Source organism: Xenopus laevis, chromosome 4S (assembly GCF_017654675.1).
Source record: "Xenopus laevis strain J_2021 chromosome 4S, Xenopus_laevis_v10.1, whole genome shotgun sequence".
Classification (NCBI taxonomy): Eukaryota; Metazoa; Chordata; class Amphibia; order Anura; family Pipidae; genus Xenopus; species Xenopus laevis.
In genome coordinates, this window is record NC_054378.1 from 11,043,545 (window position 1) to 11,331,902 (window position 288,358).

Sequence of the window (288,358 nt, forward strand, 5' to 3'; positions counted from 1 at the left end):
CCCTAAAAGTGCATATCAATTGATCTATTTTCTGGCATTCTTGGGGGATTTTCAGTCCTGTGATACCTCCTTCGTGGATTTTTAGAAAAGCTTGTAACAGTGGGTTGTTTACTGGTCCATAACTGCATCATCATATAAGAATATATAAGGGGTCTGGCAGTGCTCTGCAACCCTGAAATGGACACAAAGTACCAGCTGGCTGCTGTAATGCAGCAATTGGCTCAATATCAAATAGGAAATAGAAATATAAAGGTCACTACCATATGGAGATCCATATCCATATAAAGTTCGCTTTATGGATGCAGATGTTACATGCATTGATGCCATCCATTAAAGGTACTTGTTTAAAAAGATGCTCCTTGCAATAGTCATGCTCAGCCCCACTGCTTTGATCTGGTTTGAATTCCTAGCAAGTGGGCCTAATGACAAAGGGGTGCCCAGGAGCTACTGCCACCTTCAAGCTGGTGGTAATTCCAGGATTGCCACTGAAGCAATTTAAAGAAAATTTGAAGACATCGTTTTTACCATTATATACAGAGGGCTATGTCACATTTTATACTTCTGATTTTAACCATCTAGCCAAGGGGTCTCCCAATCTTTATTTTTTTTTACCCGTGAGCCACATTCAAAAATAAAAAGAGTTGGAGAGCAACACAGGCATGCAAAAAGGTCCTGGGTGCCAAATAAGGACTGTGATTGACTATTTGGTGGCCCCTATGTGGACTGACAGATTACAGGGGGCTCCATATAGCAGTATACCTGGTTTTTATGCACCTAAAACTTGCCTCCTAGCCTGGAATTCTAAACTGGGCACCTGCTTTGAGGCCACTGGGAGCAACATCCAAGGCATTGGAGAGCAACATGTTGCTCACGAGCTACTGGTTAGGGATCACTGATCTAGCCTATATAAAAAGTGCTAAGTGTAATTTAAAGACAACTGAAGAACTCCCTAGATGTTGGGTAGCAGTTGGCTTCTGTCTTGGCCCATTTCCTAAAATGCAGGAGAAAACTTTTTATATCAACAGATTAACACAATATTAAATAAATGGCAAACCAACAAAACTCTTTCCAACCCAACAACATGGCTGACAGACAAAGTAAAAGAATAATGATATTAAGGTGCGATTCACTAACTTCGAGTGAAGGATTCGAAGGTAAAAACTTTTTGGGCTACTTCGACCATCGAATGGGCTACTTCGATCTTCGACTACGACTTCGAATTGAAGGATTCGTAGTAAAAATCGTTTGAAGTACTGTCTCTTTAAAAAAAATTATGGACTACTGAAGATTGGTCCAAAGCAATGGAATTCTCTCATAAATTTTCTCCCAATGTTGCCATTCGAGAAATGGCTTACAAAGTAATTTCAAGATGGTATTACACGCCAAAACGTAAACACAATTTTTCTCCTTCCTCTTCTCCATTGTGTTTTAGAGGATGTGGGGGACTAGGTGATTATAAACATTCGTGGTGGTCCTGCCCAATAGTAGAGCATTTTTGGAATAAGGTGGTCCAAATTGCATGTGACTTAACTAATTCACCTATTACGCGAACTCCTGAACATCTTTTACTGAATCACCCTAATCCAGATTTTAATAAAATTACCAATGCTTTGCTATTTCAGATATGGGCAGCAGCACGCTGGGTTATTGCACTTAACTGGGTTTCTCCTACACTTTTTGTAACTCAATTTATTTCTAGACTCAATTATATTCAAGAAATGCATTTACTAACAGCCATTGCAGATAACAAAAAAGAACTCTTTGATGACATATGGCAACCTTGGGAGAACTACAAGAAATCCTCTTCCTTTTTTCTTTTGTTTCCTTAACTCAATTTCTCCCCACGAGTACATTTACTTATCAAAGTTAATTGTGAACACAACCCGTCACAACAGGATGGTTTACAAATTATGGAAAACATAGCAGCTCGAGAAATATACGTGAATTCTCTTAGCAATCACATTATTACCTGCTCTATACTATCTACCTAAGTATGTTTATCTATTCCCCTTTTTTTTTTTTTTTTTTTTTTTCTTTTGGTTATTCTTGGTTTATTTTCTTTTTTTTTTTTTCTGTTGTTTAATGGAAGTTGTAATAATTACCATATATTTCCACAAGTTAATACTGTTGAAATACCTTTCAATGTATATTACATATGAAACACGATATTGTGAAAAATGACGCAATGACAAAACTGTACTGTTGACATTTTATTCACGAAATAAAGAAAGATATGTTAAAAAAAACTTCGACCCCCTAGTTCGCCATCTAAAAGCTACCGAAGTCAATGTTAGCCTATGGGGAAGGTCCACATAGGCTTGGCTAACTTTTTTTGATCTAAGGATATTCCTTCGATAGTTGGATTAAAATCCTTCGAATCGTTCGATTCGAAGGATTTTATCGTTCGGTGGAAGGATTTTAATTCCTAGTCGAATTAACCCTCGATATTCGACCCTTAGTGAATCGGCCCCTAAATGTACAAATGAGGTTGCATCTACTGCCGATAGAATTGCGGTATGTTTGGTAACAGTAAAAGAGAAGACAGACAGAAGTAAGAAGGGAAGACAGACAGAAGTAAGAAGGGAAGACAGACAGAAGTAAGAAGGGAAGACAGACAGAAGTAAGAAGGGAAGACAGACAGAAGTAAGAAGGGAAGACAGACAGAAGTAAGAAAGAAGTAAGAAGGGAAGACAGACAGAAGTAAGAAGGGAAGACAGACAGAAGACTTGTTGTTCCAGGTCAAGATTTTTTGTACCATGTTAGCCCATTGAAAAAGTTATAGGGTAAAACTTTTGATATGAAACATAAACATAGATGACTTTATTGGCTAATTAAGATGTCTTCTTTCAGAACATTTCAGTTCCTTGTTCAAAGCTGATGGGATCTCGGGTTATCTGAAGGGCAAGGAAGGCAGCATTTAGTTTTCTTAGGAGAGCCCTTTGTTACGGCTTATTGACTGCAAATGTGCTGTAAAAAATAACTACATAATCCCCAAGCAACATTGACAATCCAAACACACATGGGTAAAACACAAACAGAACTTTGTTTGTTAAAAGGGACACAGAATTTTGGAAGTACTGGGGAAGTACTAGGGTTAGATGTGACGGATGTAAGTTGTAGATACTAAACTGAAGTGGAGCTACTGAACTGAACTGTATTTCAGCAGGAATAACAAATAGCAGAAGTATCTCCACTTTAAAAATGAGAGCGCTGAATATAATTATGATATGACTGCAATTACTAAATGGCAAAGTGGCTAACACTAGTGACAATTTGCTAGCGTTAATGCCCGCAGGCGCCAATTCACCAGCGAAAGATACTGGCAATATCTTCTCAATCTTCTGTCACTTACATTATATTCTGTGAGCCGAAAATGCATCAAAGTCCAAAAAGGCTGGCGTATTTTCATTTTTTTAGCCTGATTGCCAACAAAAGATCTAACTTAAACTTTTTTTGGTTAACCGGTTTTCCCCATACATTTGCAAGACACAAAGAATTGAATGCCAACGCATCTTCACTATCAAATGCTCGCGTTGCCGCGTTCAGTGCCCACACATTTTAGTGAATTAGCATAGTCTGAGTGCCTGACGAAGTGTAGCGATGGGTAGTCGTGGGCGAATTTATTCGCCAGGTGCAAATTCGCTGCGAATTTGCGCGATTCACCGCTGGCGAATAAATTTGCGAAACGCCCGCGAAAATTAGCATAAAAAATGGACGCCGGTGTCAAAAACGAGACCCCAACGCCGTTTCACGAATTTTGCAAATTTTTTGGCGAAGCAAAATAGCGCAAATTTGCCCATCACTAGCGATGGGTGTGAAGCAGTCGCTGGTGACAATTCAGTAGATTTAGTAAATCTGCCCCTTCGTTTTTCATAAAGGTTTGTGGTGCCCTCAGTTGAAATCCTACTGGGGTAATGATCTCCTCTCTGAGCATATACATACACAATAAGAGATGAGTTGCCTACAATAATGGTTCTATGTAGGCGCCAGGATAGAAACCAAGCAAGATGGATATGTTATACCCAAAGCCTAGTAGTATTGTTCTGGCAGGATGAGATTTTCAATCAGTAAAAAAGTGTTCTCTTGTTTTATCTTGACCTGGGACCAAGGCCAGAACTAGAAGTAAGCATCAGAGGCCTAGGATGAAACTGGGAAGAGGGTGTGATTGTGTTAGGGCCTTAGGAATATGTCTCTGGGATTTGGTGGGGAGCGAGCACACAGACTAGTTTTGGTGGTGGGCTGGAGAATGGGTCAGCAGTAGAATGAGTGTCCTTGCCTTGTCCTGACTATAACTGGGACTTATCAGTTATTCATTTCACGTTTATACTATTAGGGAAGGAAAGAGTGCCATTCACACGTTCCTTTTTATTTCTTTATATTTGAAAGTCTTCAAAAACAAAAGAAACAATTCTTCAGTTCAGTAGCAAATTTATATTATAGGGAAGTCACGGAAAAGGAGAATAGTGCAAGGTATCAATTAAAATGTTCAAGAAACAAAAGAACATCTGCTGTAGAACAATCCCGTTAGCTAAATACAATAGAATACACAAATCCAGAATAGAATGTTGTAGGAGAAAGGAACACTTATTTAGGTATAAGAAAAAAAAGGAATGAACCTGTGGCTGTTTCTTCCAAAATCAGGTATGCATACTCTATGGGGTTATTTATCAAAGTCCAAATTTATCTCAATATTTTCTGCTACAAACTCCGATCACATCTGCTCGGGTTTTTTAAACGTATTTATTACATTATTACATTTTCCAGAAAATCCAATTTTCACGTTTTTTTCAGATTCTTCATCCGATTTTCATGATTTTTTCTGATTTTTCACCCGAAAACTCTGATTTTTGCCAGAAAACTTTTGGGGTATTGCCAAAGTCATGGGGACTTCTTCCATATGCAACATTGACAGGTCTGAGATGCCGGATTTTCTGATTCGGACTTTTCCATTTTAATAAATGAAAAAAAATTCGTGATTTTTTAAAAGTCCGATTTTATATTAAAAAATCACGAATTTTTTGTGATTTTTGCATGCGGAGTTTAGTAAATAACCCCCTATGTGTTGGCGTGGGGGAAGGAGAGAGATATGTTCCACCAGTTATCTATGGAACATACCAATAAATAAGCCATTGCTGGCATCAAGCAGCTGAATCATTTAATTGGAAACTCTAATGCTCAGTCCATAGACTGGATTTCATTTCCGAGCTCCTCTTCAAAAATCAGTGGGAATCTCATGAGATAATACAGAACGTGAGATCAGTTTTACTCAGGTAATATAATCAAATCCCTTGTCAATCAATTTCTTGCTTGACACAGAAAATACTGAGCCAAGTTCCTCTCATCTGCCACTTAAATGCAGCCAGGCGGCCGAGTGAGACAATTTAGTATGTGCCGGAACAATACAAAATACTGTATTGTAAGACATTTACTTTCAAAGGGAAGGCTACAGGTCGGAGTTAAATAATGTTTACTTTGATATCTGAAAGTATAAGCAGAATATGTAACTGGAGTATTTCAGAGAATGATCATGGATGATCAAACGTTCTAAACTTGTGAACATGAAAAAGTTGCTCTAGTTTTATAACACACAACAACCAATCAGATGTTTTGTTCTTTCTGCAAGTCCACTAGACTGTCATGCCTGCTAGAAGACCAGAATGTTCTTTTGCCTTTTTGACCCACTGGTTCCCAGGCGTGATACCTCTGGTCACATCATGAAGTCACCATGCATGTTAATAAGCCAAAACATCCTGGAGAAAGTAATGATACTGGTGGTTCTCCGTGCCTTTTTGCATTGGTCCTTGCCAAGGTGGCTTCTGATTATATTTTTTTGCTCAAGCTCTTTACTCTCTGGTTTTTGACCTCAGCCAACTGCCCAAACCATTTACTGTCCTTGACTTATTTTCAGGGTTATTTCCCCAAAGTGAAACATGGCATATTCGCTCATCAGTAGAACTGAGTAATTATCTTCCCTGCAGATTCTATGTGAGATGTAAAAAACATTAAAATACAGCTCCAAACTCACTGCCCACATTAATAGGAACATGCTCCTCAAACAAATGACACTACTGTGGTCAGGTCTCCTCCGGGTGCAATCCAACAAGGTTACTTGAATCACTGTATTGAAGAGAAATGCAGCAACTTCCTGGTCTCCTGGTCCCATGAAAAGTATTATTTACTGATATACATTATAAAAAATGCACCTGCTACTGACATTTTTTGGGCATCCCTACCCTCATCAGTGATCCCTAAGCTTAGCTTCTCAACAGTGACCCAGAGCACACTGAGCATGTGCAGTGCCACTGACACTCAAATGATGGTTTTACAAGACCAGACGATATGGAGCTGCTAATGACAGCTTTGAGGCCATTATTGTTATAGGACTGCTGAATCGCAGGGTTGGTCCATTAAGTTCAGAGTATAAAATACAGCATTTCTAGCCAGATTCCTTTTAAAACTTTAGTTCTTTTTAAAGTGGTGATCATCAGGAGAGAGAAACTGGGTCATGTCACCAATCTGAAGTTAGGAAGGAATATGTTTCTTGCGACTTCAAGCAAAGCTGAGAATTATTTCTTAACGGATTTCACTTTTCTTCAGGATCAACAGAAAGTAGGTCTGGAATGGATCAAAACATCTCGGTACAAAGAATATTGTATTATTTTCAAAAACTGTCATCTAAAATACATGCCTCAAAAGATATATTAAACCCGGAGGGCATCTATGGCTCCGGAACACCCAATAAAATTAATAAATCACATAATGCTTTCACCTTTGGCATGTCCACAATCCACTATTTATGACCAGTGCTCCTCCAGCACAAATGATTCAAGGAGGCTGCAACCAAGATGGTTCATGGAACACGGTCTAAAGAGTCTTTCGAATGGAAGTAATGTGTTAATTTACTTAGGGGTCATTTAAGGCCACAAGTGCAGACTGCAAACTGCAATTTTGGGAACAATTGCCATATTCATATTTTTTACCCATAATTCCAGCATAGTTGCAGTAGCCAGTGGGGGTTGCTCCTGACCCAACTGCAGCAGAAGCATCAAAATTTGTTCAGTTGCACTGAAAGTCCAGCTGGCATCACTTCTGCTGCTCGCCAGCAAAAGAACGTATGTACCCGATTCTTTAGGTGCAAGATCACTACATCTATTGACACAGGCAGCTGTGAAAACCCTGGTAGCTGCCACCATCTTTGAAGTGGCAGTAGCGCTCGGTTTTCACTGATAATTGGTCCACTGCTCTCCATTTGGAGCAGAAGACTGGACAGACAGACTGGTGCCAAACATGACACTACAGAACGGCAAAACACAGCTTTCGATGAAAGAACAATGCATCAAAAAGAACCAAATGGAAGAGATTGTGTATGTAATGATTGTGGGGAAATTTGTGCAACCCTCTTGTGTCCTGATAAATGGTGAGCAACTGCCCCTATTGACTGGGAAACCCTGAAGGTCCTGAAGATCCACGGTTCCCAAAGAGGGTTATAGCAGTGGGCACACCAGACCTGCTGGCAGTGATTTGTATGCAAGCAACATTTTGATTATGTGCTTTGGAAGTGACATAACTTACATATGCTGAATTATTGATAAAAAAACATGGCAATTTTTTTCTTGAAATTGCACACTACACTTGCCTTTGTTAATGACCCCAATGAGTATAAACTTTCCTTAGGCTAGTCAAGGATAAAATGAGCAGTCTGGTTTCATCAAGACATTGTTCTGTGTTAAGGTGGCCATACACGGAGAGAGCCGCTCATTTGGCGATGTCGCCAAACGAGCAGATCTCTCTCCGATATGCCCACCTTGAGGTGGGCAATATCGGGCTGATCCGATCGTGGGCCCTAGGGCCCAACGATCGGATCCTAACGAATGGGAACGGGGGTCGGATTGCGGGACTGCATCAACGATCCGATCAAGATCTGGCCGACTTTCGGGGAAGCCCGTCGGGGGGCCCCATACACGGGCCAATAAGCTGCCGACTTGGTCTGTTGACAGCTTTTATCGGCCCGTGTATGGCCACCATTAGTTAGGGGATAGTCACAGACAAAAAGAACATTATCATATATTAGATTTTCTGATCGATGGACATGACGTGTAAAAGGGCATGGGGAGGAGAGCAGAAAGTTAGTAGCTTAGGAGTAATAGAGTTGACTGTGCCACTGAGTGATGCTCAGGTTTAATCAACATCTATGATATTCGTTTGCACATTAAGCACATTGGTCATTAGCCAGGGACATGGAAGATCAGCTGAGAACATCTTCCACCACCACTTCTGTTGAGTGTCACAAAATTATCAGCAAAATACATTTTTGCATTTGACATCAAAGAGTGATCAGTATCAATGTATTATTAAACTCAACTATATATAAAGTGTCCAAATTAGAACAAACATTAGAGTAAATGTTCTCTATCCATTCACTGTAGTCCTAGGAACATTCTTTTCCCGAAAATGATCTGCCAGTGCCTTCTAGTTCTGCAGACATTGTGTTCCTGTACCTGTTTTTTTGGAACTCAATTTCTCCTCCAGCCAGATCTCACTAGAAATATATTCGCACTCCTACTTCAGTTGCTTATATAGGAATAAGATTAAGGCACATCATATGGTGCAGAAATCAGCGCTCTGTCTATCTGAGGAATGCAAGAATTCTGCTTTGTGTTTGGTTCCTGCTATCAGTTAGTGGGATAGATAATTAAGAAGGGGCCTGGGTTTTACCAAAAGAAAAAAAAAAACTTTGCACGGATAAAATCTAGGATTCTTCCACTTTTATACAGTAAACAGGTCCAATGTTTCTGAGCTAGGACATGTGTCCAATGCTAAGACTGCTCCTAGCCTAACCCTTCCATTCACAGCAAGTGGTTTGCAGAGCCTGATGGCCACATTTCAACCAACACCTGGATGTATTAGTACTATAGTATTAAGCAGGTCAGGCCAACATACCACATTCCCTTCATTGGGCCAACTAGATATTTGGCAGTTATGGGAAAAGTCAGGTTTGGACATTCAGGACCTCGATCATGTGGGCCAACAAATACAGTAGACCACATTTGGTTGGCAGTGCAATCAGGGACATTGGCTGATATGTTCCCTGTCCAGCTGGGTTTTAACACATCTCATTTAATTGAAATACATTTAGAGTATCCTTTAGACTCCATATATGGGCCAGTGGGTTACATGTTTGGGCTACCCATACTGAACACAGCATAATGCTCTATACTGTAACTATAATTCAATGTGAAGAATAACTATAAGTAGTTATGTGGTATAAACAACCCAAAGAATCCGTATAAATATAAATTTTGCTTTGTTCTATTTCTGTGTCAGGTGGACTTGTCCAAGGCAGCCAAGATGCATCTCTCAGAATTAGCATTGATTTCTTGTAACTGAAAACACAGTGTATTCATATGTAAAAAAGTGCATAAAAATATAATGGAAATATAGAATAATAGATAATTGCATTATAAAAACTGACCTCTGAATAGAGAGTGGATGCACAATATTAGGTTGATCTTTCTGATGGATACGTAGAAGAATTTACTATGCATTTGCAATGGAAAAGGATGGAGACACCGTCTGGGTTACACAGAGATCAGATTTTATTCCCAAAATCTCTTTGGCATGGCTGGGGTGGCTTATCTCCTTAGGTCTCACACTGTGCAAAAGCATCTCTCCGATATGAATCAAGTGCCGCACACTGTGCTCTTGAGGACCGGGGAAGCTGACTGCCACCTTGTGGTGGCCTTTTATGTGCATGTTCTCAAACATGACAAGAAATCAAAAAGAATCCCTTCCCTTCAAAATGTCGTATACTCTATACAACCTCTAGACAACCATTGGGAAAGATTCAAATGAAAAAGTGCAATTATATCTTTTTTTATATATCTTTTTAATCACTTCTTGTTCTGCTCCATGGATCAGCAATTATTTGTTTCTTTCTTCCCCCAAGGATTAAAACATTCAAGAAATATTCACCGTGTGCCTTATAAAGGAAAACAATACACTTGCAACATGCCCTCATTGCTCCGCTACAGTATTACATATTTCCTAGATTCCTCCACTTTTTAAAGGAAGACCGCAGATGAAGAAGCTGTTGATGCAACAAGGGTTTTTTGCAAAAGTCATAAACATTTAGATGCACATTTTTATTCCTTCTCAGAAGCGAGTTTGGAATCCGTCTGCTGGTTTTCATTTGCTGCGGGAACAGTCCTTTGTAGAATTGTAAACATCATGATGTCTTCTACTGTGTTATGCACTGCACACTTAGCACCCATGGTCCTTGGTCAATGGGAATTTCCAGACCAGAGAAGGTGACATATACACTGAAGAGGCTATCATTTTGGTGCCATACATGGACCAACTGGACCAACCGATTCTACAGGCAATTGGCCTCAGTGTGGAAAGCTTTGCGGTTGGCAGGTCACCACAGGTGGTCATTATATGTACAGAACTGTACAGAAAGAAAAATAAAATGATCCTAGAACTGAACCTTGGAGAACACCAACTATAAAGTGCATAAGGTTTGATAAGAACAACTAGAAATACATTATAAGATTCATTTGATAGATAGTGGGTGGTTCTTAAAAAAATAAAGTTGAATATAGCATTACGTACTACGGGATCAATAGCTACAGCGTGTTATTAGTGATGGCAGTAGCGTTCATATCCATGCCAATTGAAAATGCTAAAGCAACAAGCATTTCTCTCCAATTGAACCATCTCCATTAATAATTGTAAACAAAGTACTTTCTTCCCAGGCACCAAAATTATTTATTGATGTACACAATTTCTCCCTGTAAATATAAAAACTGTTTCTTTCAAGCAGCCCTTGTATCTATTGCTGCTTGTTCTGCTGTGTTCAGTCATTTATGTGATGGCTAGACAAAGACTTAAAGGCATTGGTGTCAACGAAGTACATCAACCTCTGTAATGTGATCAATAAGGATAAGCGGAATGGAAAAAGAAGGAACCTGAACCTTTCATTAACCTTCATTTACAAACCAACGCAAAGATCAATAACCATTTCTTCTGGCCAGGGAAGACTGTGGCATCAGAGAAGGCTGGGAGAATCTTGAGCAAAAAGTTGAAGACTACTCTTGAAGAGTCCCCTGAACTTCAGAGGTCCAGCTAAAATACTCAAGTCCATAATTCAAAAACTATATTCATTCCGCCTTTGGTGAGTCCTCATTATGGTTCCAGGCTAAACAAGGCCTGTAATAGTTAAGAAATTCAAATAAGTCACACAGAATACGGAAAACCAGAAGCTTGCGTCTTTATTGGACACTGTTTTTATAATTAATATAGAAAATGAAAATTTGACGTATTTATTTTTATATTTATGTAGGTTCTTTTCACTTGGAATTCACTGCATACAGGTTATTATTGTGATTATTAATAAAATATGTGGTTTTGTGTTTATCGTATTGTATGTTTGCACAGGGAATTTCATTCAGTAGTTTCTTCACACAATAACCATAATGAGATGCTGTTTTGCTGTCATAGATAATAGAGCAACCCAAACACTGATGAGCCCCAATAGAGTAAAACAGATACTGGAGGGTGGGTAATTGTGATGCTTGCCAGGGATACACAGCCCAGGGCTCTACAGCTGTTGCTCATCTAAAACTCATCTCATCATATCAGTCAACCACATTGGGAGTAGCACTTGAAGAACACCTGGAGAGATGTGCAATGCCCATCATTAACTAATGCAATTTGCTCATGGCTGTGCTTGTAGAATCCAGGCAAAAAGAAGTCAGCAGGGATCTTTGTGAATAGATGAAAACGAAATAGGTTTATTACAAGCCTTCCCATTTGCATATCTCCACCCACACAAGATATTTGTTGTGAAAGCATAGAGAATTTCTGTATGATATGCGTTTTATGACATTATGATATATAAAGGTTATCAAACATTAATGAACCCAAAAAGACTCTATGCAATGTTATGTTTCATGATTTTCTTTCAACTAAAGTATGACCACCATTCACATATATTTTACCAACATTTTCCCAAAGAAAAATTCCAAAGTGAAAAGTCAATATTTTGAACTTGGAAAAGCAAGTGCTACACAATCCAGTATTTTATGAGTTACAAGGCCAAGGGGAAAGTTTACAATGAGTATGTAGGTACATAAAAGGCAAAGACAACCCTTCTGTATCTTGTGGTGCTCATAGTATGTTGTTGAGTGATGTCCACCTACCCTGCCAAGAATTTAAGTCCCATTTATGAACTCAGGGTGCAAAGTGCAATTTCATACTTAAATTGCAATTTTGTTACCCATAATTGCCTATAACAGTGTGTTGCCCCCCCCCATAATTCCAGAGAAACTATCTGTACTCTGAGTTGCGGCCTACACAAGGGCACCTGATGTGTCAACTGTCAACAAAAATTAGGTCCTAACATTTTCAGGGTGTGCCACTTATTGAACACATGTTCAAAATGTTGTTTCCATCTGATTTACTGGGCATGGGAACTATGGAGGTACCACTAGATCCAGGATGGAGGCAGCGGGTTCCACAGCATAAATGGGAGCATTTGTGTACCATTCATCAGCAGGGAAGATCCTGGCCCCTCCGCCACCTGAGGTAGCTTGCTGTGGCTGCCGCCCCCCTCCCACATGCACTCAGAATGGGTCAGAATGCTAGCGCATAGAGCCGAATTTCCGGTTTTAAAACTGGAAATTTGGTGGAATGGACTGGGTGTAATGGAAATGGGTGGAATGGACTGTAAGGGGCTGATTCACTAAGGGTCGAATATCGAGGGTTAATTAACCCTCGATATTCGACTAGGAATTAAAATCCTTCGACTTCGAATATCGAAGTCGAAGGATTTAGCGCAAATACTGCGATCGTACGATCGAAGGATTATTCCTTCGATCGAACGATTAAATCCTTCGAATTGAACGATTCGAAGGATTTTAATCCAACGATCGAAGGAATATCCTTCGATCAAAAAAACTTAGGAAAGCCTGTGGAGACCTTCCCCATAGGCTAACATTGACTTCGGTAGCTTTTAGCTGCCGAACTAGGGGGTCGAAGTTTTTTTTAAAGAGACAGTACTTCGACTATCGAATGGTCGAATAGTCGAACGATTTTTACTTTGTATCCTTCGATTCAAAGTCGTAGTAGTAGTCGAAGGTCGAAGAAGCCCAAAAAAAACTTCGAAATTTAACGTTTTTTAACTTCGAATCCTTCACTCGAATTTAGTGAATCGGCCCCTAAGGGTGACATGTAAGAACATAACCTGCACCTGTTGACTCTGAGGATCTCTCAAGCTACCACCATACTGAACCTGGCAGTAGTTTCATGGTTTCCAGAGAGAAGCTTGTCAATAGGTACCTTGTAAAGAATGCAAAACAATGTTTTGAATGTGCTCTGGAAGTGATGCAACCTCGACTCTCAACATTCTGGATGCAACTTGCATTTGCTTCAAAATGCAACTGCACATTTCTTTTTATCCTTCTATCATTTTGATACACCAGACTCAAATGCAGTAGATTGGAGCATGGCCACAATAACACTGGAATCATGGGGAAAACCCTGCATTATTGGTAAAAATATTTGGTTAGATTAGATTTTAAAGTACCTGGAGTTATGCAAGGCAGTTGCCCTTTTATTGTACATTGTACATTTTGTACATCTCCCACCCCTTGAAATTCCATCGATAAAGACACAAAACAGAGCAGGTGACTGTAGCGCTATATAACCTCATATTTTATTATCAGGGATATACAGGTTGACACAGCACTTTTAGGACAATTTCCAGCAACCGGAATGATTTGAAATTGTCATCATAGGCTCAAACTCACGATGGGTTGACCTTGCTAAAGGTTTCTCTAATCTTGCTGGATGAACATGTTTATGCTTTGCACAGCTGGTCCCCTGCTCATTAAGTTTCTTCTAATCATATTTTTCTACTTAAATCTAGAGTCAAGCCCCGTATGACAATAAGAAGAATTACATGTCAGAAGTATGAAACGGCTAGATCCATCAGGATATTTTTAGTCGGGGGATGAAACATCCATATACATCTATATCTCTAACCCGGGCCAACAACAAATCAAGCTCAGCAATTATACTGCGTGTGTTCTGTAACCAACCTCTCAACAGAGATGCAGCAATCACTCACAACTCTTGCATCCTCGCTCCTGTTACCATTGTTATGCAACATGGTTGACTGTCACAGAGATATCTAAGTGAGAAGGTTCAGGCTCGGTTTGACAGATTGGGGAGATTTGTTCCAGAAAAAATGCAAATATATCAACTCAAACAGAACGAAGGAATTAAATATAGCAATTGCCTTTCTCTGCGTGCAAGCTGGATGTGCAAGAATTGGTTTCTTAATAGAGTAACCATATACATATAATGTGTACACATGGCCAGTCAATCAGATACTGTGTCTGATTGGCTGAGTTCTGGCCACTTTTAGATGTGGGGTTGAGTTCTTGGTGTTTTGTGTTGAATTGTGTTTGAATTATGCTTTGAATACAAAGCTGGCCATGCATTTGCACATGTTGAGCCAAATCAGACTAATACAATTATTGGCCCAAGATAATGAACAGTCATAATAAAGGAGTCCTCAGCAGATTCATTTTTTCTGACCTGCCATACACTGTCCAATAAGCTGCCTGGAGGGCCAAGTTAGCAGCTTATACTGGCCTGTATACACCCATTGCGCCAATAGCCTTAATGGACTTAATTAACTTTAACCTTAAAGAAGATAAGAGTCTTGGCACTCACCAGTTAACTACCCAGGGTCAGTGCATTTTTTGATGAAGAGGTGCACTTGCACTGGGTACAAGGTAAGCAACTAGACTTATTAGGAGGGGTTGCCTAACAACGTGGCACCCCTCATCAAATTTACCTTTATTTCTCCTTTCCCTTATTTCAATGTACATTGTACTTATCATAGGAAGAGCAGCTGTGCAGATATAGTAACAGCCAACTGCAGTTGCCCTTCCAACAAGATAATTTATGAAAATTTGAAAACGCTTCTTCTCTGAAGAACTTCTCTGACAACTGTCTAATTACTGAGTTCAGATGCTACCGATCTCTAAAGGTTGGGAAATACTGAAATGGGGTCTGGATAATAAGCTTTAGTTTATGTGGGGAAAGTTATTTTCTATTTCTTATACCCCTATATCTTCTTCCTGTCTGCCAGATGTCCCATCTTGCCCTGTGGTTGATCAGAACAACTATACTTTCATAAGTCTGGAGACAAAGTCATTGGGATTCCCAGCATCTTGTGGGGAAAAAAGTAGTGAACAACATGCATTGTGCTGTGCACTTACGGTCAGTAGCACATATTTTCCATTAATTGGAAATTAATGGAGTCACATAAATATATATTCTAGTACCCTTATTCACAGCAGCCAAAGGCTGGTATGAAGAGCATGACCCCTGCTCTTCAGGAGCCATGTTCTTCAAACCTGCACCTTAGCGAAAGTTTTACATGCCCATTAGGTATCTGTGCAATTCTTCTCAAGATATCAGTCTGGCAAGCCATCCAGAAGATGCCATACACTGGCCAATGCAGGCGGTCAAGCAGTTTTATTGGCCCATTTATGGTCATCTCATAAAAGATATCATGCTAGGCTTGCATAGAGTGGCTTATCAGAGCACTATAAGTTTTACTGGTGCACCCAGACCCAACTGAACATGAGCCAAAAAAAAAATCACATTGTGCCTTTTATTACTTCCCAATTAGAATGATCACAATATCATTTCGTTTTTGGGTTTTACTGGTGGACCCAGACCCTACTGAACATGAGTCACGAAAAATTCACATTGTGCTTTTTGTTACTTCCCAATTAGAATAATCACAATATCATTTAGTATTTAATACATCTAATACTGTATAGGAGAAGGTGGCACCTTATTATCATTTTCTTGATGGACTCCTTCTGCACACTAGGCACTGCACAACATTCTATGTTCCAGCACCTGGATCAACTAGCAGTTAGGCAGGTTAAAATAGTTAAAAGGTTGAACTTGATGGGCGTGTGCCTTTTTTCAACCTAACTTACTATGTTACTATGTTACTATGTTACCTCACCATGAATAAATGCCAACTCTGAAGCACCACAGAAGAACTCAAGTAGGCCTTTAGAATTAACAGCCATTCAGAAAGACAAGTGACAGTGCAAAGCTGCACTTGCTAATCTCAATGAACCAGGGCTTTCTACCAACTAATTATGAAGGCCGGCAGGCAAATGTGATTTTAATTGTGCCAACCTCCCTGACATTAGCCAGATCCTCCAAATTGTTTAATTCAGCAAGAAAGGCTGTGATAATCAAGCATTGTATTCTAAACACGTTACTGCCAAAAGGATAATTACATACCCCTTAAAAACAGGGGAAACCTCCTAAGATTTGAGGTTGGACAAAGGAGCAGCCAACAATGGGTCCTCTGTTTGGGATATTAAACTACTGTTGGGGGTCAGTGCTGCACCATACCAGGCTGATGGGATTAAATCCCCTTTCAACTCTCTGTTCGGAATGTAGTCGATATTTCTAGTAGCAAAAACTTCTGCTGAAGTCTAAAGCCCCTTTTGTAGACTCAAGGGGTCATTTAAAGCATTGCGTATATTGTTGGCGCTATATAAATAAATGATGATGATGATGATTTATGAGTTTGGAATTGTAGAGTTTTTAACCCACAATGCAGCATTTCCCCCATATTTGCAGCACCCTTGTGTCCTCAAAAATTCGATGCACCTGATTGTGGGTAGTGCATGCCATTGGATGCAATTTAGCGCCTAATTTATGTGTCTAGTTTTTTTAGGTTAACCAATGGGAGATTTCAAAATACAGGGGGCTGCCTTGTCCTTTATGTCAGCCTTTGTGCAATTCCTTGGTAACATCTCATTTTCAATGTACAGCACATCGAGCATAATCCTCTATATTATCCACCTCCCCCAAAGCAAAGCCAGTTGTTGCATTAGAAAAAACACTCTTCATCCATGCCATCTGCAGGTTATTACATGCTCAGAACATGATTATATATGGGCTACAGATAGTGATGGGCGAATTTGCGTGAATTTGCGCGTAACTGCACCATTTTTTTTACGCTGGTGTCCATTTTTTTACACCGGCGAAATTTCGCCAGTGAATTTTCGCCCATTTAATTGCCTAGTGGCAAATCGTGCAAATTCTCTGCGAATTCGCAGAGCATTTTTAACACCAATATCATGTGAAGTGGTCACATTCGCTACGTCCGCTTATGTTCTTCACTATGTCTGTTCCCTGTGCCGATAAATCATGGTGAACACACACATTAATGGCCAGAACAAATGGCACAAACACAATTGTTTATAAAGCCTACTCTGTTTCCAACACCCCCTGGTGAAAGTGAATTTATTCATTGTAAGAGCGTCTCCTCCATTCATCAGGCTTTCAGCTTGAGAACGGGCTGTCAGGAAACGGTTAAGAGGAAGTAGAGAATCAATTAACTTTTAAATTAATCTTTGGCGTATACAGATCCAAGGCACAGAACTCCGAGGAACTCAAGCGTTTATGTCTAAAGCCTCGCAAGGGAATAGCGGCAAGAATCTCTCTACATACAAAGCTCAGAACAAAGATGAATTGTACCCAAATGTATCCGATAACAAATACTTTTATGGCAGGGACTAGATCTAGTTTAATTCTCTGTGTTTAATACAGAGCCCCACACTTGAATAACAGGCACAACAATAATAAAGCCACCTACGAAATTTCCTTCATGTATTCGTGATCTCTAAGTGTGCTGGGAAATGGCCAAGTCAGTATGGATTTTGTTTTGTTTATACATGAATTGCTTTGCCTGAGGTTGGGTAATTTAGACTGATATGCTAATTCCTTAATCTGAGTACCAGAAACAAATGTAAGTCCCAAAGCAGTATATTTATGCCTTTTAGAATAAAGTGACTTAAAGGGAAACTGCAACCCAAACTTTTTATTGTGCGTAATGAGAGAAACCGTCATTGCAGGAAACTTTCCAATAGACATTCATTAAAAAACGCCAATGGTTTGAAAGTTATTTGTAAATGTAATTGCTATTGAAAGCAGGATCTGTCTGGCTGTTTAATTGTCTGTGCGAGTCGCTCCCGAAACAATGTTGCAAAAGCAGCTGGAGGAGAACTGCCTTCTGTTACATTGTATCAAGTCTCACACGGAGAGCAGAAAGGGACAGACAGATACTGATGTTAATAGTAATTACATTTACAAATCACCTTAAAACCATGGGAAATTTTTAATGAATGTGTATTGGAAAGCTGCTCAGAATGAGATTTTCATTGACTCTACAAGAAAAGATTTTTGGGTTTGCGTCCCCCTTTAAGTCCTGAACAGATGGTAAAAATATACATTTCCTGTTCTGCTTTTCTCTTTTTCTTAATGTCTTAGCGTGCTATCTACTGATCGATCGACTAGATTGTCTGTGTAATGACTATCTCATCTGTTCCCACATTCTTAAAGAGACATACAGTAGATAACACTCTTAAAGAGACATATCCACATGGGTAAGGGTGCAAAAGACAAAGTGAATGAATAACAGCTGCTTTACGCCATGGATAGAAGTAATGTGTTTTAAAGGTCAAAATTGTGTCGCTAATATATTAAAAACATATTTGGCACCATTTTCAATTATTCCTTTTACTAAGGATGAAAATTATCATGGCAACAGAAAAACAAATAATCAGCTTGATTTGGAGATTTGTGATTTTTTTTTAAATGAAAAAAAAAAATAGAAATACAGAGGGCTCCATTGTGATATATAAATAGAATACCTATTACAAAATATAAAGATATTAAAACTCATCTTAGATTTCTATGACCATATAAGGGCAATGACAGATGGTAATTTTGTGCAATTTCCCTTGATTGCTGTTTTGAATGCCTTGGTTTTAATAAGGTGCAAGTATTTTCAGGTGCTTTGTCCTAGATTTCCTACAGGTGACAAAGTGTGATGTCTGGCACAGCCCTATAGTCCTTTAATATGGATCATGGACAGGGTCAGACTGGGCATATGGGGGCCCACCGGTTCCAAACCTCTGGGGCCCCTCTGTGCAGGTGCAAACTCCGTCCCCCGCACGCATGCGCAAATTGTATTTTTGGGTGCCCGACAGATCAGAGGAGGGGATCTGGGCCGGCAGCCAGGGCCCACCGGGTTTTTTCCCGGTATTCCCCTGGCCCAGTCCGACCCTGGTCATGGACCTCCGAGGTCCAAGTCCATGTAATATCTTATATTCTGCAATAGGAGTATTATTCTTTATATAAAACACACATCACTAACCACTGATTAAATCTGATGACATCACTAAGCACTGTTTATAAGGATATCATTTATGGTATAACTATGGATCTTGGATCTATGATATATATATATATATATATATATATATATATATATATATGGATATATATGATATGTGTTGTTGTGTGTGCAATCGATTATCCAGAATACTTAAGACCAGGTTTTTTGTATAAGGTGTTTCTTTTCTTATTTGGATCTTCATACTTTCTATAAAAAAAAACAAAACAAAAAACACGAAAGGAACAGTAACACCAAAAAATAAAAGTGTTTCAAAGGAATGACAATATAGTTTACTGTTGGCCTGCACTGGTAAAACTGGGGTGTTTGCTTTAGAAATAAAACTATAGTTTATATAAACAAGCTGCTGTGTAGCCATGGGGGCAGCCATTCAAGTACAGGATACACAGTAGATAACAGATAAGTTCTACTATAGTTTATATAAACAAGCTGCTGTGTAGCCATGGGGACAGTCATTCAAGCACAGGATACACAGTAGATAACAGATAAGTACTACTATAGTTTATATAAACAAGCTGCTGTGTAGCCATGGGGGCAGCCATTCAAGCACAGGATACACAGTAGATAACAGATAAGTACTACTATAGTTTATATAAACAAGCTGCTGTGTAGCCATGGGGGCAGCCATTCAAGCACAGGATACACAGTAGATAACAGATAAGTACTACTATAGTTTATATAAACAAGCTGCTGTGTAGCCATGGGGGCAGCCATTCAAGCACAGGATACACAGTAGATAACAGATAAGTACTACTATAGTTTATATAAACAAGCTGCTGTGTAGCCATGGGGGCAGCCATTCAAGCACAGTATACACAGTAGCCTATTGGGTTTATTTAATGTTTACAAAAGGTATGAAGATTCAGATAATGGAAAGCCCCAAGAAAATGTAAAATCAGGGAAATGTATGATGCAGAATATATAGGTAGGGCCACAAAACAACAATGTAAAATGAGGGGAAACTTAAAATCAGGGGATGTAAAATGGGGGTTCTACTGTAATATATGTTTAAAATGGACTCTATGGATGCTATCTCACCATTAATATATATATATTGTCCATTTTGAAACCGGCACTCTCGTCAATGATGGTTAAATATGCTTGGTTGCAGTATCAAATATATATATATATACTCGTTTCTTTCAGAAAGATCAGCACTCACAGGTCTTATAAGATTCAAAGACTTTTTTATCGCATGGGGAGCACTGGAAAAAATTAGTATATATATATATATATATATATATATATGGGTTCCCCTTGACAGCTAAGAAAACAGTGTGCAGCATGTATACGCTAATTTCTAATCCACCTTGCAGCATGTTGATGTCATAGGTAGCAGTGTCTGTGCCCTGTTACATCATTATGCCCTGGTGAATAAGGCACATCTCTAAGCCACCCTCACAACCATTGAAATCATCCTAAATAGTTAACATCCCATTCGCTCACTCAGCTTACGTTCGTGTGAATTTAGTCACATCCATTGCCCTGAATGCCTAGAGATAATAATATTCCGCTGGTTAAAACTGCCGAGTATGAAAGTGTCAGTATCAGCCAGAGGGGAATGTTTCCTAACTGTACATATGTGCAGCAACTATAGACTGAGGGAGGAATGCGCATGATTAATTCCTAGTCTGTCAGCCCAGAGCTTTGTTGGATGTCAGGGAGACAGCAGAGTCCTCCCCAGTGCTCTGCTATTTCACCAAACCCTGTGAATTGAACTGGGGAAAGTAAACATTACAGAGCTGCTAATCACAGGCTGGGAAAGAAAACAGCACTTCACTTCAGGATCTGCCCAGGATCAGACCTTCTCTTTCTTTCTTCCCTGCATTCCCAGCAGCTGCTTCCCACTGGATATTCCTTTTCCATTTTATTATATATATATATTTATGTTTGAAAATCCTTTTTCTTAATTGGAAATGGGACTGATTTTCCAGCCTCTGTTCTGGCAGTTTGTGGCAACGACTTACGCTTTAATGGTGCTTGGCTTTCTGGACGAAACAGTAGAAAAAGCTATAAAATCAGAGGGATATTGTAGCCGGATTCTGAGAGCGCAAGGAGGCACAAGGAAAGAAGGTTATCATGAATTTAGCCTGAGAGTGGAAGGGGATCCGGACTTCTACAAACCAGGAAACACTTACAGAGGTGAGTGATACGGGGAGGTAGAGTGACGACTTGAGTTTGTCATCTGCAAATTTTTTTAAAATCATTAAATTTTCTGTAGCCAATCTTAAAGCGTAAGTGTGGTTTAGAGGAACCTTGGGAGACCAGGGATGTGTTAATAAGCTTCCAGCTGCTGCAGAACCTCTTGACCAAGGGATACTTTTAAGCTCATGTGCATAAAAGAAGAGTCAGAAGATCCAGTTTAATTGTGTTAATAGTAATAAGCTACCAACTGCAGCAGAACCTCTTGAGTAAGGGATACTTTTAAGCTGCAAGAAAAGGAGAATGGAGCAATCTGACTTTAAAGAGGTTCCGCAGCACATGCTTACTAATGAGCTTCTAGCTGCTGCAGAACCTCTTTCCTAAGAGATGCTGCTAAGCTCATGTTCAAGAAAAGGAGAGCTGAGAGATATGGGTTTTTAAAGACATTCTGCAGCACTTGCTAGCTAATAAGCTTCGAGCTGCTGCAGAACCTCTTGCCTAAGAGATGCAGCTAAACTCATGTTCAAGAAAAGGAGAGCTGAGAGATCAGGTTTTCAAAAAGGTTCTGCATCGTGTTTGCTAATTGATTAATCAATCCAGTTGCTGCAGAACCTCTTGACTAAGTTGAAAGATCCAGTTTTATTTTGCTAATAAGCTTCCAGCTGCTGCAGAACCTCTTGACTCAGGGATACTTTTATGTTCATGTGCAAGAAAAGAAGAGTTGAAAGATCCAGTTTTATTTTGCTAATAAGCTTCCAGCTGCTGCAGAACCTCTTGACTAAGTTGAAAGATGCCGTTTTATTTTGCTAATAAGCTTACAGCTGCTGCAGAACCTCTTGACTAAGGGAAACTTTATGCTCATGTGCAGGAAAAGGAGAGTTGAAAGATCCTGTTTTATTTTGCTAATAAGCTTCCAGCTGCTGCAGAACCTCTTGGCTAAGGGATACTTTTAAACTCACGTGCAAGAAAAGAAGAGTTGAAAGATCCAGTCTTATTTTGCTAATAAGCTTCCAGCTGCCGCAGAACCTCTTGACTAAGGGATACTTTAAGCTCATGTGCAAGAAAAGGAGAGTTGAAAGATCCTGTTTTATTTTACTGATAAGCTTCCAGCTGCTGCAGAACTTCTTGTCTAAGAAAAGGAGAACTGATAGATTGAGTTTTTGTTTGCTATTAAGGTTCCAGCTGCTGCAGAATCTCTTGCCTAAGAGATACTTCTAAGCTCATGTGCAAAAAATGTACAGTTGAGAGATCTAGTCTCAATAAGGTTCTGCAGCCCATGTTTGCTAATAGGCTTCCAGCTGTTGCAGAATCTCTTGACTAAAAGAAACTACTTAGCTTGTGCAAAAGAAAAGGCAATCTGAGAAACTCTGGTTTCAAAGATGTTCTGCAGAAGGTGGTGTCAGTCCAGTTACACATGGTTATTACATATATATATGTTTAATATACATTTCTTGGTAGCTGTAGACATTTATACAACATAGTTGATTCAAGGCAGAGACAATATAGACCAAATCGGGTTAAATATACTTATTCAATCATTTAGAAATTAACAAGATGTATTCAAAGCCAACCGCCAAGGAAAAAAATGATTCATTTGGGAAGGGAAAGCTTGGCGATGTGCAGGTCAGATTTGGATGATAAGTGCAAGCTAACTGCTTCTTCTGAGCAAACTATATATTTCCATTCTGACAAGTCCAGGCAGAGGATGCTATTGGAGGACAAGTTATACGTGTAGGAAACGTGTTCGTATCTGCTACAGTTTGCATCTGTAGACTGAGTTTTCTCAATAACCTCCAAAGCCAAATGAAGGAGGTGATCCAGATACTGAATTAGTTGTTGGAGCTTATAAGCAGCATTAGTACAATACATATAGCTAGAACTTGCTCTAATTCATTCAGTAAGTGGTGCTCTGTTGGGTACACCTGCTGCATGTAGAAAAGTATCAGTCACTCACACAACAATGCAATGTGCAAAAACTTGTGCCATAATGGTGGCACTGGGGTTATCACTGCTTCCTCCCAACCCTCTTGGGATAAGTTCCAGCCAGATTGCTACATGCATGGAGTCGATATGGTCTTCCATTGTTGATGTGGGTTCCTCAGAGTGCTCTTTCACCCCATTCCAAAAAGCATATTGGTAAGGTACATACCTTCTGACTTACCTTCAATGTGACTATAGTGAGTGTAAACCTCTGCTAAGGACATAGGACTGTACTTTTCACTGGGTGTGGAACTAATGAGGATAATTACATTTTACCAGTGATGTCTCAGCTAGGGATGCACCGAATCCAGGATTCGGATTTGGTCGAATCCTTCTGCCTGGGCAAACCGAATCCTAATTTGCATATGCAAATTAGGTGCAGGGAGGGAAATTGCGCAACTTTTTGTCACAAAACAAGGAAGTAAAAAATGTTTTTCCCTTCCCATCCCTAATTTGCATATGCAAATTAGGATTTGGTATTCAGCCAAATCTTTCGCGAAGGATTCGGGGGTTCAGCCAAATCCAAAATAGTGGATTTGGTGCATCCCTACTCTCAGCAGAATGTGTTGCTACTATAGAAAGGGGGATTTTGACTTAATATGTTCCTTATTTCCCTATACCACACTTAATGGGCTCTGATCTGACCTGAGTAAGTTCTGAGATGCAACCCACCTGCTGATTGAAGTATTACCCTATCAGAGGCCCACTGTAGAATATGAGATCTGCCTAGCCTATAGGAGGCGATATTCAGTGGTTTCACACATGTAATAATTACCCGGGACCCCACGGGTGGCTCTACAATTGGTGCAACTGTGGTCTTCAACCCTCTTTGAGAGCTCATTGATCCCTAAAAACTAGAGATATTATAGTACTTATCTTTTAAATACCCATCATCCCACACCAGCACAGGAATCTTTAGCATCAAACTGTGACGGCTCCTGTAAATGAGGAGTGTGAGTGTGTGTAAATGAGGAAAATGTTTGCAGATGAATAAATGGGTGGGCGACTCGATGTGCTCTTCAAACCTGAAATGACTTGACTGTAGGTTTGGCAACTTTTATCCATGATCTGAGACTAGTGATGGGTAGTGATGGGCGAATAAATTCACAAAACTCCCGTGAAAATTCGATGGTATCAGAAAAGTCGCTCGCATCAAAACCACACACGTCAATACTATTCGGACGCCCATTGACTTTAATGCTGGTGTCAACATTCATCAAAACTGACGCGGGCGTCACAATTCGAGTTTTTCACATTTTTGCTGTTACGGGAATTTTGCAGGAAAGTTACACATTTTTCAGCAAAGCGAAATGGGAGAAATTCACCAGGTGCAAATTCCCGCATTTCACCGCCAGTCAAAAAATTTTGGCTGCGCGTCAGAAAAGTTGCTCTCGTCAAAACCGTTGTGAATCAACACTATTCAGATGCCCATTGACTTTAAGGCCAACAACAAAATTGAAGCAGGTATCAATTTTCGAGTTTTGCAAATTTTTCACCGTATTGTGAATTTAGCGGGAAATTCGCAAATTTTTCAACGAAACGGAAGAAATTTGCCCATCACTATCTGAGACCCATATCTTTCAATTGTTCTTACTTTATATCTTCATATAAAACCCCAACACTTACATTCACTTGCCTTTTCCCTTTCCCCTAGATTCTTTTAGTCTTAGTGCCTTGACAGACACATGTGTAGCCTTGGAAGGAAACTGGGAAATTCACTTGTCAGGCTGGGAGATGTCACTTACACAGAGAAAGGCTGGAGTAGTTACATTGTTGGTTTTGCAGTAACCTCTAAATTCCTCAACCATATAGAGACCTTGTACGGTCAAGAGAAGGTTATTTCAAGAAATCTTATTTCTGCTGGGTGGAGCGATCTCTGGACTTAACATCTGCTTAGATCTTTTCTAAAATAAACATCTGAGAAATGTATATAAAAAAGGCGCTCTTATGTCCATGAAGCCTTATCCTGCTTTACAGATAAAAAAGTCTTATTTTAAAGGGATACTGTCATCGGAAAACATGTTTTTTTCAAAACGCATCAGTTAATAGTGCTACTCCAGCAGAATTCTGCACTGAAATCCATTTCTCAAAAGAGCAAACAGATTTTTTTATATTCAATTTTGAAATCTGACATGGGGCTAGACATTTTGTCAATTTCCCAGCTGCCCCTGGTCATGTGACTTGTGCCTGCACTTTAGGAGAGAAATGCTTTCTGGCAGGCTGCTTTTTTTCCTTCTCAATGTAACTGAATGTGTCTCAGTGGGACCTGGGTTTTTACTATTGAGTGTTGTTCTTAGATCTACCAGGCAGTTGTTATCTTGTGTTAGGGAGCTGCTATCTGGTTACCTTCCCATTGTTCTTTTGTTTGGCTGCTGGGGGGGGAGGCATGGAGGTGATATCACTCCAACTTGCAGTACAGCATTAAAGAGTTATTGAAGTTTATCAGAGCACAAGTCACATGATTTGGGGCAGCCGGGAAATTGACAATATGTCTAGCCCCACGTCAGATTTCAAAATTGAATATAAAAAAATCTGTTTGCTCTTTTGAGAAATGGATTTCAGTGCAGAATTCTGCTGGAGCAGCACTATTAACTGATTCATTTTGAAAAAAAATTTTTCCCATGACAGTATCCCTTTAATGACTTGAAATTCCAAAATACTTTGTTTGATTTCTTTCACCATGTAAGTTCCAGAATGCTTTTGGGGGTTAAGTGCTCTTCTAAACATCACAATGTCATTATGTAACTGCTCAACGAGACAATACGTGTGACTCATAAATAAACAAGGATCCTTATTTATTTTTAATGATGTACACGATTGATTTAAGTCATAATTAATACTCAATAAATCTCAATTATTTTTCTCCTGAATTCTTTATGGCTTTGAGATAAATCTGAACTGCACGCTCCCCAAGGTTTTATCACTTGTTAATGTTTAAAGAATTTATGAGAAGCCAACAGCAGTTGGTGCCAAGAGAATACTCCCCATCTCATTTAAAGAGTTAAACATTGGCCTCAGTCTGCTAAATACCTGAAGGTATACGACAAGGAAGAAATTAATTGGAGAAGCACCCAGGGCTGTCAGTGGATTCATCTACCAGCCTTGGGACTCTGATACTCAACCTCCAGCCTTTAATGCAAGAGAGAGAGATAAGATATAGGATGGCACTTTCAATTTGATTAAAAAAAAAAAAAGATAACTTCTTCTGTCCAGTGTGGTCCATGGAGAAACTTAAAACAGTGGGATGGAAACAGCTGTTGGCCTTTCCTCTCCGGTGGCACAAAACAGTTTTGATGAATTTCACCAATATATTTGTTGAACGGAAAATCATAAAGCAGATGATAATGTCTAGCAGAGGCCAGGAGCAAGATTTCAATTTTCAGCATTAGCACCTCTAGAGCCAGCCTGTGATATATATATATATTAGATCTCCCTCACACTTTCAGTTTTGAGTAGTGTCGGACTGGGATGCCAGGGGCCCACCACAAAGCCTTAGACCTTGGGCCAACCAGAATACCTACAACCTTGAGCCCACCAGAAAACCTTAGACAGTGGACCTTTCCAAACTATTATTCCTCCTCTACTCACTCAACCTCTTTATTCTCATAGTCTTTTATATATATTTACAATATTCTCCCAATATTAAGCATTTTCCCCATAAAGAAATAGGGAATGACCACGTAATAGGCCAAATGTTTAGAAACAAGAGGGCCCACTAACACTTGGGCCCACCAGGAGTTTTCCTGGTATCCCGGTGGGCCAGTCCGACACTGGTTTTGAGGAGCTTGGAACTTCTAGAATAAATGCTACTTAAACCCTTAAAAGGAAAGAAAGATAGTGAAACCTTGGGGTTGAATCGTTAAAAGAGATAGTTTACCTTTGAGTTAACTTTTAATATATTATAGAATACCCTATTCCTAGAAACTTTGCAATTGGTTGTCATTATTTATTTTTTGTTATAGTTTTTATATTATTTGCATTTCTCTTCTGCCTCTTGCCAGCTGCCTCTGACCCCAGCAGCCAAAAACGATTGTTCCGTGAGGCTACAATTTTATTGTTACCTTATATGCATACCTTATATTACTTACTTGCCTATGTAGGCCCTCCACTATTCCTATTCCCATCTCTCATTCAAACAACTGCCTGGTTCCTAGGGCATATACGATCCTAACAACCAGATAGCTGCTAAAATACCAAAATAATAATAATAATAATAATAAATGAAGACCAGTTGCAAATAATCTCAGAATATCAATGTCTACATCATATTACAAGTTTATTTAAAGGTGAATTACCCCTTCAACTTTCCTCCAGAGCATTGACATATTTCCCATGTTCCCAGGAATCCTTTCTGAACCACCCATAGACAGGTGCATGAACATTACAGAGCTGCCCTCTGAGCTTACTGTATTGTGCACATGCCCCTACTAGGAAGTGGGGAAATATGGTGGCATTTCACTGTGAGGGAAAGGACACTGTAGCCACAGAGCCGGGCAACCACACAATGGCGCTCAAGGCAAGCCTGCCTCATTGTCCCCTCCCCCCACTCACTAACTCCTCCATTAGTCTTTCTTCATCTTCAGCCACCTATATGTGCCACCATACCAGCTCCCTGCTTTTTAATCCTGATCCCGGTGTTAGAAGAGATGGCAGAGGTATTTGGTCTTAGCATACCCCACTGTTGCACCAAAGGCATGTACCTCTTCTGCCTGCCCCTAGTACCAGCCTTTTTAAAGAGAAGGTGACATTTTAGTGAAGCTCAGGGAATTGGTCACTTAGATATACCTAACAAACTGCCACCTGCCCCAATATGCCTGGACATTGTAATAATCAACAAGTGTGACATGCTATTGAGTATTGTGCTAGGTGATGCAGGGCATGGCTTGAATACCTGCTTATATAGCCACGTGTCTGTTATTTAAGGAGCAAGGTAAGCTTGCCACCCCATAGATTGCCATTGACTCCTGTAAGTGCTGGCTGCTTCAAGGATCCTGCGTTTGTGCACCTAGTAGGTAATACAGAACTATGAATAGGTTCTCCTTGTTGAGCAGTTTCTGCATGTAAAGTTCACATTGGTGGCAACCTAGTATAGTTTTGGCATAATGATTAGTGATGGGAGAATTTATTCGGCAGGCGCAAATTCACGGCGCATTTGCGCGATTCGCTGACGGCGAATAAATTTGAGAAACGGGCGCAAAAATTGGCTGGCGAAAATTCACCGGCGTTAAACAAAAATGGACGACGACGTCCGTTTTTTGGGTGTCTGCGCATTTTCGCAGGCCGGCTTTCAAAAAATGGACGCCAGTGTCAAAAACGAGATGCCGGCGCCGTTTCGTGAATTCAAACGGCGCAAATTCTTTTTAATGAGACATTAAAAGGAGATTGTGGCTGAATCTCGACCATACAACTCAAGCAGATCCAGACAAAAGCTGACGAATTCAAAATGATGAAAAGTCACAAAGGCTGACAAAGTTCCAATCAGTGCCGGATTTCTTCAGCTGCCGCTCCTAGGCCACGCGGTCCGATGAGGCGGCCACGCGGTCCTAGCGCCCGCCTACACTTCTCATTCCAGGCGCGCCTGTGAAAAAGCACAGACGCCCTAGTGTAATTGAATGGGGACGCACACGTCCCCATAATGCGGCTAGGTGGCATGCCGCCCCTATTTTTTTGCCGCCCTAGGCCCGGGCCTATGTTGCCTCGCCACATATCCAGGCCTGGTTCCAAACCCAGTGTACCTTGTTTGCTTTTCAAAACATAATTGCATTGGAAGAAGAGCATAAGAAATTGACCCTCTTTTTTCCTTCATAGTCCAATAACTCGATTAGTCGATCAGATATTTGGTTTAGAGAGATCCCATTGATACAAAACCTCAGCTTGGTTGGGCCTATCTGCCTATTCCATTTTTCACACCCTGAGCCTTTGTAGCACCCATTTTTTTACCAAAATTACTACTGGTGTGGCTAGTGGACTAAGACATCAACAGTTTTAGTTGTTTCTTTGGGACTCTAAATGGATTTGGGATCAATGCTTTATTAGCTTTTAAAATTATTGATCATTTCTTATTCTACTTCTTGCTAATTTGGTTAGGCATGCATGTAGGCTTAACGAAACACATGCCTTCTGCTTTACTGCTGTTGCCATCCTTTTTTTTTTCTCCTTTGAAATAGGTTATTTCCTAGAGCACGGACCATGGACATTTTCTTTTATTGATTTAGAATGTTTACTGGAATCAGCCCTCAACAGTTTATTATTGTGATTCTTCCATGTAATATCAGTAATAACATAACAATGCATTCTTAATCAATGTAGCTGGTGTTCTAAGGAGCAAGGGGGAAGAGGGATTTTACAAGCTAACTACATAGACATTAGAAAAACATTATTTTTGAGTAGCAAATTTAGTGCACAGCTTGTTCTTTATATCACTCCAATACACTCACACACCAGTACTGGCTATACATCTTCCACACAGATGAGACTAAGACCTTGACAGCAGTGATAGTTGCGCAGCACTGTCGAGAGGGTCTGCTGTACCAACCTCACCATAAAGCAAAACTGAAAACAAGTACATTGAAGAACAGACCTCTACACTGTTAGGGGCCGATTCACTAACTTCGAGTGAAGGATTCGAAGTTAAAAAACTTCGAATTTCAAAGTTTTTTTGGGCTACTTCGACCATCGAATGGGCTATTTCGACCTTCGACTACGACTACGACTTTGAATCGAAGGATTCGAAGTAAAAATCGTTCGACTATTCGACCATTCGATAGTCGAAGTACTGTCTCTTTAAAAAATATTTCGACCCCCTAGTTCGCCATCTAAAAGCTACCGAAGTCAATGTTAGCCTATGGGGAAGGTCCCCATAGGCTTGGCTAACTTTTTTTGATCGAAGGATATTCCTTCGATCGTTGGATTTAAATCCTTCGAATCGTTCGATTCGAAGGATTTAATCGTTCGATCGAAGGAATAATCCTTCGATCGTTTGATCGAACTATCTGCGCTAAATCCTTCGACTTCGATATTCGAAGTTGAAGGATTTCAATTCCTAGTCGAATATCGAGGGTTAATTAACCCTCGATATTCGACCCTTAGTGAATCGGCCCCTTACAGTCTTTTGGCCACCATCAGAGGTAACTATTGTCACTCAAGAAGTGGAGGGTCAAATGATCATTCTGAACTGACAATAGGATTATTTAGAGAACCCATGTATAAAGAACTTATGCTGTGTCCAAGCCATCATCAAGAACCCCCCAGTCCATCATCATGTTTCCAATCCATCATCAGTTTATACAATACCTATAACATTTAGCGCTACCTACAGGGAACTCTGGATTATAGGTTCTCCAATAGGCCATATGAGGCCCAGTCCAACACTGAACCCATGCACCATGGATAAATAGATGATAGGTTCTCTAGGAGGTCCTAGGAGGGCCAGTCCAACACTGGACAATTGCACCATGCATAAATAGATGATAGGTTCTCTAGGAGGCCCTTGGAGATCCAGTCCAAAACTGGACTCATTCATCATGGATAAATAGATGAATATGTCTAGTAGGCCCTTGGAGATCCAGTCCAACACTGGACCCATGTATAACAGATAGATAGATGGTAGGTTCTCCAGTAGGCACTATGAGGTCCAGTCCAATGCTAGACCCATGCATCACAGATAGATAGATGATAGGTTCTCCAGTAGGCCCTGCAAGGACTAATCCAACACTGGACCCATTCACCACAGATAGATGATCCATTCTCCAGTAGGCCCTTGGAGGTTAATTCCAACACTGGACAAATGCAACATGGGAAGCTTTGAACAACATACTCAGTCTAGTCTTCAACTAACAAGGTTTTGTGCCCAGTCTGAACAGTGCATGAATGTGATCAGGTTTCATATAGTACCATCAGCCAATATCTGACTACCTATGGGTATCTTTAGACCATAAAGTTTGAAGTCTTTTGCAAGTCAGAAGGAAGACCTTGACCCTCAATCTATATGTGTAATGATTCCATGAATTTGTTACTTCGCAAAGTTGCTTAGATAGCTTAGAAGTTTAACTTGCTGATGTCCAATATTATTTTGCAAACCAGCACAATTTTCAGTAGGTTACAGCCTAAATAATTCAAATCCTCTTTGAAAATTCAACCAAAGGCTGATTTTATTTTAATAGTTGGCATGAACAATTTATTGGTAGTTCATAAAAACCCCATGGCCTGGTATGGTATATGTCATGTGCCGTGCGTCTTCAGCTGTGTAGCACAGTGGCCCATATTGCTGTCTGTTCAACAAATGTGCCATCGAGTTGTAAAGATTACCAAGTGAACTGGTTTCTTCTTTTCATTCACTTTGTTTTAATCTCCCACAAAAATAATTGTAAAGAACAAAGTGTGTAAGATTTCACGGGCTTCCGCAGGAGAAGCATTTAGTAGAACACTTCCATAAAACAGGGTGGGGAACCTCTCTGTTGTTACAAGTGATTCAGCTTTGGAAAGCTGATACAACTAATATTCTAAAATACAGCAACTGCACAGCCGTCCAAAAATAATAACCTGCACATCCCACACACTACGGCACGCTGAGCCTCTCCAAACCAGCTCCAGCTGAGACAGATTTGTCACTATCAAAGCAAAAGAGAACTCTGGGGTCCATGTAACAAAACAATTCAATGGAAAACAGACACAGTACTAAAGCTTCAGCTAGAATTTCCATTTAAAGGGCCATTAATGGTGAAATATGTTTCAGTTCTTTGATACCTTACAATGTATACACCAACAAATGTTCTTAATTCACTAATGTCCATCAATTCACAACTATCAGCTGAAATATGAAGTTCTTGGCAGGGAGGACAGACCAAAATCTGACTGGTAACCCACTCAGTTTAATAAAAAAGATTTGTTCCTGAATATTAGGGACAGTTGGTACATACTGTAGATACACAACCAAGGGATGTTGGAAAGGTGAGGACTCTACCAATAAGAATGGGTGAGTTGCTGTGTGTGTTTTTTTAATGGATTGAGGAGAAAGGGTGTTCAAATCTTGTATTTGTCTAGGGTCCTGCCTAGTCCAGATGCACATTTTTAAATCATTTAATTAGATCCAGGAGCAAAGTGCAAGAGCACCAAGGGGTGCGTTCAGAGATATTTTGGTGAGGGCCTGGCTGTACTTTGCACCTTGGGCTGAATAAGAAATTTGGTGGGTGCAGCCCTGTCCTTACAGCTTGCTATAGGTAAGAATGGGATCCCAATATGGCTTACAAGTGCTCCTTAACTTGTGATTCTTAATAAAGCTTACCTTAAGGGACAGGTAGAGGGGGGTAAGTTAGATGCCTATGTTTCTTCCGCATCCCTCCCTCACTGTGTGCTTAGTTCTATACAGTAGTAATTTTGGAACCATTGGAAGTGTAAAGACTTCAGCCACAAATAATGTTGTAGACTGGGTTCCATCAGAACCGAACAACCACAACTGCTATAGGGTAGACCAGTGAATTTGAGGCCAAGGGGCTTGGACAGTAGAGTATTATGTTTTGATTTTAGTGCAGAAATAACTTGTTCCTGCCACTGGGACAAGGTGGGCCTGTGAGACAATGGGGCAAATTTACTAAAGGGCGAAGTGACTAACGCTGGTGAAAATTCGCTAGCGAAGGAGATAGACTCTAGCGCTACTTCGCACTCTAGCAGCAGGCGAATTTTCACTCTGGCGAATGGATGTAACTATGCAAATTCACTAAGATGCGGATTTTACTGAGCTCACTCTTGCGCCAGACTTGCCTTCGCCACTTCAGACCAGACGACGTGCAATAGAGTAGATAGGAATTCCTCAAAAAAAATTTGAACATTTTTCTAAGTCCCAAAAAACGCTGGCGACTTTTCAGTTTTTCAGGGTGATAGGCTGCAAAAGAGCGTAATTTTTTTTTAGGGTACCCGGCTTCCCCCTTACAATTCCTAACATATGGCACATTAACTATACGTATGGGCACATGTGTAGGGCAATATAACAACTTTATTTTATTAAGGTTCCCTGGGCTTGTGTAATGTAATGTATTTGCTGTAACATATACGTCCATTGAAATTTAACTTCCCGCCGTATGTAAATTAGCCAATGATAGTGCAACTTCACTTTGCTTGTCGAATTAACGCTAGCTAAACTTCGCCATCGTTATGCGCCCTGGACGCATCTTTGCATTTTAGTAAATAAGCTCTGTCCTGGTGAATTTTCGCCCGGCAAGGTGTGGCGATGTGAGGGAAAACGTCGCTGGCGAATTTCCGCAGGTTAGTGAATTTGCTCCAATATCTGTGCACTTACAAATGGCACTAGTCCCAAGGGGAGCCTCAATTATTCAGTTTTATGGGGCGTTTTAGCTGGAGTATTTTTGGATTCAGACTTTTTGCAGCTTCGGAGTATAAAAAATTTCAAAAAAGTCTAGAAAAATTTGAGGTTTAATAAATAGACCCAAAGTGTGGGATTCTCTGCTTTAGAGGTTCTAATGCTCTGGTCAACACAGTATTGGCCTGTAAATAGGGCCATAAAAATAGGCTTCCAAAGCAAAATGTAGCTGGAGATTGGCAAGATAACTCTTAAAAAACTCTTGCATGTCACCAAAGGTCCCTCTTATAATCTAATTGTTTGCCTGTGAGCCAAAAGATCGGATCTTCCATAAGTGACTCATCACCTGGTGGCCAAATCAGGATTAATCTGGATGTATGTGTATAATGGCCTGCCAATCACAACTGATATCCATGTACTATGGATATTGCTAAGTTTGGGGATGAGGCAGGTTTAAAATTCTCATCGAGTGCTGATACACTATGATGGTTAGTCAATGGGCCCTTCAGCAGATGAGGAAGTGAAGAGGATCCACTGCTGGTCAGATTGGCCGGTGTATGAGCTTTAGTGATGCTTAGCTCTCTTCATCATAAGTAGTAATGGGCGAATAAATCTGGCAGGCACACATTCGCTGCAAATTTCCACGTTTCGCTGCGAGCAAATTAATTTGCAAAACTGCGGCGACATTTCAGCATCGGAAAATACGGTGCGTCGTAAAAAATTGTCACGCATAAAAATTGTTGCGTGTCAGAATTATTTGGCCACCCATTGACTTTAATGCATTTGGACCAAATAGTCACGCATATAAAAATTGTCGATCATGTCAAAATTGTCGCTCCCGTCAAAATTATTTGACCACATGCAACACAATGAAGTTTGTTTAGATACTCACAAAGAAACCAATAATGCCCAGAGCCTCAAATAGCCAGATTGTCACATTTGGTTTGAACTGGAGGGAATCTGCAGTATTTTTGGTGTGTATATATATATACATATATATATATATATATATATATATATATATATATATATATATATATATATATATATATATATATATATATATATATATATATATATATATATATATATATATATATATATATATATATATAGTCAACTACAAGAGGTCCTCTGCACTCAACCCATTATCAATATATTTAAGACAGAGACATTTTGTGCATACTGCTACTAAAAAATGCCTTACCCTTTAAACAACACAGGGATTGTTTGTCCATATATTGCAATATATTTAAGCTGAACAACTACGTCAAAGTCATCCCATATCTGGCCAGTCCTATGCTTGATTTTCATCTGATTCATTAAGAATTCAATTGCTTAATTATACATTTTACAAAGGGACTAAGTTTTACCTGCAAATTACTTGCTGCTTTCAAAGTAAAACTCCCAAACTTGGCTGCCCTTTTATTAGACACCCCGCCTAATGGTTTTAAAAAATAGTGGTGAGCACAACTTTCCCTTGTTATATATATATATATATATATATATATATATATATATATATATATATTCCTTTGTTGCACCATATTAATCCTTTGTGATCCTTTGATGCTTGTTTCTTGCAGAAGAATGTGCTATATAAAAGGTTGTCGTACTCTTGTATCTAGATACCCTTGAGTAACAAGTGCAAAAGAAACAAATCAAACCTTCTTTACCTAAATAAAAATGTTGACTGGGTAAAGAGGATAGAAACCCAAGAATTTAGTTGACTTCAATCAGAGGGGACAGATAGCATTTAAAAATGGCATTCAAGTTTGCAAAACAAGATGCAGATAAGCAAGTAATTAAGGAGAACAGAGAGAAAGTGAATGTATTCAGCTGTCTTATTCCATTTACAAAATGAATAAGAAAGAGATTGCTGTTTAGTTTTCAATAAGAATTATCTACGGATTACAATTAAAATGGAAAGTAATAAATAAAGTCACAATGAAGATAGAGAAGCATTTTTGCTGATGAAAAATGTTTTTCCATTTCTAAAACTTAAAGGCTGGAAAAGAAGGAAAATATAGGAACGCAAGGGCCCCATGTGATGGGCAATGGGACCTACATACACTTGGGAGTTCTAACTTCAAAGTCTTCAGCTATTGTTGACCTACAATGTTCAGCTTCTCTCTGACAGCTTTTTGTGCACAATTTAATATGTTCTTATACAGTGCCAGACTGGGATGTCAGGGACCCACCAGAAGACCTTAGGCTGAGGGCCTCCTCTCCTCACTCAACCTCTTTATTCTCCTAGTCTCTTTTCTCAACATACTATTCTCTATTCTTCCATTATCAAGCCTCTTTGTTCCCATAAAGAAATAGGGAATGACCAAGAAAAAGGCCAAATGATTAGAAGCAAGAGGCCCACTGACACCTGGGCCCATCGGGAGTTTTCCTAGTATCCCGGTAGGCCAGTCCGACACTGTTCTTATACATGTTTTATACTCCAGAGGGCCCCTCTCCCACTCTTTGGGCCCAGGACCAATACCCTCAAACCAGCCATGATATATCTGTTATCCTTAAACCAGAAGCCAAGTGGCATAAAGCTGGCTTGAAACCATCATTCAAAAGTGGGGCGGGTACAAGAAAACACCAGCACCAGGGGTCTTTTTGCATTAAAAAAGCAATATATTATTTCGGTCCCCATCAAAACATTGGTTTTACATGCAACACAATATATTTCTTTTTTGGTGCAAAGACCCCTGGTCTTTTTGCACTGGTTTTCTATGCACAGGGGCAGCTAATGGAAGGTGGTACTGTCCCTGTGTCTATATATATATATATATATATATATATATATATATATATATATATATATATATATATATATATATATATATATATATATATATATATATATATATATATAGTGTAGAGTATGTTAGAACAGAAATAGGCTATGACAAAATAATCTCATGCATTTCGATGAGGAATTAAGTAGGCATTTGGTACAAGGAAATTACGCTCTTCAGAGTATTGTAGAAAAAATTGGATTAAGGGGAATTAAATTAAACATTAAATGATAACTGGGTAAATTGCAGCGAGTACAGAATTGCTAGGTCAGGCTAATAAAAGAAACTCTTCAGTGAATCCAGTAATAATTACTAATGGTGAACTCCATTTTTAAATTCTCGAGTGTTCCACTGCTCCCTGGAGAGCCAGCATGTGTATCGCCACGAGATTTTAATTAATCGATTAGGAGCTGCATACACAATTCATTGAGCCACTTGATTGGAAAAAATAAGGGATGGGGGAACCTACCTGATTCCAGATTAGAGATGTCGCGAACTGTTCGCCGGCGAACTTGTTCGCGCGAACATCGGGTGTTCGCGCTCGCCGGAAGTTCGCGAACGTCGCGCGGCGTTCGCCATTTTGGGTTCGCCATTGTTGGCGCTTTTTTTTGCCCTCTCACCCCAGACCAGCAGGTACATGGCAGCCAATCAGGAAGCTCTCCCCTGGACCACTCCCCTTCCCTATAAAAACCGAAGCCCTGCAGCGTTTTTTCACTCTGCCTGTGTGTGCTGAAGAGATAGTGTAGGGAGAGAGCTGCTGCCTGTTAGTGATTTCAGGGACAGTTGAAAGTTTGCTGGCTAGTAATCGTTTTGATACTGCTCTGTTATTGGAGGGACAGAAGTCTGCAGGGGTTTGAGGGACATTTAAGCTTAGGTAGCTTTGCTGGCTAGTAATCTACCTTCTACTGCAGTGCTCTGTATGTAGCTGCAGTGGGCAGCTGTCCTGCTTCTGATCTCATCTGCTGACTGCTGCAATAACAGTAGTCCTTGTAAGGACTGCTTTTATTTATTTTTTTGTTGTTTTACTACTACTACTACTACTACTATAAGAGCCCAGTGCTATTAGTCTAGCAGTGTTGGGGAGTGGGACTGGTGTGCTAATCTGCTGCTCCTAGTAGTTCAGCAGCACCAACTTTAATTTTTTTTTAATATTCATTTTTTTTATTTTACTTTTTTTTATTTTACTACCGCTGTAGTAGTGTATAAGTTGACCTTTTAGGCATTATTTGCCCTGTAGGCATTTTTTGCCCAGTGTGTTATTCAACCAACTGCCATCTAGCTGTGTGACCTTGTTCACATTCTGTCTAAATATCCATAATATTACCGTCTCCAGAAAAAACACCGGAGTGACTTTTTTCAAGCAGCCATAATATATTTTACGTAATCCGTATCCATCGCTGTAGTAGTGTATAAGTTGACCTTTTAGGCATTATTTGCCCTGTAGGCATTTTTTGCCCAGTGTGTTATTCAACCAACTGCCATCTAGCTGTGTGACCTTGTTCACATTCTGTCTAAATATCCATAATATTACCGTCTCCAGAAAAAACACCGGAGTGACTTTTTTCAAGCAGCATTCATATATTTTACGTAATCCGTATCCACCGCTGTAGTAGTGTATACGTTGATCTTGTGGGCAGTATTTGCACAGTGTTTTCTTCAAACCGCCATCTAGCTGTGTGAGCTTGTTCACATTTTGTCTAAATATTGATAATATTATCGTCTCTAGAAAAACCACTTGAGTTACTTTTTTTCAAGCAGCATTCATATATTTTACGTAATCCGTATCCACCGCTGTAGTAGTCTATACGTTGACCTTGTAGGCATTGTTTGCCCAGTTTTTTTGGCCGCAGCCACTGAAGCACAGAGGCCAGAAAAAATATGCCATATAAATGCTGAAAATAGTCATTTTTTGCCATACGTTGACTCAACGTATATGGCAAAAAATGACTATTTTCAGCATTTATATGGCATATTTTTTCTGGCAACTGTGCTTCAGTGGCTGCGACCAAAAAAACTGGGCAAACAATGCCTACAAGGTCAACGTATGGCAAAAAATGACTATTTTCAGCATTTATATGGCATATTTTTTCTGGCAACTGTGCTTCAGTGGCTGCGTCCAAAAAAACTGGGCAAACAATGTCTACAAGGTCAACGTATGGCGAAAAATTACTATTTTCAGCATTTATATGGCATATTTTTTCTGGCAACTGTGCTTCAGTGGCTGCGTCCAAAAAAACTGGGCAAACAATGCCTACAAGGTCAACGTATGGCAGTTGTTTAAAGAGAACAGTAGATTACTAGCCAGCAAAGCTACCTAAGCTAAAATGTCCCTCAAATCCCTGCAGACTTCTGTCCCTCCAATACAGAGCAGTATCAAGCAGATTACTAGCCAGCAAACTTACTATCATCTGTCCCTGAAATCACTAACAGCTCTCCCCCTACACTATCTCTTCCAAGCACACACAGATACATTTTTGCCCTTGATCCCCCTCTGGCATGCCACTGTCCAGGTCGTTGCACCCTTTAAACAACTTTAAAATCATTTTTCTGGCCAGAAATGTCTTTTCTAGATGTTAAAGTTCGCCTTCCCATTGAAGTCTATGGGGTTCGCGAACCGTTCGCGAACCGCTCGCATTTTTGCGCAAGTTCGCGAATATGTTCGCGAACTTTTTTTCCGACGTTCGCTACATCCCTATTCCAGATAAAGGAGATCCATCTGATTCCTGATATAGGGTGAATGTCCACCGAAAACATTAAATTGTTACCTGTGCTAGTCCATGCCTAAATAAAAAGATCAATAGGCAAATTGTGAGTGCAGTGGGGCCGCTAACAAAAAATGTTTATTATGCCATCCATAACTAAATTACCTTGATTATCCTTTGGTGGAAACCCATTCCCTTTCTGCACCTGAATCTGTTTTGTGGTTGAAAAAACTACAGTAACACTAGGCTAACATATGGAGCCACTGAGGTCTATAGGGTTTTATGTGAATTAATACTTGTCGTGGAGCAGGTGTTTTGTTTATCAAAAGATGTGAATACACTGGAAAACCTTTGGCAGATATTTAATTGGAAGAGATCTGGGTGGGTTGTAGAGAACACACAAAAGAGCGAGACTTAATGTCAGGTAGCAGCTGCAAAAGCTAATAAAATGTTGCCGTTTCATATCAAATGCTACAACGGTATAGAAATAGACATAATAGAGTTTAGATGGAGCAGAAAAATAAATAAGGGTTCAAGGACTTCAGGTACTTCAGGTTTAAAGAGGGGCTTACAAAATTAGATTTTTATTTTATTTCTATTGTTTAGAACAGGAACACATGAACGGATAAAAATCTTTTCAAATAAATTCAAGGCCACAAAAGGAAATTTTCTAGGGAACTCTTTATTTCCAGGACAAAGAAAGTGACATAAGGGCATATCTTTCTCAAAAGGTTTAAATATTCTAATAAAGGCGCTTTCCTTGTTGTCTCCCTCCGTTCCTATATTACAGTAGAATGATCTGAGCATGAATTCAAAGAGAAACATTTTAATATAAAGCAATGTGCTTATCTAGTTGAGGAAGAAGAATCGCCAACCCCAGTAAGAGTGGACAGAGACCTCAATGGCCTATCAGAATAGTCTTAAGTAATTTAAATTCCATGATGTAAAATGTAGAATTATGTCTTGAATTTAAGATTAAAAAAAACAGAACAAAACATTAGTGATGGGCGAATTTATTCGGCAGGCGCGAATTCGCGGCGAATTTGCGCGATTCGCGCCGAGCGAATAAATTCGCAAAACGCCCGCGAAGATTTTTCGAAAAACGGACGCCGGCGTCAAAAACGAGACGCCGGCGCCGTTTTGCAAATTTTTCGCCGTTTCGCGAAATTCGTGAATTTTTCGGCAAAGCGAAACGGCGCAAATTCGCCCATCACTACAAAACATCTTTTTAGAGGCTCCTGGATATTTAAGTTAATGGCAAATGGGTGAATGGGAAAGTGAAAAGGAGCAGTTCCCCTTCACAGTATCTCCAAAACCTAGAATAAAAATTACATTTTGGAATTACCTTGTATGTGATTAACTTTAACCCTGTTAATGTTTGCCTGACATACAATCTTGTGCTCCGGCATAAAAACGGTTCTATAGATTTTACAGTTTCCAGGTTTCTATTTCATCTATGCCAGGGGTCTCAAACCTTTTTTTACCTGTGAGCCACATTCAAATGTAGAAAGAGTTGGGGTGCAACACCAGCATGAAAAGAAAGTCCCGGGGTTGCTGTGATTGGCTATTTTGTAGACTCTGTGTGGGCTGACAGGTGTACAGGAGGCTCTGTTTAGCAGTACAACTGGTTTTAAACAACCAAAACTTGATTCGAAGTCAGGAATTAAAAATAAGCACCTGTTTTGGGGTCATTGGGTGAAATATCCAAGGGGTTTGGTGAGCAACATGTTGCTTGTGAGCCACTGGTTGGGGATTTCCGATCTATACCACAACACATGCTTACTGCCAACATTTAGTGGTAAGATCCATGGGAAGTGGCACTACAAGGCTTAAAGGAGAATCAAACCCTTGCTAATAAAGACCCCTATCCCCCTACCCAACATAGACCCCCCTCCCTGCTCCCCCAGCCCAGGTGTTACCTTTGGTAAATGCCCCAAACTCTTTACTTACCCCTCAGTGCCGATTCAGGGCATCTGAGTTCACGGGCACCATCTTCTTCTCTTCGGTAATTTCCAGGTCTTCTTCTGGCGCTTCGGCAATTTCTGTGACTTTCGGCGCATTTGCAAACGCACTGCTCTATTCCTGAAGATTACGGAAGAGAAGAAGATGGCGCCCGTGAACTCCAATGCCTTGAATCTGCACAGAGGGGTAAGTAAAAAGTTAGGTGCATTTACCAAAGGTACCACTTAGGCTGGGGGGGCAGGGAGGGGGGTCTATGTAGGGTAGGGGTTTTTATTAGCAAGGGTTTGGTTCTCCTTTAAAGTATATATTACACATGTACAGAAATACATGTATTTGAGGAAAAATGTTGAAAACTTGTGAATAAAAATCCACTGGAAATGGAATCATATGAAAGTTTACATTCTGTGTGTATTATTTTTTTCTATGTGCTAAAATGTTTCATTTCATTTACAGTAACTCTCCTAGCTGCTAGCCCAGCCTACTTCAGAGGATTCACACTCATTGCACTGAAAGAAGGCAAAGAGGGAGAGAAGGAAGAAGACCATGCAGGTTCCTTCCAGGTGAGGATATTGCTTTATGTCATCTTATTGTATCAGTTGTTTTCCTTATTGCCAGCATTAATTAATGTGTGGCCTACAGTATATTTCCCTAAGTAGGCCACTCTTAACTGAGTTGGTAGCTTATTTGTCTTTGCATGGAGTCAAAACGATGGCTACTGGACCAAAATCTGTTTAGAACTTGGCTATTGATTGACCTGCATTGACAATCCCTACAAGGACCTGTTATGTCTGGGTATGGTCATCTGTTAACTGGTCTGCACAGACCCCCCAATATAATATGACATTAGCATATGTGCCCAACTTAAATCTTAATTTTCCCACTGCCAGGGCCCTGAAAGCTTTTGTCCAGTGATAGTTGCCTGGAAACCAGGAGGTCTGTACCCATGCCCTGAAATCTCTTGTAGAATCACATTCAGACATTCAGATCAATGCTAAGCATGTAAAAAAAGACAATTCTAATCAAAAGACGTTAGGCAGTTTCATGCACCATTTTTTAATGTAATCTTTAAAAATAAATTCTCACATTTGAATATGCAAATTAAGCTTCAGATTCACGTTGGTGTTCAGATGAATCTTTGCTTGTTTGGCTGATATAAAAAAAATGAGTGCTTCTCTTATTTATTTACCCTTCTCAGCCACTAACATAAGTAACAAAGGTGTATTTAGTGAATATTTACACCATGACAAGTCCATGCATTTGGGGTTTTATGTGAGTTTTTTGGCAAGTATTTATTTTATATTTAATGCACAAAATGCATTGTTTTTTCACAATACCAGTGTTATTGTGGCCAAAAGCTGATTTGCGACCATCATAATTGTACCTGATTCATCAGAACAAATATAATTACTGATGCAGGCGATACAACTGTGCCCAAAGTTTGTCATTTAAAAACCTTTGTGTTATAATGATGTTTTCACATGTTGCATCCATAATGAGCCATATGGTATTTACTCCATCCTTATATGCTTACACACAGTGGCACAACTGCAGTGTAACATATGGTATCCCAAAACCCAGATCAAAACTCAAGGTCCCGGTCTCGGCTCACTCTTCTACCTCTAACAACTGTCTTTTGCTTCAGGAGGAGCCCTCTGCTACTCTGATGCCGCCAGGTCTTAAAGTGAGAGGACCAAGGGGGAAGTTCTGGGCAGGCAAGGGAACCATAACTTAAACAGGAAGGATGGGAAACAGAGGGAGAGCGAGAGTAGTCATGGAACAGGCTGGGTCAATAGTCAGATAGGGCAGTGCCAAATCAGAAGACAGGAACGTAGTCGGGGGTCACAGGCCAGGATCAAAACCAACAGTAGTGCAGTACAATAACTAGATCCGAGAGAATGGTCAAGAACAGTCAGAGGTCAATACAAGCAGTGGTCAAAATCAGGATCAGACAGGATTAACACACCCAGGAACTATGGAACATAGACCTACATTGGGCAATGAGTTGACTTCGGGAGGAGCCCTCCGCTACTTAAGGTCTAAAAGTGAGAGGACCAGGGAGAAAGTTCTGGGCATGCAAGGGAAACATCACGTATACAGGAGTAACAGGGACAGAGAGTGAAGTTGTGGAACAGGCTGTGACAATACCAACCAGACAGTGCGGTACCGAATCAGGAGCCAGGACCTTAGTCAGGATAAGCAGGTAAGGGGCCCGGTTACAAATTCAGAATCCAGAAGAGTGGTCAAATAGGCAAGGGTCAGCTCAAGCAGCGACACAGCAAGTTCAAAAACAGGCAAAGGTCAGGAAAAGAAAATCAGATGATAATTACACCCACATTGGGCAATGGGTCAGTGCAGAGTAGGGGTTTTATAGGCAGCCTAGTGGCTTACACTGATCACTTGTGGCCAGATTGGCAACAGGTGAAACAAGCCATGCCTACTTGCAGTTACAAGGATAGCAATAGGAGTGAACCAGTGCCTTAGCTGTCTGCTCACATAGGGCAGAGTTAATGCAGACAGCATGGAAACATCAGGTAACTGGTTTGACTGGTTCGACTCAAGGCAGGATATTACATACAGAGGTCACAGACCCAATAGCTGCTGGGGGATCCAGGTCTACTTCATCTGAACAAGGAGCCAGTGGTTGACCTGCAACCTGATTGAGGGTCACTTGCATTCTTTTGAGGATTTTGTGTAACCGAAGATTTTGCTGTTGGAGAACTGGGCACCAAAGTTATGCCATTGTGCCCAAGCTAGCCACTTAAGGCATTTATGATACATGAAGCAAGTGAATGCTTAAGAGTAAGAATTAGATGCATTTCCTCTGTGCACTGTAACAAGTGACAGCATGCTGGTGTTTTGGGTGTGTGCATATGGAGCTAGGCCAATGTAGGCTGAAGAAGAGAATGATGAGTTAGAAGAGGGTCTCTATTACTAAAATTACATAATTAATACTTTAAAAATGATTCAACTGGCAGTCACTGGGGACATCAAGAAGCTGGATGTTGCTTTAAATTATTTTTTTGTAATTATTGTTTGCATTCAAGTCAGTGAAGAATGAGGTTATAGATTATTTAATGAGTCCAGAATATGAATGAATGAATGAGCGAATGTTTGCTTTTATAAAAATGCATGTCCATGGCCATATTGTCTTAACAGAGTCAAGCTTAATTTAGTAGTGGTTAGAAAATGTTCTTCTAGTGCTGGAAAAAACAAAAGCTGGACAGTTTTAATTCACTTGAAAATATAGAAAAAGTCAAAACGTTGGCTTAGTTTTCAGGCATGGACTCTACAACACTTAACCAATTGAGTCATTTAGTTGAATGCAAGTCTGAAATAATCATCTCTTTGAAAAGATATTAAGGTTGTTTAATGACAATGTATAGTCTAATTGGCTGATGACTTTGCTCCCCTGTGGTCTGTTAACTCAATGTAACCGAGACACAATCCTGTTTGCATAATGAGAACTAATTTGGACAACATTAGTTACAACTTCTGGTCCTTTAACAGTTTTATTCTTTACCCAACTGTTCATTGATGTTGTTCAATGGACCCCCAACACGTTCTTCCATTGCCGACCTGTTCGTCATAAGATTCTTAGCTGTCACCATCTAACGTTGCTGTATGATCTCTCTTCTTTGTATGATCTTCCTTCATGTTCTTCAATTAATCATTCTTTCATTGTCCCATTCTTTCTCTTCTGCAATTATACTGATAATCCCAGTGGCGTAACTTCGGATGCCAGGGCCCCCCTGCAAAAAAACAATTTCAGGGCCCCCTCTGCACAAAATAGTGAGAGAATTTCATGTATAATATCCTCAGAACTAATAGAAGGATGGCACTGTATAATCCTATATACTATCCAAAAATTTGAAGGACTTATCTGGAAACTTTCAGGTAACACATAGCAGTGCATCATCAGCAGAATCTTGCCATTGTTAATCGTAGCAGCATTATCACTCCAGTTTTGAAACATACAAACAATAGATAAAAGCAAAGGTAATTAATCCCCTTACCAGCATGGAGCCAAATAAGGAATTATGGCATTGCTTCTATGGAAAATAACTAAACTGCTGGAAATCATTTTTGATTGATGTGTTTCCTTTATGGCCAGGGCCACACATGCTTCATAAAAGGCTGAACAGCTGGTAACAAGGTAAAAAACAAGCTCGATTGTTTCCTAAAAAGGCAGAATATACTATATATTTAGCATATCTGGCTTGCCCTGTAGAAAATAATAAAAATAGCTCAGCTAAATTGTAGACTATGTGGCCCTTGTCTAGATATCTTTGAGATGTATTTTTATGTTTGTAGCCCATGGTTAATGGTTACCAGAACCAATCTGCAAAAGGTATGGGAAAACAGAGATGAAGATTCAGTATATGTGCCTAGAAGAAGGATGGCAGTTGCAGTTCTGGCACCAAAAGCATTCTTACTGATCATTGGACTCAATACAGCACCAGAATTGTTATGGTGTTACCAGGTAGCTGAATGTCTTGCTTGATGCTCTAGTTTCTGCCCACAAAGGTCGAGGTTAATTACACTCTGGCCAATTACTTTTTAGTGACAAAATGCTACAGCATGGTCTCTTTCTAGAATGGGCCTAAATATACATCTTTAGAAAAGCTGGATACACACAAGCAAATCCATCCTTATTAGTTTCAATCAAACTGTCCAACATTTGGCCATCTAGATATTGATTGGATGAGTAAATTCAATCATTGACGGATGGATGAACGGCTCTCCAGCTAAAGATTACCATTGTAAAGACCTATGACCTAGATATGATCCTGTTATGGAATATATCAAGGATGTTTTATACAGGCCATTTCCATATACCTTGAGGGAGTCATAACTGCCTGCTTTAGCCAGTCTTTGCTTTTCTGAAGAAAGAGATAACAGCAGAACTTGCTTGGACTGTACACTTGACCAAAGAAGCCACGTAAAAATGGCATGCAACATCAGCCCTTTAGGGGAAGAACTTATTAATTAAAGACTGTCATCCAAGGGGCTGTTAAATGTGTATTTATTCTAGGAAAGTAGTCTATGTTCCTCTTTGTCATCTCAGAAATAACTGACGTGGTGTCTACAGCAATAGGCAAGTATTGCTTGGAAATACTTGGTTTTGCAGAGGTTTGCTATAAAAAGCTTTTCCCATTTCAAGACTGCTTTTTTTCATATTGATTAATATTGATAACACTGCCTTAAAGGAGAAGGAAAGGTTAAAACTAAGTAAGTCTTATCAGAAAGGTCTCTATAAATACACCAGTAAACCCCCAAAGTAATGTTGCTCTGAGTCCCCTGTCAAAAGAAACACTGCATTTCTTTCCTTCTATTGTGTACACATGTGTTTCTGTATCAGACTTCCTGCCTTCAGCTTAAACCTCATTGCCCTGGGCAAGAGCATGCTCAGTTTGCTCCTCTTCCCCCCCCCCCTTCTCTACTGTAATCTGAGCCCAGAGCAGGGAGAGACTCAGGCAGGAAGTGATGTCACACCACATTGATATTGCAGCTCCTATTCTAAACAAACAGAGAGTTTCTAGAGCTGTTTACTCACGTATGGTAAAGCGTTCTGCAGAATAAATATAGCATTCTAGCTTGCACTATTGCAGCTAATCTATTGGCAATAAAATGCTTCTGTAGCTTTCCTTCTCCTTTAAGTGATGTAAAAAGACCTTGGAGAGCCACAGTCCAAGAAAATGATCTGTGCCTTCATTATCCCATATCCCTCTATTATCTGTATAAAAATCAAGCCCAGAAGGTCAATAAAGCTTCAGTGTCACAGATCCACTGCACTAGCTGCACTATGGATTGTCCAATCTTATGCTTTTCTAAAGTTTTATGTAAATCACTATAGCCAGGAGGCATGTTAATAGTATTAAGTAGACTGGAGGCCACAATGAGAGATCAGGGTGCAGGTTGAGCACTAGGACAATGACAAAGCATGGAGAGGCACCCCTATCATACTTAGGGGAGTTAGGGTGTTCCTGTAGGATTGTAGGAAGTATAGTACTCCTTAGCAAATTGATGGCTGTAAGCCAAGGGAGTAAGTAGAGATCATATGAAGGTCATTGACATTTTACTGGAGCCTGTCCTGTTCTCCATAGTGAGAAGACCAGGCACAGGTTAAGCAATGCAACAATGACAAAACAGGGAGGAGAGCCCTGTTCATTCCTGGGGGATCCAGTACTCTTTGGCAGATTGTTGGCAGTAGGACTGGAGAGATCACATGAAGGCAGATGCCATATAACTGGAGCAGATCTTGCCTGCCCTCCATCCCCAAGGAATAGCTGAGAGGAGTTTTTGAGGGTTTTTGAAGAGGTGTACCATGGTATTTTAGGCATAAAGTATATGTCTGGTGCTTGGGTTGTGGCAGCATACTGGTTGTAAGGGGCGGTGGAACTGTAGGTAAGTCTAGTCTCAAGACTTGGATGCATTTTTGGCACACAAGATCCAATGTCAGGTGCAGTCTTTGGCAACTGTTGGATGGTATATGTTTTTTACATTTTGGTAAATTCTGTATAAATAAAGTAGCATGTATGTATTAAGCATGTGACTAAATTGCAATTATGAGAAAACTATGGTGAGAGTATTCCTTTAAAGTTTGTGTATAAGCTTCTGATGAACTTGAGTCACTTTGTTGTGTCTCCTTAAGTTAGAATTTCAACACCATTGCAGCTGCCAGTCTGTTAGTGAAAGCATTTTGAAGCAAAAGGGTCAATATTTTTGGCTTCCATCTGTTCATTAGTAAAAAATATAGAGAAAAAAAATGCTCTGAATACCAGTTGTTATTACCCTCAAACTTCTAAAACCGATATAGCGTTGAGAACTGTTTAGAGTCGTACAAATGTTGCACATATTGCTGCTGCATTACAAAATAAAGAGCAATTAAATCCCTAAGTACTTGTATTGTTTACAGTTATGCTAGTGTCAAACTGGTGGTTCGGGTTTTTGTAATTAAAGTAGCAATGAGGCACTGGGTTGTCCTGTGATGGTTAGTAATTGGTGGAAAGACCCTTTCTAGGAATGGGCAGACCCTCCAACTAGCCACAGTGGTTTGGGCTGCAGAAAATGGGGCCCAGTAAAGACCAATGACCATCCCTACCCCTTCTTGTATCCTCATGATTCCTATTCACGATCACTCTACTCTGTGTTGGTGGAGAGAGGCCTGTGTGTGTGGGTGTTAGGGCCTGCCATTGAAGGTGGCAAGGGGTCCCAAGTTTAGGCACTGTTTTTCAAAGCTTGTTCAGCTGCATCAGACCTACCCTAGTAGAACATGCAATGTTTGTTCCCTACCCTACACACTAGGGACAAATCCATGGCAAAAAAACCACCCTTGAGAACATACTTTGTTATTCACCACCAAAAAATAGACACCAAGGGTGTTTGCTACATTTTTCATAAAATGTAAGTTCTTCAAACATTATCTTGCAAATCTTTGAGGCACATGAGTGGTAGGATTTGTCATGTGTAGAATAAACAATTGAGGTTGGTAAAGCAGAAGAAACCTACAAGAGTTGGAATCATTGAGAGAGCGTTGCACCATGTATGATGACAATGTAAAGCGCATCATGGAGAAATTGATAAATGGTAATGTCAAACATAGAACAGCGATCGAGGGGAATTACAAGTGAAAATTGACCTTTGCACTTGGCAGTGAGTAAGTCATTAAACATTTTTATGGGTTCTGTCTGAAAGGAATGCATGCAAGCAAAGAACAGGAAGACTGGGGGTCACCAAAGGTGAAGATACAATGACCCAGATTATAAGTTTCTCAGCAAAATGGTCAAAGTCTGGAAAACGTTTCACTAGACAAAAAAAGTGACTGTTCATTGTGAAGCTAGTTAACCTGCCTTGATTGATTGTTGCTAATTATTCTTTTGAATTGTAAGGGGAAAAATGAGGGCAATGTTTCCGTTAACAGTATTCTTATGAAGAATGGTTGCAGTAGCTATGTGCTATTTTGTATGTAGTACTGAAAAAAGATCTTGTTATGGGTTTCTTCGAATTCCTCATATTTATTGAAACTGATTCAGAAGCTTCTCGCCGCCTTTTCTGGATAACTTTTGTGTCATTAAGAAGCTGTGCGTGTGGAACAGGGGGGAGAGGGGGATTTATAAGCTGCTCTCTGGAGGGGAAGGGTGCGATTTCTACAGCAGTTGTATAAGTGTTTGCATCTCTAACTGAACATGATGTACAAGGTGAATTGTTATGTTCACATGAAAAACTGGGGCAATGCAAAATGTCTTTTTATTCCACACATATATAGCCAGTCTCTATAGACTTGAAGCATTATTTGTTCTATGATCTACATTCCTGTTGTGGTTACCAGAAGTATTGGAAACACCTCTGAAGGTAGAGAGAGCTCACCTGAGAAGAAAGGTCATAAAGCTGAGGCCTGCACATAATAGCTAAAGTCCTATGCTTAATCACAAGTGTGGCCAGCACATGTAAAGGCACTTTGGGGTCAGTTTCCACTCACTGTCCATCCGGACCGAAAATGTAATTCCCCGATGTGTCTTACTGGATGGAAGGTCAACCATGGAACAATGTCTGACTTATTCTGGCAATTTATGGCACCCTGGCCAGTTCGAATGGAAATAGCCAAGTCTACACGAGTTTTGCTATTTTTGCTGTCTCTTCAAAAAACAAAGCTTCTGCCCTGTTTACTGACCATCCTCCAAGAGAACGAGCAGTTCTTAGTGTGTTTAAGTTGAGAGCTGGATTCTTATTATATAGCCCTGCAGAAGGGACAGATCTGTTACAATGAGCATTGCTTCTGGAAGAGGGATAATCCTACGTGGTATCAGAACTACCTCTTATGACCTCTCTAAAACTCAAAAAACTTTAGCATATCAGGAATACCTCTTATGACATCTCCAAAATGCAAAAATAGCTTTGGCCTATCAGGACTATCTCTTATGACTGCTCCAAAACTCAAAAAACTCAAAAAAAAAAACTTTGGCATATCAGGGGCTACCGCTCATGAACTCTCCAAAACTCAAAAAAACTTAAGCATATCAGGACAACCTCTTATGAACTCTCCAAAACTCAAAAAAAACCTTTGGCATATCAGTACTACCTCCTTTGAATTCTCTAAAACTCAAAAAACATTTTATTTAAGATGATATATCACTCTGTATTTCTCTGAAATCACTGTAATCCATAAAAGCTCAAGTAGGATACATTAGGCACTAAACTGGACCATTCCATTTGGCAAATTGATTGTAAAAAGCAAAAGAAGCTCTAATGACTCTTGGGTTCTAATCCAGGAGTTGTATTTTTAACATAACAGATTTTAACATAACATATGCATTTTAATAGGCACAACTAAAACAGAAAGGACCTTTTTTTTATTAAATGGGAACAAGGGAGCAGCAATACAAGAAGCCACCGATGTGAACATTAAATCAATGGTTAGTGTTTAAGAGTCAAGTTTCACCCTACAGACTTGGATGCAAATGACTTCCCAGCTGCTTAGGATCTAGTACATTTCCAAGGAAACTTCCATATCCAGATTTTTTTTTCGTGTTTCCCCAACATCTGGAGTAGTTATTCTCTCCGTTGTGCAGAGGCCTCCCAAGTTTGGGATAATATTCGATTAACTGAGCCACGATGAGAACTGAATATTCTCACAATCTGCCATTGCCATAACTCACAATGAAATCCTAAGGGATTAATTTCCGTATAACCGTAACCCAATATAGATATATCTATAGAGTACAAAGGTCTATGTACAAGGAGACACAAGGAGATACTGTAGATATTGTTCTCTCTTGTTATTGATGGAGAAGATTTCTCAGGGGAAGAACGGCTTAACTCACAAAGGAATATCTCATTATCTCGAGTGTGAATCTGCATGAAAAAGAAGGCTGCACTGTAGAAAGCTAACTAAAGGCCTTCTAAGCCACAGGGATTACTGCCTCAAAGGAATATACTCATGGTGAATAAAAAGGATTTACATTTACTTTATTAAACTATAAGGGACAGGTTTATCAAAGATGAAATGGGAAACCCTAAAGGAAACCTAACCATTCCCCTCTCTGATTGCATTTTTCTGAATTGATGAAAGTAGCCTGTCAATTTAATCAACTTGTTAGACCAACCGCAACCGTATGATCAATATCGATATTTATCGTGGCTTTTCAGAGATTTGATACCTCAGACCCCCAAAAGAATATCTGTTTAATACTGATACCATATCAACTTTCCTTGATTATATTTAGCTGGAAGCGTTTTCCAGGAAGTGTTTGATTGGTCCATAACAAACCAACCCAATTTGTTATGGGTCAATCATTGCACTAATAAATCCTAATAATGGCAATCCATCTTTTCACGATGATGGTTAGTAATTGAATCATAACCGAAACATAAATCAATGATAATGAAAAAACATGCAGCACAGGAGTTGAATTTGTATAGAGCTTCCGTATCATCCACGGGGTCCAGGAGCTCAAACTCAAGACCTTCAGCAAGAACATAGATAGGTACTCATGGAACCCACTCAGGTCAATACAAAGGGAGAGCGGTCCTGCAACAGGAATATGATTATTTGTGCCCTCTTAATATTTTATAAGCCCAAAGCAGTGGGTGAGTTTTAATGCCTCTTTAACTTGAAAGCAGTTTTTACTACAGGTATAGGACCTGTTATCTAGAATGCACGGGACCCGAGGTTTTCCAGATAATGTATATTTCCGTAATTTGGATCTTCATACCTTACCTCTACTAGAAAATCATGCAAACATTAAATAAACCCAATAGGCTGGTTTTGCTTCCAATAGGGATTAATTATATCTTAGTTGGGATCAAGTACAAGATATTGTTTTATTTTAGCAGAGAAGAAGGAAATCGTTTTTGAAAAATTGGATTATTTGGATAAAATGTGGTCTATCGAAGGCAACCTTTCCATATTTTGGAGCTTTCTGGATAACGGGTTTCCAGATAACGGATCCCATACCTGTACTAGTCTATGCCTTTATAGCCCTAAATCACAATATGTCAATGCAAGAAAGAGAACCAGCCATACCGTACTTTTGAAAAAAAAACGGTAATTAAAAATCGAATCGCTTTAAAATGAGGAAAAGCCAGATTGTGATAACGTCTAGAGTGGAAAGTTTATGATCGATATTCTCAGCCGGCAACTTAATAAAATGTTAGTGGTGTCATAAATCAGGGAAGAATGTCACATTTTGGAAGGGATGTTGAGTGCAATGCGCTGCTATAGAGTTTCACCTCTCAGAGCCATAACTAAAGATTTATAAATCCTCGAGGCAAACGAATCCTTTTCAGCTCTGCCCTCCCGCCACTCGCTGTGTTTTTAATGCGCATCAGAATGACTCCTCCTTGGGATATGAACACAAGCCAGAAAGAAATGCAAACCATAATGAACATTTTTTTTTTCTTTTTAAAAAAGGAGCCTTTATGTTTTTTAATGATTCCCTGCTTGCCGGCCTGGTGTTGGAGAATCACTCTTCCTAATGGCCTGTTTGATTGTAATTCTGTTCTACATATTTATGAGGTTCTTATTTGCTACGTCGTTTGTTATTATCCTACATTTGGGCAAAGAGCGTGGTGATGAAAATGCATCTAAAGATAGTATCAGCACTCAGGGTTGTACTTAAAGGCATACTATCATGGGAAAACATGTTTTTTTTTTCAAAACACATCAGTTGATAGTGCCGCTCCAGCAGAATTCTGCACTGAAATCCATTTTTCAAAAGAGCAAATGGATTTTTTTATATTTAATTTTGAAATCTGACATGGAGCTAGACATGTCAATTTCCCAGGGGCCCCCAGTCATGTGACTTGTGCTCTGATAAACTTCCATCTGCTACACTACAGGTTGGAGTGATATCACATCTTCCCCGCATCCCAGCAGCCCATCAGCAGAACAATGGGAAGGTAACCAGATAACAGCTCCCTGGGAGATATAAGAACAGCACTCAATAGTAAAAATCCACATCCCACTGTGACGTCTTCAGTTACATTGAGTAGGAGAAACAACAGCCTGTCAGAAAGCAGTTCCATCCTAAAGTGCTGGCTCTTTTTGAAAGCACATGACCAGGCAAAATGACCTGAGATGGCGCCTTCACAACAATATAACAACTAAAAAAAATACACTTGTTAGGTTAGGAATTAAATTTTATATGGGAGAATGAATTATTTGTAGTGTAAACAGCGTGTCACGTTCGGCACCCTATATCCAGAACCCAAGCAAAGCTCCCTGGTCTCGGCTCTCACTTCTGCCTTTAACCGACACCCTCGGCTAATCGGATGCCGCCAGGTGTTATTTGAGAGAGGAGCTAAGTTAACGGTTCTGGACGAGCAAAGGGGCATGATCATCTCACCGGGATACTGGAAGGAAAAACACCACCAGGAACAGGCAGGCCGGGCCAGCACAAGCAGAGAATCGTCAGACAAGCCAGATTCAGGGTTAGAGAGCGTAGAATAGTCAGTGGACAGGAAAATGGTCAGGATTGGAGAGTTCGGAGTTAACAGGCAGGCAAGGGTCAGGATTGGAGAGGATAAGAATAGTCAAGAAGGCAGGCAAGGTCAAACACAGTAAATCAGATAGAATTCACTAAGAATAAACACCCAGGATCTTTTCTAAATAGAACCTAACAACGGGCAGTGTACTGATATCTGAATTCCCCATTTATACCATTTGAATTTTGCGCCAGGCGAAGCACGCCGGTGCGCGCGCCATAGGAACACAGAACCCCAAAGGAGAAGGACTCATGCAGCGGGCGTCATCGCCGGAAGCATGGCTGGCTCCCCCGCATGCCCAGGGGAAAGCCACTGGACCACCAGGGTAAGCGTTCGCCACTAGACCACCAGAGAAACCTTTCCTTACAAAGTGTAATTTAGAAATAAAAACAACACCATAAAAATCATGACAGAATCCCTTTAAACACTAAAAAAAAAACATGAGCATGATATATCACTAACCTGCACTCTAAAAATGCTTTAATTGCAATGGATCATAATGTGACTGCTCAGTTCATTCAGGTGATGGATGGAGGGTGAAATGACACAATAATCACTAGAGCATCGGTTATCAGACAGTTTCAGTTCGCACTCTTATAACAAGTTTACTAATAATGGAAAGAATTGGTTCATCAGAAATTCAGCCATAATTCCAATATTATGTAAGGCAGCAAATACGTTTTCATCCCAACTCTCACCTTAATAACCTCCAAAACTCTTTTTCAGGTGCATGTAGGAGATTAAATTGTCATTCACCCTGATTGATCTTTAGGCTTAACCCCCTCCAAGACATTACTGCAAGCCCAACTGCTGTAGAGGCACCTCATGCTTCCGTATCTGTGATGGTACCTGAGATGGGCCTATGTAATATACTGCTTAAATGCATTAATGTGTTTTATTGTGACTGCTCTCCAGTTAATGAGACCAGGGATATTTGAAACCAATCATTTTATTATGGAGATATTTTATTGTGTGGATCAGTAGGGGGAGTAAAACATTCAACTGCTTTTATGAAGCCCTAGCTCCCAAATTGACTGAAGCTGATGGAATATTCCGATCTCCTTGGACCAGTCATGTTATATTTTGGTAGTCGAGGATGAGTAGAGTATAACAGTGCTTTATTAGCAGGTTCATGCAGCTCGTACTCAACTCTAATACTTTAAAACAGTCTAAAAAGCACTATGTACACAGCATAACTCTTGTGCACAGTGACATCTACAGGCCCTTTTTATAAACACCACATATTCCCACTATAGTAGGAAAGCATTTGGGCAAATGTAATAAACAGCAACAATTAAACAGTATGCATCTTAAAGCAATATTATGCATTATTCTCATAACATAGTCCTGGGTCCATGCAGGTAGTTTTCTGATTCTCTCAGTATACCTTATAGGTTTACTTTCTTCAGGTTTATTGCAATTGGCACCAGGAGTAGGAAAATGTCCATCATCAAATGGAGCTTCTCCAAAGTCATTCCTAACAGGAGCAAGACGACTTGCATTCTATATGCGTCCATCAGACAGTTCATATGTGTATGGTCCTCGCTGGTGTCTCGCTTTAAGTGGTGTAGTAAATTTAGATTGTCCTTGTTTCAGTATTCCTGGTTTCATAATTCTGACTAAAAATCCAGGCTGAAAGTGCACTTCTCTTGCACCACCAGGATCGGCACCTCACAGTAGGGGGGCCAGAGGGGGCCCTGGACAGAGGTCCCGGTGGGCCCAGGGCCCCCTCTGGCCCCCCTACTGTGAGGTGCCAATCGGGCCACACGCATGAATGCGCACACAGCGCGCATGCGCAGACGGCGCCGAAAGAAAACTTTTTTTTATCATTCCTATATCAGAAGAGGGGCCCATGAGGGTCGGGGCCCACCGGGTTTTTTCCCGGTTTCCCGCCGGGCCAGTCCGACACTGTGCACCACGTTTTCTGTCCATATAAGCCTTGCATTTGGCTTTTTGATGTTTGACAATGTCAGCAGTAGATGATTTTGTAAGCACCACAAGTCATTCTGTAGCCAATATAAAGTAATATTGTAGCTGTATTACACAGACATTATCCTGAATCAGCAAACATACTTGCCCCTTGATCAATGGCCTTGGACAAAGCCATTTGTATCTGAACAATTTTTGCCATTGCCATGGAAAAAACATTTCTATAGCACATGTATTACTGTAAAGCTCTTTGTGATGGATAAATTGCCTTTTCTCTACTGGAAAGGCTCTATATCACTTGTAATACCATGTTATGATGATTATGGTCTTCATGCTCCATCACCACAATAACGGATGCAGTATCTGCCTAGAAGGTTAATTAGAATTAGTTTGAGTAATCTAGCTCTTAGGGCAGAGACATTCCTCACTTGACTTCTTCTATAAGCCTGGTTGCTTTGGACGAGCCCACTATGTGAGCATCAAAAATGTATAAAAAATGAATAGATCTAAATTATTCTGGACTAGAACTTATCTACACCTTACTTGTTCTCACCTACTTGCCCTCACATAGAGCATATATGTAACATATGTAATGTAATGTAACATCTCCTGGGGGGGTTCTATTTTTTGCCTTTGCAGAAGACCTACCTGTGATAAGCTTCTCAAGCATCCCTGCATTTGGAACACTATCTGGGTCATTGACCACTGCAACCACAGTTGTGGGTTTGCAAAAATGGGCGCATGCGTACTGGCATTATTCACCACGTCTTGCTATGGTTGCCATCTGGCTCATATTATCAGTGACCAAGTTAATAAAACATCAGCCAAGACCAATGTTCTTGACAGTATGCCCTTGGCCCACCTACTTCAGCCCTGATCTTACCACTTCTTCTTAATCTGAATGCTCCTGAATCAGGTTTGCAGCATATCCCTTTACGGCGCAATCCTTCCACCTCTATCACTGGCCAATTGCTTTTACATCATTACCCCACCCCCTATATCAGTGCCTTGCCCCCTATATCACTGCTCTGCCTAACCAGCACTCCCTGGCTAGTAAGTTCATCTTGCAAAAGGTGGCCTCCTGTATTGAATCATGCATACTTGCACCTGTTGATGCATGGAAGCCCCGGAATTACCACAACCCCCCCGGTGGCTGTGATTATGTTGCATTCTGGTTAAAAAAAAACATGTCAAATTGATTCTGAAATTGCACTTTGCACTTATGTAAGTAAATGACCGTTAAGATATTAGAATGTCTCACCCAATTACTATCTGTTAATCTAAAATCAAAATGCCATCTTTCAGCATAAAATGTATTCAGCTGTTTCCTTTCCACCAATCTGGTTCCTTTGTGCAACTTTTTTTCTTGTATCTATTAAATAATTCTGCAGAGAGCTTACATACATTTTTTTCCAAATAAATCACTTATAAACTCTTGGCATAACTGGGCCACGGTGAATCCCGAAAGCTCATATCTTTTCCCTTGGCTTGATTATCCCCAAGAACATGGTATCTAATTGGATTCAAGTCACCCCATAAGACAGAAATGTGATCTAATAGCTCAGACAAATGACTATGTAACTATGTTCATTACCGGGTTCGATTGCTTTGCCGACATCCGATATATTACATTTCTCATGCGTCTGCCACGAGCGAGGAAATTGCAGGCCTAATAGAAATTTTTGTTTGTGAATATAAACAACTGTCTGGGAAAAAGAATCGGGTTTAGGTTTTTTTTTTTCCTATCTCAAGCTGTTTCTCTCATCTGTTGCATTCCATATGTTCTAGAATTATGACATTTCGGGAATGGGTTTTATATATTTATGGAATGAGGATCTCATAAAAGTGTTAGTTTCAGATTCAGGGGAAAAAAACTATAAAGGTTGTGCGGGCAAACTCATCAGTGTAACAAGGAACGGGAGGAAGTTCACTCACTAAATTCCTTTTAATTGCTTTCCACTTTTATTGTATTCATTTGTTGTTGGAAGGTTGTTGAAATGCTAATATTTATTGCAGAAGAAATGTATGTTTGTTTTTATGTATAAATCTGATTATGAAAGGTCAATAGATGTGCAAATAGGAGATTACTGGTTGTTTTTATGGCTTATTCTAACAATTTATATTGTGAGCTTCTAAGAGATTTTAAAGACCTAAATAGCAGAAATCTGGAGGTTGTTGCAAACGCAAGTGCAATTGGGTGCTGTTGCACTTGCATTTTAATGGATATCAGGATCAAGTGCAGTTGCCCCTTACACCCAGGGTCAGACTGGGCGGCGGGACACCGGGAATAAACCCATGGGCCCCGCTGGCCCATATCTGCCCCGCATGGCTGGCAGAGGCCTCCCCTAGACCGCCCGCAATGCAAATCATTGCACAAAGACGGTATGTATGTTGGATATAAGGGGTGACAGAGGCCTCTGTTGTGGCAGTGCTGGTGGGCCCACACCCCACCAGTCCAACACTGCATACACTTTTGAGCCAGATTTACTCTAAAGGCTCAATATTGCTTTTCATTGCCTTTTGGGTATCCCAGGCCAGGCCAAGCCAACTGTGCACCCTAGGCAACCCGGCAGGCCACAATGTGCAACACTCTCCCCAAACTGTATGTATGTGCATGTCTCGTAACAGAGGATAGGCAGGTGCCTTGAGGTACCCTAAACCATTAACTCCTACTTGGACCGCAATGCCCATCCATAACATCAGCTCTCCACCTCAAGCACCGAAACCCATTGTTCTGGCATCAGTCACATGCCGACCCTTTCTTCAGTTTCTGTCACTGGCAAAGGGGACAACCCTAGTTGCAGGCTGCATCTACCATTGCCAGAGAGGGGGTTGCATGGCTAATTATTCACCTAATAATTTAGAAGGATATAATTGGCTACACCACATGCAGTGCAGTCTGCTGCTCCTATCTAAAATCTATAAAATCTATGAATTTAAGGTATAAGAATCCCTATCAGAAAACTGATTATTCTGTATGCTCCAATTCATGGGTAAAATGTATGGTTAAATCCCTAATTATGGGCAATAAAACAATAACAGATTGTCCACGAGCTGTATTGGGATATACTCAGAATTTAAAAGCAAACTTCTGATTGGTTACTGTGGGTTACTAGCCACGCACGTGCTCCTACGTAAGCCCCATATTTCTCTGGGTCAGGAGTTATGTTCCAACCCTTCAGTTATAGCCATCAAATCATTCAAAACCATCTCTATTCTCAACTGAAATGATAAAAGCAGAGGCATCAACACAGTGTCCTTATACAAGTCTATGTCACTCAGTCCCTATACGTACACTATATCTATGAATATCGCCCGGCAGATGGAAAAGCCAAGGCACATACTGTCGTGAATATGGACATAATGAATCACTGGTGGATTTATATAATGTAAAAAGCAAAAAAATAAATTGCTCAAATTCCGACACTCATTAATAGAGCCAATAGACTCGATTTCATTTTTTTTTAAAATTGAATTCTAAAAATATCCTGTACAACATATGGTGCAACCGTTCTTTGCTTTATTTCTTAACTCTGCAGCGTTCCCAGATTTCTGTAACTTTGATAGTGTTAGAAAAGAGCCTCACAGGAAAAAACAGCAAGAGGAGTTTCATACAGGGATGTGCCCCATGGCCCCTAAATTATCAGATCTGGGATTTCATGTAGTACAGGTATGGGACCTGTTATCCAGAAGGCTCAGTGTTTCCAGGAAACACCTGCAAAATATATAGTTCAAAACCAATGTGATAGTATTTCCCATTGTCGTTTGGTGAAGTCTGATGTGATTAATGTCTTTAAAGAGCATGTAAAGGCAAAAAAATAAAATCCTATTTTTACACTCTTTAATGAAAAAGAAACCTATCTCCAATATACTTTAATTAAAAAATGTGTACTGTTTTTATAATAAACCTGACTGTATGCAGTGAAATTCTCCCTTCATTTACTGCTGTGGATAGGAATTGTCAGACGGTCCCTAACTGCTCTGCAGGGAAACAATCATACTTATGAACAGCAGGGGGAGCCCCCGCCTTATTTCCCAGCCATGCAGAACTCAAGCAGCTTTGTTTGTTTCCCTGTAGAGCAGTCAGCGACTGTGTAGAGATTCGTATTGGATTTTATTTTTGCCTTTACATCCCCTTTACTGTTTCCAACTCCAGCTGCAGGGACAAAGATCATGGAGCCAGATTTAAACAGATAAACTGGGATTTTATTTGGAGGATTATTTTGCTGCAGCCACTGGTTCTGCAGAGTTGGAGAAAGTTTGTATTAAACAATACAAAAACTATAAAATCCCCATTAGATTACATGACAACACAGGACCCAGTGCAGTCTGCATATTCTGATTATTAATCAGTCTTTTTTTTTTGACTTGTGCTGTTTTGATCATTTATGATGATCCCTAAGTAGCCCAGACCACACTGAGCATGTGCACAGTCTTGGTCTTGCAAAGATGTTTAACAAAGTTAAATCATTTGTTTGATTAGGCTTGTGGTGCAGTAAGTTCATGTTTATGTTTAGTATACAAAATACAGCATTTCTAGCCTTATTCTATTTTAGACTTTACTCCTCCTTTAAGTGTGGTCACTAAACTTCCATTGCAAGGAGAGAATAAAACTTTCACTCAAGAGCCACTGGTTGGGGATCACTGTTCTAGGATATAATTAACAATCATTTTCTTTTGCAGATTATTGATGAAGAAGATACTCAGTTTATGACTAACTGCCCAGTGGCTGTCACAGAGAGCACGCCTAGGAGAAGAACACGGATCCAGGTCTTCTGGACAGCACCTCAAATAGGAACAGGCTGTGTGATACTCAAGTAAGGAATTTACAAATACGTCTCAATGTTGCCTTAGCATCATCAGCACTACACCGGATAATGTACACCTATTGGTAATAATGAGTTCCATGGTAAAAGTCTTTATATGGTGGATCAAGTCATTTCAAGGTGGCTTCCAATATCCTTATGGATTGGTCAGATTCCCAGCAACAATGAATAGTGGTGAGCTAAAACTGCAAACATTTGCCTTTTTCAACCCAAATTCACTACATAACATATATCACCACTAAAGGTGATATACCTCATTAGAATAAAAATAGATTATTCTCTACTTGAGAAACCTATGGCCATTTATCCAGCCAAATGTTCCTGTAATTGGGGTTTTGGTGTTGGACAGCATTGAAGCATTTAGTTTGAAGACTAAATATTTGTTATTTTGATTCATAAGCTGAAATGGACTTATCTGTCCAGGATACATAATTTCGGAATTCTTGTGGCTGGTCCAGATTCTTTCTGGCAAAGCTCATGCAGACTCAATGTTCTCATTCATTTCTTTCCTAAATATATAAAATTCATCTTTAGCAACAGGAACTTTTTTTTCAGGCACCAATGAGCACAGGGCAAAGATTCCTTCTTGGATTTACTTTCATCTCTCACCCAACAAACTGCTGAACAGAGTTGTCAGGGCTGTCCAATACAAAATACAGGTTATGAGGAGTCAGTGCATTAATAGAAAGATTATAAAGAAATAAAGAATATTAGTAAGGCAAATTCATAACTAAGCTGCAGTTGTAAAACATTTCGATTTTACGGAAACTGACTTTATTTAATAGCCTAGAAGTAAAAGTGTGCCAGGGGTACCCACTACCGAGGGCACAAATGAGCACTCACCCCAAATATCCCCCTAACTGACCTTGAGGCTGGACCCCCTTAGCTCATAACAATGTTACAGATATATAGAAAGATTTGGGTAACAGTCACCCTGCTATGGTTCCGAGTTACCCAAGGTACAAATAAGCACTCACCCCAAATCTCCCCCTAACTGGCCTTCAGGCTGGGTCCCCTGAGCTCATAACAAGGTTACAGATATATAGAAACATTGGGGTAACAGTCACCCTGCTATATTTCCATGGGTACCCAGGGCACATATAAGCTCTCACCCCAAATCTCCCCCTAACTGACCTTGAGGCTGGACCACCTTAGGTTATAACAAGGTTACAGATGTATAGAAACGTTGAGGTAACAGTCACCCTGTTATGGTTCCAGAGGTACCCAGGATACAAATAAGTACTCACCCCAAATCTCCCCCTAACTGGCCTCCAGGCTGGCCCCCCTTAGCTCATAACAAGGCTACAGATATATAGAAACATTGGGGTAACAGTCAACCTGCTATAGTTCCAGGGGTACCCAGGGCACAAATAATCACTCACCCCAAATCTCCCCCTAACTGGTCTTCAGACTGGGCCCCCTTAGCTCATAAAAAGGTTACAGATATATAGAAACATTGGGGTAACAGTCACCCTGCTATGGTTCCAGGGGTACCCAGGATACAAATAAGTACTCACCCCAAATCTCCCCCTAACTGGCCTCCAGGCTGGCCCCCCTTAGCTCATAACAAGGTTACAGATATATAGAAACATTGGGGTAACAGTCACCCTGCTATAGTTCCAGGGGGACCCAGGGTAGAACATTTGCAGTCTATCTCAGACAGAAAGTTGTGTCAGCTGCTTATTCAGCTCTGCTTGGATAGAAACAGGCTTTGTAATGGCTAAACCCCAATAACACAAATAAATATGTTTGTTTTTCTAATCATTTGTGTCTTCTGCTGAGAGTTCTTCCATTTAAATTCTGTTGGTAAGTGGAATTAATGGTTTGTGTTCATATACATTCACAATCAAACAAGAAAATACACCATCATTTCCTTGTTTCATTTATCAAATGAAAGTCGCTGTTAATTTCTAGGTCTGACAGTCGTACGGCATTTCCTAGTTCTCAGCAGCTGTCACCGCTACCCTGGCTTCTTTCACAAGCAGATGTTTAATTTGACTTCACTGATATTGTCAGATATTCACAGCAAAGGCAGAAGGAAAAGAAAATAATCAGAATATTCATGATTGCAGGTCTTTTAAAAACATAAATCAAAGTGACAAATGACAACATCAAAAGAACGTTGTTGTATTATCGTCTTGTACGTCTCTATCGCTTTTTTCCATGCAAGTTGAAAAACATACTCACTCTATAAATTCAAATTTTGGAAAGAAATATATTGTTGAAAGAAAAACATACCAACTCCATTAATTCATAAAGAAAAATATTGTAAAAACGAAAGCTGTCCCTAAAGTTTTTCTTCCGCAGAAACACCATAAATATATGTTCAAGATCCCATTTCTTGGTTGAATTATAGATATCAAAGGATCAGCATATATTGTAAAATAATCTATTTATACCTAGCCACTAGTTACTTATATCTATAGAAGTAAAAAAAAAGAATCCGAATGACTATGGGAGACTTTGGGGTGACTTCCATGAGAAAAGATGGAGAAGAAGGTACAAGGACAGAAAAGAAGGGAAGAAGAAAAGGGAGGCTCAAGAGAAGAGAAGGTACAAGAACAGAGAAGAAGGAGGAAGAAAAGAGAAGCTCAAGAGAAGGGAAGAATTGTACAAGGACAGAGAAGAAGGAGGAAGAAAAGGGAGGCTCACGAGAAGAGAAGAATGGGGGGGCACAAGGACATGGGCAGAGACTTAAACAAGGGAAAAGAAAAGAGAAGATAAAAGGGGGGAAGGGGTAAACTGGGTCAATGGGGTAACAAGAGGGTTGGTAGAGGAGGCTGAAAGGAGAATGGCATGAAAGAGGGCAAGGTGAAGGTGCAATGAGGAATCAAATTAAAGGAACAGTAATGGCAAAAAATGAAATGTAGTATACAATGGGATTTTTCAGAACCTATCTGCTATCTACTGTGTATCCTGTGCTTGAATGGCTGCCCCATAGCTACACAGCAGCTTGTTTATATAAACTATAGTAGTACTTATCTGTTATCTACTGTGTATTCTGTGCTTGAATGGCTGCCCCCATGGCTACACAGCAGCTTGTTTATATAAACTATAGTAGTACTTATCTGTTATCTACTGTGTATCCTGTGCTTGAATGGCTGCCCCATGGCTACACAGCAGCTTGTTTATATAAACTATAGTAGTACTTATCTGTTATCTACTGTGTATCCTGTGCTTGAATGGCTGCCCCCATGGCTACACAGCAGCTTGTTTATATAAACTATAGTAGTACTTATCTGTTATCTACTGTGTATCCTGTGCTTGAATGGCTGCCCCCATGGCTACACAGCAGCTTGTTTATATAAACTATAGTAGTACTTATCTGTTATCTACTGTGTATCCTGTGCTTGAATGGCTGCCCCCATGGCTACACAGCAGCTTGTTTATATAAACTATAGTAGTACTTATCTGTTATCTACTGTGTATCCTGTGCTTTAATGGCTGCCCCCATGGCTACACAGCAGCTTGTTTATATAAACTATAGTAGTGTTTCTGAAGCAAACTTATCAGTTTTACCAGTGCAGGGCAACACTACAATATATTGTCATTCCTTTTAAATGTTTTAATTTTTTGGTGTTACTGTTCTTTTAATGAGAAAACATAATTTTATAGTTTACATGTGAAAACTTGGGCAATGTTGAATTTGAGGAGAAAAACACTTTTCTCCAAACTCAGTTCCAATTTTTTCCCCATAGATTTCAATTGAGTTTTTATGTGATGAACAGTGAGAAGTTTTTTCTCATTGAATTGCATCTGGCTTTAGGGGACAATGTTGAACAGACTTAGGAGGTATGAATTTTTCATCATATCAGGCCCAGATTTGGAAGGAGATGAAGACTGAAGGGAAGTAGAGAAAGAAATATGAAATGTGAGCAGAAGAAAAACAGAGGCAGCGTTAGTAAATTAAAGTGTGAAAGGCAAAATATTGAAAGTGACAAAGAGTTGGGAGAAGAAAGCAATGACTGATAGCTGAAAAGTTAGACAGTTCCTTTTAAGGAAAGTGACATATTAGGTACTTTTAGATAGACTTTTAATCAGTCCAAAATGTCACACCAAAGACCCCCAAAAATCATTTCATTAACACGCTTTGTAATCATCGCCAAACAAGCGGATCTCTCAGTGTATGGCCATCTTAAGAGGTTGGTGCGCAGGGGGGTCCTTATTATTTTCCTATCTTCTATAGTTCATTTGTGCTAAACCCTCCTTATACTTTGTCTCAGTGATAATCCCCAGCTAGACTCTTCTTGCATAATCTAAAATCACCTAAATTCCTATAGATGACTCTTCACATTATCATTGTGATGGACCTTTAGTTAAGGTCCACCTTTTCACTGCATAGGGTCCCCTAACTGGGCCAGCCACAGTTTCAGAACCAATGCACCAAACAGTAACTACCATATCCTAGCACAGACTATAGCATTACTCAGGATAGATCATTCAGTAGGTAAGTAACCTTGCACCTCAACTGATTTAGCATTAATATTGTCATACCTTTACAGGCTCTTTTATTCTTGTTATAGAAACTTAGCAAGGAGTTCACATTTGATAATTTACACTACACCAGCTAAGTAAGGAATGTTAAAATGTTGTGTCATAATAGACCATCGATGCATTGTTGGTTGTTGACATCTGGTTACTCCTTGAACCTGTATGGGTAGAAGAGGACATCACTTTGCTGAAATGGAAAGACATCACCTGGGGGCACAGATCAGGGATACAACGTGGTCACTGAAGAAGTTGGGTTCAAGAGAGGGGGGAATTCCTAGGCTTAGGTTTTAGGTTAAGATTAGGAATCAGTAGCGGTAGCACAAATTCTGCCATGCCTATTTACACAACCTGCTATGGAAACCCTTAAATTACTTAAAAATAGGCTGTAGCTCAGCTTTAGTATGTGTAGGTGGATTCTCCTGCAAGGTGTCCTGTGTCCACACCCAAATTCATACAGTCAGTATTATAATAGAAAGCAGGACAAATCCAAGGCAGTAGCTATGACTGCAAAGTGCTTTTATTGGGGAAAAATGCTCCACAACATGTTTCGGGCGTTGGCCCTTTATCAACCCTTAAATTACCTCCATGTTCACGTTGGTGGCAGCTCCAGGGCATATGACCAGCATCAATAGGTGCACTTCCGTGTGGCTCAGGAGAAGAGACAGAACAGTAGCAATAGAGACTTAAGGACATTGTTTGAATCTGTTATCCAGAAACCCATTATCCAGAAAGCTGTGAATTACAGAAAACCATCCATCATATATGGGGCAAATTCACTAAGGCGCAAAGCGCCGAACGCTAGCGTTAATTCGCTAGCGTTTGGCATTTTCGCTACTGCGCAAATTCACTAACGAACGCTGGCGTAGTTTCGCTAGTGTTACTTCGCAACCTTACGCCAGGCGAATCTTCGCTAGCGACGAAACTACGCAAATTCACTAACTTGCCCAGTGTAGTGAACGCTACCTTTTACGCTAGACTTCCTTCGCCACCTCAGACCTGGCGTAGCGCAATAGAGTAGATAGGGATTGTTTAAAAAAAAGTCAAAATTTTTTCTAAGTCCCAAAAAACGCTGGCGTGTTTTCTACATGATGGCTGATAGGCTGAAAAAGATCAAAAAATTTTTGGGGCTCCCCTTCCTCCCCCCTACATTTCCTGACTCATGGCAACTTACCTAGACAGTGGGCACATGTGTAGGGCAAAATAAAATTTTTATTTCCAGATTTGAAGGTTTTCTAGGCATTTGTAGTGCAGATACGTGTTCCTCCATTGAAATTTGAATTTCGCGCCGTATGCAAATTAGCCTTCGCTAGCGCAACTTCGCTTTATATAGCGAAACAACGCTAGCGCAACTCCGCAACCTTACGCAACCCCTGTGCGCAACTTCGGATTTTAGTGAATTTGCGAACCGCTGGCGAAACTACGCCTGGCGAAGTGCGGCGAAGTGCGGCGAAGTTGCGCCTGGCGCAACTTCGCATCTTAGTGAATTTGCCCCATAGACTCCATTTCTTTGAAATAATTCAAATTGTTTAAAATGATTTCCTTTTTCTCTGTAATTAAAAAACAGAAATAAAGATATAAGATATAATTAATCCAACTGGGTTTAATTCATGTCATCATCATCATCTTTTATTTATATAGCGCTGTCAAGATACGCAGTGTCTTATTTTAGTAGACTTAGGGCACGAAGATCCAAATTACAGAAAGGTCTAGATGACCCCAAATCCCAAGCATTCTAGATCACAGCGTACTTGCGCCTGTGTTTGTACATGATCCTTATGAATTTTATTTAATTTGACTGCAACCGGGAAATCCACGTGTCCTTGGTTGAAACTGATGGATAATGCTCACATTTGAAAACTAAGAGGGATTTAAATCATACATATTCTTAATTGGGAATAATTAGTTACTCGCAAGTGCCTACCAGCCTGTTTTTTCAGCCTAATTGTTTGGAAAATGGATTCATCGCTTTTTTAATCATAAGGCATATTGTTATAGCTTGTTTTATAATTGGAAGAGTGAAGGGGAAGTTGAGTTAATTAACTTGTCTATGAACAAAATCATTTCCTGCAGATTTAAATGCAGCATTTTGCTTTTGTGTGTTATTAGAATTAAAGCAAATTTTAAAGTTAGAGTTTAGTTTTAGTATTATGGAGACTCCTGATGCTCTTACCTTTTGAGGAAAATAGGGTGCGATTTGTTACTCTGAGTAATGTGGTCTGTCACGTCCCAGAGCGTTGGTTGGTTTGAAGCAACATTTTCATCCGATTGGTGTAACTATTGACGCAAATCATTGTGGGAAACCTGGAGCTACCGTCAGAGTCAGACTGGGGAACCTAGGTGTCACGGTCGGCACCCTACACCAGAACAGATGCCAAGCACCCTGGTCTCGGCTCATACTTCATCAGTTAAGTGACCGCCTTTGGCCTCGGGAGGAGCCCTCGGCGTACTCAGATGCCACCTGGACTTAACGAGAGGTGCAAGGCATAAGTTCTGGCAGGCAATGGGGCACGACTGTTTTCAAGGATGCTGGAAGATAGGAAGCCACCAGGAACAGGCAGGCCGGGCCAGCACAAGCAGTTGGAATAGTTAGACAGGCCAGAATCAGGATTAGAGATCGTAGAATAGTCAGAAAGCAGGCAAGGTCAGGATTGGAGAGAACAACGTAGTTTCAGGCATGCAAGGTCAGGATTGGAGAGGTCAGAGTAGTAAGCAGGCAAGCAAGGGTCATACACAGAAGATCAAACAGGAATCTCACAGAACAAACACCCAGGAACAAACTAATTGAACCTAACAACGGGCAATTTGCTGAAAACCAAATTCCCCTTTTAACTGTTTGGATTTCGACACCAATTGCGCGCTGGCGTCATCACGCCAGCGTGACTGCGCCTTTAAATAATGCACACGCGCGGCGCGCGCACCCTAGAGGAACCGGCATGGAGCAACGTGACGGGTGTCCACGCCGAGGACACAGCGTGGACCCCTCTGCCGCTAGACCACCAGGGTAAGTTCCTTACACTAGGGTCCACCAGAGAATCTCACCCTAGTGGCCCACTAAATTCATAAGTGCATCTGCTCCTGTGACTATCGCTACCGCCCGTTTTCTGCACCAGCCTCTATGTACATGCACAAACAGGGCTGTCTCAACAAAATATGAAAGTGAAGCATGGGGGTCTCAAAAAAATTTAGCACAGTGCAAACATTTTTTTAAGGATCTTTGCCACACCCCTTTATTACCCAGACATGTAAGATCACTGAAAAATGGAAAATAAGAATTAACTGCAGATATGTTGGTAAGAAATGGCCACTGAGCATATTAACCCCAGAGATGCCAGTAAGAAATGGATAGGGTGCATATTGAGACACACCTAAGAGACTAAGTGCCGGAGAGTACAAAACGCATAAGGTGGGCCATGTGGGGTCAGTATGTACCGAAAACTTTTTAAATGTGATTATCAATAAATGACTTGTTTTTACCGTAAGAAGCCTTAGGACATATATCTTTTTGATATAAATTTTTTGCATTTTGATTGCCTTGGGAACTGGGGCGGGTCCCTCTGGCTTAGTTAGAGATTTACGGAAACAGTCATATGGACTCCCGACCTACAAATGATATGCATATTAAACTCAGACGTGTAATAAGCATAATAACCCCAGACAAGCAAGAAGGATCATTGCTGAATTGGATTGTGAGTAGTTTAATCCCAGACATGCTAGTAACATTACTGCAGACGGGAAGGAGTAGGGAGGGGAGAGCATGGAATAGGGGTAGGCAAAATACGCTTAATAGGTACCTGCTAAGCGCCCCCTTATTGTCAAAATTATTTTGACGTGTTTCAATTTAGATGGCGCCGACAATTTTTATATGCACCCCTTTTTTGTCAAAATGCATTAAAGTCAATGGACGTCAGAATAATTTTGACGCGCAACAATTTTTTTGATGCAGTGGATTTTTCGGCAGCTAATTTTATTTTTTGCGAATTTATGGCAAAACGCTGTAATTCACCAAGAATTCACACCTGGCTAATTTAGTCTCCCATCGCTAGTGCCGGAGGTAAGGTACAGGCATCAGACTTCTACCTGCCCAAACCCAAGAAAGCCAACACCTCTGGTGACCTGAATTTCTCCAAACCCCCTCATCGTTCATTGGCAATGGTAACCATAGGGAAATGCAGGAGCACCTTAATGAACAGCAGGTACATTCATAAACTGTGCCTTCCGATATCTTGATATGGTTTGATCTCCCTACCCAATTCTTCTGGATTCTTAAACAAGGAAATCTGTTTTACTCACAGCACAGTCTCCCTAAACAAACTTTCTGTATACAACATCAGCAATGGCGGTGACATTTCCCTCACCCATACGGCAGGCACTAGAGAGCTGGAATGATTACTCGCTGCACATTTTTAACCAGCAGACTTGGAGAGTTGTCGTCAGAGCCTCAAATCTGCTGCTGCTGCTCCGTGAATACGATTCCCTCAGAAATAGAAAGCTTTTGTCCAGCGGTTTGATTTAAAGTTCCAATCGAATTATGAAATTGAGATTTCTTTTTATTTCATCTTGAAAGATTTAATCTGTATCCAGCAAGCGCAATTTCAGGCACATACCCGGCATATTCGTTTTCAATGGAAACCGCAAAACAACTACAAATGCTCAAGGGCTTCTTTTTATTCAACTTGAAGATGAGGGGGGAGAGAGTTAGCTATACAGCAATGCAGTTATATAGGCGGGCAAACCGAAAAATGACTTTAAAAACTCGTTTTATAGCAACAACTTCTTGATTTAGGGACACCAGAAAATCTGTCCTTCTAGCTGTTCGGAATTCGATCTTCCAGGAAACTCTGGAAAAGGACAATAGACAGCAGAATCCAATATAGACATCTTCAAAAACTGTTTGAGGGGTTATAAAAATTTTCTTTTTTGCAATGGAGGCTGTTTTTAAGAATATTATGTTGGATGGAGCTGTTTGTTTGCACTTTTGTACCAAAGCTGGTGGTAATTGGACATTGTGAGCACCTTGCTTCATACAGGAGTTTTTTAACTACTTGTCTTAAACGAAAGAAAGAATGGGGCCACTAATTACAGGTATGGGACCTAATATCCAGAATGCTCGGGACCTGGGGCTTTCCGGATAACGGAACAGGTCTTTCCATAATTTGGATCTTCCCACCTTAAATCTACTAGAAAATCATGTAAACATGAAATAAACCCAATAGGCTGGTTTTGCTTCCAATATGGATTAATTATATCTTAGTTGGGATCAGGTACAAGCTACTGTTTTATTATTACAGAGAAAAAAGGAAATCGTTTTTTAAAATGTGAATTATTTGATTATAATGGAGTCTATGGGAGATGGCCTTTCCGTAATTTGGAACTTTCCGGATAAAGGATCCCATACCTGTACCGTGTTGATCCTCCAAAACCAAAATATACACTGTCTATCAATGGTCTGGAACTTTGGACCTAGTTATAAAGTTTGCATGAAAAATTATCATTGAACAAACAAAGTGAGGCAGGTAGTGATGAGCGAATCTGTCCCGTTTCACTTCGCCCAAAAATTCTTGAAACTGCAAAAAATTTGCAAAATGGTGGAAAAAAACCACTGAATTGTAGTCAATAGGCATTCATTTTTTCTCAATCCAAATGCATTGAAGTCAATGGACTTTTTTTCTTATGGCGACTTTTTTTGTCTCAGCGACAGTTTTGCTTCAGCTACTGTTTTGTTGCAAGTTGTACATTTTTTTTTTTGTGGCAGAGTTTTGCGAAAAAATGCAGATGGCAAAATGAGGAATTTCACCGTAAATCCATAACTGGTGAAAAAAATTGCTCATCACTAGAGGCAGGTGCTCCCCAAACCAGATTTTGCCTTTAAGTATGTACTAGGTACAGCATGAAAAGCATAGGGGTTGTATGTTCTGATATTTTATCTAAAAAATTAAGGGGCAGATTTACTAAGGTTCGAGTGAATTTTCGAAGTAATTTTTTGGATACTTCGACATCGAATAGGCTACTACGACTTAGAAATCGATTCGAAGTTAGCCTATGGGGACCTTCTAGACCATTTTCGAAGTAATTTTTGGATACTTCGACCATCGAATAGGCTACTATGACTTCGAATTTAGCTCGACTTACAATCGAAGTAAAATCGTTCTAATATTCAACCATTCGATAATCGAAGTACTGTCTTTTTAAAAAAAACTTAGACTTCAATACTTTGCCAAATTAAACCCGCTGAAGTGCTGTGTTAGCCTATGGGGACCTTCTAGACCATTTTTCCACATTGAAGTAAAATCGTTCGATCGTACGCTAAAATCATTGGAACGATTTTACTTTGATCGTGCGATGGCCAAATACGGTGAAAAATACTTCGACTTCGATATTCGAAGTCGAAGTATTTCAATTCGAGGGTCAAATTTCGAAGTAGTTATCACTTCGAAATTCGACCCTTGATAAATCTGCCCCTTAATATTTACGAATAGTCATGAGCAAAATTGACCAGTTTTTGCTTTGGGGAAAAGTCAAATGCATTAATGAGCATGTTGTCTGCTTTTTTCCCAGAAACACAAAATGGAGTAATTCGACTAATGATGGTGGTTTTTTCTGCATATTTTCCAGGACAAAAATGCATTTTTTCCCCAAACTCAACACTATTACTCATCACTATTTATTGATTATACAAGTCTGGCCTGGAGTGATCTCTTGGAATGATAATGTCCTTAACATAAGGAAATCCAACCTGCTTTCCTCCAACTGTTCGTGTTTCTAATAGCTGAAGGATTATTTTGGCCCTCATCCGCTTCAATCTTACAGGGCCCAAACAATCTGAATCTGAATGGGTCATCAGTGTTATTGAGTTTTCTGAGGGATCAGAAAAGGCCTGGGCTTTCTATCCTTCAATGACCTCTTCCAAAGTCTTGTTGCTCCTCATTTACATGAATTTATGGAGATCAGATCACAAATATACTTCCATATGTGGAGAGCTCTGTTGTTCTATTAAAAAGGTTTTTAATGCTTTAATCATTCTTATTCAAATGGTTTATTTATAATTCCCAGAGAGCCAAACATATTCTATAATGGTGCACAGATGGCATTCAGCCTTGTTGCTCAGTCTGGTGTCGACTAGCACAGTTAGATCCTTATCAGTCCCAGATAAACCCTACAGTTGTGACATTTAACATATTCATTTATTTGCCGTATGATGCATTGGCATTTAGCCATTTATTTGCATGTGTTATTTACTTGACAATATATGACCAAATCTAAAAACACTGTGTCCAAAAGGATGTGAGAATCTCTCTAAAATAAAGAGACAAATACTGTATAAACAAATATAAAAAGTAGAAAAATTTATTAGGACATGAAGACCTTACTCATAGGCCAAATGTCCCTTACGAAATCACAATTGATATTAGGATATGCATTTGTATCATATTTAAACTTCAACATTTTTATTTTAGTTTTCCAAAGCACAAAAGATTTTCCACCTAACAGATCACGTTAACCACGATGAAATATAATGTCAGCCTATAACATGTCGCTTACAATGCAAAGGAGTACAACATAAAAGTATAAGCACAATAACTGCATTGTACAAGGGTGATAATCCAATGAAGAAATAAATCTATCCCCATAGGCTTTCTAGGCAATTTGGGATCGAAGGAAAATCGTTCGATCGGTGGATTAAAATCCTTCGAATCGTTCGTTTGTTCGATGGTTTAACTTCGATGGTCGAATATCGAGGGTTAATTAACCCTCGATATTCGACCCATAGTAAATGTGCCCTATAGATTGGGGCTTTTTAGGTTATGTCTAACTTGTGAGTAGGTGTAGCTTAGAGCTTAGAACATTACTGGGAATACTGGGAATAATAATAGGTTATGCCTCTGATCTACAGTTACACTCTAGTGATGGGTGAATAAATTCGGCAGGCGTGAATTCTCACCGAATCTCCGTGTTTTGCCACCGGCAAATACATTTGCGAAATTGCAGGGAAAGTTCGCCGGCGAAAAATCTGCAGCGTCAAAAAAATTTGGGCGTGTGTCAGAATAGTCGCATGCATAAAAAGTCAAAATTATTCAGATGCCCATTGACTTTGGACAAATATAGGCGCACGTATAAAAATTGTCGTGGACGTCGAAATTGGCGCTCGTCAAAATAATTTTGACACCCATTGACTTTAATGCGTTTTACAAATTTGTAGACGTTTCGAGAATTTCGTGCGGGTAGAAGTTCTGGGCTGGTGGTTCTGCGGGTTTTCAGGCTGCGGGTTGGGCCGCGGGTCTTCCCAATATCGATTTTTACTCCTTTTTCTGATCACGTCTACTTCCGATGATGTCACTTCTGGTTTACAATGACAGCACTTCCTGATTCTTGATGGTCAGCGGGTCGCGGGTCTGGGTTGCGGATATGGTACTTGTGGGTCAGGTAGTGGGTCCAAGCTGGTAAGAATGTGGGTTGAGGGTCTGGGTTGCGCATTGCAGGTTGCGGGTATGGGTTCCAAAAAATGGACCAGCGCAGGACTCTAGTTAGAATTAGTGATGGGTGAATTTTGGGTGTTTCACTTCACCGAAATTTGTGAAACGACGACGGCACCAGCGTCTCGTTTTTTGACGCTGGCATCCATTTTTTTTGCCGCCGGCGAATTTTCACTGTGGTTTCTCGAATTTATTTGCATGGGAATTCATGGGAATTCGCCGCGAATTCGCGCCTGGCGAATCAATTCGCCCATCACTAGTTAGAATTCATTTCGAGAAGATCCACAGAAAACTAGGGTAAGCCCATTTGGTGCCATGGGAGTTCTTTTTTAGAAAGATACCTGACACTAATCTATACACTTGCCAGAAATAAAATCAAAAAAAAATTCTCCATCCAATCAACCAGGTAAAAAACATTTTTGGTTCTTGAGCATCTATTTGCATGGATAGTCATGGTTCTCACTATCATACCTCGAAATGGTAATATTTAATTTAGTAGAAAATGCTCACTAATGTAAAGAACTACTGATGGAGGCAAACAGATCTACTTTTAGGTTTTAAAAATACATTGTCGATTGACAGCATGTCCATTTTACGATATATTTCTATACATATTAAACCTCTATAAGGCCCACAAACGAATAAAGGGTTACTTTGAATCTCATTATTTTCCTTAAGCCAAACAAGGAAATAAAGTGTTTCATGTTGCTGGTTACAGAAAAAAAATGTCACATAACCTCTATCCTTAGCTTGCTCGCTTCCGATGAAAGGCTTTAAATCAAAAGGAGAGTTTCCTTTTATCTTCTAAAGAGGCTCTGCCTGCCACCTCTATGGCTATCTCCATTTAAAAATTTCAAGAGGGGAAATAAATGAGTAAAAAAAATATATATATATATATAAAAAAGAGGGGGCAACACAAATTGTCTTAGTAGGGAAGATAACAATGGAGATTTTATATAAATAGTTGTATCTCTGATACATCAAACTGGCAGTTGCAGTTTCTCCCAGGTGCTCATGTTTTATCTCTACCTCCCTATGGTTTGCAATAAATCGAACTTGATCTTTTATTTGTTTTCCTTCCTTTCCACACCAAGGGGCAGATTTATCAAGGGACGAAGTGAAAATTCGAAGGAAAAAATAATTGAATTTCGAGCTATTTTTTTTCGACTAGGGAATAGTCCAAATTTGATTCGAATTTGAAAAAAATTTGAAAATTCGAATATTGAAATTTATCATGACTTCTACCATTCGCCATCTAAAACCTGCTGAATGGGGGACCTCCTAGAACCTATATGGAGCCAATTGGTGGACTCTGAAAAAGCAAAGTTTCGAATATAATCTTACTTCGAATACAGCCTATTCAGCCCTTGGTCTTTTTTTATTCGAAATTTCGAAGTTATGGGAGTTCAAAAAAACTCCCATTACTTTGAAATTCGACCCTTGATAAATCCTCCCCCAAATATTCAAATCCCTCACTTCATTCTTTAGCCGGGATATCTGAAAGAAGCTACGGTATATGATGAAAATTTTATAAACATTATTATGAGTTCTCGAAATACTATCCACTAGTAATGATAATCTTCACCTTGAAAATGACTCCTATAGACTCTAATGGGTGAAACAATTTGTGCCGTGTCAAAAGAAAATTTGCCGCCCGTATACTTTTGGCAAATTCTCGCTTTTTAGCAAATTGTCATTGAAACGAAATGGGTCAGGTTTGCCCATCCCTAATGCTTAAAATCTTTCGCCAAGAAGTGAAAATGACACCCATAGACTAATGGGTGAAAAAAATTGTCCCACGTTAAAAATTTCCTGCGAATTTGTTAGGGATACACCAAATCCACTATTTTGGATTCGGGCGAACCCCTGAATACTTCTCGAAAGATTCGGCCGAATACCGAAACAAATCCAAATCCTAATTTTCATATACAAATTAGGGGTGGGAAGGGGAAATTTTTTTTACTTGTTTTGTGACAAAAAGTCATGCAACTTTCCTCCCCACCCCTAATTTGCATATACAAATTAGGATTCGGGTCGACCCGGCAGAAGGATTCGACAGTTCCGAATCCTGGCTGGATCCCGAACAAATCCTGGATTTGGTGTATCCCTAGAATTTGTCGAGCATCAAATTTCGCAAATTTACGGCGAATTGAAACGGGTCAGATTTGTCCATCACTAATATCCACATTTTAATATTGTATACTTCCAGGATTCTATTCTGATTTATTAGGTAATGGAAAATGCTTTGAAACAAATTCTTGGGAAAAAATCTGTAAAGGTTTCAACATTAGAAAGAATTTCAGCCGGAAGAGAATTAGGGTAACAGTTTTTAACTTTGTTGGGGTTTGGGGAAACATTTGGGTAAATTAATTTGAGACTGAAGCTTGCCACAGGGTGTGGGTGCCTGACTGGATAACCAAATAATAAATTATTTGTAGAGCAGATTAAAGAGCAAATTCATTACAAATCAAATTTGGAAAAATTGCTAATGAGAATATTTTCTAACGGTAATTATTTGCAATTTCAAAAATTTTTTTTTTTTTTTTTCCAGGGCTGAATTTTTAAATATCAGCCTTCAAGGGACTACGTCATTGTTGGTGGAACTGTATGCATATGAATTGAGGAATTTCAAGGTAGATACATAGATCAAGTAGAGGGGGAAATCTATTGGGTATAGATCTCATTATTATGGCTATTCGAGTTACAATTCTCGGCCTACTCAAGATTGACTTGGTCTATCATTGATCCCTTCAGCCATACGCTATGTTTTTTTTTTCGGAATTCATTATACCCCGAGGCTGAAAAAAGTCTGAATCCGAAAATTCGCTATCTTCAAGCTGACGGGGTCCTGTAGAAGTCAATGGCAAAGGTCCCATTTCAATATCATGGTCAGCGCTGAGTTTTGGCCAAAAAACCTTTTCGCAAAAACAGACTTGCCGGGAAATCCGTTTTTTTGTTGTTGCCCGTACCGATTTTAGAGAGCTTTTTTCCACAATGAATTTGGTCCAAATGGCAATTTGGAGTTGGTCAGACTTTTTTAATAGAAATAATGAGATAAATTCAGACTTTGATAAATAATCCCCTATAGTGTATAGTTATATGACCCATGAACATTCTACAACCTTTGAAGTTTAAACCCTCAATTATAGCACTATGGGGGTTATGTAATAAAAGGCACTAAGTTTGCCCAGGGGCAGTAACTCATAGCAACCAATTAGCAGAAAACATTTACTGGTCACCTGTTTAAAAGCAAGCATCTTATTGGTTACTATGGGTTACATCTCCTGGGCAAACTTAGCGCCTTTTATTACATAATTATTATGTATTATTACATAATAATGGATGTACATGCAAAGGTTGAACTTCAAATTTTATTTTTTCTGTGGCTGATTTCTTGGAAGATTTCTTGAGCCAGATTTAGCAGAAATAATGTTGGAATGCCTTCTCATTATGTATGCAAATGCCCCTATAGAAAAGCAGCACCCTAATTCTCTAAGTGGGGAGAATAGTGAGCAACTTGTGTGAGCGAGCCCAAGTGTTTTTAAAATCAATCAGAATCTGTATGGAAATTTATATGAATTTTTTGTAAGCCGTTAAAAGAGAATAAATCAGTGATAACCGGTGTACTGATTTACCACAGTGGCATTTAGTAAATCTGTTCCTCATTTTCAGAGGGAAGCAATAAAATAAAGCCGGAGGAGAAGCAGATGGGACTTGGTTGAAAAATTAGCTTTTATCAACAGAAATAATAAATGTTGTGCAGATTTCTCTAACCCTGGGAGGTTTGTTTTAATACAGATTCAAGCAGTTCTGCATTATGTTGAAATAACGTGAGATGTGTTACATATCAGCATCACAGTATTTCTGAGGGTTTTAAGAAGATTGTGAATGTTTGGATTTACTGCTCTTCACACCATATAGGATCCGACAGGGCCAGTATTAGATCAAGTGCCATTTTCCAGGCAGAATCCAAAAATTTTAATGGATGAATGTTTGAGAAATAGTCAACTTTTTGTTTTACAACGGATGTTTTTGAGAAATGTAAATCACAGTATGCTGTAGCAGTTCTGAACTACTGTAACGGCCTTCTTTTATGGTAGGTTGCTCCTTTTATACTGGGTGCCTCAATCCTCTTTCCCATTCTTCCTCCAAAATGTATCATCTGCTGCTAATGAAGACTTGGTAGACCACTACACAGAACGTTTGGGCCTTTGGGTGAATCATTAAGTAGGCTAATTAAAGTGAGGGTGCTAGGTCCCAGTATCTGGTTCATCAAGTCATACTTTCAATCCCTGGTGACAACTCCTATGTTAATTCCTTGTAGCCTTGGGTAAGTCACTTAGGGGCAGATTCATTAAAGGGCGAATTGTCGCCAGCCACTGCTTCGCACATATCACACCACTTCGCCAGGCGCAAATTCGCTACCACTATGCTAATTCACTAATACGCAGGCGACTTTTCGTTTGAGTTACTTCGCCTGAGAAGCATTTCATAGCAAAGATGCACTAGCGTTCGTTTGTGCCTAGTGAAAATTCGCTAGTAATCTTGCGGACAATTTAAAGTTGTATGGACGTCTTTATTATAAATGTTGGGGCAAAGGCTTGAAGTTACCACTTTTTATTACACATGTCCAGGGAACCTTAATAAAGACAAGAGAGTTAATATAATGCCAACTGTAAAATGAATGTTCCATATGTTATGAAATGTCTGGGGAAAACCGGTTACCCAAAAAAGTCTAAATTAGGACTTTTGCAGCCAATCCCGCTTAACAAAAGGAAAAGTCACCAGCGTTTTTTGAACTTTAATTTGGCATTTTCGGCAGACAGGATATGATGTAAGTGACAGAAGATTGAGGAAGATGTAGTTTCATTTTAGCACTTCACCTGGTCTGAGGTGGCGAAGTCAACTTAGTAACGTTCAGTAAAATCCGCTCTTTAGTGAATTTGCGGAGTAACAATCGTTCACCAGAGCGAAAAGTCGCCTGCCGCGATAGAATGCTAATGAACGCTATTGATGTTACTGTTCTCTAGCAAATTGGTGCCTGTGCGAAGGGTGCCACCTCTGGGAAAAGTTGCTAGCGTTAGCCACTTTGCCCTTTAGTGAATCTGCCCCTGTATCTCTCTCTCTGAAACACAGACAACAAAATGACCCAATATAGTGGCAGATTTATGAAAATTACGTTTTTTGACTTTTTTTATAATTTAAAAAAACTCAAAAACTTGAAAATCTGAAAAATGCGCTCATTTATGAAAAAAGCTTGAAAATAGAACAACCTTATCGCTTCAAAATGAATCACATTCTGTCCTTTTTAATGAATCTGACACTTTTCAAATTGATCTTAAAAACTCGAATTGACGAATAGCTTGTATTTTGAAAACGCAACTCAGTTGCCTTTAACATGATCTCACCAGCTTTTAGACGCCAATTTATTCCACTAAGGCCTTTGAGTATTTCAAGATTGAACCTACGATAAATGTGTTGGTGGTTGGAGTTAAATTTGTGACTATTTGACACTATAGGGAGAATCTGGAATAGAGCAATGTAATGAGAGAAATTTTATCAATGGGTAATACTTTGATAGAAAGATCTTGTATAACAAAGCTTTGTAAGGAAAAAACTATTGAACTCAATTATTAAATGAGCTACTATTTTTATGGCTCCTATTCATTCCTTATATGTGTATGGCTTCTGGAAGTTCTCATGGGAACTTCCTTTATTATAGCTAGGGGCAGAATATATACTCGAATACTAATAACTGATAAGATCTTTGCTTCGGATGGGCTTGTTGGGAGCCTGGCCAGATCCTGATGAGCGCATGGGAAGCCAGATCTGTTGTTGACCAAGTGGTTTTGATAATGATATGAGCTCATTGTTTACAAGAGCATAGAAAACAGGGGGTCTCCATATTGTTAGCTGATATCTCTCCCAGTGCATTGTTAGAAGCTTCTCTGAGGACTGAATTGCGATCTCCCCATCTTGGTTGCAGAAGAAGGTGCTCGCTTCATTTGCTCAAATGGTGATGTACATCTTATTCTTCTACACGCTCTATATGCAATAAATTCTGCTTAGCATACTTTTTGTGGTGTGTCAATTATTTCTGAGAGACTCATAGAACCATAAGCAAAACAAGCAGCCAATCAAAATTTTGCATTCATTAGCCACGCTGAAGTTAAAGTCATGTTCCTGATTGATTACTACTCCACAGTTACACCTCTATAGCAATTAAACATGGGTTATAAAACTGTCAAGCCCCGAGTTTCTAAAAGAAAGTGTCCAGATTAACGCATGGTCAGATGGAGCAGAGCTATATTTTGATAAGGCTGGAGGTAGCCTGGACTTGGCCAAATTAGACATCTACAACACAGGTTTCAGGCAGCCTGTACATCACTAGTCTATAGCAAACCCTATACTCTTCAGTTAATCTCATAGTTTGCCATCAGTTTGAGACCTTTGAAGATTAATATATAGACATAAAACTCTGAATTTGTATTTCCATCTAAACATGAGCACCCATGCTCTTACATGTGAAAGCCATTCATGTCTTGTGCGGACAACCCATTATCTTCACAGAAACATGCACATTATTTGAAAGCCCATGAAATTTCATGTTGGAAAAAACCCCACTTACAGTATTTCTGACGTTTCAACATTTTATGACCTCCCAGCAAACATCTGAAGTGACAAGTTTCGCCATTAGCCTGACGCATATGGAAATGAAGCCATCAATTCTGGCTAAATTAATTGTTGTTTCAGGCTGACATGTAAAACTGTGCAGTTAAACATGAAAGTGTGTTATTCTCCTATACTTCATGGAACGGCTATTAATAAATAATCTCCACCCGAAGCGCTATTTCTGAATAAAGTAAAGCTGCCATTTAGGAGTTGATTGCCATATTAATAATTCTCTGTCATAAAGTGCGTGTAAATTATTTAAGAGACTTTTGAAAGGTTAAGTAAATGCCTTTAAACGCTGAAAGTAGTTTTATGTATTAGAGAGTAACATTATAACTATATTATCATGAGAAAATGCATTCTTCGTTAAGTGCACAATAATAAACAAGCTCCGCCCAAGTATTAATGAGAGATGAATTCCCACAATTACTTATATCCTTCTTCAAAGGTATGGTAATACTCTGTAAAGGCACATAATTGCGGGACATTCCGTCTGTAGAAGAGCTGCCTCCTGTTGCCTTGTGTCAATGTTGCCTCCTTACCTGGACCAGAACTAAGGCCCACCTGACCAGGAATGGTGGTAGTGAGGTGGGACTCAGTAGCGTCTCTAGAGGGGGTGGGCCCTGGTGCGTGATGCGCAGCCGGGCCCCGCCCCCTCCATACGGCCACATTTTTCAGTGGCGCGTGAGCTGCCAGGGGGCCCTGTGGGGGTGCGGGCCCTGGCCCGCTCGCACCCCCTGCTCCCCCGGTAGTTCCGCCACTGGTGGGACTCTCCCGTCTTTTTGATGATGGCCCTGTGCTACCTCAGAAAATGGACTGGCCCTAATTGATCATTATTATAAAGTCTTCTCAGCTAGCAAAATCCATTTCATTGGCATATCCCATGTTTAATTACTATCATACTAATAGTGGAATTTGTCATAATGGAACTTTTTTGTGCTTAATAAAAACTTGAATCCATTAATGGAATGTTAAATTAGCTGTCATTTAGGTCTTAACTGTAAGGAACGGCCGATGCGCTCCTTTCCTCTTGGTTGTCGCAGGCAAGATGACTTTGCCTAGGGGCCGGGCGCATCACGTTGTGACGTTTTGACGCATGAGCGTAAAAACATGCGCGGCGTCATGACGGACGCACGTCAAAAAGTGCATTGTCAACTCACAACATCAGCACGTGATGCTTGACGTCAGCATTCCTGTTTTGGCTCAAAAATCCCCTTTAAATAGACGCCAAAGACTCCTGAACCTTGCCCCAGTAAAGGTTTTACTTTGTGTGTTCCTGGGTGCGCTATTTACTAATTATTACTGATTCCTGATCCTGACCTCGGCCAGTTTCAGTGACTTTTGAATTCTTGCTGCCTGAACTGATCCTTGCCTGAACTTGACTACGCTGAACTTCTTAACCCCTTGGATACCACGAACTGTGTTTGGTGCATGCTACTTTTCCTTGGTCCGTATATATATATATCCCAACTGGAGCCTTCGGGCCCTGACATTAACCCCCAACTATGCCCTCTCTTTCTGATTCAGTTGGAGCAAACATTTTAACATCACACACACCATCATGGCTCAACATGTCTTTCTTGTAATTGGGTAAAGGTCTGATAATGATCCACTGAAATGGAGCGAGACCACATGGTATCTGGTGAGCCATCAGAGCCAAATGTCTTTATAATGTTGCTTAATCTGTATCTGACTCAAGCTTCTCAAGATACTAAATGGGCCCAGTGGAAATTCCATTGAATCAGAACTTTCCCTATTGAATCAATATTGAATACAAATATGAAGCTTATTATGTAAAATGAGTCAGTGATTTTATGACACTTGCCAATCTTGGAATGTTCCACTACACCTCTCAGTATAAACAGGTATGAAGATAAGGGCAGCATTAATCATGACTTATCATTCAAAACATACCTACCAACCATCTGATTTTGCCAGAACAATGTCTGATTTTGGAAAAGATTACCCAGTAAGGAGTTGGGTTTTGGGCAGATATTATGGTGTATCTGATCAAGGTTAGGGCAGTAGAGGAAATTTTTTCCATTTCACGTGTTGACAGGAAAGTAACAGAAAGTGCCATGCCAAAACTTGTGGCAAACCACACACTTGGACCATCTTGACTTGGTTTATAATCTTGGATGACCTTGGATGACCTTGAATTTAAGCTCCATCTGTCAGAGCTCCTTGTGTAACAGGCAAATGTTGCTGTTTTGTCTTCTCCATGTGCCACTAGCCTTAGGTAGAAGAGGGCTTCCCAGATGAGCACAGTGGAGGGAGGGGAGCTTTGACTGGGTCAGGCAGGCTAGAGGAACTAAGGGGTTAAAGTGGAGTTAGGGACACAGAGGGGGGGGGCTTACTGTGCAGAAAAAGGAGGGATGGGGACAGAAGCCTTCAGTGTTTTAGGCAGCGTGATTTACCCACCCCTTGTTTCATTGGGTCAAGTGGTAAGTGCGCTGCTTGGTCAGCTGAGCAGGTGGGGGAATGCTTGTCAGAGTGGTGGAACGGGGCAGTATTCCCTCGATCTGTGGGTAAGGGTTCCGGGAGGTAAGGATTTAAGTGAGCTACTTTGCTCCTACTTGCCCATCTAAGTGGCGCAGCATTTGGATGGATGGCATGGTGGTGGCCCATTCACTCAGTAGAGTATTTGTTAGGCAAACATTCCAGCTGGGTCAATGTTTATATTTCTGTTATGCTTTGTTAATATTGGTTAATAAAACTGCGACCTTCAAACTCCATATTGGGCTCCAAGTGTCTTTATTATAATCATCAGGTTATATTTCGGGTCAGGTAAGGTGAGTAGGACTGGTGGCCGTGGCGCTAAATAACTCTTCTCTTTAAAGGGATCCTATCATCGGAAAACATGTTTTTTTCAAAACACATCAGTTAATAGTGCTACTCCAGCAGAATTCTGCACTGAAATCCATTTCTCAAAAGAGCAAACAGATTTGCACTTCTAGCCTTGATGTCCTATGACCCTCGGCTCAACACCAAAAGCTGGAAGCTTTATTGCCATAAAGTCCAAAGTCAGAATTATGTTAACTGGATGTATAAACTCCAAGTCACATGTCCATGGGTGAGGAGCAGTAAAATTTCATAAACATGTAGAGAGATGAAGGACACTCACTGGTTGTAAATAATGGCCTGTAGCTTGAGTAAAATCCAGGCAATTGTTCTTAAAGGGATCCTGTCATCGGAAAACATGTTTTTTTTCAAAAACATCATTTAATGGTGCTACTCCAGCAGAATTCTGCACTGAAATCCATTTCTCAAAAGACCAAACAGATTTTTTTATATTTAATTTTGAAATCTGACATGGGGCTAGACATTTTGTCAATTTCCCAGCTGCCCCTGGTCATGTGACTTGTGCCTGCGCTTTAGGAGAGAAATGCTTTCTGGAAGGCTGCTGTTTTTCCTTCTCAATGTAACTGAATGTGTCTCAGTGAGACATGGGTTTTTACTATTGAGTGTTGTTCTTAGATCTACCAGGCAGCTGTTATCTTGTGTTAGGGAGCTGTTATCTGGTTACCTTCCCATTGTTCTTTTGTTTTTCTGCTGGAGGGGCAAAGGGAGGGGTGATATCACTCCAATTTGAAGTACAGCAGTAAAGAATGATTGAAGTTTATCAGAGCACAAGTCACATGACTTGGGGCAGCTGGGAAATTGACAGTATGTCTAGCCCCATGTCAGATTTCAAAATTGAATATAAAAAAATCTGTTTGCTCTTTTGAGAAATGGATTTCAGTGCAGAATTCTGCTGGAGCAGCACTATTAACTCATTCATTATGAAAAAAATGACAGTATCCCTTTAACAATCATTTATTATAGGGTGCATTAACTCTCTAAACCTCTTTGCTGCTTGCACCTTTCTCTAACTCTTTGTGCATTCCTTTATATGTAAGGACTAGTCCTTTCCTGGGGCATGCCTTGATATCCCCATGAAATTCCTCATTGATGCTCATGACTTTATATTAAAATAATAATCCACACAGACTGTAGCAGACAGCACCAACAGAAATATCTGTTTAAAAAGCCTTTATTTTGCTTTTCTTAGGCTTAATGATCAGGACAGTTACAACGTTTCAAGCCTAACAATGGCCCTTTATATTAAAATAATAATGCCATTCCAAGAAGCCCTTGAGCACACTTGCAGGGCATATAATTCTACATTGCAGACAGGTATCTTGCTCACAGAAATGCATGCATAGACTGAAAAGTATTTGAAACTGCTTGTATGAAATACAATAATCCTTTTCTGTAATATCCACGGTCCTGCACTGCTCATTAAACTGCCCTGTTGTTCCACACAATGGCAGATTGGAAGGTGTTCTGCAGTCGTCTTGCTCAATTTGCCTTTTAATTTCAATTACTGTTATTTTGGAGTTTCATATAAATCATGCTTCGCTTGCCAAGCGCACTGTGATAACAATGTTAGTCACAGAGCTTAAGTTTAGGAGCAGCACTTTGTTAACTTGGGGGAAAAGAAGTCATTGCATGTGCCGGGCTTCTCCAGGCTGATAATGAAATTGTAAGCTCATCAGAGCAGTAAGTAACCATGTCTTTGGAACCAAGGCTTGGCAATAACATGCATTTTCTTTGTTTCAACAGGGCGAGCATTGTTCAGAAAAAAATCATCTACTTTCAGGATGAGGGATCTCTTACCAAGAGGATGTGTGAGCCAGGTGAGTTAATCAAACTTCTGCTAACTATGCTGTAGGTTGTAGTCTATGCCGTTGATCTTAATAGCCCCCTTACTACCCCCCATCTGTAGAATTCTACCATGCCAGTATAAAAGTACCAATGTGGAAATGCCGTATATTCCCTGGTTTGGGGTTTTAGATCAAATATGGAAAGAGCTAAAGAATTTTTAATTTTTGTAGGCATCTCAAGTTCCATCTAGGATGATCTATTTACTGTACTTCCACCTCTTTCAGTCCAAAACGGAATTCACCCAATCATAGCCACCAATGTTTATTAAAGCAAATTAACCGCTGTCCCCAGTATTAGGTTACAGAAGAAGACGTGAGGTCCATATGCGTCCTTTGGGACACCAGAAGAAAAAGTATCTTCACCAACGGATAATAGCTTTTTATTTAACAAAGACAGGAATATTTATTCAAATAGAAAGTTTTAGTGAAAAAGAAGAAAAGAGATAAAAATAGACATAGTTGTGTTGTAAAGCAAGGGCCAGTACTAGGGGTAGGCAGAAGAGGCATGTGCCTTGGGGACATTGGGAAATTAATGGAATCCATGCAGATCAGTTGGTGGAGGTATCAAGGGTTTGGCGTGTAAACCGATTTGTGGGTGTGTGGGTGTACTGAGTGGCACAAGGGAAAGTGAGTGAGCAGGTGGTTGCTCAGACATGGGCCAAGCCATGTAGCATTCCCTTGAACATTAGTGCTACTCAGCTTATGCCAATTCTGGGGGATGCTTCAGTCATACTTTATAGCAGATGAAAGTTTTGTGGGTCCTGGAGAAATGTCCCTTTTGCCCATTTATTAAAATGGTCCTGCTCCACTTGGTTCTATGCTTCTTTCTCTAAGTCTCACACAGATAAACATGGCTAACTGGTGACAATGAACTCAAGTTGCATCATGAAATCGAGTTCAGCCACTCATTCCGATGAACAATTATAAAGTCAGGATTACATGAAATGTTAGGGTCTTCCATAAAAACCATGGTAAACTTTTATTTCTAAACATCATTAATGAGCAAGGGGAAACAATAATGGCTCCTACTACTCGATATATCTTAAGCACTTATTGCTTCTTGAGTTCTATCCAATGTCCAAGCAGTGTTAGTTGTTAACGCTTATGAACTGTGTTAAATATAGTAAGTAATGTGCTCATTCAAAATATTGCAGACTTGACACTGGAAGGTGGAAATGAGAAGACAATGCCGGATTGTTGTGCCTGTGGAACAGCTAAATACAGGTTAACCTTTTATGGAAACTGGTCAGAGAAGACCCATCCAAAGGACTATCCCAGTGAGTATTTGAACAATATGCAAAGCATTCCAATGTATGAAAGAAATGCTTTTATTGCTGATGCTAATGATGGTACACTGGGTGATTGGCGGGAATCTTTTTTTAGTAAACTAGAGAGTTGTTGACATGTCCACCAACTGTCTCGGTATTATACTGATATTCTCAGCACAGCATTTTATGAATAATGTGCCAACTTTTGAGGCAGTGAATAGATATGGGGTAGATTTATGAAATGTAGGATAGGTTTTCCTGAAGGAAATGTACATTTTCCACTTATTAGTGGGATTTTTTTTCATACGCATCAAATGGTCATTTGTGTTTTTGATTACAATTTTGTGAATTTGTGGATTTAACCTGTTAGTTTACATCTCAAACTCTTGTAGACTTTCTACAAATCCTACCATCAGATCGAAGTGTGGGGCACATTTACTTAGGGTCGAAAATATCGAGGGTTAATTAACCCTCGATATTCGACCGTTGAAGTAAAATCCTTCGACTACGAATATCGAAGTCAAAGGATTTACCGCATTTAGTACGATCGAACGATCGAAGGAAAAAACGTTTGATCGAATGATTAAATCCTTCGAATCGAACGTTTCAAAGGATTTTAATCCATCGATCGATGGGGACCTTCCCCATAGGCTAACATTGATGTTCGGTAGGTTTTAGGTGGCGAAGTAGGTGGTCAAAGTTTTTTATAAAGAGACAGTACTTCGACTATCGAATGGTCGAATAGTCGAAACATTTTTAGTTCAAATCATTCGATTCAAAGTCGAAGGTCGAAGTAGCCAATTCGATGGTCGAAGTAGCCAAAAAAATACTTTGAAATTCTAAGTATTTTTTATTCTAATCCTTCACTCGAGCTGAGTAAATGTGTGTCAGGAACTATTCACAACTTACAATGTACAGTATGCAATGTTCCTGGAGTTCATTTCTTTATAGACCATTCAAAGCTTTGTGAACTTGCCCTTCTGAACTGCTCTAATTGCCCTAATAAATCTTTCAATATTGACTCCTCAACTGCTGCCAATTGTTTCATTAAGGGCCTAGAGAAACATGTCTCAAGCTACTACAAGTGATGGGGGGAATTTTCCCATTTAGCTTTGCCAAAAAATTTGTGAATTACCAGTGAAATCCGCGTAAAGGCAAAAAAAATGCATTGAAGTCAATGGGCATCAAAATAATTTTGATACATGTCAATTTCGATGCCCGCGTCAATTTTTGCACGTTCACCTATTTTGTCAAAATGCATTAAAGTCATTTTTACAATTTTTATGCCCACAACCAGGGCTGCCATCAGTGTACTGGGCCCGGGCCTGAAGGGGGGCCCAGTAGTGCTGCACTTTTCAAAAGAGCCGGGCCCCCCTTAAAGGAAAGTGATAATCCGGGCCCCGGAGAACTCCCGTCTAGCCTGTCCCCAATGGCGCGCACTTCCTCCCTCCCGCTACACTCCGCCCCTTTCCGCTCTACATCCAGCTCTATTAGCTATGACTCCGTGCCGCCTACCTGAATGGCTGCACCGCCCACCTGGGTCCCTATACCCCAGCCAGCAGTCTCGCCATTTCCGTCATGAGATATTTAAAAAAAAAAAAAACGTAGCTGGCGCACTGCGCACCGGCGTGGGACAGCAGCAAAGAAGCGTGCGGTGTGGGCCCTGTCCGCCTGATCTTCCTCCTGCTCTTCTGCCTGTTCTTCCACCTGCTATTCCTCTTGCTCTTCCTCCTGTTCTTCCTCCTGTTCTGCCTCCTGCTCTTCCTCCTGTTCTGCCTCCTGTTCTGCCTCCTGTTCTGCCTCCTGTTCTGCCTCCTGCTCTTCCTCCTGTTCTTCCTCCTGCTCTTCCTCCTGTTCTTCCTCCTGCCCTTCCGCCTGCTCTTCCACCTGCTCTTCTGCCTTTTCTTCCTCCTTCATTGGGCACTGCCACTGTTATATCCTTGTGCCCAAATGAAGTGGCAAACTTGTAGTTTATTGCTGCATAAGTTTAACCCTTACAACAGGCCTGGTGCAGGTTCTGCAGTCTGGGCAGGGAGTAAGTGGGGTTTTGACAAATTTGGCACGGGTATGGCCCGGGGAGTGGGCGGGATCTGGGGTGGGGCTTGGGGCTCTTTTGTTTTGCTTTGTGGTTTTTGTGCTCGTTTTTTGGACTTCGCGTTTCCTGCAGCCTGTCCAGACCTTGGTCCATTATTAAAGTTTCATTCACCATAAATTGGTTTGACTCTCTATCTTTTATGCAGCTTTCTCAGGACTCTACCATTGCCAAATCTACGGACTCCAGCTTATCTATCCTAAAATTGTTGGACTTGTTAACAACAAGACACAATAGATGCCGACCGAAAACAATTTGTTAAGCCATCTTCCATGACTTTTCAGGGACAGAAGCATGGTGATAAGTAGATTGTATATAGAAAACACTCAAATATTTGTCTTGACCACTTGAAGTTTTGTACGTGCCATTAACAATTGACTTTAATGTTATTATTTTATTTTTAATTACTACTTATGTAGATATGAGTTTATTGATAACTTGCTTCTGGAACCGTTAAGACTTCTTAATCAAATGTGTCCTGCCCCAAATTTCCAGTGATAGTATGAGACAATCTTGTGATTGTTCGTAGTCATTTTTTAAAGCAAGCCTTTTATATGATGCATTTCCCAACAGTACAGTTATAACCCCAATGGGGTTTGTCACTCTCTTTTGAAATATTCAATCACATGATGACTTCAAAGGGCCGATTCACTAAGGGTCGAATATCGAGGGTTAATTAACCCTCGATATTCGACTAGGAACTAAAATACTTCGACTTCGAATATCGAAGTCGAAGGATTTAGGGCAGATAGTACGATCGAACGATCGAAGGATTATTCCTTCGATCGAACGATAAAATCCTTCGAATCGTTCGATTCGAAGGATTTTAATCCAAAGATCGAAGGAATATCCTTCGATCAAAAAAAGTTAGCCAAGCCTATGGGGACCTTCCCCATAGGCTAACATTGACTTCGGTAGCTTTTAGATGCCGAACTAGGGGGTCGAAGTTTTTTTAAAGAGACAGTACTTTGACTATCAAATGGTCGAATAGTCGAATGATTTTTACTTCGAATCCTTCGATTCAAAGTCGTAGTCGAAGGTCGAAGTAGCCCATTCGATGGTCGAAGTAGCCCAAAAAAACCTTTGAAATTCGAAGTTTTTTAACTTCGAATCCTTCACGCGAGGTTAGTGAATCGGCCCCCAAATGTTTTGCTTCTATTGCTCTTACATTGCAAATTAAAAGCCAGTTCTTCAGAGGGATTATGATAGGGATTCCCAGTTCCAAATAGTTATAATGACCGTCCGGTGGGTTTGGGAAGAAATACATTCCTTTTGGAGCCAAAACCAACTTCATTAAAGCTTAGGCAAGCATTGACTTTATTTGTCTTGCTCTCTTAAACAAATCTGCAGTTCTGTTTACGACCCATTGGGTTTGTGTGGTTTGGCTGTACAGTTTCATAAAACATTCTCTTACTGGAGGCCAAAAAATAAACATATACAACATATATAGTTTAAATGGCAGAGATCCCAGCAGTAATATAGTGCAAATATAGGACATAAATGTTTAGTACGCCATAAATGTAATTTCAACAGTAATTGGAGGCCGTTAAAGGGTAAGTATCACACTTTTATTGAAGTGTTGCACTTTGATCTTTTACTTAAAATGAACATGTATCTGCGTTGGATTAAAAACCCTTTTATTTTTAAGCAAAATCAAGCTAGAAGGAAATGGCCAGTCGATAAACTGGAAATGTAGGTCTCTCTGCTTTCATCTGACGCAGACCCTTTTGGGTATAATTCATAGATTAAAGGGGAAGGAAACCTAGTTGGCGCAAAAACCCTCCCCCCTCCCATTTGTTGCCCACCCTCCCTCCTCCCCCCCCTGGCCTAACCGTCCCGCTGGGCAAATGCCCCTAACTTGTTACTTACCCTTCTGCGCAGGTCCAGTCCAGGGAGTTCACAGACGACATCTTCTTCCACGCGATCTTCTTCCTGCTTTGAACAGCGTTTTGGCGCATGCGCAGTAGGAGCATTTCGCCAGTACGGATATACTGCGCATGCGCCAAAAGTCACGAAGTACTTCACAACACACGGGAGGGGGGGAGGGTTTTTGCGCCAACTAGGTTTCCTTCCCCTTTAAGGGGCAGATTTATCAAGGGTCGAATTTCGAAGTAGAAAATCCTTCAAAATTCGACCATCGAATTAAAATACTTCGAATATCAAATTCAAACTTTTTTCATCGAATATGGGTATTCTGCGGTCAAAGTAAAACGATTTTAACATACGATCGAACGATTTTACTTCGACTTAAAAAAAAAAACGTAGAAAAATGCTGTAGAAGGTCCCCATAGGCTAACATAGCATTTCGGCAGGTTTAATTTGGCGAAGTATTGAAGTCGAAGTTTTTTTTAAAGAGACAGTACTTCGATTATCGAATGGTCGAATATTCAAACTATTTTACTTCGAATCGAAGTTGAAGTCGTAGTATCCTATTCGATGGTCGAAGTATCCAAAAAATTACTTAGAATTTCAAATTTTTTTACTTTGAAAATTCCCTCGAATTCACTTTGACCCTTGATAAATCTGCCCCTAAGAAGCCAACAGACCCAATCAACTATAACTTATTGTAGGTTTTATAGAGGGGAATGACATGAAACCTTAGGGTGCCAGTTATATTGATGTACAGAGCTTTAGCAGCAATGCCATTTTCCAAGGATTTCGGCAGAGCGTTTACTGGGTTTTAAGTTCTGGCTGCAAGCTCCTAGTGGCAGAATAAATAATCTGTTAATATTGTATTAAATTAGGGTTTGGATAAAAATGTATAAATTAGAGATCCAAGTCAATCAAAATCCAAGCGTCTAGCTCTACTAAATCATATTAATCAAATCATATCAATCAAATCAGAACCCTTAAAATCATTTGACACTGAATTAAAGAAATCTTCACATTTTTTTTCTCCCTGAATTGCACTCATTTTTACATAGTTGTTTTATAGTGATGGGCAAATTTATTCACCAGGCGAGAATTCCCGTGATTTGCGAAAATTATTCACCAGGCGTCAAAAAAAATGTTTCGCAAATTTTTCGGCAAAGCGAAACGCCCCAAATTCACCCATCATTATTGTTTTACTTTTTCCCCCTGCTTTTTCTGATAATATATGGGATCACTAAGGGCCGTATAATAAGTCACATTTTTGCGGCCATTTGAGAAAACTTTAGGGGAAAAAGCTCCAAAATCTCCTCTTTATTCAAGTTTCAGTTTTTAAAACTTGAATAATCGAGATTAATCGCACAAATTAAAAAAAAAAGCAGATAAAAAATGTGATACATAAAACCTATAGATAGGGATGAGCAAATTCTTTCACCAGGCATGGATTCCACCATCTGCAAATTTTTTTCGTGAAACTGCAGCAAAAATCTGCCGCCAAAACAAAATTGTGGCAGAGAAAAAAAGTGACCAAAAGAAAAAACACCCATTGACTTTAATGCATTTGGAGTGAGAAAAAATTGTCCTGCATAAAAACATATTAACTTCAATGTGTTTTGTAAATTTTTCGCGTTTCTTAAAGGAGAAGGAAAGCTCCAAGACAGTTTATTGCCAATAGAATAGCCACAATAGTGCAAGCTAGAACGCTAGATTTATTCTGCAGAATGCTTTACCATACCTGAGTAAACAGCTCTAGACACTGTCTCTGTTTGTTTAGGATAGAAGCTGCCATATAAGCTTGGTGTGACATCACTTCCTGCCTGAGTCTCTCCCTGCTCACTAACAGCTCTGAGCTCAGATTACAGCAGGGATAGGAGGAGGGAGGGGGAGAGGAGCAAACTGAGCATGCTCAAGGCCGTGCCCTGGAGGTTTAAGATGAAAACAGGAAGTCTGATACAGAAGCCCATGTGTACACAATAAAAGCAAAGAAATGTGGTGTTTCTTTTGACAGAGGACTCAGGGCAGCATTACTTTGAGGGTTTAGTGGTGTATTTATATAGACCTTTCTGATAAAGCTTAATTAATTTTAGCCTTTCCTTCTCCTTTAAATTTTTTCATTGTTTTATGAATTTTTCTTGCGAAACAGGAAATATTTGCTCATCGCTACCTATAGACAGTCTAATTTATTGTGGATATATGTTCAGTATTCCAGCAAGTTGACGTTTGAGTTTTTATTAAGGACTTTTAAGACCGCATTGAAAATTAATTGAACACTGCACTTTTTATTTCACAATTATTTTATCCCTTGATATAACGCAATCATGGTCAACCCATCCAGTTGACCTTTTTTTTCATGGTTCTTTTTTAACCCAAACATTGTTACATTAAACATTGGGAAAATACTCTTTCGCATTGCAGATGTGCTATTTCCCTTTAAGGTGGAGGACGCTCTCAGCTCCATGTTTGTTTGCATTGGAAATGGTGTTGACTTGGCCAGGCGTGCGCTGACTCTCTACTTGTTCCAAACTTTCCAGTCTCGCACTGATTATCAGTCTGATGCCTGGAGTGCACTTTGTTCTCTGTGACTGTTTCGCTGCGCCGTCGGAACATATGTTCCATGAAATGTAATTCTACTGTGAGAAAAGAACAATGCAGAGCCAGATCCAGTTGGCAACTGTACTTATCGCTGTTCATTAGCATTAGTAACATTATGTAACACAATGGCGTTATGCGCTGCGGGCACCGGCGAGCTGAGACGCACAATTAATCATGGAACAATATGCTTTGTGGGGTGGTGGGACGTTTGCGGGTGATAATTATCTTGACTGGCAAAAAGCATTTCTTTTTAAATCGACTCAAATGAGCTCATTTTCAAAGGAGGCAAAGATCAAATAACAGGGGCAAATGTTTGCAAGTTGCCCCCCACTGCCAGGATTTTTGTCAGTTAGCAACTAGTGATCGGCAAATCTGTCCTGTTTCGATTCACAAAAAATTTGCGAATTTACAGCGAAACTCAAATGGCAAAAAAATCGCAAAATGCATTGGTCAACGTCCGAATAATTTTGACACGCGCCAATTTTTATACGCGCATCAATTTTGGCCCACGTCAAGTTTTTTCGACACAATGGATTTTTTTGCCTCCATATTGTCGCGCTTGCAGCGAAATGTGGAAATTCGCCACAAATTCGTGTCGCCTGAATTTATTCGCTGATCACTATTAGCAACTCCTTGTGTTTGCAGTGGAGCTCAAAGAGCTTGTACCCGCTAGAACGGGAAGGACACGGGCATCATCTCTTATGCCCTTTCCTTGAGCATCATTCAATAACTAGCAGGTACCAGGCATTCTAGAGCCTTGTATTTAACAATTGCTCTGGGTAAGTGCTAAGTACATAGATTTTGTGCATATTCTGGCCCAGCTTTGGCACCAAAACCAAGGTGTCAATCTGCTCCTCAAGCCCCTGGTCAAATGGATCATGCCATGAAAGCAATAGTAGACCTTTATTGATTCACTAGACATTAAGCCCGTTAAATTAACAGGCGCTAGAACAAATGTAGTCAAACATTTATAAAAACAGAATTGTTCTAGTCTAAAAAAAATTCGCCAGAGACAGTCCGTGGGGCACATACGCAGTAGCGCAATCCCACGGACACAGGGACTGGACGCAGAGACACTTCAACTTTATTATCTAAAAAAAATTCGCCAGAGACCGTGCAGGGAAGGAAGTGCAGTGACTGGATGTTCACAGTCTCTCACCGAGCAACTACAATCTCTAACCCCCTATTCCCCGTCCTCTCATTGGCTACTTTATGCTTACAAATTCTATACTCTCCACCTCCCAACCTGCGATGGCCGTCAACTGCAGCTTCGTAAGTACTGTAGGTGTGGACACGCATGGTCCTGACACAATGATTTACTACGTCCCCATCTATTACTGTGAGCGCCGCCCTTCAAGACATTTCGACCAATTAGGAGACGGAGATGGGGTTCAGCCTCCATAGTTCATGGAAGAGGCAGTGGGTGGGCGCTGTTGGCGTGGCGGGTTTAATGCTCTGGCCGTTGTTGCACGTAGCGCCACCCCTTTCAGTGCCGGCTGTTTATTTTTGAATTGTGATGGTAGAACTGAGTTTGTTGCTTTATGGTGGGCTTGGGCGCAATTTTGTTGTGGTAACGCACTGGACGCAGAGACACTTCAACTTAAAAATTCGCCAGAGACGGTCCGTGGGCACATGCGCAGTAGCGCAATCCCATGGACACAGGGACTGGACGCAGAGACACTTCAACTTTATTATATAGGATTATATAGGATGAGACAGGTGTTCTAGATCATCAGCAGCCACATCACAACACTGATCATAAAGGAAATATATCCCTACAGACAGTCCAGTCAGAGTGAATGTAATGGACTGGTGTTAAACACGAGGTAAGCAAAGTACATATGACAGAAACTACGATTTTTTGGGGGGGGCTTATAACAATCCCTCCCTCCCGAAACTCTGAGGAGTATCGCAAGAATTTTATCCCTGTCGACCTATTACATTAAATTGAATGCGTCAGTCCCATATGGCAGCTGCTGAACAACAGTTCACCTAGCGAACAGAATTCTGGGAGTTGTAGTTTAGTGGTGGAGAAGCATTTTACAGGCACCGACACGCCCCTTACGTCATGTGTCCTCACATGTAGTTCGTATCTGATTGGCCAATGTCACATAGAAGCCGCGACTAAGCGTGGAGGAAGGGAGGGAACCTTGGTAAGATGTGTGAGGTAAGCGGAACTTGCGGCTATTCTTGTGAAGGGAAGAGGCGGATTCTTCCGTATGCAAGCAGGCTATTGGCTATGTTTGCTTGTGCAGTCGTCTTTGAGTGATCATTGAGATTGTGGAAGAAGCTGGAGACGGTCCGTGGGGCACATGCGCAGTAGCGCAATCCCACGGACACAGGGACTGGACGCAGAGACACTTCAACTTTATTATATAGGATATGGTTTTTTTCTGATCTTTATTGGTTCATTTGATAAAGACACTAAAACCCCAATAAACATTTAAGGAATGGCACCCCCTTTTCTCAAAATAATTGCCTCTACTGGCTTCCCCTAGTTCCAGCCCAGCCCCTGTGCCTAGGAGCACTGAAAACATAGGGCAGTTTGCAGTTTTCTTTAGTGTCCCACCACTTGTGCAATACCTGTAGCCAATGATCTTTTAAGTCAGTTGTTTAGGGATATAAGATATTGCCAGTAGGTCTCTAGTTTGAAATCTAGATCACTTAACCTATAGACTAAAGGTGTCGCCAAATGAGCGGATCTCTCTCCGATATGCCCACCTGTCCTAATGAACAGGAACGGGCGGTCGTATCGTGGGGCCACATCAATGAACAGATGCGGCCGCGATCCGACGGGATTTTTAGTCCCATAGGCCAGAACTCGATCGGTGAAGCCCGTCGGGGGCCCCATACACGGGCCAATAAGATGCCGACTCGGTCTGTCGGCAGCTTTTATCGGCCTGTGTATGGCCACCTTAACTTCTACTCCTGGCAGATCATTTGTTAATGCAGGTCCAATCACACATCAGTAGTGATGGGCAAATTTATTCGCCAGGCGCGAATTCGTGGCGAATTTGCGCGATTCGCCACCAGCGAATAAATCCGCGAAACGCCCGTGAAAATTCGCGGCAAAAATTCGCTGGCGTCAAAAAAATTTTTTCCGAAAAACGGAAATTCGCGAAACGGCGAAAAATTCGCGAAATGTCGCCGGCGTCTCGTTTTTTTTTCTCTAATTTTCCGGCAAAGCGAAACGGCGCAAATTCGCCTATCACTACACACCAGTGCAGTGGCATAGTAAATCCCATTACTTGGTGCAAAGTGCAGGGTTCCCTGGTACATTGGGTGCATAACTACTTGGCATGAGAAAACATAGACCAAAGCATTTCCTGCATGGCTTTTTATCATGTGTAAGTATTCCCACCATTATTTGTATTATAAGTATCCATAACTACTGGGCAACTTTGATATATTGACCTGTAAATTTCTTATAAGATTAACTAGTAATTAGTATTTGTTCCTCTCTCAGAGGCGCCGGCATCTTCTTCTATCTTCTCTACTATTTACTCCCCAGTGTCAGTTCCTAATGACAAGGAAGGAAGCCTAATCTTGTTATGTTTGTCTTAAATCGTATTATCACCCAACGGCTCTAGAAATAGTTTCCATTTTTATCGAATGAACTTGATTACAGTCCATCATTTATCTGTTCAATCACCTCTAGGAGCGGAGCTGGAAGTTACTGAGAGGGATGAGGATGGTTCAGCCGGGGAAGCAGACGTAAAAACGATTCTTAAATTATGCCAGAAGGGGAAATTATTGCAGACTCATATGGTTGTTAAAGTAATAAAATGTGGATCTGGAGGGTTTAGTTTTGGGGAATATTTGGAATATGGGGTGAGCTATACATATAGATAATGCCTTGCCTTACTACAAGTCAGTGCCAATTTAGCTACAGAATAATTCAACTGAAAATGTCAATGCCAAACTGCCCCAAGTAGACAGTCAGTATTATTTATTGAATGGAGGACAGCATTCAAAGCCTGTTCTGTAATTACCCACTACTTGAATTTAACCTTGCACCCTTAATAAGGTGCAAGGTCAGAAGTGCAAGTGTTTTACCAATGATAGATCTCTTGTGAGGGCTGGGATTGGTTTGCAGACCTCAAACTCATGTAGTTAATGAACCAGGAGAGGACAGGTTGAACTTTATGGCAGAATGTGTGTTGTGTCTGTTATCATGAAGAATGCTAAGTCCCAAATTGCCTTGATTAACAGGATATCATATGTAGAACCATTTAATATCAAGGAGACTTCATAACAAAAGGGAAGTAGAGATTGTCCTATTATTCTTTCTATGAAACAAGTGACGCTATGTAGAGATTGACTAATAAACCCATAAGCTTGTGATGTAGTGCACTAACCAATGAATAAACTAAACCAAAGTATATGTAACCATGGTATGATAATTATGTTTGTATAAAGGTATATAATCTCAAGTGGTGAGATATGCCTCAGGCAACTTTTGTCCGGAGCTGCAGAACGATATCGTGCACCAAAATCAATAAACGTCCTTCTCTGATTGAGCATTATTGATGGTCTCCATCTGTTGTGTTTCCGTAGGGAATGACAACCTAACTTCTCACTCTGCTATGACTTCTGCTGCCATATTGCTACCTATTAAAAATCTCAAAGTCTTGGTTCCAGGTTGTCTCTTCAAACATTTCTGGCTAAATGACACCTGGTGGGGTCTAATGATAAGCTGTAGATATATTCGGAAGCCCATAGATCAGGCTGTGCAGTTTAGCTATTCCAAAGGTCCCACCATGTAAGTTAATTTTCTCTCTAGATACCAGCTTTCTAACATTATAACCATATCACTCATTTAGTCATAGTTATGAGAATATCTAGTGCAGCTAATAATTCTCCACTAGGGTTGCCATCTTTCTGCCTCTCACGATCCGGGCAAGGGGCCGGATGGTGATATCACAGGGGCGAGTCAGTGGCACTATGAGGTAGGCCGGAGAAGTTGCAGACAGGGCGAGAAAAATCATGGGGCGGGGCTAGAATTTGGCAATCAGCAATTGACTGATCACCATCAAATCAATCAAGGGGGATACTGTCCAGTTTTCCTTATTTTCCTGTCTTCTTGACCCAGGCAGCCCTTCTTAAAACCGGGCTGTCCAGGGCAAAACCGGACGGGTGGCAACCCTATTCTTCACCCCAAAATCTATAATTGTCCTTCAAACTAGAATTTCAGAAGTTTCTAGAGAAGCAAATAGGCAATCTACCCAAAATGCCTTTATATTGGGTCCCCTAATCTGAGGATCTGAACCACCCTGGGGGGAGTAAACCCATATAAGAAAATCCTTCCTATTCTTCTGTGACACACTATGATCCGGTATCATGGACACAATCAATCATTTAGTAAACCAAACAAACATTCTATAGTAATGTTTAAGAACTATTCCATTGGACTGCATGTATTCAGACCCATCATTTTGAGTTGGAAATCTTACCAGTTTATGAAAAGATATCAGCATGGATTGCCAACTTTAGTGATGTAAAATCCTGTTGTGGTTAGGTTGTAATTCGTTTTAAAATTGATTTTTGTTTTAAAGTTTATTATCTCTTTCCCCAGGACGAGCCAACCACTGGTCTGCAATCATTGGTGGGTCCCATTCCAAGGAATATGTTCTTTGGGAGTATGGAGGACAAGCCAGTGACGGTGTCAAACAAGTAGCTGAGTTGGGTTCTCCAGTCAAAATGGAAGAAGAAATTCGACAGAAGGTAAGGAACTCAAACCACTAATCGTTGAGCTTTTTTGCAGTAATATTGTTAGTAGCTGCTCTTACCAGTTAAGGAGCATTTGCGGTTTGATTCAGGAGCTCTTCAAGAACACATAGCAAGCAATCAACAATTATTATTGATTTGTCTACTGCAGGTAGAGTAATGAAAGGAAAATTTTGATTGGCTGCTGGGTGTTCACTGGAAAACATTTAAAGATATCAGCTGTGATTGCCATATTTACCCTATTGCCTGATCTCATTACTACTAGGATAATATCAGGGACACTCGAATTCATACACCTTAACTTTGCTGGGAGTAAATGGAGCCTTCCCAAATGTTGGACCACAATGTTACCTTGTGGGCCAACATGGATATAATGGGCTAATGCCAAGGGGTTTTTGGGTGCAAAACTGCTCTGAAGCTATTCAGAAAGGTACTTGTATCTACACACTCTCCTGTACAATGTGCAGCAAGAAGCAAAACACCCCTTCTGTACCAGCCTGGACCTGTCAGTAGTTCATTACATGCAACTGGCTTTGGCCACGTGAATCTGACACTGATGCCATTATTCCGCACTCTGAAAAGGCTCCATTTGTGCCTTCTGCGAAAAAAGCCATCAAGTATTTTTATATCTCATATATTTTCTATTAAGGTTTTTCCTTTGGTATTAATTCTCTCAGTCGTTCTCAGTCGGCATCACTCTTAGAAAATAAGAAAATGACCAAATGGGCTTGATTTTACGGCACACAATTTTCTGAGCTCCATCTTCCAGTAATCTTTATTACTCCCTATTCAAGCACCTTCCCTCCCTGAACTGCTAATCGATAACTTTTCCCCGCTGCTTTTAGTCCTTCTATTTCCCTGCGGCTTTCTTACCCTCTCCTACACATGACTGTAAATATGTTTGTGTTTATCTGAAGACAACAATTATCTCTAAAGTGGCTCTCTGTGATAGACCCGACTAATAGGAACGAGTAATTCAAACGTTAGCTGATCTGCTGAAGAGCCAGCTGCATCATTTTCTTTCATCTCTAATTGGGGCTTTTAGTAAAATAAAAAGAAAGGAAAAAATAAAAGACACCTGTTGGGTCCATCTTCTCTTCATCTAAAGATGGCAGAGCCTGGACTGCTTCTGTTTAAGCCGAGACATTGGCTCATGCTAGGAATAAAAGATATGTTTTAAGTGAGTTTTTAATTTTTCTTATATATTCTTATAGGACCAATAGCGTATTAATAAATGGCAATACTGGTTTCTGAACGCATTGGCACTAGTGGGAGGTGGAGGCATCAATTCTAAAGTGTAAAACTGACAGCGCAGTACCATATTATTTGCTCCCATAGAGAAAAGAAAGGTATTTTCACGTTATGAATTACCTGAATTTCTTGCTCCATGTAGATAGTTTAAATGAACTAGAAGTACAGTAAGTTCCTTCTTTGTTCCTGCAATAAATGTAGGAACTGGGACATAAAGTATGAGGGCACAATACCATAAATACTGCTTGATGGTATTGCGCATGGTGATGGTAGGATTGTTTGCTTCTGATTACCCATAATAACCCCCTGCTCTATATCAGGGGTCCCCAACTTCTTTTTACCTGTGAGCCACATTCAAATGTAAAAAATAGTTGGAGCGCAACTGTCACGGTCGGCACCCAACACCAGAACAAACACCAGGCACCCTGGTCTCGGCTTGTGCTTCACCAGTAGTGTGACCGCCTTTGGGCCTCGGGAGGAGCCCTCGGCTTACTTGGATGCCACCTGGACTTAAACGAGAGGTGCAAGATGAGAGTTCTGGATAGTCAGAGGGGCACGACTGTAGAGCAAAGTCTTTGGACAGAAGGTCGTAGTACAAGGCGTTAGACAATAGAGTAGTCAGATCAGGCCGGGTCGAGGCAGGCAGAGAATAAATGTAGTCAGGCAGGCAAGGGTCAAACCAGGAAGTCAATCAGAGGGTTAATCAAAAGAAGTAGTCGGTATACAGGCAAAGGTCAGGATCCAGGAGTCAGAATAGTCAAAAGCCAGGCAGGGGTCACAACAGGAATCAAAAACAGGTTCAGACAGATATAGCTTTAGCTCAGAAGCACCAGGAACAAATCCTATCACGAGCAATGAGAAACAGCAGGAATGTCCCTTTTAAACCTTTAAATTTCGCGCCATTGCGCGCTGACGTCATCACACAGCGCGTATGCGCCTACTAAACCCAGAAGTGCGCGGCGCGCACTCACTTAGAAGAACCCGGCGCATGAGAAGAGGAGCAGCACGGCGGGCGTCCCCGCCGCACCACTAGACCACCAGGGTTAGTTATTTTCCTTACAGCAACATAAGCATGAAAAAAGTTCCTGGGGTGCCACATATAAGCTGTCATTGACATTGGTAGCCCTATGTGGACTGGCAGCCTATAGGAGACTTTGTTTGGCAATGAACCTGTTATGCAACCAAAACTTGCCTCCAAGCCAGGAATTCTAAGACTCTGAATTCAAAGACTCTGTTTGGCAATGAACTTTGGTTGTTATGCAACCAAAACTTGCCTCCAAGCCAGGAACTCTAAAAGAAGTCCCTGTTTTGAGGTCACTGGGAGCAACATCCAAGGGGTCGGAGTGCAATATGTTGCTCACGAGCCACTGGTTGGGGATTACTGCTCAATAGGAATACCCTTGTCCTGACATTGCTTTCAAAGATTCTTTGGAACTCAGAAGTCAGTGTTGTGATAGTAGCTGTAATTTCAAAGTGTGTTGTTTCAGGTGATCTTCAGGTTTCAGGTGAATTTGACCAGCAAATGAAACATTTTTTCTACATCTATATATAGGATGAAGTAATATTTTATGGAGTCAGTTTTAAGGTTGACTGTTGTTGGGATGGTTGTAAAACCCTTCCCAGTAAGTAAAGTTAATACTTTGGAAAAGAGAAGTTTAGGAATGTTTTTAGAATGTTTTTAGCTCAAGCAAACACATTTTTGTACAGTTACTTAATCCACAATTTTTTTTTTCCATTGTTTATCAAGTGTAAAAAAACATAAAATCTATGAATACAAAAGTCAATGGAAGTTCCCTTTCTGTTCTTGCAAAGATCATCCTTTCATTCGTGGTTTTAGAGGTTTTTGGAGATCAAAATGTTCATTGTCACATAAATATTTCATTATTTCACAAAAAAATGGTGGTTTTCATATGTTTCGGGTGGCTAATTTCATTTGTACTTTTTGTATTCGGATCTTTTAATAACTTTCATGGCATTAATGGTTTTAGAAAAATAGTTTAATTGTGGTTTCCTCTTAAACCAATAAAATTCGACCTTTAATGAATTGGCCTTTTAGTGTACCTTATAGAGGGAGTAATATAAGAAAGGAAACAGTTTGCCCTACACCTGGACCTAGTGATGGGCGAATAAAATTCGCAGGCACAAATTCACGGTTAATAAATTCTAGAAACTGCAGAGAAAATTCACCGGCAAAAAGTACACGATGTCAAAAAAAATTGTCATTTATGCGCCCATAAAAATTGTCGCCAATCAAATTTATTCAGACGCCCATTGACTTCAATGCATTTTGTGAATTTTTCGCCGATTCGTGAATTTCACAGGAAATTCGTGATTTTTTTGGGGGACAAATTCACCCATCACTACCTGTAACCTCTAACAGCCATTTAGCTTTCAGCTTTATCAGACCAGTGTGATTAAAACAGTAAGGGGGAAATGTAATAAAATTCGGAAACAGTTGCGAATATAAATTTGCCTGTCGCAATGTAATATTCTTCATTAGGCAAACGTTAATTGTGCCTTTCTAACCATTTCTAACACCCCAGAGGCAGGGTCGGACTGGGGGGCCCGGGGCCCACCGGGACTGCTGTCCAGGGGCCCCCCTGCACCCCTACTAAAATGCGTCAGCCCAGCAACACCGCCGCTTGGCGCGCATGCGCAAGGGCGCCGTTCGGCGCGCATGCGCAACAGCGCCGTTCGGCGTGCACGCGCTGGCGGCGCTGCGCATCGCCGGAATTTTTTTTTTACCGCAATTGGAAATATCTAGAGAAGGGTTCTGGCCAGTTCGACACTGCCCAGAGGTCTTTAGTCAGTCAACAATTGGGCAAACATGGTCGCTAATGTTTGCAAGTGTCTTTGCGAAAGTTTTTTGAGCTAGAGAAACATATTACATTCGCCCTTAAAAGTGATTGGCTGCTATGATTTAGTCTGGGGCATAATAATAATGTTTGTGCACAGGGCTGAATATTTTGCTTGCAATGAAACAGCTTCCCCCTAATGAGTCATTATGTCAGTGCCCAGTGTGATTCATGAATTTATTAATAATAATGATATTTGCATGAAAACAAACAGCTGTGTTGTTATGGAGATCAGTGTTACCTGCGGTGCGCTACACAATTACACTTCCTTTGTGTAACTGATGTGAACTGTCACTATACAGTCATCATGTTTAAAGAAACACTTTCAACATAGCTTCATTTTAAAATAAATTCCCTCTCTCAGCAGATTCTTACCTGAGCTATACATTATTTATAAATAAGTATCTTTGTTATCAGTAGCTGCGCTTTAATGTTGCTTTTCCAGGAGGGAATTGGATAAAGGGGACTTGGGCAAATGTGAGACCTTGCAGAGATTTTTATGGATCCCAATGTAGCCAAGGTCTTAATAGAGTATCATGCATAACCTTGCAATATAATGTTTATGAAGATTCTGATTTATCCAGGTCATGATTTACAGTATCTAGTAGAATTAATTCAAAGGCAACTGGACATTTAGGGTGTTATTTACTAAACTCCGCTGTGACTTTCCAGTTTTTTGGCTTTTTTATTTTTAAACTCAAATTTTTTGAGATTTATTTAAGCCCTATGCAGCAAAAAGCCTAATTCCGAAATTCCGGCATCTCAGACCTGGTTGTGTATAAGTCAGTGGCAGAGGTCCCTATCCTATTTTGACGTTATTGTGCTCTGTGATGGAATAAGCCAGAGCAAAAACTCCGAAAATATTGTACGATTGGGGTTTTTGCTCAATTTTATCAGGTTTTTACATGAACCGATTAAATTTTGCTTTTTTAATAGTAAATAAGGTCAAACCGTGGATTTCAGTATGGTCTTCCGAGTGGCTTCTTCAGTTCATCTGAATTGGTAGGGAAATCTAAGGGGCAGATTTATCAAGGGTCGCATTTCGAAATGGAAAATGCTTCGAAATTCGACCATCGAATAGAATCCTCCGACTTCGAAATCGATCGTACTCCGATCGTAGTACTCCAATCGTACTTTGAATAGTATGATTCGAACGATTTTATCGTACTATCGTACGATTTTCCTTCGATACCTAAAAACTTTGAAATATGCTCTGGCAGGTCCCCATAGGCTAACATAGCACTTCTATATATTGGCGAAATATTGAAGTCAAAGTTTTTTTAAAGAGGCAGTACTTCGATTATCGAATGGTCGAATATTCAAACGATTTTTACTTTGAATCGAAGTTGAAGTAAATTCAAAGTCGTAGTATCCTATTCGATGGTCGAAGTATCCAAAAAATTACTTCGAATTTCGAATTTTTTAACTTCGAAAATTCCCTCGAATTCACTTTGATCCTTAGTAAATCTGCCCCTTTAAGTGTCCAGTTGACTTTGAATGAATTCCTGCTATATCATAGTGTGGTTTTCTCTCATAGTATCCTTGGCGTTTGAGGCACTAAACTTTAGAATGTTATAGGACTTGATTTAATAACTTAGGGGCTAAATCGTTTGAGCCCATCGGGGGTGCTTCGCCAATGAGGCGAGTTGAGGCTGTCTCCTCAGGCGGCGGAGGGGCCAGGATCGCCCCTGGAGCCCATTACAATGAATCAGATATTTGCCTTTATATCCTATCTTATAAGTGATTTATAAGTCTTGCATTACATGTTGAGGTACATTTATTAAAGGTCGAATTTCGAATTCAGGTTAAAACTCCCATAAACTCGAAATTTGACCAATCTTAATTTATTATAAAAATCTAATTTTTTATTTATTTTTAAAATATTTTATTTGATTTTCATACTATGAATTTTTTAAACACCGGTGAATAGGATCGACCCAAAAACTTGAATTGAATTAGATTAGAAATTTCAAAAACTCGCTTTCAGTTTTTTCCCCCGAAAAAAACTTGAATGTCTCCAAATTGATCCCTGGAAGTCTCCCATCGACATTTACAGCAATTCGGCAGGTTTTAGGTGGCAAATAGTCAAATTCAGGTTCTTAAAAGGCCAGACTATAATAAGTCCCTAGCCGAATTTGAAAGTTTTGACCATATATTATTAAAAAACTCAAAAATTTGAATTTGAATTAAAATTTTCAATTCGACCCTTGCTAAATCTGCCCCCTTGTGTTTAAGCCCTTATAAACAGTGGTGTTGTAACTGGGTCCCACAACAAAACTGGTGTAAGCCACTGGAGAAATATATAAATCTTGGCATCAGTCAAGTTCCCCATTTGACCGTCTATTCTCCTGGGCCTCCCATCAGTGTCATTAGAGGCTTAAAAAGACAGCAAGATGCATTATCTGTCACAGCCATCTTTAATGTGGAACTTAGAAGGGCTTTGGGTGAAACTGAATTGGCGTTGGTCTGTGCCACCTATTGCAATTCAGTTGTTTTTGAGTTGCAACTTCAAACACACCATGAAAGTCCTCTGCAGTTGGTTGGTTCTAGGAGTTGGACAACAATAATAGATTGAGAAGTACTGATATCAACTGTTATTATTGATATATTGCGTATTTTTTATTTATTTCACTCTTCCTATCTCAAGAAAGTATCATTCTCCATACCTTCAGGCAGAGATTGTCTAATGCTGTTGGTGAAATGGTCAATAAACCATAAAAACAAAGTTGGAAGAGTGAAACGTTGCATTAGTTCTACATTGCTTCCAAACTCTGGTGACAGCTTCTGATATCAAAGGTTACAGACTTTGGCCATAACTATCTTCTCACTAGTTAGAGGGTTCTTGGTTTTAGGGTAAGGGCACACGTTAAGATACGGGGAGATTTAGTCGCCCAACAACAAATCACCTCTTCTTCGGGCAAATAATCTCCCCAAAAAGCCTACCCGCTGGCTAGAATCTAAATCTCCGGCGGGATGGTACTCAAGTGCTTTGTTTTCCGAAGTCACAAGAAGTTGCCTCACGAAGAATCTTCAGGCGACTTCATAAAAACTAAGCATTCCAAGTGCCATCCCGCCAACAATTTCGATTCTAGCCAGTGGGATGGCTTTTCGGGGAGATTATTTGCCCGAAGAAGTGGCAATTTTTCGACGACTAAATCCCTAAATCTTAGTGTGTGTCTCTGCCCTAAAAGGGTCAAAAAATAGTAAACAGGGCAGGCTTGCTGGAGAATGGACAATTGTATGTAATCTGATTTAATATGAGGAAAAGAAACCTTATCAGAAAGATGGTCCACTTCGCTAGCGAATTTACGACAGCGCCCGTTAGTAAATCAGCGAAGTAACGAAATGACATGATGCTGGCGAATTTGCGCTAACGTTAGGTGCTTCGCGCTTTAGTGAATTTGCCCCATAGACACAATTTCATAATAGTTGAGTTAAAAAAAGCCAACTTTTTGCTGAAGTAAATTGTATCTTGATGCCCAGGTTGGACAGGAGCACATTTGGGCCAACCTCTCTGCTGGGTCAAGGGCTGTATCAGTCACCAGCTCAGACACTCTGTTCCAACCAGAGGTGATTCTTTGCCTCTTGCCACCTAAGGCGGCTCCTGCGATGTCGTCCCCCCTCGATTACCTTTTTTGCTCAGGAGTGGGTCTAAGGGGAGGCCACATTGTTACTGTAGAAATCTCAATTGCACTTTCTGCACTAGAAGAGCGAAATTTCCAGTTCAATGACTAGAAATTCTGCTCTTAAAGTTAACAGGAGTGGATTTTTGCTGCCCCTTGTAACTCGGGGGCTGAGGAGAGTTTTTCAACTCGCCTCATGGCAGCAACCCCCCTAGTTCCAACCAAATGTTCTTCTGCTTAGGAAATATTTGAGAAAGGTTTCTAATTGTTTTCCTAAGCAGAAGAACATCAGATCAGCCTCTTTCTTTCTCCTGACAACTTCCTTGACTACTTGGTGGTCAGACTGGTGGGAAAATGACCAGCAGGTGGCGCTGTTGTAACAAAATTCAATCATATTAACAGTACATGTATCCCTTAAAGGAGAAGGAAACCCCCTGGGCGCAAAACCCGTACCCCCTCCCCTGTTTTGCCCCCCCTGGCCTACTTGTCCCCCTGGGCAAATGCCCCTAACTTGTTACTCACCCCTCTGCGCAGGTCCAGTCCACGGAGTTCACAGTCGCCATCTTCTCCCACGCGGTCTTCTTCCTGCTTTGACCGCGGTCTTCTGGCGCATGCGCAGTAGGGACATTTACAGGTACGGATCTACTGCACATGCGCCGAAAGTCACGAAGTTTCCGATTTCACTTTGTGACATTCGGCGCATGCGCAGTAGATCCGTACCTGTAAATGTCCCTACTGCGCATGTGCCAGAAGACGCCGGTCAAAGACCGCGTGGGAGAAGATGGCGCCTGTGAACTCTGTGGACAGGACCTGCGCAGAGGGGTGAGTAATAAGTTAGGGGCATTTGCCCAGGGGGACAGGTAGGCCAGGGGGGGGGAGGGAGGGGGGGGGCAACACAGGGGAGGGGTTTTGTGCCCAGGGGGTTTCCTTCTCCTTTAATATTTTGGAATAAAAAGAAAATAAATAATGAATGTACATTACAAAAGTGCTTAGAATAGCCCCCTCATCAATTTTACATTCACTTATTTTTAAAGTTTACTTATCCTTTAAGTAAAAACTTTAAAGAAGAAATAGTCAACCTGAGAACTACAACCACCACAGCCCAGTATAACCATCACCACTGAGCAATGAGAAATTCCTTGAGGTCTGTAGCTCTTCGACAGGAGTGTTTCCGAAGGTTCCGTGTGTGGTTTAGAATATCCGATTTGTTCTGTTGCAATATTTCTCTTGTCAGTTAGCTCAATTGACTGTTTTACTGATCCATTCAAGCAACAGCTTACACAAAGACAGTCAATCTGAGTGATATTTTCTTAAATGACAGCACAGCATTGCTCCGTGAAATGTCTAGAAAGCTGATTTATATCGCCCTTTTCCCAATGATATAACTGCATTTTTCTTTAAAAAGGTTTGTATTCTGTTAAATGTCAAAACTTCTCCAACTTGACAAGTATGTTGTTTTCTTGAGTGCCTTGACTGCAAGTATTAACTAAAATCCACCAGGACTGGATCTATATCACGGGTCTCAGTGGCCTATGACAGCTGACATACTTTTTGCCAATTTATGTGTTATATGTAAATTCATATTTGTGCCATTCTCACTGAAACGTGATGGAAATTTTGACTGAATAATCGTTCTTTCTTCTCTGACCCTGATAAGACAATAGAATGCGATTTCCAGATACTAAGGAAATATTTTCATTACGTTTGGGTAAATCTAAGATATATCTTTACAATTATAAGACATGTATACCCTATACAGGTATGGGACCCGTTATCCAGAAATCTATTATCCAGAAAGCTCTGAATTAAGGAAAGGTCGTCTTCCATAGACTTCATTTTATCCAAATAATCCACATTTTAAAAAATGAATTTCTTTTTCCCTGTAGTAATAAAACAGTAGCTTGTACTTGATCCCAACTAAGATACAATTAATCCTTATTGGAAGCAAAACCAGCCTATTGGGTTTATTTAAAGGGATACTGTCATGGGAAAAAAAAGATTTTTCAAAATGAATCAGTTAATAGTGCTGCTCCAGTAGAATTCTGCACTGAAATCCGTTTCTCAAAAGAGCAAACAGATTTTTTTATATTCAATTTTGAAATCTGACATGGGGCTAGACATTTTTTCAATTTCCCAGCTGCCCCATGACATGTGACTTGTGCTCTGATAAACTTCAATCACTCTTTACTGCTGTACTGCAAGTTAGAGTGATATCACCCCCTCCCTTTCCCCCCCCAGCAGCCAAACAAAAGAACAATGGGAAAGTAACCAGATAGCAGCTCCCTAACACAAGATAACAGCTGCCTGGTAGATCTAAGAACAACACTCAATAGTAAAAACCCATGTCTCACTGAGACACATTCAGTTACATTGAGAAGGAAAAACAGCAGCCTGCCAGAAAGCATTTCTCTCCTAAAGTGCAGGCACAAGTCACATGACCAGGGGCAGCTGGGAAATTGACAAAATGTCTGGCCCCATGTCAGGTTTCAAAATTGAATATAAAAAAATCTGTTTGCTCTTTTGAGAAATGGATTTCAGCGCAGTATTCTGCTGGAGTAGCACTATTAACTGATGTGTTTTCAAAAAAACATGTTTTCCGATGACAGGATCCCTTTATTGTTTACAAGATTTTATAGTAGACTCAGGATGTTATTTATTGAAGTCCGAAAAATTCACTTTTTTGTACTATAAAATTCGAATTTGTAATGAAAAAAAAAAAATTTTGGATGGAAAAAGTCATAATCCGAAAATCTGGCATCTGCCGAGGTTGTATATAAGTAAATGGAAGAGGTCCTGAAGATGTCCTGATCTGAGCTGCAATAGATTTCGTGGTTTTCGGGCAAAAACCTGAAACATTTTCGCACTATTTTTTCGAGTTTTTTCCCGTACTGGATTTTTTCGGGAAAATGTATTGATAATTAAGGGGAAATAACCCGTGCAGATTTGGTTGGAATATATTTCAGAAAACAATGCGATAAATTCAGATTTTGATAAATAACTCCCCTTGAGGTAAATTACGGAAAGATCCATTATACTGAAAGCCCCAGGTCCCGAGCATTCTGGATAACAGGTCCCATACCTGTATAGAATTTCTAATATTAAAACCACTGAAGAAACAGAAATAAGAATTACTTATTGCCAACAGACAATCATTTTGCTTTTCCATATCTCACTAGAAAAAAAATAGTTTCAAATGATATGTGTCTCCCTGAAACAGACAGGCAGGAAAGTGGCAATCTGTTGTTAAAAACAAAGAAGTATATAATTTATTTTCTTAGATTACTGTATTTCATGGGTGGATTTAATAAAGGCTTGGCCAAAGTCAAACAGGATGGAGGTATTATATATGAAGCTGCCACTGTATTTATCCTGCCTTGTGTTCTGTGGTTGTTATACATGAAATTGGTACTGTATTCATACTACAGGTATCCAATCCATTATAAAGAAACCCCTTATCCAGAAAGCTGCAAATTATGGGAAGGCCATTTCCCACAGACTCTATTTTAATTAAATAATTCAAATTTTAAAAATGTATTTCTTTTCTCTGTAATAATAACAGTACCTTGTACTTCAAGATATATTTGATGCTTATTAGTGGCAAAACAATCCTATTGGGTTTAATAAATGTTTAAATGATGTTTAGTAGAGTGGAGTAGTTGAGTAGTTTAGTAGAGTATGGAGATACAAATATCAGAAAGCCCCATTATACAGAAAACCCCATGCCCCGAGCATTCTGGGTAACAGGTCCCATATCTGCACCTTATCTTCTGGGGCATTATATATGAAATTGACACTGTGTTTATCCTGCCATGTGTTTTTGGGTTATTAAGGAGAAAATTGATTATGCATTTATTCTACCACGTGTTCTTGGGTATCTGGAGAATTGCCACTGTTTTTCTCCTGCCATATGCCATATAAGGGGGTCATTTATCAAGCTTCAAATTTATCGCAGTATTGCTAATACCCAACTCCGACCAACTCCGAATTCCCAAATGAACCTTATTTATGAAGAAGAAAGCCCGAAAAAATAGGGTCGGGCAAAACTCCGAAAACTTCAGGGCTCTCCCCGAAAACTTAGAATTGTTTGTAGTTTTCCGCAAAAACTATGATTCACCAAGCTCGAGTGAAGGATTCGAAGTTAAAAAACTTCGAATTTTGAAGTGTTTTTTGGGCTAATTCGACCATCGAATGGGCTACTTCGACCTTCGACTAGGACTTCGAATCGAAGGATTCAAACTAAAAATCGTTCGACTATTCGACCATTCGATTTGGCTAAGTTTTTTTGGTCGAAGGATAATCCTTCGATCGTTGGATTAAAATCCTTCGAATCGTTCAATTCGAAGGATTTAATCGATCGAACGATTATTCCTTCGATCGTTCGATCAAAGTATTTTGCGCAAAATCCTTCGACTTCGATATTCGAAGTCGAAGGATTTTAATTCCCAGTCGAATATCGAGGGTTAATTAACCCTCAATATTCGACCCTTGGTGAATTTGCCCCTAAGAGTTATCGGAGTTTTTTGTGTCGAAACCCCGAAATCATCAGATTCGGTACAGACATCAGGGCAGACACTGGTACCTTCCCCATTGACTTATACAGGACCCTTTTAAATGCCGGGGTTTCGGAGTTTTTAGACCATCGGACTTAAATAAATCTCGAAAAAATCGTAGTTTATTTTTTTTTGCTCCGAAAACTACGAATTTTTCATGGTTCTGATATTCGGAGCTTGATAAATAACCCTCTAACTGTATATGGAATTGGCACTGTATTTATCCTGCCATGTGTTCTGGGGCATTATATGTGGAATTGGCACTATATTTATCCTGCTATGTGTTGTGGGGACATTATATTGTATATGGAATTGGTACTTAGCACTCCCCTATTGCCGCATTCCCTGATACTCACTGACACACAATGGAGGACTCATTTATGGCAAGTCTGTTGATGTCTAAGAAGTAATTTGTCTCTTGACGGAGACTTCAAGCAGGGGAGTAGAAGACATTTCTAGCCTTTTCCCCAGCCTTCCCCATAAAGCTCTCCTACTACCTCAAGTCTGTTTACACCTAGACAAGGTTTGAGGCAAAACTAAAAACAATATGGCAGCTTAAGAAGGTTTTTGTTGGTCACAACTTGGAAACTGTAGAATTAAATGGCTAAAGAATATACATTTCTATTAACACTCCTATGCCATCCACAGATGCCAGTGAAGAGCACCCGCGTGCTCATATTATCAATGCCAGAATGTCTGCTTTGAATTCTCAGGCAATAAGTAATAAACTGTGCAAATAACTCATTGGCATTGTTTTAGCCAGCAGGAAAAATCCTTCACAGCTCATATTATTTTTTAGAATTAAGAACTTTTCAATGTAATGTCCATTTATTTCAGAATTTTCCCTTTTGAACGTTTTTCTTTATTTGAGCTTTATTCTGCAAAGCCACATCCCCAAGGCTGTAGAACACCACAGGGTGTTGCTGTGTGAGCCCAGCCAAAACACTAAGGGGCCGATTCATCAAGGGTCGAATATCGAGGGTTAATTAACCCTCGATATTCGACTAGGAATTGAAAACCTTCGACTTCGAATATCGAAGTCGAAGGATTTAGCGCAAATTCTGCGATCGTACGATCGAAGGATTATTCCTTCGATCGAACAATTAAATCCTTCGAATCGAACGATTCGAAGGATTTAAATCCAACGATCGAAGGAATATCCTTCGATCAAAAAAACTTAGGAAAGCCTATGGGGACCTTCCCCATATAGAAACAAACAAAAAGATTGCGGAGCATGTCGGTCACTGAATCTTTAAAATCTTCATTTATTTGAAATTGTTAAAAACATGAATGACAATGACATGTTCCCCTACGCTTGACGCGTTTTGTGGCGTCTCGCCACTTCCTCAGAAGCATACCTTCCCCATAGGCTAACATTGACTTCGGTAGCTTTTAGCTGCCGAACTAGGGGGTCGAATTTTTTTTTAAAGAGACAGTATTTCGACTATCGAATGGTCGAATAGTCGAACGATTTTTACTTCGAATCCTTCGATAGTCGTAGTCGAAGGTCGAAGTAGCCCAAAAAAACTTCGAAATTCAAAGCTTTTTACCTTCGAATCCTTCACTCGAAGTTAATGAATCAGCCCCTTAATTTCCAAGAATTTGATTCATCAAGAAAACACATTGTAAATCTACCCACTGAATGGCATAACAGAGAGCCAATCCCTTAGGTCTCATCTCTTGCTGAGTTTATTCATTCTTATTTCTAGTTCCCAATCTTTGGTCATAATTTCTTGATTCACTTATAAGGTGAATAGGATTTTTTTTTTTTTGGTTTCCTTTCTGCTCTATAAGCAGAAAGGAAACGAATATCGAAAGGATCGAATATCGAGGGTTAATTAAACCTCGATATCTGACCGTCGAAGTAAAATCCTTTGACTTCGAATATCGAAGTCGAATGATTTTGCGCTATTCCTACGATCGAAGGAATAGTCGTTCGATTGAGCAATTAAATCCTTCAAAATGAACGATTTGAAGGATTTTAATCCATCGATCGAAGGATATTCCTTCAATCAGGAAATTGTTAGGAAGCCTATGGGGACCTTCCCCATAGGCTAACATTGGCCTCGGTAGGTTTTAGGTGGCCAACTAGGGGGTTGAAGAATTTTTTAAAGAGACAGTACTTCGACTATCGAATGGTCGAATAGTCAAACGTTTTTTAGTTCGATTCGAAGTCGAAGTTGAAGTAGCCCATTCGATGGTCGAAGTAGCCAAAAAAGCCATTCGAAATTCGAACTATTTTTCCTCTATTCCTTCACTCGAACTAAGTAAATGGGCCCCTAAGTGTTCAGAATGTTCCTTATAAACATTACGTTAAGTCAACAATTAACAAGCGAAGACAGCTGACATTTTTCCTCCCACGATGAACATGAATTATCAATATCCAACATTTTTGCAAATAAATCTGTGAATTGCGCTCTATTTCTAAAACTCAACTTTGGCAGAATTTTCCTGATTCAGGTTTTTAATTAAAGTTAATCGTTGAAGTCATGGAATGGTAATTTCCATTTGGTTATTGACGGTCAATTCACAACTGTACAGTTGTAAATATAACACATGGCAATTTTGTCCCAAAACATTCTGGTGTGGTTAGGAAAAAGCTCTTAAGTAATATAAAAGGAGAACTAAAGCTAAACTAAAGATGTAGGTAGAAATGTTGTACACTATGTTGTGGGCTTCTGTACCAGCCCAAGGCAACCACAGCCCTTTAGCAGTAAAGATCTGTGTCTCCAAAGATGCCCCAGTAGCTCCCCATCTTCTTTTCTGCTGATTCACTGCACATGCTCTGTGCTGCTGTCACTTACTGAACTTAGGGACCCACTCACAATCACGTCATTTCGGTACTTCGCCGATTTACTAACGGTCGCTGGCGTAACTTTGCTAGCGAAGGAGATAGACTCTAGTGGTATTTTGCTCCCTTACGCCAGGCAAATATGGTGAATGGACGTAACTGCGCAAATTCACTAAGATGTGGATTTTACTGAACGTTACCTCTTGTGCCAGACTTGCCTTCCCCTCCTCAGACCAGGCGAAGTGCAATAGAGTAGATAAGAGTTCCACAAAAAATAGTTGAACATTTTTCTAGGTCCCAAAAAACCCTGGCGTCTTTTCCTTTTTCAGGGTGATAGGCTGCAAAAGAGTGTAACATTTCCCCCCTACATTTTCTAACATATGGCACATAAACTATACATTGGGCTCATGTGTAGGGCAATATAACAACTTTATTTTATTTTATTAAGGTTCCCTGGCCTTGTGTAGTGTAATCAGTGTCGGCGGGACACCGGGCCAGAACCCCTCTCTAAATATTTATATTTGGAAAAAAAAAATCCCGTCGCTGTGCACCGCCACCAGCGCATGCGCGACAAGTGACGCTGTTGCGCATGCGCACTGAGCGGCTTCCTTGCTGAGCCGGTGCGTCACAGTGGGGGGACGGGTGGCCGGAGGGCAACAGTCCCGGTGGGCCCGGCCTCTCCAGTCCGACCCTGAGTGTAATGTATTTGCTACAACATATACATCCATTGTACTTTTTTCAACGCTAGCGCAACTTTGCTTCACTTGGCGCAGTAATGATAGCACAACTTCACCAGCGTTCCTCGCCCTGGATGCAAATTCGGATTTTAGTGAGTTAGGGGCACATTTACTAAGCTCGAGTGAAGGATTCGAAGTTAAAAAACTTTGAATTTCGAAGGTTTTTTTTGGGTACTTCGACCATCGAATAGGCTACTTCGACCTTCGACTTCAAAACGAACGATTTGAACTAAAAATCGCTCGACTATTTGATATTCGACATTCGATAGTCGACTTCGACTACCTACTTCGGCACTTTAAACCTACCGAGCATCAATGTTAGCCGATGGGGGCCTTAGATCGATGGATTAAAAACCTTCGAATCGTTCGATCTAAGTATTTGCGGTAAATCCTTTGACTTCGAATATCAAAGTCGAAGGATTTTACTTCGACGGTCGAATGTCGAGGGTTAATTCCCTTAGTAAATGTGCCCCCTCGCTTTGTCCTGGCGAATCTACGCCTGGCGAAGTGTTGCGATGGCGAACTTTCGGAGGTTAGTGAATTTGCCCAATAGAATATATATGAAAGGAAATTTGGGGATTAATTAATTTTTTTTTATATACTGATGCAACAAACCCTGAATCCAGTTGGGGATTTGGCCATATCCTAGAAGTTTTTGCAGGACTTAGATTCAGATTCCGAAGTGTTTACCCCAACCAAATCCAGAAGCCTTAAGGTTGTGACTTTTATTGTTTATTGTTTACTAATGACTGACCCTGCCGGAGCAGGTTGAAGCCTCCTTGGTTCTTCAACAGGTGACTTTATTTAATGGTGTTCTAGTGTTAGTAAGATACCCAAAGATGTCTTCTAGGAGTGCTTATTTGCTTTGTATCATATGCGAGAAAGCCATTATATAATTCAAAACATTTTCTATAGAAATTCCAAAATGTTAGAATATAATTACACTGGCTTTACAAAGTACTGGTTTCATTTCTAACCAAGACTATTTTGTACCAGGAATGTTACAATCTGGAAATTGAATCTACAGGCCTATAAATCCAAGAATAAGAAAAACACATTCCAGGGAACAAATTCAATGCAAAACCTTCCTTGCCGCTGTCATAACTGTGAAATTGCTAAAGTAGTAGCAAATTGTGTCGTTCTTGGAAACATATAAGAGGAAAAGACAAAACGGCTGAATCCTGAAAGTAATGTTCAATTTTCGTTTGCCGGGTAACAGCAAATGTTGCCGCTAAGTGCATTGTCTGCCTTTGTTCTGCAGGCAATATTCATAAGTTTGCCAGAGCTTTCTAACACTCGGCTGCCTCCGAGAAGCAGGTCTTTGTGAGGCACAAATATATATATATATCTTATCTGGGAGAGTCAGTCATAATCATTAGACATAATGTGAGCACCTCAGGACCAGAGGTAATATCTGAATGCATTTTTGTCCAAGCTAGAATAACGTGTTCTCCGAATTAGCTGATTTATTTTGGGATTGTTCTTTGAAGTGTAACAAGGACAGAGGTTGTATTTTGGCTTTATACCTTGGTATCCGTCATTGGCTTCTCTTATTAAACCAGTAAATCTCAAGCTGTGGAGCTGGCCCCCCAGAGGGAAGCTTTAAAGGGGACCCATCACCCCAAAAAATACTTCCAAATCCTATTTTATCATGTTAGTCAAGCAAATAACTTTAATTACACTGTAAAAATTATTTGAATCTTGTTTCCTTTTGCCTTGGAATTAATAATTATAGCAAGCAGGCAGGAGTAGTGATGGGCTAATTTCTCCCGTTTTGCGTCAGAGAAAAACTTGTGAATTTCGTGCAAAATTCTCCATAATTCACAATAATTTTGACACCTGCGTCAAAATATTTTTGACGCTGGTGACAATTCTGACACAGGCAGCAATTCCGACATACAATAAAGTCATTGGGCACCAAGTAATTGTTGCCAGCGTCAGAATTGTCACCGGCGCCAGAATTAGCGGCATTGAAATTTCGCAAATGTATTCGTCGGCGGCACAATACGGAAATTCTACCACAAATTCACGCCTGCCAAATAAATTCGCCCATCACTAGGCAGGAGCCACTTTGTGGACACTGTTATTAAGACAAGCCTTGTATCATCTCAGAATCTTGTTTGTGCACCAGAATGGGGGACCTGATGTTCATCCCCATGTCCTGGCTACACAATTAAATGGTAAAGAAAACGGGGGAATGTAAGGAGAGGAGTTACATCTAGAAGTGCTGAATGGAAAGTGAAAGTAATTGCCTGCAATATTTGATTGACAGCTGAGATTTTTAAATGAGTTTACAACAGCTATGAATGCTTAAATAAAAAAAGGACATTTATTATACAGCTTTTTATGTCTCGGTGACAGGTCCAATTTAATCAATGTCAAGGTGGCCCCATCCTGAAGGCTATATAGGGTGAGATTCACTTGCACCCAATGCATCAAAACATTAGAGCTTGCATTTTTTTAAAAAAGCAGATGCATTTGCAATGAAATGGCACAATTTTGTGTCTTTGGCATCAAAATAACATTTACCCATGCTTCTTTAGGTGCAAGTCTCTGCACATATTGATCCAGATCCACTGGAACTGCTGCTAGCTCGAAGGTGGCAATAGCTTCAGGGTTCCCCTTTGGCTTCTCTTATTAGACTAGTGGATCCCAAACTCTGGGAAGCCTAGAGAAGTGTCAGTATGGCCCCACCCTAAACGTAATATTGGGAGTTTTAGGTATAGAACTTTTTTATGTACCCCTAAAAGCCCAGCTAGAAGGTCAAATAGCTCCAGGGTTCCCCTTCATGAATATTGGGCTATTGATCTGGACTGTAATACTTGATATGCTGCCTGTACTACAGAAATACTTTTTATTTAATAAACATTTACCACTGATTTCACACTATGGGAGTGCACCCCCTCTTTCCTTTTGATTATTATTCACAGATGTGATTAACCCTATCAGCTATACTGAGGAGGCAGCACCCATATTGGCAACACTATTTGAGATAAAACCATTGAATAATTGTTGAGATATCAAAGGTTCTGCTAATTACCCACATTTTGGTTCAGCACCCTTTTTATGGATTTTACTTTTTATAGAACCTATTTACTCTTTTAGGTACCCCTAAAATCTCAGCTAGAAGGTCAAGTAGCTCCAGGCTCCCTCTTTGGCTTCCCTTATTGGGCTGGTGGATCTGAAACTCTGAGACTAGCTCTACTGGGAAGTCTAGAGCAGTGTCAGTGTGGCCCCAACCTAAAGCACCAATTGGGTGAGATTTAGGTGTAGAACCTATTTACTCTTTTAGGTACCCTAAAAGCCCAGCTAGAAGGTCAAGTAGCTCTAGGGTTCCTCTTCATCAATACTTGCTTGCACATAATTCAGAACAGGAGATGAGATGGAGGAACCAGAGCCAAGTGCAACTATAGGGAAGTACAAGGACAGAAGGAGCCTTAATGAATGGCATCAATATTACAATGACTGCATTCATTTTTGCACAAATTAGCCCTTTGGTGTTTGAGAGCTTGTTTGTACCCCTAGATGTTTTGGAACTATTGCTGAATGGCAGATGCCGTAATGTTCTCCTATATCCTAACCTTATTACGAGCTAACGGAGGCCTGGTCCTCCATCATGGGGCTTCAGCCAAAAAGGTTCAACAACCCCAGAACTGAAAATGCAGTTGCAAAGTTACCACCAGTTCCAATAGAAACCACTCGCCAGATAGCATTCGATTCCTATGGGTTACTAGACCTGGTAAATACTTTGGTCCCTGTGTCCTATAACACTCAAAGCAAATTATTTGGACTAAAAATGATAATTCAGCAAATCCACTTTGCGTTTTCATTCGATACCTGTGATACCTTGTACCAATAAAGATATAAAACAATGCTTGCTGAAGCTTGCTTGCAATTTTATTTTTCTTCTATATAACTGTGTATATAAACTGACTCCATGCTTTCACAGTAATGCAGTCATAATGTCATAATATCCTCAGTGGGTGCTCATTAATTCTAATGTGATGTGGAGCATTGTGACATGACTGATGACAGTTTTTTAATAGTATAACTAGGCACACGAGACAGGCTGCCATCACAAACTAAAACCTGTAGGAATAGCAAGATTAAAATGTATACTTGTTGAAACAGAAGTAAATCAAGTGCTTTTTTCAACTGTAACAACAAGGCCATGGCTTGACAGGGGTTATAAAAAAGTATAATGTATTGGCTGGAACGCCAGTCAAAGAAAATTCATAAATGGACCTCTCAAGGGAAATTAAAGTGTCGAATTGACCACAGACCCGCAAGCCAAATAGTTTTTTCCTTCTCTCTTCATTGACTTTCTTTATTTTCTTTTATAGTCACTTCACATTACATATCATCATCAACCCTTCCTTCCGTTTCTTCTCTTTGTTCTCAAATTGAAATGGAGACATGGCCATGGTATAGGAATACAAGGCAAATAGTTGGCTTAGCAGAAGGGCCCACTGATACCTGGGTCCACCAGAAGTTTTACTTGATACCCCATGGGCCAGTCCTGTTCATCAGTAGCCACAACGCTGTAACGTATAGTCATAAGCGTTACACAAAATGTTCCAGGTCTAGAACCTGGATTTAGGCTTTTCCTTGCTCCATTAATGTGAGCAATGTGAGAGAGACATATACATTGGGATTTGGAAAGAAATTATTCCAAGGGGGATGTGTCCTTAAATTAAACCCCTTTTTATTATGGAAATAACATAATTATTTCCTTGATTTGCTTTCTCTAGCTTTTATGAAAGTGATACCGGCTAAGACATTGTTATCCTTGGCCCATAATTTCCTTATAACTTCCCATAGCTCTCCTATTGTGTTAGGCTGTTGTGGTGGTCAGCAATCTAGAGTGCACAGGGGAAATGAATTACAAATGGGTGCCACTGAACATACATACATCTACAGATGACCGTAATGCACTTCTAGCCTTGATGTCCTATGACCCTTGGCTCAACACTGGGAGCTTTATTGCCATAAAGTCAGAATTATGTCAACTGGATGTATAAACTCCAAGTCACATGTCCATGGGTGAGGAGCAGTAAAATTTCATAAACATGTAGAGAGATGAAGGACACTCACTGGTTGTAAATAATGGCCTGTAGCTTGAGTAAAATCCAGGCAATACTTTGATGCTGTATGCCAAGCGTAAAAGGTTGGAGTTAGAAAATCCAGGGTGACCTGTCCAGATTTCTAACTTGCAACTCACCAGCTGCAACTGCTAGGATCTTCCCAACAATTGTTACTCAATAAAATATTTTATTTATTTATTTTTACACCTATGATGCTGGTGGTCCACATGTCCTCTCTGTTCTCCCCATTAAAACCTGCCCTACAGACAAATTCACATATTTAAGGGCAGATTTATGTAAGACTGAATGATAAATGGAGCAGGTTCCATGCAGGAATCCCAGTGATTCGATCTTTGGTTACATTTTTAATAGATCGATGACTTGATTTGAGAAAGTTGATTGGACATGGAATGGACATCACTAAGTAGAACACCAATAGCAATTATCATACTGGAACCTTCTCTAAGTGTAACATCAGAGGAGGGGCATCTCATATTTCCTACCACTTGAGAAGAGGAAAATGGGACACAGCTCTGACCCACCTGACTACACCCAGTTACACCAAAACATACCCCAACCTGACAAAATGCCATCCATTTCCAAGCTAGCCCTTATCACCCTTTGAAACAATTAACCATGGTACAGGAACTGTCAACCAGACTTGGGACTGGCACAACACAACTTTTAAGTAGGTTGGTTCAGTGGTTAACATTTCTGCTTGGGGTTTCTGGGTTCCATTTAAACCAACGGAACTGTATGTCTAGAGGGGAAGGTTAATTGGCTCCTCATCTACGGTAAAGCATACAACTCCACCAATTACCCCACCAGGTTTTAATTGAGCTCTAAATAAGTCAGTAAATTGGCAGAAGCATGTGTTCTGGTTTATGCCATCCAACAAAACTTTTCTTTTTTCTGCTTGAACTAATTAAAGTGATATAAGGGAAAATATTCTCCCCTTCCATGTTTGGTATCACATAAATCAGAATACATAACAAGAATTGCTGTTTATCCTTATGCTCACCGCTAACACATGGTGATGATGATGTGCAAAGATGATTGCAAATCTCCTGTTTCTGATTGCCGAATCACATAAGGAACTGCATCAAGAAGCCTAAATTGAACATAATTTGAAAAAAAGAAAAAAAATGCAAGCGCTATGCTCCTGTAACACTTATCCTGTTTAAAGTTATTTTGAGATATGGAATTGTTATAGTAAACATCCAGGGGGTACTTTTCCTTCTTGGTGTATATATATATATACAGTATATATATATATATATATATATATATATATATATATAATGGCTTTCATATACAAGCAGATGGAGCGGACCTCATTAAGACAACCACAAAAGGTCACTAAGGTTGCAAGATCACCCCTTTAATAAAAGTCACATAGGATAATGGGACAACCCTAAACATGTGTTTACTTCAAGGGTGGCATGTTGACTGAATGGATAGTGCTAATGGGTTCAAACCTGGGCACTATGCTATCCCTTTGGGTTTCCCCTTCAACACTCCAAAAATATACAAGTAGGCTCCTAATGAAATTGATCCTAGTGTTTTGATGGCTCTTAATAAAACTGAGGACAGTGTGTTATTGGCTCTTGATGACATTGGCCTTGGTATGTTGTTGGCTCTTGATGATATTGGCCTTGGTATGTTGTTGGCTCTTGATGATATTGGCCTTAGTATGTCGTTGGCTCTTGATTATATTGGCCTTGGTATGTTGTTGGCTCTTGATGATATTGGCCTTGGTATGTTGTTGGTTCTTGATGACATTTACTTTGATATGTTGCTGGCTTTTAATAAAGAATTGGTCTTGGTATGTTTTTTGACTGTGATGTCATTGACCTTGGTATGTTGTTGGCTTTTGATGCAATTGACCTTGGTATATTGTTGGATCTTGATGATATTGGCTTTAGTATGTTGTTGGCTTTTGATGAAATTTATTTTGGTATGTTGTTGGCTTTTTGTGAAATTGAACATGATTTGTCCTGTAGGTGACTCTTGATCAATTCAGCTATGGAATGTTGTTGGCTTTTGATTTAATTGACCTTGGTATAATGTTGGCTGTTCGACAGTGGTGTGTTGTATGCTCGTTGATATAATTGACCTTGGAGTCATGTTGGCTTTTGATGAATATGTTCTGTATAGTGTAGACTGTATGCTCTGATGAATATATATTTTTACTTAGGATCAAGTATAAAAAAGTCAGATTCCATTTTATATAGAGAAGCAGTTATCCAATAATATACCCACCCACTGTTTCCCACGATTAAGTGTATACTCACACAGTATTAAAATATATATCCATGTTGTTGGCTCTTGATGATATTGGCCTTGGTATGTTGTTGGTTCTTGATGACATTTACTTTGATATGTTGCTGGCTTTTAATAAAGAATTGGTCTTGGTATGTTTTTTGACTGTGATGCCATTGACCTTGGTACGTTGTTGGCTTTTGATGCAATTGACCTTGATATATTGTTGGATCTTGATGATATTGGCTTTAGCTTTAGTATGTTGTTGACTTTTGATGAAATTTACTTTGGTATGTTGTTGGCTTTTTGTGAAATTGAACATGATATGTACTGTAGGTGACTCTTGATGAGTTCAGCTATGGAATGTTGTTGGCTTTTGATTTAATTGACCTTGGTATAATGTTGGCTGTTCGACAGTGGTGTGTTGTATGCTCGTTGATATAATTAACATGGGAGTAATGTTGGCTTTTGATGAATATGTATAGTGTAGACTGTATGCTCTGATGAATATATATATATTTTTACTTAGGATCAAGTAGAAAAAAATCAATTTCCATTTTATACAGAGCAATTATCCAATAATATACCCACCCACTGTTTCCCACGATTAAGTGTATACACAGAATTAAAATATATATCCATGTCTGTGTTATAGGGTTGCTCTGCAGTTATAAAAAAAAATCGACGTTTTTGTTCCTTCCATTGCCTTTGACATGTTAGGTCTGGGGTGATGTTTATTTAGCAAAGCAAGTGAAAGCCCTTATTGCCACTCCAGTGAAATTCATACATAGGAAGCATCTGTGGCCTAAGATGAAGGGTATAGGAACTGAGAATATAATGACTGTTTCCCATTATGTTTTCAGAACAAGGTAGTTTTTATTCTTTTTCAGGTTCTCAGAGGAAGGATAATTGCTGGATAAACTGCCAGAATACATCAATGTAGCTTCCCCCGGAGACTTTATTTAGCCAAGAGACATCCAAGCGTATTATATAAAGCCTATAGATCAGTTCGACATTATACCAAAGTGATCAGATTTTATTATTTATTTGTCTCCTAGGAATGTATCGTCGGCATGTTTGTCCTCCTTAGCTGCAATTGAGGGTTGGGTTCCTGCAAACATACCCACTTGTGCAAATAGCAGCTCCTCTTTTACTTCTGCACAAAACTGAGTGACAAGTGCACATATATAGGTGGACCCTTCCAAACATTCTGTCCTTTCTTGTCTAGTAGTGAACCTCTGTATTGTATCAGATACATTGTCACACTGACAGCAAGATGTATTGAGCTGCTCATTAAACTGTGGTGGTGGGATTTTTTGTCTAGCAATGGAAAAGGGATCAAGAAATTAATTTGGCTAGAAATGCAGTATTCTATATAGTAAGCTTTACCAGCCCAAAGGTTCAGCAGCAATAAGGATCTAGACCTTCAAAGTTGTCCACATGATTTTAGGTGGCCATACACGATACGTCCTGCTCGTTTTGGTGATCTTTCCCCAATATGCCTACCAACGGCACGGAGATATCAGGTTAATCTGAGCATTCAGCCCTAGGGCCAAACGATTGGATTATACTAAGGAAATGGGTGCTGATGGGTCGTAGGACTGCATCAACTATCCAATGCAGTCCTTGATCGCAGGAAAAATCAAACCTGCCCGATCGATATCGACCTGGGAGACCCGTCGGACACCCCCACACACGAGCAGATAAGCTGCCAAATTGGTCTAAAGGACCAGCTTTAATTTGCCCATGTATGGGCAGCTTTAGCCATCATGGATAATGCCAGGCCATCGCTTGAGTGTCAGTGGCACTGCACATGCTCAGTATGCTCTGGGCAGCTGTTGAGAAGCTAAGCTTCGGAACCATCAGAAATCATCAAAATGAGGTCCATCCAATGCTACAGGGTAGATTATTATATTGTGAAGCAGAATGCAATGGCTTACAAGCTGCCCTGTAACTTGAATCTGATTTAATAACTAATCAGCATTGTGTTTAGTCAGTTCCTAAACTCAGAAATTAATAAGGAAAGTTGTTTCGATAGCGTTAATAAATTCAGAGTAATTGAGAATTGTATTTAATCTATATCGGAAAGCTACTTCCATTTACATATTCTTTCACAGCACAAAATGTTATTTTTTCATTCGTTTTAGTTGCATGTCCCTTTCAGAATGCAGATTCCATCATAGCTGAGTGCGCTGAGACTTAAAGGACAACTATATTCCCAAAGTCAATACTTGAGCAGCAGATAGTTTATATCAAATTAAGTGGCATATTAAAGAATCTTACCAAAATGGAATATATATTTAAGTAAATATTGACCTTTTACATCTCTTGCCTTGAACCACCATTTTGTGATGCTCTCTGTGCTGCCTCAGAGATCACCTGACCAGAAATACTGCAGCTCTAACTGTAACAGGAAGAAGTGTGGAAGCAAGAGACACAACTCTGTCTGTTAATTTGCTCATGTGATCTAACATATATGGTTTGTTTGGTTTGTTTGTGTGCACTGTGAATCGTAGGATCCCAGGGGGCGGCCCTTGTTTTTTAAATGGCAGTTTTCAATTTGATTATCCCATGGCACATACTACGAAAAAAAGTATATTATTTTGAAAATGAATTATTTAAATGAAGCAGGGTTTTACACATTAGCTGTTTTAAGCAATATCTTTTTATAGAAACTGACATTGTTTGAGGGGTATAGTTTTCGTTTAATGCCCACTGTATTTCTGCCGAGTGGTCCGAGATGGGGAACTGGTATAATAAAACGGCATTAATACTCTTATTTGTTAAAAGTTTTTCACGTAAGGAAAGTGTAAATATTTCAGTAGGGCAGAAGTACACTACCAGAAAAAAAAAGAGCCATATTACTCCTAATAATAGAAATGCTTGCTCAGTGTGACTGGTTGATGGAAAATGTCTAATGGATCTCCAGTAGGGACATTAAATAGAATTCTCTAGAGGCGAAACTTGTACATGTTCTGAGCCTGGGAAATTACAATTCCATTCAGTTTCCTAAATGAAAAGAAATGCTTGTGCTGGGCTTTTCTTAGAATCAGTTCTCATTCGCTTCAGCCCCTGTGGAGCTTACACTCTAATGTGCCTATCACATTCACAGAGACTAGGGTCAATTTAATTAGGAGCCAATTAACCTGTCTGTATGTTCTTGGGATGTGGGAGGAAGCCTATGGAGACATATGGGGTAGATTCGCTAATGTTAGCTGCCACCCGCAGGAACATCGCCAATTCTCTAACAGACGCCAATTCGATAGTGAAAGAGACCGTCGCTAGCGTTTGTTCGCACTCTATCGCCAGGTGACTTTTCGCTCTGGTGAAAGATCGTTACTCCACAAATTTAATAAAGTGGATTTTACTGAATGTAACTTCTTTCGCCAGACTTGACTTCGCCACCTCAGACCAGGCGAAGTGCTTAAAAGTAGCCACATCTTCCTTAATCTTCTGTCACTTACATCATATCCTGTGTGCCGAAAATGAATTAAAGTTCCGGAATGGCATTGCCTGCAAAAGTCCTAACAAACCTTTTTTGGCTAGCCGGTTTTCTCCAAACATTTAGGGGCCGATTCACTAAATTCGAGTGAAGGATTCGAAGTATAAAACTTCGAATTTTGAAGTATATTTTGGGCTACTTCGACCATCAAATGGGCTACTTCGACCTTCGTCTACGACTTTGAATCGAAGGTTTCGAACTAAAAATCGTTCGACTATTCGACCATTCGATAGTCGAAGTACTGTCTCTTTAAAAAAAACTTCGACCCCCTACTTCGGCAGCTAAAAGCTACCGAAGGTCCCCATAGGCTTTCCTAAGTTTTTTTGATCGAAGGATATTCCTTTGATCGTTGGATTTAATCGTTTAATCGTTCGATCGAAGGAATAATCCTTCGATCGTACGATCGCAGTATTTGCGCTAAATCCTTCGACTTCGATATTCGAAGTCGAAGGATTTTAATTCCTAGTCGAATATCGAGGGTTAATTAACCCTCGATATTCAACCCATAGTGAATCAGCCCCTTAATAACATATGTAATTTTACAGTGAGCTCATGTGTAGGACGTTACGTTAACTCTCTTGTTTTTATTAAAGTTCCCTCGACATTTGTAATAAAAAGTGGTAACTTCAAGCATTTGCACCAACATTTATAATAAAGACGTCCATACAACTTTAAATTACCCATCCTATGGAAATTGACCTAAGCACGAGATCACAATTTTCGCTAGGCACAAATGAACGTTAGCGCATCTTCGATATGAAATGCACGCGCTGCTGAAGTAAAGCTAGCGAAAAAGTCGCCAGCATTTGGCGCCCAAAACGAAACTCTGCATATTACTGGCGCGAGCTGAGCAAAGCTGAATTTTAAAAGCTGAAAATTTGCTTGTTACCTCATGTAGGGTTGCCACCTTTTCCCAAAAAAAATTCAGGCTGGTGGGGGCGGGTACAAAAGGGGGCGTGGTGTGATTCCAAAGGGGGCGGGTTATGCTGCAAAGGGCCGGGCCACGGCACGGCCAGGACAAGAACCGAAGGACAAGGTAAGTTTTACAAGGGATTGGGGGCTGGCCGAGGGGGTCTTTTTAAGGGTATTATTTAATACGGGCCCCGGCCTTGGCCGGGTGGCAACCCTAACCTCATGGAGAATAGTGATGGGCAGGTCGACAAATTCTGGACCTGCACCCAAACCTAACCTGACTCATGACTATCCACACTAGACCCGGCCTGCGGTTCCACATCTACTTATTTACTGTAGCCACCCTGTCTCTGACATTATGGAGGGGGAGGGGCGACAAGCATTTATAAATATAGGCCTCTGGATGCGGAATTGGGCATTGTTAGGTCACGGACTGAAAGGGTGGCAAGGGCAGCAAGAAGAGCTCAGCCGTGGCCCAAATATTTTGTGCAAGTGTCGGCCCAAACCTGCCTAAACAGCAGGTAAACCCACAGGTCCCATGGGCTCCGGGCCGGCCTGCACATCACTAATACAAACTCCTTGCAGATAGTCCCTTGGCTGGAATAAAATTTATGACCTCAGTGCTGAAAGGCACCCATTGTGTCCACCATATAGTAGGGCCATAGTCAGCCACATGGCAGCCTACACCCATATTCCATAATTATAATTCTGCGTCTTTTGCTTGGTGATGTTTTAAAATAAAGAGATGACTAATCAGATGTATAATAAGAATATAGTTCCCCTTTAAATGTATGAGTGTATCCAATAGTGATCTGGTGCCCAGTACAGAGCCAGTACAAACTAAGAATTTACCCATAAACAGATGAAAATGCAGAAACCCCACATATCCTAGGCCCAGGGGCTGGATGGCAGATTGAACAGAAAGATCCTGTGAATCAGTGATTATTGGCAGACGCGCCTCCCCAATACATTTGGCATAATTTGGCACCTGCAACATCATTTGGCTATAAAATGCCGGCTCATCCCTTGCTGAAGCAGAATGGACAATTTAAGGCTTAGTTGTAGGATAAGTAAACCTTAAACATAAGTGAATGCAAAATTGATGAGCAATGTAAATTCATTATTTATTTATTTTTAATTACAAGATATTAAGGGATACATGTGCTGTTAATATGAATGAATTTTGTTACAACAGCGTCACCTGCTGGTAATTTTCTGACCATTCTGACCACCAAGTAGTCAAGGAAGTGACTACTTGGTGGTCTGAATCGCTAATTAATTTGCTTGTGGGAAAACACGGAAATTCGCTGCGAATTAGTTGCTGGCTAGTGATGGGGGAAATATTCAGCTGGCGCAAATTCGTGGCAAATTTCCGCATTTCGTAGCCGGCGAATAAACTTGCGAAACTCCCGAAAATTTGGCGGTGTCAAAAAATTTTGGTCGCCCATTGACTTTAATGCTGGTGTCAAAAATGATGCAATAGACTTAAACGGATGCGCATCCAAAATTGCTGCGGGTGTCAATTTTCGAGTTACACAAATTTTTCGTAGTTTTGCGAATTTTTCCGCGAAACAGAAGAAACTCGCCTATCACTATGTCTGGCGAATTTATTCGCTCATCACTACGCAGGACTCCATTTGGACAGGCTGAATCTTATGGAACTTTGGTAGACTGAAGAGTCTCCTCTTTGCCTAAGTTACAAAGGCAAAAGGGCTCACAATTAAAGAGAGATATCAGTATTAGAGATGTCGCGAACTGTTCGCCGGCGAACTTGTTCGCGCGAACATCGGGTGTTCGCGCTCGCCGGAAGTTCGCGAACGTCGCGCGACGTTCGCCATTTTGGGTTCGCCATTGTTGGCGCTTTTTTTTGCCCTCTCACCCCAGACCGGCAGGTACATGGCAGCCAATCAGGAAGCTCTCCCCTGGACCACTCCCCTTCCCTATAAAAACCGAAGCCCTGCAGCGTTTTTTCACTCTGCCTGTGTGTGCTGAAGAGATAGTGTAGGGAGAGAGCTGCTGCCTGTTAGTGATTTCAGGGACAGTTGAAAGTTTGCTGGCTAGTAATCGTTTTGATACTGCTCTGTTATTGGAGGGACAGAAGTCTGCAGGGGTTTGAGGGACATTTAAGCTTAGGTAGCTTTGCTGGCTAGTAATCTACCTTCTACTGCAGTGCTCTGTATGTAGCTGCAGTGGGCAGCTGTCCTGCTTCTGATCTCATCTGCTGACTGCTGCAATAACAGTAGTCCTTGTAAGGACTGCTTTTATTTATTTTTTTGTTGTTTTACTACTACTACTACTACTACTATAAGAGCCCAGTGCTATTAGTCTAGCAGTGTTGGGGAGTGGGACTGGTGTGCTAATCTGCTGCTCCTAGTAGTTCAGCAGCACCAACTTTAATTTTTTTTTTTTAATATTCATTTTTTTTTTATTTTACTTTTTTTTATTTTACTACCGCTGTAGTAGTGTATAAGTTGACCTTTTAGGCATTATTTGCCCTGTAGGCATTATTTGCACACTGTTTTCTTCAACCCGCCATCTAGCTGTGTGACCTTGTTCACATTCTGTCTAAATATCCATAATATTACCGTCTCCAGAAAAAACACCGGAGTGACTTTTTTCAAGCAGCATTCATATATTTTACGTAATCCGTATCCACCGCTGTAGTAGTGTATACGTTGACCTTGTAGGCATTATTTGCACAGTGTTTTCTTCAACCCGCCATCTAGCTGTGTGAGCTTGTTCACATTTTGTCTAAATATTGATAATATTATCGTCTCTAGAAAAACCACTTGAGTTACTTTTTTCAAGCAGCATTCATATATTTTACGTAATCCGTATCCACCGCTGTAGTAGTGTATACGTTGACCTTGTAGGCATTATTTGCACACTGTTTTCTTCAACCCGCCATCTAGCTGTGTGACCTTGTTCACATTCTGTCTAAATATCCATAATATTACCGTCTCCAGAAAAAACACCGGAGTGACTTTTTTCAAGCAGCCATAATATATTTTACGTAATCCGTATCCACCGCTGTAGTAGTGTATACGTTGACCTTGTAGGCATTGTTTGCCCAGTTTTTTTGGCCGCAGCCACTGAAGCACAGAGGCCAGAAAAAATATGCCATATAAATGCTGAAAATAGTCATTTTTTGCCATACGTTGACTCAACGTATATGGCAAAAAATTACTATTTTCAGCATTTATATGGCATATTTTTTCTGGCAACTGTGCTTCAGTGGCTGCGACCAAAAAAACTGGGCAAACAATGCCTACAAGGTCAACGTATGGCAAGAAATGACTATTTTCAGCATTTATATGGCATATTTTTTCTGGCAACTGTGCTTCAGTGGCTGCAACCAAAAAAACTGGGCAAACAATGTCTACAAGGTCAACGTATGGCGAAAAATTACTATTTTCAGCATTTATATGGCATATTTTTTATGGCAACTGTGCTTCAGTGGCTGCGTCCAAAAAAACTGGGCAAACAATGCCTACAAGGTCAACGTATGGCAGTTGTTTAAAGAGAACAGTAGATTACTAGCCAGCAAAGCTACCTAAGCTAAAATGTCCCTCAAATCCCTGCAGACTTCTGTCCCTCCAATACAGAGCAGTATCAAGCAGATTACTAGCCAGCAAACTTACTATCATCTGTCCCTGAAATCACTAACAGCTCTCCCCCTACACTATCTCTTCCAAGCACACACAGGCAGATTTTCAGATACATTTTTGCCCTTGATCCCCCTCTGGCATGCCACTGTCCAGGTCGTTGCACCCTTTAAACAACTTTAAAATCATTTTTCTGGCCAGAAATGTCTTTTCTAGATGTTAAAGTTCGCCTTCCCATTGAAGTCTATGGGGTTCGCGAACCGCTCGCGTTTTTGCGCAAGTTCGCGAATATGTTCGCGAACTTTTTTTTCCGACGTTCGCTACATCCCTAATCAGTATTATATCGTTCCTTCAAGTACACGGCAAAGCTCCCCTGCCCTGGCAGAACTTCATCTATCTGAAACGACACCGGCTATTTGCCACCATTCGAGGGAAGTCATTTCCCTGTGTGCCCCCTTGACCAGCAACAGATTTATGAACAGGAGATGATTCAGGAAAGAGCTGAGAAAAAAAAAATAATTTCTATTCTTTCTGGCAGCAGCAAATGAACAAATAAACAACAAAAATATAATTTCAAAGATTAAGTATGTGGCACCCTCCCTCCTCCTCCCTCTCTTTCTCACTGGGCTCAGCAAATAACATAATCTCTGGAGCATCACTATGTTATTTATCTTCATATACACGTCATTGTCTCTCTTTTTAATAGGGAAAATAGTAGGGATGCACCGAATCCACTATTGTAGATTCGGCCGAACCCCCGAATCCTTCATGAAGGATTCGGCCGAATACCGAACCAAATCCAAATCCTAATTTGCATATGCAAATTAGGGGTGGGAAGGGGAAAACATTTTTTACTTCCTTGTTTTGTGCCAAAAAGTCACGTGATTTCCCTCTCCGCAACTAATTTGCATATGCAAATTAGGATTCGGTTCGGCCGTACAGAAGGATTAGGCCGAATCCTGGCCGAATTCCGAACCGAATCCTGGATTCGGTGCATCTCTAGAAAATAGGCAGATGATACTGTATAAAGGAAGATTATTTCATTTTCTTACTTTTCTAGACGAACTCCATGTTAGTACACCCGTTACGTACTGACATGGAGTTCGTCTAGGGAAATATATATATATATGTGAGTCAATATCAGGTTGGATGTATTTAAACTTTGCAGACTCAATAGGAAGAAAAGAATTTAAGTTTACGCAGTGGTCTATTTCGAGAACTTTTGCTATATACAAGGATTTTCTGTTTTTGCTGTTTTTGGAGATGTTAGCAGTTTTATACTTATCATACCAGGTTTTTGGCTCAGCAATGTCAGCGACCCTAAAGCTGGCCATAGACTTGCAGATTTTACCCTTGTATGGGATAAACGTCGCAATCTAACCATTCAGATTAAATAAAGTAGTAAAAAGAACAAATCAGATGATGTTCTGGCAGTCACACGAAAGTTATGTCCGACAAATAGTAGTGACAGTCAGATAGGCAATACATGCAGAGAAATTATCATTAGCCAACAGAAATCTTCTAACCTGTCCCAAAGACTAAACGACCGATCATCATTAGTGATGGATTGCCGGATTGATTTGCCTTGCGCGAATTTGTGGCGAATTTGCACGTTTCGCCGCCACAGAATGCGCCTCCTGCATAATCGGTTAACTCCAGGGTCACTGATATTTTAGGAGCTGCTAAGTCAAAAGCCTGGTATCCCAGAAACCATTACAATGAACATCACTTGCAAAAATGTACAATTCTGTTTGGGCTTATATCCCATTTGATTTATATCATGTATCTCATTCAAAATGATGCAAAAGTGGAAGACAATGCCTGGAATATAGTCGCCACCTGTCTGGTTTTCACTCGGACAGCCCAAATTAGGAAATCCGGACAGTACATCGAAGGTAATGACATCATCAACCCCTCCCCCGACATCACCAGCCCACCTCCAACATCATCCGCCCCGCCCCCTGCCCGGATTCATTGAATTGAAAGGGTGGCAACCCTAGCCTGGAATGGGTGTCTCCAGTAAGAATGATGCTTCTAGAGGTAAATACTCACTATATATAAGGTGACATTAGCCTCCCTAAAAAGGATTATTTTGAACCCCTATCTCTTCAGTCATCACAACCTTAATTACATTTGCAAAAGCATTACCCAATGAGAATAATCTCAATCAGCTCTATGTCATGTCACTAAAGAAATGTTGTTTTAGCAGTTTATGTTCCCTTTAATATATGTAGAAGGTGAATCAAGAGCCATTTAAAGACACACAGTGTCGCACACACCATCAATTTTCTGCGCCATCAAATAGTCGTAGAAAGCGGCATAAGTTATATTTATCCAGGCATATGGCCATAAAACACTTCCAATAACTGTCTGCCAGATTCAGTGTGAAAAATATCTCTTAGAACTTTATTATTTCACTTAGAGTCTATAACACAGAGAAGCACTTAAATAGTATTTGGTGTCACTTCTCTCTCAGCCATTAGAATAAGATATTAGGTATTTGTGCAGATAGCGCTGCTGCTCGCAATGACTTCCCTGCCTGGTGTTCAGTCCTCGCATAATATACTTTGCCCTAGAATTCAATTCTGCACAGAGGCAAGGCATGTTAATTACGGAAAAATAAAGATAAAAAAGAAGCAAGCGAGAAGGCAGAATAGGGGAAGAAATTTAAGGATTAGGAAGGAAGGAAAGAAAGGCAGAATGGATGGGTTAAGAAGGAGAGATGGAAGGAAAGATGGATAGGGAAGGAAGGAAGGAAGGAGGGAAGGAAGGAAGGAAGGAAGGAAGGAAGGAAGGAAGGAAGGAAGGAAGGAAGGAAGGAAGGAAGGAAAAAGGAAAAATGGGAAGGAAGGAAGGAAAAAGGAAAAATGGGAAGGAAGGAAGGAAGGAAGGAAGGAAGGAAGGAAGGAAGGAAGGAAGGAAGGAAAAATGGGGAACAAAGGAAGGATGGTGAACGAAGAAGGGAAGGAAGAATGGGGAAGAAAGGAAGGATGGTGAACAAAGAAGGGAAGGAAGAATGGGGAAGAAAGGAAGGATAGTAAATGATGAAGGGAAGGATGAATAGGGAAGAAAGGATGGGGAAGAAAGGAAAGAGGGTGAACGAAGAAGGGAAGGAAGGATGGGGAAGAAAGGAAGGATGGTGAATGGAGAAGGGAAGAAAGGATGAGGGATGAGGGAAGAAATGAAGGGAGTATGGTTTATGAAGGAGGGAAGGAAGAATGGGGAAGAAAGGAAGGGCGGATGGTGAACGAAGAAGGAAGGACAGGGAAAAAAAACAGATGTGGTAAGAAAGAAAGGAAAGCATGAGGGAATGAATGGTTCATAGGGAGAAAGGAAAGATGGGGAAGTAAGGATGAGGAAAAGGAAAAGAAGGATAGATGGAGGAAGGAAAGAAGGATGGGGGCAATGGAGGAATGGAGTAGATAGGAAGGGTGGGGCAAAAAAAGAAAGAGGGAAGGGGGAAGGAAGGATAAGTGAAGGATGTGCAAAGAAAGAAAGGATACGAAAGGAAGAAATGGAGAGGGTAGAAAGGAACGACGGAAGACAGAAGGAAGACTATAGATATTCTGCTGCCTAAATATTCTTGGGAGGATGTGTATAAGTAATACAAATCAGTGAGTGCTGGCTTAAAAGGCATATTACCCAGAAGGACCACTAAAACAAGGAATTAGACCAAACACAATTGTATATATGGTGGGTGTTTGGCTACAGTTGGTGCCAGTTTTCATTAGGGCCCCTGTACCACTAGGCATGCTGCTGCTGCTACACAGGTTACAGTGAGCTGCCTAAATATTCTTGGGAGGACGATGCAGCACATAAAGCCCTAAATCACACACTTTAGCAGGAAATCATAAAATTCTAACATTTCTCCCATTTAGAACTCCGTCCAGCAGAGCAAGAAAAGACTTGGGCTGTTGAGGCACATGGTGTGCAAACCTTATTTGCTTTGATCTCAAACACGCAGCTTATAAATTACGAACACCAATTTCATGGTGCAATTAGGACGCCATAAATCTTTATACATTTTGGGATATTACAGTCTGATGTGCTGCGTGCCAGGGTGGCGGTCGAGAGCCAAGATTTACGGATGCAATTTGAAAAGGGGCCAACGTAAACATGTTTTCAGGCTTTTGGATCAGCTCCGGGTTCTGAGAGCTGTCTGGAAGCACATTTATTTGCAGAGAGAACACAACTTTGACTTGTTTTATTGTTTCCATTAGTTTGATGAGTCAGGTTATTTAAGAAGGATCTAGGATTTTTTCTATCTAAATTATAGTCCTTGTGCCACTTTAGTGGGAATACAACTGTCTGCATCTTCTTGGCAGTTAGACAGCCAAATGGTCTACTATAACTCTACATTTGCTGGAGAGCCAAAATATACCCACCACCCATTGTCCTTGTTCTGGTAGGACAACTGCTAATCATACGGTATCCTAGTGATATGCCGGTTGACCCAAACCCCTCGGTGACCCTTGGGTTGACCAATGGTTGGGTGGGTTTGGATTGAACTTAGGCCAACCATTGCACGTTTTGGTTGGGTGCAGGTCAGACTGGGGAATTTCATTCCTCCACTGCTCCCAAAGATTCCCTGGAACCAGAAGTGTGCACATAATTAACTACAGAGTGTGGGTGTGGGTTGGTGCCGGTTAAGGTTTTGCTGGTTAATTATATACCACAAGAAACAGACAGTACAATGTGCCTTAACAAGAACGGGTGCTAATGTTTTAGACCTGCCCTCACAGGCACAAGATGGGTTGATATGCACACAGCTTGTGCCAAGCCCTATTCTGTCTGTCCTGCTTCTTCTGCTGAATCATGTGCAAGTGAGCCTACTGGCGGTAGGAACCAGGGAGCTACGGTTACCCTGAATTTGGCAGTAATTCCAAGGTTCCCACAGCAGGTTGCCCCATACTAGAAGTGAGCACTTGATTAGCGAACATTCGTATGTGCCATTGCCTTTGCTTTAATGCATCAGACGCCATTGCAAGGCCCAACCAGCCTGCAAGGAGACAATAACGAGAAAGCAAAAGCAGTGGGCAATGTTCAGTTTTGGACAAGATTTGCCTTTTTTTTCTCAAAATCCATATTTTTCCCCCACAATTTCAGTTTATTACAGTGACACATGGAACTGCAAAACCCATAATTACCCTGACAATTTTAAACAAAAGTAATTGTGGTTGAATGTTTCCAGGTTGCAATGTTTTTTCAAAATTTCAATGTTGTTGAGGTCAGTTGGAGTTGTTGCTGGCCGATTTGAAAAGATAAAGTTAGGTCCGGTTGTTGTCATTTCTGGAATTCTGCATGTGAGCAACATATTTGTTTCAACCCAACTGATGCCAATTGATGCATAGCTATTGGCTGGTTCAGGGATGGCAGTAGTTCCACAGTTTCTATACATCAAAAAAAGCGCAACTGCACTTGGGAACAGAAAGCTATAAGGACTGAGTGGTGCCAAGCACAACAGAAGTGCAAAGACCATCCTCTAATTATTGTGATTTTTCATGATGGGAAATTTGTACAACTGCAACTGCGGTAACTGACGTAAATGACCCCCATTATACGGAAACCCGTTATCAAGAAGGCTCGAATTATGGAAAGGTCATCTCCCATAGACTCCATTTTATCCAAATAATCCACATTTAAAATAAATTAAATTTCCTTTTACTCTGTAATAATAAAACAGCTGCTTGTACTTGATTCCAACTAAGATATAACTAATCCTTATTGGAAGCAAAACCAGCCTATTGGGTTGATTTAGAGGCCCATTTATCAAAGTCGGATTTTATCTCAATATTTTCAGAAAACTTGCACAGACTCCAGTTTATCCAAATAATCCAAATTTTAGAAAATGATGCCTTTTTCTCTGTAATAATAAAACAGTTGTTGTACTTGATCCAAACAAAGATATAATTAATCCTTATTGGAAGCAAAACCAGCCTATTGGGTTTATTTAATGTTTACATGATTTTCTAGTAGACTTGGGGGCACATTTACTTAGGGTCGAATATCAAGGGTTAATTAACCCTCGATATTCGACCGTCGAAGTAAAATCCTTCGACTTCGAATATCGAAGTCAAAGGATTTACCGCATTTCCTACGATTAAATCCTTAGAATATAATGATTCGAAGGATTTTAATCCATCGATCGAAGGATTTTCCTTAGATCAGAAAATTGTTAGGAAGCCTATGAGGACCTTCCCCATAGGCTAACATTGAGGTTCGGTAGGTTTTACTTGGCGAAGTAGGGGGTTGAAGTTTTTTTTAAGACTACTTTTACTTTTACTTTGACTATCGAATGGTCGAATAGTCGAACGATTTTTACTTTGAATCGTTCGAAGTAGCCAAAAAAATAATTCAAAGTTTTTTTTAATCTATTCCTTCACTCGAACTAAGTAAATGTGCCCCTAAAGTATGAAGAACCAAATTACAGAAAGATTCCGGAAAACCCCAGGTCCCAAGTATTCTGGACAACAGGTCCCTTAACTGTAATACCATCACAGAACCATCCCATATCATACAGGTATTGGATCCATTATCCGGAAACCCATTATCCAGAATAATCCAAATTCAAGGAAGGCCATATCCCCTAGACTCCATTTTAATGAAATAATGCACATTTTAAAAAAATATTTCCTTGTTCTCTATAATAATCAAACAGTACTCTGTACTTTGTCCCATCTAAGATATAATCTAAGATATAATTAATCCTTATTGAAGGCAAAACAATCTTATTAGGTTTATCTAGTGTTTAACTTAAGTAAGCTTTATCAGAAAGGTCTATATAAATACAGCAGTAAACCCTCAAAGTAATGTTGCTCTGAGTCAAAAGAAACACAGCATTTCTTTCCTTCTATGGTGTACACATGGACTTCTGTATCAGACTTCCTGTTTTCAGCTTAAACCTCCAGGGCTAGGGCTTGAGCATGCTCAGTTTGCTCCTCTCTCCTTCCATTTCCCCCTCCCTCCTCCCCTCCCTGCTGTAATCTGAGTCCAGAGCTATGAGTGAGCAGGTAGAGACTTAGGCAGGAAGTGATGTCAAACCAAGCTAATATGGCAGCTGCTATCCTAAACAAACAGAGAACACTTCAAGAGCTGTTTACTCAAGTATGGTAAAGCATTCTGCAGAATAAACATAGTCTTATAGCTTGCACTATTGTGGCTAATCTATTGGCAATAAACTGCTTTGGTAGCTTTCTTTCTCCTTTAAGGTATGAAGATCCAAATTACAGAAAGACCCCTTATCCGGAAAACCCCAGGTCCTGAGCATTCTGGATAACAGGTCCCATACCTGTATACATTCGGCTATTAATACCATTCAGTAAATCCATATTGAAAATAAAAGTCAAAGGTACACTGGCTCTTTAATTCTGCATTCTGTTAACCAGATCTTTTTACCATACCTTATCCGATCTTCTATGTGCAGCCTTAAATGCCGAGGTTAATTTGCTTAAACAGCCGCATGATTACTTTATTATGGAATTGCTTTGAAGTGAGCTATTTGTGAATGCCGTGCCTGCGTCGGGAACTCACAATCTCACGTCTATCTAAATATTCATTTCGGAAGGAGAAAGAGAGCGGCTATGGAACATAAAAAAAGCAAGGGCACCGGAGAAGAAACCAGTCACGTGGCACAAATTGCTATTGTAAAAAAACAGATGAAATGAACGTACGCGGCAAAGTTCTCCGAAGTTATCAAGCGCCATCGCTGGCTCCCTTACCTGATGTCGGAATAAGTTGAGATTAATTTGTTTCCCACAGTAACATTTGGGGATTCTGACGTTGATTTATTAAAACTCATTTGAACTCCTTTGTGGAGCAGCTTTTAGCAGCGGTACTGAGTGTGCTCTATAATTTAGCTCAGCTCATCGCGAACCAGCCAACACAACTGCATAATCATCAAGTTTAAACTCCATGGGGTGCGGTGTATCAGTAACGTGCGCCTCTGAAGATTTAATTGGGTAAATAGGAAAACAAAGGACATGTATGGCCGGCTGTTGAAGGCTGCCTTTCCCTAAGTCTTGTCTGTATAATATGCAGAGTGGATAAGATTCACCTGTAGGTTTAAAACCTTGGTTTTAAAGGGTCATTTAGAGGTGACCTAAAGCCTAAAAAATAATATAGCTAGAAATGCTGTATTTAATATACTGACCTTACCGTACAAGCCCAAAGGGTCAACAGCCCTATAGTAGCAATGATACAGGTCTTCAAAGTCAAAGTAACATGAGTGCAGCCATCTTGGATCTCGTTAGATATACATAAAACTGTCAGTGAAATGGTGAATTTCTGGAACATGTGCACAATTAGATCATTGAAGAAAGAAGGATTCAAAAGGTGAAGAGACAAAGCAGATTTAAAAATAATGCCAGGCCTTAAAGGAATATATTTTTGGGCTAACACAATTGCTTTCCCTTTGTGCCATTAATTTGTGATTCCCTAAAGGGTTTAGTCAGATGTTTAATCATTTGAAAATAACAAATGAGAGGAAACTCAGGTGGCCACACACAGGCTAATTAATCCTGGATGGTGTCCAACTGACTGGGCCATGGGACAAACAGAGATAGGGTTGACACTAGTGTTGATGAGAGAGACTCTGTTCACGTTCATGATAAGTCTACGGGCATTTATTTGCTGCAACTTTTTCTGCTATGAAATTTCAGAGCAAAATACATTGGGGTCTATGTGTGTTTTTCTTCCATGTGGGGTTTTTTTTTTTTTTGCAGCAACATTTTTAACGGTTTTGTTTTGCAGTGGATTCGTGAAAATATTAACCAATGAAGAAATTCTGAATTTTGCATTTGAAGTTGAATTCTAGTGGGAGACGGCTCATGACGTCAGTGGGTTGGGTGATTACACAGTCCGATGGCGCAAATAAAATATCGGCTAAATGGCAACCTTTAACAGAGGGATATCATTTGTTGGGCTGTGGGTATTGGAAAACAATCAACTAGGGGTTCCCTCAATTCCATTTCTAGTTGGGGTGGAACCCATTGCTTGTTCTAGTGTGGCACTGGTTACCTCCTGGCCCAGCCCTGGATACAATTTCTGAAGTCACTCAAAGGGTCATACAGAGTAAGGCTACTGTTCTATTGTTTAGTTCATTCCTTTTCCAGCCGGTGGGACACTGGAAAAAAACCCAGTGGGCCCCGACGACCCAAACTCGCCTAAGGGGTATATTTATCAAAGAGTGAAGTTAGAGGTCGCCACAGTCCTCTAGAGTGAAATTCCGCCACTCTCCATTCATTTCTATGGGATTTTGAAGGGCGTATTTATCAAAGGATGAACTTTCACTTTCACCCATTGATAAATACTCTTTTAAAAATCCCATAGAAATGAATGGGGAGTGGCGGAATTTCTCTCTAATGGACCTAGGAGGTCATGAATGCAGCACAAAGAAGTCAAAGGGGTATATTTATCAAAGAGTGAAGTTAGAGATCGCCACAGTCCTCTAGAGAGAAATTCCGCCACTCTTTTTAAGAGTAATTATCAATGGGTGAAAGTGAAAGTTCATCCTTTGATAAATACGCCTTTCAAAATCCCATAGAAATGAATATGGAGGGGTGGAATTTCACTCTAGAGGACTGTGGTTATCTCTAACGTCACTCTTTGATAAATATACCCCTATGACTTCTTTGTGCTGCCTTCATGACCTTCCAGGTTGTCCTGGGACCTGCAAAGTGGTTGGATTTCAGGCAAAAAGTCGCTGAATCCTTGGCCATGCAGACATATGGCAAATAACTCGGCTGGGTATCCAACAAAGGTGTGGGCTTGATCCCTCCACCCACCCTTGTGATTCTTGAATTTTTTTGGGAAGATTCGGCACTGGAGTGATGTCATTTCGAGTCAAATGTGACATCACTTTCCGATTTTGCATGTCCCCCGGTTTGGAAGGTTAGTTGGTACGGGTCGGGTACGGGTTTCAAAAAATGGACTCTACTCCCAGGCCCCAAATGCGGGTGCAGGAAGAGTATGAGGTACGTGTGGGGGAGTTTCGGCACTGTAGGGAGGTTGTGGCTGGGGGGGGTGCCTGGAGGGGTGTGTAGGGGCCCCTGAGGCGAAAGCTCAAATGATTCAAACAGGAAGTAGTGAAAGGAACTGTGCAAAATGCAATGGCCGATATAGCGATTTGGCAGATAATATTTTCAAATGTCCGATGGATAAACGGACCATTTTCAACCAGCATTCCCTTATATAAATCATATGAATCTTCCTTCCATCCGTCTCTCTGTACTGGATGCCTTTAATTTCCCTGCACCCACTGATCTCATCTATAGCGACAGATATAATATAATATGGGATGAAATATCTGGATGATTAAGGGATAGACTGGGATAAAGATTGATACTCTCTTACAATAAGTAGGCCTGTTTTATTTGAGGCAAGTAAGTCCTATGAATTCCCATAGGATATTAAATATAATGAATATAAATGATGCTTGCATGTTTACAGTGTTATTAATGCCGCAGTGGTTGACTGGTTGAAATCTGCCTCCCATCTGTTGAAGCTGCAAAGTTTGGGATATTTTATGTCAAGAGCAAATGGAAGTAAATTAATCTTTTTTGATGAAACAAAGCTTCAGAGTTATTCCAACCTGCACCCGGCCCCCATATGAGTGTTTTCTGGACACAATAATTGTACCATATGTCTATAATAAGAACATGCAATCTCTATGCCAACAGTAGCAGTTAATTCCTTGATATAAGGAGTCAACATTGGCTTATTATGGAGGATACAGGCTGTATAGAGAACCTGGAGTTTTTTTATGTTCATTCTTCTTCATAGTTCAGGTTGTCATCAGCTTTACATGGGTTCCTATATTCTCAGGGTCCTTCAAAAGTTGCTTGGTGTTTATTTTCTGGCCGACAGATGGAAAAAACATGAACGAGACATTTAGGGGCATATTTATCAAGGGTCGAATTTCGAATTGAAAATATTTCGAAATTCAAAAAGACCAACCAAAGTGAAGTGGAAGGTTTTTTTGGGTCGAAGAGGTCTTGTGATATAGTTCTGCTTGGGTTTTATCAGGTTTTTTCAGTGGGAGGTGTAGGAGAGAATGACCTCTCCTACACCTCCCACTGAAGGGAAACAGTCACTGAAGTTGGTAACAGTGCTGAGCCCTAGTGGAGGAGTGGAAGGAGTGTCGGAATATCAAGAATGAAATCCTAGGCGACCCAGCCGGCCACCACGTTCCCCCACCATGTGGATGCATGCCCTAGACTGAGGCTCTGCACGCATGCACCCAATCGCAGCATGTACTGTAGGCAGGGGAGGGGAGGGAAGCAGGGAAGAGCTCCGGAGGGGAGGGAGGCAGGGGAGATCACTGGAGGGGAGGGAAGCAGGGGAGAGTGCCGGAGGGGAGGGAGGCAGGGGAGAGCGCCGGAGGGTAGGGAAGCAGGGGAGAGCTCCGGAGGGGAGGGAAGCAGGGGAGAGCGCTGGAGGGGTGGGAGGCAGGGGAGAGCGCCGGAGGGGAGGGAGGCAGGGGAGAACGCCAGACGGGAGGGAGGCAGGGGAGAGCGCCGGAGGGGAGGAAGGCAGGGAAGAGCGCCGGAGGGGAGAGGAGGGAGGCAGGGGAGAGCAGGGAACATGGACTAGGGGTAGACAGAAGACGAGTACCTGCCCAGCGCCCCCCCCTTTCATTGTGCTTTAGGCAGGTGCCTCTTCTGCCTACCCCAAGTTCCGGCCCTGGATACAGCACGAATATATTTTTCATTTGGCCTTCTAGTTTCATTATGAAGGAAAAGCTAAAAGCAGCTACTGTTGTTCTAGAAGCCATTAAGCAATTAGCTGTTCATTCAGAATTTATAGAATGCAATATAAAATAATTGCTTGTTATTAGCTTTACAGATCGACGTTATTGCTTCAGCGAAGTTTAACTCCGGCAACTTTGCAACTTCGATCCCTCAGATTGCGCGTTCCACGCTCTTTCCCTTCCTCCTCCCGCTAAAACATCTCCATAATACTTTTATTGTTGAAACCAATTAAAAAGTTGCACAACTTTAATTACTCACAATGTCCCCCCCGTGGCAAATATAATATGATCGAGTATAACACAATATCACTTACAGCCTGGTGTCAGCATTTTGGGAACTCTCGACTCTCTCACTAATAAACTCATTAAAGTCGCAAATGTCAGTTCGTTAGTGGAGAAAGCACATTCCAGATATATTTATGTAGACTAATGGATAATTATACTAGTTGTGTATGCTAAATAATAGCATCCAGGCAGAGTATTCGGGTGAACTATGGCAACGCATAATAGATGCAAATTACCTGCCACAAATGAGACACAAATTTAAAAGTAGTGATACGTTTCTGCATAATTCACTAATATCGGAGCGTATGGATCTCAGATTGAATTTTATTGCCGTCAGGGGGAGACAATAAAAATTACTAAGTGAGGGTGGCAAGTGTGAGTTTTCATTGGGACGGCGAGATGCTCACAGTAAACAGGGTACAATTCAGAATTCCATTCAAAATGTTGACGGCATATTTAAGGTTACCATCGTTTCTCAGATTATGTAGCCGTTTGCATTATTTAGGGATGTCGGATCCTTTTAACGTCCTAATGGCATATGCAAATATTGGAGGAGATGAGTTTTTAACATCCAACCTAAAAGTGCACTGTACGTTGGCAATGATGAGGCAAGACATTTTGCAAAGGAGACTTATGGGAAATCACGTTCTATGCATGATATTGTATGGATGATGATTTGTAATATTGTAGTATATAGTTCCCTCCCTGCAATATACCCACAAGTTACATGCATCCCGACAGCTGTACATTTTAACTATTATATTTGTTGTTTATAAATAGGAGCTATGGCCACCAGATTATATAATTAATGAATCAATAAAAGGGTTGGTGTCACATGAAAATGTAATGTTTTGTGATGGAATAAGCTCCTATGTAAGTTCTAGAACATATGATTTATTTCGGCTTTCTGATCCAAGTCATGTTGTCTTAACTTTCTTTTATTATGACTTTCTAACCCAAGCCACGAAGCCTTTACTTTCTTTAAGTAGAGCTTTTTAAACCAAATCATGATGTCTTTATTTTCCTTATGTAGGACTTTCTGACCCAAATCATAATGTCTTTGCTTTCTTTATGTAGGGATTTCTGACCCAAGCCATGATGCCTTTACTTTCTTTAAGTAGAGCTTTCTGACCCAAGTCATGATGTCTTTATTTTCCTTATCTAGGGCATTCTGACCCAAGCCATGAAGCCTTTACTTTCTTTAACGAGGGCTTTCTGACCCAAGCCATGAAGCCTTTACTTTTTTAAGTAGGATTTTCTGACCCAAATCATGATGTCTTTGTTTTCTTTATGTAGGGCTTTCTGACCCAAGCCATGAAGCCTTTACTTTCTTAAAGTAGTGCTTTCTGACCCAAATCATGATGCCTTTGCTTTTTTTATGTAGGGCTTTCTGACCCAAGCCATAGAGACTTTACTTTCTTAAAGTAGGGCTTTCTGACCCAAATCCTGATGTCTTTACTTTCCTTATGTAGGGCTTTCTGACCCAAGCCATGAAGCCTTTCCTTTCTTTAAGTAGGGCTTTCTGACCCAAATCCTGATGTCTTTACTTTCTTAAAGTAGTGCTTTCTGACCCAAATCATGATGCCTTTGCTTTCTTTATATAGGGCTTTATGACACAAGCCATGAAGCCTGTACTTTCTTTAAGTAGGGTTTTCTGACCCAAATCCTGATGTCTTTACTTTCCTTATGTAGGGCTTTCTGACCCAAGCCATGAAGCCTTCCTTTCTTTAAGTAGGGCTTTCTGACCCAAACCATGATGTCTTTACTTTCTTTAAAGGAGAAGGAAAGGCTGAGTTAACTTGGGGGTTCCAAAAGTTAGGCACCCCCGAGTGATTGTATATTCCAACCTGAAACCCTGGTCCAGTGCTCCTATTAGCAGAAAACTGCACCTGTCCGGGGGTTCTTCCAGCGAGCACTACGGAGTGATTGATTCCTTCTTATTCTATCTTCGCATGGGTGCGCATGGGTACTAGCACGAAAAGCCGAACTTTAACTAAGAAGGAGGCTATTTCATTCTACTGTGCATGCGTCTGCCCCGGTAAATTTGATGAATGAAGAAGAAGGAAACTGACCGATCCGTGGATATTAGCTGGAAAAAACCCTGGACTGGTGCAGTTTTCTGTAAGTATATACTGTGCAATCACTTGGGGTGCCTAACTTTTGGCACCCCCCCAAGTTAACTCAGCCTTTCCTTCTCCTTTAAGTAGAGCTTTCTGACCCAAGCCATGATGTCTTTATGTCCTTCAATTAGTACTTTTTGTCCTAAGCCATGATTTATTGATTTTCTTTATGTAGGGTTTTCTCATCTATTACTACTATGTGTGGCTTCAGTAGTGAGAGTACTGATTTTCCCACCAAGGCCTAGGAGAATGGAAAGGGTGTTCTTCTTATGGGAGGGGATATGTTCTTTTATTCCTCTTCAAACAGGATTCGCTGCCACCACTTTCCATCTAGGTTACGTAATAAAGGTCACACGGGTTACACCAGGTCTAGTAATCCATAGTAACCAGATAATCAGTAATCAGATGATTGTTTTCATGCAGCTGTCCAGCAATTGCTGCCAGAAAACTGGGTTCTATAAGTTCAACTCTGAGACTTATGTTACCTTGACCTTCTCAATGTTAGGGACATAGGGTACTACCGAAGATTTTTTGGATTCCCTTTATGAATTTTTTTTTTTTCTGATCACCTGTGATTTTGCAGTTGAACCTCAGCTAGACTACTGAATACTGGGCATGCCTGATGTATAAGCTATTCATATACACAATATATATGTCAAGTATCTTCCTCAATGGAACCCTCTGATGCTGTGGGCCCTGATAATGTCCTCCTGTCCAACCCTGAAATATCTCTTAATCCTGCTGAAAAAAAAAAGAGAACAAGTAACATGATGTTCTTGCTCTGCTAATCCTTTAAGGGGTCTATTATATTCCTGAAAAATGTAACGGCAGTCACAAACCAATACCCCCCCCCCCCGCACAGCTGAACTGAGAGTAAGAATTATTACTGCAAGAAACATGAACAAGAGATTTGGCTGCAGAATTTGGCATGTTGCAATGTAACAGATGCTCCCTGAATAGGGCAGATTAGGCACTAATGCGCTGTAGGCACCTGCACGCTTGGTTATATAATAGCATCATTTCTAGCAATGCCATCCTTGCTATGTTTCAATACATCTGTATGCAGGTAATGCATATATCTGGGTCCAGTATGTAAAGCAAATTATATGTATCTTTTATTTGGGTCCATTTGTTGTCTGGGGTGGGAAACATGAGCAATTTGACTTCTTCATTGAAATCAAATATTCATTTTATTTTATACTTATATATAGGGCAAACATCACACCGTTGCTTTGTGTAGAAGGGTTCTGTTAGGAACACAAGTGCGAGAACAATGCTTGGATACAAAATTAGACTGACACTGTTCAGCTAAGTGTTGTCGTAGGACAGGACCTCAGCCCTCCACCTTCCCATCAATGATTAGGGATGCAAAGTCTGGGCATGCACCAATCTCATCTACTTCCAGATTTAGGCAAACATTTGTGGTTGTAGGCAAGGTGGAAATGTTTGTGGGCCACTCCCTACTATATAACGATTCTGACCAAGGCTCTTGGGTGCCTTTATGGTAAATATAACCCTGAATTCCACCAACTAGCTCAATGATACTTCATTAGTGCCTGATAAGCTACATGTTGCCCACCAGCCGTTGGTTGTAATTCCCACTGGCCTCAAAGTTGGTGATCGTTTTTGAATTCTTAGCTCGGAATCAAGTTTTGAAGGCAAAAAGAGCACGTTTATGTCTAAAAAGTGCCTCCCGAAACTGGCCATCCACATGGTGCTACCAAAAAGTCAATCAAAGCCCTTAATTGGCAACCCCCCAGGAACTTGTTTCATGTTGGTGTGGCTTCTTTTTAAATGTAGATCAGTGACCTGCATGAATGCCTGGATTTTGTGGAAAATGCTACATTATGTATAAAACATTACAAATAAATTAGCCCTATACTATTCATCATTCAGATCAGTCAGTGCTGAAGTCAAGTTTATAATCTAATTTCCCTTCTGCAGATGCTCAGTGTCACATACACAATGTTACTCTAGATCAGGGGTCCCCAACCTTTTTTACTTGTGAGCCACATTCAAAAATAAAAAAAAGTTGGGGAGCAACACAGGCATGCAAAAACTTTCTGGGGTGCCAAATAAGTGCCAAATGTAATTGGCTATTTGGTCTTCTATGTGTACTAGAAGACTACAGGAGGCTATTTGTCACAGTACTACCTGGTTTTTATACAACCAAAACTTGCCTTCAAGCCTGGAATTAAACACCTGCTTTGAAGCCACTGGGAGCAACATCCAAGGGGTTGGAGAGCAGCATGTTGCTAGGGAGCTACTGGTTGGGGATCACTGCTCTAGATGGAGATAATACACAAATTTGTACCTGAGAACACTGGTACACTGGGACACTGGTTCAAAACATGATCCAGGATTACTTCATAGCCATTGGTTATTATTATTATTATTATTATTGTAACCAGGTAACTGGTAATCAGTGGAAGCCAAGAGAGCTTAAAGGAAGTAGGCAGGAAGTAGTGTTCTGTTCTGTTGTTAGACATCCAGTTACTCCAGCCTTTATACATCACATTTTTGTGACTATATTAGAAACGTTTTTTTATTTTGCACAGCCTATTTATTTACCCAGTTTGTATTTTTACACTGAACAATTCCTTTAAAGAGAATTCAACCCTAAAGTTATAAAACCCTACCCCCCTATCCTACATAGACCCCCCAGCCTAAGTGTTACCCCTGGCAAATTCCCCTAACGTTTTACTTACCCCTCGGTGCAGATTCAGGCATCGGAGTTCACGGGTGCCATCTTCGGGCTCGGTAATCGTCAGAATAAGGTTCTTAGACCGGCGCTTCTGCAATATTTGCAAGTTTTGTCACAAAACAAAAAATTGTGCATGCGCCGCCATGCCTGTCTCATTCCGAAGACTTCCGAAGAGAAGAAGATGGCGCCCGTGAACTCTGATGCCTGAATCTGCACTGAGGGGTAAGCAAAACGTTAGAGGCATTTGTTCGGGGTGACACATAGGCTGGAGGGAGGGGGGTCTATGTAGGTTAGGGGGTAAAGTTTTTTTAACTTTAGGGTTAATTCTCCTTTAAATGGAACTGGCAGGGAATGGTATGGGGACATCTCCCAGTGATGATTGTGTGCAGACTCTTCTGAAACCCACAGTATCTGGATATTGAGTATGTGGCTTGCCAAACTGCTCCTAGGGCTTCTCCCCTGTCTGCATCCTACATCCCTACTCAGACCAACCACCTCTGCATTCTTCTTTATGCTTTGGCCACAGCTGTGCCAGACACAACCACAATGGTGCTGAAATTCTTGAAAAAAATGCTGCATTGTGGGGGAAAAAGCAGTGATTCCTCATGAAACTGTACTTTCCTCTCTGCACTTGAAGTTGAAAATTACCCATTGTTAGTTTTTTTGCAGTTTAAACAATATGCAAAAAGTATATGCAACTCAAGCCCTATTGATTGTACTCATGCAAGCAGGTATACTGCCCCTTTAAATTGCTACCTCTGCCGGGTTCAGCTCTATGTGAATAGCTATGCGGCCTCCCAAACATAACTATAAAATATATTATAAAAATATAAAAAGTGGGTGTCGTACAGTTGGTTTCACAACGGACTCGTGGACAAATTAGCACTTTGGCATTTAAAACGATGTTCGCATTGGGCCAAGGTTTGTTTAGTCCCCGGGGTTTCAGCAATGTTTATTTTATTGTTGCTTAAGGTTTTCTCTGGCTCTACAGAGAGACATTCCTCTTGTTTATTTTGTCATCTGGGAAAATCTGTGATATTAGAAACAGCCTTAATCTGTTTATAAATGCATGACAGAATACCGGGCCTTGCCAACAAGGCATACTTTCCCCTAGATATTAAGACTGATAGCACAGCAGAGTATTTATTTAGTAAATGAAACACAAGCTCGCCATTGTGAGGGAAATGTAAGGATGAAGATGGCTTCTAATAAAGCCACCATGGCCCGGTCAAGCCAGCGGTAGTGATGGGCGAATTTGGGCCGTTTGCTTCGCTAAAAAATTTGCGAATTTCCCACGAAATTCGCGAAACAGTGAAAAATTTGCGAAACGGCGCCGGTGTCTTGTTTTTGACGCTGGCGTCCGTTTTTTCACGAATTTTTTTTGACGCCAGAGAATTTTTGAGGGCGTTTCGCTAATTTTTTCGCCAATGGCAAATCGCGTGAATTCACGCTTGCCGAATAAATTCGCCCATCACTAGCCAGCGGTGGAAAATAATAAGGTTTTGTATGAAATTGTGAAAGTTGAAAATAACTTGTCCTTCAGGTTCAGCCTATGTATAGTGTATGATAATCAAGTCACACACCCCAGCAATACTTTGGCTTATGGAGGAAGGAGATTGAAAAATGTTGACCCTAACACTAACAATAGATATATAATTGCAGATATATTCAAAATTCAGCTTCCAGCTATGGTCTCTGGTCTTCTGTGAGTCTAAGACTTCCTGGTCTATCTGGTTTTTAAGATACTGGTGCCATTGAATCAACAACCACCAAAAACTATAGAAACTTGAGCCAACTGGTTACCTATTTCATAATAATATTATAATATTAAATATTGAATTGAACTAGTGGCAGATAGCAGAGGGTACCCATGGCTGGCTACAACAGGAGAGGTAGCTTGCAGCTGAGAAAGGAGTGAGCCAAGAGCTTCAGGAAAAACAAATGTCTAGGGGTCTGTGTGGACCTGGGGTGGGATTGGTTTGTTACATGTGTATAGAGTGGTGGAATATGGAATGTGAAAATTCTGACAGGGGCCTATCGGTTTCCAGCGGAAGAAGTCTGGACCAAGGAGGAAGCTTCGGGTAAAAGTCCAAGTTCATCGGTATCCAAAAGGGGTCTCAGACGAAAGTGTAGTCAAAATCAATAGGCAAGCAGATGAGTAGCAAAGTTCAGGCGGGTCAATAGGTTCAGGAATCAGACAATAGTAATTTTTAGAAGCACCCAGGAAATCCTATCATCGGGCATTGATCCCGGTGACCTGGAAGGGCTTTAATTTCAAATTTCAAACTGCTACTCATGCTGACGTCATGTGTCTGGTGCAGCGTGATGACGTTAGTTCATGGCGCTGGCCGCCATCATCTTGGATGGGGAGCTCCCAGTGTTCCTGACACATTCCTTCAATGGATTTCTGCATCTTGTGCGCAAGATTAAATTTCCCAAAATGATTAGATTATTTTTGAATTCCTGGTTTGTAATTTGGAAGTTTTGGTTGCATAAAACCAGGTGTACTGTTAAATAGAGACTCCTGCAGGCTTCCAGTCCACATAGGGCTATCAAATAGCCAATCACAGCCCTTATTTGGCACCCCCGGGAATGCTTTGCATGCTTGTGTTGCTCCCTGACTCTTTTTACATTTGAATGTGGCTCATGGGAATGAAAATGTTGAGGACCCCTGCTCTAGGGCATTCCATATAAATGGAAATGTTCTGTGTTTTTTACCCAAAATTTCTTCTGATTTGCAGGCAAATAAGGTGGAATCCTTTTCCTGCTTTACTATTATTAATCATCGCTTGTGCTCCTCGGCGTGCTAGTAGCAGCAATGCAAGTGAAGACAAGTAGATACATTAGAGCGAGATGAGTGACGTTGAGTAGAACAGATAAAAAGATGGTAATGGAAGCGATCAGCAAGGAATGAAATGCAAATATATATAAATTGCTGCAATATAATAGCAGATACAGACATATATTAGTTGAACAGTAGCAGCCGAGGATTTTACAGGTTTTGTTATAATCAGGTAGACGTTCCAGAGAGCGGAGAAGCTCTGCAGGGATAAAGGCTGAGCATTATTCATCTACTACTTTGGCATTACAAGTAGCTTGTGAAAACTGAGGGCGTAGTTGAAGTTCCCTGTAGGAGTTAGAATTGTCATTCAAGTAATTGTGCAATTTTTCCACAAAGAAGTTGAATATTAAGCAGTGGTCGGGTTTTCAAGTAGAGCCAGTTAGGGCAGCCAATTCCATAGGACTTTGCTAAGGCTCTAAGGAATAGTTTATGCTATGAAAGGTAATGCTATGTTTAAAATGTGGCAAATAGTGACTCTGTTTCTCCATGGGTTCCTAATGGATGTACTGATGATGTCCGTGAGAGAGGACACACAGCTTTATACTAGTATGTAGCCAGAGTTATGAGAATATCATTTATCAAAGAGGTTGTATACCCAAAAGTAAAATGTAGCCAAATAAAAGAAACCTTGTAATACACATTATTTACAAATTCTCTTCATCAATATAATTGTCATTAAGAGCATTATCCGCTGGTGCCAACTACATGCACCACTGAACAATATCTTATTAGACTACTCTAGACACCCCTTTGATTCTCCTTCCGGTCCATTTTTTCACTGAACCTGAACTCTAGTCAATGTTGAACGGGGTCAGCGGAACCCCCAATGTCCCCTGGTCCTTTTTGCCCTTGCTGGCCCAGACCCCCTCCCATCTGGAAACGTAAAAGGTAAAGCGTGGTGGAGGAGGTCATTGGGTATCGTGCCTAGAGGAACTGATGACTAGTGTGGAGGCCTCTGAGGGGGGTTGGGGCCCTTGATGTGGCAGCCCAGGTGGGCCCCAGTTTCATTAAAAATAGTATTGGCCCTAGGGATCTAACTTACTAAGTGCCATCTAGGCAGTATTTTTAAAAGTTTCCAAGTGTTGTTTGGAGTCTTGGACTTTCACAAGAGAACTTTAATGAAATTCTCCTATCTTCCATGCACTTGTGCAAGTCTATACAGCCTCAAAGCAGCCTTGAAAATACTACAAAGATGTTGCACCCAGACATGTGCAATTTTTACTGAACAGAAGCAATGTGGGAAAAGTGCCTAACATATTGACTGCCCCCATCCATTGGACAAACCATTGCATGTCATTTAATCAAAGAACATGCAATGCATTGTAGGAATTGGAGGCTTAACTTGACCGCATATCAGAACCTGCTACCTGTTTTGCAAATGTGGAGCCAGAGGCATTGCTGCCATGAGACAAGTTGAGAAACTTTGGCTCTGCTAGTGCAGAGAGTGCAATTGTGCTCTCCATACTAGAATGCAGCCCCCCTACACCCACTCCAGCCTTCAAAATGGGGGGGGGGTGGCATCAGAAAAGCCGCCTTAGGGTGGCAAGGAGCCACAAAACACCATCTTTATTAGGAGCACATCCAAAAATTAGGTCTCATCAGCCACACATGGCCGCCAAACAGACCCCCGCCATTGGCCCACCACACCGTTACCAAAGTGTGACAAGATGTGTGGTGGACACAAACACTCAGACATTTTTGGGGAAGTAAAACCTCAGAGCTACTGTTTCAGGTATTTAGCATTGGCAAACGCTGAAATGTCCAACCACATTTTCTTTCATCTTGTAGCCTATATAAAGCAAACAATAATGCTTCTGTAGTTTTTATTCTCTACACTAAAGACGAGAAATAATTTTTACTGTTAAAATGATTCGCTTAAATACATTTTCTGCCTTTGTTTGTTTTGCCTTTCTAATAATTGACACAAATGAGGACCCGGAAAGGCAAAGTTGCCTTTGAACTATCCAAGGTGCTGATTAGGAATTCACTCTTTCTAATACCGATACCTCAGCCAATTAGCATCTGTATAATTCTGATATATGTGGCTCCTAGATGAGCCTCGACTTTCAAAATGGCACATCACTGTTTGTATTACTGGTACCAAAGTGTGATTGAAACAAGGTTAAAATTAGTATTTTTCCCTTTCTATCATCTTTTATAATACTCTGTAGACTAGGGTTACTGGCTGCAATGTAGAAGACATCTTCTGACCCTGAATAGCACTGTAGACCATAGTCAGCCTGAACTAAGAACTAGACTGGTGCAAGGTGCAAAATTTGGTGCAAACAGAGAGTCTCTCTCCTAGAATTCCAATTTCATTGTGCCTGACATTTGTGTTTCCTCGGTGTAAAAGGAACACTACACTTAACAACTGTAATCAGTAGGTGGAAATGTCAGAGTTGGCTTGTATTCATAGCGCTTATCATATCTAAAAGATGCTAGAGTGATGCTAAGTAATGCTAGACTCTACAACACCGTACAGGTGGTTTTTGTATGGTGTTTTAGCCCTATATACTACGAGCTTTGACAACCATAGCAAGGGTTGCTGTCCCTGCCCACCCCCATTGTCCCACCACACCATTTCTCAATTATGAGAAGGTGGGTGGTGGACTCAGACATGGGAATTGTTGGAAAGACAAGGAGCTGGTCCAATGACAAGCCACTCAATGTATGTGCCACAATTAGGATTTTATTTTAGAATTGTGCTTTACTCATTAAAAAAAATAATTGCACCCAACGCAGGTGCCTCTGTTTCATACTCTTCATTTCAGCCCTGGTACAGTTATATTTTAGCCCTGGTACAGTTATATTTTAGCTCCAATATCCACTTGCTTAACCAAACAGAAATAAAACATTGAGTGAAGTTCAAGGTTAGAGCCACAATTCTGGGTTTATTTTCTGGACAATGCCAATGCAAAACCAAATATACAAAGTGAAATAACATTTTGTCCTCTGTATCGTGTTCGTTGCCACATGCCAATTCTTTGCGCTTCTAACTATGAGCAGATGACGGTAAAATGAACTGACATATTTGCTGCCTTAACCGTAACCAAACACAATGCATTCAATTATTTCTCATTTGATTTAAAACAGAAACTGAGTCAGAAACTGAGTCAGAAACCTGAGTTGGATTCCAGTAAAATGGAATAATTTTGAGTTATGTTCCAACTAAATTAAAGGCAAGCAGGGCAGCAACATGCATTTATATCTTATTTTTGTTAACAACTACAATGTCATACACTATGGGGCATATTTATCAAGGGTCGAATTGAAAATTCAAATTTGAATTTTCAAATTTTTTTTATGGTCAAAACTGTCAAATTCGACTAGGGAGTTGTCCAAACTTGATTTGAGTTTTTTTTTAAAAATTTATTAGATTTTCGAGATTTATCATACTCTGGCCCTTTAAGAATTTGAATTTGACTATAAAACCTGCCAAATTACTGTTTAAGTCAATGGGAGAGGTGCAGAGATCAATTTGTTTTTTTCTGCGAAAAATTCAAAATTCGACCCTTGATAAATGTGCTTCTATGCAAGGAGAAGCAAGTCAAACTTAATTTTTCCTTAAAAGATCTACTGAATAGTGATGGGTGAATTTGTCCCATTTTGCTTCACCACGAATTTTGCGAATTTCCCGCGAAATTCCAGAAACTGACGAAAAATTCACAAAACAGCCGTCGGCCATTAAAATCAATGGACGTCAGTTGGCGCTGGCGTCAGAATCATCGTCGGCGTCTAAAAAACTTTTGTGTTGTGATATTTGATTTCACTAAGAACCAATTTTTAAGTGACGAAACAGGCAAATTTGTCGCGAATAAATTCGCCCATCACTCCTACTGAACAAAAAAAATATTGTTATAATGCATAAGAGCCAATAATAAACTGTCATCAATTAAAAATTGGTTCTTAGTGAAATCACATATCACAACTCATTGAAGGTTGTGTAGCATAAGAAGTAATATACCCTTTACGTTCAAATGTGGGTATGGGGTCCATTATCCAGAAACCTGTTATCCAGAAATCTCTGAATTACAGAAAGGCCATCTCCCATGAACTTCATTTTATCCAAATAATCCAAATTTTTTAAATGATTTCCCTTTTCTCGGTAGTAATAGAACATAGAACATGGGAACAAAACCATCTTATTGAGTTATTTAATGTTTGCATGCTATTCTAGTAGACATAAGGTATGAAGATCCAAATTATGGAGATCCATTATCTGGAAAACCTTAGATCCCAAGAATTCTGGATAACAGGTCCCATACCTTTATAAGGATATTATAATTCCATGATCTCAGGAACCAGAGGTCATTATGGACCACCAAGAGCTCCTAGCTTCTTGAAGGGCTTGGTAAGCATCAATGAGAAAGGTGAACTGGGACACTGGCAGGTCAAGTGCTTGGGGAATAGGAACAACAATGCAGAAGGTATGCACAGGCACGATTAGGGTAGAAAGGCAAACAAGACAAGGTCATGGCACACTGGCAGGCAAAGAAATTGTTAAACAGGCTCAAAGTCCAGGTCCAAACAATAGGTCAGGGCTGATCTGTCAACTGAGGAGAAAGAAAGAAAGAAAGAAAGAAAGAAAGAAAGAAAGAAAGAAAGAAAGAAAGAAAGAAAGAAAGAAAGAAAGAAAGAAAGAAAGAAAGAAAGAAAGAGGAAGGAAAGAGAGAGAAGGGTAGGAAAGGAGAAAGAGAGAGAAGGGAAGAAAAGGTGGAAGAGAGAGAAGGGAAGGAGAAAGAGAGAGAAGGGAAGGAGAAAGAGAGAGAAGGGAAGGAAAGGAGAAAGAGAGAGAAGGGAATGAAAGAAGAGAGAGAGAGAAGAAAGAAAGAAAGAAAGAAAGAAAGAAAGAAAGAAAGAAAGAAAGAAAGAAAGAAAGAAAGAAAGAAAGAAAGAAAGAAAGAAAGGGGAAGGAAAGAGAGAGAAGTGTAGGAAAGGAGAAAGAGAGAGAAGGGAAGAAAAGGAGGAAGAGAGAGAAGGGAAGGAGAAAGAGAGAGAAGGGAAGGAAAGGAGAAAGAGAGAGAAGGGAATGAAAGAAGAGAGAGAGAGAAGAAAGAAAGAAAGAAAGAAAGAAAGAAAGAAAGAAAGAAAGAAAGAAAGAAAGAAAGAAAGAAAGAAAGAAAGAAAGAAAGAAAGAAAAAGAAAGGGGAAGGAAAGAGAGAGAAGTGTAGGAAAGGAGAAAGAGAGAGAAGGGAAGAAAAGGAGGAAGAGAGAGAAGGGAAGGAGAAAGAGAGAGAAGGGAAGAAAAGGAGGAAGAGAGAGAAGGGAAGAAAAAGGAGAAAGAGAGAGAAGGGAAGGAACGAAGAGAGAGAGAGAGAGAGAGAGAGAGAGAGAGAGAGAGAGAGAGAGAGAGAGAGAGAGAGAGAGAGAGAGAGAGAGAGAGAGAGAGAGAGAGAGAGAGAGAGAGAGAGAGAGAGAGAGAGAGGGAAGGAAAGGAAAGGAGAAAGAGAAATAAAAAAAAGAAACAAACTGCAATTAAAAAAGAGAATGAAAGAAAAAGAGGGAAATGAAATAAAGAGAAAGAAAATGAAGAAGGAAGAAAGAAAAAGAGGGAAGATAAAAGAGAGAGAGAAAGGAAGGAAAGGAGAGAAATAGAAAAGAAACAAAATGAAATTAAAAAAGAAAATGAAAGAAAAAGTGGGAGAGGAAATGAAGACAAATAAAAAGAGGAAGAAATAAAGAGAAAGGGAGGAAGGAAAAAGAGAGAGAAAGAGAAATGAAGATGAAAAAAACAAACAAAATCAAATCAAAAAAAGAAAGTGAAATGAAAAAGAAAGAAACCGAAAGAAAGAAAGAAAGAAAGAAAGAAAGAAAGATGTTAATTAGTATTTGTTTTTCAGTCAGATGCTAGTTAGCATTCTAGTCTGCTAATCAAACCACTGCTTTTTGGGTAGGTAGGACAATTGCAACCTGATAACAGTTTAGATTCCAAACTGGAGACCTGCAGAACAAATTCAAGATACATTTGGCAATCCCAGTACAATCTGCTCACAAAATAACCAAAATCTGTTATTTGCCAGTGAATACTGTTTTTATGGGCCATGTCCAAACTTCATTAAAACCGCAGGCTAATTTCATATCATTCTCGATTCTACGGAAACTATTTGTCCATCATGTTTAAACCTCAAGAGATTTCATCTTTTCTAATCCGAAGAAAGGTTAACTGTAAAGCTGTGAAGGCTATGCTAGTAGACTCACCGGCAGAACAAAATGCTTCCTGATCCCGCATTAGCAATTAGTCGGCTTTTTTTTTTTGGATCAATCAACATTTAATTATCTCACACAGGTTTCTTGTAGCATTGATCATTTTATTTTGGAAGAGTTGGATAAAACCTTTTAATGTTTCTACTGATGGAGAACTCGTAATTAGCTCTAGGAACACAATGATGCACTGCACTGATGTGAGCCCTTCTAAGGCAGCTATTTTTCCATTCTTCCCATTATTATACGTTTTCCTCCATTAGTGAATGAGTTTTTGCCTGTTAAGTGAAGAAAACTAAATGCTAAGGCTTGATGGCTCCTTTCTATTCCATTCTTTGTCTGAATGAAGAAAGGGAACATTTCTAAACTGCAGTTAAATCCAAAAGAATTAAGGAAACATTTCCTTCTCATTCTCAAAATATGCCTACCCTACTTTTTTGAGTCAATAAACGTGAACTTGGCTTAAATGCCCCTACAATTTGCATAGTTTAAAGAACTTCTGTTAGAATGGAAGGAATACTATATACCAAATCCAATGCAACAGTCTTCCATTTTATTGCATCTTTTTGTTCATGGACATATTTTAATAAAGGCCTGGACCAAGCCCCCAAATTAGAGTCCTGCGCTGGTCCATTTTTTGGATCCTGCACCCGACCCGTACCCGCAACCTGCAATCTGCAACCCGGACCCGCAACCCGAATTCTTACCTGCTTGGACCCACTACCGGACCCGAACCACAAGTACCTTATCCGCAACCCGGACCCGATGACCATCAAGAATCAGGAAGTGCTGTCATTGTAAACCGGAAGTGATATCATTGGAAGTAGGCGTGATCAGAAAAAAGGGAGTAAAACAGGAAGTGCTGTCATTGTAAAGCGGAAGTGACATCATCAGAAGTAGGCATGATCAGAAAAAAGGAGTAAAAATCGCTATTGAGAAGACCATCGGCCCGACCCGCAAACTCGCAGAACCCGCCGACCCGCGTCTATACCCGCACCCGGATCTTCCAACCCGCAGGGTACCGCAGGTTCTTGGGGGTAACCCGCTGCAGGACTCTGCCCCAAACCAACATCAATACATTTCCTACTACAATGGAGGCATGGAGGCATTATTCATGCAATGTATTTATCCTGCTACTGTATATGGAATTGTAACTTTAATTATCCTGCCATCCCCATTAGTGATGGGCGAATTTATTCGGCAGGCGCAAATTCGCTGCGAATTTGCCGCCAGTGAATAAATTCGTGAAACGCCCGCGAAAATTTGCCTCAAAAATTCGATGGGGTCAAAAAAATTTTTTTTGAAAAAATGGACGCGGGCGTCAAAAACGGGCGCCAGCATCAAAAACGAGACACCGGCGCCATTTCACGAATTTCGCGCAAAATTCACAAATTATTTAGCGAAACGGTGCAAATTCGCCCATCACTAATCCCATTTTGTTCTGGGGCATTATATATGGAATTGACACTGTATTTATCATGCCTTGTTCTGGGGTGTTATATAAAGGGCTGTTGCACCGAGCCCAGGCCTAAAGGGGGGCACAGCTGTGCTCCACTTTTTGTAATAGGCAGGACCCCCTTGACAGCGCCAAAGTCGTTTGAAAATGACACTGTATTTATTCTTCTTTGTGTTCTGGGGTATCAAATATGAAACTGGAATAGCATGAAGCTGTTTTTGGGGGAAAAAAAAGTATCTTTTAGCCTTTTTTTTTTTTTTACAAAGATTGTCCTCTGTCTATGCTTTTGTTCCTTTTGTACCTTTACTATTTAGAGTATCTACGTTTTCCATTATTACAAAAATAGATCCCATTCAATTCCAGCTTTGTCAGGTCTTAAACACTAAAAAAAAAAAAGAATCTTATTCAACATCTTGGCTTGTTCTAATGCATGTAGAAAACAGCATTGTGCTCTGAATGTCAGGTCATGTAGGATTGAAACTGCATGCAAATCTATCCACTCCTAACATTTCCCTTTATGTGGAGAGGCAGCGTTAGACTTTAATTGCTCTGGTTTTGTGCGAAATAGAGGAGCAATTAAGTTGTCGAGGAGACTATCTGTTTAAACGAGGTTATGCCCGACCAGAAAGGGGACGTGGTTCAGAAATAAAAGCGCACAGAATGCAATGTAATTCCCATTTACAATCCAAGGCCAGCCAGGGAGAAACGCCAATTACTCATAATTTATTTTTATTTTTTTTCCTCTTCGTTTAATTGGGGAATACAGAATGCAGGGAGTGGAGGGGGGAGAAAAAAAAGCAGAAATAGACAAAAAGTAAATGAGGAAACGTAACATTCTGAACAAGTAAAGAAACAGAAAACCCTTTTATAAACATTTCTGTGCAGGAACCTCCTGCTTTGTCCATTATGTATTAAGCTACTTACAAATCTACATCTTAAATCAAATCTACAATCCTGAATTGCTCTTACGTGTTTCCAGGCATCCAGGGGAACTTCAATGGTACTATAAATAGCCATACAGGTATAGGATTCGTTATCCGGAAACCCATTAACCAGAAAGCTCCGAATTACAGAAAGCCCATCTGCCATAGACTCCATTTTAATTAAATAATTCAAATTTTTAAACCCCATTTCCTTTTTTCTCTGTAATAACAAAACAGTAGTTTGGTTTATTTAGGGGGCTATTAATTAAAGTCAGATTTTTTTTCTGGTTGGACTTTTAAAGAGTAAAAACACAAATTCTTAATAGAAAAAAACCCATCAATTTTGTTTTTGATTTATAAAAACCCAGATCATGTTAAAGGGGAACTAAAGTCTAAAATAGAATAAGGCTAGAAATGCTGTATTTTGTATACTAAACATAAACATGAACTTACTGCACCACAAGCCTAATCAAACAAATAATTTATGCTTTCAAAGTTGGCCACAGGGGGTCACTATTTTGTAACTTTGTTAAACATCCAAGACCAAGACTGTGCACATGCTCAGTGTGGTCTGGGCTGCTTAGGGATCGTCGTATCAAAACAGCACAAGTCAAATAATATCTGCCACAAGCCTATACATTAAGACTGATTAATAATCAGAATATGCAGACTGCACTGGGTCCTGTGTTGTCATGTAAACTAATGTGGATTTTATAGTTTTTGTATTGTTTAATACAAACTTTCTCCAACTCTGCAGAACCAGTGGCTGCAGCAAAATAATTCTCCAAATAGAATCCCAGTTTATCTGTTTAAATCTGGCTCCATGATCTTTGTCCCTGCAGCTGGAGTTGGAAACAGTAAAGGCAAAAATAAATTCCAATACAAATCCCTACAGAGTCGCTGACTGCTCTACAGGGAAACAAACAAAGCTGCTTGAGTTCTGCATGGCTGGGAAGTAAGGTTGGGCTCCCCCTGGTGTTCATAAGTATGATTGTTTCCCTGCAGAGCAGTTAGGGACCGTCTGACAATTCCTATCTTACAGTCAGGTTTCTTATAAAAACGGTACACATTTTTTAATTAAAGTATATTGGAGATAGGTTTCTTTTTCATTAAAGAAAGTAAAAATTGGATTTTATTTTTTTGCCTTTACATGCTCTTTAAAAGTCTAAATAAAAAAGTCCCGAAACTCAGACCTGCCGAGTTCATGTAGAAGTCAATGGCAGATGTCCTGTTGATATCATGATCTGCACTGGGTTTCGTTCAATAATCCGAACATTTTGTGGTTTTCCGGTATCAAATCTGAAAGAGTCACAGGTTTTCGGGCGTCAAATTCGGAAAAGTCGCAGTTTTTTGGCTCTGGCTGGCAATAAATTACATTGTTATATCCTCAGTATAAGGGGGTTATTTACCAAAATCTGAAAAAGTTCTCCTTACTTTCTGAAAACCAGTGATGGGCGAAACTCCCGTTTCGTTTCGCCTAAAAAGACGTGGATTTCCCATGAAATTTGTGAAACGGCATTAAATTAGATTTCAGCGAAACTTGGAATTTCGCAGTGAATTTGTGTCTGGCAAAGTTATTTGCCCATCACTATAAATAACCCTCCAAGTGTATGACAACAATAGAATTTCCCAAATGCTTGTCTATGTTTTATATATATATATGCGCACCCCTGTGACTGGCCACTGACATAACTGACAGTTATTCTTTGTCTTTGTTTTCCAGGGAGATGAAGTGCTAACAGTGATCAAAGCCAAAGCACAGTGGCCGGCCTGGCAGCCCCTCAATGTGTAAGTGACAAATTATTATTAGGACTTACCTTCTTTTTTTTTCTTTTTTTTCTTTTTTATTGTTAATATTAAAGGAAAACTATACCCCCCCAACAATTTAGGTCTCTATAAAAATATATTGAATAAAACAGCTCGTATGTAAAACCCTGTTCCATTTAAATAAACCATTTTCATAATAATATACTTTTTTAGTACTATGTGCCATTGGGTAATCATAAATAGAAAATTGCCATTTTAAAAAATAAGGGCCGCCCCCTGGGACCGTACGATTCACAGTGCAAACAAACAAACCATACATGTTAGGTCACATGAACGAATTAACAGACAGAGTTGTGTCTTTTGCTTCTACACTTCTTCCTGTTACAGTTAGAGCTGCAGTATTTCTGGTCAGGTGATCTCTGAGGCAGCACACCGATCATCAAAAAATGGTGGTTCAAGGCAAGAGATGTAAAAGGGCAATATTTATTCACCAACACACCCTGGCTCTTAAAACTATTATTCTACACGGTGCTCAATGTCTCTCGAGGGGTCGGCACCCTCCAAATTAGTGTGTAGAATGGTTGCCCATTGAACAATAGCAACAAATTTTCAGAGGGTCTTGCGTGCATAGGGACTCCTGTGCACACCATGACCCCTCTTCACACACTCCGTCAAATTAAAGGATGGGTAAACTTTAAAATAAGTGAATATAAAATTGACGAAGGGGCTATTCTAAGAACGTTTGCAATGTACATTCATTATTTATTTATTTTTAATTTCAAGATATTAATGGAGACCTGTTCTGTTATTATAAATTCATTTTGTTTCGATCCAGCTGATGCTCACAAGTCACAACCGGCACACACACACACAAAGGTAACATATGGAGGAAGAAAAAAAAGGGGGAAACTTAATTCAAGCATGCTAAAATAAGCAACAATAAACCCCAATATTTGCCTGTTACAGCTCATAAATGCACTGTAAAAAGACTGACAGGAGCTGTGAAAGTAAAAACGATATTACATGAGTGATACTCAGAGTTCCCTGTATAACTCAGCCTGCAGCCTTGTGCCTTTATATGGTCACAGAACAACCCCTCAGTGACTTCTAATATCCTTATCATTTACAGTAGGGGGTACATTATCCCTTATAATACATGAGTGATACTCAGAGTTCCCTGTATAACTCAGCCTGCAGCCTTGTGCCTTTATATGGTCACAGAACCCCTCAGTTACTTCTAATATCCTTATCATTTACAGTAGGGGGTACATTATCCCTTATAATACATGAGTGATACTCAGCGTTCCCTGTATAACTCAGCCTGCAGCCTTGTGCCTTTATATGGTCACAGAACAACCCCTCAGTGACTTCTAATATCCTTATCATTTACAGTAGGGGCTACATTGCCCCTTATAATACATGAGTGATATTCTGAGTTTAAAGTCATATCCCCCTTCCCGGGCTACAGTGCCACAAAACAGGAGGCTTTGTTATATTGGATAAGTGACAATTACTTGTAATAGTACAGGTATGGGATCTCTTATCTGGAAACCCAGTGAGCTCCAGATTACCGAAAGGCCATCTCCCATAGACTGCATTTTAATATAATAATTTTAAGTTTTTAAAACGATTTAGGGTGCAGTGTCGGACTGGGGGCAAAGCACCCTCTCTGGCCCCATCAGCTACAATCGCCCTCCTGCCCCCATCCCATATATACAGTATACATATATATATATATATATATATAATAAAAAGAAGAAAGCCTATTCTTATCAAATTTGACCTAAACGTATTTCAGTACCAAACCTCCGAGTTCTTTATGGTGATGCAGTTATCCCAACATTCTCTGTGCTGATTTGGGCACATTCCATCCACCTGTATATTAGATCCACTCTCTGCCCATTCCCATGTACTTCTATACAAATTAGATATTTATTTGTAGGTTAAAATGGTTTAGAATAGAAAGGTAGAAGTTGAGAAGCCTTTGTACAATACGATGGTTTTTGCTCCATAATTGGAAGCGAGGATATTGCGGGGATATATTCATTCTGCTGGGGAAAGTGGATAGGTAGGCACTTTCTTATTTCCATGGTAACAGAAGAGTGTTTAAGGGGTTTTTATCAAACACAAGGCAGCGGAGATATGTGCAGCAATGAAAGGGTTTTTTTTTTTTAGATGTAGCAAATTCAATCTTTGTAGCCTGTGGATCAACAAGAGAAGCCAACGCACAAAAACAAAGCTTGGATACACAACGGGCCCCGGAAGGATCCTTTTCATGTGAAATAAGCAATTTAGCCCTGTTAATAACTCTGTTTACTGTACTTGACATTTAAAGCCTGGATAACTAGCCTACAGTTTCCCTCTTTTACTAGCATTAGGTGCTACATTGCATCGGGGCAGTTGCCCATAGCAACTATTCTGCCGTTTGCTTGAATTAGACTGCTACAAAATTTGCCATGGGTAACTGCGCCGGTAAAATTTAGCACATTTAATAGACATGTCAATCGGTTGTATTTTTAGGGAGGTTCCCTGATTTCAGCCCTCCTGCTGTCAATAATTTGCACCAGAAACCTAAATTAACCGCTCCATTGAAATGTGTATAATTATCATTCAAGCCCTTCACTATCCAAAGGGGTGGAACAGAGACAGGGACGGGGACAGAAGTAGATAAGACACACCCAGTAGAGTCCTGTGCAGAACCAATTTATAAGACCCGGATCCAAACCCGCAACCCGCATATTTACCCACTTTGGACCACTACCCTACCCGGACCTGCAAATGCCTTATCTGCAACCCGACCCGCAACCTGATGACCACCATTAAACCAGAAGTGAAGTTGCTGCAAACCAGAAGTGATATCATCCAACCCTCATTCCACATGGTACCTGCTTATTTTGCTTATCTGACTCGCCCCGGATCCCTTAAGATTTGGGTTGGCAGCTCCATGTTAATAAATTAGCCAATTTGTGCCAATAAATCCACAACATTTAAGCAATCTGTCTGGCTTTGTGGGCAAGCAATGAAGGCTTGGACCTATGGCTCAAATGAGGTCCAAATGATAGAATTCTGGCATAATCACTGGGTGGTGCCAATTTGTTAGGCATCCCCAGGGCTGGATTTAAAAATTGTGTGCCCCTTGGCCACCCAGCTGCAATATGGTTGCCACCTGTCAGGATTTCAGGATTTCAGTTTTTGGAAGGGCTGTCCGGGTGAAAAGTGCCTGCCCGGATTTCCAAATTAGGAAATCCGGACAGGACATTGTAGTTAATGACATGGCGATCAGCCAGTTGCTGATTGCCACATCATCAGCCCCTCCCCCAAGTCACTGACCCACCCTTCATGGGGAGAGTGATCCATTCTCCTTCACTGGGGATTGGGCAGAGATTTAAATCCCTATCAAAATCTTCCACACATTCCAGAGTATATGTGAACCCAACAGGCAGCATGCCACCCTAGGCCCAGGATTTGGTGGCCTGGCTTTAAATCCGGGCCTGGGCATCCCCAGTAGCGCTGCCACCTGTCTGGGCCCGGTTTGGGAAGGGCTGCCCGGGTTAAAACTGCTGATTCTCCTAGATTGACGATGTGATCAGCCAATCGTCCAGCCTCATGACATCATGACATGATGTCACCAACCACACGAGTTCTTCTTCCCTGAAAATGCCATCATAGTAATTGAGGGGCTGACTAACACATTGGTGCTACCCAACCCTTTGCTTTTACTTTAAATAGACACACACAATTCTGTATATCATTTTGAAACAGCTTTAGGCATATATTGTGCACCTACCATGTGATCTGCTGACACCCCTCAGATGGCACTTTGCATTGCATCCCCCCTGGAACCATCTCTATGAATATTTAAGGGTTGGTTCAACTTTAATTTTATTATTTTATGGAATGTCTGAACATTTGTCCATTTTTTTTTTATAGTTTTCTAATTATTTGCCCTTTTCATCTTTTCCGCTTTCAAATGGGTGGAGTCACTGACCCCATCTAAACAACCAATGCTCTGTAAGGCTACAGTTTTATTGTTATTGCTACTTTTTATTACTCATCTTTCTATTCAAGCCGCTCCAAATCAATGCATGGTTGCTAGAGGAAGTTGCAGCCTAGCAACTAGATTGAGGTACTTGCCATCTGGAGAGCTGCTGAATAACAAGCTAAATAACTAAAAAAAACATGAATAAAAAAATAAAATGAAAACCTGTGAATGTCTGAGAATATTACTGTCTTCATCATACTATACGTTAATTTAAAGGGGAATAATCATTTTAAACTACAGAAAGTACTCCAGGGTGGTGATGGGAGGATAAATTCACCTGGCACAAATTTCCGCCGAATTTCCGGATTTCGCCGCCGGGGAATAATTTCACGAACCTCTCGCAAAATTTTGGCCGCGTTAAGAAAATTCTGGACGCGTGTGAATTGCCCATTGACTTTAACGCCAGCTTCAAAATTGATACAAGCGACGTTTTTTGTTTTCAAGATTTTTCCGCGAACATTTCGCCACTTGCTTGGCTCCACCCCTAATAATTCTGTTGCCCTTCCACCAATATATGTCTTTTTATTGCTTCATTGGCACACATTTTATTTTTTTCTCTTATACTAAAAGCCAGCTCCATTTGGATTATATCCGCAGCCGCTAATTGGCTCATTTTCAGTAATTGTCTGAGCCCAAGGTTTTACTGTCGTTATTTGTGTGTTATTTCTGAGTATCCAATTTTTACACTTTACAGCAACAAAAGGCAAGAACATGGTTGTCCGCTAGTAAACAGATGTCGCCCGCTTACAATAATAATGAAAGCTTTTATGGAAATCATTTTTAAAAATTCTTAATGAAAAACCCATGGCTGTGTTAATGGAAAACAGAATTTTCTAACAAGCTGAGTCTTTTTAATTGAGATGTTTACTTTCCTTGATATATATATTTATATACACATTAAAAATGGGGGCACAGATGGTGTCATGTAAGAGACTTAAAATCTCATTAATCATTTCTGTAGGAATAAAACTGATTTGACCATCCTCTGAATATGAATGGGCATGCTGTTGACTTAAAGGGGATATAAACCCAAAACTGGCATTTTGCCTAAAGAAAGGACAATGTCATTCGAAGCAACTTCTCAATATACATTGATGACATTTTTTCAGTTGTTTTAAAATTATTAGGAAATGTAATTGCAATTAAAGGCAGTATCTGTACGGCCATTGTTCCCCTATTCCTGGTTTTGACTTTTGAAACAATGTTACAATGAAGGGTCCGTCAGTCATCTGCCTTTTGTTACATTGTTGCAAAAGTCAAAGCCACCATGGTAGAGGGTAGCCATTAGTGATGTACTGGCCGGCCCTATACCCGTGGGACCCCTGGGTTTACCTGCTGTTTACCTGCCAACCTCATTCCCCCATTTGTGTTTTTTTTAATTATTTGCCTTTTTCCAGCTTTCAAACGGGGGTCACTAACCCCATCTAAAAAACAAATTCTCTGTAAGGCTACAAATGTATTGTTATTCCTACTTTTTATTACTCCTCTTTCTATTCAGGCCCTTTCCTATTCACATTCCAGTCTCTTATTCAAATCAATGCACAGTTGGTAGAGTAATTTGGACCCTAGCAACCAGATTGTTGAAATTGCAAACTGGAGAGCTGCTGATTTAAAAACGAAATAACTCAAAAACTGAAAATAATACAAATTGAAAACCAATTGCACATTGTCTCAGAATATCCCTCTCTACATCATACTAAACTTTAACTGAAAGATGAATAGCCCCTTTAAAGGAACAGTAACACTAAAAAAATTAAAGTTTTTTAAAGGAATGACAATATAATGTACAATTGTCCTGCACTGGTAAAATTGGCGTGTTGGGTTCAGAAAGGCTACTATAGTTTATATAAACAAGCTGCTGTGTAGCCATTCCATTATATACTACAGAGCTTATCTGTTATCTGCTGTGTATCCTGTGCCTTTTCTTCTTTTCCAGCTTTGAATGGCTGCCCCCATGGCTACACATCAGCTTGTTTATATAAACTATAGTAGTACTGATCTGTTATCTACTGTGTATCCTGTGCTTGAATGGCTGCCCCCATGGCTACACAGCAGCTTGTTTATATAAACTATAGTAGTACTTATCTGTTATCTACTGTGTATCCTGTGCTTGAATGGCTGCCCCCATGGCTACACAGCAGCTTGTTTATATAAACTATAGTAGTAATTATCTGTTATCTACTGTGTATCCTGTGCTTGAATGGCTGCCCCCATGGCTACACATCAGCTTGTTTATGTAAACTATAGTAGTACTGATCTGTTATCTACTGTGTATCCTGTGCTTGAATTGCTGCCCCCATGGCTACACAACAGCTTGTTTATATAAACTATAGTAGTACTTATCTGTTATCTACTGTGTATCCTGTGCTTGAATTGCTGCCCCCATGGCTACACAGCAGCTTGTTTATATAAACTATAGTAGTACTTATCTGTTATCTACTGTGTATCCTGTGTTTGAATGGCTGCCCCCATGGCTACACAGCAGCTTATTATATAAACTATAGTAGTACTTATCTGTTATCTACTGTGTATCCTATGCTTAAATGGCTGCCCCCATGGCTACACAGCAGCTTGTTTATATAAACTATAGTAGTAATTATCTGTTATCTACTGTGTATCCTGTGCTTGAATGGCTGCCCCCATGGCTACACAGCAGCTTGTTTATATAAACTATAGTAGTACTGATCTGTTATCTACTGTGTATCCTGTGCTTGAATTGCTGCCCCCATGGCTACACAACAGCTTGTTTATATAAACTATAGTAGTACTTATCTGTTATCTACTGTGTATCCTGTGCTTGAATTGCTGCCCCCATGGCTACACAGCAGCTTGTTTATATAAACTATAGTAGTACTTATCTGTTATCTACTGTGTATCCTGTGTTTGAATGGCTGCCCCCATGGCTACACAGCAGCTTATTATATAAACTATAGTAGTACTTATCTGTTATCTACTGTGTATCCTATGCTTAAATGGCTGCCCCCATGGCTACACAGCAGCTTGTTTATATAAACTATAGTAGTACTTATGTGTTATCTACTGTGTATCCTGTGCTTGAATGGCTGCCCCCATGGCTACACAGCAGCTTGTTTATATAAACTATAGTAGTACTTATCTGTTATCTACTGTGTATCCTGTGCTTGAATGGCTGCCCCCATGGCTACACAGCAGCTTGTTTATATAAACTATAGTAGTACTTATCTGTTATCTACTGTGTATCCTGTGCTTGAATGGCTGCCCCATGGCTACACAGCAGCTTCTTTATATAAACTATAGTTGCCTTTCTAAACCCAACATGCCAGTTTTACCAGTGCAGGACAATTGTACATTATATTATCATTCCTTTAAAACACTTTAATCTTTTTGGTGTTGCTGTTCCTTTAAAGCAGGGGCAGCAGTAGGGTTAATTGGATTGCAGCCAGTTTTATTTCAGATTTTTGCCAAATAAAACTGTTACACTACTACTTTACTTCTACAAAATCAACTCTTTCTGCCTGGCAGTAACTAAATACAGCAGTTTTCTAGCATTCAAGATGTTGGGTTGGGGGGCACTAACCTTAGTTCTCCAGCAGAGTGAACCTGATTACCTCTCATTAATAGACTGCAGCTTGTGCAACTTGCTAATTAGTGGCCAATAACTCGAACCTGCCTGTAGGGGGCTCCCCAGACAGCAATAAGGGAGATACTATATCTGCTATATCTACCCCCTTCCATAGGGTTTCCAGCTGTTCTATTAAATTGTCTATTTGCTTGATTTCTCTGCAGACTGTGACACGGCAATTGCAATTTAGTTGTGTTCCGTGGGTTAGTTATATGCACACAGCAGCAGCCAGAGTTTGGGTTATTTTTTATACACTTCCATAAAAAATCTATATGTACGCCCAAGTTTAGCTGCAGTCCCCCCCCCTCCTTTCATTCATCTCTCCCACCATTTCTAATTCACCCATTCCTCTCCTGCTCTTTATACTGGTGTCTCTGGTGCTGCTGACGCCTGGCATTATTTCATGGTATGTGTACAATGCATATACAATTTAATCCATAAAGGAGAACTAAAGCCTAAAAAAGTCTAGAAATGGAGTATTTTATAATGTGCAATTATTCAGCAGCTCTCATAAAAGTCCAGCACACCCCTGGGACCCATGGGAGATGCCACTGATCAACAGCTTGATGGTTCCCAACTAGACACCCCTAAACTCCCCCATCTATGGCCCCATTCTGGGGCTCCTTTGCCATTTTGGCTCTTATAGCTGTAGTTGCTTCTATTAGAACTTTACTAAAGTGTAGCCAAGATTCCAAATGAAACCTTGCATCCAAGTTTAATGGGTTTCCAGTTGAGCAGACTCGCTTTATCGAATGAGACTGACAATTGAAGTTAATGGACTTTCCCGGCTGCCAGGCTGGAGAACATGTCAGTAAACCTCATTCCTCCATAGGGTTGTAGTGCCAGCAGGATCACAATTCATTAGGGCAGGGCTGCGGCTTTTTGAAAGACTTGTGGTTAATTCATTCAGCCTCGGGATTCTACAAAGCCGGCTCAGTTTCCAGCCCTTGTGTTTACTTTATGGTCTGCACTTGGAACAAACAGCCCGCACGTCTGATTACTAAGCAGCTCAAACTCATATGCAAGATCCTACGCCATCCCTACATAAATAAGATATGAAACCACTGACCTTAAGCATTTTATTCACTGCAGTTAAAACCTACAAAGGAACTTTACGACTTTTTTATGTGCAAGGGTTCTCTTTCCCTTTTAGGTAAATTTGTACAGGGAATAGTGTATGAAACAGATTGAGTGAGCAAAGTAAAATACATTCCAAACAGGGACATATTGTTAATAGATAGTGTTTTGTTAAAGTAGCATGTCTATCTAGGATGGCAGCATTGAGGCCCATGGCACATAGGGCACTGGGTACATGGTCAGGTTTGGGTACTTCTCAGCTGGCAGAGAATATGTACCAATCATTATGGGCTGAATGGTTTATGAGCAGTGGTGCTCTGAACATTGGGCTTTTTATGAAGACCTGCCCCCTTCTACCCACTACCCACAGAATTGCCACCAGACTCACCCTTTCCCAATGCTATTCCTAAGTATAACTTATGGGGTGTTCACCAAAGTTTTGGTGAATTGGCTAAGCAACTAAGCTGGTAAATCAAGACTTTGGCCATTAACAGTAAAAGACCTCATGGTGGCCATACTTACATTATGTATGCTCTTTGACCAATGGGTCTTTGACCAATGTGCCCTCAACCAACCCAGTCCCTGTACCAACCAATATTCATAGTACATCCATAATTTTATCTGTGAGTGTGTGGCCAGCTTTAAGAGCTGTGCTATACATACAGACAATATAGTAGATGGGCACTAGAGAGTTCTTACCCATGCCAGGGAGAGTGGAGACTTTATCTACTCATCTGAGCATTATTTGTTCCATCTCTTATGTCATATGATAAGACATTGACAAATGACAGTCCCTTGTGTCAGTAGGAGTTCTGTGGTTGGCTGGGACTGGGGCATTGAGCAAGACAAGAAGCTTCACCTTCAGAAGAGGAAGGTGAAATTTTGAAGGCAACCACTTCGAGTGCAGGTTAGGGTGTGGGTAATTTATACCCAGCTGCAGCACTCACACAAGTTTTCATTTGTTCATTGAGCTCCAGGTCACTAGCCACTTCATTGGTGGAATAGTGTTTCTGGAGCCTGTTCCCATCTGACATGACCTCTAATGTCAACTAAGAGGGTAAATTCTGGCTTGGGCCTTCAAGTCCCTTCCCAGCCTTGGTTTAGCCTAGGTTGACATAAGAGAAGGCCACCACTTTGAGTGCAGGTTAGGGAAAGGTTATTGATACCCAGCCACAGCACTCACAACATTTCATTTGTGCACTGAGCTCCAGATCACTAGCCACTTCATTGGTGGGATAGTGTTTCTGGAGCCTGTTCCCTTCTGACATGACCTCTATTATCAACTGAGAGGGCCAATCTGGAATTGGGCCTTCAAGTCCCTTACCAGCCTTAGTTTGGCCTAGGTTGACAATGGATGAGACCCTGTGGATGTGAGTAGGAAAATTCCCAACTCGCACATCATTAAATGTTATTGTTTGGAAAATGTATAATTATATATGGATATATAGCAGTTAGTCTCTTTTTGGGAAGCTAAGTCTACCTAAATTTTAATTATTGTCTGCCTTTTCTCCTACCCAAAGCCACTGATCTAATGTAGATTTATGATCTGATGGACTCTCAGTGCTGTATGTAAATCATTGATTGATTAGGTGTGACTGCCTTTCGGTTTTGGGTCACTGTTAATGAGAAATTCCAGTATATTTTGAGCACCCAACCAGGCCTGCTTCATTCAGGGTTAAAGTTCTGAAACTCTTTCAACATAAATTCTTTATCACCAGCCAGGACCTGATGACTGCTCAGTCCGCGGCACGGCTGTAGAGAGCTTTTTCACCCCCCCCCCCTCTCCATGCATTTTTTAATATCCGTCACCTTAAGCGGGGTTATGATCTTGCTGGAAGTTAGAAACAAGACCGCAGTGTCATTTAATTGCCCAGTCACTGGATCCTCTGTGTGTTTTCCAAAAAGTAATTATTTGTTAAGGAGGAATATATCTGCCTGAGACGTTCTTCTAACAGACGACCGAAGTAGTAGAACATTATTGATCTGCGGGAAGTGGTTGGGAGGCATCTCTCTTTTTCCCCCTCTCTCTACAGTAATTGCTACAGGAATCACTTCACAGGGAATTGCTATTTACCTGAATAATAGGTCTTCTCGGAAACACAGGCAGGTGAGCAATAGCCAGGCAGCTTAAGAGTAGTAAATCTGTGTACTGTATAATAGTCCTGTCTCTAACAGACCCTGTTGTCACAAACCAAAATCATTTTAATGTTAAATTATTCTGGCCAATTTATAAAGGTTCCCCCGCTCCATACACACCCCATAGCTCTGACCATGTGTTTTTGTTTCCTTTGGACAGGAGGGCTGCCCCATCCGCTGAGTTTTCTGTGGACCGAAGCCGTCACCTGATGTCCTTTCTGGCCATGATGGGGCCTAGCCCAGACTGGAATGTAGGGCTCACCTCCGAGGATCTCTGTACCAAAGAGTGCGGCTGGGTTCAGAAGGTGATCCAGGATTTGATTCCATGGGATGCAGGCACTGACAGTGGGGTAACCTACGAGGTAAGTGCATCCCTTATTGAACACGCATGGACGTGTGTTAGGTCATACCATGGAGCTTTTGTTCTTAACATGATCATGTCCATTTATATCCCAACATACCCACAATCTCTCAGGAGCCCTCCCACTTTTAGGCAATCCGCACTTCAAGTTTGCAGTCTTATTTTGGAAGGGATTCCTTCTACCCTAAGGCAGCTCAGGGCTGGCACTTTAAGAACAAGGTGGAAATCCAATGGAGAGTAGGTGCACCTAAGGGAACTAATTTGAGGCACCTCCCTGATATAATAAAGGGGATGATTATGAGAATATCCCTTTTAATATCACAAAGGCATTACATGACCATATTTATTTATATAGGTATCCTAATTCTGGTATTCTCACATTTTGATAGTTGCTACCATACAAGCTCCTTCACAACTTGGTTGCAATTGGTAATGTACCTATCCATGCATGAAGGCAGAATTTATATTCTGCCCCTAAGCCAGGGTAGCTGTTTACAAGCCCACCCCATTACCACCTTCTCTTACACCAACTCCCTCCTACTAGAGCTACAGTGGGGACTGGAAGGGCTTGAGTTTTTGAAAGCCTCCAGTGAAGAAGAAGCCTGTGGAGGGCATACAACCCCTAAAAATTTGACCCAGACAATCAGGGTACAAGAGAATAAGAGAACCCTGGACACATTTTAGTAATTCTATAATTGTGGGATGTTCCGCCTTTATTGTGACTATTAACAGGTACATGGCACAGCTTATATTTTAATGAAAAAACTCATTGCCCTATAAATAATTCTATCTTTGGGAATGCAGTTCTGTCTTTTGCATACAAAAAATAGTTGTGACTCTTGAATGTGTATTGTTTTATATTCCAGATGCTTGTGAGTTACGTTATTAAATTAGGTCGCTGCGGGCAGACAGCTGTATGGGGAGCTCATTGGGTTAAACCTAAGTGCCTTTTGAACTGAAGCCGACTTGGATTTCTGTTCTATCCAGACCATGTAGTTCAGGTTGTCAGATGATATTAAGGCTTATATATCTACACTTATCTTATGATCATGGAACCAATAACCCCTTAAATGTGCGGCATAAAGCAGATTTATTTGCAGGAGGCAGAAATGTGCTTCGCTATAGCCACCTATATGCCAAAGGCTGGAGATGTATTAGCAAGAAAATTACAGCAATAACCGACTCATTCGGAGTTTATGATAGTTGGCAGATTAGTGTTAAAAATGTCCCCGGTCTGTAGTAATCTGGAGCCAGAGTTTTCTTACGTTCACAAGCAATAAAACGAATATATGCTCTTTGGTCGGAGAAAAATCGACAGTATTCTTAGTATAACTTGTATTAGCTGTAAGGGGGGACTGGCATCAGAATAAGAATAGTGATGGGCGAATTTATTCGCCAGGCGCGAATTTGCGGCGAATTTGCGCGTTTCGCCGCCAGCGAATAAATTTGCGAAACGCCCGCGAATTTTTTTTTTCGAAAAAACGGACGCGGGCGAAAAAAACGGGCGCCGGCGTCAAAAACGGGTGCCGGCATCGAAAAAACGGGCGCCGGCTTCAAAAAAAGCGAAACGGCGCAAATTCGCCCATCACTAAATAAGAAGTGTTCTGAAAACAATGTGTCGTAGTAATTGGGTGGGTCTGTAATTTTGGGCTCTACTGGCAAAATCATGACATTTGGGGGATAAGTCATAGGGGTTTGATGCCCTAAACGAACAGGCACAGCTCTCAGGTTACCCCTTAAACAAAGGCTCGGAAATCCATATGGGTTAAAGGCTCATGAAACAGTGGATGCTAAAGCACTGTGTAGTGAATGCCATCCTCAATGGCTCCTGGCTAAGATTTAGAAAATGCTTGTGTGCTGTCCTAGATATTCAAGCCCAGCTTGAAGGACAGTTAGGTTATATGCTTTCCATAATATCACTGGGACTATAACAAAAAAATGACAGTAACCTGACCACCCAGAATCCCTACATAGAAATCTGGCAGTAAGGCCTGGAGGGAACTAGGGGTATATAACAGATCCTTTATATTCCTGGGGCCAACTGCAATCAAAGAGCCCAGCCACTACCACTATATTTTCCCAGCTGGAAGACCTGCCTGAAGTCACTATAAATAACTTGCTGTCAATGAGATTAAATGAGCTATATCAGGGTAGATGACCTTGACCTCCAACATAGAAATCTGTTGGTGCAGACCAGAGTGGTCATGGGTCACTATGGATCCCTTATTTCCCTGAAACCCCCTGCGACTGTAGAATAGTAAAATTGCTGGATCTTCCCAGGACCCCAGCATTGAAATCTGGTGGTGCAGGCTGGGAGGATCACATGGCTTTTTGGGTCCTTTCTCTCTGCAGTCATAGGAACTGCTCACCCTATAGTTACACCACTGGAAGCCCAGCCTGAAGGCAATTTGTATTAGTCCATGATATTACTGAAACTGTAGTAGTAATGTACGCAGTGGCTGAAATTGAACAGCCAAGCTCTGCTCTGCTGGTGCAACCCAAGGTGATCAGGTCCTTAACATAAACCTTCTCCCCATAGGGCCCTCATACAGCCTTATGGTCTTCTTTCCTAATAATTCAACTGGAGGTTGATATGACAGTGATCTAGTTTGGCTTGTTGTTTAAGCAAGGGGTTCCTGGCCAGTTGTCGGATAACAAATGGTGAACATGGGCACAAAAGTGCAAATCCCACTGCTCTAAAGCACGGAGAGCGGGGAACACACAAAGAGAATATCCACTCGGTGCGCACACTATGCTGTTGTTTGGAGCTGAATTTTGCAGATGTGGGTGCGGTAGGGAAATCACATAAGAACAGAAAAGAAGACTAAATCGCTATAGACTACGAAAGCGAGAACACAGACTGTAATAGAAATGGCTGTCGTTATGAAAGTGGAAGGTACATGGATTATTTAAATCTAAACCTACATTTTTAGGTTGCTTTATGAAATTAAATTCCCTACTGCAAAAATGCCTATGTGTCTGCAGATGCAGTGGGTTTTTTTTTTGGGTAGGACGGAAAGGGCATTTGCCTTGGTATCACTTTGGGGAGCTCTTTGGCCCCCTATTATAAAAGATGCATATGCAGACCTGTTGGGAAGCGGCTCATGTATGGCCAGTTTCAACATCCAGTCAACATGGATCGACGTGGTTCATTTCAGCTGCCTTGTATTTTCTCATCCAACCCTTCCTTGAAACTATCTAATGTATCTGACAGTACGGTGCTACATAGGAAACCTGACAATCTATCATTCCCTTGACCAGCTTTGCAATCATTTCCACAATTCCCCTATTAATTTGAGCCATTTGGTTTGGCTCTGCAGACATTCTGAATACTTCTTCATTGGAACGCACAGCGCCTTAATAGCAAGAAGGTTAATGTATCCGACCATGTATCGGCACCATTACTTTTCCACTGGACTGGGAATACTAAAACCTTGCAATTGCTTACATTTTCAGAGAACTATTGATTTTTAAACTCTGCCTCTTCTTCTTTTTTTTTTAATGGGAACAGTGAGACGCCAAATATATATTTCTGAATTCAATTAATTTTCGAGCTAAGTTCCTCCGTACTTTGTGCAGACTATTAGATGTCCTTGAAGTCGGTGGGAATGGGGACATGAAGATTTGTACTTAAGGTATCCCCTGGGACGTCTCGCACCCATAATTGAACTGAATTGAAGTCCTTTTGAGAAACAGGGCTGCTTAGATGTTTCAATTTAAAGTAAATAGTTGAATGATTGCTATAAAATGCCTGATCTCTCGGCACTGCTGAGTCCTTTTGGTTTCCCAGATTTCCTGACCGGAGAAATTAGTCGTTCTTAAATAAGGATGGTATATTGGCTGTATATGTTTTAAATTATGTTAACCCTACATTGTGAGAACACTCCTCTATTGTCTTCTTTGAATTAACAGTGAAAAAAAGATGGACCTTTGACCTCTAATTTCAGTTCCTGCACAGGAGGGGTTGGTCTTTATTGAACTAATTCTTGTATAAAGAGTAAAGGCCCCCATACAAGGGCAGATAAAAGCTGCCGACTGACCGAGTCGGCAGTTTATTGGCCCGTGTGTGGGGCCATCCGACGGGCTTCCCCGATCAATATGTGGCTGAAAGTTGGGCAGATCTCGATCAGGCAGGTTAAAAAATCGTGTTGCATCTGTGCGTTTATGTAGTCCTGCGATCGGACCGCCCGTATTGAATGCATTATGATCCGATCGTTGGCCCTAGGGCCCATGATCGGATCAGCCTGATATCGCCACCTCAATGTGGCATATCAGGGAGAGATCCGCTCAAACGCATGGATCTCTACATCTATGGCCACCTTGAGGAATGGAAATCCCTGAAGCAGATGCCTGGAGATATCATATTCTCATAGAGATCTCATGGAGGCCTTGCATGGCTTCCTAGTAATAAATGGTAGCATGTAATAGTCTTATTTGGCTGTCCCAGTCCAAAGGTTATATAATTTGACTGTCCCAGACCTAAAAGAATCCTATATAGATGTCTTAGACCTCCAACAGTGCAATGTGGTTGCTCTACATCTCCTACAAACTTACTGTGGTCCTAGACTTCCAACAGTCCCGTTGGCAGACCCAGACCTCAGACAGTTTTATCAGGCTCTGCCAAATGCCAATAGTCATATGGTCTGCGTTACGTAAGTAAACCAATCTCACCGGGTGCTCAGTAAAAGCATTCTTGGCACACTTTTCTTCTGATAACCATCACTTTCCCTTTCCTACAACTGCTACGGAAAGAGACGACAATAAGTTGCTTGAATTGGCTTGTGTCTACAATTAACTAGAAAGAACAGCAATGGATAAAGAAGATATTAGTCAGAATACAGGTCATGGCCAGGCACAGGTAAAGATCAGAAAGCTCAGCCAGGCATATAACCACAGCCGGGACTCCAATATGACAAGTAAAGGGACCAAATCAGAACCGAGGGCAAGACTAGGAATGAACTCAAAGCAAAACTAGACAAAGAACAGGACTCAAGCAGGAGGAACAGGATCATAACTAGGAATAAACCCCAGGAACCCACACATCTTTCCCAACCTCACCGCCCCAAAAGAAGTTGTCCCAAGTAGAATTAACCTATAAAATAAATAAAGTGGAAATGAGTTTGAACTTCAGAATGGGCCTAGGAATTAAACCTGATGAACTCTGCAAGTGAAACTCTCCTGCCAGTTTTCTCTCCTTTATTTCGAAATAGCATTCTCTTGGATGGAGCCGGCAGAGCCATAAATGTGGAAATGCCGCACTAGCAGCTGAGGATGAATCACAGAGAAAAAGTAACATTTTTATAATTTCCAGTCCTGTTACTAATCTCAATGCAAGATACAATGGAAATACGCAACTGTTTTTTCACCCTTGCTAAAAAGGAAAATATTCATATTCATATTCCAGTCTCTTATTCAAATCAGTGCATGGTTGCTAGAGTAATGTGGACCCTAGCAACCAGATTAAAATTGCAAACTGGAGAGCTGCTGAATAAAAAGCGAAATAACTCGAAAACTGTAAATAATAAAAAATGAAAACCAATTGTAAATTGTCTCAGACTATCACTCTCTGCATCATACTAAAAGTAGATTTATAGGTGAGCAACCGCTTTAAGCCCCTGCTTATACTGTGTGGACCTGGTTCTGAAATAATAAGTGTATTTCACTCTTTAACTTGTGCAGAAATCACTGAGGTTTGTCCTGCTGTTGCAAATGAGTTCAACAATCTCTTCGATTTAAAGATTTACAACACTCTCTATAAATGTCAGGCTATTTTATGTCTTTGTATATTTGTGTTCCTGTTTATTTATTTTTTTCTCTGCCCTTTAATCACTCAATATTTGTAAAGTAGTGAGAATATCATTTTACTTGGAGTGGGATTAATGTAGGAACAAAGGGCTCTTTTTTGTGTGTCTCTACTGCCTCCTCCTGGGCACCAGCAGTACTTCACACAAAAGAGGATGTGATATACTGTAAGGCTGCTAATTCTAAACAATTATCCCTTTATGTAAGAGAAGGTGCTAAGTTTGCCCATGGGCAGTAACCTATAGAAACCAATATGATGTTTGCTTTGAAATTGGTAACTGGTCCTTGCTAATTAGTTGCAATAGGTAAGTGTGCCTGGGCAAACTTACTGTCCCTTATTACAGAAACCCCAATAGTGGTTTGGTGAAACCGGGGGGTGCAATGTGCAAAGTGTAATGTAGGCTGCTGTTTGGCCCATAGTGCAACTGTCTGAGTTCTGATTGCCGCGGTTGTGAGCAATGGAGCAAAACAGATGCAATTGTGCGTCTGACACAGATGAACGATGAAGGCAGATGAATGGCTCTCTTATGCTTTATTTATTTTGTTTCCAGTCTCCAAACAAGCCCACCATTCCCCAGGATAAAATCCGACCTCTGACAAGTCTGGATCACCCACAAAGCCCCTTCTATGACCCAGAGGGTGGGCCAATCATACCTATAGCTCGAGTTGTGATTGAAAGGATTGCCAGGAAGGTAACTTACATATATTGACCTATTTATCTGTCTGTCTGACTATCTATATTCTGTATATCTGTTTTTATCTGTCTGTTTAATATCTATCTATCTATCTATCTATCTATCATCTATCTGTCTATCTATCTATCAATCTATCTATCTATCTATCTATCTATCTATCTATCTATCCTTCTATCTCTCTATCTATCTATCTATCTATCTATCTATCTATCTATCTATCTATCTATCTACCTATCATCTATCTATCTATCTATATATCTCTCTATCTATCTATCTATCTATCTATCTATCTATCTATCTATCTATCTATCATCTATCATCTATCTGTCTATCTATCTATCTATCTATCTATCTATCTATCTATCTATCTATCTATCCTTCTATCTCTCTATCTATCCATCTATCCATCTATCTATCTATCTATCTATCTATCTATCTATCTATCTATCTATCTATAATTTATCCATCATCATTCAATCAATTTATATGTCTATGACTTTTAATCAATATAGTATATATCATTCGATTTGTCTTTCTATTTTATCTGTTGTATTCTATGTATCATGTATCCATCATCAATAAATCCACTATCTATCTATATTTCAGTCACTAATCAATCTATCTAAATGTCTGTCTTTCTATTGTATTCCATGTATCATTTATCCATCATCAATCATTCTATTATCTGCCTCTCTATTTATCCACCCATCTATCACCTATGTATCTAGCTATCATCTATCCATCATCAATCAGTGAATGAATCAATCTAATGTCGATATATGATTTATCCATAATCAATCTATTTATCCATCTATCTACTGATCTATCTTTATAATCTATTGTCTATCTATGTATCATTTATCCATCAATCAATTTATTTTCTCTCTATCATTTATCCATCATCAATCTATCTAGAGTTTATCCTTAAGCAATCTATATATATATATATATATATATATATATATATATATCTCAACCCATCTATCATTTATGTATCTAGCTATCATCTATCCATCATCAATCAATCAATCAATATAGTATGTATCTATCTGTTCTCGTTGTGTCTCTGAATTACATTGGCACAAACCTTACTGATCTGATGAGTAAGATGAACAAGTTCAAACCTTGTATCAGCAGCAGTCGTTCGTTATCTCCAGAAATAAATTACAAGAGCTAATTCTCACTAGTCATTAGTTAACATCATATGAAATATTCCACCCTGTCAGGCTGCAGGGCTTATTTAGTGACACGTCTGCTCCGAAATTCAATTCTCTCCTGCGCGGTGCAGTGTATTAATCTGCAGTTAAATGCTTTATTGCTCTCAGGGAGAACAGTGCAATATTATACCCGACAACGTGGATGACATAGTAGCAGATCTGGTAACGGAAGAGAAAGACGAAGGTAAGTGTCCGACTGTGAGACATACACGCAGGTATGTAGGGAGGAGACGGAGGGAACAGCAGCTATAGCAAAATAAAATTTAAAGAGATGGGGAGAGGACAAGTTTTGATATATCAGCTCTTTCCAGCTGAGGAAATAAGTCTCTGATATAACCAGGGCCAGGATACGTCTGGAAACCAGTTGGAATAACCATATAGATGTTGCAGACTTTGTTGTTATATCAAAGGGCATATTTTAGCATAGCAACTCCCAGCATTCATAATCCTTTATTGGACTGATATTAGTAAACTAAAGTGCCCCATCTACAAACAAACAAGCCTAAGAGCAGAACCTTCTTAGAGGCCTCTAGCGATGGGCGAATTTGTCCCGTTTCGCCGAAAAATTTGTGAAACGCATTGAAGTCAATAGGCGTCAAAATTATTTTGTCGTGCTTCAATTTTGACGCCTGCGAAATTTTTTTTACGCGCGCCTATTTTGTCCAAATGCATTAAAGTCAATGGGCGTCTGAATAATTTTGATGCATGACAATTTTGATGCGCGCTACTATTCTGACGCACGCACAAAAGTTTTTGACAGAGCTGATTTTTTGCAGCGAATTTATTCGACCATTACTAGAGGCCTCCAACCCCCAAAAACCTTCCCCATAAGCTTTCTAAGCTTTTTTTGATCGAAGGAAAATCCTTCGATCGATGGATTAAAATCCTTCGAATCGTTCGGTCGAAGTATTTGCGGTAAATCCTTCGACTTCGATATTCGAAGTCGAAGGATTTTACTTCGATGGTCGAATATCGAGGGTTAATTAACCCTCGATATTCGACCCTTAGTAAATGTGCCCCTTATTGTTCACAGATCAGTAGATCATTCTCTTCCTGTAATGATGACAATAACTGAGTATTATCGCCCCACCTCTTTATTGTCTCCAGCAATGACTCTACAGAAATGTCACATTTAATTGTTATTCACTGCCCTCAAGTGGTCATAATGTAGAACTGAGGGTACAAGGATTTCTTAGAATCTTCAGAAGCCTCTGTATAATGAGCTGCTCCTTATCTAAAGGAGAACAGGCTGTAGCTGGGGGAAGGATGGACTGGCAGTAATAGTTGCGGCAGACGTGAGCCCAAAGAATCAAGCACAAATGTCATTTTAAAGGAGAACTAAAGAGTAACTAAAGAATTAGCCTAGAAATGTTGTACATTATGTTTTGGGTTTCTGTACCAGCCCAAGGCAACCACAGCCCTTTAGCAGTAAAGATCTGTGTCTCCAAAGATGCCCCAGTAGCTCCCCATCTTCTTCTTCTGCGGATTCACTGCACATGCTCTGTGCTGCTGTCACTTACTGAGCTTAGGGACCCACTCACAATATACAGTACACATTGAATAGAAATGTCACAATATAAGGCTGATTGGTAATTAATACAGATAATTACTACATGGCAGTACATAAACCAGTGCAATTAGCATCAGAATTTAATAATCAGCAAACCTGTAGCATCAGCTTATATTACAGGGGAAGCTCATTTTCTGCTGGATAATTAGTGACGAGCCCTAAGCTTAGCTTCTCAACAGCCAATCAGAGCCCACTGAGCATGTGAGTGTCACAGACACTTTCCAAGATGGTGACCCCCTGTGACAAGTTTGAAGTCCTGGATCATTGCTGCTATTGACAAGCTCAAACTTTAGCCTCGTGCAATAAGTTCACTACTACTAATAAAATACTGGCATTTTTAGCCAAATTAATTTCAGAGTTTAGTTCTCCTTTAAACTGTCTGGCTGCAGGGATCAAAAGAAAACCTTGGAAGGCATTCCTGTATCCTTGAGTCTCTGCATCGCCGTCTTCCTCATGTAACTTCTGTGGTTTCAGGGTGGGTCGAGGGAACGAGCTGGCAAATATTCTTCTGTTGAATTTTAATGACAAGCTGAAACTTTAGGCTGGTGCAATAAGTTCAGTATATAAAATATGGCATTTTTAGGGTTTAGTTCTCCTTTAGGAGGTTATATGGAGACATGGTCTATGTTGCCAGTCCGAAAATAAGGCAACTGAGTGTCAGGGACTTGCCCCAGTTCTCAAGGCACCATTATATCACCATTAAACAAAATGTTCAGATTCTCATAAAATCTAAAATACAAAATGTACTTAATCATAGGTATTAGTTCTCCTTTAACCTCAATCTCAGTAAACTATGCAATCCTGATCCTGTGACAAATAACAATCTATTTTTTACTTTCAGATGACACCCCGGAGACCTGCATATATTCCAACTGGTCCCCCTGGTCGGCCTGCAGCTCGGCCACCTGCGACAAGGGCAAGCGGATGAGACAGCGCATGTTAAAGGCTCAGTTAGATCTCAGTGTTCCCTGCCCAGACACTCAGGACTTTGAACCCTGCATGGGCCCCGGCTGCAGCGATGACGGTACAGTTAGACATGTTGTACTGAAGTATCACATAACTGCGCGTGCAACAAAAACTGCATGCAACTTGCACCTGATGTATCAATGTGGGCAGTGTCAAACTGGCAAACCGGGTTATCAGGAAAACTCCCGGTGGGCCCAGGAGTCAGTGGTCTCTTTTGCGTCTAACCCTTAGGCCTATTTCATGGTCATTCCTTATTTCTTTATGGGGAAACATGCTTAATAATAATGGAAGAATAGAGTAAGTAAATATAAATGATTAGAAGAATAAAGAGTAGTGATGGGCGAATTTGCCATTTGGGAAAAAATTTGCCAAAATCGAATTTTGAAGTCCGCATCAATTTTGACACTAGTGTTAAAGTCAATGGGCATCCGAATAATGTTGATGCGCGACAGTTTTTTCCAACGCGCGTCCAAAGTTCACTGGGAATTTTCGCTGCAGATTTATTCGCCCGCGGCAAAACGAGTAAATTCACCGCAAATTCTCGCCTGGTGAATTTATTCGCCCATCACTAATAAAGAGGTTGAGTGAGGAGAGCAGGAATAATACTTTGGAAAGTTGGGCCACAGTCTAAGGTTTTCTGGTGGGCCCCTGGCATCCCAGGGCATAAAACGCCACTTACTATTAGAATCAAATTGGGAGCAGGATCAGTAAACATTACTGGTTTGCATGCTGGACACCTCTAGTGACCAAACAGAGGTAAAACCATAAACTCAATAATTTCTCCAAGGCATGCTAGTAAGTAAAAAATTATACTTTATTTACATCAATAGTTAAAAAACATGAAAAATATCCCCTCTAACGCCTGACGCGTTTCACACTTACCCACAACATTCTGCCTATGACTAAGTGCTGGGTAAGCATGAAACGCGTCAGGCGTTATAGGGGATATTTTTCATGTTTTTTAACTATTGATTTAAATAAAGTATATTTTTTTACTTACTAGCATGCCTTGGAGAAATTATTGAGTTTATAAAACGCCACTTGGCAAATCCGTTGCAACATCCAGTGGAGTCAGTGAAAGAGCGCCAGAGTATTTGGCATCAAAAACAACATCAATGAGTGCAAGTAGGAGCTGTTGTACGTGCAACACCCCTGCTCACTTAGGCCAGCATGCACTAACCGTTGCGCCATATTCTGCAAAGCAACCAACTGAGAGTCACATTTCCTCTGTGTTTCAGAAGCCTCTACCTGCATGATGTCAGAATGGATCACCTGGTCGCCGTGCAGCGCCTCCTGCGGGATGGGAATGAGGTCCAGGGAGAGATACGTCAAGCAGTTCCCAGAAGACGGTTCCTTGTGTAAAGTCCCAACGGAAGAAACTGAGAAATGCATTGTCAATGAGGAGTGTGGTAGGTCCCTTGCGATATCAGCGAAAAAATGTCTGTTTTTTTTTTTTTTGCTCAAGAAAGATTTTATTGAAAAGCAAGAAAGCAAATACAACACATGGGTAAACATTCTTTGTTCTTACATAGACACAGGTTATCACGTCAGTTGAGTTACAACAAGGATAGTATGGTGATATACAAGTAATCAGCTATACATTAGGTCAGTGATCCCCAACCAGTAGCTCGAGAGCAACATGTTGCTCCCCAACCCCTTGGATGTTGCTCCCAGTGGCCTCAAAGCAGCTGCTTATTTTTGAATTTCAGGCTTGGAGACAAGATTTGGTTGCATAAAAACCAGATGCACTGCCAAACAGAGCCTCCAATAGGCTGCCACTCCACATAGGGGCTACTAATAGCCAATCACATCTCTTATTTGGCACCACACAGGAAGATTTTTCATGCTTGTGTTGCTCCCCAACTCTTTTTACATCTGAATGTTGCTCACGAGTGAAAAAGGTTGGGGACCCCTGCATTAGGTAGTAGTGTCCTCCTGTGCCCTGAGCCAGGAGCCCCAGATTACCTCATATTTAAGGAGATTGCCATTTTTTCTACATATAATTTGTTCTGTATTATGTAAGTCTTGGACTGACTTATACCATTGTTCAACTTTCGGATGGTCAGAGCATTTCCAATGGCAGGTAATACCTTTTCTGGCTAGGAATAAGACTCTTTGTAAGTACAGCTGTTAGTACAGCTGTTTATCAGGAGGGATATCATGGGTAGACATTATCACTAGAAGGCACATCTTAGGGTCTTTGGGTACGGGGAGTGTCCAGTATGTTGGACTAGTAGTGGTCCAGGTGGGTACAGTCCCACATCGTATGCAGGAAGGTGCCTTGATGTTGGTTGCAGCGATTGCAAAGAGGGGATATAGTCGGATTGATTATATGCAATCTAGTTTTAGTATAGTACGCCCTATGCTATATATACAGTTGTATTAACCTGTATTTATAGTTAAGGGAGACCAGTGAGGGTTCCTTTAGGGCCTGGGTCCATTGGGCGTCATTGAGGTAAACTAGGTCATGGTCCTATTTGAAAAAGTCTGTTTAGTTGTATTTGTGCCTGAAAACATTGTGATGTTTAGTTAAAAAAAAGGGGGTCATTTGGTGGAAATGTGTTTTTTATCTCACAAAGCAGCAGCTCTGTCTTGCTATATGGTTGAGATTGTAGTTTTCTTATTAGGGCCCAGTTGGGCAGAGCCATGCCAAATCCGAAGCTGCTAATCAGTGAACTGATCTGCATCCGCCACCCAACATGTCCCCCCTACGCAGACCTGCCCACAAATAGATAACTCATCTTCTGACCCGGAACTATAAAACCAGAAGGGATGTCATCATGGACCAGAAGTGACATCACTTTGACGCCTGCTCAGTCGCATAAGGGGGACAATTTGCTATAATCCCAGTCCGACACATTGGCCGGGTACCCAGACTGCCCACAAATTCACGAAATCGGGGACTTTTCATTTTCGGCTATCAACTATTATTCCATTTTACCATTAATAATCTTAATTCAGAATTTTTTGCTGAGTGCTGAAATCAGTTGGCTTTTCTTTCATTCGTTTTATCCGTAAATTTAGACTAAAGGGATACTGTCACTGGAAATTTTTTTTTCAAAATGCATCAGTTAATAGTGCTGCTCCAGCAGAATTCTGCACTGAAATCCATTTCTCAAAAGAGCAAACAGATATTTTTATTTTCCCGCTGCCCCAAGTCATGTGACTTGTGCTCTGATAAACTTCAATCACTCTTTACTGCTGTACTGCAAGTTGGAGTGATATCACCCCTCCCTTTTCCCCCCCAGCAGCCAAACAAAAGAACAATGGGAAGGTAACCAGATAGCAGCTCCCTAACACAAGATAACAGCTGCCTGGTAGATCTAAGAACAACACTCAATAGTAAAAACCCATGTCCCGCTGAGACACATTCAGTTACATTGAGAAGGAAAAACAGCAGCCTGCCAGAAAGCATTTCTCTCATAAAGTGCAGGCACAAGTCACATGACCAGGGGCAGCTGGGATATTGACAAAATGTCTAGCCCCATGTCAGATTTCAAAATTGAATATAAAAAAATCTGTTTGCTCTTTTGAGAAATGGATTTCAGTGCAGAATTCTGCTGGAGTAGCACTATTAACTGATGTGTTTTAAATTTTCCTGGAATTTGCAACATTTTGATTGGTCCCATTCAGGCAAGCTGCGTTTTTTCTTTTCTGGATTAAACGGTCTCCCAAAATTTACACTGTATCCCCTAAGAAACATAAAATACAGTACACCATGAACCAAGTATTTTTATTCCTAGGACCAAGCATCTGACTCTTCTGGAATTTGTTCACTGCTGCAGCAAACTGGCTCATATTATTGGGGAGTAGTGATGGGTGAATAAATTTGCAAAACTACTGCGAAAATACACCTGCGATAAATAAATCTGGACGTGTGTCGGAATAGTCGCTCGCGTCAAAACTGAGACGCCTCAACACTGTTCGGACGCCCATTGACTTTAATTCAGGCGTCAAAATTGATGTGAGTGTCAAAGTTGTCGTGAATTGACGCAGGCTTCAAAATTCGAGTTTCGCTTAATTTCTCGATGTTTTGTGAATTGCGCTGGAAATTCACAATTTTTCCTGGCGAAACGGGACAAATTCGACTATCACTGTTGAGGTGTTGTTGGATAGCAATAGACACTAGGGTTATTTATTAAAGTCCAATTTTTTTCTGGTCGGGCTTTTACAGGGAAAAAACATCATTTTAATAAAACTTAAGTTTTTCGAGATTTATTAAACCCCAATGGTGTTAAAAGTCTGAATTAAAAAAAAGTCAACCGAGACCTGCCGAGTTCATGTAAAAGTCAATGGCAGATGTGAAGATATCCTGATGTGTGCTGGGTTTTGTTCACTAATCCGAAGATTTTTCTGGTTTTCAGAAAACAGTGAGACAATTTCGGATTTTGAAAAATACATACGGTATTCTGCCTCCAGTGCATTTTAGCAAGAAAGTAGGAGTAGCTTAGCTTAATACTCACGAGAAAAAAAAATCTTTGGGTCTTTATATTTGCACTTTTATTTTCACAAAGGATTGGAACTACATGTTGTTTTATTTGCTGCGTGATAAGACTGACGTTTTTCTTTGGGTCCAATGTAATCCTAGAGCCAAGCAGCTGTATAGTCACGGAATGGGCAGAGTGGGAGGAGTGCAGCGCTACATGCGGGATGGGTATGAAGAAGCGGCACAGGATGATAAAGATGACTCCAGCGGATGGATCAATGTGCAAAGCCGACACAACAGAGGTTGAGAAATGCATGATGCCCGAATGTCGTAAGTCCTTTTTCTTATCAAATTGGGTCCAGGGCATATTTTTATATTTTGCCTCCAATCTAGTCACTACCAAGTTGTGATAATGGGTTTCATTTCCCAGTGTCCATGTAGTTATGAGTATATGTGGGACATTCACTAAGAATCGTAGTCCGCTTCGCCGCACTTCGCCAGGCGTATTTTCGCCATCGCTTCACAAATTCACTAAAATCCGAAGTTGCGCTCAGGGGTAGCGTAAGGTTGCGAAGTTACGCTAGCGATGGTTAATTTGCATACGGCGCCAAATTCAAATTTCAATGGAAGTATTCGTAGCAGCACTACACAAGCCTGGGAAACCTTCAAAACATCAAATAAAATGTTTATTTTGCCCTACACATGTGACCACTGTATAGTTAAGTTGCCATGAGTTAGGAAATGTAGGGGGGAAGGAGGGGAGCCCCAAAAAATTTTTTCGATCTTTTTCAGCCTATCACCCATAATAAAGAAAAAACGCCAGCGTTTTTTGGGACTTCGAAAAATTTTTAACTTTTTTTGAAGCAATCCCTATCTACTCTATTGCGCTTCGCCTGGTCTGAGGTGACAAAGGAAGTCTGGTGTAAAAGGTAGCGTTCAGAACAATATTCGCGTTAGTGAATTTGCGTAGTTACTTCCGTTGCGCGAATTCGCCAGGCGTAAGGTTGCGAAGTTACACTAGCGAAGTTACGCCAGCGTTCGTTAGTGAATTTGCGAAGTAACGAAAATGCCCAACGCTAGCGAATTCACGCTAGCGTTAGGCGCTTCGGCGCTTAGGGAATTTGCCCCTATATGTTTATACTACATACCGACAGATGGAGCAAGCTCGATTTAACATTTATCTCAACCATGATGAGCTATTTTCATGGAAATGCATGGCTTGACCATGTTTCATGGTGCCTTGTGATCTTGAAGAAGATGCCTATTGTATAGTGAAGTCTGTAATCCAAAACTTTTAGCTGCCACAGAGTATATTTATTTAGGTACGGTGTCCTGAATGTCCAAATATCATTTTTGTTGCTTGTTTAAAAAAAAAGTAATTAATATTAAGAATTCACTGTACAGCTGAGCAGTAGATACAATATAAAAGTAGCATGCATTGTGTGGGCCATTGGGAGTAGACTTTGACCAGACAAAATAAAAATAATAAAAACCGCTACCATCCATAGTCTCCCACAGGATTTTACACAAGTAAATACCCCTAAGACGGTAATTACCCCTTGTTGCAGAGTCAGCACAGCGGAGCTCACAAGGACCTTCTTTAGCCGCTTCATTAATCTCAGTAAGGAATGTCCGTATCGGCGCATGCGCAGTTGGAGCATTTTCCCAGTTCGCTACAACTGCGCATGCACCAAAAGTGATGAAAATTACAGAGGTGCCGGAAGAAGACCCAAAGATTACCAAATCGGCTAAAGATGGCCCCCGTGAGCTCCGCTGTGCTGACTCTGCAACAAGGGGTAATTACTGGCTATGGGGTATTTACTTGTGTTAACTGCAGTGTGGGGGGAGCAGGGAGGGGGGACTATGGAGGGTAGGGATTTTTAATAGAAAGGAGGTGTAGTTCTCCTTTAAAGGGCATGTAAATAGTGATGGGCGGATTTGCTCGTTTTTTTCGCCAGTGAATTTTCGCGGGTGTTACGCGAATTTATTTGCTGGCGGCGAATCGCACAAATTCGCGAATTTGCGCCTGGCGAATAAATTCGCCCATCACTACATGTAAAGTCTAAAACAGAATAAGGCTAGAAATGCTGTATTTTGTATACTAAACATAAACATGAACTTACTGCACCACAAGCCTAATCAAACAAATAATTTATGCTTTTAAAGTTGGCCACAGGGGGTCACCATCTTGTTACTTTGTTAAACATCTTTGCAAGACTAAGACTGTGCACATGCTCAGTGTGGTCTGGGCTGCTTAGGGATCGTCATAAACAAAGCTGCTTGAGTTCTGCATGGCTGGGAAGTAAGGCGGGGGCTCCCCCTGCTGTTCATAAGTATGATTGTTTCCCTGCAGAGCAGTTAGGGACCGTCTGACAATTTCTATCCACAGCAATAAATATAGGGAGAAATTTCACTGCATACAGTCAGGTTTCTCATAAAAATGGTACACATTTTTTAATTAAAGTATATTGGAGATAGGTTTCTTTTTCATTAAAGAAAGTAAAAATGGGATTTTATTTTTTTGCCTTTACATGCCCTTTAAGAACATTGACACATTTTGTGCCTTAAGCTACCAAAAAATGCCTTACCCTTTAAACAAGACTGAATGTCCATATATTGCAATATATTTTAGATGGCCAACTATATCAAAGTCATCCCTGGTATGGCCAGTTTCTACACTCAACTTGCATCTGATTCATTAAGAATTCTATTGCTTCATTATACATTTTACAAAGGGACTACGTTTTACCTGCGACTTACTTGCTGCTTTCAAAGTAAAACTCCCAAACGTGGTTGCCCTTTTATTGGCCACCAGTGACATAGTTGTTTTTAAAAATTAGTGGTGAGCACAACTTTCCCTTGTTTGTTATAGTTTATACAGGATCACTGGCCGGCTCCATGTTGTAGCTCCCACCCTTTCCAACTATAGTCAGGTGATCCCACTGGTGGCCAATAAAAGGGCAGGAGTTTTTACCTTGAAAGCAGCAAGTAAGTTGATAGGTTCAGGTGATGGCTTCCCTCTTTGGCAGCAAGGAAGAGGTCTGCACTAGTTATTTTAACTGAAGTCCATATTCTCCTTTATATATAAATGCACAAGTTCTGTATCTGTATGAGACCTTTGGTTTCCCATTGGTTGCTGTGTTTGCATATACCCCCCATTTTTATTTACATTATTGGGCCTGGTTGGTGTGGCCTAGCTCATGCTTTCCAGAAGACCATGGCATATGTGCCATACAATTAAATAGATTTTACAGTACCATAATAATCTTTAGTATAAGAACTCTGGGATGTACAGTAAATTTTCCTTGGACCAATTTCTGCTGTTCTCTAACGAGCCCCAGAGGAGCCTCTGCTTGAAGAACTTCTCTTCTGTACTTTGTGAAAGCTTTTCCCTCACAAATGTGTTCTCTCTCTGTGGGTTATTGTCATCTCTCTTTACATTTGCCGTAATGATGCATAGATCATTGGCTGTCCTCTCTGGGCTCCTTTCGCAGAGATAATGCAGAAGCCAACCAGTCTGGTAATCTCAGAGTGATTTATCACAAATTTCCTGCGCCCGTCTCAAGCTACAATTTATTGTCATTACATAGTTACGGATATGCACCGAGGAACCCATCCAGAGCAGATACTTTCCAGAATATAGTAGCCCTGTGAGTTAATGAATCAAACCAGGCTACAGGCTGTGCAGTTAAATGTAGTTCTTTTAGAAGAGCAGAAGACACCAAACTTTTAAGTTATCTTAAAGTTAAAGTTATATTAAATCACTAATCCAAGAAACACTTATTATTTTGGGCAATACGGGCACAGTATGTATATTTGCGAGATAATAAAACGTTTGCGAATATATTAATATTTCACTAAGGGGGTTATTTATCATAATTAGTGATGGGCGAATTTGCGCCGTTTCGCTTCGCTGAAAAATTCGCGAATTTCGCGCGAAATTCGCGAAACGGCGAAAAATTCGCGAAATGGCGCCGGCGTCTCGTTTTTGACGCCGGCGCCCGTTTTTTCGACGCCGGCGCCCGTTTTTGGCGCCGGCGTCCGTTTTTTCGGGAACATTTTTTTTGACGCTGGCGAATTTTTGACGCGAATTTTCGTGGGCGTTTCGCGAATTTATTCGCTGGCGGCGAAACGCGCAAATTCGCCGCGAATTCGCGCCTGGCGAATAAATTCGCCCATCACTAATCATAATCCAAATTTTTTTAGATTTTTTAAAATAGTCCGTCCAAACTAGTATCCACGATTTGACATTATTTAAAAAACACAAATTAATTTTTCCTGGATTGCTCGATTTTTTGTATTTTTGTTCGAAAAGCCCGAAATAGTCATCTTTTGGGGCTAATTCCTGCGCAGAACACAGAAAATTCTGAATAGGATAGGGACCTCTCCTATTGACTTATATATGACCTTGGTAGGTCTGAAATAGTGGATCTTCGAGTTCGGACTTTTTGCATCCTCGGGTATAATAAATCTCAAAAATTTTAGGTTTTTTTCCCACTAAAAATTCAGATTTTATAGTAAAAAAACGTTTTGAGATTTTAGCATTCGGACTTTAAAGGGCATATAAAGGCAAAAAAATAAAATCCCCTTTTTACTTTCTTTAATGAAAAAGAAACCTATCTCCAATATACTTTAATTAAAAATTGTGTACCGTTTTTATGAGAAACCTGTACAGAAGACTGTATGCAGTGAAATTCTCCCTTCATTTACTGCTGTGGATAGGAATTGTCAGACGGTCCCTAACTGCTCTGCAGGGAAACAATCATACTTATTAACAGCAGGGGGAGCCCCCGCCTTACTTCCCAGCCATGCAGAACTCAAGCAGCTTTGTTTATGATGATCCCTAAGCAGCCCAGACCACACTGAGCATGTGCACAGTCTTAGTCTTGCAAAGATGTTTAACAACGCTACAAGATGGTGACCCCCTGTAGCCAACTTTAAAAGCATAAATTATTTGTTTGATTAGACTTGTGGTGTAGTAAGTTCATGTTTATATTTAGTATACAAAATACAGCATTTCTAGCCTTATTCTATTTTAGACTTTACTTCCCCTTTAATAAATAACCCCCTTAGAGTCCTCTCATATGATATGTCACATTGGGATGTCCACTATATGGCCAAAGGTTTCAGACACATCTACCCAGATGTCCTCAGTTGAAACGCTCAGTTCCAAAGTTCAAAACGAGGATTTTTGAGTGTAGGGTTTTTATGGGTGGGCAACCACAAAAGCCTTAAGTTTGGTGGAGGATGAATAATGGCATGGAGATGTTTTCCATGGTAAGAGCTAGGGACTCTAATTCCATTGAGAGAAAACCATAATACGACATTCTTAATGATTTCAATCTTCCTACTTTGAGTCAACAGTTTGGGTTATTTTTTATAATGGCCCTATAAATAGAATGAGGTCTAATGAGATTAAGTTTACTGAGAGGGATGAACTTCCAATACAGTGAACACCTGAATGGACTGGAACACCAACTATAAGCCATCATCCAACTTCACCAATGCTCTTGTGGCTGAATAGAAGCAAATGCCACTAACAATGTTCCAAAGCCATCTAATAAAATATCAGAAACTAGAGACAAGACTTAGTACTTTTCCTACTTCTTTATGTTTTCAGTGCTTTATATTGATAAAACACATTTGCTGGTGTAATGGCTTCAACAAGAGGCAAGACTAATTGTATATCTATCTAATAATATTCGTGTTGCCCGCAGATACCATCCCGTGTGTGTTGTCCCCTTGGTCTGAATGGAGTGATTGCAGCGTTACCTGTGGCAAAGGCACCAGAACTAGACAGAGAATGTTGAAGTCCCCGGCTGAACTTGGAGATTGCAATGAGGAACTGAAACAAGTGGAAAAGTGCATGCTTCCTGAATGCCGTATGTTCAGCGGGGAGGGGGGTATTTTTTTAATGAAACTTAGTGCAGACTGGCCTTACCCCTGTCATCACTGTGACTATAGGTGGATGGTACTCCCACTCTCTCTCTATTCCAGGGATCGTGCTACAGGCTTTCACTGGGGAGTCTGACATCTTTTCATAAAATACAAAGCCCGTTATGGGTCGTCTACTACAAGCCCAGAGGAACCGATAATTACTGCCTTTCACAGGATGTGCAAACCATGGAGCAGATATAGTAATGCAAGTTCAAAAGCCAAATAGGAAGAAATGGGGTGGCTTCTATGCTCCTCGCTCTTCCCTTCACTCATGGTTCTAGTCAACCTTCTCAACTTGACACAAGTGATTCCGTTTCCTTTATTCCTAAGAACCCCCTCTCTGCTGTTTGTTCTCTGCCCCTTGGCTGTCAAGATATAAAAGAAAGGGGATTGGTCAGTGCACTGTCAATGACTAAATGGAGAGATATAGTGATCCTTCTTCACTCCCCCATTATAAAGACACAAACAAACTTCAGAATCATAGTTCTAGTCAACCTTCTCCTCTGTCTGTCACTCCCTACTTGGACAAGGTGGTCCAATTCCCATGATTCCTGGTACCCCCTCTCTTCCTGGCCCTTGGCTGTCAAGGACTAAATGGGGATATATTAGGACCCCTTCTCCTGCTGCCAGGGGTGCTGCTGCCATGAGGCAAGTTAAGAAACTTAAGAAAGCAGGCCGCTAGTGATGGGCGAATTTCGCACGAAATATGCGAGATGGCGAAAAATTCACTGTTTTTTTATGCAGGCGGCCTTTCTTTGACGCTGGCGAGCTGGCGCGGGCGTTTCGCGAATTTATTCGCAATTGGCCAATAAATTCGCCCATCACTACAGCCTGCAAGTTACCAGGGCCAGCAAAAAAGCCACTCCTGGTAACTTTAAGAGCGAAAATTCCGATTTTTAACTGATTTAAAGAAAGAATTTTGGCTTTGCTAGTGCAGAGAGAGCAGTTGTGCTCTCCTCACTAGTGATGAAAATGTGAGTGCCGTGGGGGGCAGCAGAACAAAGGCCACCTAGGGTGGCAAAATGGCCAGGATCACCCTGTACCCACTCTGGCATTCAAAATGGTAAGAGTCGGGTGGGAGGGGGTTGGCATCAGAAAAGACACCTCAGGGCGGTAAAGAACCCAGAAACGCCCCTGCCTGCTGCCATTATATACACACAATTATAGTCATTGAGGAAGAAAAAAACACAGCCTTAATAATATTAAGTGGCCGTTATTTAGTAACACAATATGCCAACTGATGCCAGAAGTCAACAAGCATGAAATACCACCCAATGACCCTAGCCATAGCTAGACTTGTGGATCCACCATGCCCTGGATAATAACTGCCAATAAAGTGGTGACATAGACGAAAATAAATATTATAATTAAAACCAATAAAAAAAAAATTATAAACATAAACATTATAAGAGGAATGGGTGGGAGGACAAAAAACCAGCAAATGTCAAATTTTAATATTTTAACTCCTTAGACTGGATTAAAACCAATGTGATCCATTCTATTTATGTTTCTTCCCTTTTAGCTATAAGCTGTGAATTGACAGAGTGGTCTTACTGGTCTGAGTGTAACAAATCGTGCGGCAAGGGTCACATGATTCGTACCCGAATGATCACAATGGAACCACAGTTTGGAGGAGCCGTCTGTCCGGAAACCGTGCAACGCAAAAAATGCAGATTACGTAAATGTCAAAAAAGTTCCGGGAATGAGCGAAGGCATTTAAAGGATGCCCGAGAGAAGAGAAGGAGTGAAAAAATAAAGGAAGATTCAGATGGAGAACAGTACCCTGGTAAGTAAGAAAGAATGGCTAAACTGAAATGTTTCCGCTCTGTCAGAACATTAGGATTCATCACTGTAGCACCAGACAGTTTAATTGTTCCCATTTAATTTGTACCCATAGAAACAATCCAGACAATAGCAATTGTAAAAGCGCCTTTTTGAAAATTTGAACTCGGAGTTTTGCGTTGGCGTCCCTCTCGGCTTGCATTGTTTTGCCGTGACATTGGGAGTACACCTTGATAAAGGATTTTAATGATAAATGTAGGCGTATCAAATAGGAGCTGAGACTAGTTCAAGTCATTTAAACCTTTCATAAAGTGCTATTTTACATTTATACATATATACAGTTATAGTTCAGGTGAGGTCACTTCTTGGTACGTATCAGGAAATCAAAATAAAGCTTCTGTATAAGGTTTGTTCTTCTCCTGGTGCTTACTGAACAGTACCTTTATTTATTACAGGGAATTGACCCAAACCCTATACCACTTTTATTTTTAGTAAAGTCTAAAGGTGTAGGGAGAAGAGTTTGTTTAGACGTTTAGTTTGATGTGGGATCTCATGCTGGAGACCCTGGTTCCTTTCCCTGTGGCAACATCTTGTGACCCTGGGCGTCACACGAGGTCCCATCTCCTACCAGAGAGGCCACACAAAGTATGGCTGCCTTTCTATTGTTCCAATCCTTTGTTTAAAGCACACAAATGATCATTTTTAATGTCCTGTTGGCCTTGTATCCTTTGTGCACCTTTGATGGCAACCACAGTCATCGTAGGGCAATTTCAGTCTCTTGGGAGACTTAATGCACTGCAACCAGATGGGATCTTATATTTCAGCCTAGTTTATGTACACCAAGTAACCATATTCATGGTACGGGTAAAAGAGGACATACAGAATAAATTTAGAAAAGAAGGATTCAACCATGCATGGCTTGTGGGTAGGGTTGCCACCTGCTGGTATTTTACCAGCCTGGCCGGTAAAAATAATGGATGATCCCAATGTTATTAATCGGGAAAAAAGAGAAATATATAGGAAGGCCGGTATTATTTTCCAAAAAAGGTGCAACCCTACTTGTGGGTAATAGTATGGTCCAATTAGATTAGATATCCAGAATCCGCATAGGACTGTCATGGAGGTAAAGACAATGGCAGAAGAGCAATCATAAAATACAGATGAAGCCATTGGGAATTCACATTTTGTCCAGACTCTATTTATTAGTGATCAGTCCTGCCTCTAGATGGTGCTAGAGTGCAATTTTTTCAGCACATTACTTCTGAAGGACTCTAGCATCATCTAGACCAGTGATCCCCCAATGCGTGGCTTGCAAGCAACTTTAGTGCTCACCAATCCCTTGCATGTTGCTCCCAGGGGCCTCAAAGTAGGTTATTTTTGAATTACTGGCTTGGAGGCAAGTTGTGGTTGCATAAATTGGTGTACTGCCAAAAAGAGCCTTCTATGTAATGTCAGTCCATATAGGGGCTACCCATAGTCAATAGCAGCCCATAATTGGCACCTACGGGAACTTTTTGCATGCTTATGTTGCTCTCCAACATGTTGGGAGCAACATGTGGCTCACAGGTAAAATAGGTTGGGGATCTCTGATCTAGAGGAAGGACCCAGCACTTATATAATGGGAAATCCTGATGGCTTCATCTGTAGGATCTTGGAAGTCTACAGATTTGTATAACAGTGTAGCAAATAAAAGAGTCAGCAAGCCCTGCAGCTGAGGCCATTTCTGCTAACTGAAATAGTCGCTAACGCATCATTACCCCTTTCTTTCTTTCTTTCTTTCTTTCTTTCTTTCTTTCTTTCTTTCTTTCTTTCTTTCTTTCTTTCTTTCTTTCTTTCTTTCTTTCTTTCTAGTATGTAAAATGAAACCATGGACTGCATGGACGGAATGTACCAAATTCTGCGGTGGCGGGATACAAGAGCGGTTCATGACTGTGAAGAAGAGATTCAAAAGTTCTCAGTTCACCAGCTGCAAGGACAAGAAGGAGATACGGGCTTGCAATGTCCATCCATGTTAACCGGGCGGAAAAGAGGGATGCACTACAATCGCAACAGAAGTCAATCTTTATTAGATATTTTTTATCATAGAATATATACAGTGCTTTCATTTTGCAATGTACTTTTGCTTACGACTCTTGCAGGAGCAAGAACTATATTTTCTAAATATCCAGCGGTGATGACTGACTTTGTCAGGTTAGTTCGATATCGATGATAACATTTTATCACTTGATCGTTAGCAAGAGACAACCGACTCTGGACAAGTAAATGTATCTTCCTTAACACATGGCAAACTTCAATAGTAATAGCGTATATAATGATATGCATGCCAGAGATTAGGACAAATTAGGACAAACCACCCATGTTTTTTTTTTCCAAACGCACCTCAATAGATTGGACAGTGGAGTAATCAAGACACTCCCAGCTGTACATCTACTTTGTTTAAAATAATTCATTTACATTTTTTTTTTCTTTTTAAATAGGCTACGCATGTGCTTAACGAAATCATTCCTGTTTGTTGTAAAATGTTAAATCTACTGATATTTACAAGAAATCCCAATATTTATGATGTAGCGTGTATCCCCAGCTTGTTATCACCATATTCTTGGCACAGAGAGATGAACTTGAAATTTCAGATTTTGCTGTACTGAATTCAAGAGCTTGCACTTTTATGGGGCTTCTTTTCCCAATGAGAAACGTACAAGCCCCTAGAAATAAGAACTGGGGCAAAACTGCCAGCTTCCAGACTGAGGTTGATGAAGACGGGCGAAGTCACATGTAACGTTGTCAAAAGAAGCACCAGAGATATTTCTATTGTAGGCCTTTTTTAGTAGGGAACCACTGAATCCACTATTTTGGATCTGGCCGAATCCCCGATACTATAGTGAGAGATTTGGCTGAATACCGAAATGAATCTGAATCCTAATTTGGATATGGCAGGAAAGGAAAAAGTGGGAAAAAATGTTTTTACTTCCTTTTCTTCTTTGTTTTGTGATGAAAAGTCACATATTTCCCCTTCCTGGCCCTAATTTGCATATGCAAATTAGGTCCGACCGACACACGGATTCAGCCGATTCCAAATCCTGCTGAAATTGGTTGAATACTGGCCGAACCGAATCCTGGATTCGGTGCATCCCTATTTTTTAGTTCCTTTACTTAGGCAATGGCAAATTCACTTGTGCTGGTTCACCCTTACTGGAAATAGAGAGATGAGGAATCCACTCTACATATATACAGTTTTTAATAACACAGTGCTACGCAATATGTTGGCGCTATATAAATACATGTTAATAATAATAATATGGAGGTTAAACATTATATGAGCTTGACATTATTCTGACCTTGGCCTTGTTCCTAAATTTTCTCCACCACCATTTTTATTCCTGCAGCTTTGGAACCTGGATGTCTTACAATACCATCATCTGCTGACATACTTTATAACGCTAATAAACAGTTCAACCGATCCAGTATTTTATTGTTAGTATTACATTACTCAGCATTTCGTCTGTTGTTTAGTTACTGTTTAGTTCTGAATTGCTTCTTTTAATTCTACAGTTTCAATGTTTGCACTCACTATCAAATATACAGCTATGGGATCTGTTATCCAGAATGCTCGGGACCTGGGGCTTTCCGGATAATGGATTTTTCCATAATTTGGATCTTCATACCTTAAGTCTACTAGAAAATCATGTAATCATTAAATAAACGTAACAGGCTGGTTTTGCTTCCAATAAGGATTAATTATATCTTAGTTGGGATCAGGTACAAGCTACTGTTTTATTATTACACAGAAAAAGGAAATCATTTTTAAAAATTTGGATAAAATGGAGTCTATGGGAGACGGGCTTTCCGTAATTCAGATCTTTCCGGATAACGGATCCCATACCTGTATATTAAAACCAGAATGTGTGCAAACCTAATGTTATTAATTAGTAAAAACATTATTGTTTAAAAAAATTATTTATATATATATAAATAGATATAGATATAGATATATATATATATATATATATATATATATATATATATATATATATATATAGATATATATATACATATATACATATATATATACATATATAGATATATAGATATATATATATATATATATATATATATATATATATATATATAGATATATAGATATATATATATATATATATATAGATATATATATATATATATATATATTTTTTTTTTATATGATAAATTTAGGGCTAAAATGTAATATATCCAATATGCTTTTTATAATTGAGTACAGGTACAATCAATTGTTTTAGTTTGTTCTGAATACAGTTTTATGATTAAAACTATGATGTATGCACACCCAATGTTGTAAAAAAAATTAGCTATATATTAAATGGTATGTTTATGGCTAGGTTTTTTTTTTAACATCACAGTTTTAATTATAAAAATGCAGGGAGTATAAAAAAAACCTCCCTTGGAAGCACTAAAGAATAAAAAGCAAATTGGATATATTGATGATATTTATTACACAATTTCAATAGGTTTTTTGCGTACAGAAAATCACTCAATCAGCAACCCTATCCAGCCCTTAAATAATTTATTTTTGAATTTCCTTCTAGTTTGTAGGTGGGATATCCCTACCTTATAATCCATTTGGTCAAAGGAGAAGATTCTCTTAAAAGAAAGGCCGGCTATCTTTTTATAACGTACACTGGATATTCTGTTTAAGCTGCATAAAGGTCCCACTGCTAATAATATGTGAAAAATATCCTTCATAAATTGGCCGCTACTGGTTCTTTTTCTGGAAAGCCTTTACTGTTAATGACTTCAGAATGTCCCTTTGCTGCGACGGCACAATGGTGCTTAGAGGGCTGCCATAGCTTTAGTAGTCCAGATGATGTACATTTTTAATTTTGTTTAAATTACCCCCTGCCTCCCTCTATTGCCTTGTGAACACTAGTCTGAAGGCTGCAAGTGGTTATTAGGAGAGGATTTCAGGTTTTACAGATAAATACACTTTGGTTTCAGCACATGATTTAAATTGATTTCAAGTGTTGGTTGAAATATATTGAACCAGAAATTTGTATTGAATCAGAAATATTAACTGTACAATCTAAGAGAAAAAGATTTATCTTTTAAAAGAAAACGATCTGATGTTGTTCCGCTCAGGACAGAGATTGGAAGCCTCCAATCTCTTTCCTGAGCAGAGAAACATCAGAACACGTCGCTGTTTTCCCTTTTTTTTTACATTTTATGAAAAAACATTCATGTCTAAGACTTGAATTTTAAGGACATCTCAACGAAATGTTCTAACCCAAATACATTTGCATGCTTCTCATGAGGCCCACTTCTTACTTGCACAAATCATCAGGCTAAGGTATGTTAGAGTTTATCATGTAGAATAGTGCGGGTTGAGAAATTCTTCACCCGCAGCCGACCCTAACCTGCTTCCCAATCCGCATCTGGCCCACTATTACCCGCCCTATTTATAGACCCGACCCACCCCACAGTGATGTCACAAAAGGGGCAGGACGGAGGCGGGCTCAAGTCTATAAATTTAGGCACCAGAAGCCTGAAGTGCTACGCAGGGAGAAGAGCTTGACCTGGACCTGCACCCGACCCGAAGATTTGTTGCATGAGTCGTCCCGAACCCACCCTGTAAACCCGTGGGTCCCGCAGGTTTCGGCCCGGCCATCACATCACTAATGCAGAATGGTATAGAATACACTGCCATCTACAGTTTATAATATGGATCAGGAAATGTTGACCTTATGAAGCTCAACATTTATCAAACACATAATAGTAGACCTATAAAAAAAAGTCTAGTGAAGTATAATATAATGTCAAAATGGTCAACCTACTTAATTAGGTTAGATAGCTTATCTAGACTACCAACTAGACATTCAACCCCAAATTTATCCTGATGGCTTCCTAAGCTTAGACCCCCACGTGCACAGCTTTACTGTCCCATGGGTGAAGAGCCATAGGTTAGAAACTAGGATGGGTAAAGGGAATATATCCAGTTATTAAGTGAAATCTCCAAGTACTTGTCCAATGTACAAGGGGATGACTTTGCACCAATGCTCTAAGAATGTGTCTCTCAGTTTGGTGTGAAGTCAAAATCTTAAAAAAAAATCTGTGAGTAAAGTGGAGCAGAAACACAGTTTCAACTCCATTTTACAAAATATAAGTAGCCTTCACCAAGAACATTAGAGAGTATGGTTTGGGCCAGGAGCGTAACTACAGAGGAAGCAGACCCTGCGGCTGCAGGAGGTATAGGGTTCCCCATGAGGCCCCAATTAAGAAGCAATTTCCACATATATTGGTAAAATTAGGACAACCGCTGGATACGTTGGGGACCCTAAATCTAATTTGCTGTAGGGCCCAGTAACATCTAGTTACTCCACTGGTTTGGGCACAAATTCTGCTCAAATTGACAGAATCAAAAACTCAGAATTAGCACTAACATCACAGCTTATAAAAATGTCTTTAATTTTCCACCAATTTTCCACACCCCTGAAAATAATGCAAAAAAATGCACAATATTGTGTCAAAATACAGGAAAAGCAACGCCTCATTACTTTTTGTGTTGCATATTTTTCACTTCCTCCTTTTCTTTAACCATTCTATCTTTCCTTGATATTTTTCCAATTGTCATTTGCCTCTTTCAAAAATGATTTGGCCTTTCACAGCCTCTACTTATAACTCAGAGTTTAAAGTTCAAAAGTATAAACGTGTCTCATGAGAATGTGGATATGAGTTTTTATTCCTATTTTTTGTCATTCTGTTGTGTAATTTTGATAACTCTGCCATGAGTGTTTTTCCTACCAGAGTCTTGTGTAATTGTTTTCTAGTTGTATGGTTAACACACTATTATTTTGGAATAAAGACATCTTTACAAAAATTGTGGGTTTTTTTTGTGTGCCTTCAGGTATGGGACCGGTGTTCCAGAATGCTAGGGACCTTGGGTTTTTCCGGATAAGGGATATTTCCATAATTTGGATAACTGTGGTTTAAGTCGACTAAAGTCTTTTGATGCTGCTAATCTCCGTATGCCCTGACATCTAAAGCTACTTTAAAATAAGTATATCAAAGGACCCAGGACTTATCTCGGGAATTGTAATTAATTAAAGCAAAGCAACAGTGCAGTGCATAACTACAGAGGAATTTTTATACAATGGTTTCCAAAGGCATGAAACTATTCGTTTCTAGCTCCAAGCACCTCATCATCACTATAGCTGCCCTCCTGAAGTCCTCTAATTAGGTTCAGAATGTCTCTTTTGGTTGTGAGGAAGGTTTTGTTCCTTGTTAAAGAAGATGAACAGTAGGCTCTCCATAAAAGGCCTTCCATGCCACCAATAAGCTTTTAAAAGCAGAAAACCCAAGTAATTGTAGAGGCCACCCTGCCTTTAGGTCGATCAGTGGGTCATTTGAGCTTGTGGCTGAGAAATGCATCACTAGTGTTCAGTTGTTGAAAATATTTATCTTTAAGCTCCAGTGTCACTGGGCTCATTGACCTTGAGGACTACCATCACCAATGACTTGCCCAACTGCTGCCGCTGATACCCACTCCCCCAAGCTCTCTGCCAATGACATCTGCCCTACCATCCACACATGCAACCTAACCCTCACCAATGGCTTTGAAGGACCCATGGGGGAGTCACTAGGACCAGGGCCCACCAGCGATCCTCCTGGCATCCCTGGTTGACTAACCCTAAAGTGCAGCTAATCACTACTGTGTCAACCAATAGTAGGTCAGAAAATATAATTCCAATCATCTTCCCAATATAGATTAATTCAACAATTCCAATAGTTTTAAAGTTATTTGTAAATAAAAAGGGCCTGCTTGTCCCTATCTGCACTAGTCAGGTCTGAAACAATCACAGTGCACAGTAGATTTAATATACTGTTCTGTTTCTTGGCCTTTTTACATTTCCTCCTCTAGATGGCACCCATAGCCAACAAATGTCCAAACACTCCACCAATGTTACCAACCAGGCAATTGCACCAGCGGGAACATTCATCTCTGCCAAATGGTCATATGGAGATATCAATAATTAACCTCTGTAGATAACACAGGATTCTTTTATCCTCGCTCTGATAAATACCTGGGCCACAACGTTTCTGGCTCATATATCAATGAATTGGGCACTGCCACCATATAATTGCCTCCTTTTATTATATCATTTCAATTTCACCCAAAATTTACTAGTGTTTTGCTATTTTCTGCTGTTTTGGAGATTCACACTGCACCTTTTTATGACCTGAATTTAGTAAAGGGCTGAAATCTCTACAGTTATAATGGGGTTCACCCAAGATCTGTGGATGTCAGTGACAGTGGTCTGAAATAGTTTAATAATAGAGTAATAATCACTTGTCAATACAATTTAGGCCTAGAGAGGGCTAATTGTGATCACTAAATGCTAAAAGGCTCCATGTGCTTATTGCACCCATAAGGGTTTCACTTACGACAACTATAAGGGTTCTACTTAGGGCACCCATAAGGGTTCCACTTACTGCACCCATCATGGTTCAACTTACAGCACCCATATGGGTGTCACTCATAAGGTTTTCACTTACGGCACCCATAAAGGTTACCATCACATGCATGGATGTATTCATGCATCTGAGGGTAACCCTCATAGGTTGCCATTTGTTCTATAGAAGAATCCCTGCTGTTGAACTGTCATTCATTAGTGATTTGGAATCCTACCATTAGGTGTCAGTGTAGTACCAATATTTCTATAAAATGCCCCTTTCTAATGTAGATACAGAAGATGGGTTCTGTTGTTTCTAAGGGGATAAAGAAGAGTGACTTCCAGGTTTTGATAAAATAGGTCAGGAGAGGTTTACTTCCCCTTTGAATCTACAGGGAGCTGCTTTCGCCTGCAATGAAATCAAAATGAATCCCCAGCCGCTGTCCATAGAAAAGAGCCCCAGGGATTCCTCTTTGAGTTCTCCGGCTTGTGTGAGCCACTTTGTTTTATAGGAGTGTCAGGGTATCAAATCCAGTCGTCTCACATAACTAATTGTCAGCTCTTATGCGCTGCAATATCACTGAGTGATCATTTCCAATTCCTGGCAATTAAAGGGAGATGCTCTGAGTGTTTGTCCCAGGACATGTCAAGGGTTAAACCTTCCTTTCTAGTGTTTCCAATAGGGATGCACCGAATCCACTTTTTTGGATTTGGCCGAACCCCCCGAACCCCTTGCGAAAGACAGCCGAATACCGAACCAAATCCGAACCCTAATTTGCATATGCAAATTAGGGGTGGGAAGGGGAAAACATTTTTTACTTTTGTGACAAAAATTCACGTGATTTCCCTCCCCGTCCCTAATATACATATGCAAATTAGGATTAGGATTTGGTTCGCCCGAAACCGAATCCTGCTGAAAAAGGCCGAATCCTGGATTCAGTGCATCCCAAGTTTCCAACAATAAATTAATTTGGTGACAGTCACATAGATGGGGGGAGATGGATGAGGGGCAGCTCACGATAGGAGCCAGGGTGCAGCTGAAGGCAGCAATCACCTTGTTTTGTTTTCTTGCACCGTTAGACCTTCAGGATGAGAAACACAAATCTCTTTCTGTTATTTAACCTTTTACTTAATCTTGGCTGAGCACAACATCCAAGAAAGGGCTGAATTTTGGGACTGGGCAAGGAGGTCACCTGGAGTAATCTCAGTGGGCCCTAGCCCTCATGGGCCCCACTGCTCCAGACAGGGGCCAATTCACAAGGAGGATTGTAAGCTCTGTGGCCGGGTTGGTGGGTTAGACTTTGTCTGCAACAGCCTATCAGACCAATATTAAAGGCAGTTCTTCTACTGCAATATAAAGGCTGTGGATTAGCACTGACATATCTATAGCAACCTACATTGTGGCATCACTGCTGACAGTGGCTCCTCTTGTTTATGACACCGTCGGTCTAACAGTCTCAGTTGAGAGATTTGGTGGGAGAAGCACCCGCTCAATGTTGCACTGATTCTGGTGATACTGAACAAAAAGCAGGATTAATGATAATATGATAATTGTAATTATTCACTTAAAGCAAATTAGTATCCCCCCCCCCGATACGTAACACAATGATGTCATTTGATGCCAGTGGGGGGGTTTGACGAGGTAATGAGGCTTTTGGCTCCACCAATCATTCTACAGCGCAGGCATTAGCACCTGTCATTCTTGTCTAGACATGAGCCTGGGATTCTGCACCTGAAGCCATCGCTGACTCCTGCGATGAAATAAACCCCTTGCCAGTGATTAATATGCACATAGGACTTTATCAGCACAAAATGCAATTATTTTCCACATTGTTTATATATATTTATAAATAAAGTATCAATTACACTCTAACCCATCATTTGTATCCTTATTTTGCTTGGGGATCCCGTGTCTAATGAATGTGCTGCTTAAAGGAGAACTAAACCCTGAAAATGAATATGGCTAAAAATGTTGTATTTCATAGTGAACTTATTGCACCAGCCTAAAGTGTCAGCTTGTCAATAGCAGCAATGATCCAAACTTGTCACAGGGGGTCACCATCTTGGAAAGTGTCTGTGACACTCACATGCTCAGTGGGCTCTGATTGGCTGTTGAGAAGCTAAGCTTAGGGGTCGTCACTAATTATCCAGCAGAAAATGAGCTTCCCCTGTAATATAAGCTGATGCTACAGGTTTGCTGATTATTAAATTCTGATGCTAATTGCACTGGTTTCTGTGCTGCCATGTAGTTATTATGTGTATTAATTACTAATCAGCCTTATATTGTGACATTTCTATTCTATGTGTACTGTATATTGTGAGTGGGTCCCTAAGCTCAGTAAGTGACAGCAGCACAGAGCATGTGCAGTGAATCAGCAGAAAAGAAGATGGGGAGCTACTGGGGCATCTTTGGAGACACAGATCTTTACTGCTAAAGGGCAGTGGTTGCCTCGAGCTGGTACAGAAGGTCAGAACCTAATGAAGAACATTTTTAGCTACTTCTTTATATAAGCTTTAGTTCTCCTTTAAAATTTTTCTTTTCGTGCAATACAGGCAGCAATATTTGAAGAGAACTGTGTCAGGTTGCTAATAAAATGACATCTTGGTAGTGATGAGTTGTAGTGGACTATTAAATTAGTCTCCCAGTATTATTTAGCAGGCAGTCCCCTAGTGTTCTAGACGTCTAAACTGGGTCGTAAGGCTAAAATACAGTTATGAGGGGTACCTGTTTCCTTATCCTGCTTTGAGCCATGCCCCTGTAGTTCTATCAGTGCCCAGTAGATGGCACTGTGCAAAATTATAAAATCCTGAGCAGCCATGTGCTCAGGGTTCATTTTGTTAAGCCCTGGCCTAAGCAGGCAGGAAGGCTGGAAGTGGAACCTAGACAGGTCAGGTCTAGTAAGGATAGACTACTCACTTTCATAGGTCACTCTAGAAGTGACAGACAGTCAGGTTATTTAGCTGAGCAACCTGAGGCTCCTAAAAGGAGTGTGAGTGGGATAAGGATCCCGGGACTAATTGCCCAGAGTAGGAACTAAGTATACAGACTTAGTGATGTAGAGATTCCCCTGGCTTCCACTTAGGGAAAAGGCTGGAAGCTTGGTGTACCTTTATTCTTCTGTGTATGTTCTCTTCCCTGCGGGGAATGATACTGCCTATCCACTGTTGCTCTATGTTCCTGTTTGATCTTTATGTACACCCCTTTGTGGAGTACTCTGTTGAATAAACATATTTGCTGGTTAAGTTACAATCATTGTGCATTGCACCTATTTATAGTTGTACTATACCCTGCCTCCCCACCGAGTGCTTAACCCCTGAGAGTTGAGGTCTCATCCGGAGCAGAGTATTGGGGTAAAGCTCCTAGTTAGAGAACGGTGCCACTCAATTTACTATATTGTTACAGAGTGGAAAATTTTGGCATGTGCAGATTCGGTATGAAAGTATGGGTTTTGCTGATGGCGAAAATATTTGTGGCAAAAATTGGCCACGTGGCTTGTAATGCGTTGCGTGACAAAAACAAAAATGTACAACAAACAAATAAAAGAACAGCCATAGACTTTAAAAAAAAATTGTCACACATCATCATTTTTCCCGCAACAAAAACATTTTTGTGTGAATTTTTTGCCATAACGCAAATTTTCCCATGGATTTGCTCATCCTTACACCTTGGCAACTATCAGTTGAAATTCCAAGCCTGGGAGCTTGGAGGTGTGGCTTTGGGCACTGGACTACAACTCCCATCATGCATTTACCACTGATAATATGCCTATAGCTGCAGTGTAATCTTGTGGAATGGTGCTGCAATGTTCTCCTTTAGGGCAGAGACACACGGACAGATTCGGGGATATAAGCCATCCGGCAACAAATCTCCTCTTCTTCGGGGGCGACTAATCTCCTGAACAGCCTTCCCGCCGGCTAGAAAGAAAATTGCTGCCGGGATGGCACTCGGAGTACTTCATTTTACGAAGTCACCCAAAGCTTCCTCGTGACTTCGGAAAAACGAAGCACTCCGAGTGCCATCCCGCCGGCGATTTACATTCTAGCTGGCAGGAAGGCAGGGGATTTGTCGCCGGGCAACTAATCTCCCCGAATCTGCCCGTGTGTCTCTGCCCTTAAAAGGCAGAATTATACAATCCATGTACAACGTAATTAAAAGGGGAAATGTATATTTTATGTGCAACGTGAATTAAAAATAAAAAAGAGAGGGGGGCGGCGGGTTCCAATGACTTGTGAATGGGTAACGCTGATGTGATGTTTAGTGACAGGATTCCAATCTGAGATGCAGAACATACTCTGCTAATGAAATTCCAGGAAATCCTATAAGGGATTATGGCGTCACTCTGTAAATACAGAATAAAGGAGCAATAACATTAGAGGCAAATTCTATAATTCCGCCCTGGGAATAAATCTCAGTGCAAATGATGAGGGGGCGGGGATCTGAAACAAAAAAAAAAAGCTTAAGTGCATTTTCCTGTGTACAAAGTGATTCTTACTGCGAGTAGGAACATTTTCTTCTGTTAATGAAAAATCACTTTTTAAGAGAATTACTTGCTATTTTTCCAATAAGCAGGTTTATGGTTTTTCACAGTAAACTCTGTGCCTTATCGGGTTTGGCCTGCACTGCATTAAGAAGTTGGTGTAGTAGCACTTTGGCTTTATGAGCCTAGGTTGGTCAAATTACCCCCCACCAGGGGGCAGGTTAGTACATGTCACAATAACCACCTGGTGTTTGTAATACATGTGCGTATGGTAGACTCCTTACTGGGCCCAGGTGTGAGTGGCCCCTCATGCTGCTAAACATTTGGACTATTTCATGGTTATTCCGCACGACCCAGGGAACCACATAGCCGGAAGCAGCACCGCCATTAAAATCACGGAGCCCCATACAACAAAGTTTCCAGGGCCCCGGCCCACCCCTGAACCCAAGCCCCACCCCAGATCCCGCCCACTCCACACCACAGTTAAAAGACCACACAGATATCAGTGCTAAAAAAAGGTAACCTCCCCCCACACACACACAAGTTATAAAAAGATAGTGGTGCCAGGGCCCCCCATAAAAGTTTTTTTAATTGGTGCTCAGGGCCTCCCTACAAGTTAAAAAAAATAATTGGTTAGCAGTGCCCCCCTTACAAGTTAAAAAAAATTGGGGCCAGAGAGAATATTTTTTTTAAAAAAAAAACTGGTGGCAGGGGCCTATAGATTATTAAAATAATACATTGGTGGCCAGGGGATTTAAAAAAATAAAAAGCACACATTGGTGTTCAGTAGAACTGAACTCGTGGCTTCAGGACTTCAACGTCGACTCCTTTCGCCACTTCAGAACTTCAATTTCGGCTGTTTTCGTGACTTCTGTTTTTTTTGCCACTTCAGGACTTCTGCTGTTTCGAGACTTCAAGAGAGGCAAATGATGCCGCACGGATCCGGCCCTTCAGGCCCGGGCCAGAAGTACCCCCTGTGTCCCCCTGATGGCGGCCCTGCCTATATATGAAGCAGTTCAGTAACCAATATCATAAAGAATGGGGCCCTTAATATTGCCTGCCAGGGGCCCTTAATTTTGCCTGCCAGGGGCCACACCAGCCTGTGTGTACAGTGTGTCCTGCATTCTATAATGACCATTCTACTTTGTGTGACAATGTACAGTGTTTGGCTGCTCCTTCATAATAGTACGGAATCACTTTAAATCGTTTGGGAGACTCACTCACAGGCAGTGAGGGTAATTTTTTTACTCACAGACAAATGGAATCAGTCATTGGAGAATATCTGATTAAGCCTGGGACACAAAGACTTCAGGAGAGGCAAGGCGATGCGATATGGCATGGATCCGGCCCTCTCAACGGGGCCTGGCTATTTCGAAAGTGCAGCACTACCGGGGCCCCCTTCAGGCCCAGGCCCGGTACAGCAGTACCCCCTGTGCCCCCCTGATGGCGGCCCTGGCCGGAAGTGACATCACTGTGAACTGGAAGCTTCGAACTTGGGGCCGCATGAGGCCCCCCTTCTGGGCCCCCTTCACGCCCCCCCTCCCCAGCTGCAAACCACGGCCATGGCCTAGTCCGACCCTAGTGATGTCACTCCAGAGGCAGATCAACCTGGTAGATGAAAAAAAAAATTGGTAGTTCAGAGAGGGTGGGAGGGAGGGCTAGACCCAAAGCTGAACCAGACACCCAGGCAGGGTACCCACAGACCTCCAGCCTGGCTTATGAATTTGGAACTTTGTACCCAAAACCCGACTTCCTTGAAGGTATTCTGAGGGTACCCAAGGGTACCTGACCCACTGCAGGTCTCTAGAATAGGGTCTTGTGTATTATATTATTAGTGGGTTCCCTATGTGAGTAGCAATGGTCTGGTGTTGCACCTTTGTGCTTATCGGAGAACAAATGGGATCTGAAAATCATAGGGCCTGTACAAAGGCCCTCCATTCTCAAACACATCAAACCATCCATTTCCTAAAGATGGCCATGATCAGAAAAGGCAAAGTGGTCAGACACTAAGCCAGGGTAGTGGAGACCCTGTAAATCAGCAAGTTTAAGGTAGTCTAGTGAGTAGGGTTGCCACCTGGCTTGTATATTACCAGCCTGACCTCTGAAAATGATGTTTGATGCCAATGCTATTAATAAGGGGAATGGGGGGCATAAATATAGGAGGTCAGGTATTGATATTTCCAGAAAAGTTAGCAACCCTACCAACAACAGTTCTGTGCTCCACCAAGGAGAAGCAGCAGGTTATTATTCACCAGATGACACCTGCCAATGTAGGGACATCACATTGGTAAAGCTCCAGTCTCTAAGAGAATCATTGAATAATCGGTGCATTGGGCTACATCTGTGGCAGAGATGCCAACCAGGAACCAAAGATGTAAGAATTCAAATATGTAGGAATCATGGCCAAACCTGCCCAATTCCAAGTTCTGTGCTTCACCAAGGAGAACAGTGGTGTTAGTATTCCCCAGGCAACACCCGCCAATGTAGAGGCATCTCTATGGTAAGGCTCCAGTCCCTTAGAGAATCATTGAAAAATCAGTACATTTGGCTAAATCTGTGGCAGAGATGCCAACCTGGATCCAAATATGTAAGAATCCAAATATGTAAGAATCTGACCCATACCGGCCCTGCTACAAGCCCCAACCCATTCTGCCTTGGCCCTGCTGTGCTCTCTGTTACACTGCTTCAGACGGATATTGTAGGACTTCTGTTGATGATTCTGCACAGGCCCAGACTGGCAATCTGTGGGTTCTGGCAAATGCCAGAGGGGCTGCTGTAAGATGCCATAGACGGTCACCATTTATTGGGCTGGTGGGAGGCTACTTGGGCCTCTATGTGGGCTGTTTGGGCCTCTGTGTTCTTGAAAAGCCAGGGCCTATTTTGATTCTCAGTCCAGACCTGATTCTGCACCCCTCAATGGAGCAGGTAAATTAGGTTTCAAGTACAAATTACAGCAGGCGACAGGCCTGGCAGGGGACTGAGTAATGAACAAACTCTATAATGTGCTACTGAATATGTTGGAGCTGGAAATATATACTGTATAGTTCTTTATTCGTAAGCGAGTCCCCCAGTTCTGTAGGAATGATTTCAGCATGGACACGTGTTTTGGACAAGTGTATTAATCTCAAAACTGGCTGTTAAAAATCTCTCTTCAACATTTCTCCCCCACCATCCTCACGTCCTGAAAATGTACAGTGTTTGGTAATTTTATATCTTGTTTCCTTGTTTCACATCTGATCAACTCGGCACTGCAACAGCCCAATAATCTATGTTTTATGTTCTTCATCTCCCAGCCTATAATAGCAATTAACGGACGACATTCGTTCTGTTGGATGGAGCCATTTTGGTCTCACGCTGACTGGAACAACATATATAGTAAGCGCGACTCCATCTGCCAAGAAACAAAACAGAGACTAAGTGACTCAGTTACCATATGGGCTTGAGAGCAGGACTATGTAAACCAAGTGAGAAAGAGACAGTCTGGGAGCGGCGTTAAATAGACACTTCACCTAACAGATACAGAGAGGAGGATGAGTCAGTAAATGAATATGAGGATTCAAGCAATAAAAGGGAATCTAAATTCACATAATAACAATTTTTATTGGTTGCAGGAACATCTCAATGTTCAGTTTTCCAGCATATATCTATTAATATATGCTGCCTGTCTCTAATTATAAAGATTTGTTTGCTCAGTTTTTGCTCATCTCCTGGCTGCTTATCCCCTTGGAAGCAAAAGAGTCACCATCCATGCTGCCCAGTAAGGCTTGAAGTACCAGCCAATCAGAAACAAGGTAGGTGGATATGTGTAAATCTTAGATACTTCTCTTCTGTTGGCTGCTACTCAAAGCACTACTGACCAGCTTGAGTGACAGATCTCTTGATAGCAAGGGGACTGGCAGCAAGAAGATAAGCAAAGACATACAAGCATTTAGAAAAGGCTACTGATTTTAATAGATTTAAGGGTCATTTATTATGTGCATAGAAGACCCCCCCCCCCCATTTACAAAGAAAATATCCTCCCCCTTGAGGGCACAAGTTAGGTGGCTCCAGCGAATAAGAGCCCTTTATTTACTACCTGCCCTATAGGTAGGACTAAACCTGTATGTTGGGACTAAGGGAATGGTGGGGATGTGTGTGAAGTTGACTTGGGTTGTCTTTATAGGGACTGGCTAAGCTGCAGGTTAGGTGTAGGTAGGAAGAGTGTGGTATAGTTGGTATAGGAAGGCAATGTGTTGGGATTAGTGTAGGATTTTAGTTGTGCACAACATGAACCCTATTATCTGTTGTAGGACAGCTCTACTATCATCACCCAGAGATCAGTAGTAGGAGGCTCCAAGCAATGAAAATAATTTGTTAATACTTTTATAACTGGTCAGGTTTCTTGTTGTCCTCCTACCTCTTCAAACAGGTTTCAACTTCCTCCTGGTGTCCTTGACATTAGCAGGCTCAAGCTTCTGACAAAGGTTTTCTACTTCGATTGACTACATCCATGGAGTACTGTCCATTTTTGTCCATGTAGCCACCATATTGTCTGGTGCAGGCTACATTAAAGCAGTATACTTTATTTCACAGAAGAAAATCCAAAGATGACTCTCTGTGGGACATTAATGAATGTGTCCCTGGAGCTTAAAGGATCAAGAGTGTCCACAGGTCATATCAGTGTCAGTGTCCCTATCAGAATCGAATAAATGGAGGACAACCTTTCAGAAAAGTTCAATTACTGGCACTTTTATGCCTGCGGTGTCACTTGCACGTCTGTGATTAGCAAGAGGAGGGATAAACATCTCTGAGGTCCGAGTAATTTCTCAGTATTACCCATCCTGGATTCTCCATGCAGCCACGGTGATAAAACCTCTACTTTAGGGCATATAAACACCATATGGAAGATGTGTCTCTATCTATCTTTTCCACACCTGACAGATCATTTTCTCTTGCAGTATCCCAGAGAGATAAATAAACAACCCCCATGGTTGCTTGTGCCTGATGTTTCTGTCAACCTGTGTTTGTTATCTGTATTTAACATGCAGTTATAGTATTCTTGTCAGGGATGTCCAACCTACAATGCTCAAGTTTTTGTTTAACTACTACTCTTGACAACTCCCTGATACCTCAAGAACAATATGGTTTTGTGGATGTAATTGTAAGGTCTCTGGTTGACTACAGGTAAGAAAACAAGATCATTCTGGTTATGAATACAGCACACAACTGATTCAAGGGAAATCATTAGATAAGTTCTCTGGACTTTGATATTAGTGACCATTTCCAGACTGGATCCCCTAGGGCCCATCAGAGAACCTAAAATCCAGAATACACTTTTGTAACTCTCAGATGTATACAGTACTAAATTCTATTGGTGTGATATAGGCTTGTGGTGAAAATAGAGAAGAGTTTATGGGACCTGGCCCACAGGAACATTCTATGGTACTCATGCAGGCCAGCCTGACCTTGTCAGTGATGTCAAGAAGATGACCACCATGTCCAACATCACACTAGCTCAGTGGATTGATGTTTCTGATGTTGACTCTTATACTGAAATCCTTTATTTGGCCCCATTCATTGTACATGGATGAAAAGACCATGGGGCAGATTCACTAAAGGGTGACGTGGCTAAAACTAGCGGATTTTATATTTTTCTCCAGACATTTTATAACATATGGAACATTCATTTTACAGTGGGCTCATGTGTAGGGCATTATATAAACTATCTTGTCTTTATTAGGGTTCCCTGGACATGTGTAATAAAAAGTGGTAACTTCAAACATTTGCACCAACATTTATAATAAAAACGTCCATACAACTTTAAATTACCCGCCGTATGCAAACTGACCTAAGCGCAAGATCACTATCGAATTTTCGGTAGACACAAACGAACGATATCGCATCTTCGATATGAAGCTTGCACTGCCAAAATAACGCTAGCGAAAAATCGGCAGCGTTCGACGCCGCGGGACGAAACTTTGCATTTCAGTGAATTAGCGTATTCGTAGCGCATTTGTGCCTGGCGAATTCGTGCGAGGGGTGCGAAACTGACGCTAGCGAAAATTCTCCCATTTGTGAATCTAATTAGTTTGACCCAATTTGTAGGGGGCATCTGGAAGAAAAACAAAGAATATATTTTCTGTAGACCTCCAAACTGTCCTCCAATTGTCTTCTAAGATACTTGTGTCCAAAGGGGAACTTTAATCAACGTTCTAATAAGGTGTATTGATCTTTTAGGTTGTAGCCTTGTCATGTCTCTTCTTCTTCTCATTTTGTACGAAAAGCAAACATTAGACATGAACATTTTCATGCAATTTCAACTGTTTTAGCTGAAGGTGGAATTGCCTTGTTATTTAGCATCAGAGTGTTCGTTGGAATATTTGCAACATTTTCATCAAAAAGAAATCAAAGTTCTTAACTCAAAAAGAAGAAATGAGCCATTTGATGGCAATGGAAATGCAAACAGTAAAATGCAAGTTTTACAGTACAATTTGTATCAATAGCCAAAGCAGGAAGAATTGGAGAGTAGAGATGTCGCGAACTGTTCGCCGGCGAACTTGTTCGCGCGACGTTCGCCATTTTGGGTTCGCCATTGTTGGCGCTTTTTTTTGCCCTCTCACCCCAGACCAGCAGGTACATGGCAGCCAATCAGGAAGCTCTCCCCTGGACCACTCCCCTTCCCTATAAAAACCGAAGCCCTGCAGCGTTTTTTCACTCTGCCTGTGTGTGCTGAAGAGATAGTGTAGGGAGAGAGCTGCTGCCTGTTAGTGATTTCAGGGACAGTTGAAAGTTTGCTGGCTAGTAATCGTTTTGATACTGCTCTGTTATTGGAGGGACAGAAGTCTGCAGGGGTTTGAGGGACATTTAAGCTTAGGTAGCTTTGCTGGCTAGTAATCTACCTTCTACTGCAGTGCTCTGTATGTAGCTGCAGTGGGCAGCTGTCCTGCTTCTGATCTCATCTGCTGACTGCTGCAATAACAGTAGTCCTTGTAAGGACTGCTTTTATTTATTTTTTTGTTGTTTTACTACTACTACTACTACTACTACTATAAGAGCCCAGTGCTATTAGTCTAGCAGTGTTGGGGAGTGGGACTGGTGTGCTAATCTGCTGCTCCTAGTAGTTCAGCAGCACCAACTTTAATTTTTTTTTTAATATTCATTTTTTTTTTATTTTACTTTTTTTTATTTTACTACCGCTGTAGTAGTGTATAAGTTGACCTTTTAGGCATTATTTGCCCTGTAGGCATTATTTGCACACTGTTTTCTTCAACCCGCCATCGAGCTGTGTGACCTTGTTCACATTCTGTCTAAATATCCATAATATTACCGTCTCCAGAAAAAACACCGGAGTCACTTTTTTCAAGCAGCCATAATATATTTTACGTAATCCGTATCCACCGCTGTAGTAGTGTATACGTTGGCCTTGTAGGCATTATTTGCACACTGTTTTCTTCAACCCGCCATCGAGCTGTGTGACCTTGTTCACATTCTGTCTAAATATCCATAATATTACCGTCTCCAGAAAAAACACCGGAGTCACTTTTTTCAAGCAGCCATAATATATTTTACGTAATCCGTATCCACCGCTGTAGTAGTGTATACGTTGGCCTTGTAGGCATTATTTGCACACTGTTTTCTTCAACCCGCCATCGAGCTGTGTGACCTTGTTCCCATTCTGTCTAAATATCCATAATATTACCGTCTCCAGAAAAAACACCGGAGTCACTTTTTTCAAGCAGCATTCATATATTTTACGTAATCCGTATCCACCGCTGTAGTAGTGTATACGTTGGCCTTGTAGGCATTATTTGCACACTGTTTTCTTCAACCCGCCATCGAGCTGTGTGACCTTGTTCACATTCTGTCTAAATATCCATAATATTACCGTCTCCAGAAAAAACACCGGAGTCACTTTTTTCAAGCAGCCATAATATATTTTACGTAATCCGTATCCACCGCTGTAGTAGTGTATACGTTGGCCTTGTAGGCATTATTTGCACACTGTTTTCTTCAACCCGCCATCGAGCTGTGTGACCTTGTTCCCATTCTGTCTAAATATCCATAATATTACCGTCTCCAGAAAAAACACCGGAGTCACTTTTTTCAAGCAGCATTCATATATTTTACGTAATCCGTATCCACCGCTGTAGTAGTGTATACGTTGGCCTTGTAGGCATTATTTGCACACTGTTTTCTTCAACCCGCCATCGAGCTGTGTGACCTTGTTCACATTCTGTCTAAATATCCATAATATTACCGTCTCCAGAAAAAACACCGGAGTCACTTTTTTCAAGCAGCATTCATATATTTTACGTAATCCGTATCCACCGCTGTAGTAGTGTATACGTTGGCCTTGTAGGCATTATTTGCACACTGTTTTCTTCAACCCGCCATCGAGCTGTGTGACCTTGTTCACATTCTGTCTAAATATCCATAATATTACCGTCTCCAGAAAAAAACACCGGAGTCACTTTTTTCAAGCAGCATTCATATATTTTACGTAATCCGTATCCACCGCTGTAGTAGTGTATACGTTGACCTTGTAGGCATTATTTGCACAGTGTTTTCTTCAACCCGCCATCGAGCTGTGTGAGCTTGTTCACATTTTGTCTAAATATTGATAATATTATCGTCTCTAGAAAAACCACTTGAGTTACTTTTTTTCAAGCAGCATTCATATATTTTACGTAATCCGTATCCACCGCTGTAGTAGTGTATACGTTGACCTTGTAGGCATTATTTGCACACTGTTTTCTTCAACCCGCCATCGAGCTGTGTGAGCTTGTTCACATTTTGTCTAAATATTGATAATATTATCGTCTCTAGAAAAACCACTTGAGTTACTTTTTTTCAAGCAGCATTCATATATTTTACGTAATCCGTATCCACCGCTGTAGTAGTGTATACGTTGACCTTGTAGGCATTATTTGCACAGTGTTTTCTTCAACCCGCCATCGAGCTGTGTGAGCTTGTTCACATTTTGTCTAAATATTGATAATATTATCGTCTCTAGAAAAACCACTTGAGTTACTTTTTTTCAAGCAGCATTCATATATTTTACGTAATCCGTATCCACCGCTGTAGTAGTGTATACGTTGACCTTGTAGGCATTATTTGCACACTGTTTTCTTCAACCCGCCATCGAGCTGTGTGACCTTGTTCACATTTTGTCTAAATATTGATAATATTATCGTCTCTAGAAAAACCACTTGAGTTACTTTTTTTCAAGCAGCATTCATATATTTTACGTAATCCGTATCCACCGCTGTAGTAGTGTATACGTTGACTTTGTAGGCATTATTTGCACAGTGTTTTCTTCAACCCGCCATCTAGCTGTGTGTATTATCGTTTCCAGAAAAACCAACTGAGTTTTTGTTGTTGTTGTTGTTTTTTTAAAAATAATGCCAGGCAAAGGCAGGCCGCCACGCAGAGGCCGTGCTAGGGGCCGTGCTGCTATGCAATCCTGTGGCCCTAGCAAATTGCCCAGTTTTAAAAAGCCAATGACCCTGAACTCCCAAAATGCTGAAGAGGTAGTTGACTGGCTTACACAGCACACCCCATCCTCTACCGTTTCTAACTTTACCACAACATCCTCCTCATCCTCCACTGCTATGGCCACCCCACGTAACACTTCCTCCACCACCGGTGCCCCTTCTTCACTGGGGTCAGAGGAGTTATTTTCCCATGAGTTTCTTGAACTGAGTAATGCGCAACCATTATTGCCAGAAGAAGATGAAGGAGATGAGGACCTTACACCAGATTTAATTCTGGCAGAGAACACGATAGAGATGGACATAATGAGTGATGAGGAGGAGGTCCCCGCTGCTGCTTCCTTCTGTGATGTGTCAGAAGAAATTGATGCATCTGAGGAGAATGATGATGAGGAGATTGATGTTTTGTGGGTGCCTAGTAGAAGAGAGCAAGAGGAGGGTAGTTCAGATGGAGAGACGGAGAGTCAGAGAGGCAGTAGGAGAATAAGACTTAGAAGAAGCAGGGAGGACAGCCCGCAGGGATCAGTAGGGCAACAACATGTATCGGCACCTGTGTTCAGCCGGCCAACGCACCCGCCATTGCCGCCAATACCGCCAACTCCGCCAACTTCTACTGTTACCGCCAGATCGCACACTTCCAAAAAGTCAGCAGTGTGGGATTTTTTTAATGTGTGTGCCTCTGACAAAAGCATTGTAATTTGCAATGAGTGCAGTCAGAAACTGAGCCTTGGTAAGCCCAACAGCCACATAGGTACAACTTCTATGCGAAGGCACATGAGCGGCAAGCACAAAGCACTTTGGGAGCAACACCTCAAAGGCAACAGGCAAACTAAAAGCCACACTCCTTCTGGTCCAGCATCTTACTGCTCTACCTCTGCTCTCCTTGACCCGTCTGAACCACCCTCCACTCCGCCTTCCACCTTGACCACCTGTTCCCATTCCCAGTCATCTGCCACCAGCCAAGTTTCTGTGAAGGCCATGTTTGAGCGTAAGAAGCCAATGTCTGACTGTCACCCCCTTGCCCGGCGTCTGACAGCTGGCTTGTCTGCACTCTTAGCCCGCCAGCTTTTACCATACCAGCTGGTGGACTCTGAGGCCTTCCGCAAATTTGTAGCAATTGGGACACCGCAGTGGAAGGTACCCAGCCGCAATTTTTTTTCTAAAAAGGGAATACCACACCTGTACCAACATGTGCAGAGCCAAGTTACCGCATCTCTGTCACTTAGTGTTGGGCCAAAGGTCCATATGACTACTGACGCATGGTCCTCCAAGCATGGTCAGGGCAGGTATGTCACCTACACTGCCCACTGGGTGAACTTGGTAATGGCTGGGAAGCAGGGAATGGGTAGCTCAACAACAACAGTGGAGTTGGTGTCACCGCCACGGATTGCACGCGGTTCTGCCACCACCTCTACTCCTCCATCGCTCTCTACCTCGTCTTCTTCTTCTTCTTACTCTGCTGCTGGGTCCTCCTTCTCCTCCTCCACACCTGTGCACCCCCAGCTCCCCCTAGGCTATTCGACGTGCCAGGTACGCCGTTGTCACGCTGTCTTGGGGATGACGTGCCTGGAAAGCAAAAACCATACCGGATCTGTACTCCTGTCATCTCTGCAGTCACAGGCCGATCGGTGGCTGACCCCACACCAACTGCAGATCGGAAAAGTGGTGTGTGACAATGGAAGCAATCTGTTGGCAGCGTTGAGACTAGGCAATTTAACACATGTGCCCTGCATGGCACATGTGTTAAATTTAATAGTCCAACGTTTTGTCTCCAAGTACCCAGGATTCCAGGACGTTCTCACCCAGTCCAGAAAGGTGTCGGCCCATTTCAGACGTTCCTACACAGCCATGGCACGCCTTGCTGACATTCAGCAGCGCTACAACATGCCAGTCAGGCGTTTGATTTCTGACAGCCAGACTCGCTGGAATTCAACGCTCCTTATGTTGGAACGTCTGCTGCAACAACAAAGGGCCGTCAACGAGTACCTTTTTGAACTGGGTGGTAGGACTGGATCTGCACAGCTGGGGATTTTTTTCCCCCGTTACTGGGTGCTTATGCGCGATGCCTGCAGGCTCATGCGACCTTTTGAAGAGGTGACAAATATGGTCAGTCGCACCGAAGGCACCATCAGCGACCTAATACCCTTCGCTTTATTCCTGGAGCGTGCCGTGCGACGAGTGACAGATGAGGCTGTAGACCAGCGTGACGAGGAGCTGGAAGCGCACGATTTCTGGTCGGAATCACCAGAACGAACCCAGGCACATGCTGCAACGCAGGGAGAGGTGCCAGAAGTGGAGTCAGAGGAGGAAGGTGGCTTTGTGGAGGAGGAGGAGGAGGACCAACAGGAGCAGGCTTCCCAGGGGGCTAGTGGTGACCTTTTGGGGACCCCTGGTCTTGTACGTGGCTGGGGGGAGGAGACCGTGGATGATGCAGTCCTTGATAATGAGGAAGCGGAGATGGATAGCTCTGCATCCAACCTTGTGAGAATGGGGTCTTTCATGCTGTCATGCCTGTTGAAGGACCCCCGTATCAAGAGGCTTAAGGAGAAGGACCTGTACTGGGTCGCAACGCTACTAGACCCTCGGTACAAGCATAAAGTGTCAGAAATGTTACCAACATACCACAAGTCCGAAAAGATGCGGCATTTACAAACCAGCCTGCAAAACATGTTGTACAATGCTTTTAAGGGTGATGTCACTTCAGGAACTCATCAACATTCCAGGGGCAGAGGTGCCAGTAATCCTGCCACGAGCACACCTGCAAGGACAAAGCCCTTTGGCCAGTCTGTAACGTCAGACATGCAAATGTTTTTCTGTCCAAGGCAGCGCCACAACCCTTCTGGATCCACCCTCAAAGAACGCCTCGACCGGCAGGTAGCGGACTACCTGGCATTAACTGCAGATATCGACACTCTGAGGAGCGATGAACCCCTGGACTACTGGGTGCGCAGGCTTGATCTGTGGCCAGAGCTGTCACAATTTGCCATGAACCTCTTGTCTTGCCCAGCCTCAAGTGTGCTCTCAGAAAGGACCTTCAGTGCAGCAGGAGGGATTGTAACTGAGAAGAGAACTCGCCTAGGTCACAAAAGTGTCGATTACCTGACCTTTATTAAAATGAATGAGGGGTGGATCTCGGAGGGTTACTGCACGCCGGAAGACTTGTTCTGACTTCTATGCAGCTGTCCTTCTCTTCAAGCCTCATGACTCCACACACAGCTGTCCTTTAGCGTCCTCCTCCTCCCTCCGCCACCGTTACAAACTAGGGTGCAAACCCTACTGGTTTAATTTTTTCTGGCCTCTGTGCTTCAGTGGCTGCGACCAAAAAAATGCCTATTTTCTGCATTTATATGACATAATTTTTCTGGCCTCTGTGCTTCAGTGGCTGCAACCAAAAAAATTTATATTTTCAGCATTTATATGGCATAATTTTTCTGTCAACTGTGCTTCAGTGGCTGCGACCAAAAAAATGCATATTTTCTGCATTTATATGGCATAATTTTTCTGGCCTCTGTGCTTCAGTGGCTGCAACCAAAAAAATTTATATTTTCAGCATTTATATGGCATAATTTTTCTGGCAACTGTGCTTCAGTGGCTGCGACCAAAAAAATGACTATTTTCAGCATTTATATGGCATATTTTTTCTGGCCTCTGTGCTTCAGTGGCTGTGGCCAAAAAAACTGGGCAAACAATGCCTACAAGGTCAACGACGTTGACCTTGTAGGCATTGTTTGCCCAGTTTTTTTGGCCACAGCCACTGAAGCACAGAGTCCAGAAAAAATATGCCATATAAATGCTGAAAATAGTCATTTTTTGCCATACGTTGACTCAACGTATATGGCAAAAAATGACTATTTTCAGCATTTATGTGGCATATTTTTTCTGGCAACTGTGCTTCAGTGGCTGCAACCAAAAAAACTGGGCAAACAATGTCTACAAGGTCAACGTATGGCGAAAAATTACTATTTTCAGCATTTATATGGCATATTTTTTCTGGCAACTGTGCTTCAGTGGCTGCGTCCAAAAAAACTGGGCAAACAATGTCTACAAGGTCAACGTATGGCGAAAAATGACTATTTTCAGCATTTATATGGCATATTTTTTCTGGCAACTGTGCTTCAGTGGCTGCGTCCAAAAAAACTGGGCAAACAATGCCTACAAGGTCAACGTATGGCAGTTGTTTAAAGAGAACAGTAGATTACTAGCCAGCAAAGCTACCTAAGCTAAAATGTCCCTCAAATCCCTGCAGACTTCTGTCCCTCCAATACAGAGCAGTATCAAGCAGATTACTAGCCAGCAAACTTACTATCATCTGTCCCTGAAATCACTAACAGCTCTCCCCCTACACTATCTCTTCCAAGCACACACAGGCAGATTTTTCAGATACATTTTTGCCCTTGATCCCCCTCTGGCATGCCACTGTCCAGGTCGTTGCACCCTTTAAACAACTTTAAAATCATTTTTCTGGCCAGAAATGTCTTTTCTAGATGTTAAAGTTCGCCTTCCCATTGAAGTCTATGGGGTTCGCGAACCGTTCGCGAACCGCTCGCATTTTTGCGCAAGTTCGCGAATATGTTCGCGAACTTTTTTTCCGACGTTCGCTACATCCCTATTGGAGAGGTCTGGCAAACTAATTTTCCTATGTCAGTGGATTATATAAAGGATGGCAGGATAAATGCAGTGACAACTTCATATATATAGTACCCAAGAATACACAACAAGATAAATATAGTACTGATTTCATACATCGCTTTCATACATGGCAGGATAATTACAGTGCCAGTTTCATATATACTGCTCCCAGAATATACGGCAGGATAAATACAGTGTCAGTTCCATATTTAATGCCTTGAGAGCACATGGCAGGATGAATACAGTGCAAATTCCATATATATTGCCTCCAGAACACATGGCAGGATAAATAAAAGCCGGAACCAGGGGTAGGCAGAAGAGGCACCTGCCTAGGACACAACAATGTGGGGGTTCTGGGTAGGTACCTTTTCAAAGGTCTTCTGCCTAACCCTATTCCAGGTTCGATCCCCTGCTGCTCTTGTCTCACTTCTCTCTCCTCCCCTCCCCTCCCCTCTATCACTCCCTCCATCACTCCCCTCTACCACCCTCCCCTGCACTTCCCCTTTGTTGGTCTCCCCTCCATCCCTCCTTACCTTCACACCTATTATGGTGCATGCGCGCCCTCTTGAGCACACATGCATACACGGGGTGGGGGCGGGAAGTCAGCCGGGGTGCCTAGGGTGCCCTGTCGGCTTGGCCCGGCCCTGGGATAAATAAAGTGTCGATTCCATTTATAATGCCCCCAGAACACATGGCAGGATAAATACAGTGCCAATTCCATATATAATGGCCCAGAACACATGGGAGGATAAATACAGTGTAAATTCCATATAAATGCCCCTAGAACACATGGCAGGATAGATATATAGTGTCAATTCCATATATAATACCCCCAGAATACATGGCAGGATAAATACCATGTCAATTCCATATAAGGCTCAGTACAGTGGCAATTCCATATATAATATCCCCAGAACACATGGCAGGATAAATATAGTGCCAATTCCATATATAATGCCCCCAAAACACATGACAGGATAAATACAGTGCCAAATCCATATATCCATATATAATACCTCCAGATCACACGGCAGGATAAATAAAGTGCCAATTCCATATATAATACCCCAGAACACATGGCAGGATAAATACAGTGCCAATTCCATATAATATATCCCCAGAACACATAGCAGGATAAATCTAGTGCCAATTCCATATATAATGCCCCCAGAACTCATGGCAGGATAAATACCATGACAATTCCATATAAGGCTCAACCCAAAGGTCAGTTATGATCAGGTCAGGGGAAGGCTTTTTTTTTCTCTCATAGACAGCTCTGGAATCCTAATATAATTACAATTTAAGATGAAAACTTACTTGCTGCCATGGATAGTCTTGGAAGTATGGCTGAATGACTGATACACCAATTCTGTCTTATATTTCTAACCTTGTTATGGGATGAGAGGGATACTGGACAATGGTTGGACCTCCAAGAGGGACTTTAACTGAAAACCGCTACCACTACTCCCAAATATTTTCATGAATATGGGATCTTTACATTTCTTTCCTTTTATTCTGCCTGGTAGCTGTGGCAGCAGCAGAGGGCTCATTATCCAGAGTTCACTGAGATTTCCTTGCACTGGGAGGGAAAGTAGTACTAAATTCTTCCCACTTAGTCGTAATTATTTTCAAGTCCTTCCACCATGAATCAACAGATTTTAGTGTAAGTGAAGGGTGGATGCTGCATTTGAATCAACAAGCCCCATTTATAACGGACGAAGGCAGCCATCAATTGTTCAAACTTTTAGGAGCGAAAAAGAAACGTAGTAATTCTTTTGTTTGTCACTGTTCATCATTTTCTTCTTCGACTGCTATCAAGATGTATTTTCTTCATCTCGCAGCAACGGAGGAATGTGAATCTCAAATGAAATCAAGCTGTGTGAATGCACATGCCTGTGGCAGACAAATAGAGTTATTTCAGATATTTATGTTAAATGGGCACTGTCACTTAAAGCTGTATTTCATTCAACGGCACAAACAATAACGGGGGAAAAAAGAATCCTATCCATGTGAAGGTTTTAATTTACAGCGTGTCTGTTTAGGTACAAATGAGAAAAAAAACCTCTACAGGTATCAACTCAGTAGGTAAACACAATCCCCAACATTATTTGTTTTTAAAGGACCCACAGCTCAAGGTTAGACATGGGGGAAATGTGGTTGTGCTTTTTCTATAAGAAGGAGCAACAACCCACCTTCCTAAGAACCCTAAATTAGTTTGGCTTGAAAGCTGACCAATAGAAATCTTCACTTCGGGGTAAGGTTGTTACCTGACTAGTGAAAATGATACTTGCTCCCAATGGAATTAATAGGTAGGGATGTAGCGAACTGTTCGCCGGCGAACTAGTTCGCGCGAACTTCGACTGTTCGCGTCCGCCGAATGTTCGCGAACGTCGCGCGACGTTCGCCAATAGGCGTTCGCGTCAAAAATCGTTCGACCATTCGACCATTCGACCATTCGATCGCTAAATCGAAGGATTTTCGTTCGAATTGAACGATCGAAGCCATTGGATTGAATGAAATCATTCGATCGAATAGCTTCGATCGTTCGATTCGAACGAAAATCGTTCGATTGAACGATTAAAATCCTTTGATCGTTCGAATCGAACGATTTTCGGATGTTCGAAGTTCGCGAACAGTTCGCAAACTGTTCGCATTTTTTGCCGGTGTTCGCGAACGGCGTTCGCGAACACATAAACGGCAGTTCGCTACATCCCTATTAATAGGGGAGTATTTTATGACAACATTGCCAAATGCAGGGAGCTACATGTCTCTTCTCTTCTTGGAGCATGAGACCTCAGTTGAAACACTTTCAGGAAATTCTCCTAAAATGTCCTTCAATCTCAGATGAAACAAAATTGATTTCTGCATCTCTTAAAGGAGAACTAAACCTCCCCCATTGTTAAGTCCCCACTCCCCCTCCGAGGCCCCCCTCCCTGCCTCCTCTCTGCTAAAGCTGGCCATACTTAACAAGCAGACATTGCCAAACAAGCAGATACTTCCCCAATATGCCCACCAATGGCAGGGCTATATTCCAAACGTTCGGCCCTAGGGTTCGATTACAACGAGGAGCAATGGCTCCAATGGGTCGATCGCCTGAAAAAGGAAACCTTCCCAAACGATATCGTGGCCAGATATTAATCGGGAAGACCCATCAGAAGCCCCCATACACGGGCAGATAAGCTTCTGAATTGGTTTTAAAGGACCGATATCGGCAGCTTTAAAGGACTAGTAACATAAAAACATTTTTTTTAAATAATTAGTTTGTACATAACGAAAAATAAACACCAAGACACATTTAACTTCAAATTTGCAAAGTCTTTATTAAAAGGCATGTATAGGCAAAAAAATAAAATCCCATTTTTACTTTCTTTAATGAAAAAGAAACCTATCTCCAATATACTATAATTAAAAAATGTGTACCGGTTTTATAAGAAACCCTGACTGTATGCAGTGAAATTCTACCTTCATTTACTGCTGTGGAGAGGAATTGTCAGATGGAATTGTCAGACGGTCCCTAACTGCTCTGCAGGGAAACAATCATACTTATGAACAGCAGGGGGAGCCTTACTTCCCAGCCCTGCAGAACTCAAGCAGCTTTGTTTATGACGACCCCTAAGCAGCCCAGAGCACATTGAGCATGTGCACAGTCTTGGTCTTGCAAAAGATGTTTAACAACGCTACAAGATAGTGACCCCCTGTGGCCAACTTTAAAAGCATAAATCATTTGTTTGATTAGGCTTGTTTATATTTAATATACAAAATACAGCATTAGAGAGAGAGAGAGAGAGAGGCTTTTCTATTGTACAAAGCTAAACCTTGTGAAGGAATCAAAGGGAAATATCATTGTATTTTTTTTCTCAGGCAAGAGAATGAAAATAAAATACTTGATTGCGTGGGATCAGGTGCTCGTACCCAGCACTTCCAGTTTCGCCTTCGATGTTTCTTGTAAAGGCCAAATGGGACTCCTTGAACCTTTTGAAAGCATGGGTTTCTATTTTAGGGATTTTAATACCAGTTTATTCTGCCCTCCACTAACCCCTTTTGTTGGGAGAAAAATAAAATTTGTTCCATGGGTCAGAGATTCTCGCTGTGTATATGCAGCATGTGTAGAATAATGCACTCAACTATATAGACCCACGTGGGATGTACATTCAAAACACAATAGGGCAAATTTACTGAAGGGGGCGAAGTTCATTTCGGAACTTTGCCGATTTACTAACGGTTGCTGGCGTAACTTCGCTAGCGAAGGAGATAGACTCTAGCGGTACTTCACTCCCTAACGTCTGGCGAATTTGCGCTCTGGTGAATGGACATTAAGCAAATTCACTAAGATGCGGATTTTACTGAACATAACCTCTTGCGCCAGACTTGCGTTCGTCACCTCAGACCAGTCGAAGTGCAATAGAGTAGATAGGAATTCCCAAAAAACGCTAGTGTCTTTTCCTTTTTCAGGGTGATAGGCTGCAAAAGAGCGTACATTTTTTTTGGGGTAACCGGCTTCCCCCCTACATTTCCTAACATATGGCACATAAACTATACACTGGGCTCATGTGTAGGGCAATATAACAACTTTATTTTATTTTATTTCAGTTGTTGCAACATATACGTCCATTGAACTTTAACTTACTGCAGTATGCAAATTAGGCAACGCTATTGCAACTTCGATTCGATTGGCGCAGTAACGCTAGCGCAACTTCGCCAGCATTCAGCGCCCTGGACACAACTTCAGATTTTAGTGAATTAGCTTTGTCCTGGCGAATCTACGCCTGGCGAAGTGTTGCACTGTGAACGAAGCCGTCGCTGGAGAATTTTCGGAGGTTAGTTAATTTGCCCCAATGTGTGATAAGGGCTGTATTTTATATACAGTCACCCAAGGGCCCATGCTTAGGGCACAGCTTTAGGGTGGCAGCAGTCAAGTGCCTATATAGAGAAAACCTGCTTAACCTAGCAACTGTGGCAAAAGCTAGTGGCACACTTTTATTTTTATAAACAGGTATGGGACCTGTTATCCAGAATGCTTGAGAACCTGGGGGTTTCAGGATAACTGATCTTTCCATAATTTGGGTCTTCATGCCTTAAGTCTACTAGAAAATCATGTAAACATGAAATAAACTTAATAGGCTGGTTTTGCTTCTAATAAGGATTAATTATATCTTAGTTGGGATCAAGTACAAACTACTGTTTTATTATTACAGAGAAAAAGGAAATCCTTTTTAAAACTTGTGATTAAATGGATAAAATGGAGTCTATGGGAGACGGACTTTCCGTAATTCAGAGCTTTCTGGATAATGGGTTTCCGGATCATGGATCCCATACCTGTATTTTTTTCCATCCCTGTAGAAATACAAACAAGTCTGATCCAGTGTGTTTCTCTGAGGGTTGCAGCATTATTTAATGTAATTCAATTGTTGTGTGATGTCATACTCCCACCCACAACACCACATCTCGATCCCAAACATTATTGCACCAACCACTGATATTCGATTCCGTCCCCAACGTCACCATCCCACCTTGTCCCATGGATTGGAACACAGTGGAAACTTAGTACCTAGGGTAGCACCCTATGTCTGTATTTAATTTACTGATACTGAACTGACTGTACCAGCCCAGAGGTTCAGCTCCCCATCTTGGATCTTGTTAAGCATCGTTTGTGTGTCGTTGGCACTGCACATGCTCAGTGAGCTCTTGGCTGCTGTTGAAAAGCTAAGCTTAGAAGATATTGCAAATCATCAAGCAGAAATGTAGGTTTATCTGCCATAGAAGCTAGGGCTAGTTATTAAAGGGCTTAAATGAATAAGAAACCTATCTCCAACATACTTTAATTAAAAAATGTGTACCGTTTTTCGAAGAAACCTGACTGTATGCAGTGAAATTCTCCCTTCATTTACTGCTGTGAATAGGAATTGTCAGATGGTCCTTAACTGCTCTGCAGGGAAGCCCCCTCCTTACTTCCCAGCCATGCAGAACTCAAGCAGCTTTGTTTGTTTCCCTGTAGAGCAGTCGGCGACTGTGTAGAGATTTGTATTTTTGCCTTTACATCCCCTTTACTGTTTCCAGCTCCAGCTGCAGGAGCAAAGATCATGGAGCCTGATTTAAACAGATAAACTGGGTTTCTATTTGGAGGATTATTTGGCTACAGCCACTGGTTCTGCAGAGTTGGAGAAAGTTTGTATTAAACAATACAAAAACTCTAAAATCCACATTAGATTACATGACAACACAGGACCCAGTGCAGTCTGTATATTCTGATTATTAATCAGTCTTGCTGTATTGGCTTCTGGCAGATATTATTTGACTTGTGCTGTTTTGATAATTTATGACGATCCCTAAGCAGCCCAGACCACACTGAGCATGTGCACAGTCTTGGTCTTGCAAAGATGTATAACAAAGTTACAAGATGGTGACCCCCTTGTGGCCAACCTTGAAAGCATAAATCATTTGTTTGATTAGGAATGTGGTGCAGTAAGTTCATGTTTATGTTTAGTATACAAAATGCAGCATTTCTAGCCTTATTCTATTTTAGACTTTGCTTCCCCTTTAAGTTCTGATGCAGACTGAACTGACTTCTCAGCTGCTATGTAATTAGTCAGCTTTGAATTGTGACGTTTCTATTCTATGTGTATTGTATATTGTGAGTGGGCCCCTAAGCTCAGTAAGTGACAGCAGCACAGAGCATGTGCAGTGAATCCGCAGAAAGATGGGAAGCTACTGGGGCATCTTTGGAGACACAGATCTTTACTGCGAAAGGGCTGTGGTTGCCTTGGGCTGGTACAGAAACCCAAAACATAATGTACAACATTTCTAGCTACTTCTTTATTAAATCTCCTTTAGAAAACTGTAAAACATGGTGCGGTTACCCCCCCCCACACACACACAAACTCATTACCAATTCCCTTTTATTGTTGCCCATATTAATTCTTATCTAATACTCGCCCATCATTTCATATTCCCCTGCAACAGGCACATCAACAGGAACCCTATTACCTCTGCAAATTAAAAACGTGAATTGAATGGGCCAAGCCGAGAAACTGGGATGAGAGGGGCGCCAGTTAATTCCAAGATATTTATATTGGTATTAATACTGATTAATGAATAAAGCCTGACAGTCACATACCCCAACCAATCTGAAAGCCAAGAAGATTAATAGGACTTGGGTATTGTGAGACTAATGAATACCATGTCATAAAATTAATTCACGCCACGGCAAGTACGCTTCTCACTAGCTAAAGTCTACTGAAAGGCAAAGGCATCAGGCATAGGCAGCTTTGGAGCTTCAGATCCTGCAGAACTACAACTCACTTCATCCTTATACCATTGCTTTGCACCCTGCTCTGTATCCAGTACAAAGGAAGCAACATAGTCTTGTACTCAGCTCTGCAAGTGCAGGGCCCAACCAGTAAATGTATTTATCCACCCCAAGGTTTAGGGGCCATTGATATCTGCAATTGAGATGTTATCTGGTTTCTATGGCAACCTGCCTGTTTGAGGAGACGTTAATGTCCCCACGTGGTATTCTCTTTAAAGGGACCCCGGATGGAGTGCCTTGGGGACTAGCCGCTCGCTACCTGCACGCTCCATCCACACAGAGCTGCTGTTCATCTGATAGGCTGGTATTTGGATCATTCACTTTGCCTCACAGCTTCCCCACCTTGTATCCATGGCAACAGAATCTTTGTGCTGAGCCTCCAAAAGAAGTCATTGAGGCTGATTCCTTATGTTCTGGAATAGGGGGCTCAATATCCCAGTTGAGAAGATGCACAGGGGAATGGTCGTCAGTTAGAAGTGGGGGGTGTGAGATGTGGGGGTATCACTGCACGTGGCATAAAGTCATTGGCTGGACTGAGGTTGGTAGGAGGATTTGACATCCAGTAGTAGAGGGGTTGCCCCCCAAAAACAGATCTTTTAGAAGTGCGTGTGCAGGGATAATGGTCAGATACACGACACAGAAGTGTCTATGTGAAGGCAGATAATATATACAGTATATATAATAGATCCATCAATCTGTGAGATTCTTGGATAGTAGCAATTAGAGAATAAAGAAAAAGACAGAGAGATAAAGAGACAAATATAGAGAGAGTGAGATGAGAGCGAGAAAGAGAAAGAGAGATGGTGTTACAACAGACAGAATGACAGTCAGAAAGATAGAGCTATAGATAGATAGAGAGAGAGATAGAGAGAGAGAGAGAGAGAGAGAGAGAGAGAGAGAGAGAGAGAGAGATGATAGATAGATAGATAGATTGATAGATAGATAGATAGATAGATAGATAGATAGATAGATAGATAGATAGATAGATAGATAATAGACAGACAGATAGATACACTGACAGACAGAGAGATAGATGGATAGACGACAGATAGATAGAGATAGATAGATAGATAGATAGATAGATAGATAGATAGATAGATAGATAGATAGATGATAGATAGATAGATAGATAGATAGATAGATAGATAGATAGATAGATAGATAGATAGATAGATAGATGATGGATAGATAGATAGATAGATAGATAGATAGATGATGGATAGATAGATAGATAGATAGATAGATAGATACTATAAATAGATAGATGATAGATAGACAGACAGACAGACAGACAGACAAACAGACAAACAGACAGACAGGCAGACAGAGACAGACAGACAGACAGAGACAGACAGACAGAGACAGACAGACAGACAGATCCTGAGTTCAAGAAACCCAATGAGGCATCCAGTGAGCAATGATGACATTCTGATCAGCATATGGAAAAGCAACACTTTTTGTAGAAAACAATTTCAAGTTATCCATGAATTCATCATTTCCCAATTGAGACTTTTTAGAGTGACATCTAACGTCTAGTGACTTGCTCTGACCCCCCACATTTACTAATATTTGCCTCAGATGCTGAGCCTCCATACCATATTCCCCTCTCCCAGCCCAGCACAGACACAGAGACATAGATAAATCGCTGATATAATGAACACAAAGACTTTGATGTTTTTTCTATGCATTGGGCAAATACTGTGAGCAATGAATTATAATTATGTAAATAACTGGGCCCCAGGGGGGATACATGGCTTACCCAGAAATAAGATGATTAAAGTCTTCGGAACAATTCAATTTACGAATGACAATTGTACTTTTCTTGATCCTTGCTACTTGTTCCTTATTGGCAATTCGGAAATACATTCATTTTTAGATTCAAACCTAGTAAACCTCTATGTAAAGGGAAATGCATAATGCTAAATAAATTTATATACAGACAGTCAGATCTAGTACACCACAAATAAACATGTAATATATATCAATGCTTAGTGATGGTACATGGCATTAACATGTATTCTTTATATATCTGTGATTCTTTGTTTGTACACCATATTGTTTGCAGGTTCTTGGATACTATAGGGCAGGGGTCCCCAAGCTTTTTTACCTGTGAGCCACATTCAAATGTAAAAAGAGTTGGGGAGCAACACAAGCATGAAAAAAGTTCCTGGGGTGCCAAATAAGGGCTGTGGTTGCCTATTTGGTAGCCCCCTATGTGGACTGGCAGCCTATAAGAGGCTGTACTTGGCAGTATACTTCGTTTTTATGCAATTAAAACTTGCTTCCAAGCCTTAAATTCAAAAATAAGTACCTGCTTTGAGGCCACTGAGAGCAACATCCAAGGGGTTGGAGAGCAACATGTTGTGGATCACTGCTATAGGGAATGTTTTAAAATATATAGGGAATAATATACCCCATATTGTAAAATATAAGGTTATTTTTAAGTCACCATGGAGTCTCATGGCCACATAAAGGAACCAGCTCTAAAGCAAAGTGTTTTTCTACAGGTCACAGAGCTCCAAGGTGTCAGCTGCCATTAGACCCTGGAGCAGTGAAAACGCATCCTCTGGGGTGATTAATGGCATTTCAAAATCTGGCAGTTTAATGGGAATGTTGAAATTTGGCAGAATCCAGAAGAATGGCTACGTTGCACAATACATACTGCCAATGGTAAAGTTGGAGGGAAGGGAAATAATAGTCTGGGCATACTGGTGATACTGTGATAAGGCTTATAAAACTTGAACGCAAATCTGAAGGAAGGGGCCTGGGCCTCCACTAGTTACGCCATTGAATCTGGGGCTGGTTTCCATGGTTTTGGCTAGGGTCCTGGTTCTGTTGAAAGCAGACCTTAAGGTTACAGCATACAATGACAATCCTATACTTTCTTCTTTGTGGAAACAATATAGTGAAGGTTCCTTTTGTGTGTGCAGCACAATAATGCACAAAGCAAGATCTAGACAGAAGAGGTTTGTTTAGATGGGAGTGGAAGAACCTGACTGGACTGCATACAGTGCTCACCTCAACCCAACGGAACCCTGTTGGGATGAAATGCAACTCTAAATGTGAGCCAGGCCTGATACCCAACATTAATGTCCAACCTCACTAATGCTCCTGTAGCTGAGTGGAAGAAAATCCCACACAAAGGTCCCAACATCTACTGGAAAGCTTTTCTGGAAGTCAAGAGGCTATTATAGTATCAAAAGGAGGATATAATAATAGCTTTGGTTATGGGGTGAGATATTGAATAGTTTCCCTCACCCTGAAACTTTATATACTTTTTTATTTAAAAATGAAACTCGAAGCATTAATTTTTTCCAAAGCCAACACAACTGTTCAGTAACATGAACTTTTAAGCATTCTCAAGGCAACGGAATAGCTAAAATATGGCAAATACGAGATTATTCACTGCCTATGTTAAACACACAATTTTTTTGGACCGCTACTCCTTCTGAAGATCACATATCATTTATTGGTAAAAGCATAATCTTTTTAAGTACAGAACAGTTTCCTTTCAATGTGAAATTTATGTGGAGCAAAGAAATGTCAATGGTAAAGGCTTTAAGGTACTAATTAGTGTACAATTAATGCCTCTCTTACTTATCTTACCAAGTCATGTTCAAATATAAACCATATTGGGATGAGAACATTCTGATCTGGGTCAGAAATAATTTAATTACGAGAATTATAGAGGTGGAGAACTTCATAAGAACATCCTTGTAAAGAATGGGTGATATGCTTGCTTGGAAAAAAAGACTAGTGTACTCAACCTTATTAATCATTTTGTTGAAACTCATTCCCATAGAAAAACTCATTCCCATAGAAAAACTCTAATGAGCCTTAGAAGGAAAATTATAATTATGGACTTATAATACGTAAACTTTTTTTCCATAGCAGACCATCTAAAGAAACACTTTCTTCTCCACTCATCGTTCAGAAGACCATCTTCATCTCTATAACTTTGCAGGGACAATATTGCAGGACCATTTAATGTACAGAGAGTAACAAGCTCTAGACTATGAAACAGACCTGGAAAGACAAAAAAAGATTTGGCTTTCTTCTTGTTTCTCTACTTCCTGTCACGATCGCCGCCCGGAGCAGTTCCAGGAGCTCCCCTGCTGGCGTCGCTCCCAAAATGTCGGCGCCCATGGCCGCCACGTGGGTAGCAGCGCTGGCGCGATGACGTCAGCACGTCGACGTCGGCGCAAGGACGCCGATGACGTCACTATGGCGCTAAATACAAATATAAAAGCCCTACCAAGACGCCAGAATGGCGCCCAAGTATAGGATTCGTTTCTGTGTGTTTCCTGGGTTTCCTGTCTATTTTGAGACTAATCTTGTTCCTGTTTGTTGCCGACCTCTTGCCTGGACTTTGGACTTTGCTGATTATTCTGCCTGCCCTTGAACTCTTGCCTGGACTCTGATTAATCTTCTGGTTTACCCCTTTTGGACACTGCGACCTTGACTCCCTTGTGGGCTTCCTCCTTGATCCTGACAACCTCCCTGGTGGGAGCATCCCGGCTCCCTGACACTTCCACAGCATCGGGTTAAAGGAATAACTTATCAGTGACCCAGATTGTGTTCTTTCATAATATGAGTCAATAATAATTTAATTAGAAGCCATATGAGGTGGAGGATCTTCATTATAACATCTTTTCAGTAGACAGATAACAAATAGTTGTTGACATTAAAGCTTCATTAAAAAACAATTGGACCAGCATGTCTATCCATTTACTAAGTCATAATTATCATTTTATTGACCCAGAAGAAATTAACTCCAACTCCAAAACACCAAAACAATTTAATTTGTATTGGAAGGAAGATTTTGCTACTGGATTGTGTATTCAGTAAAATTGTTTTCTCATAGTAGAGCATCTAAAACATGTTGTTCTCCACCCAACATTCAGAAGACACTACTTCAGCTTTAGGGTAATATATAATTTCTTTTCATGGACAATATTGTAACCCCTTTACTACTCAGAGAGTAACAAGCGATTGGCTTTGAGGGCTCGTTAAAATCAAGCTACTGAATGTTTAATACAGTACATACATTGTTGTCTCATAGTAGAACAAATCAAAGAAATATGTTCCTCTACACCAAAGTTCAGAAGATCCTTCTTCAGCTCTAAACTAATCTACAACTTTCATTGTAGGGACAAAGTTGAACCCCCCTTAACTTCAAAGAGAGTTAGACTTTGATGAAAGTCCTGCAATCATAAATAAAAGCTCTACTTCTATTGCATGGGGTAAAGGCATAGATTACATCAACAATGTTGTTGGCTCTGCTTCCCTATCCACTGATGATACTTCATGAACATAAAGACTATATATTTCAGCTTCCATTATTTCTCCAGGGAACAACAATAGGAACATACTGTAAATTACATAGTGTATGAAAAAAATTCTCCGCAAAACAAATACATGAAAACATCTAAAGAGGAGAAATCCTTCTAGACTATTAATATATGAGCTATAAAGATCAAAGTCTGACATATATTAATATATTGATTACACATTCATGGTTTGCAAACTTTTTAATTTATAGTTGCTTAAATTCAGTAATCAGACTTTTATAGAAAATGGACCATGTTTTGCAACACACAGAAAACAGAGTTTATGTGTAAATAACCAAAACCGACAGATGTTCACCCATATGAAAGGTGGGGGAAGACTGACAATTCAGGGAAGCAGGGGAAATAAAAAAGGCTACACAGGGAATCCATGTTTACATAAAACATGATAACTAGAGCTACTACAGGCAAGTTGTGTCCAATTCATTGTTGCCCATCCTCACCATACAATAAACAACTAAAGTATGAGATCCATTAAAAATTTGAAAAAGCAAACTGAAATTTAAAAAGTAATGATTTAGGCCATGGCAGCCTAACGCATTTCGTGCCTAGCGTGGAACTTATTCATTGGCTTGTAGGTTCTCCTCCATACAGCCAATCATTGAGCTGTAACTACAGTACATCAGCAACCAAATATAGTAGACAACCAATTCAGTAGGTTGAACCTGGAAATTCCCACCCACCAATCACACTTTGCAGAGAAGGACTAGGGGGCTATAATAAGCAAATTAATTTTCTCAATTACTTATAGTTATAAAATAAAAACAAAGACGTTCTTGGTTCTTTTGGGTAATGGCACAGAAATGGGTATTGCAAGCCATACACAGTGGGGTACGTTTACAAAGATTGATCCTGGACCAGAGTCCTTCTTGTGCCACTGAAGCCCACCATACTTACAATATTTTTGAACCAATATTTAAGAGAATTATGCACCAATGATTGAGATAATTAGTCTTAAATGATTGCATATATCCAAGTACGTTTTTCTATATCATTTTTATTATCCAGAGGTGTAAAAAGAAAATTATAGGTGCAGATCATCCTCTGCAGAGTGGGGAGACATGAAGCTCAGACAGATAACCCTTCTCTTCCATACCTGACCAGATAAAACAGAACTCCACACCAGGGTTGATGGCTGCCATGTCCACCCATGTTTCCAACAAGGACTGGACATGGTCCTTTCAGTAACTAGTGCTCCATAATTTGTTGTGTGCCCTGGTTTTATTACTTGTGTGCAGGGCAGCCATCAGGGGGGGACAGGGGGGAGAGTTGTAGGGGGCCCGAGGGTAAGGGGGCCCCGGCCACGCCACACTTACTTGATTAGCCGGGCCCCCCATCTTTCTGAGAGATGCTGACTTCGGGAAGGCATGGACGTTTAAGGGGCCCTGGCCACCAATTTTCTTTTAATGTGGGGGGGGTCTGGCCACCAATTTTTTTTCTCATGTGGGGTCCTAGCCACCATATTTTTTAATGGGGGGCACTGGCCACAAATGTTTTTTTATGGAGGGCCCTGACCACCAATATCTTTTTATTTTTTATTAACATGTGGGAACCCTAGCCACCAATATTTTTTTGTTTTTTTACTGTGTGGTGGGGAGGGCAGACCTGTAGGTGGGGCTTGCGGCGGGCTCAGCGCAGGGGGCCCAGGAAATTTTTTCGTACGGGGCCCTGCGATTTCTGATGGCAGTCCTGCTTGTGTGTATGGAATTGAGTGCTAACATAGAATATTGCAACTGTTGGCTTGTAAGATTAATTTGTCTCCAAGAATAAGCTGCCACTTTACTATAGGTAACAATGCTGAACCAATGATTCTTTGCAGCTCTGAAGCAATGCAATTCTCTTTCAATAACCTCTGCAGTATTTCACATCTAGAAACAGTTACATTTTCTAAATTTCTTCCTTTCATTGCTTTTTAATGGAACAGAAATCCTGTTAAAGGAAAACTATACCCCCCAAACAATGTAGGTCTATATTAAAAGATATTGCATAAAACAACTCATATGTAAAACCCTGCTTCATGTAAATGAACCATTATCATAATAATATACTTTTTTAGTAGTATGTGCCATTGGGTAATCATAAATAGAAAATTGCCATTTTAAAAAATAAGGGCCGCCCCCTGAGATCGTACGATTCACTGTGCACACATACAAACCACATGTAAGGTCACATTAACCAATTAACAGACAGAGTTCTGCCTTTTGCTTCCTCACTTCTTCCTGTTACAGTTAGTGTTGTAGTATTTCTGGTCAGGTGATCTCTGAGGCAGCACAGATAGAGTCACGAAATGGTGGTTCAAGGCAAGAGATGTAAAAGGGCAATATTTATGCAAATATATATTCCAGTTTGGTAAGATTCTTTAATATGTCATTCAATTTGATATAAACTATCTGTTGCTTAAGTATTCATTTTGGGGGTATAGTTTTCCTTTAAGGCGAGTGCATCCACTCCTATTGCAAACATTTGTGGGGCATCCAAGGCTAAGCAAATGGAGGCACAATATGCGACTAAGCCTCTAAGCCCTCACATCTGCTGTACAATCTAATTTTACATGTTCAAACAAAGCATAATACATAATGGCACTGTATCAGGCTACGATAAAGAGATATAAATGTTTCTGCCTTGCCTTTATCCTGGACAGGAGGCGTTTGTCATGACAGTCTTATGAGAAATGTAGAAAGAGATACAGTTCATTTTGAAGATGTTGCTGAAAGTACAATAAATCTAGAAAATGGGATGGGGAAAAAAATGGGAAATCTTTAGGGCAAGGGTTCTCAAAGTGTCCCCAACATTCTGCTAGTGATATTTCCCCCATCTAGCTCTTGTCTATCTAAGTGTAAAAAAATATTTAATATGAGGCTCAGTCATTTGAAGGTTTCCTTTAATCAGTGGCTGGGGACCTAGGTGACAGGGCTCCTGCACTGCTGGGTCTGCTGTAGGGTTGTCTCATGAGGAAACTTCAGGCGACTTCGGAAAGCTGAAGCATTCCGAATGCCATCCCACCACTGATTTACATTCTAGCCGGTGGGAAGGCAGTACGATGAGATTAGTCGCCCGAAGAAGAAGCGATTTGTCGCTCGGCGACTAATCTCCCGAAATAGCAGCGTGTGTCTCTGCCCATAAAAGTTTGGGGGAAGCGCAGGGTGCAAGCAGGTAGCAAGTGAGCCAGCAGGGGGACGGGAGTAGGCTGTGAGGGTCCAATCCTGTAATTATTGGTGATGTATTTGTTCTCTGCCTGTTTTGTTTCCTGTAATTCATCAGATTCAGCTGCAGGTTATTTCCCAATGAAAGGGTTATTTAAAATGGCCTCTTCCTGCTACTTGTGCCAGATCACCTGCCTCAACCTCTAGCCTGTTATATGGACTTGCCTGGCCTGTCTGCACCTTGTACTGTATACAGTACCTGATATTTATCTTCATTTTAATTTATGACATTATTCTTCTTAAACAGCACATTGTCTCCAGTGTCCATCAAGCTACAACCATGTATCCTTAAAGGGGACCTGTCACCCAAAAAAAATATTCCATATCCTATTTTATTAAGCTAGTCAAGCAAAATGAACTTTAGTTACACAGTATAAGTTATTTGAATCTTGTTTCCTTCGTTGTAGGAACTCATAATTATAGCAAGCCGGCAGGCGCCATTTTGTAGACAGTGTTATTAAGGCAAGTCTTACATCATCTTGTTTGTGCACCAGAATGGGGGACCTGATGTCCATCCCCATGCCCTGGCTACACAACTAAACAGTGAAGAGAACTGGTGAAATGTGGGGAGAGCAGTGACATCTAGGAAGTGCTGAACGGAAAGTGAAAGTAATTGTCTGCCCAACCTCTATGCCTAAGGCATAGAGGAGGGACAGGCGATATTTGATTGACAGCTGAGATTTTTAAAAGAGTTTACAACAGCTATGAACATTTTAATAAAAAAAAGAATTTGGATTTCATGTTCAATTTGAAAAGGACTTTAATAATACAGCTTTTTATGTCTGGGTGACAGGTCTACTTTAAGGTTACACAGCACATAGGCTTCTACCTACCAGCCACAGGTGGTCTCTGCAAACTTGTATACCCATAAACTTTAATGAAACCGTGCCCCTACTGGCCAGGTTTTAATAGAAAATACGGTAGAATAGTGAGTGGCTTTACAAAGTAATAAGCATTGACTCAAGCACCAGCCGGCTAAGGCAGTACCTTTGTATTACTCAGCAAGAATGAAATTCATCACAACTATTGTTTACAAAATCCTGACCTGATCACTATAACCTCCCTTCAATTAACAAAAACATATCGGAACATAAAGTTATATCATTTTGTCTGTTCCAAAATGTTCTCTGACACTAAAACGATGCTTCCCTTTATCATCAGCAACTCGTCTCCAGCTCCATGCAGTAATTGGACGTAAATTCTGTTTTGAATTAATTCCAGTTCTATTTCTAATTTAGTATAATTGGCTTCAGCTTGGAAACTGTAGACACAACTCTAATTGAGTTCTTTTTTTTTTACGATGTAGGAATATGATACCAATTTGCAATTTTACTGTCTCAATGAGAAATTCACTCCAGCAGATTTGACGGGTTAGCAAAGTAACGTCGTCTCCTAGGACTAAGGCTGGGTATAGTAATGTTTTTATAATTACTAAAATTGTGTTAGGATTTCTCTTTTTAGCTTGAATTATTCTCAATAATCTGAGACACCCAGATAGTATGTTTGTATTCTATTATTTTAAAAACTGCAGCGTAGTATCCAGTGGCCCATTAAGAGGTTTAACTAAAAAAGATAGAGATGTTGTGACTGTATCCAAGCTCTGCAACCTGAGGGATTCTCTTGGGTAAGGGCATATGGGGCAAATTCACTTCGCCAGGCGTAGTTTCGCCAACGCTCTGCAAATTCACTAAAATCTGAAGTTGTGCACAGGGGTAGCGTAAGGTTGCGAAGTTGCGCTAGCGTTGATTCGCTAAGCGAAGCGAAGTTACGCTAGCGATGGTTAATTTGCATACGGCGCCAAATTCAAATTTCAATGAAGGAATACGTAGAATCACTATAAATGCCTGGGAAACCTTCAAAACATCAAATAATTTTTTTTTTTTTGCCCTACACATGTGCCCACTATGTAGTTAAGTTGCCATGAGTTAGGAAATGTAGGGGGGAAGGAGGAGAGCCCAAAAATATAGAAAAATATAGAAAAAACGCCAGCGTTTTTTGGGACTTAGAAAAAATTTGAACTTTTTTTGAAGCAATCCCTATCTACTCTATTGCGCTTCGCCTGGTCTGAGGTGGCGAAGGAAGTCTAGCGTAAAAGGTAGCGTTCAGAACAATGCGCGTGTTAGTGAATTTGCGTAGTTACGTCCGTAGTGAAAATCCGCCAGGCGTAAGGGTGCGAAGTAACACTAGCGAATTTACGCCAGCGTTCGTTAGTGAGTTTGCGAAGTAACGAAAATGGCCATCGCTAGCGAATTGACGCTAGCATTAGGCGCTTCGGCGCTTAGTGAATTTGCCTCAAAGTGTATAACAATACAAATACCAAAGATGGAGTTTGGTTATATGGGTGGAGAGGCAGCATAAGTTTACTGGTGGGAAAGAAGAGATAAGTAGGGGAAGGAGGCCATGCAATATATAATGGACAACAGGTTTCAGGCTGCCAAACCTGTTGTCCGTCAGTTATTAGCACAGGACACCAAATGAAAATAAGGTGCTTTCATTAAAATTAGGTGGTCACTAAGACTAATGCTAATGATTTGGAGCTCATTAATTTTTAGCAATGTAGTGTCTGTTTTGTAGACACATGGGCCTTGCACATACTGTAATGGTGGCAAAGAGCCACAGTTATAAGAGTAATAAGAGTGGTTAAATTAGTGTTGCCCAAACCAGTCTTGACTTTTCAGCACCCAACAGGTGCAGTCTATTGAAGGGGTCAGGGAGTTCTATAATAATAATAATAGCTGAAGCCCAACAGGTAGGAACGGATACAGTGCCATAATGTCCTACCACCACATGGTTTATGGTGCAGTGATTGGTTCTCCTAGCCTCCATGGGGCCTTAGCCGCCAGGCTACGGAGTCTTGTGAATATTCATACTCTGTCTAGTGGTCTACACTAAACTAAATTGATGGTAATTTGTGGGTTTATGTATTTGGGACATAACGGGGGCTTCGGGCAGGATTGTGAACTTGGGTCGAAAGCCAGTAGCTGCAAACATGGTTACCTTAAAGGGAGAAGTGGAAATTCTTCACAAAATCTGAACCTGGAGAAAAGCTGGCCTCCTGTAGACCATTAGGGATAGGTGAATCAGGTAAGGCCTGGATGGAAATGGAAAGTAAGAGTCCCACTCTGGGTTCCACCACAGTGTTGCATATTTGATAGCTTCATTCCGTGCTATCCCCTTGACCCTACATGATGAATATTTATGTAGTGCCACTGTCTCCCACAAATAAAGTAAACTCAAGAACATGAAGGATATGGCAGGATATGGGAAGTGTCAGCTCTGTGGAAAACTTCACACCTTTTGTGCACTTACCCTTATTACTATATTAAAAAAAACCAACACTTTTTTATCTAATATTCTATGAGTCCTCATCTGTTTATAAGCAGGGATTGTGGGTCAGCATATTGCTATAAACGAGTCTACACTACAGGTATTTACTACAGAGAAGTAACACAAACGTTGCTGGGAATATTAGCGAGGTCCTGGTCATGGCACATTATGATTTATACTGATCTCTTCAGGGACCCCTATTTGCAAACGATAAATAGTATTTCTTTTAACTGATTATGAGTGACCACGGATGGTTGGAAACAAGGACATCTATTTTATTTTAATTCAGAGTTCACTCAGGTCGGCACAATGTGATGTCCCAATCAATCAATTGTATCATCCATTTACCCCATTCCCTATAGTATAGTTCCAGCTCTTTTCTCCTTCCCATGATCTCTCGTGTCCATGGAAAGGGTTTGCTGTAGGTAAACACACTAAATCACTGCTTTTCAGAGACTCTTCTAATCAAATTACCCTTGGCTCCCCATTGGCTTTTATCTTGTTAGCGTTTATTCATCTTAAATGTTCATTTCGCTGTGGTGCATTCAGTAGAACCTCCAGTGTTTGTGCACAGGCCAAGACTATCAGAGCGATTTACAGGTTTTCTGTGGAATATTCATTTACTGTGTTATAGGATCTAATGGAACAGAAATCAACAAATAATAATCTTCATCTTCCTTGATTAAGCCCCGTGAAGGTATAGGTATCTGATGTTTGTATCAGCAACATCTTAACCTTTGAAGGGGAAGTAAAGTCTAAAATAGAATAAGGCTAGAAAATGCTGTATTTTATATACTAAACATAAACATGAACTTACTGCACCACAAGCCTAATCAAACAAATGATTTATGCTTTCAAAGTTGGCCACAGGGGGTCACCATCTTGTAACTTTGTTAAACATCTTTGCAAGACCAAGACTGTGCACATGCTCAGTGTGGTCTGGGCTGCTTAGGGATCGTCATAAATTATCAAAACATCACAAGTCAAATAATATCTGCCAGAAGCCGATACAGCAAGACTAATAATAATCAGAATATGCAGACTGCACTGGGTCCTGTGTTGTCATGTAATCTAATGTGGATTTTATACTTTTTGTATTGTTTAATACAAGCTTTCTCCAGCTCTGCAGAACCAGTGGCTGCAGCAAAAAAATTCTCCAAATAGAATCCCAATTTATCTGTTTAAATCAGGCTCCATGATCTTTGTCCCTGCAGCTGGAGTTGGAAACAGTAAAGGTACAGCATAAATGCTGGAGAGCACTATAGATGTTGTATAATAACAATTTGCACCAGTTCTAGTAACCAGAGCAAATGAATGGTTAGTGGCAGGTGGGAAGATTGGGACGTCTGATCGTTCGGTGGATACAAGGGTATGTACGACTATGGCCAGATTAACCTATGACCATGACAAACACAAAGAAACCTAACAAATATATGTGCTGTATAATCCCAATTTACAATTTTATGTTAATTTAAAGACGTGGAGATTTTTAATATGGGCCAAATTACATGTATTCATGTATAGCTCTGTCTACAGGATCTCTGGTTGAGCTAAGTTATTTCCCAGCAGGATCTGTTCTGTCTCGCTACTAACAAGCTTGAGTGCAAGGGAAGCCACCAAGCAAGGATCTTATAAGCAGAAGATATAGCAGTGAAGGTGCTCAACCTTATACAGCATCAAAAATAGGAAAAGATCATTTGATTGGCAAGGCGCTGTCTGTAGAGCATATTGAGTGGAAATAATTTTACTACTGCAGTAGAAGAAAGTAATTAGAGCTTTCTAGCCAACTCAATTTCAAATGACTGTCCAACTGACTTCCATATATGAGTTCCTCCAATATCCAACCCCTAGTTTACTAATGACTAGCTGTTACTATAAATAATGCCTAAAAGCCTCCCATCCTTAATTGCAGAGTAGTCCTTCCAAATCCAGTCCAGTTCCGATTACCAAATAACTCCTCCCTCTCTCCGCATTAGACCTTTAAGTCTATCTTTGACAGATCATACTTTGAAGTACCCCCTTTCTTTAACATAGGAGTGACCTTTCCATCACTAGCCCATTGACTACAGATTAGCTCTCCCAACTGGAGTGACTACACAGTATGACATCAAACACCTAGCGATGGACAAAATTGCACTATTGCTCAACAGAATGGCAAAAGGGTGCCAAGGAATTACCGGAATCTAAGTGATGATGCACTAATTATGACTTCTTATTTACATTGATTGAAAATCCCTCCTGTTCTGTGGCAATAAATCACTAAATCATTGATATGTGATTGTCGGCCCATTAGTTAGTGAGCCAAAGCTCAGGGCAAATAAATCAATAGTGAGCATCTCAGTGTATTAAGGTCAGGCCATGAGGGAACAAGCACCGATTCACACAGCTAAAAATATGGAAGCACGTAAAGAAATTGATTTCTTCAAAGTGTTCCAACCTTGCAATTTCCATGAATTCCTTCTGTGTCATCAGCAACGGGGAATAAATACATCTATTTCTGAACACTTTTCTTTCATAGGTGCTTGCACTTGGGGAACCTTTCCTATAGCTGTGCCTCCAGCTGCCAAAGAGCCTCAAGTCCATTTAATCTAGCCAGGGCAAGCCCATCAAATTCCCTGTGACTAAAATGCAGACATGTCAACTCACTGTATTTGCTGGAAGTCTCCCTAGTTTAGGGTTGTCACCTGATCTAGCAGATACACTTTAATTGTCCAAAAGCAGTGGAGCAAGGATCATGGCAGGGGATGGAATAGTGGCAGAAAAGGCGCAGGGCCAGGGTATGACAGATGCAACCAAGATGTCCTTCCAAGTGTTGTGCGGTTGACCCGAAACCCGCAGTGACCTGCGGTTTGAGCACTGGTTGGCATGTTCGGGTTGAAATTTGCCCAATCATTTCAGGTTAGGGTTGGGTGTAGGTCAGACTAGGGAAGTACTCTGCTCCACTGCTCCTAAACATTTCCTATCTTGGAACCAAAGGTGCACACAGAAGTCATGTATGGAGCCAGAAGACATAGGTACGGGTTGGGGGCGGGAACATTTTGCAGGTTAGGGTCAGGTGTTTGTTAAGGTTATACAAGTTATACAAGTGTGGATTGAGTTTCTCTTGACCTGCACATCACAAGTCCCTGCGCCACTTGATATCCTTGTTGGCATCTCCATGAGGTTCCATACTGCTAAGTTAGCAGGGCCTTTCTTTCCAGGGGCCCCAACGCACGCAAGTTAAGTAAGAGAGCGGCCAGACCCCGATGTCTGGGCCCCAGGGCCCCCAGCGACCACAGGGTCTATAGTTACGCCAATGGCAGTATGGCATCTTCCACCCCTTTGTAAAAAATATACAGAGAACAATGTTACACACAATTCTAAGTATAGCTAAGCAAAATAAACCCAAATCTAAACAATAAATTAGGTACATTTTACCTTTTGCAGCTTCCCTGCCTGCCGAGATTAATTTGTCAGTGTTTATAAAGGGCCCAATTTTGTTATCCTTCGAGTCAATATACTTTCCTTTTAGTAACAGTTCATTTCAGCTTTCAGTTACTGGACAAGCAGCCGAAGGAAATTGCAGTGGCTGCGCCTGGAAAAGTGTCACTTCAACAATAAGTGCAGGAAATTGAGGAATCCTTTAATTGAGGGCGATTGTGTAAAGCAATGTGAGTCGCGGGATGGAACAAACATTAAACAGGAATGGCAGAACTTGTCACACTAACTCACCAGCTCCCATAACATCTTTGCTTGTCTTGCCTTACTGCGCATAGCGACTCTTAAAGGGAAAAATTAGTCGAGAAAGATAAATTGGAAAACTGAAAGGATCCGGTACTGGCAATATTCAGGGTCATATATCTGTTTGTAAATTGGAAGTAGATTTCCAATCAACTGGCAAAACTGCTGAACTGAATGGGAAAATACTTACAAACAGAGCTGAGTAGTGATGGGCGAATTTATTCGCCAGGCGCGAATTCACGCCGAATTTGCGCGATCAAAAAATTTTTTTTCCAAAAAAACCCCGTCGTTTTGCGAATTTTCCGGCCAAGCCAAAACGGCGCAAATTCGCCCATCACTAGAACTGAGCTTCCAGGTATTTACTTCTAGAGACATGTGCCTTGCAGGGAGAACCCTGGGAAGCCATGTATTTACTTCTAGGGTCCTCTGCCTTTCAAGGAGCTGGAAGAAGTTGGGTGTAGGTAGGAAAGTCATGACACTAAAAGAAACCTGTGCCTCGCAAGGAACAGGAGGAAATGGGTAGCCATGTATTTACTCGCAGGGACCTGTGCATCAAGGGACTGGGGAAGCGGGGAGTCATTGAAAAGCTGTGTATTTACTCCTAGGCACATGAGCCTTGTAAGGAATTGGGCGATGTGGGGAGTAAGTTAGGAAGTCATGTAATAACTCCTAGGGACCATGCGTCACAAGGAACTGGGGAAGTGGTTAGTAGGCTGATAAGCCATGTATTTATTCCTAGTGATCTGTGCTTCACAATAAAACCAGGGAAGTGGGGAGTAGACTGTGGTGCCTTGTCCTAGGGACCTGTGTTTTGCGAGGAACTGGTGTTAATGGGACAGGGAAGCCATGTATTTACTTCTAGATCCAATAACCAGGGGGACATGGGGAGCAGGCTTGGAAGCAATGTATTTACTCCTATGGACTTGTGCCTCACAAGGAACTGGGGTAAGTCGTCTGGGAAGACGTATTTCGTTCTACAGACCTGTGCCTTGCAATGAACTGGGGATAGTATTGGGCAAACCTAAGGCCCTGTGCTTTGCAAAGACCAAGGAGGTAGGGAATAGGCTTGGAAGCCATGTATTTTCTTTACTTTACTAGAGATCTGTGCTTAGCAAAGAACTGGGGATGTGGGGGTAGGATGGGAAGCCCACTGCTATTATATTTCAAAGAAGTTCAGGAATAGGAATGGGATAGAGCAGGCTCCTATTAAACCAAAATCAGGGTTGGGCTGCCCTGGCAGAGTACCAACTGATCTGCCACTGAGCCCCAGACTCAACCTTTTCTTTATTTCCATGCAAGCTATTACATTTAGCATTGCCTACATGAAATTGTTGTGAAAGTCAGCCCTCGAACTTAGGTTCTCTGGATGGCCCTAGGACAGGAGTGCCAACACTTTACTAATGCGAGGTCTACTTTTAGTGATGTTGTCCCATTATGATCTACATCCATAAAAGCACTTTTAGCACACTGTTCCATCAAAAATATTAACTTAAATACTGATTTATGGGAAAATGTATAATAATAATGTCAACCACTATTTCTTATGTAACTTTTACAACATACATATCTGAATGAAATGCATGAAACAGGAGGGTAATTTAAACAAGGTGTTTGTTGGCCGTGTCTTGAGATCTACTGATCACCAGTCCTACACTGTCCACCCTAAGGATTTTGGAAAAGTTTTCTTGTGCACTGGGGGCCAGGGTCCACTAGGGCTGCCATTTCAGTGCCCCCCCCCACACACACACTGGGGCCCCTAGCCCCACTTTTGAGGTTAGGTCCTCCAAAGAATACCTGCAAACCCCCCCCCCCGCCCCTTCACGTTTACCTTATAATCATCATTGCTGTTGAGATTAGGAGGGAAGGTCAGAAGGGAGAAGGTTTAAGTCAGAGGGGCAAGGCTTTTTTACCGGCATTCCCTCTGCCCAGTCCTATGCTGCTTGCGCATACAACTTATCTGCAGTGTTCAAAGGCTTGAGAGGCAAGGACACTGGGGCTCTTGTGGGGTGAGTAGCAAAGCCTTTGCCCCCTAAAGGTGGCCATAAACGTAACAATTACGATCTTTCTTGGAAAAGATGTTTCCAAGAAAGATCGTTCGTTTCAATACACACGTATAGAGCTGAATGGTCAGATATACAGGTAGAAACAATCCTGTATCTGACGATTCAGCACTAACAATGGCCGTTGTTTGGGTGCCTTCAAAGGCACCCTATCAAAATTTTCCCGATCGAAGAGCTAACTGATATCCAAGTCTTCTGCCGATATCGGTCGGCTCATTTCCCACCATACACGCACTGAATATCGTACGAAAATTCATTCTGTACGACATTATCTGTGTGTCTATGGCCACCTTTAGGTCCATCTCTTTGCAGTCTTAGCATGGAGCACAAGTTGTGGTGTGGGTTTAAGTAGAATGCAGAAACTTTGCAGTGGGTGAATGGTAATGAGGGTCCACTAGGTGTCACAGGCAAGGTCTGACTTAATCAAGAAGACATGTTGTACTCTGTGTTCTTAATTGCATTACATTTTAGGTTGCAAGATCATTTATGCCAGAACTTGCACTACAGTATACATTACTTCCTGCACATTAATTATCAGATGACACATAATAGTTTTAGATTACTAAACAATGCCTGCTATTTACTTCCCAGCATATTGGCTCCAAGGTCTTTCTTACAAGCGTGCCGGGCTTTGCTAATGAGCCCATCTTTCTAGGTACATAAATAATGAAATACATCATTTAGAGCGGCTTAGCATGCTCACATCCATACATTACTGGGCTCTGCTGGAGGTCGGCTTTAATGAGTTCAGTATCTAGGATCCGGGCCCGTGTCTCACAAAGGATACTCTTTAACTATTTAAGGACTAGGACGGGAGTCTCTTTTTGTTTTAAAAGAATGACTCAATGTTTCCAATTTGATTGAATAGATTTTTACTTGATGGTCCGGACCTCGCCTGCTGGGCGCTGACATTTAGAGATGAGAAATAATTACAATGGGGAAATAAAGTTTTCATGAAGAATAATATAACTTTGGCTTGGTTCCATCTCTCTTTCTCATCATGAAATATTAAAGGGGAGATAGCGGCAAAATCATTGTGCTCAGTCATATACTGTACATACTCGAGTATAAGCCGAGTTTTTCAGCCCCCAAAATATGCTGAAAAACTCTACCTCGGCTTATACTCGGGTCAAGCGCAAAAACGGTCGCGGGGTCTAAGAATAGTCGCTGGAGTCTAAGAATAGTCGCCGGCGCCTAAGAATAGTCGGCGGCATCCAATAATAGTCTCCAAGAATATTCGCCGGCGTCCAAGAATGGTCGCCGGCATCCAAAAACGAGATGCCGGCACCTCCAATGGGAGCAGAAACCCTCAATTTTTTGATTGAAACTTACCACAAGCTGCTGCATTGCTCACCCTAGGCTTATACTCAAGTCAATAAGCTTTCCCAGTTTTTGGAGGTAAAATTAGGTATCTCGGCTTATACTCGGGATGGCTTATACTCGAGTATATACGGTAGTATTCTTTAGAAGTCACCTCTTGTTTTATTTATTTATTGTTTGGTTTGTGGCTCTGATGTTTGACTTCTCCTTCATTTTAGTTTGAAAGTACTGAGGGAGGATGTTGATTGCTAATTGGTTGCTACTGCCAACTGCACTGGTGCCATTTAGTAGTGGCATAACTGCCAGCAGACTGCACGGGAGGCTAAGACTCCCCAAAAAGGGGTCAAACGCATCTGTATATATTCATACTGTATATAATTATATACTGTATTTTCTACTAGAACATCTTCTATTGGCAGCCTAAGTACCCACCCCCCCTACATGCACCAGCACCGTATGATCCATAAACTTGCATGCATGGGTGGAGGGGCATTGAATGGTGCAGCAATGCAATCTCAATGGGGTCCCAAGAAAACGTTTTGTGTGGGGGCTTGGGAGCTTTAACTTACAACACTTCTTTAAATTCAAAATGTACAGAGCATAATGAGGGTTTAAGGAGGTTTAGCCACCCCAAAAAGAGACCAAATGCCATAGGGTATATCACTATACAGATATAAGCTTCAAAAATGTCACCCTCCTCCTAAGAATGTTCTAGTCTTGAAAGTTATTTCATGGAAACATGAAATAATCTCTCGTAATCAGGATCATCACTCTCATTATTGAGTTATTTGTTGTCTCTAGCAGCATTTCCGAAATTCTCGAAACAGGCAGAAGATTCGAGAAAATGCAAATTTTGACTCCGGCGTCAATTCAATGGCGTTAATTCGCCGGCAAAGGTTTGTGGCAAATTCGCAAATTTATTCGCCAATTGCTAATCACAATCAGGGCAACCTGTGTAAGTAACGACTAGCCACTAATTGGACCACCTATCTTGCCATAGCATTGCATGTATGTTTCTGGGTGAGCCAACTTCTTTGAACCAAGTGGGGATGTAGCCAATCCATAATACTACCAATTATCTACAGAATAAAATTAACCTAAATGTCAATCTTCCACCTCCTAAACCTCAAGCCGTTCTGCAGTCTAATCTTACAAGACTTTCTGCCTTCATAACAATAAAGCTTTCTTCTGGAAACGACCAACTAATAGCTTTACTTGCAATTGTATCGGAATTCTCTTTACTGGATGGATGAGCCCTTGGGTTTACTTACCAGTGACTAGAGGGGACATTTATCAACCACAATGGAGTCCAATTAACACATTGTAAGTGTTATTGTGGATGTCAAGTCATTAGGTTGAAAAATTCACCAATCAAGAACTACTGACTCCTGAATTATTCCCTCTGTGTTATTCTAGAGGAAGGATGGACCCTTTTCAAATGTATCCCAATCTGCCTTAATGGGGGAGGGTGGGGTTATTCCTGTGTAATGGCCCATGGCCTGTCTTACATCATGTGAGGGCACAGACACAACATTGCTGGCATTCTGTTCCAGATGTTTAGCAACACCCCTATTAATATTTTTTGATAAATGGCCACTAGTGGAACATCTAATATCTTATAAATACACAGTAGATACCCCTGTTTTCAGGAAAGTTGACTGAAACGTACCAAAAGCCAATGAAAATGCAGGGACGCATCACAGTGGACTCTCAACCACTGTCATCCACAAGCTCAGAAGAACAGCCTGTAGCCGCCCATTAATTCAAAAGAAACAGAGAATCATCAGAGAATATCTCAGTGCATACTCTGATATTGTTCTGTTAAACGTCAGCTCAGGTTGCCATGCTTTAACCCATAATGCAGTGTTTTACCCAGGATTCCAGGGTTATTGAGGACACTCAAAAAGCAATGCAATGCAGCCTGCACAGGAGCAGTAAACTTGAGCACATTTAATAAAACAGTCGCTATTTGCCAAGTTAACTTCTTCTCTTCTCTTTACACCACCTGAAATGTCCCTTCTGATGCCAACTCCCACTGACCATGGATGGGGAGCCACATCCCTAGCTAAAAGAGTGCAAGTCTGCTCTTAGAAGTACTGAATTTTAATACATGTAAGAAAAATGGATTTCCAGCTACCCAGGGTGGCTTTTTTGCCCCATTGTTAACCTGCTGCACATTGATACCCAAGACAAAGAAAGGAGGCACCTTGGGCAGGAGCGGTGTTGCTAAATGCTGTTATTTCAATGTAGGCATGTCAGAGTATGCATTGTCATTTGCACACGATACAACTGGTACAAACAAGTGCTTATTGGCAAAGGGAGCCTTAGAATTGCGGTGTAAAGAACAGACACACGTGTGCCAAAGGGCCCTGTGTCTTCTACCCAATTTTGCAAGTGATGAGAGCAAGTGGGAGCAAGGACATTATTGAATAGCATTTAACTTCACTAATATTTGCACTTCGTTTGATGCTGTTTGGTAAGATGAACATACCACAAAAGGGCCCCTTTGGGCACAGCCTTAACAAACGCAATTTCCACCCCGGAGGAAAACATTATGGTATGGTGGTCCTTTAAAGACTTTTGATATTTATGTTTAAATTGGGTCAGCGATCCTGCCTCGACTATCCCCTATTCCACGTTCAATCCCCTTTTTTTATTTCTCGTTCTGGTCCTGTGCTTCTAACATTAATGAAAGCCAAGGATGAATGTTTCATGAGCGTCTCGCTGGAATACGACTGGAGACCATTTATTTGAACTTCAGAGAGAGTTGCATGAAAGTGCCTTCCCTCGTGTTGCATTAGAATCGGCTTCTGTATGAAAAAATAGCATGTAGCTTTTACTGCTGTATATATATATATATATATATATATATATATATAGTCCTACTTTCCATACATTGAGATAAATATTATACATTCACTCCTCTGCATTTTCACAGGTTGGAGAAAATATTTCCATTTAATTTCTCTCCTCTTGTTGCTTATTACCATGACACCACGGAGATCTGCAAGCGAGAAGAATAAAGAGACGGTTCCGCAGAACGAGCTGTATGTAAATATTAAGTGATCTGTCGTCCTACTACAGTTCTCATATCTCGCAAATGCCTCTATGCTGGGCCTCTAAGTTGCTGAGCACTCCAAGTCTATTGAATTCCACTAGTGGGATTAAAACCAAAGTTTGGGAACTTCTTTCTTAGGTAATGTTGGTCGACTTGTCCATAACAGGCAGGCGCTGACACTTGCAAATGGCATGTAGGGCATTTCAGAATCTTACCGTCATGCAAGTGTTTATGGGCCTAGAAGTATGAAGTAATAGTGATGTGTGGACCAGCCTGGCAACCGCTGGACCCACAAGAAAGGAAGGGGATGAGCCAACTTAAACACACAGTTTGCGGGTCATGGGCGGGTTGAGCTCATCCTTCTGGCGCTTACCAATTTTATGATCATAACTTCGTAATACTAGATTACTTTTGAGACTTAGGGGCAAATTCACTAAACTCCAGCGTGAATGCGGTAGCGTAGCGCATTTTCGGTAATTCGCCGATTCACTAACGGACGCTGGCGTCAATTCGCTAGTGTTACTTCGCACCCTTACGCCTGGCGAATTTGCGCAACGGACGTAACTACGGAATTATTCTGAACGCTACCTTTTACGCCAGACTTCCTTCGCCACCTCAGACCAGGCGAAGTGCAATAGAGTAGATAGGGATTGCTTCAAAAAAATGTCCCAAAAAATGCTGGCGTTTTTTCTTTTTTTATGGGTGATAGGCTGAAAAAGATTGAAAAATTTTTTGGGGTTACCCTCCATCCCCCCTACATTTCCATGGCACCTTAACTATACAGTGGGCACATGTGTAGGGCAAAATAAAAATGTTATTTGCAGTTTTGAAGGTTTCCCAGGCTTGTGTAGTGATGCTACATATACCTCCATTGTAACTTCAATTTGGCGCCGTATGCAAATTAACCAACGCTAGCGTAACTTTGCTTTGCTTGGCAGAATTAATGCTAGTGCAACTTCGCAACCTTATGCTTCCCCTGAGCGCAACTTCGGATTTTAGTGAATTTGCGCAGCGCTGGCGAAAATACACCTGGCGAAGTGCGGCGAAGTGCGGCGAAGTGCGGCGAAGCGGACGCTGGCGCAACAACGAATCTTAGTGAATGTCCCACTTGGGATCAGTAGCACTTCCATTGTATTTCTATATTTTTACTTAGGCTTGGAGTGCTCCCAAAACCCCACTATTTTGCATTGAGCTGACTTCTGCACACAGTTTGCGGGTCATGGGCGGGTTGAGCCTATTTTTATGCCCTCCCCATTGGCCTCTTCTTCTGGCAGAGTCTATATATAAGCGCCTGCCCTGCCACCTTTCGTGACATCAGAGATGGGCAGGTCAGACTCAGGCCTATAAATAGAAATGCTGAATTAAGAGGGGGCGGGTTCGGGGACGGGCAGCAGCGGGTCAACTTTTTGACCACCCGAACATCACTATCAGGTACCTATGGTTGATTTCAGTCACTGTTCTAAAAAAATTTTAAGAGTACATTTACCAACTACAGGGCAGGTGCAAAGATTAAAAAAAAAAACACAAACACCCATATTTCTTTACTCCAAAAAGTGCAGAGACCTGTATCTGCCCCATGAATACAGTGATTCCTGCCTTCAGCAGCACTGTATTCATGAGAGGCGGGCATGTAGGAAATTCTCCTCTAATCATTCACGGAGCACTGGTTGCCTCATTTCACTACTGAGCAGGGTATTTAACCCCTTCCCAGCACTCCACACTTCACATTGGGCACAAAATGCAATGGGCAGATATGTTTAATCCCACTTTTTCAATCGTCACAGCCTCTACTAGACTTCTATCTCCAGGTTCTCCTAAGCTTAACAATCTTTGATAGAGATCTGTCCAGTTTCCTAGAAACTAGTCAAATAGAAATTGATGGCATCTAACAGTAAGACAGACCAGAGACGGGGGAACAAATCCAGTGGGAGCGTCAGAGTACACAAGCCAAAAAAATTGGTAACCATTAGGGTTGATGCTAGTAGTAACGTATATATGGTTACTAGTGATGGGCGAATAAATTGACCAGGCATGGATTTGTGGCGAATTCTAGCATTTCGGCACAAAAATTGCTGCCACAAAAAAAATTGTTGCGCGTCAAGATTGGAGCGAGCATCAAAATTATTCAGACGCCCTTTGGACTTTAATGCATTTGGACAAAATAGCTGCGTGTATATGTCAAAAATTGACTTCGCAAATTTTCACCTCAAATTATTCGGTGAATCAAAACGGCCAAGATTGGCCCATCACTAATGGTTATGATTGCTTTTGTAATCACCAAGGTCTGGCATCTTGGTAGGTACTAAAAGCAACATTTCGTTGAGTAATTGCCCTCTACTATAACAGTTTCAGGACCTCCTGAATCATCTCACATCATTTCTTTGGCACATATTTATTAAAATGCACTCCCTTTCTGGACATTCTGTATCACTGAATTTTAAAAAACGATTTTCTCTGTCATAAATCAGTAGCTTGTACTTGATTCCAGCTAAAATAGAATTAATCCTTAATGGAAGCAAAACAACAGCAAAACTCTTGATTGAATTGTTTACATTATTTTTTGTAGACATTGGATACGGAGATTCAAATTACAGAAAGATCCCTAATCCAGAAAACCCCAGGTCCTGAGTATTACAGCTAAGAGGTCCCATACCGGCACCTATCACCTAAAAATTGCTTCAAGAAAATTGTGGGAAAAAAATAAAAGATTTAATTCTTTCAAATTAAAGTTTTCTGAAATAAACATTTTCGGTTCAATCCACAAAAGCTACAGTTTTATTATGACAGAGAAAAGGGAAATCGTTTTTAAAAATTTGGATTATTTGGATAAAATGGAGTCTATGGCATTCCGTAATTCAGAGCTTTCTGGATGACGGGTTTTCCGGATAACAGATCCTATACCTGTATAACATTTGGCTTTTCCCAGTCTTCTAAATTAGATCTGCTGCATTACTTAGGGATGTACAGGAAAATAAGATAGTCTCTAGAATAATCCTTTAATTGGATGCTGACTGCTGAGCAATGACCTTAAAACCATGTTGGCTCTTATTCATCAGACTCCACGATGCTTTCCCCAAACACTTCATTTTAGTTACTTTTCACAGGGAGGGGATTATTCTCTCCCCAATAACAAGGCTTCTTTCCAAGTACTATATATGGATAATGTCCTTGTTATCTGTGTATAGACCTAATGATGAGTCTGTGGGGATTATACAGGATCAAGTATTCAATTAACCACTGCCAGGAGGACATGGATAAGAAAATAAAGGTCAACTAGAGATTCTGAGTCAGATAATTGATATCCTAATAACTTACTAAGTGGCATTAAAGGACAACTATACCAGTTGATAAAAGTATATTATTATGAAAGTGGTTATTTACATGAAGCAGAGTTTTACATATGAGCTGTTTTATGTGATATTTTTTTATAGAGACCGCCACTGTTTGGGGGGTATAGTTTTCCTTTAAAAAAATAGATCAAATTTTATTCCTATCAATTTTGTAACACACCCAGGTCCATTTTCCGTGACCTCTTTAATTAGGATTAGTGATGGGCGAATTTCTCCCATTTCGCCGGAAAATTCAAAATTTGTGAAATTCATAAAACGGCAACAAATTTGCAGAAAAATTGTGAAATCAGAAAGTTTCACGAAAAAATCGGGAAATTTGGACATTTTCACGGAAAAATTGTGAAAATCTGACATTTTCACAAAAAAATTTTGAAAAGAGAGGAGATACCCATTCAGCATTTACATTTGAATCACGTTCTAGAGACCCGGGGAGCTCGGATTGAATGAAAATATGAAATGATGTGCTTTATAATACTAAATGCATAAATCCCTCATACCCTGCCCACCAATCAATTCCCACCTTTTGCAGAAGATAAGAACCAGCTGCTCAAATACACTTATCCTGCAAATTCAACTTTTCTCTATAATGGAAGAATCCGCCGCATTCTCTAGATGTACTCGCCTCTGCGTTTTAAGGCATTTTTTTTTTGGAGAGAAGTAGCTGTTTTCCTGATTATTGCGGCCGGCATTTAGTGACAATGATTATTCTGTATACATCAATATTTATAGGGTAGGAAAGTATTTGAGTGATTGCCAGCTACAGTGAGACGTGTGCTTGGAACAAGAATCCCTAATCCTTCCATGGGAATAGATCCAATCCCCAACTGTACAGGGACGGTCTTGTAACACCAGCATTGGTATTTATGTATTACTATAAAGAAAGAATTGCAGGTATTTTGGAGGAAGTTACAGTAAAGGGAATATTAAAGGCAATTCTTTGTAGTTTTTTTTCCTTTAGCCTACTACTTACTGAAAGCACAAAAATGACTGGTTGCTATAGGCAACAGCACTAAAGCAATTTATAACCCCCCCAAAGTTCCTTATACTTTTGACTCTTTGCTCGATGGGCTGGCAGCAAAGTGCTATTTGTCATTTTTGCTTTTTGCACCTTGAAAGATGCACAAAAAAATGTGTCTGCCCTTTGAATATAGTCCTGTCTGTGTTCAGTTATGTATTTATGACTGGTGGGGGCAGGGGAGTCATGTAGGACCCCCTTCTGTCCTATTATTTGCAGGAGGCTCTAATGAGCTCTAAAGCGCGGCCAACACCCATTTTTAAAGACCACCATTAAAGGATAGGCTTGGTGGTCCTACAACCACATGGACAATCATGCAAATGATAGATCCGTGTATTTCAAATAAGTGGCCAGGTCTTCCGTCTCTTACAGTAGCATAACGTTAAAGGTACAATAACAGCGAAAACTGAAAGTGTCTTAAAGGAATGACAATGTCATGTAGTGTTGCTCTGCACTGGTAAAACTGGTGTGTTCAGAAAGACTACTATAGTTTATATAAACAAGCTGCTGTGTAGCCATGGGGGCAGCCATTCAAGCACAGAATACACAGTAGATAACAGATCAGTACTACTATAGTTTATATAAACAAGCTGCTGTGTAACCATGGGGGCAGCCATTCAAGCACAGGATACACCGTAGATAACAGATAAGTACTACTATAGTTTATATAAACAAGCTGCTGTGTAGCCATGGGGGCAGCCATTCAAGCACAGGATACACAGTAGATAACAGATAAGTACTACTATAGTTTAGATAAACAAGCTGCTGTGTAGCCATGGGGGCAGTCATTCAAGCACAGGATACACAGTAGATAACAGATAAGTACTACTATAGTTGATATAAACAAGCTGCTGTGTAGCCATGGGGGCAGCCATTCAAGCACAGGATACACAGTAGATAACAGATAAGTACTACTATAGTTTATATAAACAAGCTGTTGTGTAGCCATGGGGGCAGCCATTCAAGCACAGGATACACAGTAGATAACAGATAAGTACTACTATAGTTTATATAAACAAGCTGCTGTGTAGCCATGGGGGCAGCTATTCAAGCACAGGATACACAGTAGATAACAGATAAGTACTACTATAGTTTATATAAACAAGCTGCTGTGTAGCCATGGGGGCAGCCATTCAAGCACAGGATACACAGTAGATAACAGATAAGTTTTGAAGAATCCCATTGTATACTACAGAGCTTTTTCATCTTGAATGGCTACCCCATGGCTACATAGCAGCTTGTTTATATAAACTATAGTAGAGTTTCTAAAGCAAACACACCAGTTTTAACAGTGCAGCACAACAATACCTTATATTTTCGTTACCTTTAAAGACCTTAAAAGTTTCTTTAAGGCACTGCCCCCATAAAAATCTTCAAGGAGCAATGCAATTTCTCAGCCCCCTTCCCTCTTGCAACTCAGTAGTCAGTCTGCTCATTGACAGTGGTTGACCAGGTTGAAGGAGAAGATGTGGCCAAGATGGACCCCATTGTACAGGTTCCTACGGCCATGAGGTCTGCTAAATGTAACACCACCGGTCTCTTATATAACAAAACATTCTCATAAAACCATTGGGTTAGCAAGAGTAATTTCCCTTTAAATAATAATCACATGCTCGATATAAATACTCCATTGTGTCTCATAACTCATTATCTATAACAGCGAATTTTCAGATTTCTGAATATTTATAAGGATTACTTGTACAACATGCAACAAACCATGCATAGCGGTGGTTGGGCGACTATTTCAAAAGAACAGCCCTTGTTTCGAATAGACTGACATAACACATAAAGATAAAAATAACCAATAATTGCCAAATTCTTCTATAATTTAATCTAGATAATTATAATTACTATCGAGAGCTACAGTAGCGAAACGCCTGACTGTTTTGATTGAAGCCCTCATTTCAGTGGTACAATTCTTTCCAATCCCATTACAGACTAATCTCGTACAAAAGAGATTTCTCCCTATTAAATTTAATGTAGCTTTATTGAGTGACAGAAATTATTTCTGCATTGAATTAGTCAAGTGATTTATTTCAAAGGGCAGATATTATTTCAAATTTTCTTTAACAGTGTTGCCAACTGTCATAAAAGGTATCTACCGTCAGTGCAAGTTACATTTCCATGTGTCAATATGAGTGTGAAGTTTTCATGATAAAAATACAAAGATATTCAGTAATATAATAATAATAATATGTAATAGTCTTGTATTTCACTTATTTTCCATATACTACAAACAGCAGAGACCACAGCAAAACCTTTTTAAATACACGGTGAGTTGGGATGTTATATTACAAAAAAAATATTTGATGGGGCTCTAGCTCCAGACCCTCAGTTTAGGGCAGCGGATAAAACTGTAGAAGTACAAAAAAAAGGAGTAGGCACAATGAAGATCAACAAAAAAACAGGCCATCAAAAAGAGGCAATAAAAGAAATAGTATTAAAAAAAGCTTCTTTATTACTTCTTTTGAGGGCCTGTTTTTTTGTGAAGCTACTCCTTTTCATACTGGGTGGGATTTGAATCAGGGACCTTTGGGCTTCTGGATCTACAACTCAACCATTGGGCCAGAAGAGCAGCTAGCATCACCTATCATTACCTATCACCTGGCCTTTTTAGCCTATTCGCAGCAGCAGCCTAATTGCTGGGTTGGGGTCAGCCAATCAGGACTGACCCTGCCCTATATAAGGCCAGCCCTCCTCACCACCAGGGCCTGAGAACTGGCCTTACTGGGCACTGGCCTAACTGAGCACTGAGGCACAGATCCTAGCTCTGGTTACCTGCTCTTGTTCCCTGCTCTGGCCCCTGTCCTGCCTTGCCTTCTCTGCTCCAGTCCTGCTCCTGCTCCAGCCCTGTCTGCTCCTTCTCCTGTTCCAGTCCCGCTCCAGTTTCTTCACCTGCACAGTCCAGTCCTTTTCTGATCCTGCCTCTTCGTCATGGCTGTCCTGCTCCTGTCTTGTCTCTGATCCAGTCCAGTCCTCTTCGCCCGCACCATCCTTATTTGGCCTGACCCTAACTCTAAGCCCTCATCTCCCGTTTCAGCACAGTATCTGCTCCTGTCTGAAGTACTCCTCTTCCCTCCTCTGTCTCCTCAGTGCGCACTACCTTTTCCTGACACTGGAACAGCAAATGCCTCATGTTTTGTCCCTTCTGTTACACTGATATGTTGGTGTAGTTAGTTGTCTCCTCCCCACTCCTAGGCCTGTGACTTGAGAATGCTCAGAACAGCCTGGTTCTCTCTGGAGGTCTATTTAGTGGTGGTAAGTGATGTTAGATACTAACAACCAATATGGAAGCAAACTGATAATCTACTCTAGCTGGGGCTTTGCCTGGGAGTGAGTAGAGGAAGTAGAAAGGCTGAAGGACAAAAATAACTAGGTTCTAGAGTAGTCAACACATGTCTGGGTTAAAGCAGGCTGAAATGGCCCAGAAGCAGGGGCCCATGATTTTTGTGGCATTGTGGGTAAGCAAAGGAGCAGGGTAGGCTGTAGTTTCTGTGATGCATAGTGATGTGTGATCAGGTCTACCAGTATCAGAGTATCAGTGAGTCTAGACCAGTGGCTTTACTAGATGCTACTGGGCCCCACAGCAAATTCAATTTATGGCTCCAAAACATTGGTAATATTTGCTTATTCTAACAAAATATATTGAAATTGCTTATAAATTAGGGCTTTACTGGTCCTTCTACACTCTTGGGGCCTCTGCAACCACAGAATCTCTTCCCTCTGTAGTTAAACCCCTGGTCTGGACCCTAGTGGGCACCAGTCAATGACAACTCACAGCAAACTATTCCTATTCTCTGCATAGACTTATATAACAACTATAACATTTTGCACTCTACCTAATTTGTAAGCACTCTAATCAAACTTTGTGATGCTCCAAATGTCAGGTTTTCTTATGGGTCCTAGGAGGCCATTGTATGTAATTGGTTACTCTGCATACATGCTTACCGGGGATTAGTGTTGGATTGGAAGTTGGAAGAAGTCCAATAAAAAGATGTAGACCGCAAGGCCACTTTCAAAGTATTTTTTATCTGCTACCCTTCTTTCTTCAACTATTGTCTTCTTGTTACCCCTTGCTTAATCCAGCTGTAAAGTTGTCTCGGTTTCTCCTCCCATCTATCATATTCAAGAAAATGGAAACATGTAGAAGAGGTTGGGTGACATATAACTATTAATTGTCCCTATTTGTGCTAGTTTATACTAGTTAGATACAATTTTGAAATCTGTTGGGGCTTATTGATGCCGCTGGGGTTTAGAGAACTTTGGGAAGTGCCTGGGAATACACTAGGATGGATGGGTTGTATGATTTGGATTTTAATTTTCCAATCTGCAATGCTAGGAGAGACGCCAATACTTTGGTCCACCTATAATGTTTCTGGAGCCCTGGTGGACCAATTCAACCCTCATTCTTTTGTTGTCTTTGTGTCTTCATGTTACATGTTGTTTGCTCCCTTAAGTAGGAGAAATAACAGCCTGCCAGAAAGTAGTTCCATCCCAAAGTGTAGGCACAAGTCACATGACTGGTGCAGCTGGGAAATTGACAAAATGTCTAGCCCCATGTCAGGTTTCAAAATTTAATATAAAAAAACCTGTTTGCTCTTTTGAGATATGGATTTCAGTGCAGAATTCTGCTGGAGCAGCACTATTTACTGATGTGTTTTGGAAAAAACCTGTTTTTCCATGACAGTATCCCTTTAATATAATTACCATTGTCTCCTCCCTTCTATCATATGCAAACAAAAGGGCAAACAAAAAAAGATTGGTGACATCTGCCTATAATAGTCCCTATTTATACCAGTCAACTGCAACTCCCTTACCCAAATCTGTTGGAGATGTTGGAATGGGTGTGCTTTGGTGAACATTTGGGTAATGGCTTGGCATGTGCCAAGATGGATGGATTGTATTATTTAGATTCTTTTAAAATTCCTTAATCTGGAATGTTGGGAGAGTCCAATACTTGGGTTGACCTATAATATTTCTGGAGACCTAATCGACCAACTTATCCCACCTCCAGGTCACTGAAAACATCCTATATCTGTAACATTTTGAGAGGAAGAAATTACTGTCTGTGTAGATGCAGGGGGCATTCCATTAGGTTTTATTACACAGTTAGTAAGAGCAGTAATGGAAGTGTGAAGGCCATAAACATCTTTTACATCTAATAAGTGTTAAATCTGATGTTAGCTGGCACATTCATCTCCAGTTTTCCTCGAGCTGCCGTCGCGTTTTAAGCAATATAATCACCAGTATCCATGCTATGAGCTATTAGGGGAAGATAATGCTTTAATATTGGATTAGTTACCACTGAGGCTGACTGCAAAACCCACACAGCTATTTTATCATTTCAGAGCAATGTAAGTGTATTTCATACTGTTATTTAAGGAAGAAGTCTGCTACGACACAAAGAAAGCTTCTCCAAACTCTGTTATTTATAGCTGCATTGACTTTAATGTGATATTGTAAAACAAAAAAATACAATGTAAGTATGTACAGTAGCCTGGAGACATGGCACATTGTGTGTCTGCTGGAAGAGAGGACATACAAAACATTGAGAACTGTTAAAATACGGAATCCACCAATTTAAAGCAGCATATACCAGGTAATGTGGCAATATTATAAAGGGAAAGTGACCACTTAAAACTCATCTATTGCACTTCCTAGTTCTCCAAACTGCTCAGTTAGCTCCAAACTGCTCCAGTTTGGAGCTCCAATTCTCCAATCTGCTCATCAGCTCAATTAGATATGCAACAGGATGCCTAATGAGAAGTGCAGATCTGGATCCCTATTACCCTAGAATGAAACATTTCAAGTTTATTTGTTTAGTACCCCCTGCAGACCCTCTGTTACAGACCTATGGTGGAATTTGATTCAGCTCCTTTCCCTAATGTCTCCCTAATGTCTAAAATTTTTTGGGGTGGATTAAGTCTTTCTAAATAAGAATTATTCTCCATTGAAGAAGCAGAACATGTGACTGGCTGCTGAGGGGTCCAGGAGGAATCTGGTAGTGGGGCACCAAGTAGCACTTAAATGATATTGTGGTGGGGTCCAGTAACTAGTTACTCCAATGGAGATCAATATGGTCAAGAATAACAAGCGTGTTTTGTGTCAGTTCTATATACTGTCAAGCCCAAACAATATATACGGTATTCTCTCAACCTAAAAATGTTAGCTCATTAAAAGTTACTTACCCTTTACAAAAGCAATGTTGCTACCCATATCCTAATTAGCTGTGTCTCTTACAAAGCTTTGAATTAAAATACAAAAGCCAAGTCCCTTCCTTGGTAAACACACAAGGCATAATAGACTCCCTGTGGAATGTTCTGTAATTCTTATTTAGAACCAGAAGATGACAGGATGGCCTATTGTGAAAGGGAAAGTTAAAGGTCACGTTTGATGCACTAGACAATAATAAGGAAATTGTGTTGGGGGGGTTCGGTTTTCTGCACTAACGAGTGACAGTGTTAATGAGGGAAGAACTTTTAAAGTGAAATCATTATCTGGTCAAGGCAAAGTGTATGAATTCATTTAAGGGAGGCACGAATTACTGTAGATTTGGCCCAATTAAAGCATATCATAGTTACACAATTAGTAGGGGTTGGTGGGAGAACTGGTATAGGCTGCAGATAACATTATATTAAAGGGATACTGTCATGGGAAAAAAAAAATTCAAAATGAATCAGTTAATAGTGCTGCTCCAGCAGAATTCTGCACTGAAATCTATTTCTCAAAAGAGCAAACAGATTTTTTTATATTCAATTTTGAAATCTGACATGGGGCTAGACATTTTGTCAATTACCCAGCTGCCCCAAGTCATGTGACTTGTGCTCTGATAATCTTCAATCACTCTTTACTGCTGTAGTGCAAGTTGGAGTGATATCACCCCACCCCCCCCCAGCAGCCAAACAAAAGAACAATGGGAAGGTAACCAGATAGCAGCTCCCTAACACAAGATAACAGCTGCCTGGTAGATCTAAGAACAACTCTCAATAGTAAAAACTCATGTCCCACTGAGACACATTCAGTTACATTGAGAAGGAAAAACAGCAGCCTGCCAGAAAGCATTTCTCTCCGAAAGTGCAGGCACAAGTCACATGACCAGGGGCAGCTGGGAAATTGACAATATGTCTAGCCCCATGTCAGATTTCAAAATTGAATATAAAAAAATCTGTTTGCTCTTTTGAGAAATGGATTTCAGTGCAGAATTCTGCTGGAGCAGCACTATTAACTGATGTGTTTTGAAAAAAAACATGTTTTCGGATGACAGTATCCCTTTAAGGTTAAAACATTATATTAAGGTTAAAACATTATATTAAGGTTAAGGATTGTGGCTCTTGGTGGGGGGCACAGAATTCTTCTGCCACACTTTTTGGAATGAAATTTGCTGGCTCCAGTGGAAGACTCTGGCTGTGTTCTTCAAAGGGGCGAAAGAGTTGATGCCATTTTTGTTTTTCTTACTTCGCTTAGTAAGAATATGAGATCACAGTAATGCAGGATCTCTGGGACCCCCTTGTAAATCAAATATGTCTAGCTTGCAATAGTCAAGCATTTGTTAGATACAATTGCATTGGATAAGAGCACTGCTTTTGGGTTGGTTCAAGCCCTCTCTTTGCCCGAAGACTTTGCAATTGTGGTTCTGCAGTGAGTGAATATGGTTGACCCTGGTTGAGTTGAGGCTATCCTGGGCCGTTCCAGCTGTGACGAACGGGGGGCCATGATATAAATGAGGGACTGGCAAGGGTTGGTTGATGGGTCAGGACTGTGACACAACTAACAGCTAGATGGTGGATTGAAGAGGGGTTCCAAAAGGAAAAGGTAAGGGCAGGTTGTGGGCTTACGTGGAGCTGAATTTAAGGGTATTACATATATACCGGCAACCACATTGCCCTGGACCAGCTAGGTCTGTCAAATACCAACTGAGTGGCAAACCTACTCACAAGATACACTTGTTTATATAGTGTGAATAAAGTACCCCCTATTTTATAATATAAGGATATTATTAGACACAGAGGATTTCCATGACCATATTAAAGCACAAGGCCAAAGGCTGATTTTATGCAGATCATGGAACTCCAAGGTGACTTCTAATATCCTCATCTATTCACTTGTCCGGCCGACCGACCGACCTTATTTGCTTCACCAGTTTAAAAATATAAATCGAAAATCAATTGTTTAACTAGCTGTAGTTCATATATCCTTAAAGGAGAAGGAAAGGCTTGGTGCACTTGGGGGTGCCAAATGTTAGGCACCCCTAATTGAATCTATTTACTTACCTGAAACCCCAGGCTGGTGCTCCGATCAGCAGAAAACTGCACTGGCCCGGGGTTATTCCAGTGAGCACCATGGCGCGATCCTCTTCCAGCTTCAGGAAAAATACGTGAAATGCGAAAATTGATGCTCACATCCAAAAAGTCGCTTGCGTCAATTTCGAAGCTGGCGTCAAAGTTAATGCATGTCAGATTAGTGTTGACGTGTGGTAATTTTGATGTTAGCAACTTTTTGGACTCAAGGCCACAACTTTTTGATGCGGGTGAATTTATTCACAACAGGCAAATTTATTCGGCCATCACTAGTATGGGCTAGTCATGGCCGAACTTCTCCCTTTTCGTTTTGGTGAAAATTCCGCAAAATTCCCTCGAAATTCACAAAACAAAGAAAAATTCTCAAAAAATTTGTGAAACTCGAAAACTAACGCCTGCACTAATTTTGGGCGCACGTCCGAAAAGTCGATTGCATCAATTTTTACACCGACGTTAAAGTTAATGGGTGTCCGGATAGTGTTGGCGATTTTGACGCGAGCGACTTTTCGGTTGCGCGTCCAATACTTTTTGACGCTGTCTACATTTTTGCTGGTGCATTTTCAGGGGAGTTGAATTTTTTTAAATGTGGAAATTTGTTGCGAATTCGCGCCAGACAAGTTTATTTGCCCATCACTAGTATGGACAGCAAACCCCTGGGAAACATAAAATTGTTTATCTGAATCCAGGCAACTGATACTTCAAAAGTCATTTTGATTTTCCAGTTCCCATGGATACCAGTGCCCTGTATATGTGTCTCCCATTAAGTGTATACAAGTCAAAGTCAATTTATAGAGGGAGGAAAGAAAGAGTTGCCCAACACCTTTAATCAGGACACAATATATATGTGAGGATGAGTTCGAAGGTTGCGCATTTGGCATTGGCTTGGGGGCACTACGCTTGGCATGTCATTCATCTCAAGTTCGAAGTCATTTGTTTTTTATTCCAAATTAAAAAAAAAAATCATCATTAATCAAAATGACCCTTTAAAATGTTATTGTGTCAAAGCTATAAAAACAGAAATTTCAAGGTACTGATTCATCCCAAAGTGCCCTGGATCCAAAGGAGGATATAAAACTTTAAGTATTTATTCATTAAAGTGGTGCTTAACTTTTAATATGTTATACTGATTATAAGCAACTATTCCATTGGTCTTCATTATTTATTTTTTATAGTTAATTAATTTATTTGCCTTTTTTTTCTGACTCTTTCCAGCTTATAAATGGGGGTCATTGGCCCCATGTAAAAAGTAAATGCTCTTTAAGGCTACAAATGTATCATTGCTACTTTTAATGACACACCTTTCTATCCATCTTCTATGCATTTTCCTGCCTCTTCTTCGCATCAGTGCATGGATTCTAGGGTTGCTAGGGTTAGGTTGGATCCTAGCAACCAGACTGCTAATATTGCAAAGTGGAGAACTGCTGAAAAAATGCACTAGACAAACAAAACATTAGTGTACAACAACAAAAAACACAAAGACAAATTAAACTTTGAAATCGCATAGTCTTTATTAAGAAATAACTTACCGAAACTCTGCTTGCGCGCCTCTTCAGAAAAGGCGACAGGGCGATGATCCATCTCCTGTCGCTCGATTTCTCCTCCCTGGCTATCTCCTATAATTAAGGCAGGGAGGATAAATCGAGCACTGCACGATGGATCGTTGCCCTGCTGCAAGTTATTTCTTAATAGAGACATAGAGATTTCAAAGTTTAATTTGTCTTTTTTTTCGTTTTTTTTCCGTTGTATACTAACGAATTTTATTTTAAGAAAATTTGATGTTACTGGTCCTTTCAAAGCCAAATAACTCAAAAACCGCTTGTAATAAATAATGAAAACCATTTGCAAATGATCTCAGAATACCCCTCTCGACATCATACTAAAAGTTAACGCAAAGGTGAGCAGCCCCGTATGTAAAGCTAGTGTATCGTTTGTACAGAACATTGTGAATACAAGAATAATAGCCAGAGGGGTAGAGCAAGAGTCAATAGCAGACCTTAGAGCTCATGTACAAAGGAAAGCACTGTGTGCAAAGTGCAATTTCAGGTGCGTTTTGCATATTTTATACACCGGACCAGGGTGCCCAGGGCCTACTAAAGCTGTGAGTCCTCAAGAGCCCTCATTTTGGTGTCCACCCCCTGTACCCCAAGCCTTTTACCTCCTTCCTCCTCCTTAACTTTGTGACTGTGATCAAGGTAGAGGGGGCGAAAGAGTATCTGCAACGTCCACAAGGGTTTGGGCATAAAAACCCTTAAAGGAGAACTTAAGCTCAACAGGTAACAAATGCTTCACATTATGTTTTGGGGTTCTGTAGCAGCCCAAAGCCACCACAGTCCTTTAGCAGGAGTTGTGCATCTGAAATGCCCCCTGTGGCTTCCCACTGCACTTACCAGGGGACCCAGGGGATCAGGGGGCTGTGATTTTCATGTGGGGGGTGCCGAGAGTTGCCTGGTTCTTATCTACACAGGAAGATTTACTTGCTGATATAGATATTTTATTAGGAATATCCCTGGTTTCCTGTAGCCAATGTCAGGGTATGGGTAAGGCAGTTCCCCCGGGCCCAGGCACCCTCCTTCTTGGTTCCCATGACTTTATGCCACTGTGTCCTCCGGTTTTTCAATTGCCCTATCTTAAACTGAAACTGAACATATCTAGTGAGCGCTCAGTGCCATCAATGGGCTTTGTGCATCATGCACATTGCTGGGTCATTTCCACAAATTTTGGCTTCCCATGCCAGTTTCCCCTGGGCCATGCAAATTACAACCGGCTAAATTTCTGCTTTTTTTTTTTTATCCAGAAATATTAGTGTGGTGAACACAACTGTACCATCTGCACTAGTGAAATAACATCCTGAAAAGGGGAAAAGAAATTCCATCAAAGCCGCATCCAATATGAACGTCATTATTAATAGGAAAGGTTAATTTCCTGTTCATTCTATGGATGTTTTTATGGAGACACCTGTGAATGCAACTGCGCACTATGCCATCTCATACAATTCTAATCTCTGTGTTATTAATGTTATTTAGAATTTACATTTTAGCTTTCACATTCAAGCTCTAGTCACCCATTCAGGGATTCTTGGTTTTAGGAACGACCTCTCTATAAAGAAGAGGTCAAGCTTATTTCCTGCAGCACAATATAACTGATGCGCACGTATTCATTTCCAACCAACACTGTATATATTTATATATATTTATATATATATATATATATATATATATATATATATATATATATATATATATATATATATATATATATATATATATATATATATATATATGTGTGTGTGTGTGCTCCCAGGGTCAGACTGGGGGTCCAGTGCTGTTTCAGGGCCCTCCCGTACTGCAAAGTCCCCTCTGGGCCCCCAGCTCCAGACAGACAGGTGAGTCAGGTGTGAAGATGTGAGTCCAGGCCCAGGCTGTGATTTGTTCTATTTAAAGGCTGCAGTATTATTTTTCTTAGTTTATAGAACACATCTAACTAAAAATAAAACTTAAGGTTTTTGTTTTTTGCTTTCCTCTTCTGCGTCCAACCTGAAGGTTTTCGGCATTTGCAGCTTTACAACACAGCCGAAGGGCAGTTGATTGGACAGCACAGATTAATGTAATTTTTCCCACCTTGGATGGGGGCCCTTCCTTTCTGTGTTGCTTGGGGACCACTGATATCTGATCCCAGCTCTTACTTTCTTCCTGCTTGCAGCCACTACTCATGAATTCACTTAGAAGGTGAATCCACCAACAGCCTAGATGATTCTTATTTTATAGAGAAAAGGTCAAGCTGAGTTCTAGCCCCGCTGTGTAATAGCCTGATTCCATTTGAGTTATCTTTTCAGTCTAGAAGAAAGGCAAATTGTTGGTTTCTTTGTTATTTGCACATTACTCACATATTCAGTTCTGAAGAGCAATACACCTTGGCAAATGCATGAGGCAGCAGTTATTATGGCACAAAATATCATGGAAAGCATAAAAATGTATAAGGCGTCTTTTAAAATGACTTGTACAGCTATCAGATTCCATTATCCAGAAACCCATTATCCAGAAAGATCAGAGTTAGGGAAAGATCATCTCCAATAGACTCTTTTTTATCCAAATAGTCTACATTTTTAAATTGATTTCCTTATTCTCTGTAATAATAAAACACATGCCCCAGAAAATAATAAAATACTTTTAGTAGTAGATTATGTTTTATTTACACAGCAGTTTGCTTTTCTTTTTTACCAATCATAGCAGCATAAGGGAAAGGAACAAGCAGTGACAGGAGGGAGGAAGAGGGGGGGTTAAATGAACAGGGTAGAGAGGGGGTTAAATGAATAGGGCAGAGAGGGACAGCACAAACATTGCAGGGAGGGGGTTAAATAAACAGGGCAGAGAGGGAGAGAAAATAGTGCAGAGAGGGGGTTAAGTGAACAGAGCAGAGAGGGAGAGAAAATATTGCAGAGAGGGGGTTAAATGAACAGGGCAGAGAGGGAGAGAAAATAGTGCAGAGAGGGGGTTAAATGAACAGGGCAGAGAGGGAGAGAAAATAGTGCAAGGATGGGTTAAATGAACAGGGCAAAGAGGGAGAGAAAGGAACAGTGCAGGAAGAGGAAGGGGGAAAGGAACAGGACAGGAAGGGACAGAAAGGAGCAGTTCAGGGAAGGGAAAACAATCATTAAGGTTGATCTGATGTCTGCAGGGAAGGACTGAGTGTGACATAACAGACATGCCCACTGCTCCCTCATTGGCTGCTGCTCTGCATCTCCGGGTTTTACGCGTCGTGAGCATCATGATGTCATCACATTTTGGTGTGGATTTTGAATATTGAAAGGGGTTTTTGTCTGGTAATCATTGGCCATTGTTAGGTCTTACTTAGTATTTGGATGTGATTTCCTGTCTGATTCCAGTTTTGCTCTTGCTTGCCTGATTATTCTGAATTCTGCCAATCCTGACCCTTGCCTGTCTGACTATTCTGAACTCTACCGGTATTGACCCTTGCATGCCTGCTTATTCTTTGAATGTTGCCTGTACAGACCCGGCCTGATTTACCTTGTTTGAACTCCACCTGTATCGACCACTGCCTGTCTGACCCTGCTTGAACTCCGCCTGTACTGACTCCGGCCTGCCTGACTACGATTTTACTCTATTCCCTGAACTGTTGAACTTCCGTCCAAAACCTCGTTCAGAACATCTGCTTTGCTCCTCTCAAGTTAAGACCTGGCGGCATCTGAGTAGCTGTGGGCTCCTCCCAAGGCCAAAGGCGGTTGCTACAGGCGGAATATTGAGCCGTGACCACGGAGCTTAGCACTAAATTTAGGGAGCTGTACACAACACTTCCGTCTTGCTATGATGAGCCATTTTTTTTGAAAACTGGTCTCCACACACCTGCAGTTCCATTTATCTTAGCTTCAAATTCTATATAGCCATAAAGGTATGGGATCTGTTATCCAGAATGCTCGGGACCTGAGGTTGTCCGGATAACAGATCTTTCAGTAATTTGGATCAGTGAGCAGTGAGCAACCAGTTACAAGGGGTGGCAAAATGTCGCCTCTTGTAACATTATAAGCTGAATTTCCAGGTTTTAACACAGAAATTTGCTATATGGCGCTCATTGCACTAGCAATGCTGCCCCCCTTTGACCAACTCCAACTGATTTTTCAGAACGGAGCAGGAGAGAGGGGCGGCATCTGGGTGACTTTAGTTGAGGTTGACAAGGTGTATTTTAACTCTAAATCCCAGGGAAAGTATAATGGGTAGCTGGTAATGTGAGTGGTTAACTGGGCAGGGTCCTTGGAGGAGCTGGACAGACTTGGATGGGGACTTAAACACGACTCCAGGCGTCCTTCATGGAGGACATTGTTTTATTGATGTTAATGGTTCTGTTGCAATGAGTTATAGTTATTTAATATGTTGTTATGGTTAATAAACATCTGCAGTGCACTTATTGGGTAGGGTACGAGGGAGGGGAGAGGGGTAGTGTAGACTCAATGCAGCCCTTGTCATGGCAGCCACTTAGTGGATTCTAACCCAACAGGATAAGCTGATGTTTTTGACAGATATAATCTTCTCAGAAAAGTGTTTAGTTAAAGCTGAATGTATGTTTGTAATGAATGGCGAGTAAAAGCATCTAATGTACATCAATTACGCTCTTCTAATGCACATCGATTAAGATGTAAAGGTATATGTCTAATGAATGGAGACTGAACTGTTTAATGCACATCCATTTCAACTCTCTCTTAATTCCTTAAAGACAGGCAGTTTGTACAGCCTCCCCCTGCATTGCTCTCAGCAGTCTGTGCTAAAGGAGAATATGTTCTAAATGACCAACAGATAATTTATATCTTAATCAATTAAAGAATCGTATCAGGACTTGCCTGGTCTGCTTGATGGACTATGCCTGCATTTCCCTTCTCAGTCACTGGGAGTTTTCAGAACAGATGTGGATCAGGTATCCTAATGGGTCATGCCTCTCTTCCTGCTGGTCTCTTCCTCCACCCAACTCATGTACATTATGTATTTACAATTATTCAGTTCAGGGGCTTTATAAGCCCATTGGAAGCGATTCTTGGTTGCTTGATCATTGAAGCCTCAGAGCCAGATCTAGCGTTTGTCTTTTTCTGTGTTTCTTGTTCCTGGTTCCTGCCGCTGCTATTGATTCCTGCCATTGTTGCTGATTCTTACCAAAGTTCCTGAGTCCCCACCTGTTCCCTGTTCCTGCTCCGTGCCTTGTTCCTCTGCTCCTGTTCTCAATGCTTGTTGGATCTCCTGGTATCTGCCTGCCTATTAGACTCTCGTTGTCAGCCGTCTGCCCAGACCCTGTGCTAATTATTGGACTTTCCTTGACCACTGGCCTGGGAAAGGACTTGTGTATTTCCTTGAGTCTACATTAATTACTGCTGTATTGTTGCCTTAAATAAATCTCTGCATTCTTACAACATGTCAGCTGCCTTTCAAGTTCCGGTTTTATATTATCCACGTTACACAGCCATTCACCTGTGACTCAACCTGACACAAATTGGCATATGTACAGTACCAGTACATATTGCCCTTTAATATTCTTTCCTTTGAGCCACCATTTTGTGAAGTCACTCACTGATCACCTGACAGGAAATAATGCAGGATCTAACTATAGCAGGAAGTGTGGGAGTAAAGTCACGCCTCTGTCCATTCACTGGCTAAAGTAACCAGCAAGTATGCTCTTCTTGGTTTGTGTGAGAGCACAGTGCCTTAGGGGGAATGAAGACCGTATAGGTCTGAATGTATTTAGGCCAGGCCCCCCTTCCTCCATAAGATGCTTGTGTTGTGTTTAGCCTCCCCCAACCCTTCCCAGCTAGCCCCTCAGGTAGAACAAAGAAAGGGGCTAGCCACGGCTGGAAAAAAGTGGGGGGGTTGGGGGAGGAATCAGAGGAGGAGCATGGGGCAGGGCAGTGTTTTTAAGGGGATGCTCTTGCGAATTGCTCATACTTACTTGTTTTTTGTTTCCCACCCTCCCTCCCTAGGTAAGGTGGATTCGGTCGAGAACAAGGTGCTCCAGGGTTGTTACAACCGATCACCTATTTGGGGTCAGGAAGGAATTTTTCTCTTAGCGCTAAATTGGCTGAAAAGTGCTAGAGTTTTCACCTTCCTCTGGAGTACTGTTATCTGTGGTGGTCAAGGCATCAATGCGGCTCTAGGTCTACGAAGTGGTTATAGTGCAGGCCTACTTTGGGTGAGTCACGACTGGGACTGCACGGTCTTCTCTGATGCATGCAAGTGACTGGGTTAGCACCATTATGCACAACGAGGGAGCAGGGGGATGGGCAAAAAGGCAGTCACTGAGTGCGCCCGGCCCCGTGATCCCTGCTTCAGGTTTTTGGAAATCTTTTGGGCCATTGAGCCCAAGTTTTTGGAGTTACAGATATTTTGGGCAGGAGCCCACGTTTGGAGAATGAGAGCCGCAGCTGGGGTCAGGGTGTACCTAAACTTTGATTTTTTAACTGTTAAATAAAGCTTGTGACCTCCACAGATTTTTACCATAACATGTCTCTGTATTTTTAATTGAATGGAAAAGGTGCAGATTGGGGAGATAGGGGGTTCCTTGGCCTATACAAGCCAGAGGGACAGATTTTAGTACAAAAAATAGCAAAAATAGAAATAGAAGGCGCACACCCAACAAAACAAAATGAGGTGCAAGACTTACGGGACTCCCCAGGAGAGTCACCAAAATTAGTAGAACATTCCAGAAAAAGTGAAGTCTGCGCACTCAAAATTATAACAAATTCATTTTATTCCATCAACAGAAAAGTAATTACAAAAACTGCCACAAAGCATAGGCCCTACGCGTTTCGACTGTTAAGGTCTTCATCAGGGGCGAATCATACAAAATACAGTATATAAAAGAAAAAGGCAGCTTTTTCTTTTGTGGATTCTTTAGTAGTAAAAATGGCAGTGTTTCAATCTAGGATTATCCAACTGCAGTCCATTGCAAGCATTATGTTGAAAAGGGCCACTTAGGATACAGGAGGAATAATACTGGCTGGTTCTGGAATATCATAACGGATAGGGGGGAATGTAAGGACAGGTGCTAGGTGTGCCGTAGTGACAGGGGAGATCCTGGGGCTGCTGCCGCCTGTTTTTTTCTAGTACTGTCTGGGTCAAAACTGCCTGCCTGGTTTTCCAAATTAGGAAAACAGGGCAGGATTCCCTATGATTGACGTGGTGATTGTCCAATTGCCAATTTATAGCCTTGCCCCTGATGTCATGATCCGCCCCACGCAGCCTCACAGCCCCACCCCCTGTCCGGATTAGCCCAGGCCAAAAGGTGGCAACCCTAGTACAATATCGCTCTCTGCACTAGCGGACCCAAATTTCCAGGTTAGAACCTGGAAATTCGGCTCTTAAAGTTACAAGAGGCGGCTTTTTGCCACCCCTTGTAACTGGCTGCTTACTAACTCACCTTGCCACATGGCAGGAGCGGCCCTGCATATAGGGCTGTATATAGACCGATACTGCCCTAGGCACCGGACCTAAATGCCCTTACATTGCATGTGTGATGTCATTGTTTTGCATGACATCACACACAGTATACCGCAAAAGTGACATCAGCGAACAGTGATGTCACGTCCACATGATTCCTCAGCCCCCCCCTACCCCTGACCCTCCCAGCTCCATCACCTCATTTCCTATGGAAATCCATGGCGGAGAGTGGGGGAATTAAAAAAACAAAACAAAAGACGGAAAAAATAGGCACGCGAGGGCCACCCCCAAAACCATGCCGCCCTAGGCACAGCATTGATATAAATACACCCCTACCTGCGTGATGTGGGAATTGGGACACATAGATCAGGTGACCATTGCAGGTATCAACAGGAAACAACAACCTTTTCTTTATATCCAATTATATTATTGATGGAACCGCCACTAACCTAGAACCATCTACATTCAAGGTGAACTACATTTCCCAGAATTCCTCCTGCCCAGGCACAGTGCCCCCATGGCACAATCTGGCTGAAATCTATGAGAGGTGCCGTGAGGTCCAATGTAAATATAGCCTTTACTTTTTTAGTATTCCATTAGGATCCAGGAAGATAAATCCTGTGCTGTTTCTCACCTTCAGCCATATTTGTTGTTAAATTATATTATGAAACTTGGCTATCAAGCTTAACCGACCCAATGGCTTCCGCAGTTGGCACCCGGGAGTCACAGTGCTGATATTGCTGGGATAACTGCGCTCACCAACTGCACAGCTTTCTGCCCTTTTGACGTTCTATTTCAGGACATCTGGGGAGCGCGGATAATCCCTAATGAGCTTGAATCTCTCTCTGACCCGTTCTTGCTTCGAATTTCCTGCAAATCTGCAAAGCTCAGTGTTAAATTTCAGTATCAGAAATAATCTAAGGCAGGAGAGCCTCTAACCCCAATATTCATACATAACATTAGTTTGGCTTCTGCAAAGCTGCACTAACTCTGGTAGGATTTGTAACAAATCTATTGCTGCACCACCATAAAACATGCACCCTCCGTGATGCCAGAGAGACCTCATTATTCCGCTAGTGGCTGGATTATACTTGCGTAACGTCATCAACATTTTAAATTAATTTTCCCCTAATGAGCGATCCGGAAGAAAAATGATGCTGATAAGCAAAAATAATAATGTGGTTATTTGAAAATGAACATTTTGTTTTTAATATAAATATGTTGTTTTTTCCATGCCTAAAACACACTGGGGTATATTTAACACAAAAGTGAAAAGAGAGCTCACCACAGTAGTGATGGGCGAATCTGTGCCGTTTACGTTTTGCTGAAAAATTTGTGAAAGTACCAAAAAATCTGGCGAAAAATTTGCGAAATGCATTGAAGTCATTGGGCGTCAAAATTATTTTGACGCAAGCTTAATTTTTATACGCACGCCTATTTTGTGCAAATACATTTAAGTCAATGGGAGGCCAAGTCATTATTTTGATGGGCAACATTTTTTTTTTGTTGCTCCAGATTTTTCGCCAGCGCAGTTTCGCGGATATATTCGCTGGCGGCAAAACACGGATATTCATCACAAATTCGTGCCTGCCAAATTAATTCAAAGAAATTCTAAAGCAAAGAAAAATAAATATTTAGTTTTTTTCCATGCCTAAAACACACTGGGGTATATTTAACACAAAAGTGAAAAGAGAGCTCACCATAGTGATGGGCGAATCTCTGCCGTTTACGCTTTGCTGAAAAATTTGTGAAAGTGCCAGAAAATCTGGCGAAGAATTTGCGATATGCATTGAAGTCATTGGGCGTCAAAATTAGGGATGCACCAAATCCACTTTTTGGGATTCGGCCGAATCCCCGAATCCTTCGTGAAAGATTTGGCCGAATACCGAACCGAATGTCATTAGGGGTAGGAAAGGAAAAAGTGGAAACAATTCTTCTTTTGTTATGAAATTAGGATTCGGATTCAGTTCGGCCAGGCAAAAGGATTCGGCCGAATCCGAATCTGCTGAAAAAGGCAGAATCCTGAACCGAATCCTGGATTTGGTGCATCCCTAGTCAAAATTATTTTTTACACAAAAGTGAAAAGAGAGTTCACCACAGTAGTGATGGGCGAATCTCTGCGGTTTACGCTTTGCTGATAAATTTGTGAAAGTACCAAAAAATCTGGCGAAAAATTTGCAAAATGCATTGAAGTCATTGGGCGTCAAAATTATTTTGACGCAAGCTTAATTTTTATACGCGCGACTATTTTGTGCAAATACATTAAAGTCAATGGGCGGCCGAGTCATTATTTTGATGGGCAACATTTTTTTTTTGTTGCTCCAGATTTTTCGCCAGCGCAGTTTCGCGGATATATTCGCTGGCGGCAAAACACGGATATTCATCACAAATTCGTGCCTGCCAAATTAATTCAAAGAAATTCTAAAGCAAAGAAAAATAAATATTTAGTTTTTTTCCATGCCTAAAACACACTGGGGTATATTTAACACAAAAGTGAAAAGAGAGCTCACCATAGTGATGGGCGAATCTCTGCCGTTTACGCTTTGCTGAAAAATTTGTGAAAGTGCCAAAAAATCTGGCGAAGAATTTGCGATATGCATTGAAGTCATTGGGCGTCAAAATTAGGGATGCACCAAATCCACTTTTTGGGATTCGGCCGAATCCCCGAATCCTTCGTGAAAGATTTGGCCGAATACCGAACCGAATGTCATTAGGGGTAGGAAAGGAAAAAGTGGAAACAATTCTTCTTTTGTTATGAAATTAGGATTCGGATTCAGTTCGGCCAGGCAAAAGGATTCGGCCGAATCCGAATCTGCTGAAAAAGGCAGAATCCTGAACCGAATCCTGGATTTGGTGCATCCCTAGTCAAAATTATTTTTTACACAAAAGTGAAAAGAGAGTTCACCACAGTAGTGATGGGCGAATCTCTGCGGTTTACGCTTTGCTGATAAATTTGTGAAAGTACCAAAAAATCTGGCGAAAAATTTGCAAAATGCATTGAAGTCATTGGGCGTCAAAATTATTTTGACGCAAGCTTAATTTTTATACGCGCGACTATTTTGTGCAAATACATTAAAGTCAATGGGCGGCCGAGTCATTATTTTGATGGGCAACATTTTTTTTTTTGTTTCGCGGATTTATTAGCTGGCGGCAAACCACGGATATTCATCACAAATTCGTGCCTGCCAAATTAATTCGCCCATCACTACACCACAGTTCCACCAGCTCTCATTTCCACCCCTTTATTAAAATAATTGGCTGCAATGGACCAAATTTACTTTATTTTTTATTTTTTTATTTATAATTTTTTTCCAATCCAAAAAAAACCAAGATAAATAGAAATTCAGGGATCAGCATCAGACTGGGGTTCCAGGGCTCTGACCGCATGGGCCCATCTTGCAACATGAAGGCCCGCCTCCACACATTCCCCCCTCCCCCAACATAACTCCTTCCCTGTCCCTTGTGATGCTTCGTACTTTTTACATTAAGTTTCAATCAGGCAAGAGAAGGTGGGGTGCATCCGCAGTGGGTGCGGGCCAAGTGAAGTCCAGGACCCACAGAGGACCCAATGGCCAATTTTTTTTGCTTAGATATTCTAAAAGTTTTACCATGTGTGGCCAGTCCCTGTATTGGAAAAAATCTATGGCCTAAATGTAAAAAGGTCCAATACAAGTACCAATGATAAGTGGGGCATGACTGAACTGGCGCAGTTCCTGATGGGGGCCACATTAAGTCACATGACCCTGCAGCTTTAAATAGTAACATATGTGAGAAAACCAACAACAACCAAGATGGATGAGTTGCCCAAATAGGACCAGAAGGCCATGTGCCTTGAGAACTTGGGATCATTGAGGAATATGATTAGGCTGAGGTGACTGTTTTAATCATAACATTAAATTAGTATGAAACCCCATGGATGTCATCAGTGATTTCCTTTAAAGAGAACAAAAGCCTAACTAAAGAAGTAGACTAGACATGTACATTATATGTTTGGCTTCTGTACCAGCCCAAGGCAACCAAAGCCCTTTAGCAGTAAAGATCTGTGTCTCCAAAGATGCCCTAGTAGCTCCCCATCTTCTTTTCTGCTGATTCACTGCACATGCTCTGTGCTGCTGTCACTTACTGAGCTTAGGGAGCCACTCACAATATACAGTACACATAGAATAGAAATGTCACAATATAAGGCTGATTAGTAATTAATACAGATAATTACTACATGGCAGCACAGAAACCAGTGCAATTAGCATCAGAATTTAATAATCAGCAAACCTGTAGCATCAGCTTATATTACAGCCAGGGAAGCTCATTTTCTGCTGGATAATTAGTGACGAGCCCTAAGCTTAGCTTCTCAACAGCCAATCAGAGCCCACTGAGCATGTGAGTGTCACAGACACTTTCCAAGATGGTGACCCCCTGTGACAAGTTTGAAGTCCTGGATCATTGCTGCTATTGACAAGCTGAAACTTTAGTTATTAATTTTTAGGGGTTAGTTCTCCTTTAAGTAATTTTCTTAGTGTATCACCCACTGCTGCCTATAGCTTTCTGCAACTAAGCACAGCAATCCAAGGCTTCCAACCACAGCCAAGGCCTTAAAGGAGTCCACCACAAAACTTCTGTTTGTGGTTTGATATCTTCTATTAAGCAGATAGGAAATATCTTTTTAAACAACAGTATAGAAACCATACAACTTACCCTGCCACCTTTCAATGCCCCATATGGTGGACAAGTGGTCAAATACGCTCTAGCAAAGGGGAGATTTTAACCACCATTGGTTTTTTTTTTTTTTTTAAATATTTTTTCAAAAAATATTTTTCCATTTTTTAATATTATGGCGCAGTAACTAGGATAGTTGGTGGAAGGGTTTGTTTATACAGAGGACTTCCTGTTTTGCACAAGAAAACAAAAAACGTATTTCTTAATTAAAACAATAGACAAAGCAATTCTGCACCAAATCAGTTCAGTCCTAATCTTTTCCTTTAAGGTATGGTGACACATAAAGCCCCCAGGTCCCAAGCATTCCATATATGAGATCCCACACCTGTATCATGATACCTGCTAACTGAAACCATACTAAGAGTTTTATCTAGAAGCTAAATACATTTACCACTTAATAAATCCAGGCTGATGATTCTGATGTATCCAGTATCCATTGACCATCTCCAGTTCCTGCTGTATCTAAATTAAATACAAGGATACTTTTGGTCCCTTGATGAATAGTCTTTATAGAACAGAAATAGAATTTGTAATGATTGTATCTGATGGAATCATATCCTCCCCACGTCAGAGTTCATGTTACCTTTATGGACTCTCTCTCCTCAGTCTCACATTACTCACCGGACATTTTCTATTCAGGCTCTACAGGAAAGTGGTGGAAATACAAATATATTCTATCATTTGTATCACCAGTCCAATTTGCCCATATAAAATGCTCTCTGTTCTAATCCCTTGGATGCATCGTGTTTATTTGATATTTATTCATTTGATTGTTGGGGCATTGATTGCCTTTATGGACTTCATATGTTTAAGAGAATTTGGATCAGATTCTTGGAATGATTTTTGCATTGCCCTTGTCTACTTGGAGTAGTTATGGATTCAGTTTTCCCGCAAGCATCTTATTAACAGGAAATTCCTTTTTTTATAATAGTTCTGAGAACCATAATTTGGCCCACTAAGGGGAGGCCCAGGGTGGGGCTTCAGGATGACTCTTGATCTTCTGCCCAACCAACAATTTTCAGTATGTCGAACGTAGCCTGCAATTTTATGGGGGGACCTGAGTCCCTGAAGTCCCCATGGGAGGGGGCACACCTTGTGAGCATGAGGGAGGCCTAGGGAACAGAGAATTCACAAAGGGGGTGGGGGATTTCATGCAGGGGACCCCAAAGTTAAGGCCCTAGCAGCTAATGTTTTCTAAAATAACAATTACAAACAATCTGCAAGTGCAAAATGCATTGAAGCAATTCAGGAAAGTGCTTGCGCCAATACATGAACCTTTAAGACTTGCAACAAGCACAAACAGGGTCGGACTGGGCCGGTGGGACACCAGGAAAAACCTGGAGGGCAAGAGGGCTTTGTGACTGGTCCCCCAGTCCAACATTGAGCACAAATGCTGCAAAAGTGTGAATGTGTATTCATTGATTGATGAAAGGGGACAGTGCAATTCCTGGCAGGTTATTCAAGGGTTCTCTCAGCAGCGTGTATCAATAGCCACAACTGCACCAATGTTTGTAACTATGGAGGCCTGTCCAAATATTTTTTTTGCAGGGCTCTATCTAGTTACACTTCCACCAATAAAGGGAGCTTTAGGCACTTGCTTGCTATACAGACACCACCCTAAACTATCGACCCTTTGTCACTGCATAAGTGCCTGATTAGTCCATGAAAGCAATACTATAAAGATAATTAGATATACAGCATTATATCTTATTATTAAAGAGCTGTAAAACAGCCTGTAAACCTCTCCAGAATCTGCAAGTGCCTCCCAATGTTTCCTGGAGAGACTTTTCTGAAGGTCTGTAGATCACATAATATAAGTGAGATGGAGAAAGACTCAAGTGTTGTACTAAAGTGCAAAAAAAAATCATTATCAGCTCTTCCCAGAGAGAAACTGTATGATTGCCTTAGCAACAGAAGCAACGATCTGATCTGCTAATTGTTTATGGTATTGTACTGGGACCCATCTGCAGCCCTTTAATGACTCTGCTTTCCATGTCAACACCCATAGATGTAGTTCTGTGTCTACCTTGGTCTGTTCCACCAACTATACTTTCAATAGATGTTTGTATATTGTATTTGAATATACAATAGGGGTGATTTGCCTTTGCTCCGCAGTATGCAGAGCCCGATGGGTATAAGAATGAGTTCTGCACCCAAGTCTTTCGGGGCACAAATGCAATTGATGCAGGCCTATGTAGGAACCTTGGAGCTACCAATAGGTACAACAGTGCTCAATTTAGAACAGGAGACAGAAGCAAGCTAGAAAGGGCAACTATACAGATGTGCAAGTACTTGTCATTAATGGGATTTTTAGCGCAACTGACCCGCAACTGCATTGCCATAATCAAATGACCCCTAATATGTGCTGCATGAGAAAAAATCCTTTCCAGATGGAGATGATGAAGAAATGACACAAAGAAAGAGCATGGAGGACTGTAACCAGCAATGAAGACACTTTGGGTCAGGACAAGTAATTTATTACACACAGGACCGGAGGCAAATGAGAATAGTGTTGTAATGTGCTGTGTTTCTTTGGATTTCTTTCCCTATATGCAAGAAAATTGGTAACGGTCTCTACATCCTGTTTTGGAGCAGAGAAACCTGAGTTCACCCCACAAATACAGTACTGTCAGTGTTCAGGAGCACTGTATTCACAAGGAGAAAGTGGGAGGATGAATGTAGACGACACTAACCAGTGCCTAATTTGCACTCCAGTCAAACCACATTCAGACCACAAAGGGGCCCTGTATTTACCGATAATGACGGCATTGCCGAACGCAAGATTGTAGCCAGTCCTGCTCTTCGGCTCCTTAGTAGTGATGGACCAATTTATTCGCCAGACACAAATTTGCGAATTTGCGCGATTCGCCACTGGCAAATAAATTTGCGAAGCCGCCGCCAAAAGTCGGCAGTGAAAATTCATCGGTGTCAAAAAAAATGGTCCGTTCTTTGACGCCGGCGTCAAAAACGAGACGGCGCTGTTTTGCAAATTTTTCGGCGAAACGCCCCAAATTCGCCCATCACTACTCCTTAGGGCCATGCCACATGTCTGTTTTCTTGTTCAGCATCATAATGATTTAGGGGTGGAGCAGCACATTCTCCCCCAGTGTTGATATAGGCAAAAAACCTGCATTCCTGTATAAAGCTGACCAACAAATTATAAAATAAATTAGCCATATTTAAGCTTCTAATATACTATTGAATCTTACATATTTAGGCTTACAGTTCATATTTTGTATCCTGAATAAACAGTAAATTGCTAGGGGGTTCCATCCTCAGTGCAGAGTACATTTCACATAAGTGGATCCATAGTAACTCAGATCCTAAATTAAGTGTTTGAGAACCATTTCAAATCCCTTTTGGGTAACAGGTGCTGCACAGTGTATAGACAGCACCTGCCAGGGGTACGTTATTTATATAAAGTGCAGGGAACTATAAAGTGACTTTTTTGGCTGAAAAACAGCCAAGAAGCAGACATCCATTTATAACAACCCTTGAGCTACCCCCAGGGCCAGGTTGATAGCAGCTCCAGGGTTCCTCAGTATTAATCAAGGTTGCACTGGGCCAGGAAAAAAAAGGTGGGCACTGCCGACCCAGACCTGCCTCTCCTCTAACCTTTCTTCCTGACCACAACAAAACTACAAGGTAAAACAGGGGAGGAAGGAAGTTGCAGCCTCCATAAATGAGGTTCCACAGGTGGGAACCTTTAAGGTGGCAGTCCAGGTGGGCCGTGGAACCCCCAGTCCGACTCTGGATTTAATAGACCCATTTGGGCACCGTTCTTCAGAAGATGAAGGACAGACACAATGGCAAAGGTCAACTATGTGGGAAAACAATGGGCCCTCAACCCACTTCAAGATCTGACAAAATCAACTTCAAAGGCAGATTTAGGACGTGGTTGAGGGGACATTGGGCAGATGTCTAGGTTGCCTTGAGCATTGTCCAGTTTGAGTAGTTGTAGAGTTATCCTCATCAAGTCAATGACTTACAATAATCCCCAATATTGTTACACTCGATATCATTTCAGTTTCCACCTTTTCTAATCAACGCTAATGAAACCTGCTCCTACGGAGCACCGCTGGCTGCCGGGTGCAGAGCTGATTAACATGTAATCTCATAAACGCCGTAATGTATCTTATTAAGCACAATTGGCAAACTGAGCGACTGTTTTACTTGGCGGGAAATGCTGCGGCAGGATGCTTTTAGATGATATCAATGTCAAGCAATTTTCCAAAGGAACCCATTCCTCTTTCTCTTCCCGCGTTTAGCACACAAATCCCAGTTTTAATTCACACTTATCTTGCTGTCAGAGGCTGCTCAGTACAGAATACAAGTCTGTTTAGGATTAATTGCTAGTGAGATTTCAGGAGATCAGAAACAAAAGCTGAAAAGTACATTTTTTTTCTTGTCGTTTGCATCAACACTGCCGCATGTCAACACTATTCAGACACCCATTGACTTTAACATAGGCGTCAAAATTGACGTGAGCGACTTTTCAGATGCGCATCCAGAATTGACACTGGGGTACATTTTTGAGTTTCACTGATTTTTCTCAAATTTTTCACAGTTCCATGAATTTTGCTGGAAATTCGCAAATTTTTCGGCGAAGTGAAACACGTGAAATTCGCCCATCACTAATCATGACGTAAAATTACCCCAGAGTTCAGGCATAAAAGTGCCACACACTGGTGACTGGTAAGATATTATATGACACTGGTCCCTAACCTGTGGGTCTGGGCCTCTTGATGGCTTATGACAATGGCATGACCACCATCAGGGGGTACAGAGGCTATTACTTTCAGAGGCCCCATGGCAGAGGCGACCAAGATAAAAAAAAAACGAGATTCAGGGGCAGAGCTTGTAATGGAGTGGGTGTGGTTTGGGTAGATCTTGGACTGGGTGTGGCATCATTATGGAGGGGCTGGGGTATGCCAGGGACATAGCTGTGCATGCTTTTTTTTTAATATAATGACACCCCATTTGACTTGTTGGCAGAGCCCAACACTATGAGCCTCCGACCAGTGTCGGACTGAGACACCAGGGGCCCACCAAAAAATGTTTGATAGGGGCCCACCAATTAATTTTAGACCAGGGGCCCACTCTTAGTACTATTATTATTCCTCTCCTCACTCAACCTCTATTCTCCTAGTCTCTTTTCTTTACATACCATAATCTATTATTCCATCTATTTAGCCTCTTTGTTCTCATAGAAATAGGAAATGGCCATTAAATGGACCACATGTCTAGCAGCATAAGGGCCCACTGACACCTTGGCCCACCGGGACTTTTCCAGGTATCCCTGTGGGCCAGTCCGACACTGCCTCCGACTGACCAGTGGGCTAAACCACCTAGGGTGAAGGACCCTGTTAATTTAGTAGTATGGGGCCCCATTATTTATAATGGCAACCCTGGAACAGAGGCTCAGCCTGAAGTCCATTTAGGGTGCAATTTGGGCTTAATACATATTTACACCTTAATGCCCTCCTAGAAGGTGAGTTACAAAGAGATTTGGAACTGAGCTTTTTTTTTGCTCTTCTATATATCTTAAGGACTATGACTGAATGGTTTGTCAAAATTTTCCTATATCTGTAACCTTGTTATGAGCTAAGAACAAATGGCGCTATTCCAAGGTTGGCTTGAACCAAGAAAGTCAAACCACTCTTGTATGATGCGTCCCCACACATACAATAAATGGTCAAGGGAGCAGATTATAGGAAACAAGTAACAGTAAGTGAATATTTATTGTCTCCCCTAAGTACAGCAAGCAGATTTCAAACCCTATTTATTCAATTAGACCAGTCTGCCAGGCTGATGGGTCAGGCTCTGCTTTTCACTTGTCCTCATTTCAGTTTGCAGAAAGTTTGTTGAAGATGATAGTCTCATTTAGAGGACAATTAAAGCCATGTGACAAATATTACAAGAAGCCTTCAAAGGGCGGCTGTGCCGTATTTGCCGGTGGAGATAATGACTGTCACGAGGCTGCAGGCTGGAGATAAATGAGACAATGCTGGATTGCCAAGGTTTTTCAGGTTCCTTAAGATGTTCATGCAGGAAAACAAATAGGCAGGTTTTATAGACTTCTAATAATGCTGGCTCTTTAGCTATCTGTCTGTCTGTTTGTTTGTTTGTCTTTCTATCCATACAAACATAAATACTTCTGATCCCCTATTTCTTATAATCATAGCTGCTCACTGAACACTCCACAATTGAAGCTGAAATTACATACTCAATCTCTGTAATCATCTCCCAGCTCTCCGATACAAGTTATATTCATATCATAGATCAATATTTAATGCTCAAACATATTCCACAAGGGCTTCCGTCTTGGGAGGTTCAGTACAAGCAGAATTCAAATCAAAGTCAGGAGACATATTGAATAGCTATTTTGCTTTGATGCAACTTTTGATTGATGGTGATAAGGCTTTGTTACCTACGGCCTTTAAAGACTGGTGATTTCTAGCCTGTATTTTATTTGCTTGGCTGCAACCTGACAGTTTGATCCCTTTAAATCCAAGATGATTAAATATTTGAGGGAAATGTAAAGAGAAATGGGAAACCCATGGTTTGTGCCAAGGTGATAATGGGTTTGAAGGAAATTGTAAGAGAAATGGAAGTCGTTCTCCTACAATAACTAATGGTGGGGTCACGGTTAGCATCCAGTTAGAGGATCAGTCCTTGATAATAGTTAGTATAGGTATGGGTATATATAATTTAATTAAAAGTAGGGATGGGTGTATGTATGGATGCTGGGTTTTCATTTGGAGGGGTTGAACTTGATGGACTTTGTCTTTTTTCAACCCAATTTAACTATGTAACTATGTAACTATAATGCCAAGGTGATGGAAATTTAAAGAGAAGTGGAAGATATTCTCCTACAATAACTAATGTCGGGGTCACAATTAACACTTAGTTAGAGGATCAGTCCTTGATAATGCCAAGTTGATGGGAATTTGAAGAGAAATGGAAGACATTCTCCTACAATAACTAATGATGGGGCCACAGGAAACACTTAGTTAGAAGATCAGTCCAGGGTAGTGCCAATGTGATGGAAATTTGAAGAGAAATGGAAGACGTTCCCCTACAATAACTAACGGTGGCATCATGGTTAACACTCAGTTAGAGGATCAGTCCTTGATAATGCCAAGATGATGGAAATTTGAAGAGAAATGAATGACATTCTCCTACAATAACTAATGCTGGGGCCACAGGAAACACTCAGTTAGAAGATCAGTCCTGGGTAGTGCCAATGTGATGGAGATTTGAAGAGAAATGGAAGATATTCTCCTGTAATAACTAATGTTGGGGTCACAATTAACACTCAGTTAGAAGAACAGTCCTGGATAATGCCAAGGTGATGGAAATGCGAAGAGAAATTGAAGACATTCTCCTACAATAACTAATGCTGGGGCCACAGGAAACACTCAGTTAGAAGATCAGTCCTGGGTAGTGCAAATGTGATGGAAATTCGAAGAGAAATGGAAGATATTCTCCTGTAATAACTAATGTTGTTGTCACAATTAACATTAAGTTAGAGGAACAGTCCTGGAATAAGCCAAGGTGATGGAAATGCGAAGAGAAATGGAAGACATTCTCCTTCAATAACTAATGCTGGGGCCACAGTAAACACTCCTCTGCCATGAAGGCCACAACACGCTAACAGTCTATCGACTGTAATTTTACTAACAAGGATAGGGTATTTAGTGCTCGTTTGGCTTTTAGAGCTGTATGCAGACGCCGTCTGTCTTACAACGAAGTTGCTTTGGGTAAAAAATAATCTTATTTGTTTTCTGAAACTCTCTCTAGTGTGCCCTTTATTGCTTCCATAGAAACTTTCCATTTAGCTCCAATTTGGTGTTAGGACAGTTCGATAGCACTCGGGAGAACAATTCGGCTTCAAACTGCTTTTCTGAGCTGATAAGTATATTTCTAGCAGTAGCGACAATATGGATTAGAGGTTGATATAAACTCAGTATATCTCTAGTATTGGTTGACCAACAAAATTCACAGTGTTTATTAGGAGCACACAAATGTTGCCAATCCAATTAGAGTTAGATTTGGAATTATCTAAATTAATTATATGCCTTAAAAATGTTAATGACACTGAGTATGAATGGCATTCTTTTAATAAGCACGAGCCACAAATAACCTATAAATTGTAAACAGCGCCTAGCGATGTCTTTGCACAAAAATGGACCCAGTCATTTGCACAAATGGATGCCATAATGCCAAAATGTGTGTGGTTTTTTTTTCACGCAAATGCATCGGAGTCAATAAGAGTTTTTTCTCACAGCAAAAAATGCATTGGAGTCATTGGGGCTCATTTATTAATGCAGCGCATAAGTGGAAGCAAAAGAGTGTCTGCGCTATCACAAGTGCGATCGCTAATATATTTGCGTGATATTGCGCATAACACTGAGCTTTTGCGATGGTTTTTTAAATGCGATTTGAGCAAAAGATTGGGCATTTATGTCGCAAACTATGGCGTGTTTGTGAGGGGCATGGCTGGGGGCGTGGCTACAATGCGGCCGTCGGAGATTTGCAGCAGTATATGCCCAAAACTGCACCCAGGCAAAAGCACCACAATTTTTACGACTGCCTCTTCGTGGCGTAATAGTAACACTCTTCACAATGCGCATTCCTGCCCAGCTGCGCTAGTATATTCGCATTTTTTTGTTTCATGTTGCTTAAAAGAGAATTTTATATATGTGTGCAGGGCCCTACTGCTAAACTGGGTTCTGACAAATACACTAATTGGGGCTGTTGTTGGTGGGGATGTTTTTTTAATTTAAAGGTGAACAACCCCTGTAAAGTGCAGATGAACCAACTCTTCCCCCAACATGTTTATATTAACCAAGGTTCCTTTAAGGGTAAGGCCACACGAGGAGATTCGGGGAGATTTTGTCGCCTGGCGACTAATCGCCTCGTCTTTTGAGCGACTAACCCCCCCGAACTGCCTCAGCGTTTTTCCCCATAGGCTACAATGAAAAGTCGCCTGCGCTAATGCACGCGCGGCGATGCGTTTTCTATAGTCGCCCGAAGTTGCCTTACTTTGGGCAACTATTGAAAACGCATCGCCGGCTTTTCTTTGTAGCCTATGGGGAAAAACGCTGAGGCAGTTCGGGGAGATAGTCGCTCAAAAGACGAGGCGATTAGTCGCCAGGTGACAAAATCTCCCCGAATCTCCTCGTGTGGACTAGACCTAAGAGTACCAGGTTGGCTAAACAACCAAACAAATATAATGCGGCACGGTGAACGCAATATGCGTGATATGTAACACAACTTATTAAAGCAGCGCATTCATACATGCGCACAACTAACCCTTACCTTTGCGGTATCTTTCTGTGGCAGAATTTATTATAAGCATTGTGACAGCTGATACGCAGTTTCTCTCGTCGCATCCTGTCTGCGTCCACAAATCGCACTTTTAAGGTATCGTGCGCTACATTATTAAATACTCGCCAGGCGCTGGCCAAATATCAGTAGAGTTTGCACGTTTTATATTGATCTCATAAATCTTTGTTTTATATGGTCAAAAATGGATTTGCATTATAAATTCTCACAGAACACTCTCTTGTGTTTATGAAGCCGGTGTATCTGCTCTAGGACTAGGTGGTCTACAGGATTTCTGGGATAATAACCTATATAGGCTGTTGTGAATATTGTCTTAGCTGATCATCTGAGATTCCCTGCTCCTTGATATCACTTAGCCTACAGCAGTCTTCTAGATCTGCTATTTTTGTTCCTGTGATGTAGAAGTATCAGCTAAGCTGTTAAATTCTCCTGTAATTTATTTTACTTCTACATGATTTGTGTTGTCCCCCCTGTTGATTCAGTGCTGAACTTTTAGCTCCTTCTGTGTTTTATAAGGGTTTTTGATCTTAATGTAGTTAGCAAGCCTTGAGTTATTCTTCTGTTTGAGAGGACTGACTATGTTCATGACCCTGTGCTGGTGAGAAAGTGAGAGAGAGAGAGAGAGAGAGAGAGAGAGAGAGAGAGAGAGAGAGAGCAGCAGTCACGTTGGGGTTCATTCTGAGATCTATTGGAGCTGTAAAAAGCAGTTTCAGAAGCAATAACTTCCTTTTTATGTGTTTTCCTTCCCTGCAAAGGTGGTGGTGGCCTTTTTTACTTGTAATTTATATACAATAAAGAGTGACTCTCAGATAAGAGTATTGAGGAGATGTGTGACACTCCATGGGTCAAATATGCTCCCTATTTTCAGTGCTTGAACTCACAGTAACAAGGACAGGTAGAATCACTGGGGGCTGTCAAGTTGTTGGGCAACCCTCAACAGTCATTTATAAACACTGGACAAATTTGCACCTGGGCAGTAACCCATTGCAACCAATCAGGTCATTGCTTTCAGCGTTCGCAGCTGGCTGAGAAAAGCTAATGCCTGATTGGTTGCTATGGGTTACTGCCCAGGTGCAAATTTACCCAGTGTTTATAAATGAGCCCCAATGACTTCAGACCAAGAAGTGGCTCATGAGCAACATGTTGCTCCCCAAACCCTTGGATGTTGCTCTCGGTCTCAAAGCAGGTGCTTATTTAAAAATCCCAGACTTGGGGGCAAGTTGGTTGCATAAAAAACAGGTGTACAGCCAAACAGATCCTCCTGTAGGGTACAAATAATAATTCCGCTGGAGAGCTAGTTACAATGCAGTGTTGTGTTTTATTGAAGATACATAAGCACTACATGTTTCGGACCTCTAGGGTCCTTCCTCTGGTGCAAACTGCATTGTAACTAGCTCTCCAGTGGAATTATTATTTGTACCCTGAAGTTTATGTGGACCTGGCGAACCCCACCACTGTATGATTGAGCAGTTGACACTACTACACCAAGGAGATATCCAATTTGTGTTTGAATCTTGTAAGATCCTCCTGTAGCCTGCCGGTCCACATAGAGGCTACCAAAACCAAATAAAAGCCCTCAGGCATCACCTGGAACTTTTAGCATACTTGTGTTGCTCCCCAAATCTTTTTACATTTAAATGTGTCTCACGGGTAAAAAGGTTTGGGACCCCTGGTGTAGAGTATGCTAGAGACCAGGAACAGAATGGTTATGTGCCACTGAGAAGAAAGTTACCCCAGGATGGTGCATTTTTGTAAGAAGAGGATAACCATCCTAGGTGACTTGCAAGATATTCTCAAACCATTCCATACACAAGGGGTAACCCAGATATAATACAAAGGAATCCAAATTCTTCCTACCACCTCATATTCACTGGTGCCACGTAGAAGATTCAACTGACAAAGAAGAGGCAAGGACGTGTGGGCTGATGCAGAAATAAAAGTTTGAAGCTTTGGGCAAAACCCTTGGTTGCACTTCAATGTGATCTTCTATTATTCATGTGATGTTGCACAAGGACAGTGTTCGTCCGTGTTCTACCATTAGTTCAAAAGTTAAATATCTGGACATCCTACAGAACTTTCTGATATATATGTCCATAATATATAGAGAGAGTGTGAAAGAGAGAATAATGACCCCTTTTGTAGGCTGGAGAATAATGCTTAACCCCACTACTGAGATCCGAGTCTTCCACTGCTGTGTATAAGTGTTAAATATGCAGAGATTTAATATTCTGTGTACCAATAGAAAACAGTATAGGCAACATTGATCTTTTTTCCTATGAATAAATAACAATACAAAACATAAACCGTTTAATAATTGTGATAAGCAAAAAAAGGCAAAAAAGTCATAAAACCCATGCATGTGACAAATAATAATACAATCTCGTTATTAATGCTCATTTGAGATGAGCCATCATCTAAATGTTCCACAAAGAAAGGGGACTGTGTTACTTCTTCTTTGAGCTTCTCTTTCATGTACAGAAAACCATTTTTCTGCTGACACATTGACTCTCTCTATCCATCTCATTTAGGAACACACCTGATATTAGTATAACAAAGCCTGGCACAAAGGACACCCAAGGTTTTTATACTGTTTCTAAGGGGCCAATTCACTAAATTCGAGTGAAGGATTCGAAGTAAAAAAAACGTTGAATTTCGAAGTATTTTTTGGGCTACTTCGACCATCGAATGGGCTACTTCGACCTTTGACTACGACTTCGAATCGAAGGATTCGAACTAAAAATCGTTCGACTATTCGACCATTCGATAGTCGAAGTACTGTCTCTTTAAAAAAAACTTCGACCCCCTAGTTCGCCATCTAAAAGCTACCGAAGTCAATGTTAGCCTATGGGGAAGGTCCCCATAGGCTTTCCTAAGTTTTTTTGATCGAAGGATATTCCTTCAATCGTTGGATTTAAATCCTTCGAATCGTTCGATTCGAAGGATTTAATCGTTCGATCGAAGGAATAATCCTTCGATCGTACGATCGCAGTATTTGCGCTAAATCCTTCGACTTCGATATTCGAAAGTCGAAGGATTTCAATTCCTAGTCGAATATCGAGGGTTAATTAACCCTCAATATTCGACCCTTAGTGAATCAGCCCCTGGCCCTGGGTATTGAGACTGCCTAACCCAATTCTACAACAAAGAGAAGTCTCCTTGTGCGCTGCTGAATCCATCCCAGGTCTA

General features: G+C 40.8%; 1 protein-coding gene across 1 annotated transcript; it reads left to right on the top strand.

The window, feature by feature from the left end:
• The first annotated feature begins 20,855 nt into the window (after positions 1-20,855).
• spon1.S (spondin 1, extracellular matrix protein S homeolog) lies at positions 20,856-196,616 on the top strand. The gene is made up of 16 exons (XM_018260154.2): positions 20,856-21,451; positions 41,659-41,765; positions 60,301-60,434; positions 84,683-84,756; positions 85,938-86,060; positions 98,180-98,328; positions 159,504-159,568; positions 170,564-170,765; positions 177,118-177,258; positions 178,587-178,662; positions 180,890-181,072; positions 182,253-182,423; positions 185,603-185,770; positions 191,158-191,322; positions 192,900-193,163; positions 195,011-196,616. The coding sequence occupies exons 1-16, from the start codon at positions 21,226-21,228 to the stop codon at positions 195,172-195,174; spliced, it is 2,412 nt and encodes an 803-aa protein (XP_018115643.1). The 5' UTR covers positions 20,856-21,225; the 3' UTR covers positions 195,175-196,616.
• Positions 196,617-288,358: the final 91,742 nt, after the last annotated feature.

What these genes read in the sequence shown, in the direction of transcription:
- spon1.S (XM_018260154.2), top strand. Translation starts at nt 21,226, where the DNA reads ATGGGACTGATTTTCCAGCCTCTGTTCTGGCAGTTTGTGGCAACGACT. An exon ending in AAGAAGAAATTCGACAGAAG is followed by an intron (nt 98,329 to 159,503) that starts GTAAGGAACTCA and finishes TTTGTTTTCCAG; the next exon opens with GGAGATGAAGTGCTAACAGT. An exon ending in CCCCGGCTGCAGCGATGACG is followed by an intron (nt 181,073 to 182,252) that starts GTACAGTTAGAC and finishes TCTGTGTTTCAG; the next exon opens with AAGCCTCTACCTGCATGATG.